This window comes from Uranotaenia lowii, chromosome 2 (assembly GCF_029784155.1).
Source record: "Uranotaenia lowii strain MFRU-FL chromosome 2, ASM2978415v1, whole genome shotgun sequence".
NCBI classification, from domain to species: Eukaryota; Metazoa; Arthropoda; class Insecta; order Diptera; family Culicidae; genus Uranotaenia; species Uranotaenia lowii.
Genome location: NC_073692.1, coordinates 361,769,170 through 362,057,527, shown reverse-complemented (window position 1 = coordinate 362,057,527; position 288,358 = coordinate 361,769,170). Strand labels below are relative to the sequence as shown.

The 288,358-nt window shown below is 35.4% G+C and overlaps 7 protein-coding genes across 11 annotated transcripts; 3 read left to right on the top strand and 4 right to left on the bottom strand.

Annotated features, from left to right (window-relative positions):
* Positions 1 to 6,454: 6,454 nt before the first annotated feature.
* On the bottom strand, positions 6,455 to 8,501 carry LOC129743116 (fatty acyl-CoA reductase wat-like). The gene is made up of 4 exons (XM_055735077.1): positions 7,818 to 8,501; positions 7,243 to 7,747; positions 6,865 to 7,177; positions 6,455 to 6,809 (listed from the first exon to the last, which is right to left on the bottom strand). Exons 1-4 carry the CDS (start codon positions 8,016 to 8,018, stop codon positions 6,455 to 6,457), a joined length of 1,374 nt encoding a protein of 457 aa, XP_055591052.1. The 5' UTR covers positions 8,019 to 8,501.
* A 6,698-nt stretch (positions 8,502 to 15,199) lies between these two features.
* On the top strand, positions 15,200 to 26,848 carry LOC129743115 (fatty acyl-CoA reductase wat-like). The gene is made up of 3 exons (XM_055735076.1): positions 15,200 to 16,102; positions 25,998 to 26,307; positions 26,377 to 26,848. Exons 1-3 carry the CDS (start codon positions 15,397 to 15,399, stop codon positions 26,846 to 26,848), a joined length of 1,488 nt encoding a protein of 495 aa, XP_055591051.1. The 5' UTR covers positions 15,200 to 15,396.
* A 9,652-nt stretch (positions 26,849 to 36,500) lies between these two features.
* On the top strand, positions 36,501 to 50,406 carry LOC129743113 (putative fatty acyl-CoA reductase CG5065). Its single transcript, XM_055735075.1, has 3 exons — positions 36,501 to 37,567; positions 49,981 to 50,097; positions 50,162 to 50,406. Exons 1-3 carry the CDS (start codon positions 36,501 to 36,503, stop codon positions 50,394 to 50,396), a joined length of 1,419 nt encoding a protein of 472 aa, XP_055591050.1. The 3' UTR covers positions 50,397 to 50,406.
* A 28-nt stretch (positions 50,407 to 50,434) lies between these two features.
* On the bottom strand, positions 50,435 to 59,616 carry LOC129749565 (protein O-mannosyltransferase 1). Of its 2 annotated transcripts, none has more exons than XM_055744584.1 (5): positions 59,564 to 59,616; positions 58,966 to 59,492; positions 58,741 to 58,906; positions 52,371 to 52,506; positions 50,435 to 52,313 (listed from the first exon to the last, which is right to left on the bottom strand). In XM_055744584.1, the coding sequence occupies exons 2-5, from the start codon at positions 59,286 to 59,288 to the stop codon at positions 50,572 to 50,574; spliced, it is 2,367 nt and encodes a 788-aa protein (XP_055600559.1). In that variant the 5' UTR covers positions 59,289 to 59,492; positions 59,564 to 59,616; the 3' UTR covers positions 50,435 to 50,571. The 2 variants fall into 2 exon arrangements, with proteins under 2 accessions (XP_055600559.1, XP_055600560.1); XM_055744585.1 differs by having other exon boundaries at positions 58,966 to 59,482; positions 59,564 to 59,582.
* Positions 59,617 to 74,475: 14,859 nt separating this feature from the next.
* LOC129743112 (uncharacterized) lies at positions 74,476 to 75,994 on the bottom strand. The gene is made up of 2 exons (XM_055735073.1): positions 74,783 to 75,994; positions 74,476 to 74,717 (listed from the first exon to the last, which is right to left on the bottom strand). Exons 1-2 carry the CDS (start codon positions 75,960 to 75,962, stop codon positions 74,476 to 74,478), a joined length of 1,422 nt encoding a protein of 473 aa, XP_055591048.1. The 5' UTR covers positions 75,963 to 75,994.
* Positions 75,995 to 77,923: 1,929 nt separating this feature from the next.
* LOC129749564 (ral guanine nucleotide dissociation stimulator-like 1) lies at positions 77,924 to 277,025 on the top strand. 4 transcript variants are annotated; one of them, XM_055744582.1, is made up of 8 exons: positions 77,924 to 78,414; positions 99,146 to 100,301; positions 226,220 to 226,321; positions 245,016 to 245,292; positions 245,360 to 245,486; positions 253,841 to 254,204; positions 254,292 to 254,995; positions 275,835 to 277,025. In XM_055744582.1, the coding sequence occupies exons 2-8, from the start codon at positions 100,239 to 100,241 to the stop codon at positions 276,406 to 276,408; spliced, it is 2,211 nt and encodes a 736-aa protein (XP_055600557.1). In that variant the 5' UTR covers positions 77,924 to 78,414; positions 99,146 to 100,238; the 3' UTR covers positions 276,409 to 277,025. The 4 variants fall into 4 exon arrangements, with proteins under 4 accessions (XP_055600557.1, XP_055600556.1, XP_055600555.1 ...); XM_055744581.1 differs by having other exon boundaries at positions 77,924 to 79,556; XM_055744580.1 differs by lacking the exons at positions 77,924 to 78,414; positions 99,146 to 100,301 and adding exons at positions 148,569 to 149,076; positions 206,946 to 207,553.
* A 4,621-nt stretch (positions 277,026 to 281,646) lies between these two features.
* LOC129746432 (uncharacterized) lies at positions 281,647 to 287,899 on the bottom strand. Its single transcript, XM_055740083.1, has 6 exons — positions 287,684 to 287,899; positions 283,345 to 283,698; positions 283,053 to 283,283; positions 282,412 to 282,906; positions 282,071 to 282,343; positions 281,647 to 281,989 (listed from the first exon to the last, which is right to left on the bottom strand). The coding sequence occupies exons 1-6, from the start codon at positions 287,754 to 287,756 to the stop codon at positions 281,793 to 281,795; spliced, it is 1,623 nt and encodes a 540-aa protein (XP_055596058.1). The 5' UTR covers positions 287,757 to 287,899; the 3' UTR covers positions 281,647 to 281,792.
* Between the last annotated feature and the right edge of the window lie 459 nt (positions 287,900 to 288,358).

The following is a 288,358-nucleotide window of genomic DNA, read 5'->3' as shown; positions in this document are numbered from 1 at the left end:
CTCATTTGCATTTTGTTGCATTTTACCCCAAACTGGTAACTAAATTATAAGAATATTTATCAAAAAAAATTGAGTGATTGTTCGAAAAATATTTTCACATCAACAGTGTTGGTATAGGTAACGAGCCTATAGTAAACAAAGAGACGAAATGTCACGATTGGAACTTTCGATTTTCTATCAGTGTCATTCCAATCGAGCAAAATCAAGCAGTCTTAAAGGCAGCCCTACAGCAGGGTTGCAAGCTCATTATTTCAAAAGGGATCAGATTACGCTTCTTTGTTTACTATAGTTTCTTTAGGTATAGGATGAGGAAACCAGTATAAAGTTTATAGGTGATGTTGTCAATGCAGTTGAAATCCGAAGTTTTCGCGCTGGTGATTGGCAACCTTGCCAACCAGCGACGATGCACAATTCTTCAAACACCTCGGCGATTGGCAAACCGTTCTTTTGTTTGGCTCCGACACTCGGAAGATGTTTGACAGATGTCTGGTCAGCAGTTGATGAAAACTCCGGTTTGGGGATTCAGCGACAATATTATTAAGCCAATCCGTCATACTGGGTAAAGTTTTTTACGGCATCGAAAAATGTTAAAAATTGTACATTTATTGTTCGATTTTTCAAATTTTGTGTGAAAATCAAAAACTTAAAAAACTATCTTAGGATGCAAGAAATTATGTCATCATCATTTTGTAATCATTAAAAGATAACTTTATCACCTTACATTAAATTAAAAATTGAATCAGTGTTGTGTTATCCCGCATAGATCAGTATCATAAAATGACCGTTACTGTAATCTTTCTCCTGAGACACCCAAAAGATTACCCTAATGGTTATCAGATTATTCAAGTATGATTATATGAATCGTTTTGGGTATCGTTTGGACACACTTTACGATACAGTGAACGGGTTGTTAAGTAGAGTTACGATTTAACAACGATTCAAATGCAACGAACCGGTTGGATCATATATGTTATCTTTTGTTAATGATCTACCCATAAAACGAGGATTATACGATGTATCTTCAATTATTAATAATAAGATCAATAAAAATAAATAAAAGTTCGTGTTATTAGGGTTTGTTTATTCAACATTTAATCACAACATATTTTAAAAATCACACTACACCAAAAACGTACACTTAATAAGCGGTTCCACTGAGGCAGTTTGTTCCCGAGATGCTGAGATGGTGCCGAGGATGTAGACAAAAAGGGTTGGTGTTACCTATAGTGGCCAAAGTGTTGCTACCGTTTCCATCATTATTTTTCTGCGCTCCCGTCGGATTCGTTTATCGCAGTTCCAGTTGCGATTTTGCGCCCTCGTCTGAAGCTGCCAAAAATTGCTTTACAGCTCCTGGAAGAAAACATATTTTCAATATGCATCCCTTTTTTGGTTACTATTACTTTAAGTATAAGTTACTCACCATTACCATCAGAGCAGGTGCCATCTCCGGACGTTCCGATTTCTTGAAAATAGTCCCGATGAGTCCCGGGAGATTTTTTCACAACCCGGGCCAACTCAGCCACGTGTTTTGACATGACAGCAGAAAAATTGATGGCGTGTTGCAAAAAAACTCAATTTGTTTTCAGGACCATTGATTGAATCTTTCAAAAATAATTCGTTATCGTTTTATCGCGTTGCAAAAATTATCTTTTTGGGTTTTAGAATATCAACCGTATCTTTCGGAAATAATATTTTTCTGTTCTAGCAAAGACACATTGAGCCAAGATGCTATTTGACACGTTACTATTAATGTAATCAGAATGGAATAATACGGACGTTTAGATGTATCATACTTTACTATGCGGGTAAGCATTTAAAGTGATAAAAATTGATCTTCAAATTCCAATTAGTTAAGTTTTTCAAACAAAGTTCAAGAACTCAAAAAAATATTTTTTAAAAATTTGTTACGATTACAGCATTGTTGTTTTGTTCTATGTAGCACATTTTTCTAGAACATTTGATATTTCTAAGACACTCCGGTTTCGAGATACATATATCGCTATAGCGAAGGAATCAAGTATCTCCAGGGATCAAGTATTCTCACGATCCCCTATCCATACAAAGGCCCTTATTCTGCGCTGCCCGTAAATCGAAGATAGTCACGCGAGTCACTCGATCCCAGGAGTCACTTTAAGTAAGGAACCTCACTTCGGATGATCTTTGATATTGAACCTCTGTCACTTCACTTACACCGACTACCGGAATAAGGTGACTAGAGTCTCTTGACTCGACTATCGTCACCTTACGCGCGGCGCAGAATAAGTAGGTACCTACACCGAAAAAATTCTTCACATGAACGCTACGTGAAAATGTACATGGATTTTTGCCACCATGAAAATCACGTGAAACCTACGTGAATTTCAGGTAGCAAACAGAGCTAGCGCAGCGAGCAGAAGTCACGTAATTTTCATATGAGTTGTATGTGGAAATAACGTAGGTCGAATGTGAAAAGGGATGCGTTCTGCTACATGCGATTCACGTAGATTTAATTGAAATAGACGGGTTGGGTTTTTTGGATCTTATAAATAAGAAATGTGTTGATTTTGCAGGACATTTGATTTTTTCTTAGACACGATGTACTTTGCACTATCAATGGAAACATTGTACATTTCACTTCACATACCTGATACATACCTAATACCGCATCGAAGATGGCATTTGGGTTTTCTCCATAGTGATTGACTGGTCGTCGTAGGTGCCCCAATTCCGAATTCTGTTAAAATAACATAAAATTTAAATAACGAATACACAACAAAATTTCAACTACTCACGAATAATCAGCTTCATCACCTAGAATTTTCTCTTTTTGATAGCACCTACTCTTGGATCCGCGCCATATTGAGTAATGTATTCCGTCACATAGATTTTACGTGAATAAGTTATTCAGAGCTACGTGAACGTCAAATAGAATGCACCGAAATCCTTTGTACTTTGTGGATCATTGGATTTTCACGTAAATCGAATGTGTCTTCGTTTTGACAGCAAGCAGCCATGTGAATTTCACGTACGGATCAAGTGAATTTCTATTAGCTTCTAAGTGATTTACGTAAGTGGAGCAAAAATTCACGTAATGAGCGCCTACGTGAAAATCCAGGTGAATTTAACGTTTTTATTTCGGCTGAGTGTACCAAAAAATAAGTTAATGTTAATCTTTCACATGAATAATACAACCCGTTCAATTCTGAATGCTTTCATTTTAGTAGGAGAGGTAAAAATTTATTGTTTTTCGACAGTAAAAATTTTTCGAGGATCAAGAAAATAGTCTGTTTTTGTAGACCAATAATATTTGAGTAGTAAAATAAAGGGTGATACGGTCAAAATTTGGTCAATATCAACTTGACGTATGGGTCGATTCACGATGACGTACACTCAGCCGAAAAAAGAACGTTAAATTTACCTGGATTTTCACGTAGCCACACGTTACGTGAATTTTTGCTTGGTTTACGTGAAGCACTCAGCATTTAATAAAAAATCACATCATCCTTACGTGAAATTCACATAGTTGACTGCTGTCAAAACAAAGACACATTCGATTTACGTGAAAATCCAGTGATCCGCCAAGTACAGGGGGCTTTGGTGCATTCTATGTGATGTTCACGTAAACCTTAATGGCTCATTCACGTATAATCTGTGTGAAAGAATACCAGTTTCAATATGGCGCAGATCCGACAGTTGGTGCATAAAGACAACAAAAAACAGAGTGATGGAGAAGCTGATATTTATTTCGTAAGTAATGAAATTTTGTAGTGTGGTTGATATTTACATCTTTGTTTTTTCAACAGGATTTGAAATTGAGGCAGCTTAGACGGCCAAGCAACCGCTAAAGGTACAAAACAGCCATTTTTTGACGAAATTGTGTTTAATTATTTAAGTGAAGTGAATTCAAAAAAATGTCAGTTTCAAAGTGGAAAGTGCATATGCGTTATGTAGTTTTGACGAATAATAAAATTTACTTTAAAAATCAAAACATTTTATGTTTGAATATTCGGAAAAACCTCCCTACGTTAATATTACAATTTAATCTACGTGAACTGCATGTAGCAGAACGCATCCATATCGACATTGAATCTACGTTGATTTCACATACAACTCACATGAAAATTACGTGAATTGTGCTTGCTGCGCTAGCTCTGTTAGCTACCTGAAATTCACGTAGGTTCCACGTGATTTTCATGGTGGCAAAAATCCATGTACATTTTCACGTAGCGTTCATGTGAAGAGTTTTTTCGGTGTATGTTCCCTTTTGTGGTGACAGCTCGCGCGTCCTGTTTACAAAATTTTACGAACGAGTCAAGAAATTGAACTCAAAACTCAGTTGAGAGATAGCAAAAAACCAAGTTCCATTTTGTGAATTAAATTTAGCGCATCCCATCGAATGTCCAAATGTAGAAACTTCTAAGGTATTCCAATGTGCCGAATCGATTGTCCGGAAGCCTCATGTTTTATTTTTACCGGAAGCTGTAAACAAATGCACATACTTGTACCACCTTGTACGACAACGAAATACGTTGACAGAAGAATCCAATATAGGAAAATTCTCCGGTTAACATTCCGAAAGTAAAGTCTGCACTATTATAATTTTTTACGACATGATATTTTCTCGGAATAAAAATAACGTCAGACAGTTCGACAACTAATCACACTGACATGAGACTTAGAACAAAATTCCTCTCAGTTTTTGGCTAGAAGCCTCCTGTCGTCGACATTGTGCGGCAGCAATTCGAGCATGAAAATTTTACTGGTATCGACATTCTCGTTAATTTTCGAGCAGCGCCAGTAAGTATGTCAGTGGTTTAACTTTTAAGTTTATGTCCATTTATTCCAGCTGGATTTCAGCTGGATTAACAAACAAAATGATTGATTTTTCATTATTTGATACTTGAAACATCTAATTTTCTTTTTATTTTTTTTTATCCCAAAATTGAGCTGAGAACTTTTGCTGAAAACGTGTGAATGAGAATTAAATGAGAACCCAAATGTTTGCTTTGCTTCATCAGCGTGTAGAATTGGAAAATAAGGAATCAAAACAGGAATCGCGAAATGTCAAAAACAGTGTGGCCAGGCTCTGCGTGAATCGACCTATTTCTTTCAATTTTGCATTTAAAAAACCTGAACACCCCTCATTTTGAAGGTGTGTGTGTGTTGAATGTTGCTACTATTTTGATTTTGGAATTCATTCTTCAGTTGTCAAAATGCCGTCCAAGAAAGAAGAGCAGCGTATCAAAATTTTGCACGCGCATCGCGAAAATCCGAGCTACTCGCACGCAAAGCTGGCAAAATCGCTAAAAGTTGCCAAATCAACCGTTACAAATGTAATTAAAGTGTTTGGGGAACGTTTGTCGATAGCCAGGAAGTCTGGATCGGGGGGAAATCAAAAACCGGAAGCCGCTGAGACGACAAAGAGAGTTGCCGGTAGTTTCAAGCGAAACCCTAACCTCTCTCTCCGAGATGCCGCAAACCAGCTGGGTGTATCGTTTACAACCGTGCATCGAGCCAAAAAACGAGCCGGACTATCGACTTAAAAGGTAGTGACTCCAAATCGCGATGATAAAAAAAATACGACGGCCAAAGCGCGATCCCGGAGGCTGTACACGACGATGCTGACGAAGTTTGACTGCGTGGTAATGGACGACGAAACCTACGTCAAAGCCGACTACAAGCAGCTTCCAGGACAGGAGTTTTATACGGCAAAAGGAAGGGGAGAGGTAGCAGATATTTTCAAGCACATGAAACTGTCAAAGTTCGCGAAGAAATATCTGGTTTGGTAAGACATCAGTACCTGTGGCTTGAAAAGCAGCATTTTCATAGCTTCCGGAACTGTCAACCAAGAAATTTAAGTGAAAGAGTGTTTGAATAAACGTCTACTGCCTTTCCTTAAGAAACACGGTTGTTCCGTACTGTTTTGGCCGGATTTGGCATCTTGCCATTACAGTTAAAAGGCCATGGAGTGGTACGCCGCCAACAACCTACAGGTGGTTCCCAAGGGCAAGAATCCTCCCAACACGCCAGAGCTCCGTCAAATTGAGAAATACTGGGATATTGTCAAGCGGAACCTAAAGGAGACCAAAAAAACTGCTAAGGACGAGCAGCAGTTCAAGGCAAACTGGCCCTCTGCGGCAAAGAAGGTGGACAAGGTGGCTGTACAAAATCTGATAGCCGAGGTTAAGCGTAAGGCCCGGCAATTCGGATTTGGAAAAGCGGAAGCCTAACTGAATATTTTTCCTGAATTTTATACAAATTAAACTTGAAAAAGATACTTAATTTGATTTATTAAATAAACGATTTCAACGATTTACACGCGTTTTTCCTTGACCAAATTTTGACCGTATCACCCTTTACTAATGAATGAATTTATTAACACGTTTTTCTAAGAAACAAGTAAAAGCTGTCGAAATTTAGATAATTTATCCTTACAATTACAGTTATTGCCTTTTCCATATTCCGATGATAGATACTAGATTCCATCAATCTTCTCTTGCAGAGCATATTTTTTAAAGCTCGAAAGAAATTTCCGTTGATACGTTTCCCAATCAATGCTGCTCAAATCACAGTAAAACATATCGATTTCCTCTTCACTCAAACCTTGCTGCAGCCAGCGCACATTACCATTCTCAATCGGCCAATCTCGCATTGGAATGTAACTGGATTTTTCAACCGCTAGATATACGTTATCGACCAACCTTCGAAGCACCGGCTTGCAGCCGCGCATCAAACGCAACCGATCCAGGGCAGAGGCGTGCCAACGCATCACCTCAACTCCAACCTTATAGTGACGAGGGTTGGTAGTGCGGAAACTCATCAGGTGCTGGCTAAGAAGAGACTTGATTAGCAAATTCTGATGCTTAATATGCATTCGATACTTACTAGAGAAACTTTTTGAAAGGTCCCATCCCTTCCAAATAGTTGTCCAGCATTTGTCCATAAGTGGGAGCATTTTCAAGCGTTGCATAATTGTAGACAGGTATAGTTTTCTTATTTGAGAAGAAATTTTGGTGTATATCTCTGGCACTGAGGAGTAGTGCATTGGCACAGTAATCTACAGGCGCCAACATCGGTTTCTTGCTAGTGTTGTAATACCAAGGTGAGAAGATTCCTAAGGCAGCCATAGCCATCGGTCCTGCGGTTGCGTACAGATTGTTTATCCAACCCGGAAGAGGCTCTCTTAATACGCTGCTGACTGGGAAAAAAAAAAGTTTGGTGGAATTCATACTGAACTAGATTGTTTAAGCGCTTTGAACTTACTAAATGGTGGTCGAAAAATGCCAATCGGTTTATGGGAAAATTGCCGTTGCAATTCCACTTCAGTAATTTTTTTCGCTAATCCGTACGTAGTTATGTGATCCTTAATAATGAAAGGAGTTATCGCTTTCTGTTCTGCATCACTTAAGTTGCTCATCAAAAGTTTAAGTCTATCGTATCCTCCAAAGGGCACATCATCAATGATTCGTTCCTCCATCAAATCGTAACGACAATCGACGTACATCGTAGAAGTATGCACGGCGGATTTCAAGTTCTTCATGTTATCCACTAAATTAAACAAATTCAGATTATTCTCAACGTTATGCTGCAAAGAATCCTTTAACAGCAGGTTAGAATTAACTGCTGCTGCCATATTGAACACGACATTAACGTCTTCCATCAGCTTCTGTCGGACGCCCAACTCCAATCCCAAATCTTTACGTGTCATGTCAGCTTGAAGCGGTTGAATTGTTTTAACGACAGGCAGGTTCCGACTTTTTTCGAAAATCTTCTCCAGGAAAACATAAAAATATTAATTCTTAAAAACTTTCAACTAATCTCAACGTTAAGAATCTTACCACCCCATTCATCATTTTCTCCAACCGTTGCTCGGCCGATTGGTTCTTCTTTCCCCGAATCAGCAGATACACCTTGCGAGGTTCTAAGGATCGAATCGTTTTCTCCAGCAGAGTTTGACCCAAGAATCCCGTTACTCCGGCCATCAGTATAACAGAATCTTTGTAAAACTGCCTAACGCCCTGCTGGAAGATGGTGGCCATTCTTGCTAAATTTTTGGAAAACGATTGGAACGAACGATCGACTAAAGAGCACTAATCAAATTAGCCATTGCTGGCTTGCTATAGGTATATCTATAGAAGTATCGATTAATTTATTCAATTATGGATCATGATTATATAGCGGCTGTCTATTGCTGTTTTTTATTTATAAGAACTTACCATATCTAGTATCGTCTTGATTTATTTATTCGGTTACGTTCTAAACAGTATTCCCGCAAGAAAAAAAAATCTTGGTTTAAGCAAAAACTTTTGGTACCGTACAAAACAATTCACGACCAACTTGTTTAAGGTTTAAAAAAAACTGATATTAATAAATTTTTTGTCTTTCAAATTTTGTTTTTAAAAACATGTAACTTTATTTTGTGGTTTTGATTGATCGTTTTTTTAAGGGGGAGTGTCAGTAACAGTGCTTCACGAATCTACTAGTTCCTACTAGTTGCAGAGGCTTTTGTACAGCATTTAAAAACTTTTTTCTCACCGAAATTGGCAAGTTCATATTTTAAGACATTATCTTGGAACAACCTAACATTTCAAGATTAAAATTAGCATTCTGATATTCGATATTGTAAAAGAATAAATAACTCACTAGAACTATTCATTTTATCATTAATTTGTATGTTTTTGTGTGTAGTTTCTGACATAACTAAATAACTTTAAGCATTGTTGAACTTCTTCTTTTATTTAGAGTCTTTGCTGATAAACTGATTTATATTCTGGTATGGTTGCAATCCTAAAATTATCCTTTACGTTACTCATGTTCAACTTTAAGTACTTCAGAAAAATATTTGAAATTATTCTTAAATCAAGTTATGACCTTTATGATGTTTCTTGGCAACTTTATAAACACAAAAGCTTCCTGTTGATGGGGCATCAGAAAAACGCCTAAATGTATACAGTACTAACTCTGTTGAAACGATAAATAAACTTGTGCAAAATATTACATGAAAGAATAAGAAATGCTGAATTGAAGCATGGACTAACCAAATCTTGTTGCAAGCGTTGTATGAAATATTTAAAATAAAACAAAATGTATACTTAGCTTCGAATAGTCGTTGTGGTCTTCATGTTTGGCATCTGCTCCGAGAATATATGAAACTGTCATCAGATTGATCATTGTTCTAGAGGCATTTTATTTTTTTTTTTCACTATGACGTATCACTCTCAGCACAGACACATCTGTTACACACGTTACATTAAAACGACCGGACGTTACATGCCGGTCTATAAGCTTATAATGATGGAAGCTTTTGATGTGAAAGCTTCTTGGTTGTAACACCTTCTCTAGTGAAGCTAGTACGTGCTAGTACTTCAAATTTTCATGCACAGGACATATCAAAATTGAATATTTAAACGATGATTATCGCGTAAACAGAGGTAATTGTAAAGAAACTTCACTAAACCCGTTTGAAAAAGCACTCAGCGCGTTCGTTCCACTAAAAGCATCGAACAAATAATCTATATTTCACTCTTAATTAAGAATTTTCTATCACCGATAGCAGGAAAACAAACCGTACTTGGCAATGTTGCCAATAATGTTCTGATTTACACACCGATTTATTAGTTAACAAAAACTCATTTTATTATGGGCTAGCAACTAAACTATATTGAGAATTATTCTCTAAAATTTACAACTAATTATTAAGCAAAGTTTGCCATCGATCTGTTTGCGTTCGAGCACAGCAGAATTCTGATCTTGCTCAAGCCTAGCCAAATTTTGTTCTTCTAATAATGCCTTCTTTGGCGCATTTTTCAAAATCATTTAGAATGACAAAAAAGTAATAATAAAAAGTAACTAGCTTAATCTATTATTATTTTCTGGTTGTTGAACTCTCTTCTGGTTGGGTGGATTCTGGGCTATCACCCCACCTCCCCCTCATGTGTTGATCGTTTCTCGCCTCCCCCTCGGATGATGATCATTCTCGGTCGCACTCTGTTGGGAGCGATTGGGATGATAATGATGATGTTGTGTTACTCTCGTAGAGTAGAAAAATAGGGATGCTGTAGCCACTCTCAAGGGATCTTTCGGTTCTCTCTCTTGGTTTGACTCAGTTGTGGATCGCAGTTTGGTAATTTGGTGACGTCATAAACCAGTGGCTCGCAACCACCGATTGCGTTCCGCAACAATCAAAGTGTATTGATTTTATCGAATTCAATTATAAATAAAATAGATTCAACTACATACTGCTATTTGATCTTATGTAATCAACTATAAATATTATAGATTGAACTATAATGATATGATGGATTTAACTATAAATATGATCGATTCAACTACAATTGTATAATTGAATTCAGGCATTCAACTATAAATATGGTGGATTCAATTACAAACTGTTGATTGACCTTCTTCAATCAATCATAAATACAATAGATTTAACTATTATGGTATACTTGATTCAACTACAAACTGCTGATAAACCTCCTGCAATCAACTTTAAATAAAATACATTCAACTATAAAAGTATAATTGATTTAACTGTAAATATGATGGTTAAATTTCAACTATATGAATGATTCTACGCATTCAACTATAAATCTATTATAGATTCAACCAGTGGTAGATGTTTTCATTAAGAAACTATAGTAAACAATGAGGCGCAATCTGATCCCTTTCGAAATAATGTGCTTGCAACCCTGCTGTAGGCCTGCCTTTAAGGCTGCTTGGTTTTGCTCGATTGGAATGACACTGACAGAAAATAAAAAATTCCAATCGTGACATTTCGTCTCTTTGTTTACTATAGGCTCGTTAGTTTTCATCTTTATGAATCTTTCTGCAGGAAAATATCTCATCTTTCCTTCGACCCTTTAGGTCAATCCCCGCCGGGAGCAATAGTATTTGGTTGTTTAATCCTGCTGCTAAGATCTGTGCAGCTACCGGCACGGAAGCAGCAGAACGGAAAAAAAATTGTTGAGCAAGGCCAGCAACAGCAGATAATTAATAAGGTAAGCCAAAGCTTGGATACCACCGGGGTGATTATGAATTGTGATTTCCGAATTTCAGAATCATAGCGGTGACAAAAAATCACTCTGACTGAACCGAAACGATGGTTACTTCATCTTCAATCTGCTGACATGATCATCAACAATCTATTCGTATTGCTATCAAAACAACTTAAAAATGTGAGAAAGTAGAAATGTGAATTAATAAGATTATAAATCTTATATATAAAAATGGAGGCGTTTTCTTTGTAACAACATCACGTATGAATGGTCGGTCGGAATGAAGTGAAATTTGGTATCCGAGGGTTTTTTGGGTCAGAGATGGTTTGTATAATAGTTTCAAGGATCTCACTTTTTATGGAAGGTGGTCCCAATACAAATTCAACTTTATTTGTTACGATTTCCATAAGAATCTATTCGCGAGCACGGTGCAGTTTAGGACGTGTAGATGAAATTAAACATTTATTACGATTTATACTTTAGAAGGTAAAACGAAGTTTACCGGGTCAGCTAGTTGTGTGCTAAAATAAAATTCTTATTCTGAGAAAAAATGCAGTAGCGTTAAATGTACAAGGCGAATCTGCAACATATATAGTTGTCCTCACGAAATCAATCATAAAAATATAATTAAATCTATCATATCTATAGTAAAATCAACTATACTCATATAATTGAATCTACAATATCTATAGTTGGCCTCCTGACATCAATCACAAAAAAATAATTGAATCGATCAAATCTATAGTTAAATCAACTATATACACCCTTTTAGTTGAATGTGCTTATTGTTGTATGCAGAAGATCAACCATACGATTTTAGTTCAATCTATTAGATTTATTGTTGAAGGCATAAAATCAATGATACACATATAGTTGAATGTATTATGGAACGCACAAAAACCAACAGATAATCAATTATATATAATTGAAAGCTAAATATTTAAAGTTGGTCGAGAATCAATCAAAAATATGATTGAACATCAATGGATTATTGTTGGAAATACTCCATTTTTCTTCCCGTGAGACGAAAACTAAATTCTGCTATCTTCAAACAAACTTAAAAGTTAAAATTTACTTTCGTAAACGTTTCATTTGAATTTTGAAAAAAAAAATGGAGGGATTTTTATTCAACACGAAACTTTCTAGATCTCAGGGCTTGAAAAATTCTAAATAGACCCTAGAGTTGCGCGAAAAACCACTTCTCATTGAAACATGTTGAAAAAAAAACATCGACCGGCCACAGTGCAAGCGATTTTTCGCGCGACGAATCGGCTCGATCGCGCGAGTCTATCCAGAGTTTATCCGGACATACATCGCCGTTCCTCTGATGATTATGAAAAATACGCGGTTTTTCGCAAATATTGCGGTATCAGTGTTTTTCAATGAAAACAAATTGGAATTGGCAAAAAACGATCGGTGGCATAAAACAACCACAATACGTGTGTAGGGTGAAAGGGCTAAACGGATAGTAGTTGAATTTCGCTGTCTGACGCTATCTTGAAATCCAATATGGCGGCTTTCACTTGACTTCAAAATGTTGTAAACAACTGAAAATCGTATATACCCCCATAAATTGATTGAAAGGATTCAAAAAGCAGATGATAAACTGACTGTCTGACAAAAATCTTATGAAAAAAAAGTAAAAAAAAAATGAAAAACACGTGGCAAAAAGTGGCAGAAAATACGTCCAAAAATATTCAAATTGAGGAGCTAATTATATGATGAAACTTCAAGTAACAAAGCAGGGAATTCACTTTTGAATTTTGAGAATTATCTTAGATTTTTTAGGAAGCCTTCAATTTCTAAAAAATCTTAATATATGCTCGAATCAAATAAGTTGAATCTTCCAAATTCTTATAATCAAGTTTTCAAAACTAAAAATAAAAGTTTAAAAAAAATTTTCTGTTCATATCTGATTCATGCAAACTTCATTCAACGTTATGATTTTTGTTTGAAATTCATATCTATAGTATTTTTTTTCATTCAAAATCAATTCCGTAATAAAAATTGTACAAACTTCAATATTTGAAATTTTTATCATAGAATTAGCAAGCAAATTTATATGTTTGTGATCGCTTGAATTCCTCAATAAAATAGTAAGTTTGATATTTTTATTCTGATCGTAAAACTCTTTCGTGAGCTAAATTAAATATTGAATCTTCATTCTGAATCTGAATTCTGAACCTGAGTTCAGAATTTGAATTTTCAATCTGTTTCTGAATTTCAATACGGTTTTTGTTAATTAGTTTATCGGTCTTATCGGTAAAAGGACATTAATTTTCCCCAATAAGGCTCGATAAACTGATAAACATAAATTTCTCACAAAAGAACGATTTCTGGAAGGTACAAACAATAAAAACATCGAATCTCAATACGAAACGAAAACGTTCTTTTTTTTCATGTTCTGAAAATTATTATCAAAATATTCAAAATGCATATGATTTTCGAAAAGCATGATTTCAATTTTCAAAAACCAAATTGAACCAGGATTTCAAAGAACCTTTTAATTTCTAATTTCTTATGATTATTCGAAGAATCTTAAACGGAATACGGAATCCGAAATAAGAAAATAGAATTATTATTATACAGGTTTAATTATTATTAGGTATACAGGTTTATTAATTTCATCATTTTTAACAAACTTCTATTAATTTGTTTTAATCAATCCAGCATCCTTGTTACCCTTTTGGCTACAAATTTATAATTTTTTTTTTTTCAGAATGAACAACTACATATATGAAACTATTTTCTGAGTCTTCCAAAATGATGAGTTTTCGTACAATGGCAATTGTTTTGATTTTATTGGTTTTTAAGCTTCTCCCAGCCAAAGCGCATGTCAAAAAGCTGTCATCATTGCGAAATCTTAGAACAACATCTTTTGAATTATTTAGTGACAAAAATTGTAAAAATTCTATCCGATGCGATGTCATGATAATTTTAGTACATATATCCCGCCTAGAGGCGGGATTGGGAACTAAGGAGTTGTCATAAATTCCTTTAAACAAGTGAGAAAACTTTGAAAAATTCTGAAATTTTGAATCTGGGATGGATTTTTGAGGTTTTGACATTTATTTTGAGTCTAGATTGATACTTTTGAAAAACCATAATCCATTACCAAATTTTATTACGAACTTAAAATTTTGAGTATCGAGTAGAATACCTCGCTTGCTTTTAAACCCTCATGACAATCGAAAGGGAACAAATCACAGAACTTTGAATAAAATACGACAATTGTCGTAAAAAAGTTAAGCCAAAAATTCGACAAAAGTTTCATAATGACATTATGACAAAAATATGAAAAAAAAAATTATTATATTAGGACAAATGTGATGAAAATATGACAAAATGCCATATGCCATATGCCATATTTTTATCATCATTTTGTTATATTTAATCCAATCAATTTTTTATCATGGAAGGCCTTCGAAGACGTATTTTTCAGTTATTCTGTCCCCTGTAGTAATTTGCACAATGGTGGACTTAATAATAATTGGAAAGTAAAAAAAGAAATAACATTAAATTAAATGACATTAATAAACCAAGCCAAGCATGACCTTGACCTGCTGTTTGAACAGCTTAAAAAAATTTACTGTTATATAATTCGCCAAAGTGAGAAAAAGTGTTTTACTTAAATAAAAACAATATAAGAAACGTGAAGATGATGATGATGAAGTTTGCACAACTGATACAGATTAAACGATCTACAAATTTTTTCATCAAAACAATAATCCAAAATATTGTTGCAGAAAATAAATTTTTTTAATGATAGTTGCGTGATGCTTTCTATTTCGATCGTTTTGTTTTTACAGTCATGGCATGCCATGTAATGTCATTTGTAAATTTCGCGTATGATAAGATATTTTCTTTCGATCATCGGATGGGTGGTGGAAAATTTAATTAAGGACGGCTGAGTCCGGAACTAATGTTTTAATTTATGAGTCATTTTGGAAGTTTCGATGCGAGATCAGAGAGCAATCCGCTTGTACGTCATTCTGAGAAACTTGTCTGAAGAATGCCAAATCAATCTTCACGGAACGCAGATCATTTGATCAATCGATACAAATTGACACAATTTGTCTTCTTTGCTCCTCAGGAACTGGGATAAGTGACGTAGAAAAATCAAATAAAAAAACCAATTACGTCAGAAGTATCAAAATGCTTTTGAAAATCAAACCGGTTAGGGTAGAAAATTTTTCGATTTGTTGTTACTTAATTTATACCTTTTGTTGAGAAGGATGAGTCTTCGCTATTTACTCAATCGAATCGAAACAAATATTGTCAGCGTTTTGTTTGCCGGGAAAGTTTGGTTTGCTTTTCAGGTACTGAGTATTGAGTATTAATTTGCGAACCATTCGTTGTATCAATTTCAGTAGAGAAATATCAGTAGAAAGATCAGCATCTGCTTTGGAAGATTTGCAAGATGGGAGATTGTGGAATTCTGAATGTTCGGGAATTCTATCAGGATTCAGTTATCCTGATTAGTGGAGCTTCTGGGTTCGTTGGACAAGTACTGCTGGAGAAAATTTTAAGGAGCCTCAACCCTCGGAAAGTATACGTCATGATAAGGTCAAAAAAGGACTCTAGTGCTGATGAAAGACTTATCAAAATGTTCGAAGATCCTCTATTCAATGCAGTGAAAACTCCTAAACTGATGGATAAAATCATACCGGTGGAAGTGAATTTTGATCAAACCGAAAACGTTATTCCCGAAATTATGATGAACGAATTATGTGACGAAGTGACTGTGGTATTCAATCTTCTAGCATCAATAAACTTTAATGAACCCTTGGACTGTGCTTTAAAAGTTAACGTAGATTACACAGATCGAATCTTGGAACTTGCGAATCAAATGAAACGGATCAAATCTGTGGTGCACATCTCAACGTTCTATTCAAATTGTGATAAAAATGTAATCGAAGAGCGAATTTACGAAGATATCGGATTTGGTGGCTGCGACAATATCAGAAACATTCTTTCCAAGTTGGGTGATTACGAAAAGGAAGTAATGACGAAACAATTTATTGGAGGTCTCCCAAACACCTACACATTCAGCAAAAAGTGCGCAGAAGTTTTGATAAAGGAGAAATTTACCTCACTTCCCATTGGAATATTTCGACCACCTATAGGTAAGTGCTGTTTGTTTCTGAACAAGTTCATATTGATAGTTAAACTCATTGTTGGTTTGAATCTGAAGTAACAATTATTTATGAGCTTGTTTTAGTCATTTGGCGAAGCTGAATCTCATTTTCTTTCATCTTTCGGTATAAATTAAATAAGGAGGTAAATTTTTGCCTCCAATCTCTATCTGGAGTAAGTGGGGACGGCTTAATACAGACTTGATATTTACACATTTTTCTCAATTTTCTTACCGTCATCTAAAGGGTGATACGGTCAAAATTTGGTCAATATCAACTTGACGTATTCCTTTCAATTTGCATTTAAAAAACCTGAACACCCCTTATTTTCAAGGTGTGTGTATGTAGAATGTTGCTCCTATTTTGATTTTGGAATTCACTCTTCAGTTGTCAAAATGCCGTCCAAGGAAGAAGAGCAGCGTATCAAAATTTTGCTCGGGCATCGCGAAAATCCGAGCTACTTTCACGCAAAGCTGGCAAAATCTCTAAAAGTTGCCAAATCAACCGTTACAAATGTAATTAAAGTGTTTGGGGAACGTTTGTCGACAGCCAGGGAGTCTGGATCGGGGGGAAATCGAAAACCGGGAGCCGCTGAGACGACAAAGAGAGTTGCCGGTAGTTTCAAGCGAAATCCTAACCTTTCTCTCCGAGATGCTGCAAACAAGCTGGGCGTATCGTCTACAACCGTGCATCGAGCCAAAAAACGAGCCGGACTATCGACTTACAAGAAGGTAGTGACTCCAAATCGCGATGATAAACAAAATACGACGGCCAAAGCGCGATCCCGGAGGCTGTACACGACGATGCTGACGAAATTTGACTGCGTGGTAATGGACGACGAAACCTACGTCAAAGCCGACTACAAGCCGCTTCCGGGACAGGAGTTTCATACGGCAAAAGGAACGGGAAAGGTAGCAGATATTTTCAAGCACATGAAACTGTCAAAGTTCGAGAAAAAATATCTGGTTTGGCAAGCTTTCTGTACCTGTGGCTTGAAAAGCAGCATTTTCATTGCTTCCGGGACTGTCAACCAAGAAATTTACGTGAAAGAGTGTTTGAATAAACGTCTGCTGCGTTTCCTGAAGAAACACGGTTGTTCCGTACTGTTTTGGCCGGATTTGGCATCTTGCCATTACGGTAAAAAGGCCATGGAGTGGTACGCCGCCAATAACGTGCAGGTGGTTCCCAAGGACAAGAACCCTCCCAACACGCCAGAGCTCCGTCCAATTGAGAAATACTGGGCTATTGTCAAGCGGAACCTAAAGAAGACCAAAAAAACTGCTAAGGACGAGCAGCAATTAAAGGCAAACTGGCTTTCTTTGGCGAAGAAGGTGGACAAGGTGGCTGTACAAAATCTGATGGCAGGGGTTAAGCGTAAGGCCCGTCATTCGGATTTGGAAAAGCGGAAGCTTAACTGAATGTTTTTCCTGAATTTTATACTAATTCAACTTGAAAAAGAAATTTAATTTGATTTTTTAAATAAACGGTTTCACCGATTTACACGCGTTTTCCCTTGACCAATTTTGACCGTATCACCCTTTAAGACACATCCCTGTCTCACTCCAGCAGTTACCGGGATTGGATCGAACAAGACACCGTCGTATAAGACCTTGCACGAAAACGCCTTGTATTGTGCTTCGATAAGATGAACTAGCTTCTCTGGGACTCCTCGTCGCCTTAGAGCCACCCAGATATTTTCATGGTTCAGTCGGTCGAATGCTTTTTCGAAATCAACGAACATCAGCTGCAGAAGAGAGCTCTGGAATTCATTGATTTGTTCCAGTATGATTTGTAGCGCCACGCCAGTTACCGCACTCTGTCAGGTATCCTTTCCTCGGGACCTCTTCGAGGATACCCTGCATCCAGTCTGCCGGGAATGTTGCAGTATCCTAGATGTCAGCGAAAAGACGGTGCAACATTTGTACTGACAAAACATGGTCGGCTTTGAACATTTCAGCAGGGATGCAATCGATCCCAGGCGCTTTGTTGGAGTTTGTGTCTTTGACTACTTCTATTTCAGCCTGCCAGGACGCTTCTGAGTTGACGCCATTAATGTGACTTACTGTCGCTTCGAGCTGCGGGTTCTGTTAGCCACCGCTATTCGTGACTCGGAAGAGTTGTTCGAAGTTTACAGTCCATCGTTTGAGCTGATCTGTTCGATCGGTCGCTCGGTCTTTTAACGGCATTCTAGCACAAGTTTTTGCACCGATAAGGTGGCGAGAAATGTCATATATTAATCGGATATCTCCATTGACCCAGGGCTTTTCTTCCATTCCGTCTAAGGAGTTTGTCCAGGCTCTACTGTCTCGTCTACAAGCTTGTTTTACTGCCTTCTCGAGCTTCGCATATCGTAAGCGGTGGCTGCTTTGGCTAACCCGATACATGCCTGCTCAATTCCGACTTTCGCCTTTCTCCGATCATTGACCATCCTCCAAGTTTCATCCGACATCCATGCACTCCTTCTTCCAGAAACTTTACCGAGAGTACCATGGCTCGTCGTGATAAAGGCATTCTTGATTCCACACCACTATTCTTCGACTGTTCCGTCTGTCGGCAATTCCTAGGCTCGGGATTCTAGCTGTTCAACGTATGCCCTTTTCACCTCTGGATTTCCCAACCGGCAGTCGTCGTATCGACACCCGACCTTCTCCTCGCGCCGTTGGACACGCGCAACTCTCAGTCGTTTCTCGCCAAGGACGAGGTGATGGTCAGATGCAATGTCTGCGCTTCGCTTGTTGCGGACATCAAGAAGGCTCCTTCTCCATTTTCGGCTGATGTAGATGTGGTCAATTTGATTTTCTGTTCGGCCATCTCGGGATACCCAAGTGACCTTATGTGCTGGTCGATGGGGGAAGAGCGATCCACCGATCACCATGTTGTTGTTGCCACAAAATTCTACAAACAGCTCTCCGTTTTCGCTCATCTGTCCTAGGCCATGGCGCCCCATGATGCGCTCAAGGTCCTGATTGTCGGAGCCAATCTTTGCGTTGAAGTCGCCCAAATGGATTTGAATGTCACCCTTCGGAATTCTCTCAACCACGCTGTTCAGTTGACTGTAAAACTGCTCTTTCTCCTGCAAGTCGGCAACGTCAGTTGGCGCATAACACTGGACCATTGTAAGGTTTCTAACCCGTGTTCTAAATCTGGCTACGATTATTCTTTCGTTTATCGGTTCCCATCTAATGAGGGCCGCGTAGGCCTGCGGGCTTAACAGGAAACCAACTCCTCGTTCCCGAGTAGCATGTTCTCCTCGTATCAGAATGGGGGTAGGCTTAATAGCGGCACGTTATCCCCGCTCAGTCCCAGAATTTCAAGCTTGAGGCGGCTAGCCTCTCTAGCAAGTTGTTCCAGTTTGCCTTGTTGGGCAAGGGTTAAAACATTCCAAGTTCCAATTCGTGTCCGTGTTTTCATGCTAAAAGTCGTCGCCAAAGTTCCAGGTCGGTCATTTCTTTCGGATTCCGTAACAATTTCAAATCGGGAGCAGTAGGTTGTTAGCCTAAAGTCCCTATCCCGCGATGGGGCTGCCATCTTGGACTTAGCTGGCGGGAGCCGCATTTCATAAATTCAGCCGCTTGCTGCAAGACAGACGCTGCTTGAGCCGCCCCTGACCTGGAGAACAGACGCTCGGTTGTTGTTGCACGCCGCCCCTGACCTGGGGAACAGACGCGTGCGGCCACCTTCTCAGTCTGCATGCGACCAAAGCATCCACCGGGGTTGGGTACCCGATCTCCGCTTAGGTTACTCGCACCCCAGCCGGCACCGCGGGGAGGTAGAGATAGGAGTTGTGAATAAGAGGTGATATGACCACTATGGGGTCTCGTGTTGCACATTATCCACCGTTTATTCATTCTATAATATCGTCACGAATATTTCACGCAGTGAAAGTCAAATTCAACTAGACATCAATACCAAAATTTTACAAAAATTAGGAAATTGTTTTGTTAAACCTTTTTTTACTCATGACCATCACACAACCTCAACAAACCAATATTGATACCTACACAATCAGCGTCTCCAATTTTCCCACTCAGAACACGAAAATCTGTCAAATGAAAGGCAAAAGCTTACTACTGTAGGTTCGTTTGGGATTCTTTCAGTTGAAATTTGACGGTGTTTCAAATGATGATGACGTTAATGATTTGCAAAGTACACCTGATGATTTTCAAATGAAAATCGAAATCTTCAATTTCAAACGAAAATGAAAATTGTTGTTTTTATGGGATTTTTTTCTTGTTTTTTTTTGTGATTATAAACTTTTTTAAAAGGGAATTAAGTAAACAAACTTGAAACTCATTTTATTTATATTAGAGGGTGATACGGTCAAAATTTGGTCAAGGAAAAAGGCGTGTAAATCGGTGAAATCATTTATTTAAAAAATCAAATTAAATTTCTTACTCAAGTTTAATTAGTATAAAATTCAGGAAAAATATTCAGTTAGGCTTCCGCTTTTCCAATCCGAGTTGCCGGGCCTTACGCTTAACCCCCGCCATCAGATTTTGTACAGCCACCTTGTCCACCTTCTTCGCTGCAGAAAGCCAGTTTGCCTTGAACTGCTGCTCGTCCTTAGCAGTTTTTTTGGTCTTCTTTAGGTTCCGCTTGACAATAGCCCAGTATTTCTCAATTGGGCGGAGCTCTGGCGTGTTGGGAGGGTTCTTGTCCTTGGGAACCACTTGCACGTTGTTGGCGGCGTACCACTCCATGGCTTTTTTACCGTAATGGCAAGATGCAAATCCGGCCTAAACAGTACGGAACAACCGTGTTTCTTCAGGAAAGGCAGCAGACATTTATTCAAACACTCTTCCACGTAAATTTCTTGGTTGACAGTCCCGGAAGCTATGAAAATGCTGTTTTTCAAGCCACAGGTACAGATGGCTTGCCAAACCAGATATTTCTTCGCGAACTCTGACAGTTTCATGTGCTTGAAAATATCAGCTACCTTTCCCCTTCCTTTTGCCGTATAAAACTCCTGTCCCGGAAGCTGCTTGTAGTCGGCTTTGACGTAGGTTTCGTCGTCCATTACCACGCAGTCAAACTTCGTCAGCATCATCGTGTACAGCCTTCGGGATCGCGCTGTAGCCGTCGTATTTTGTTTATCATCGCGACACCTTCTTGTAAGTCGATAGTCCGGCTCGTTTTTTGGCTCGATGCGCGGTTGTAGACGATACACCCAGCTTATTTGCGGCATCTCGGAGAGAGAGGTTAGGGTTTCGCTTGAAACTACCGGCAACTCTCTTTGTCGTCTCAGCGGCTTCCAGTTTTCGATTTCCCCCCGATCCAGACTTCCTGGCTGTCGACAAACGTTCCCCAAACACTTTAATTACATTTGTAACGGTTGATTTGGCAACTTTTAGCGATTTTGCCAGCTTTGCGTGCGAGTAGCTCGGATTTTCGCGATGCGCGAGCAAAATTTTGATACGCTGCTCTTCTTTCTTGGGCGGCATTTTGACAACTGAAGAGTGAATTCCAAAATCAAAATAAGAGCAACATTCTACACACACACACCTTCAAAATGAGGGGTGTTCAGGTTTTTTAAATGCAAAATTGAAAGAAATACGTCAAGTTGATATTGACCAAATTTTGACCGTATCACCCTTTAATTTTTGATTTAAGTAAGATTCATCTATTTTACAACCAACAAAATATTCTAGAATTAGATTTTTTTTTCATTTTGACAGCTTAATTCTTTAAAAAATGTTCTAATAATTTTTATTTTCAGAACAATAATCTACTTATTAAACGATTTTCAACAAGGCATGAAAATGAAAGCAATCATTTTCAATCGAAATTTTTTCTTTCATTTGACTGTAGTGTGGACCGGTCTGTATGTTTTGTTTACTGATTTTCATAGCAACCAGAAACTTATAAGTTTTCTTTTGGAAGCAAAAAAAAGTTATTCGATTGTGTACTTCCAAAGTAGTCCAGTTTCACATGACAGAATTAAAATTGGAGAATCCGAAACACCAAAAAGTAATGTGAATTCAATGTTTTGAATAAACAAAAATTTGAAGCTTCAGAGATAAGAATCATTGCACAGAAACAGAATACATAAAAAAAACACCAGACTTAAAGAGAAATTAGATCCGAATTCATGAATAATTTTCAGATCATTTCATAAATCAATTATTATTAATTTATTATGATTTAATTAGGCCGGAAAAAATATCAAAATCTTCTTTTGTCACCCCCCCCCCCCCCCCTCCGAGATTTCCGAAAAAAAATGGGGGAATAAATAAAGTTTGGAGTATTTTAAGAAAACTTCGAAAAAGTTATCTAATATCTGAAGGAAAACAGGAGCAACTTCGAACTAGTTTTCAAACTTTTCATAAACTAATAAAAAAATTATGAGCGAATAAAAATGATGATTTAAAATAATAAAATAAGTGAAACGTTAATAAACTGTCAAGCACATGTTTTGTAGTTTAAAATTTCAAGTTATTGCCGTCAATTTATATATTGGATTCTGGAGAAGACAAAAGGTAGAAACTTTGTTTGTTTATTAAAAATTTAGATTAATAGGCTTCCAAGAAGATAATGTTCTTAACAAAGACTATCTTATTCAAAATATAATAAGAAATTCTTCAACTGTAAACTTCAATTTATAAAAAAAAACTATAAAATTTGATAAAATTATTCGAAAATTCGAACATTATATGAAAATGGTGAATAAAAGTGTTTTTAAACTTTAGAAGGAAATTTTTTCAATAAAAAATTCATACCATTTTAAAACCTTTTAAAAGAATTTTTATTGATGTAGAAAATTTCGGCATCTTGAACTCGAATCTTTTGTCAGATTTTGTCTATCACCTCGTTTTTGGTGATATGGAGTTAATTTTTTTAAGGAATCAATTTAAGTGAATAAATCATTGATAACAGATAAACTAACAAATCTACATGAACAAAAAAATCTGATTCTGAAGAAAAGTAAACAAATGAAATACTTGCATAGCTTTTTTAAGCAGCAGTCGAAATCACTTACGGTCTTAGTGAAAGTTGATAATTGATTTTGAACCTTTGTTTTAAGTTTTTTTTGTAATATTTTAAAGTTTTGTCAAAAAGCGCAGAAACTTTGAAATTTAGAAGAACAAGAATCACTAAATTATCTATATTGAGGCTGAAATTGGGTTTTTGAATGAATAATTCAAATCAGCATGAAATTTGTTATGACGCGACGTAAACGATTTAATTATAGACATTTTTTAGATTCCGAGATTTCCAGAATTTTAACATTTTGGTATCGAATTTTGAATACGGCTATTGCACCAACATTACTGTTTTGAGAAAAATGCGTTCCAAGTATGACAGCTCCCAAAAATATTATGTGGTTTTCTATATTTCTTGAAAACCACATATCCTTCAGATACCTTTTTAAAGTCAAAATGAAGGTCTTAGAACGTAATTTTTCACCCTGCTGATAAGGCCAGAACAAATTTCGAATCCTTCTTTTGTCACTCGGAGCTGGAACATCACGAGAGTGGTAAAAAAAATATTTTCAAAAACAAAAAATGGTGAAAATTGCACGAAAGCTTGTATGCAGCAAAAAAGCATACTATATCATTCCACAACACCTATAAATCAAGTTTTTTTTTATCGGAAAATTCAATAAAACCAAAAATATCAAAGGTGAGAAAACTCTCATGTTCCACCATTTTTTTTTGCTCTTGTAATCTTTCGGATATTTGATAAATTTCTCGAAATTTCCAGAAAATACTTCAAACTTTAATTATTCTCCCCTCGGGTTGTTTGAAAATTTCGGGTGACAAAAGAAGAAATTGATATTTGTTCCGGCCTAACAAAGTTTGTTTACATTTGGCGCATTCGCCCTTTTCAAAATTCACTACCGATTTATTTCAGACAATTCCATACTTTTGACTTAATGCATGAATTGTTCTACAAAATAATGGAAATTCAGAATTTGCATGGAAAAATGGCCGGAAATGAGCAGAATCCGTAATTGAAAAGTGTTTGAAAGATATTTGTTAAAAGAAATCTTCAAACACGTAGGTATGTGAAACTGCCCCTTCCAGCAAGGCATTGATAGTGTTATTATATGGCGATGATCAGTTTGCCATTAATCGTCAATACTTCGATCTAATGACCAAAAAAAAGGTTACCACCTTCAAAACTCTCTATCCAGATTTTTTCAGACATTTTTTCAAAACCTTCCGGACGTTTTTTGAAAAACAGATGGCACCTCGGTCAGGGCATTAATAATAATAGTTCACGAAATATGTAGGTAGGGGAGATGAGGGCATAATGAGCACCCGAGGCATAATGAGAACCCCTCTTTTCTCAGAAAATACGCATTTTGTAAAATGAAATTTAGTATGATATAGTTCTGTTTTCAACAAGGAATTAATTTCTCAAAGAAAAAGTAATCTCTTTTTCAAATACACAAAGTTATGTTTTAAAAAGTAACTTTATTGTCAGGTGACGGAAATATTATAATTTTAGAGCACCAGAAATTAAGCTTTTATGATCGATTAAACATCTCAACCGATAATATGTTTACGATATATGTTGTCTCACATTTTGCAATCGTTAAAGTTTTAATTTTACACTTAAATTGTCTTAAAAATATTTTTTTACTTCAATTTGTTGACTAGAGGCGAACAGAGCACTTCTCGTGAAGGCATATTGGGCGCACTGTCTAACACAATATCATCTCGTCGACGTCAACAGTTTGTTTGACGGGACCGGGAGGCAGAGCTGGTCAAAAGAGACCTTGGAAGCGGCTCTTACCACAATAAGGCGAGACGGAACATCCATCTAACAAGCCGCCAAGAGCCATGGCATTCCGTGGCAGATATGTCGGTATGTAACAAAATATGAAGCGGAAAAGACGAAGCCGGATGTGAATAAAATTAATTCATTTAAAACCGTGTTCACTCCCCGTGAAAGAAAAGAGTTGATGGACCATATTTTGGCGTTTGAAGTTCGCTGTTACGGTATGACTTGCCTCGATTAATGGTGCTCATACTGCCTCAGGGGGGGTTCTCATTATGCCTCTATAGGGACCGATTTTGAGCTTTCGATAAAATTTTTTAAAATGCATTTTTAAACGTTTTTATCTACTTTTTTAAGTTTCAGCCAGTCATCAAATAGACTCCTTCAGTGACTGAACACGAAACAGTGATGAAACTCACATAATGTAGTTCTTTTCTATGGTTAAATAAGCGTTCTCCTTAAGGTGGCCATTATGCCCTCATCTCCCCTATGCTTACTTTATAGTATAATGAGAATGGATTTAAAAAAAAACTAAAAATAACGAAACGGAAAACAAAGATGTTTATTTACAAAGGGGGAATCTCAAAGTAGGAATCTTTCAAACTCAAAATTTGAAATTGAAATTTAAAATCCTTCTTTTCGATTACTTTTTCTATCTTTAAATATTTTAATGTTCGCTGATGTGCTCAGAAGTTCAACAGAATGCTGAAATTCATAAACTGAGTTTATTTCGATACTGGGAAAAACTACCAAAAAAATCATTTAAACGGATTTTATCCGATAAAAAATACAGAAGGTAGATTACAAAAGAAACCGACACTTTCTAATATCTGAAAAAGATCAAAGTTCAAAATAGTTGAAAATTTTGTATACATGGAACAAAAATCGTTTTTGCGTATGATACCCAGGAAAATTGTAAAATCCAATCGTTTTCCATAGATCAAAACTGTGTATAGGAAGAAAAAATGTATAAATTTTGAAAACAGTTAGCCGAGTGGCATTTTTTGAAAACTTCTCAGTAACAAAACTCAAAATTCAATGTAAAATTGTATTTTTTTTTAGATTTTGAAATACAGATCACAACATTTGCATACAAAAGGAATCTCTGTTTTTTTAAATCACAACGGACTTTTTATGGTTTTTTTCAACGTTTTTTTTGCAGTCAGTTCCGCATATCGAGAACCACTTCCGGGCTGGATAGACAACTTCAATGGACCCTCCGGAATGGTGGCTCCTCTATCCGAAGGACTCTACAGTGCCGTTCGACTTGATCCTGCCAAGAAACCGTTCATCGTTCCTGTTGATTACTGCGTCAATGCTATGCTTGTCTGCGCCGTAGACATCACCTCGAAGCAATCCAGCCGAAGTGTGGTTCCTGTCTACAACTATACCGAATCGGAAGGAGTTCGAAGTTGGGATCAAATTGTTAAAAATATGGTTCAAGGATTACCTCTAATGAAACGTATTCTAGCGTAAGTGACCCTTTTTTTGAAGTTTTCTGTTCTAAAAGATAATAAGAAAAACTTTTGTTTATGTTTCAGATCCTTTCTAACGGTAACCGTTACCAAAAACCGACTTCGCTACGCCTGGGCCAAAGCGATTATGATGCTTCAGGGCCACCTTTTGGACGTTATCCTACAATTAAGAGGTCGCAAACCCATGATGGCGGCTATCTTCGGGAAAATGATTTCCCTAAGTAGAGTTTTGGAATTTTTCTGTCTCAACGAGTGGACCATGCATAACGAAAACACTCATCGATTACTCCGGTCTATGAGCGAAGAAGAATTGAAAATATTTCCTTTCGACTTGACATCAGTCGATTGGGAAGCATACTATAGGAATTTTGTTTCCGGTGTTGTACAGTATGCCATCGAGCCTAGGAAGAAAAAGTTTGCGATGAGTGAAAATAATGCAGTTGTCTATCGGAGTATTTGGCATATTCTAGAGCTGAATAGATGGCTAAAAACGATTGCAAATTTCCTGAAGAGTATAATTTTAAGACATAGTAAATAAAGAGTCGGTTTTATTTAAAACTTTTCAACAATTATTTTAAAAGCGATTAGTAGTGATTATAATATCCGAAATTTTTGCGTATATTTAACTAATATGGATGTAGGAATTATGCCATAACGGACTTAAAAGAAACAGCTTAGTATCATAATCTATTAATCAATTTTATGTAGAAGAACACAGGAGAGAGAAGATTTCTTGGAGAATTATGAGAAACTGGACGTTTTGCAAGAGTATTTCATGAGATCGAATCCCGGTCATGGCATATATAGGTAGTAGGAACGCTTTATTTGGTTTGGTGGTTTTAGTATTTGTAAGATGCTAGCCATCATAACTTTGAAAGATGTACGCTTAGAGTTAAGGAAAGAAGATCTACTCAAAGAAACATGAAGTTCCATTAACTAAGATCCTATGTGTTTGAGCCCGTTTACTAAAAAAAAGTACAGAAGCGCTCGTTTTTTTTTATATTTGCTTTAGCTGAAACGGGAAACGGCTCATACCAAGGCACGGCGAGCTATCGCGTCCCCCCCGTTTGCTACTCTGGGTTCATGGGTGCAATTGGACGACTCATGATACAATGCTAAGTAACATTGTACCCCCTACGCCATAAGACCACCTGGGGCCACTTGCTCTTTGTTCCCAATTCGAACTGTTTAACACAATTTATCTTTAGCGGTGGAAGGTCGTTACTCGTTTCCAAAACCACTGTCAACAATGACCTCATGCCAACACGACTCGATGCACAACCTCTCCTCTGACAAGTTAAGATCCGACATCTTTGGTCGCACACGCGAGTCAGGAGGCAAGGCCCCCTGAACTACGTGTAAAACTCAGAGTCCTCCGAACCCTCTAGTGTTGACTTAAGCCACCACTAAGAGCAACTACCCAGTTTGCAAGTCGGGGGCGTCATTCTCCGAAACCCAAATCGAGCTGTAGACCGCCCTCATCACCTACCCTGACCTTTTCGACACAATACTGTGCCTCCTCGTCTGACACCTCTTTTGCGCATCCACTCATTTTGCGAGTCGGGTCTTAGCCCTCCGAAACGCAAAATAAGTTGGCGATCGCACTCCCCCCGGTGACATTCACAGTGACATGACCCCCCGGACGCGTGTTGGACCCTCACCCTCACACCCGAGTACTAGTACCTAAATACCCGGGTACACCACTTCTTCCGAGCGGATTTGGCAAATCCGTCAACGGCCTCTAGTGGGATTTGTGATAGTTCTCTTAGCCGTACATCTGCAATCGCTGAATTTGCAGATACGTTTCCGCACTTGACCATGAGGAGGAGGAACTACCAGCCCAGAGCAGGCTGGTTGACCAGGTTGACAATCTGTCTAAAGTATCTTGTAAAGGTCTGTGCAGATGAGACCCTTGACGTGAAGAACGCCTTTAACATCGTCAGTTGGGCAGCAATTGCGTCGTCGCTCATTCATATGAGGATTCCGGCATATATCTGTAGAATGGTGGAGTGTTACTTCCGTAAACGCCAACTACAGTATATGACGAGCGAGGGATTGGAAACAGTGAGTGTCTCGGAAGGGGTTCCACAAGAATCGAACTTGGCCCGGTATTGGGGAACATTGTCTACGACGAACTGCCGAGAATGCGTCTCCCCACGGGAGTGAGAATTGTAGGATTCGCCGACGACATGGTTCTCCTGGCATCGGGCCCATTAACCGGAGAGGTCCAGCTACTTGCCACAGTAGCTTTTGAGAAGGTGGAAAGTTGGATGCGCTCCAAGAGCTCCTTATTTCCAACCTTATTTCAGCACAATCAGGGACGATTGCAGCTGGACCGTGCGCAATCGAATCCATGCGTGCGATCAAGTACCTGGGGGTGATGATCGACGACCGGCTGAGCTTTCCGGCCCACGTCGACTACGCCTGTAAAAGAGCGGCCATGTCGACAGCAGCCCTCTCACGGGCCATATCGAATAACTTGGCGATCCGCTGCAGCAGAAGGAGGGTCCTGGCGAGCTTGACCTCGTCCATTTTGCGGTACGGAGCGGCAGCCTGGTAGGCAGCCTTTAGCAGGTAGTGTAACCTGCAACAGCTTTACAGTGTGCAGCGGCTGATGAACCTGCGAGTAATCAGCGCATATTGAACGGTGTCCTCGATAGCTGCTGATGTTGTGGCGGGGGTCATGCCCATCTCGGTCTTGCTAGAGTAAGATATCTTCTGCTACGAGCACAGGCACATGCCCAATGTGCGGAAACATGCCAGGGAGGCCTCGATGTCCAACTGGTAGCACCAGTGGGACAACTTGGAACGTGGCCAGTGGCCCATCGCTTGATCCCTAACGTCGGATCCTGGATGGACCGGAGACATAAAGAGGTGAGTTTCTGCATGAAACAGTTCTTGACTGGTCACGGATGCTTCATGGAGTACCACCATCGAGATTGGTACTGCAAATGGAGTGCTCTTCGAGGCCCGTTTTGATGAGGGATACCTCGAGGTTTCCCCGCAGGATTTTGCAATATGACTCAGCTGTCATGATTCCGTCAATTTTTACCAAACTGCCCATCCCACCCCAAGAAAAGCACCCCCACACCATCACGTTACCTCCTCCGTGCTTGACTGTTCCTTGGATATGGCGGTCTTGGAGCTCCTCACCAGACTTGCGCCAAACACGATGCCGCTTCTTCCGGTTCGTCGGTCCACAACACTGTTTTCCAGTATTCGAGCGGTTTATCGGCGTGTTCCTTGACGAACTTGAGCCGCTTAGCCTTGTTCCCCTGGCTGAATAAAAGGCCTTCTCACTTCGATCTTGCTATGGTACTGCATCGCATTGATGCGGCGACGGACAGTACGACGCGATTATGAAAGTTGGATCTCTTCCTGTATCTGCCGGGCGTAATTTTTGGGTTTTTCTTTACCTCAAGAATGATTTTCTTGTCCGTTCTGGTATCTGCCTTGGGCTTCCGTCCTCTTCCCGAGCGATCCACCACCGATCCAAATGTTTTCATCTTCTTCATGATTTTTGATACCGCTGTCTTGCTGATTTCGTAGTGCTTGGCCACTTTCTGGTGCTTTTGACCGTTATTGACATAGACGTTGGTCTTTAAAATGTCCTGATTTGTCCTGATTTTCAAAAAAAAATCTAATTTAAAACTAATTCTATTGTTAAATGATGAGAACATTAACCAAATCTTTAATAAAATAGTATAACCAGTTTAACCAATGATAATATTCGGTTCAAATGATATTTAAATGGTGTTTTTCGATATTAACTGCAGGCCAGCCAAGGTTTTTCCTCGCTTCAGTTGGATAACTCGAGCCGTCTTCAGCCACTATATTTCGCCTCTAGGTATGAAATTTAAGCAGAACAGCATGTTATTTTTACCAATTTAGTGATGTCCTGAAAAATCCTGATTTTTTTCTTCGCGGTGTCCTGATTTTTGACAAAACGACCTGGCACCTCTGCTCGCGATGGAAACTTATCGAAATTATATTGATTTTTGAAATGGACACTTTATTTAGCCTTTTTTTTGTAATATTAATCTTTTTTTTTCTATCAGGAAAAATCCAGTTTCAAAATTTTTTTTTCAGATAACACCAGATCTTGATGCATTTCTATGTTATTTGGAATCTAAATTAAAATTTCGATTTTCCTTCGGTTCCCCCTTTGGTGGTTTTTGAGGATAAAAAAAACCGAAATTTTGAGCGCTTTGAGATACCCTTGAAAAGTCCGATTGAGTTGAAATTTTGCACAGGTCAGTTTTTTGGGCTGAACTACCATATGTATATGGACGGTTTCCAAAATCCGACATGACGCAACTTCATCTATATATATAAAAAGCAATTTCTGTGGATTTGTTTGTTTGTTTGTTTGTCCTCTATAGACTCAGCCGTCTTAAGAGCTAGAGGTCTGAAATTTGGCATGGATACTCATTAGGACCAGGAAGGACGAAAATTGTTTTTAGATTTTCGGATGACCCCTTCTGAAGGGGGTCGTCCATAGAAGACAAATATTGTTTTCGCGATATTGACGTTACTTTTTGTCGGATCGTGTTGAAAATTTGCACATGAGTGTTTTGAAAGTCGAGAAATCGATTTCAGGTGTTAAATTTTGTGTAAGGGGTCAGCCAAAGGGGTCGTCCATATTAACTGTTCGCTGTTTTTGCGATATTGACGTTATTATACATCGTATTCATATGAAAATTGGTACATGATAGTTTTGAGTGACGTGCATTCGATTTGAGGTATCAAATGTTGTGTAAGAGGCCGGCAAAAGGGGTCGTTTATATTAAATTTTCAGTATTTTAGTGATATTGACGTTTTTATACATCAGATTGGGATGAAAATTTGCACATAAGAGTTATTGGGGACAAACAACTGATTTCACTTATCCAAACTAAAATCAGGGGTCGGCCAAAGGAGTCGTCCAAATTTACTATTCACTGTTGATGCGATATTGTCGTTATTATACATCGGATTCAGACGAAAATTAGTACACAAGAGTTTTGAGAGATGAGCAATGGATTTCAGGTATTAAATTCAGTGTAAGGGGCTGGCAAAAGGGGTCGTCCATATAAACCTTTCAAAATTTTTGCATTATCGTCGTTATTCTACATCGGATTAAGATGAAAATTTGCACACGGTAGTTTTCAGGGACGGGCAATCGATTGCAGATGGCAAATGTTTGGCCAGGTTTCGACGAAAGAGGTCGTCCATATAAATTAATTTTTCACTGTTTTTAGCAATATTGACGTTATTTTGCAATGGATTGCTTTGAAAATTTGCACACGGGAGTTTTGAGGGAAGGGCAATCGATTTCAGATATCTAAGATTATATAAGAGCCCCCGAAAGGGGTTTGGCTTTTTGTAAATAATTAAGGTGTTATGCAATGATTCAGTCGAAATTTATACACGTGGTTTTTTTGGTACGGTCAATTGATTACTGATTTCAAATTTAGTAGCAGACGAAAGAGAAAGTGGTTTTCCAATATTTTTGCAATTATTACTTAACAATGAATTCAGAAGTGCATCTGGAAAAAGCTTGGCAATTGACTTTCATACAAACTGTTCATGACATATTCCAAGTTGAAAGCGAAACAGCTAGTTGTTAATAAAAACTGACATTTAGTGTCCACTGAAGAGGAAAAAATGCTATAGTTATAGCTTCAAACGTATGGACAACCGGTAAAAAAAGTTTCAATCTTTCCTCATTTCGCCGATAATTCGGTTAATTCATTTGAAATCTATCACGGCGATAATCTAAAAACCCCGAATTTAAGAGAAGTTAATAATAAAGAATTCTCGTAAGATGCATGTAAGAGAAGAGAAGCCATTTACTGGATGATCAAGAAAATTATAAAGTGATCTTCGCCCTCTTCAAAGAGGCCCACCGAGAGGCTGACTCGGCTTACATTGCGAGAGTCGAACGGGAAATTAAGTCCAACCCAAAACAATTTTCGAAATTTGTCAACTCGAAAAAGAAGAGTAAAAGAAAATTTACGAACGTGAAGTATCAAAACAATATGTCGACGGACTCACAAAGTACAGCGCAGCTTTTTGCTGAGTTTTTCAAAACGAACTATCAAACAACGGAAGCTTCCGGTCGAATAATGATGCCCATCGATCCTGTCATACACGATATTTGTTTGACCTTAGAGGAAATAGAGGCAGGTTTGAAAAGGCTAGATGCAGGTAAATCATCTGGTCCTGACGGAATACCAAACAGATTTTTAAAGGCTTTCTGCAATGAGTTGGCACGTCCTTTGGCTCTTCTGTTCAATTCATCGTTACACTCGGGATTATTCCCGTTTGTTTGGAAATTGTCGCGAGTTACTCCCATCCACAAAAAGGGATCCAGAAATAAAAACTACAGGGGCAGGGCCGTAGGAAGAACTGCCTCATAGGGGGGGTTTTGGTGACAAAATTATTCCTAGAACATTTTTGCTTGAAAAATGCATACATAAAAAATATTTCAAAAAAAGTGATACTAAGAGTATCTCATTATTCGGGTTTAAGTTCTTTTATATTAAAAGTTATTCATTTCAAATTATTACTTTCGAAAATAAGTCCCAAAAGTGTTAGGTTTTTTGAAGCCTTAAGAAATGAATGAGAGATCACGAAGGCTTAATTTGAATAAAAAAATTTGTTCGGAGTTCAAGTCAGATTTATATTTAATTCTTTAAATCTCGATACATTCAGATTTGAGTTTTATTTTTTAAGGTGCTACAATACAAATAATGTTAATCAACAATCCAATAAAATATGTTTCCTGAACCCGAAGATGAATTACAAGTTAACTTATCAACAATGAATTATCATTAATAATTTATTTCATGATTGAAATGCTGTGAAAAATTGATACTAAGATTTTTAAGATACGCAATTTCGAAAATGAGTAAAGTTTTATTTTATAACAGTGGTTTTTATCTGTTTTGTGTTTTGTTCTGAGCAACTTCGAATTTTTATTCTGAATCTGAATTGTGCATTTTAAACCTTAATACAATTTTCGAATTCCTATCCTATAAAATAGATTTCTGAATATAAAGTTCTTCGAAAAATTCCCAATAAATATGAATAGAACAGACGGAATTCCTATCCAGAAATCTCTTTTTCGAATTTTGATTCTTTGATTTTCTATATGAATTTTTACTTCAATTATTTATTCGTAATTCAATATTGAATCGGACTAAAAATTCGGAATGATGAAACTCTGATATTTTTCTACTGGATCACCATTTTGGAACTTAAGAATTAAGAGTAAAAATTTCAAATCCGAATTCTAAAAATGGTTTGGTATTTAAAATATTTTTTTAATATTCCAGAATGATGAGTTTCGAACATGTAAAATGAATCTAATTTTAGTTTTAAAAGCAAAACCAAGATTATTGTCCCAATGATGAACCAAACTGAAAATCTAGAATTATTAACTGGGTACAAATTCTTCAATTCGGTCACAGGCAACAAATTTAGAGAAAAAAAAAAACCAAAAAATCGGAAATTATACAAACCTAAGCTCACCAGATATTTTTCAGCACCTATCCGGCCAGGGAAAATCTAGACTTTCTTTTATCTAAAAACCTTGCAAGATCCGGGCATTCGATTTCAAAGTTTCATACCAAAAATCTGGGCAATATCCTGGCAAATTTTGGAATTCTCCAATTAAAATCAAAGAGAAAAACTCGAAAAGTAGTTTGTTTTCATCGAAACCAGTTTATTTAGATAAACTTTGTTACAAAAAAAATGGTTTTGAACGCAAAATACAAAATTATGATCACGCAATTTAAATTTTGCTTTGATTTTGCAAATAAGTAAAAACATTCGGGCGAAATCCGGGCAATCAGGCAACCTTAGTGAGTCTTATTGAAAATTCGATATTGGAGACTAAGGACTGTACCCAAAATTCGTGTACCAGTGTTTTTTGTGAATAATTTTTGATAGCGTTTTTCTAGTACAGTCTTTAAGTTTCTTACAACAAGTGAGAATTTTTTTTAAAATCTATAATATAATTTTGAATCTGAGGTAAGATTTCGAGATTTTGGTCTCAGTTCTGAGATTGCTACTCTTGCTTAACTTTAGTCGTTCATCAAAATTTTATTATTAATTTAAAATTTTGAGTTTAGAGAAGAACATTTTGCTTGACATTTTTTGGACCTTCATGGGGGGGTTTAACCCCCCAAACACCCCCCGTTCCTACGGCCATGTACAGGGGTGTAGCAATATTATCTACTTTGCCAAAATTTTTTGAGAAGTTGGTTTATCATCGGCTATATCCAGCGGTAGAGAATAGAATTTCGCCCCATCAGCACGGATTCTTCAAAAAAGATCGGAGATCACAAATCTTTGCGAGTTCACCACTCGCGTATTAGATTGGATGGTCAAGGGATTCCAAGTGGACTGCATCTACACCGACATGTCGAAGGCCTTTGATGTAGCAGGAATCAACGAAATTTTGGATGCATCAGCGCGATTGGTATTGGAGGTAACATCCTACCTTGGAACGAGTCTTATTTGATGAATAGACAACAGTACGTGTCTGTAAATTCTGTGTGTTCGGCACCCTTTGAAACGTCTTCCGGAGTGCCTCAAGGCAGTCACTTGGGACCTTTGCTTTTCATTCTTCTAATGAATAATTTGCAGGACCCCCTTTCGGATGCTTTCGTATTGATTTAAGGCAGATGATGTGAATCTATTTTTGCCATTAAAAAGGATAGAAGATTGTAGAAAACTTCAGAATGATTTGAATTCTCTGTTTTATAATCTGAGTTTATAATCAGAACCAAGCTGAAAGTAAACAATTCAAAATGCGCAGCAATATCTTTTACACGAAGCAGTACACCGATCCAGTTTACGTATTACCTACATAAGTGGCGAAAGTATTGCAAGAGTTACCTGTATTAAGGATTTAGGCATCAAATTGGATTCTGGATTGAGTTTCAGGGATCACATCAGCAGTGTAGTAGCAGACGGGCTTGCTTTGTTCGGAGTCGTGAGACGTTTCGCTGGAGAATTGAAGGACCCATACACCATCAAAAGCTTATACGTTAGCTTAGTGCGATCGAGGTTCGATTTCGCAAGTACTGTTTGGAGGTCCATGTACCAAACACACATAAACCGAATGGAAGCTGTTCAGAAGCGTTTCGTCAAATTTGCAGTGAGGAATCTTGCCTGTGGAGAGAGTTTACCGGAATATGAACATTTATGTTACCTGCTAGATTTGGACCTGTTAGAATGTCGGCACCGCATAAATGATTTAACCTTTTTTCTTATGGTAGATAGAGGCATGGTGGACTCAACGTTTTTATATTCCCGCTTGACAGCGAACACAAGCACTTTGACATTAAGGCGACGCAGGCGTTATGTGCTTGACCATCGCAGGACGAAATACAGCCGCAACGAACCAGCTTTCCGTTTTATGAGGGAGGTGAATAATATAAACAGTGAAATAGATCTCAATTTAAGCATCCCGACAATCAAGAAGCTCTATGTGTTATATTTAAAAAATCAACTCTATGTAAGATAATTTTAAGTAGTTCGGATGACGGGCTCAGCCCATATATCCTTAACAAATAAATGTAAATTCAAAAAAATTATTGAGGGTAATTTTTTAATTAGTTTAAAAAAAGACACGTAGAATTGAGTAAAAATTCTTAGGTTATACTCCGATAGAAAAACGGGACATTTCAAGTAAACGATAATGAGGGAAATGTGGGAAAATACTAGCGAGACGATTGACAATTCAACATTTTTTGCTTTTCCATAGTTGATCAGCGAAGAAAAAATGGGAAATGGACGACAAGTCCAAAATGGTAAGACAAAGTTTACCGGATCTGCTAGTTTACCTAATAAGGAAATGTTCAAACAGAATGAGATGATTTTAACTATACGCATGAAAATTTGTCGCTCCCGCACGTGAATGGTCTTCACATTAACCGTCACACTAGTGGTAGACCTTTTTTATTACTGAACCGTGACGAGAGGGCAATTGAGAGAAGGATTTTTTGCCACCATCGAAGAACCACTATCAATTTTTCGGGTATTACCTACTTGCATATCGATAGATCAGATTTGGTAGGAAGTAATTTCGAGCTTCGCCGTCAGAACGGACGTGATCGCGGCCCCGAACGGTCGAACCATGATCGGAGCTAACGAGAATTGTTGATCAAATTCTGGAGGAAAGAAGTAGTTTAATCAAAATGGGTGACTTCAGGACATTACCGATAAATTCCCTAGAAGGGCGCTCGGACGTTTCTGATTTTTATCGAAATTCAGTGGTCCTGATTACCGGTGGAAGTGGGTTTATCGGAAAAGTGTTGATCGAAAAATTACTGAGATGTTTTGAGGTGAGAAAGATTTACCTTCTGATGCGGAAGAAAGGGAACGACAGCGTGGAAGACCGGATGCGAAAAATTTTCCAGGAACCAATATTTAACAGTGTTAAACAAAATCATCGCAATATTTGTGCTTTGTTTTCAAAAGTGATTCCAATCGACACAGATTTCGATCAGGATCAACCTGTTAGTGAAAAGGATCAACAGTTGTTGCTTCCGGAAGTTAATATTGTGTTTAATGTGTTGGCTTCGGTGAAGTTTAACGAACAAATTGAGTCCGCCCTGTTCACAAACGTGATCTGTTCTCGAACGTTGTTCGAGCTGGCATCGCAAATGCCTAACCTCAAATCGATAGTTCACGTTTCAACGTTCTACTCAAATTGTGATCGACCCTGTATTGAGGAAGTGATACATCAGGATATTCCATTTGGTGGATATGAAAATATTCTGAATATCTTTGAACAACTCAACGACAGTGAAAAAGATCAACTGACTCCGATGATCCTCCGGAAGATGCCCAACAGTTACACATTCAGTAAAAAGTGTGCCGAAATTATGATACAGAAAAAGTACAACGAGCTTCCGGTGGCCATATTTCGGCCACCAGTGGTTCTTTCCGCATATCGAGAACCGATTCCGGGATGGATTGATAACTTCAATGGAGTGGCAGGGATGTGTATTCCCATCTTGCGCAAAAAGTTCTACTGTGCTCGAAGCTTGCCTGGCAATCCAAGCCACTCGGTTCCGGTGGATTTTTGTGTGGCGGCCATGATAGCGGTGGGAGCTGAAATTCGAAAGGAAACTGAATTGCCGGGACAAAGTCGGAGTGTTCCGGTTTACAATTATGCTACGGATAGGAACAACGTGCTGTGGGAAGAATACAGCAAATTGGCTGCCTCGGGTTTGGACACCCGAGTTGGAAGATTTTTGGGGTAGGTCTCTGAGTATTCTGTATATTAGTTGAATTGATGTACGTATCGAAAAAAAGAAGTTCCAATTAAAGGCTTATTTACACTTCACGCGAAAACGAATGAGAAAAATATTATTTCGCCAATAATTAAACAACGCAACGAAACATAGGTTTTGTAGCATAGTGGAATCGATGGGGAATGTTTAAAAGATGAAATCATTACCCGATCAGGAGGGGAAAACAAAATTATATCAAGATGAGATATTTTGATACATATTTTTTCCTATCTAAATGAGTTATTTTTCAGTACTCGTAGGATGTTAAAATATCTCAAATTATATCAAAAAATCTATGCGGTCATAGCTAAATTATATCAATTTTAGATATGCTCCTTTCAAGATTATATCTCGTTCAGATAGCATAGTTTGATATTGGGTAGAACAAAACCTATCAAAATTATAACTTATCAAGATATGAGTGCTACGAGAAAATTTTCTAGTGGGATGTCAATAAACCACATTAATTGCTAAAACCATGCCCCATTTTCCGGATTCCATAAAATTGGATTCAATTTTATGGATCTGTTGAGCAAAACTCATTAATGTACGGTTTGGGCCGTTGACTTCGATGTCCGTGTTTCAGAAAAAGTTGTACGTATATCAAAATAAGATATAATCATTTTATTTTAGGACAATCCGAAAAAAAATCTTCATAATTGAAAATGAGCTCAACCCCATTCAAGTCTGTCAATCAGAATAAGATATAATTCGGATTGGAGAAACTTCAAATCGAAAATATGGAGCACTTAATTATAACTGAATCAGATGTGAATATCTTGGTGAGATATGTTTGAGTTATTATTCTGATATGCTCTCCTGATCGGGTATTCTTTGAATGCGGAAGGGGAGATGAGGGCATAACGAGCACCCGAGGCATAATGAGAACTACGCTTTTCTACGAAAGTGCGTATTTTCTTAAATAAATTTTCATGAGGATTTGTTTCGTACTTCTATAGTATTAATTTTTCACAAAAAAAGGAATCTCCTTATCATCTTTACAGAGATATTTAAAAAAAACTAGCTTGGTTCTCAAGTTACGAAAATATTATAATTTTTGAGCACCACGAAATAAGCTCTTATGATCTTAAAATAACCTTGATCTATAATGTACGCACTGCAACATGATGTACACATTGTTTCTCAATTTTTACCATCATAAAATTTTTGATTTTTCACTTTTATTAATTTTAAAACACGTTTTTACTTAAATTTGTTGACTAGGGGCATATAGAGCACCATATTGTCGAGGCATAATGAGCATTTTCTGCCGTAGAATCTAGCAGCGAATTAAAATTGATTTATAGCGCCACACCTTGACTAGTTTTCATCCGACAATTTAGCCTATTGGTAAGGTGTCGGAGAGGTAATCAAAAGACTAGAGTTAGATTTCTGTTCGAGGTTAATTTTTTCAATTCACAATTCATGATCGATTTTTTTATTGTTACATTATACGGCTAGTAGCATCATCCTCCGAACAAAGCACTTAAAATGTATGAGCGTGCGTGAATTGTTTGTATTCTACAAACAGACCTAGATTATTTTGTTATTGCTTTGTTTGATGAATCTACGACTCACCTGACTTCATCGAATTGAATTCGCTGCTAGATTCCCCGGCAAAAATGCACATCTTGCTCTGATTAATGGTGCTCATACTGCCTCAGGGGGGGTTCTCATTATGCCTCCACAGTGGCTGGTTTTCAGCTTTTGGCAAAATTTTTTAAAATGCATTTTTTAACGTTTTCATCTAGTTTTTCACGTTTCAGGCCGTGAGGGAATAGGCTTTTCAAGTGTCTGAACACGAAACAATAATGTAACCTCCATATTATAGCTATTTTCTATGGTTAAATAACCGTTTTCCTTAAGGTGGCCATTATGCCCCCATCTCCCCTACTATATCGTATAAATATTGCTGGCAGTAATTTGGGCGGCTGTGACCATGGTTACCCCGACATCCAGCATTAGACTGCGTCGATTTAGGGTTATTTTCGAAATTTTCAAACCCTGGGGTCTAAAAAGCTTCGCTTTGGTTCAAAACTCATCCATGATTTTATGCAGAATTGTTAAGTAACGTTTGCATGAGTAAATTTGAACTTTTGTGCTTGTATGGGAAAATTGAAAATTTTGTACTAAAAAATCTACATCTAGGGGAAAGTCGGGTAAAACGGACACAGCGGGTAAAACGGACACTTTCAATATTTCGAAAATTACAATGTTTCGCACAAATCTAATGATGAGAATATGTTCGTCTTAGTGTATCAACACTTTCGAGACCCTTTGTTTATTTATAGCAAGCAAGGTCCCACAATAGTAAACAAAACAAACAAAAACTTTGAGGATCCATTATCTGATGTAATTTTCTCTCCTCATAAAATAGTTCATAACTCGCAAAATTTTCGAAAATTTCAACCGTTTTCAAAGGTAGAGTGATTATTAGGCTTCTTTTTAACCATTCGGAGGAAAATCTGCGAATTTCAGTCCAAGGGCTTAAACAACAAACGTTTTGAAAAAAAAGTAGTAAAGGCGGGTAAGACGGACACCTCAAAGTCGGGTAAAACGGACACATAAATTTCTCCAGGTAATTTAATTTTTTCATCGGTTTGTTCCTCCATATGCCTTCAGAAGACCTTGGCTCGGTCAAAAAGCACTCACCATCTCAAACAGGCCATAAAAAATGTAAAAACATGATCTCCGGTGAAGAAAGCGCCTATAAAATATGAAATTCCGAAACCACACTGTTTCGCTTCTGGACTCGGACCTGTTGGTTCCATTTTGGTTGAAAAACGTTTTCAAATGCTTAACTCACATAAATATCTAATTTTTCAGCAATTTTTGCGGCAAGATGTACCTTTTCTTTGCAGTGTTCGTTTTACCCGACCATTTTTGCAAAGTGTAATTTGCAAGCATGTTTTGAATAGCTATAAAAACAGTTTTGATGAAGGAAATTTACTAATTTCAACGGTTAATGCGTTAGCAAACAACCTAAACAGCCCATCTGCACGAAAGCTGCGATGAAAAGAGCAATATCTGATTTTCTAGTGCGATTCTACCTTAGGGTGTCCGTTTTACCCGACTTTCCCCTACATCTTTGTATCTTCTGTGGAACCGAGCCTGCTTATAGTTTTCGAGCCATTTTATAAGTTTTTAAAGAGAAATTTTCCGCAGAACATCTTTATCAAAGACTGTAACTTCGTATCTTTTTACACAAAAAAGTTGTTACATGTTTTATGGGGGCATGTCTTTTAGAAATGACAAACAATAAATTCAATTGACATCACTGCTGGAGGCCTTGCAAGATATTACACGACTACTTTTCATGCCATGCTTAGTGTGAGGCACCAGCAGTGATGTCAATTGAATTTATTGTTTGTCATTGCCATGTTGATGTTGACTTACTTAAAAATTCTACAAAAAATCATGGATGACTTTGAACCAAAACGAAGCTTTTAGACCCCACGGTTTAAGAAATTCTAAAAAGGCCCCAAATCGACTCAGTCTAATCCAGCATATCGTTTGGTCATACGAGGTCAACCTGGCCGCTAGATCGTATTTAGAGATATACTAGCTGCGATAGACGTTGATTACATGTTCGAAATATACCTTTTCCTTAAAGGTATTGATCTTCGTCTATAATTCTTTTCATTTTCATATTTCCCTATCTATTTCGTGTTCTTAAAAAAAAAGTGACCTAAGCTAAGAATTGTAAACATACAAAACGAGTTTGGCTCCTTAAAGCTTAAGCTATTAGCCGTTTCAAATAAAGAAATTACAAAAAAGCTTATTTTGGATATTTTAATGATTAATTCAATTTAATTAAATTTACTTAGCTTTGTGGAGTTTGGAACTAGATTCTATTTTTCCCAAAGAACTTCGTAGTTTATTATCCATGATTCAAATAATAATTAATAAAAAGGCAGTGCTAATTATCTAGAACGAGTTGAAAAACTGCGTAAGCGGTCAAAATGTGTTTCCCTTTAACAGAGTGGCTAAACACCATTTTCACGATTTTTTTCTAGAGTTATCGTTCAAACAAATGTATTCAAATTTTTTGCACTAACAACATTCTTGAAATGTTTTACAATAAGAAAATAAAAAAATTAAAAAATCGATTTTTTGAAAGTGTTAGACCCCCCCCCCTCCCCTTAAGAACGTGACGGAAAACACCTTAGCATTCAAATAATTTTTCAATCTGATGAGAATCTAAGTCTTGACTTAAAATTGTAATCCACATTTCATTTTTAAAGTTTCAACACGTTACTTGAAAACAATTTTTTTGTGTTTTAAAATTGACATTTTTATATGAAATATTATTTTGTAATTTCTGCTTTTTTCTGATTGAAATTTGATTCTCAATTTTTTGTTTCAATGTCATTTGTAATTTGTTTCTCAAATCTTGATTTGAAGTTTTAATTTCAATTTGAGACAATGAATTTTGGTTTTGAATAAAATCCGGTTTAATCTTTTTAATATTAATCTTTTAAATTTAAATCTCCATAGAATTTAAATTCCATTTGTTTTTAAATTTTGAATACTTAATCGGAAATTTTAATGTTATTTTCTTATTGTCATGAGGGAAACATTAAGCACATACCAAGCGATAAATTATTAAATGAAAACTATTTTATTACCTAATTTTTATCATGCATTTGACATCTCTTATCATAGTTTTCATTTTCGATATGTTGATGAAGAGTTTGCACGTCATGTATTAACAATTATTGTTTGAAGATAACAGGCATAATGGTTATTTGAAGGCAAATGAGCCTGAATTATATGAACAAAAATCATAAGGCGCTTCGCGGAAAATTGCCCTGTCCCCCCTCCCTTGATCCCTTTAATGGCTACATCCGGCCCTGAATATTAAAGATCTTTCTTGAATTCTAAAGAAAATCTCTTTCATATTAAAACTCGGACTAAAAAAACATTTGTGGCCTTTCAAAATTCAGCATTGATTTGATAGTCATGGGATATTTTCGTTTAAACCTCAGAAAAGGGAATCTTTAATCTCATATTCACAATTCTAATGGTTATTGTTATTTCAATCATAAAAGGTTAGTCAATAATTCATACAATGTATAGAAACAAGTTTGAATAATTACCTACCCCGTCTTTTGAAAACTATGAAGTAATTACCAACAAACATCTGTGAATCTGTGCGATCAATTTTTCAGAAAAAAATTTGCACTCAACGATGCATCTATTTATTACTGAATAGGTTGATTGAGGTTTATTTTATAACATCCTTCAAAAATATATTTTAAATGAATTATAGTTTCATTCGCTCCAACTTTGTTATACACATAACGATTTTGTAAGGAATGTTTTTTTTTAGAAACCCATAATATAATATCGAGATAGCCTTAATGTTTGATGAATCAATGATAAAGGTTGTAAATTTTGCTAAATTTCGATGATTCGGAGTTAGGAATGCCTTGAATTTATGACCGGGAAAACTGATAAGATAATATTATAAAATTACCTTAAACTTATCTTTAAATTTAAATTTTAATTTCCATTTCCGCCGAAGGTTTTGGTTGAAAAACTGGTAAACATCATGCTTTGTCTCTGGTCAACCCCCTCACATCTCAGCTGGTTTGCCATGATAGAGTTAATGAAGATGTTGAAAAATTAGCTTCGATTATTTAAAAAAAATATAAAAAAGCAATAACTTTAAACCAAGCAGAAACGGAATAGAACATCAAATATTTGGGCAAACTTTGCGCTTTACAAAGCTGAGGAAATTTTCTTTCGATCAGTTTGTAAAATTACTAGGAAACCTCGTTCTAAATTGTAGTTTCATCAATAGAATCAAAACTATCTTGAATGTAAATTTCAGCAATTCTTTTTTTAAGTAGTATTTAAATGGTATGAAATCAGTTAAAATTATAAATTATAAACATATGACATCATCTTTATTAGTAGTTTATTTGTGGGCTACAGCTTTATTCTTAAAGTTATATGATAGGTATGTTGTATATTTACTGCATACCACTTACAGCGTTAAGCAAAACTTACTTCCCACTTCTGTTTCAAGAACACTTAGTGACGAACGGTTGAGTAGTCTTAAGGAGCTGTCGCCGAATATATATATGAGCAACATCAACATTGGCCACTTCGATATGTGTTTTCCGTTTTACAAGAGGATTTTGGGTACTCGACTTCACCAGACTTTGTGAACTGGACAGGTTGTACAATTTACATTTGTACAATCATTCTTTGTTCGATGAACTTTTGGCAAACGAAGACGAATGAACTCGAACTCAAACTGTAGAATCCTGTTGATTTTTAGGGTCCCTTAGCTGCCGTTCTAAGCAAGAATGTCCCATGTGATTTTTGGGTCATTTTCACTTTTTTGCTGGAAACGGTCTCTTTTAGTGTTAACTTTCGAATAAAAACACAAACAAGTATACTTTGTTCTGAACTTATACGAAATTTTCATCAAGGTGGTTGTCTCTATGTTGATAGTTCTACGCAAGAATGTCACACTAGAGAAAATTCCATAAAAAATGCAAATTTTATCAAAAATTGTCTTGAGATGAGTTCAAACTGTTGAATTTAATGTTATTCACTGAAAAGAACACTAAAATAGAGGGCAGAGGAGGAGCGAGAAGACTTGAGTGTTTTATTCAGAGAAATTTGCACTAAACACTTTTCGGTAGGCACTACTTACAAGATCCATACTCAACTATACATTTCAATTAACAAAGAGGAATGTATTTCTCAAATAACGGTTTGGCATGAGTTTTTGGGAAAAAATAAACTACGCAAGCTTTTAAAATGATAGAAAAATTGTAGCCGTGTGACAGTTTTTCGTAGAACCAGCATCGGAATGCGTTCTGATTCTACGCAAAAGTGTCACACGGAGCATTTTTGGCTATAATTTGCTGTTTTTTTTGTAGGAAATGTAATTTTTTTTGGCAGAAAACATTGTAAAATGATTAACTTGAACTGTTCACTACGAAAAAACTGTCGTTGATTTTTTATTTTGAGAGAAAAATTGGAAATATAGCTGATATTTCAATCGCGTTTATCTCGTTTGCACGTTTTTCCACATGGGACAATTTAGCTTAGAACGGCAGTTAGGTACTCGAAAAAAATTATTTTGGGATTGAGTAATATGAAGTTAGAAATGCTATGTTGCACATATGATTTTTTTTCTTCCACTTCTTGAGATCATGACCACAAGAATTAAAAAAAAAGTGATGTTAAAATGCTGGGTTTTGTTGTTTACAGATGAACTTACAACTCTGTGTATCGTGAGCACTTGTTTTCATAATTTTCGTGAAAATGGGAAGCATTTCCCCGAAAAAGCGTGAAAATGACGTGTAGTACACAAATGGTGTACTCTCCCCAACATTTCGCTGAGTCAGTTGGTGAAAATGGTCTAAAATTCTATTGGGAAGTTTGGAGAGAAAAGCCGCTCCGTGGACAAAAAAAATCTGAGCGGAAACCAGATTCAGTGGACAAAACTTTGGACCGGAAAAAACGCCACAAAAAAACTGCCTCAGTTCAGGATGTGACCAAAACGTGTATCCTTTCTCTGCACTGTCCATCGTATCAAAGTAAGTTTGGGTTTAAAGACATATAAGAAGCAGAAGAAGTCGACGGCGAGTCAAAAACAAGCTGCTTCCGTCAAACCAAGATCTCGTTAATGATATGATCAACTGCTGTGTGGAAATTCGCTGTGCGTTATCATCGATGACGAAACCTATTGCAAGTTCGATTACAAAACGCTTCCGAGTGACCAGTACTACACTGTTCGGGATGGCCAAAGCGTTGACGAGGCAGAGACATGAATTTTTACCTAAAATTCAGTAAAAAGGCAATGGTTTGGCAAGCCATATGTGAGTGTGGCATGCTTTCCGTGCCGTTCGTGACCAACCTGTATACACATCTCAGGTGGCGATGGAAATCCCGTGCTATGTGTAAAAGTTTTTTTTGTAAACATTGTAACCATGACTATTCGTGACGTCAGTTGCATTTTCAAACAAACAACCAACAGCGAAAACTATAGAGAAAAAATCATTGCCAACTACTGTTTACGATTCTCGTCTAGGATACATAAACATCCTGGCAAATGACGTAGGCTTTGTTTACCTTTTTTCTTTTTGAATAACGAGTTCTGTAATAGTGTGCGTGTTTGTTCATCACCTTCTATTGTACCACATTGGTTCGTGACTACTTACTGACACAATGAATACAGCTTTTGACGTCCAAGAGTGCATGAACCGTTGCCTGCTCAGATCCGCCAAATTATCCTCTGGCGAGACCGATTGGAATTTTTTGGGGCCTTACCAAATCGTCTTTGAAAAAACATGTGATGCCAGCAGATTCTTTCGAAAACTACGCAAAAGACTGGAAAAAATGCCCGAAACCATCGCAAATCAGTCTGTGCTGAAGCTAATGAGCAGTCTTCGATAGAAAATTGATCACTGGCCAACGATTGTCTAGAATCTTGTTTTTTTTTTATCGATTCACTGTAAAAAAAGACTCTATAGAACAGAGGTGAGCAACCTTTGGAACAACGAGCCAATTTTAATTACAATTTTTTTTTTCGGCAAGCCGCACATAAAATTATACTCTTTAACAATTTTCTGATTTTGAGAACATAAGAGAGTAAAGTTTTTATAACTAATTTTTTTTAGAAAAAAAATTAAAAAAAGAAAACATAAAAAACCTTCAGCATCGTTTATTCAGTTATGTTCATCACTAAATGAAAGTAAGTTTTTGTGGTCTGTCTTTTTAACGTTGTAAGTTAATGATAATTTCTGTTTTTGTTTGCTCATTTTTAAGAAATTTTTCCACAGTTAATGTTTGCCCTCGAAGTCCTGATTTTTCCTTACGAATGGCGATAAAGACATTCCTCATAAGATGTTGAGCAAAGTTACCAAAATTCGAAAAACAAATATTTTTACAGATTTATAATCAAATTTTATCAAAGAATCTTGGTTAGAGTTAATATTCATGATTGTTAATTTTTCAAACAGATTAAGAAAGATTTTCTTCATTGAATTTTTATAGCCTTGGGAAAGGCTTATGTGATATTGTGTATCAGCAGGATATGGAATCATTGAAACTCGCATTTGTATTCTTAAAAAAATGTCACTTGCAATTCTGAATATCCGGACAAGATACACCTGAGGATCAACTGAAATCCATTGGAAATTGGACTAAAAAATACAAAATCCAAGACTGATAACCTGTAGAATTCAAAAACTGATATACGAAATTCAGAAATTGTAAAACCGATTGAAAACTAAAGTAGAAGAAAATAATTTTATTTTTATTTCATGTTTTAATAGTTTTTATTATGTTTTAAAGAAAAAATAAAATACTTGGATAGGATTTCTTACGCTAATTTTTAAAAATCTTATGTAGTTTTAAATCAGGATTGCTGTTTTTCTAAGTATTAATACTTTTTGAGTATTTTATCCTAAACTTTCATGTTTGCCAGGTAAGAAAAAATAATAAACATCATGTGGTCGTCAGTAGTTCTCCTTTTTCAGCTTTTGCTGACTTGCTATTAGTGATTGATTTCGTAGTTGGAAGCCCTTAAGAAAAATCGAAACAAAAGGAATGAAAAAAAATTATCTCCAATACAATATTCTCGACAATAGCATTGCACTTTGCCTTCAAAATAACATAATGAATGTTAAATTTCTATAAAAATGTCATCAATCTTAATGATTGTGGGATAAATGCAAATCATCGACATATTCATCATTTCCATTTTAGTATTGACAAGTATTTAAATGTAACTAACAATTTATCAAAGGAAAAATTCGAAAAACAAATTCAATTTGAAAAAAGCTTCGCAGGTCACACAAACAGGTCCGTTGTTGCTCATCTAGAACATAAAAGTGAAATGTATTTGCTCCTGAATTGTGTTTATACTGTTTATTTTAAATCGTGTTTAGACTTAATGGAACGCCCTTTATGAGAGATCCCTAAACAAGCAAGCAGACAAAAATATTTTCAATTTTTTTAAAAGAATTTGATGCTTATTTTTGCTTGTTTTCATCGAAACTATTTGTTTTAGATCATTGTTGACATTTTATGTTTTTTATAGTGGTATCACAGGTGTGTTTCGCTTGCAAAAAAATCTCCGATAGCAAATCTCCTCACTCCTGATGGCCGCAGCTTAACTCTTCAAAACTTGTTAGCACATACCTAAACTTAGATAAAATGAAGATTTCAGCCGGGACATATGGACATAAAAATGTATCGCGTTCAAAAACTTTGAAATTTTGTTATCACTTACTATTTACTATTAGTAAATAAATAAAATTATTAATATTATTTCTTCAAAAATACCACGATTTTCTCATGGTTTTAAAAAATATAATATTATCAAATCAATGCATTACGAATTTCTGAGCGCTGGCGTGGCTAAGTAGAACGAGTTCCACATCGCCAATGGTTGCTACTCCGTGATTGATCGAGGCCATCAATTTTGTACATGGGCCAAAAGAATGCGGCTTGGAATTAGCAACTCATCCTCAATGTATAAAACTCATGCTCTCCCTTTAAAAAATGATCGATAACGGCGCCGGCCACGTCCTAGTAGTCAAAGTGGAGTGAAGGAAGGATTGTTAGTAAAATACTTTTTAGGGTCAACCATAAATCTGTTATTCTTGTTTTCTTCAAAAGCTTGTTCTGATAAACTCTGAAACAATGATAAGTCAGTATCACCAGCTATAGAAACCGTCTATACGTCTGCGAATCTATATTAAAGTATCTCAGGATGGGTTGTTTTAGGAAGGGAGAGGTTTAGATCAGGAGCCAATTTTGGAAAATGGTGCGATCTTTGGTTGACCTACACCTCCTATGCTCCTAGACATTTCCTAAGGAAACTAATAATATGTACTAGGTATTTTTAATTTGAAAATTTAAACAGAATTATGAATTCTCAAATTACTACAAACAATGCTGGGGCAACGAATCACACAAGTAGTTTAAAGCAGTCGATAAATCAATGCCTTAGCTCACATTTTCACCATCTATTCGTTTCTTCTACCCAAAGCGCTCTAGCTTTGACCTTTCCACCTATCAATATTCATTTCTGTCTTAATTGCTCTCTAACTAGAATTTCAATTTGCCGATAAGCCATAAACTAAGATAAGAAAATAATTAGAATAGCAACCATTCAAATTTCCTAGAAGCTAGCTATTTCCCTCACTATAATCTCTAACATATCACTGATGCTCGAAACGGCTCTTGAAAAGAAATAATAAATAAACACTTAAAAAAAACATGTTTAAAGATTCAAAAAGTTAAAAATGATTCAATTTTAAAACATGTTTAAAGGAGCAAGAGAAAAGTTAAATAGAAATGTGTTTTTTGAAAGAAAAATTGATATTTGATCAGAATTTTATTTTGATAAACATTATAAAAACTGCTACAGAAAAAAATACTATGAAAATGATTTAATTATATTACAAGTAAACCTGAGAAAATTTTCACTTGATCATTAAAAGTGTATAAGGTTTAATACAAAATTTAATATTTAAACAAGCGAAATATAACCACTTAGGGTAAAACTTCTATACAAATAGTTAACACTTTATTTAGAATGTATGATTGTTTGGAAGATAAAAAATAATACCAAGAAAGTTATGATTATATTCAGTTAAACTTCAAAAATTTTATTCAGCTATTAAAAACCTTTTGGACAAGCATAAATTGCCAAAAGGTATGCAACTACAAAACCATGTTAAGCTGGAAAAATAGATTTTCGCACCAAAACATGCATTCGAGATTGAAATAAATACGATCATGCTGTATGATAACCTAACTTGTAGGTAGCAGAGCTAAAATTTTGTTTAAATCAAATAAATACTATTCAAATCTGCTAGTTTGTCAAAGAAAACAGAATCGGTCTACTTATCTGAGTACCAGCTTTACTTCTTGGTTGAATTTCATGCCGTTCTTTCCTGAATAAATATTCTGGACCTGGTTTAGTCCGGATAGGTGTTACGCCCCGTTGATTCAACCATTTACAACTTTTTTCAAAAAAGCTTAATTTTCGCGTATTCCCGCGAATTCTTCCACATTTAAAAAGTTAAAAAAAAATCCGCGAACGCAGTCTTTATAATACATAAAAAATTTAATTCGCGAAAAATAAACAAACGCTAAAAACGCGACAATATAATTTTTCCGGAAAATAATCATTTTTCTGCCACTTTTCATCTTTATTTATCAATATCTCAATCGTAGTGCCACCTTCAGCTCCAAAATTTTGTACTTTTCATATTAAAAGTGTCTACTTTCAATAAAAAAAGACATAGAAATAAATATTGGTGACAATCACTTTTCCATTTTTGACCGCTTGATATCCCATATTGTGGTGCAAATATTAATATTTTATTTTTTCTTCCAGCCAATACACCATTATCAACACAAACTCGAGCATCTTTCGTCAAATTTTTGTCTGGCTGTTTCTGCTTCAAGCTCTGGTAGCCGATTTGATAAGTGGATTCACCGGCAAAAAGCAAAGGTATATGAAAAAAACTTTTAAATGACACATGACAAAAGATTTTATAATTCTCATTTTATTTTAGAAACTTGTCCCTAGCCAAGCGGGTGCTGGCCCTAGAAGAGGCGGCCTGTTACTTCGGCCTTAATCGATGGACCGTTCGTAATGATAACATGCGCCGCGTATGGGAACAGATGAGTGACCGGGATCGGAAAGCTTTGGATTTCAACATCGATCGCCTAGATTGGCGGGACTACTTCAAAACCTACATCGGTGGGGTGCGAGATGCGCTGACAAGAAGGAAACTTCGGAAGGATTAGTGGTTTAAAGGGTTTGGGATATTAAAAACACAGTTTTTTAAAGGTTATTTTCAAATTTCTTATTCGTAACGGCAGTTTTAATCGAAACGTAACATTCAAAATATTATTTCACTGTAAATATATGAGGCTGAGTATTGCTTAGTTTTCAAAAAACATTCGAACAATCCCGAATGGGTTACGGTTTGTGGACGATCAAGTCCCAAGTGTCTTTAAGACGCAACTTCAAAACATCGTCGGAGTTAAGTTCGGTTGTACCGTAAGTCAATACGCTATATTTGCTGCAGAAGTAAACTACTCCGGAAATCCACGCAGCCAGCATGGCGTTAAAAATCACCAAGACTAATTTAGAGCGATTTGTTTTGCTGATGACCAGTTGAATGTGTTCGAGTACAAAGCAGAGTAGTAGGATTTTGTAGAGTAAGGCAGGAAGATAATGGTAAAGGAACAGTGTTCGTTCAACAAAAAGGTATGGTAGGAAATGGATGAAATATCCGGCGAGGAAGACTTCACCTCCAAAACGGAACTTCTGCCACTCAGATTCTTCAATGTCGTAGAATTTGCGACGTCGTCGAATTAAGTAGAACACCAGGAAAGCTACGTAGATAACAATGGCAAAGGTGGCTGAATACCAGATGACTAAGTTACCTAGCAGATGAATTTGAGCATTGGATGCGCTATCAACCCAGTAAGCGATTCCCTTGTCCATCAGCGGCCACTCAAAGGGTTCGGATGAGTACATATGACCTTCCATCTTTTCAGAGTTGAGTAACATTTTTAGCTGGAGCTCAGAGAATTTGTCCCAGAAAGAAAGTTGAGTCGGTTCCAGTGGAATCATTTCGGTCTTCAACAACTTCTCCAAGACGTCCTTCTTATCCTTGTCCTGGGTATAGCGATGTTCTTCAACATTCCAAACGGTGTCCAGCGTGAACTGTCTCCGATCAGCGGCAACTTCAAACTGATTGAAGCCCCAATCTGGAAGCTGTTCACCAGTAAATTTGAGAGCCGCATTCGTTTCAACGTGAATCAACCTAACTTGGGAAGTGATTGCATTCCATTTGTTCTTTGAATCTTTTGCGTTGATGATCTCAACTTTCCACAACAGATTCGCAGGCATCGAAATATTGTAATCGATGTAGCAGGACACTTCCTGAGCAAGTGGAGTCATTGCAGAGGCAACATCGTGAGAGTTCAGCGCCCTGCTCGAAACACCATGGACTAATTGAATAATATCTCCATTTTCAATGTAATCTGGCTCTTCGTCAACCACGATATTCTCCTTAGTTGGTCGTTTCACGATCCACCAGTTGTTCACGTCCTTGAATCCGTAACAGGTAACCTGTTGTTGATGACTTGAACCTCTACCGTCTTTGTACTTGATCGGATAAACGTGGGCATGAGAGTGCAACCAGCAAACCCTTCCATGGGTATGCTTCAACGTAATCTGCGATCCATGTTGAATTCTCAGCGGTTGTCCCTTGGTAATCGACGCCAATCCTCCTTCCAACGAAGCCTGGAAAGCACTGGTCATAACACTGTCATGCGGTCCAGCTTTATGCAAAATCCCCAAGTGCACGTAGAAACACCCTACGTAAACCCCAACCGATACAGCTACAAACAGTACAGCCTTCGATACGCTCTTAGCCAATAAGTAGGCATTCGACTGAGAACGATCCGGAAGCTGCATCCATACATGACGTCCGATAATGTAACAAGCAAGCAGATAGCTATAGAAGCCGATGTATTTCACGCAAACGGCTGCGGTCAAGAAAGCAGCAGCTGTTGCACCCGAAAGCCACCACCGGAGCGAGAATGGGACGCTATTCAAGTGCTTGAACACGAACAGAATTCCAACGCTGGAGAATAGCAACAGCATCGGTTCCATCAGGATGAACCGGGAATGCGTGAGGAGGGCGTTGTCTAGAAGGTAAAATGCTCATTAGATGTGTTGGAAACAAGACAAAACTTCAAACATACCGAATACGACCAGCAGACCACCGATGATGCAAATTTTCTGACTCAATTTAATCTGGCGTAAAATGCTGTAGATCACTGGAGCAAGGAGACTTCCACACAGGGCCGGGATGAAACGGAAAGCGAATACTGGAACACTCTGAAATAAAAACGAGAAATTGTTAATTTGCATCAATGTAAAAAAACGTCAAAATTATACATCGACGAAAGGTTTTACGGTTTATTTGTTCATTCAAGCAACAGACCAAGTATAGGTTCAAATGATGACTTTAAACTAAAATTAAAATTACTTAAAATGTACATCTTACTAACGATTTCCCAATATACTTATGTATGATTTTTCTTCGGAAAAGATGCCTCAAAACGTTAAAGTCGAAGAGCTCAGAAAAAGCGGTTGAACGTTTTCATAACACCGATGAAAGCACTATAGGCTTCGTAGTTGTTCAATCGCTTCCAGTACTGTAGGACAGTCGATTTGCAGTGTCAGTAAATCGGCGACGAAAGAGGCCGTGTCTAAGGGCATAACGCAAAAATCGCCGCTGGATATTTAGCCTTGAGTCGCTCGATACCGTTGTGGTAGTAGGGATACCAAACAGCTGATGCGTATTCAAGGATGGATCGAACTATAGGCTCTTCAGGCAGTACACGTCCTTGAAGTCCTTGGCCACTCGAAATAAAAATCTGAGGCTTCTAGAAGCGTAAACTCCAACTTACGGTCGAGTATTACGCCCAGATCATTGTTGTGGACTCCGCGCAAAAAAACCTGCCCTCTTTGTGAGAAACTTGACCGTTTATGGTGTAAAACAGTTTAAGATCATCAAACATAACAAAGTTTCGGACCGTCGAAGAGGGAGAGCACATCGTTATAACAGATTAAGAAGATAATCGGTGCTAGGTGACTACCTTTGGGCACACCGGGGGAGGCAGAGAACTGGCTGGAAAGAGAGAGTCTCCTGTGCGAACTGTCAATTAACGTCCCAGTTAAGTAACTGCGAAACCTGGCTGGTCCACAGAATCCTAAACGTCCAGCTTACCAATGGCAATATCGTGGTTCTCTTTATCAAATGGTGTTGACAAATCGGTATAAATGGCGTCGGTTTGAGACTTTGCAGTAAAACTTTCGTGCACAAAGGAGGTGAAGGTTTCGAGGAATCGTAGAAATAGCTATTTACTTATTTCGAATCAAATGAAATAAAAAGAATGCATTCCAATATAATTTCTTCTCATTTACACGTTTTAAACGTATTAATTGCTTCCGGACCAGCAGGCTAACTCATTTTAACTCAAATTTGATTACTAACCTGATTCCGATGTTTCCGGAGAATTAAATACATAGACTGTACTGCAAACTTGATCCGGACCTACTTTTCCGAAAGAACCGACGTATATCCGGAAGCATCTAAAGCCGACATCGAATCCAGGGCTGCTGATTCTGCGTTTTGAAAGGTAATGCCCTCACTTCCATAGAAAGATTCCTTCGAAACGCGTTTCCGGGGGAACTCAATGCGAAAACTAATCAAATCGCGACAAAAACTAAAAAAGGCGAATTGAAAAGTACGTTTAATGGGAAAAACTTTTGGTGTGCATTCAAATAAGAAACGAAAAGAATGCAAGAGAAAGTAAACATAAAGAAAACTCTCGCTTGCGTAGAATTAATTGACTAGGTAAGTTTTTCCTTAAGTTTCAATCATGGATCAACGTTTGAAACGTTGGATTTATAAACACAAAAATCGTTTTTGCTTTAAAAAAGACTGCAAGTCGTTCCCATAGGAAAAAGATATACATTATAGAAATTATGAAGTAGAAAAAACAGCATTTGCCTACCAAAGTGGAGGCAATATACACACACAAATTGAATTTCTTAACGCGTTCGTCGCCACGCTGATTTTGGGAGTTTTACTCAAGGGATTGCAGTGGAGAGAGAATTCTTTGCATTTGGAATGGTAATGATCCAAATTCCACAAGTGCTTAACAAATCGTAACAATTTGCAACAATTAGCAAATTTTCACTCTCTCTGAGCACCGGTTTCTCTCATTTTAACCGAAACCTTTTAATTTTCTCTAACAAATTGCAACAAATTGAAACAAATTCAATCATTGGCTGCAAAATTTGTTTGATCATTGACGATGATTCTCCGTTTATTTCAGTGACCTGGTTTTACTAGCCGGGCCCAAAGAAAATCTCGTATTTCCTGGGAGGCCCCGTCACATCAAAAACGAGTGATGCTCTCTTTTTCATGGCAGCCGCTCAGTTTTGCCACACTTTTCAAATAATGGAGTTCTCCCTGTTTTCTTTCTCGCACCGAGAATTTCCTTGGGCCCGGCTAGTAAAACTTCCAAAATGAGCGTGGCGACGAACGTGTTAAGCGACGAAAACTACACCAATTGCGCGTTATCCGATACATTATTCGTACCAATCGGAGGAATGCAAGAGAAAGATTTTGCTCTCATAGCCTTCAAATCGTTGCCAGCGAAAATATTTTCCAGTTCTCATTGGTCAATATTGCTCAAATCCCATCTGATTTTCAGCCATTTGATTGCACTACTAGTTGAAGAGAGAACATGACAGTGATTTTCTCACTTGAAGCCCGCGCGGGAGCAAAATCGTTTCAAAACTTACAAACATGGCGGACTTTCTATCATATCCGATTTAAACTGATTCCAGATGACATTTTGTACTGACAATAGGGCAAACAAAGCTGTGTAATAATCTCCCACTGACTGTGGAAAACCCGTCAGCAGAAGAAAAAAGAAGAAGACATTTTGTACGATCTTTTTACCATGCAGTTGGAATTGAGATTCGCAACCCCATAGTAAGCGACTTAAGTTATTATTTCTGATACGATTTCATGTTTGATGGGTATCTTTACTAACCATTGGAAAAACAGGGGTTTCAGCTGTTGTAGACGTCAAATGCAGGACTGTAGGAAAATCCGACTCAAGAGAGGAAGGGAGGGGAGGCTGGGTTGGGTGGTGGTTTTTTCTGATTTTTAATATGTTTTTTCCCCCAAAAAGGCATAAATAAAAAATTATTGGTTATTTTAAATCATAACTCTAGAAAATTAGATCATTAAACCTGAAAAAAATGAGCTGAATAATGAAACCTTAAGTAACAAAATATGGAATGCACATAATTGAATTTGTTCAAGAGTTTGATAGATCGAGCTTATTTGATTTGAGCATAAATTTCCTAATAAAAACACATTTTTTAAGCATTCCAGATTGCACGTTATTACCTGGGCCCTGCCCTGATACTCAGTGAAAATTTCGAGAGAAGTCTGGCGGCCCGGTCTAGTTGTCCGGTTTTTGTGGAAAACTACACGGATGTTGCCCGGGTTATGGTGAGTTTAGATTTTTGGATCCAAAAACGATTTTTCAAAATTATTTATACCGAAATTCCCGCTGCTGATGTTCTTCGATGAAAAAAATTAAATTTGAAGTGATTCATTTTTTATGTTTCCCTTGTCATTTTTTCTAATAATGCTTAGATTCTGCTCAAAATTTCTCGGATGTTTCCTGGTTAATGAATTGAAAAATTTGAGATTCAATGCCCAATTTTTGTTTTAAGTTTTTTGGAATTTTCCGGTTTAAATTCTCGCCAAAAATCTTCTGGAATGCTCAACTTATTCTATGCTCGAATCAAATAAGCTTAATCTTAAAAACTCTTGATCAGCTTGAAAAACTTAAACAATTTTTTGAGTTTTTTTAATTTGGCTTTTGAATACACTGCAATATTAATAATGTTAAACAATACACCGAGAGAATATAAAATTTTGTGCAGATTTTTTAATGAATATCAGGACCTACGTACTTCTTTATTAGCAAATATTTTTCATTAAGAAAAAAATCCCTAATGAAAAATATGTGATTTTTTTTTAAATAAAAAAATATGGTTAACACAATAACACAAAACTTAATGATTTTCAGTTAAATTGTGTGTACAAATTAACAAATCAACATTTTTAAACTGAATAAACAAGCAAATTTATAAGTTTACGATCTCTTGAATTCCTCAACGAAAAAGTCTATTCGATATTTTATCATGGTTGTTAAACTCGTTTATCAGTTAAATTTTATTCTGAATTATGAATCTGTACTCTGCATCTGAATTTTCAACCTGAATACGAAAATTGAATTTTGAATCTGTTTCCAAACTGTAATTCGAATTCTGCAATGTTAGAAAAGAATGCCAATTCCGAATTTTAATTCCAGCTCAGAATTTCATGAGCCTAGTTTAAGATCCCTTATTCATGAATCCATAATTTGTAGTTTTGGGTTTCAATCTGAATTAATTTTTTTTTTAATTTTTTTTAGTTTTAATCTACATAGTGAACTTGAATTAAATTTTGAATTTCGAATGTTGAATCTGATTCTAAGTTTTCTATTTTGAATCGCCATTTTGAAGCTTTGTCATAGGGTTAAGAACTGTTAATCTGAATATGAAATATTTTTTTTCTTTCATATTCCGAAAATTATCCTCAAAATATTGAAAATGCATAAATTGGGTAAAATCCTCTAAAGATAAAAAAAATGAAAAAAGTAGGATCAAATTTGATATGAAATGCAAAACCAAATTCGAGCCCGGATTGTAAAACAGCTTTTCATTTATAATTTCTTCTTATTCTGACTGATCATCAAGGATCCTAAACTGGATACAGATTCCGAAATACGAAAATAAAAATACAATATATGTTATAGAAATATGGAACCAGAACCTCCAAAATGAGTTGATTTAATTTAAGATTTAATATGCAGAACTCAATTTATATGAGCAAGTGAGAAAATTATGAAAAACTTTAGCAAAATTTTGAACTTGAAATGGGGTTTCGAGGTTTTAGCATCATCAAAATTTGATTACGAATTTAAAATTTTGAGTGTAGAGTAGAATACCTCGCTTGCTTTTCTTGGACCCTCATGATGGGGGGAGGGGGGTTCTGAAAGATCGATTTGTTTCATTATTAACAAGGTAGCACCTTTTATTAACGTTTCAATTTAGGTACTCACGATATATCGAAATCTGCAAAATACTCCACAAAAGCCAATCAAACTCTATATATCATATTGATTAAGGTTGCCAGAATTTTCCCCGCGCGCATCCAGGCTGGGCTATTTTTTTTTTCTAAAAACCGCGCATGTAAATTCAAAATTGCCAACCCAACATTCGGGGAAATTGGTGTAAATCACAGATATAATTCAATAAAAAATTTAAAAAAAATAGTTCGAAAAATTTGTTCTATCGAAACCCATCAGCAGATTTTGAATCGTAGTTTAGGCATAGAGTTTCGTTTTTTGTGCGCAAAAATGAAACGTTAGAAAAGTTCAATTTGAGTTTCTTGTTTGCAAATAAGGTGGACAAATCCGGACAAAACCGGGCTTTTTTCAATGAAATCCGCGCAACTGGACCTGACTGGACCATTTCCAAATATAGTGGTTTTAAATATCCGGGAAGTTCTGGCAAGCTCAGTCTTGAAACTAAACAGATTGGACATTAAAGCAGAAATTTAAATTGGATCGAAACATCTTTGCTCACTGATAAAATAAATCCAAAAGATAGAAAGATCGAATCGAAAACTAACCCATATTATCAATTTTTTCCATGCTTAAAAAATCGACTCGAAAAATCGTAAATCTGAGATGAAAAGATCGATCCAAGATCGACCAATCCTAGCACGAACGCCTTGGAAATTTTAAGATCACTAAGTCAAATAATTAGAATTGCATCAAGGGCACTAAACAGTGTATTTCTAGGACCTTTAATCAGAATAACGTTGTTTTTTCGGATAAACTTGACTGAAGCAGTGGTGAATTCTTAAGCTGGTGACTTTTTGCAAATCCAGAAAATCTTTTGTCAGCGTGAACTACAAAAAAACTTAGCTGGAAAACTACTTTTACATGAAAAAGTTGACAAAAGTCACTTCTTTCAATGTAAAAAAAAAAACGTTAAGCCTAATCATCTTCACTTCACTATAGGCAAAGCACCGCTTCACTAATTCGTCCCCCAAACAAATGCCGAGGCAAACCACTTTTGCTTTCATCTACTAGCCTTCTCTTGATTCACGAGATCTAATCAAACACCAAGATGCTACCGCCATTAGATGTATGCACGTAAGTTTGAATCATCTCTTGTGGCTTAAGTCAGTGTCAACCACAGCATGATGTCTCCGATTTTCGTTAAAACCCAGGCGAACCAACAATTGATAAAGTGGTTCAATTGCCAAGATCGAGAATCGGTACCGGTTTTGGAGCTCCAAACGAGCGATTTGATAATGAACCCTTTTGCCCCAAAACCTGTTTTGCATGTTTCATTATCATCTTCAAACAGGATTTCCACCGAGGGCTTGGGGATGTTGCATAAAGAAATGCTCGAACTTACCGCATCGTATTCACTGCCAATTTTCGGGAATTCGAACTTCCCGCTGTATCCAACTGCACTGGCCGCCCCCGCAATGAGCATCTTGCCCAGTGGTGGATGTTGATCGAAAAAGAATGTATTCCGCAGATAAAGCGATGCAAATCGGCCATAGTGAATTTCATCGAAACTGAAAACGAGTAACTTATTTCCACTAAGCTTGATTAGTAATCTCAGGGTAACACTTACACAACTCCATTAGGGTAGGTTAATCTGTAAAATCTCGTTAGAAACGAGGCCAAGAACAAGAACACGGAAGCTCCGTCCAGTTGAATGCTTATGGTGAAAGGTGATTGATCCGAATCCCCGTCCAATTTGACCCCTTCACTCCATTTGCGAACGAGTTTCAATTTTTCGGGTTCGCCGCTGTCACTCGGTTGAAGTCTCTCGTCCACTTTCCCAGCGAGATCAGGTTTGGTTTCTTCCGCAATTTTCGCTCCGTCCTGGGACGATTTGCCTTTCTTGCGGTTGCGCAATTGAGTTTCCTCCGATTCAGCAGCTATGGTTTCCATGGTGACCCCTTAGCTAGGCCTAGATCTGGCAGATTTTATTTGCACAATTGATCAACATCGGGGGAAGATTGCCAAAGATGAGCACTGTTTTTTTGTTTGCCGTGGGAAAGGTATGTGTACCTTACTGGTTGAGTAACACTACGTGGACCGAAGAATGGCTGGTGCAAAGATGCACTTCACCCTCGAATGACGAACTGAAAGAGACTGGGTTCAGTAGTCAAAAGTGTGTGGTTGTGGTCGAGAGCGATCGCATGTTTTGTTCAAGTTTTTCTTACCTGTCATTTGGGAGTGTTTGTGAATGGAGTGGTAACAGATTCCCGATGAGTGCGTTCAATGATGAGTTTTGACTGTGGGCTGGAAAATAAATCATGAATATTTTTGTATCCAACTGAGCCAAAATATAATTTCATTACTTAGAGCATGAATTCAAATGAATTATTTAGAAAAGGCTTGCAACAATTGATACAAATCATTTTTTTAGAAACAAAATAAAAAAGAGATGTACCTCGCTTGCATACGAATCGATTGAAACGGTAATTTCCTTCATCTTGTAGACGAAATCCTGACAATTAATTTCCATATGGTGCGAGTGAAGGATGTTCGTAAAATTGAGGCACTATTTTTTATGTAGGGGAAAACTGTAGACCTACAGAACGCACCAGTTAAGCATAAACTCTTTTTACAGCGCTACTAATCATTTAAGAACCAAAATTTACGACGGTGCAGGGATCTGATTTATGTCTTTTTTAAAGTAAAAAATAACACAAATATTGATTTTAATGATATTTTTGTAAAAAACTTAAACTGCTTGAAAACACATCGTGGGGTAGAACGCCAAAACTAGTGGGCAGAACGCATCATACCGAAAGGGCAGTCTAAAATGTCACAATGATTCTGTGGAATACAATAATTAAAGCATTAATGTTTAGTAACATTTTCATTGTATTTTTGTAAACTAACCATACATTGGCAAAAACTTATTTGAGATTGCAAAACTTAACGAAAGTTTCGCATTTTAAAATTCACTTTTTGATATCCATATACTTAAAACGCCATCAAGTATGCAACGAATTTCAATTTCTAGGTATCTAGATATCGCGGCAAATATGGCGGCAGATGATTTTTTCGATGCATTCATATCGTAATTTGGGAATCAGCAAATGAAAAGAATTACATTTCATTTTGATATTGTTTTTTTTTTTTCAAAAGTTATATGCATTCAGAATTTGACCGTAAAGCACGAGGTCTGGCGCGCATTCTGCCTCATTTTTGATATGATTGTTTTAAGTTAAAATTTGTGGAAAGTTTGTGAAATATAACAAAATATTTATAGTCATCCGAGAGTGCAAAATAAAAATGAAGAAAAACAACCGAAGCCAAATTATGACATGGGCCATTTTACCCCGCTGGTGCGTCTTGTATAGTTTTACCCTACTTAATTTTGATGATATTTTTGTTAAAAACTCAACCAGCTATAGAACACACCTTGGAGTAGAACGCCGAAACTTGGGTGGTGGAAAGGGTGGTTAGAAATAGAATTATGATTATATGGAATATAATAATTGTTACATTAATTGTTTAGTAACATGTTTATCGCATTTTTGTACACTAAGCATACTTTGGGAAAACTCATTTGCTATTGCTAAATGTATCGAAAATTACGCTTTTTGGGAATACACTTTTTGATATCCTTATAAGTAAAGCGCCTTCAAGTAGGCAAAGAATTTCATTTTTTTAACTAATATCCCGGCAAATATGGCGGCTGATGATTTTTTCGAATCAAATATTGGTGCACCTTTTAAACTTGAAAAAGGACGAAATTTGATATAACTATGCATTCTTCTCGTTATTTGGAAGTCAGAAAATAATAAGAATTACATTTCGCTTTGATATTCGTTTTTTTCTCACGCATTCTGCCCCAAAGTTATTTTTGGCATATCGATGAAAAATTATATTTTAAGAGAAAGAATATCAGAATCGAAAGTTGATAAAGATGGATAGAACAGTGAGGAGAAAATTTTACAGATGTTGAAAAGAGCGGAAGAGCATTTTTGCGAGGAAAACTTATTAACGTACACCATGCTTTACCCTGCAACATTTGATTATTTAGGAGAAGTAGGACCGGGATAGAGGTGGCACTATATGCCAATATATGCCTATATGCCAAAAATAAATTATATATATATGCCTTTATGCCAAAAATAAATTTACAAAAATCAATTAACGGTGGTTAATTTATCTTAAAAATATAAAAAAAATATAGTCATCCGAAGCGACATACGATTGTAGAAAAGAAAAGCTAAAATTTTATCAGTCTGCGCAGTCTGGTTTGCCATAAAACCTTAAATGAAAAATTACAAGTTTCACGCAGATTCGAATTATCCCTCTGTTTCTATGAATTTAAGTCGTTTCAATGAAATTTTCACTTAAGAAATGATAGAGAAGCCTGTTTGCCGCAACAAAAATGAAGAAAAATCTTAATCGTAGCCATATGTTGGCGTAATATTGAAAAATAATGGGCCATCTTACCCTGCTGGTGCATCTTGTACAGTTTTCCCCTATTTCAACAATATTACTCGAAAAGCTTACATGTAATGTTCAAGATAAATACGTGTTCTGTACATTTAAACATGTTTATTAATCCTTTTGTATATTTTAAAAGTTTTCAGAATAAAGTTATGAATTAAAAAAAGATTTTTGAATGTTATTTTCATCTTTTACGCTGTAGCTAGGAAGATAAACTTTTGAGAATTTTGCATTTAAGATAAAGACATATCAAATTGCATTTCAAACAAGTTTCTCGAAGACAGCAGAGAGATTTCTTTATCTCAGTAATCATAGGGTTTAACAGCAAACATCAATTTGATAAGATTCAATCTAAGAGACTATCAATTTTTTTCAATTATCGACCACTGTGCATGATGTCAGACTATGACTTCTAGTTTGGATGATTTGACGTTTAAAGAATTGTGAATCCAGCAGTATTAATGAAAATTAGTCTGTGATTAACTAGTGAAACAGAAAGAATACTTGAAGGTCAAAAACGGATTTTGAATATTTTTTTTTGCAAATCCGAACTTAAATTTTTGTTTTTCGTTACCAAGTTTGGTTTTGGAAAGGCCTGCTTTTCCTACCGATAAAACAATGCTTATTAGCAGTATTTTTCGATACAGTTTTCAAAACAGTGTCTAAAGGTGCTACTATTCTTATTTGTAAGGAAAAAGCTATAATATGTTTCTTCAGGTTGAAAAACTTGATTCTGGAGGGTATTTTGCGTGATTGCAATAAATTGTGTATTCATCTCACTACCAAACTAGATTTTTTCAGCATTAGTTTTTCAGAACCGAAGGTATATTTTAAAACATTGGAACATCTAATCAAAAAATTTGCAATCTTCCACGATGTGAATAGTTCGATGAATTATAAACTTTTAGAACAAGAGCTCTGAAATGTCTTGTAGTGATGCCAGAAATTGTATTGAATTTTTATTTTCAAGCTTCGGAAAATTGAAGACTTTAACTTTATTAAAGTGTCATATTTTCTCCGATACAGTACTAACCAGGAAAAAAATTTCAGTTTGTCTTTAAATAGGAAATAATATGTGGATCTACAATCAGTTTTTTATGATATGGATTTATTTGTTTAGCAGCTTTTTTGATTGATTTATCTCATTATTTTTATGAGGATTAGCTATAAGCTACTATTAGGGATCCAAAAGATTGTAATGGCACAACCCTTCAACGCAATCGAAAAGATCGTTGGGTGACATTTTTTAGCAGACTGAACATTTTGCTATTGAAACATGTTAAGATCATACAATATTCAGCATCAATAAGTTCACAAAAGTTGTTTATGAATAATTTGAAGAAAAAAAAGCGGAAAAAGACGACTTCTTTTGCGAATTAAAAAAAGCAGCAAAGTTTCAGATTTTTTTGTGACCCTAAATTATAGATAGTTCTGCCAATAGAAAGGTATAATGATTTAATTAATCTTTCGTTTCGTTTCTATTTTGACTATGTACTATGTTCTTTTACGATTCGATTTACTGTTATTTTTACATTATCTTCAGATCTACAATAAAATATTTAAAAATTAATTAAACTACTTATAAAATGAATTACAATACTGCTCGAACACTAGAGGAATTAAATCTATTCAATGTATTATATTCTTTTATTTATTTATATATCTTTTAGTTTTGTACGCAATCCTACTTATCTCGTATGCACCATTTACTAAAAAAGTGCTCTGAAATTTTCGTCACGTCACCGGGACAAATATAATAGTTGGGAGTTCATCTTCTTTGTCACCTACTCGAATTGGAGAGCTGAAACAGCCATATTTTCAAAGATTTACGTGATATTTACAAAATTGATAGGTGATGTGTTTCAACAGAATGACAAATTTAACAACGTTTAATTTAGTTTTTATTTTCTTAAACAGTACACTCATGAGAAGAGCAAAATGACGCATAAAATTTGTAGCAACGGTAGATCGTCTATTCTTGCGAGCGACAGACGTGTTCAAGTGAATCTCTGAATTGAGATTCGTAAAATCACGACACGTCGTTCGGTATTGAAAGAGTCCACTAAAAACCATTGTACAATTCGACACCAAAATCCCAAAAAATGGAAACCGCCGGTTTAAGGACCTGAATTGAACCTGATAATTTATCTCATAAATTCAAATCTGACATAGGATTTGGCTGGAGGGATCTCAGTAAAGTGTTATTTCACCTTAAATACCCAGAAATAAGCTATTGCCTCAACATGCATTAACAACAAAAGATTTTGGATCATTTGACCCCTTTTACCCATCTGAAGATTATGTAGTAAAATAAAATGATTTATACTCCAGTTGAATGTTGATTGATTTTGACCGAATAGACATCAAATTAAAGTTTTAGGATGCATTCAACAGCGCTTAAAATCTTTGATTAATCGACTAATGTATGCAAAAACTATTTACTTTTGTATAAGAAGTTAGCTTTTCAAACAGTAATCGATAAATAGCAGTTTTTATGAAACAGTACCCCTTTAAAACTTCTTAAAAACTTTCACATGTTTCTCAAAAACCATTTTGCTGAAAAAATTGTTTGCTCAAATTATTTTTCACGAAGCAATGATTGTTTTTATTTGGGCAATAAAGGGCAAATAATACACCACTGAGATGTCGCCGGTCAAATCTTACGGAAAATTTTAGCTCCTAAGAAAATTTCCCTTATGATAAGGATGATTTGAAGCATGAATGGCCAAGATTTTCACTGAAATGGCTTTATTTTGAAGCTAGCGGACAGCCGAAACTGGATTTTTTAATGAAAATTTCACACCATGGATCCACCTGTGGGCTTTTTTGTGCATGGGATAGTGGGCCACTTTTTTTCTTTGCTCCATAACTTTTTTTTTTTTTATTATAAAAAATAAAAGGAAAAATATAAATGGTTTGGTTTTCTACATTTCTAACGTATCATTAGGCAATTTTTTTTAAAACTTAATATAAGTTATTTTCCCAAGTTCTGACTGATTAAAAAAAGCAATATTTTTTGGATTTTTAAAAATGGTGGGGAATCGTGCGCCACCAAATCCAAATAGACCAAATAACATGCACAGCTTATGGGTTGACACAAAAATGTGATTTTATTATTTTTGTTATGAACTTTAGGTTCCCCATCGATGTAATTATCGGGTGCTTGTTTAAATTTGTAAGTAATTTTTTATTATTTTTTAATCTTGATAAATAAAAGAAGCATATGATGCGTATTTAAGTCAACAACATATAGACAAATATGCTTACTCAAAGCGACTGCCATGACAGTTGGATTGATAGTTTTATCTCAACACACATCTGAGATAATCAGAGTGGACCACTTTACACCACTCTCTCCTACATTGAAAATTTTTTTTCAAAAGATTATTTTTGAGTACAAAAAAAAATCCAAATTTATGCAAACGTTTTTCTTTTTTTCGATGTACACTGCCTGCCAAAAGTTTGGGATCACCTCCTCAAAAACATCGGCCATATCTCAACCATCATCTTTTGAACTCTTTTCATCTCATTCAAGAGACCGTGAGCACAACCTTCTTTGTATGTTTTTGACAAAATGTTAATATCAAGTTTATATGACTTAAATTTAACTTTAAGTTGGAAACCAAGCTTAAAATTCAATTCTGACCTTCTTAGAGTGGTGTGGATCAAATTTCAAAATTCGAATTGCATTCGAATCCATCTTTCATATTTATTAAAATACATTCGTTTAATTTTGTGCGAAAAATGTGAAATGCAGTTAAAACAAATTAAATAGCAAATTAAGTCATCGTTCAAAAGTTTGAGATCACCGCGCAGTATGGTGTAACGGCCAAAAGTTTGGGATCAGTCTTCTTAAAACATGCACTTTTATTTCACGCGTATCACTGTGACCAAACAAGGTATTGTTTATCTGATAAGCTGGTTTGGAACTTGCTTTATGAATATTCAGTTGAAATGTTTTTGATAACGAGATCATAAGAATACGATATGTAAAAAGATGGCTTTCATTATTAAGTCCATAAATGTCAAACCGCCGCCCACTTCCAAAGTTTTTAAATTTACCGGTCTCCCTGGAAAAAATTGTAGAAGTTTTGAATTATAAGCTTTAGGCATTTAAAAGATTATTTACAAAAAGTACTTATAAGCACGGACCTTCTGAACTCTTTCAAGTAAGAACTCAAAATTTTCCCTTTTTTGCACATAGAAAAAAAAATTAAATTTCAGTGGAATTTTTCATAATATCAAATTTTGATTTGATATGTGTATCTGGAGAGTCATTCATAAACATTAAAAAAAATCTTTTAAATTTTGAGGAACACGTTATTAAATTTGGCTTAATTTTCATAATTATTGGAGTTAAGCATAAAAAAATAATAAATTTAAATATTTTAGTACCAGCGTTATAAATTTACAAATAATTAGCAAATGTTTTAAGGCTTTGATGAATACTCGATGATTTAAACAAAATCTTTAAATTTAATTTTGATTATGTTTTGAATGTGGTTCGGAGAATTTTTCAAGTTTGATATGATCGGTTTTCGTGAGGCCCTAAAAAGTTACCAAAATTAAAAGTAGAGTCCGTTCAACTGCTCACAGCGCTAAAACAACTGTGTAGACCGCTTAATATTAACCGAATAAGAATCAAAAACAATCGGAAAAATGGCCGACAAAATGTACATTTTTCCGAGGTGCAAGACTTTAGGAGCTTATTTTCACTAATACGATTCCAATGCAATTAGTTTTTTTTCTATCAGCTCTTGTTTTCGAGATAACTCTTGAAAATAGGTAAAATTTCATTAAATAAATATGTACACTTTTTTGTCAAGTGTAGAACATTTCAAAGATTTTGGAGACAAATTTTTAATTCAACGAACAAATTTTGTAAAGACCGCGTGTAATTTTGTCATCTGAGAAAAAAGTTACAGTTGTTTTCTTTTTGTCAATTTTTCTCAAACCTGCAAAAATACGGTAAATTTAAAAAACATTTAAAATGATTTTTACCAATTTTAATCTTTTATATTTTTTAAGCATAAATCGAATCGTGTCACAGTCTGCAACAAAGTTGTTAAATAAGTTAAAATATTCTTAAAATACTTTCTTGAATAATGTTTGAAATAGTTGTAATTTTATCTATTTTAGGATTTTAAAAGTTATGGCCCATAAAGATGATTTTTTTTAATTCTTAGTGTATTTCAACACGGTTTTGCTAATTTCTTCAAATTCTTGTTAATTGGGTGGAAGAAGGTGTTTGTGATTAATTGAGATAGTGATAGATAAAATCTGACAAATGATTTATATTCAAGACGCCACCATCTTCTTAAATCAAATTTTAAAACATAAGAAGCAAAAATGCATTTCCCCTGTGAATGTGCCAACTATTGTACAATTTTGAAAATTTAAATTAGTCCTTTATTCAAAAGCGGATTTTTTTTTGTAAAATTACATCATATCGAATCAAGGAGATTAATTCGACTTTCATTGTGAATGAAGCTTATGAAGATTTATGTAGTTTTTTTTCTTCTTCAAATGATGTAAACCAAGAAAAACATTCAATTTTGAGAACATGGTAGTTTCAAAAAGAGCTTCCCGGGCCACGAAAAGGCAGCCACGGACCAAATGTGGCCGGCAAGCCATGGTTTGGTCACCCATGCTCTAAACTTAGGTTGCCAGCACGTATCCGGGCCGAACAAATCCGGGCAATATTATATAAAAACCTGGCAAAATACGGGCATTCAAATTCAAATCTGACTACCAAAAATCTGGGCAATATCAGGGAAAATTTTGTTAAATCACAGAAATCACTCAGCCATAATAAAAAAATTGAACTTTTTCAGCGAAACTCATCGACAGATTTTTAATCGTATTTAAGGCTTTCAAAAACCCTCTCATGATTATTAAAAAAAATTATAACTCAATTGGTTTTTTTTGTTTGATTTGTCAAATTAAGTGAATAAATCCGTTATTTTAAATTAAATTAAGTGAATAATACAAATTTAATATGCAACAATTTTGGGGAGATCAAACTTAGCCACCTACTGGGGTCGAGATGGACTTAAGTCCTTTAGATGTCAGATTTCTCCAGCACCGACCGCCACTCAAAATCACCTGATGGCAGACATCGACTTATTAGAGAGCTTCCGGAATGCAAAGTTCAAGCTTAAGTTCAGGATCAGATCAGAATCAGGATCGGAATCAAGATCAGGAGTAAGAGCGGAAGAGCCAGAATCAGAATCTTGATCTGGATCATGATGAGACTAGACGAATATAATGACCAGGATGAGGATCAATTTGAAGATCAGGATCACTATTTAAAGCAGGTATATGATTTTTTCAAAGAAATGGACTGGATAAGGATCAAGATGAGGATCAGGATGAGGATAAAGACGAGGATCTGAAACTGCAAAAGATCCTGGGTTTGAATAATTATCTCGAATAGAATCATTACTTAGGTCAGCATCTGTAGAGCTGGTGTTCCTCAGGGTAGTATACTTGGGCCAATTTTATACAATATTTTTACTTCTGATCTTCCTGATGTACCAGAAGGAAAAGGTAGAAGATTATTTGCTGAAGATCCTTTGCTTTCAGCCAAAGGTCGGAATTTACGGGTGGTACGCAGTAGATTGCAACAAAATTTGAATTCCTTTCTGAATTAATTGAAAATGTGGAAAATTTCTCTTAACGCTTCCAAAACTCAACTTATTTTATTTCCCTATACGCCAAGAGCTCAATTTTTAAAACCTATTCCATAACTTTTAATGAGGGTTCATTAGAATGGTCTGATCACGTGAAGTACTTGGGACTCACACTTAATCGGGATATTACTTTTAAAAATCACATTGAAGATATTCAATCTAAATGTAATAAATTTTCTTAATCTCTTTATTCTCTCATCAACAGGAAATCGAGACTTTGCCTAATGAATAAGTTGCTCATCTACAAACAGGTGTTCCGACCAGCGATAATGTATGCAGATCCTATTTGGTCTAGCTGCTGGGCGACGAGGAAAAAAGCCATCCAGAAGATTCAGAACAAGGTGCTGAAAATGATTTTGCGGTCCACCTTGGCATAGAACCGAAGATCTTCATCGGATTGCGGGCATTGATCGAAGAGATTTGTAATCTCCAACTTCAGAGGTAAATCGATGCAGTGTTTGATCGCAGAGATTAGCTCTCTCTAAAATTAGTTTAATGTTAGGATAGTTTTAGTTTTTAGTTGTAAGTTTAAAATATTTTTGACATTACAGGATGTTCTCCTACAGTAAATTCTTGAATGCGCTCAGCAAATTTAAGTCTTATAAATAAATTTGTTCAGGGGAAAAACGATCACCCAATCACTCGACCGGTTCGGACACTTTGCGGGAATTCGCGGATTGCAAATAAAACACTTTGCAACTTCGGTTTCGATTAGATTCGCGGCGGTTTATTGTGGGGCGATTTGTTGTCGACGGTGGTTTATGCTAAACTGTGCTGCTGCTGCTGTTTCAATCAGCTGTTTCGGCAGTCACGCACTAACACACTCGCAACGGCAGAACTGTCAAAGCCGTGCGATGTTTTTAATTGCTGGGGGTGTTCAAGCATTTCAAATGTCGATATGTTTTCCTTCTTTTTCTAACATATGCCGCCCGCCTTGAAATATCATTTCAATCTATCTTACTTACTCTAACGGTATATAAACATAATTCATGTTTGTTTTGATTTCATCATAGTGCGATTCTGTTACGGTGGATCTGATTTTATACAAATAAATGCAAATTCTGCTTATAATATTGTGAAAACTAATCTAGGGTGTGAAAAAGTTCTGAAGTGTATTAGTTTATGTGTGTTCAAATGCTGCATCATATCCTTTATGTTCCGTTAGCTGCTGCATATTTGAGATCAGCTGATGAGTATGATGTGAACTGCGATGACTGCGACCTTGCAGTAGGGATACGGTTACCAGTGAGAAGAATTTGAACAAATTCTTTAAATGATGAAACTAATTTCTGCTTGTTTCACTGTTTTAGGCTGCGCTGATGTTTACTGCCGTTGTTTTGTTGCTGCTGGATCGTCGGTTTCTCAAAAACCTTGTAGTGCTGAGTGATCTACTGCGGTGGAGTTCTGCGATGCAACCGACGTGTGATGTTACTCGATGACGTGCGGGAAGAATACCAGAGTGACCTGTTAGGATGAAGAGCGCTTTTTAAACCGTCGAAGCGCAAACATGAAAGGAACTTGCCTGGCGCGGAGGCCACTAGGCCTCCGCTGACTCCTCCGTTGCCTCGAGTCCTTTCTCGCTGGTGATTTTGACGGCTCCCAATCTGGTCCAGTGTGCTTGGTCTTAAGCTGCGATCGACAATGCTGGCCAAGCCTGCCGATTACTGCTATGCCTGGACGAGAGGGTTGACGGTACCTATCAACCCTGCTAGGTGATATGTGCTCTGCATCTTAGGGGGAATCATTCTGCCATTCTGGAAAACGTGCACTAAATTGTGCTGGCGCTTAACGCCGCTGTTAGTCCCATTTGGACACAATTTCAATTTGAACGTGCACAATGCTGTGCTGGCACTTAACGCCTCTGTTAGTGAAACCTTATGTTTCATTCTGACGCAGTTCATTCTGACATAGTTACTGACTGACATATATCTGACACAATCGCATGCTTCATGCTTTTAAATCGGGCATAATTATTGTACTTAATCAAGTCTTAATTGAATTTTGATTGGTAAACTGTATAGGTACTTTGAAGACTTCAAAATACAAACTCAAAAACTGACAAAATCTAACTCTGTTGTTCTTTCTCCGATGTGACATTATTGTCACGAATTGGTAAGATGCATATCTTCGAAATGCCTCTTTGATAACTTCCAGATTGCGTTCGAACAGTTACAACTCTGACATTACCATCTGACCCAGGGTGAATTTCTGAAACTCTTCCGATTGCCCATTGTAATGGCGGTAAATTGTCCTCTTTAAGAACTACCATCGTTCCGACCTTGATGTTATCTCGCTGTTTCGACCATTTCGTTCTATTATGCAGATCAGACAAATATTGAATTGACCATCTTTTCCAAATTTTTTGAGCAGTTTTTTCCATTCTGTGAAATACGTTTAAACGATTTTCTGGTATATCTTCCCAGTTCTGTTCTGGGGGTGCAGTGAGCGATTTTTGAACCAAGAAATGACCAGGAGTAAGCACTTCAAAATCGTTTGGATCGTTACTACACGGAGTGAGCGGACGTGAATTTAGAATTGCCTCAATTTGTACAACGACAGTCTGCAGTTCTTCTAGACCCAACGTGCGTGTACCAATAGTGCGCTTCAAGAGTGATTTGAACGACTTCACTGCTGACTCCCAAAGTTCACCAAAATTGGGTGATCGAGCTGGGATAAACTTAAATTCTATCCCCTGGTTTGCTGAATGCTTTACAACCGATTCTTGGAAACTATTCTCGCTGAATAACTTGGAAAGTTCGTCGAGTTTCCGTTTGGCTCCAACAAAATTTCTGCCGTTATCACACATAATCAAACTTGGCGTGCTTCTTCGGCCACAAAACCGTTTGAAAGTGGCAAGAAACCCATCTGTTGACAAGTCTGACGCAACTTCAAGATGCACAGCTTTCGTAACCAGACACACATAAATGGCTACAAATACCTTCACCGGGCGACATCGACGTTGGGGGTAAGTGACAAGGAATGGGCCGCAGTAATCTACTCCCACACGTTGAAATACTGGGTTTTGTGTCACTCTTTCCGGGGGTAAATCAGCCATAAGCTGTTCTTGAATTTTGGGTCTAGCACGAAAACAACGTACGCAATTATGGATTACTGACCGAGCCAAACTGCCTGCATGAATTGGCCAAAACTTTTGACGAACTGTTGCGATCAACAGCTGCTGTCCAGTGTGAAACAACTTCTGATGGTAATACGACATGACTGATCTGGTAAGCGGATGTTTATAGTCCAATATAAACGGATGTTTTCTCGTTTCAGAAATTGCTGCATTTTCTAATCGACCACCGACACAAATTATTCCATTCATCATGCGTGGATTGAGAGACAGCAACTTTGAACTGACTGAAATCTGACGGTTATTCGACAAATCTGCATATTCTTTCGGAAAACTTTCTTTTTGGGACAATCTGACTAAGCACTGAAGGGCTTCTTCTAACTCTGAAGCTGACAAATATCCGACTTTTCTGTTACTGTTGTTACACTTTTGCGCATTGAAACGAAATCGCAAAAAGTACGCGGTCAACCGAATTGAATCTACAAGTGAGGCTCTCAATTCGAATATCTCATTGGTTGTCAAAGAATCAGCGACGGCAGTGACAGCTCCTCTCTCTTCGAGCATGGAAATGGGAATTTCTGGGCAAACTTGTTGAGGTTGAGGCCAATGCGATTCCTCCAATCGTAACCAACTGGGACCATGAAACCAAAGAGACTGATACTGTAACTGAGCGGGGGTCACGCCACGACACACGCTCCACACGCCCGACCGTGTAATGTGCTGGATTTCAGATACACGATTTGCCACAAAATTAGTCCATCTTGACGGTGAAGATGCAAGCCAACATTTGACTATCATCGAATCTGTCCAGAAAAACGATTTGAATGAAGATAGCTCCGTACCTTTCACGAGCTTCTCGAACAGGTGAGCAAGCAGTAATGCAGACGACAACTCTAACCTTGGAATCGACTGACGTTTCTTCTTTTTCTGGAGATTTTCTAAAGGGGCAACCCGTGATTTTGAGGTCATCAATTGAACAACAGTTTCTCCCGATTCTGACACAGTTCTGATATAAATACAGGCCCCATAGGCCTTCTCTGACGCATCACAAAATCCATGGATTTGTAATGAACTGACTGTTTTACTGACACCCACCCATCGTGGTACTGACACATTATCTAACCCAATCAAATTTCTTCTGTATTCATCCCAAGCGCTCTTTAAATCTTCGGTAAGCTCATCATCCCATCCGCATTGTAGTTTCCAAAGTTCTTGAACGAAAATTTTTGCCTGAATAATCACAGGACCGACTAATCCCAATGGATCAAATAACTTGGAAACATCTGACAAAATTGACCTTTTCGTAATGGGTGCTGAACTCTTCCAACTTGGAGTACTAAACCGAAAAACATCTGACTCAGGTTCCCATAATAATCCCAAAGTTTTCACCATCGAGCTTGATGAATCAAGCTCCAAAACCGAACGTTCATCTCGAAGATTTTCAGGGATTTCTAAGAGTATTTCTGAGCTGTTCGAAACGTATTTTCGCAAAGACATACCTGCTGAGTCCATTAATTCTGACATTTCTTTGACTAACTGTACACCTTCTTCGATACTGTCAACTCCAGCAAGCATATCATCGACGTAGAAACAACGATCCAAAATCTTCGACGCTAAGGGATGAGTTTTAGAACCCTGATCAGCTAGGACTTGCAAACACTTTGTTGCCAAGTAAGGCGCACACGCTGTTCCGTAAGTTACTGTTAACAACTCGTAAGTGCGAAGGGGTTGATCGGTGGAGTCTCGCCAAAGAATTCTCTGCAATTTTTGGTCTGATTTCTGAACTTGGATCATACGGTACATTTTGGCAATATCTGCCACAATCGCAAACTGACACAATCTGAATCGCAATACAATATCGATCAGCTCATCTTGTACAACCGGGCCAACCATAAGCGCATCATTTAAAGAAACTCCTGTCGACGACTTACAGGAAGCGTCGAAAACCACCCGTAACTTTGTCGTGGTGCTTTCGGGCTTAAGAACAGCGTGATGCGGCAAATAGTAGCAAACTTCATTTAACTGACATGAGCTGACGATAACTTCTGACATATGACCAAGACTCTGATATTCATGAATAAATTCAGAATACAACCTTTTCAGCTCAGAATCCATTGACAATCGTTTCTCCAAACTCAAAAACCGTTTCGTGGCGATAACTTTAGAATCTCCAATCCGATTCAAAAAACCTTCTTTTTTAGGCAAAGTTACAACAAACCTTCCTGACTCATCTCTGACAGTAGTATTCTTAAAAATCTCTTCACAAGCTGACTCTTCAATCGACTGAACGCTGCGAACATGACATGTTTCGAGCTCCCAAAAACGTGTAAGCTGATCTTGAATATCACCGACTGAACAAACATAAACTTCTGACTGAGAATCTGAATTTTGATTATTGGGCAATCTACCAGACACAATCCATCCAAAAACTGTATTCTGTAATGTGGGTCCGTTCTCTAACGGCTTCATTCTTCCATCTGACAATAAATCCATATAAAATTCGGCTCCAATAATAACATCAATTGGACCAGACTCATAAAACCCAGGATCTGCTAAACAGGCCGAACTCGGCAGCGTAAGGATCGAAGGATCAAAAGCAGCAGTAGGCAGATCAACTGTTAACCTTGGCAGTACAAAAAATTGCATCCATTCTTTAAACTGAGAAATTCTGGGGGATCTGGAACCAACTTCTGCGGAAACTAACTTCGTTGAAACCATTTGAGACGAGCCGATGCCTTGCACCGACAAAAACGTTGGGGTTTCATGGAACTTAAGTCGTCGAGAGAATTCACGTGTCATTAAACAATGCTGAGAACACGAATCTAGCAGCGCACGTGCCAGAAGTGTATTTCCAAAACGATCCTTGACTCGTATCATCGCCGTGGACAGTAAAATATTACGAGACGGTGTAAACGGAAGTGCTACGTAATTCTGACTTGTGGTGGCTTGTGCGTTGTCTGGATTTGTGTTTGTGTTGTGTGAGTGGGTTTGTGCATGCTGTGTAGTGGTGTGCGCATGCTGTACTGGTCTTGAGTTGTGTTGTTGCTGTTGATTCATTGGCTGCGGTTGCGGTTGAAACGGTATTTGTTGCGCCGAACGCGTTTGACTCTGCTGTCGGTATTGTGCCGAAAACTGCGGCTGTGGAACGGAGGATCTAGAATGTAACATACTGTGGTGCTTCTGCTGACAATGATGGCAAGAACCTCGTTCACAATTTCGGTAGAAGTGGCCTGGCATCAAACAATTCCGACACAACTTGTTTCGAATGGCAGCATCCATTCGCTCGGGAACCTTCATCCGTTGAAATTTGCCACACTGGAACGGTGAGTGCCATGGATCTGCACAGAACGGACAACGTGAAACTGATCTGATGGTTGTATTACAAACTGTTGATCTCGTCTGACGGGCTTCGGATGGTGGATTTCTTGCAGAGGTGATTGATTGGAGAACAGAGCAGTGACCTTGCAAGAACAGAAGCAGCTCATCGTACGTTGGGACCTCCTTAGACCCGTAATGCGTCTCCCATTGGCGCAATGTTGCAGAATCTAGTCTAGAACACAACATGTAGACTAATATTGTGCTCCAAGACTCCGTTGGCTCTCCGATTTTCTGTAACATCATCAAGTTTTTCTCAAACTCGCTGATGAGGAAGTTCAGACCGTCATAATTCTCCTTTTTAAGCGGTTCGAGGGCGAAAAGAGCGTCGAGATGAGCCTTCACAATCAGCTTCTTATTTTCATAGCGAACTTGTAAAGTTTTCCAGGCGACGTCATAGTTTGCCTCTGAAAGCTCGATGTTGTTGATTTCCTTCAGTGCATCACCCTGTAGAGAGGAACGAAGGTACGTAAACTTATCCATAGACGTCAGATGCTCGTTGTCATGGATAAGGCTTCGGAAGGAATCCCGGAATGTAATCCACTCTCTTATTTTTCCACTGAAGGACGGCAAACGTATCTCTGGCAGCTTTACTCTTGAAGTATTCCCTGACGCAGACTGACTCTGACTGTTGCTGGTTGTGTTCACACCTAAGGCATCCTTATCACCTTGGAGTCTAAGGAGGTCACCTCGGATGGCGAAGTATCGGTCATCGAATTGCTGTAGAACCTTGTCGTTTTCCTCTTCACGTTGCTTGGCAATCTCTCCTTTGACTTCGCTGTCAGCATCTTTCTGTTCTTTCTCATCCGCTTCATCCAGCAAAAGTTCAATTTTGCTCCGTATTTCAAAAAACTCACTGTACACAGTATCAATCACATGCAATCTCGAACTTAATTGACACCGATCACTATCAATCTGATAGGTTTGGATGAATCTATCCGTACCATCAAAAATGACATATAACTGCCGTTCACGTTTTAGCAAAGCCTTCAGCGTACTTTTAGACATTGCTACACTTTTAAATATCTGACACTGCACCAAATATGTTACACTGTACTAATTTTTCACTGACCGAATTATCAACTCGACGTTCCACAGTACCGCGACGAAAAAACTGACAACTGGCAACCCTATTGACAGCAGCGAGGGGGAGGCAACCGATAGAGAACAGCAAAGTGAAATTATGCGGCGAAATCCTAGACCAATTACAGCGTACAAGGCTCACACCAAATGCAACAAACCAAGACTTACTCACATGCAAAATTTTTATTTATTTTCACTCAGCTAGGCCACATGCATCAAGCCACCAATCGTATACACTTTACCGTTCTCGTAAAAAACCAAAAAAAAGGCTTTCAGTTCCTCCTGGATCTGCTTCCAAAAACTGCAGTATCTCCCAGCTGATAGATTGCAATTTTCAATTGCACCCGAATCTGCGATGGCGTCGCGGCGTCGTCTCTCAGCTGCTGTAGCGATGGCGAATTTGGCGTCCAAAATGGTGCAGCTATCAGGCAGGAACAATAGCTCGAACAGCTTCACTATTCCGCGGTTCACGGGGCTTCCACAAATGTCCTGAATCTGGCTTCGAAGGACCAAAATGTTCAGGGGAAAAACGATCACCCAATCACTCGACCGGTTCGGACACTTTGCGGGAATTCGCGGATTGCAAATAAAACACTTTGCAACTTCGGTTTCGATTAGATTCGCGGCGGTTTATTGTGGGGCGATTTGTTGTCGACGGTGGTTTATGCTAAACTGTGCTGCTGCTGCTGTTTCAATCAGCTGTTTCGGCAGTCACGCACTAACACACTCGCAACGGCAGAACTGTCAAAGCCGTGCGATGTTTTTAATTGCTGGGGGTGTTCAAGCATTTCAAATGTCGATATGTTTTCCTTCTTTTTCTAACAAAATTTTTATTATCTAGTTAACTATAGGGCTCTGAACAGTTCATTATTGAGCTGAACACCTAGTTTAATGTAATAATGCAATATAAATGTAATGATGAATTGATACAAATAAAGACATATTTAAAAAAAACTTATAAGGGTAATGATTTAGATCAAGATTAAAATCTGGATTATTCTATGCCTATAGATATTTATCAGGATCCAGATCAGAATCAGGATCGAAATTAAGATCAGGAGTAAGAACAGAAAAGTAAGAATCAAGATCTTGATCTGGACCACGATGTTGATTTGGATGAAGATCAGGATAAGCATCAAATTTGAGAATCCCTATCACTATTTGGAGCAGGTGTATGATTTTATCGAAGAAATGGACAGGATAAGGATCAGGATCAGGATGAGGATAGGGAATAGTCTCAGAATCAGAATAAAGACGAAGATCTGAATCTGGAACAAGTTATAGATTTGAATAAGGATCTCGATCAGGATCGCGACGGAGGTCAGAATTACTGTCAGAGTCAGGATCACTATTTGGATCAGTGCTAAGATCAGGATCAGTTTCACGATAACGATCAATTTGACGATCAGGATATGGAAGTGGTCCCGGATTAAGATCAGGCTCAGAACTAGGATTAAGATCAGAGGATCTATGCCGAAAGTCAAATGGTTGCAGGCAGATCAACTTTCACAAACTGAAGATTGAACAAAAAATAAATAAAAATAACACTTCATTCTCTAACGAAATATCCATAACTAGTCCAAATCTCTTTGGCAATCTTTTTTATCGTTCCCCATTTTTACGAAACACACTGTTTGGTTTGATTTTCCGATTCGAAAGCATACTTTTAGGCGCACCATTGCTCTCTCACCTGTACCGTTGTGGTTGGTGGTGATCATTAGTTCTCTCCCCTCAACCACGATCTACCTGTTCGCTTGGGTTTTGCAGCAGAGATCTTATTGGGTTTGTTTTTTTTTTCCTACGGTGCGATGCGAGACGCAAGATGCCTACAACGAGAAAAACAAAACATTCGCTCCAGCGCAGGCAGTCTAGTTCGTGTTGCGCTCCCGGTCGGTCGGTCGGTTAGTCGCTCAGTCTCGGAGACTTGTTTGACTCGTCGTTTCGCGTCAACGTTTGGAAGTTTTTTTTATACTTTGGTGCTGTGTTTTGATGGATGTTTTGGAAGGTGAAAAAGATCATAAACCATCCAAATGTCATCATCCCCCTTGGTACGTGTAGAAAACTAGTGAAGGGTTAGTGCAGTTTGAGCTTAAAGTGTCTGGTTTTTGGGGTGATAACGAGATAGAAAATTGCAATCGGAAGCAGTGAAGAGCCTGCGGGGAAACGTCGAAAGTATTGCGTTGAAGTTGCTACGAGAAGAAGACTGCGGAAACGTCAAACGGGTTGCAATCGATGTAACTCGACAGTGACAATCACTATTGATTGGATTGGATGGTTTGCGTTCGGGGGAAAAATGTGAAATCATGTGCCTGCTGTGATCGTTTTCGGGCTGCATCATCCCTTGGCTAGGCAACGGATGTGTTCACAGGCTGTGATGGTAAATTAGTATTTTTACTTGTTTTTTTTCCCTCTGCCTTTCGGTGGCTTCCATTGTCTTATTGGATTTCTTCAGTGTGAAGATCGTCTGCTTGAATTAGAATGGCCTAGCTGGGCTCCCCCCTAGGTTCTGTGTGCGGTGTGATTGAACGCGTGAGACGATCGTGACGCGTATCGGTGTTGGTGCGCACGAAAGATTCGAGAAGCTGATTCGCGTTTGGAAACGCTGCAGAAGACTTTGCAACCCTGCCAGTTAGTGTTGTCGGGTGGCAGCAATGTGGATGTGAGCGTTTATTATTTTCAATATTATTTTGGGTTAGCGTCGGGGCGTGTGTCGATTGGAACAAATAGCTTTGCGGAGTGCACTTTGTGCAGCACTTACGATATCTGTGGCTCTTTTTCTTTTACAAGCATTCTTGTGGCTTGTGTACTTTTAGTAGAGCAGCGCCAACTACGATCGATTAAATTCCGAGTGCCTTCGGCGCAACCAATCGTGGCGAACCTTGGAAACTTATTTCCCTTTCACGCATGAAAAGCTAGCAGTGCGCTGGCCGCCGAAGTTGATCGTTTGCTGGAAAAGACAGAACGGCATGCCAAAGAAGAAACCTAAGTCATATTTTCAGATAACTTTGTAGTTAGTCTCTAAGCCTTAAACAAATCCTAACGTACGGCCCAAGAACCCGAAGACGTGGGAGTATTGTTGCTTTTCTACTTAGCTCTTAGTAGTTTTGGTGTGACATTCCACAGGTTTTCGCAATTGATCCCAGCAACCACGAACCAGGAGGTGTGAGGAAATGTCAAAATGAAAGTTGCTGCCACTGCAAGCCGCGCTAAGACACCACAAAGTTCCCTCAGTTGTATTGGTGCTCTGTGAGACCCCCCGACATCGTCGTTCGGGTAAAACCAAATCTGGACAAAAGATTTCGACGATTGGAATGCGAGAAACTTTTTGGCAAATCAACCCCTCCCCGCACGGAGTGTTTGTGGAGCGTTTTACTAGTCGACCCGGGAAATGCCGCGGCTCCGACTGTTGGCGTAATCGGAGGTAATCATTTGCTATGCGTTGTGCATAATTAGCTGCGCGATCACGGATACGCGATTCGCTTTGGATTCCAGTTGGAATGCATCCTTCTGAATGCGTGGGTGAGTGTGACAAATTGATAATCCGGTTATATAAACCAGGAAGTGAGGATTGTTTGTATCTTCCCTACAAGAAAATATCAAAAAGATATTTATTGTTTTAAAACCTGTTCCCTCGAAACACTTTTTATTGAAACGGTTTCAACTTCTTTTAATTCTCACGGTCAACATTCTTCTCCCGTGAACTCTTGTTGCATAACAATCGATTGAATTGCAATCATAAAGTCATCTTCACATTAACCTTTCCAAGAACTGTCGATATTAAATCCCAAAAATCCATGTCAAGACCCCTTCATTTGGCCTTGTGAAGTAATCGTGCACCCATACCCCTGGCAGGGTGCTTTAAATCTGAAGAATTCGCGCTAGATCAACGCTTTTGGCCCTTCACTCGAGAAAAGCAGTTTGGAAGATCACGTCTTCTACTCAGTGGGGTTGCGCTGCATCTTCAGCTATTTGTCGTGATTGGATTCGTAGAGTTGCATTGAAAAAAATTGTCTAATCCACCGAGGCATCTTGCAATAGGGTAGACTGAACAAATCTCATATCTTAGAATCTTGACTTTAGTTCTGAATTTTATCGGTTTTTAATATCCACAGAAAACAAGGTATGTTTTTAAAATCCAAAGACTGATAAAGTGAAACTTTGATTTAAAACCTGATGAATTGATGAATAAAGAATATAAATTGAACGGTTTCATTATATGTTATTAATGATAGTTACTATCTATAAATTAGTTCATTAAAAAATAATATCAAACTATTTTGCTAGTAATTGAACATCTTCTGACACATTTCACGCGCTTGTACCACTCACATGTGATTTTCATCGATTCTCGAATCGAAAAATCTCTAAATTTTCAATATTTTAGATAATCCAAATCACAAAAAAATGTTTCATACCGTTTTGAATATCAAATTTTTTATGGATAAAGTGTTAATTTTGACAACTTTTACAAAATAATCAATTACAAATACATGTATAAATTTTTTTTTTTCGAAATTTAAATAAAATGTTTTGAAGCTAACGAATACGGCTTTATTGTGTAGAAATAGCGAATTTGTTTATATTCAATGGAGTTGATTTTAAAAGCGACTAAAACAGTCGCAAATAAGTAAATTCACGTCTAAAAAATATTAACTTTTGAATTTCACGAAGAAACTTTTACATTTTCCAATAAAAAGAATAAAGATCTTCTTTGAAAATGACGACAGGATTCTGATACTATAGAAATTTGTTGAAATCGAGATGAGTTACAACAGCGTGAATGAGTTAATTCACGTCACAAAGTTTGATTTTTTGTGAAAATATCTGAGTGAAAGCTTACTTGAATCTCCAGATGGTCAGATTGTTACAAATCGAACATAATTTAGTACATTTTTGAACAATTCATAAAAGTCAAAAGTATCGGAATATATTTAAAAAAATTGTGAATGTTTAAATATTTTATATGTTTTATATTGTGACAAACAGTTGTAATTTTAACGCACGATTCTTCAAAATGTTGTCATGTTAGTACGAGTCAGAAAAAGAAAAAAATAGAGATAAAAATACTGAAAATTTAAGATTTAACAAGTCGGAATAACCTAGAATCACTTTCAAAAGTGTACACAAAAATTGAAGCTTGTAAACAATACAGAACAACTTAAAATGTATGACGTGAATTCAGTTCATAACCCTGTTGTGTTCACGTCATAACTTTGTTTGTTGTTGTTCAATTAAAAGCTACTTGGAGTGAGTGACGCAACTTTGGACCTGAGCCTACTTTGGTCCTCAAACGCCAAAAATTGTAAATAATTTGTTTCACTGGCACAGATTTAAGATACTTTTATGTAAACAAGGAAAATTCAATGTTCCTACATTAAGGTTGCCAGAATTTTTTCAGCACGTATTCGGGCTGGAAAATCCGGGCAATTTTATATAAAAACCAAAATCCGGGCATCTGATTTCAAAATTGACGAAAAAAAAATCCGGGCAAATTTTGTTACAACCCAGAAATTACTCAACAAAAACACAGATAAAAATTGCATAAAAAAAATTGTTCATTTAAACTTATCGAAAGATTTAAGATTGTATTTAAGGCTTTCAATAAACGTTCCATGATCATTTTTATAAAACTAGTTTAAAAAATTTCGTTTTGGAGGCATAAATATAGAAAAAGTACATTAAATTTGTTTTTTAAAGTTTCATTTGCCAAAAAAAGTGAAAAAATCCGGGCAAAATTTGGGCATTTGTCAATGGAATCCGGGCAACCAGGTGGGGGCGGACTGTTCATAAGTTTTGTATTCAATATTCGGGCAAACCCGGATAAAACCGGGCAATCTGGCAACCTTATCCTGCATGCTATCATATTCATCATACGCTATTTGGCATAAAAAGTAACTCTTTTCAAATCTTCGACGTTTTTTTTAACAATGTACTGTCTGTTCAGTGGTAAAACAGACAGCTTAATTGGGGCCGTTGAGATACCACGTGGACAGAAAAAGGAGATTTTTTGACACCCCCCTCCCCCTCCGTGGACAAGCGTGGACATTTGGCAAACCCCTACCCCCCTCCCCGGATGTCCACGTGGACAGTTTTGAAATTGTTTTTTTTTTCAAAACTCATTTGACAGTAAGAAAACACTACTTTTTGCCTATTTGTTATTGGAATGGCTGATTAAAAAAAAGAAATAGCATTACCTGATATAAAATAATTTTAAATTTTTTAAATTTCTTGATTATCATATTTATTACTTGCTTTGAAGTGGTTTTTAATTGTTTAAACTTAAACTGGAAAGCTTTATAATTTTAAGATTCAAACAGTAAGTATGTCCACGTGGACATGACGCAAACCCCTACCCCCCTCTCCGTGGACAAGCGTGGACAATTTCATGCATCCCCCTCCCCCTAAGTTGTCCACGTGGTATGTGAACGGCCCTTGAGTAAAAGGCATTTTTAGAAATAAGAGTGAATAGGGCATTAGTAAATTTCCCTCAGCAAGAATATTTTCATAATCATCTAAAACATCTTTGCAAATTACCCAATTACTTTGCAGATATTACCCAAAAAAATGTTGTAAAAGTACATATTTTTGTTAAATTAAGCATTTGTGAATTTTTTTTAACCAAATTGCAGCCAACTGATCCAAATCCGTAGTAGTAATCCAACAACGTGGTTTTCGGAATTCCGTATTTTACAGGCGCTTTTTTCACCGGGAATCAACTTTCCACAGTTTTTATGCCATGTTTGAGATTCTGGATGCTTTTCTACCGACATTTGGGCTTGCCAAGGTCTTTTGAAGGCACATGGAGGATCAAACCGATGGAAATTTTAAATACCTGAAGAAACTAATGTGTCCGTTTTATCCGATCTTGAAAACCCCGTTTTTCGAAATTCAAATTTAGCTAGAAATAATAACTATACCAAAAATACAAAAAAAAATTGATTTCAATAAGCACTTTCTTGCTAATGACAATCACACAAACTCAACAAAAAAAAAATGGATTCAAAGTTCAAATAAATGCAATTTCCAGCAAGTAATTGATAAATTATTCAAAATTATGTTCCTTATCATGTGCTAGATATTAGTTTTAATATAAATTTCAAGCAGTCTAACTTACAAATTTATATATTCAAATCTCATAGTTGATGATTGAATTTGAATTTATAAGAAGAATTTGAATTTGTTAATATCAAGTGTGATCAAAGTGATCAAAGTCAGAAATAAAATCTTTTTTTTTATTTTCAAAATCAACCAGTTATCAAAATCAAAGGTCAAACCAGTTCAATTTTGAAGTTTCAACACAAACTTTATATATTTATAATACATCATGTTTAAATTATCATTGAAAAGTTTTAATGACGAAGTGCAGGTTGGAAAATGGATTTTTTTAATGTTCATAAAGAAATTAAAAAAAAACAAATATTCCAAGTTTCGTTATATATTTTGTACACCAAGGCAAGTAGGGTAACTAGGTACAAAAAGGCGCAGAGCGGGCAAGATCAAACATTTTTCAGCATTTCTGAAACTTCCAGTTTGTCATAAACATTTGTGGACATTCTAAGTGTTTTATTTCACGTAAATTTGACGAAAAACGAAAACAAAGTTTTTCTGGAGTTTTCTTTTGCAACTTTTCAACTTTTCTCGTAAGGTATTACGGCATCTCAAAGCAAAAAAAAAACACCTGTTCTAATTATGATCATAATCATTCTCTAAAAGACAAAAAATACCCTAATTCAATAATTATTTTTATTATTTGAGCGATTTTACATAAAAAAGTCGAGGCGGGGAAAAGCGCACTATGTCCGCTTATCTTTAGCAGGTTTCATATTTGCTTTAAATTTATGTTGGTACAATTTTCATCACAATACTTTAAAAGAAATTTCAATGTTAAATTGGAAAACATAACTTCAATATAAACGGAAATATTTGATATTCTTGAATTCCATAAAGATTTAGTAAACTTTTCATAGGAATGTCAGTATATCTGGCAACACTGTGAAGTAAAATACAAGATTTGGAGAGCACTTCAATCAATATACACGTAATTAAAGTTTAATGGAGCGTTTGAGTACACACGTATTCGCACTTTTCCCCTAACGAAATGGAAATCATACTATATAAAGCCTTTCAAAATTTAACTTTTAAGATTTATATTATTAGTTTAAGTGTTCCAGTTTATATATTTATGGTGAAGAACAGTCCCCTTTTCAAAGCTTTGTCGAATTCTTCTTAAAGTGGACGTTCTACCATCAGTTCCCTAATTTAGTTTAAATTGCGTATTAAAATTTGGTTTTAAAGATCATTTTTCGTTCTTTCATTAATTTATTTAAAATCCATAAGCGATTCAAAAAAGATGATAAAAAGTAATAAACAAAAGTGAAACACTTATAAATTGTCAAGCACATGTTATATCAACTTCAAGTTCTGAATGTTTTGTTACCGTCAATTGATGTATTGGGTTCTGGAGAGGACAAAAAGTAGAAACTTTGTTTTTCTCTGAAAAAATATAAATTATAGTCTTCCAAATAGACTACTTTTTCAGAACATTAAAATTAAGAACTTCAAAACAAGGACCAACTTCTTAATAATATTTCAAAAAATTTAAATTTTAACTGCAAACGGCAAATGTAAAATTCAAACATTATGTGAAATGGTTTTGGCGCCCTGAACTGGAAACCATTATAAGATTTTGTCTATCACCTCTTGTTTTTGGTGATATGGAGTTAATTTTACAGTTTGTGAACATTTGGAAAGATATCATTTCAAGTTTTTTTTTGCATCAACGAAGGAAGTCGAGAAAAAAGATTTATATTACTTAACAAATTTTTAGATGTCAGCAAGACGATTCGATTTTTGCTTTAAAAAATTAAAAAAAAAGTTTAGCTTGGTTTAAAACTTCTCTAATAATTCGTGAAAATTCCCATATTTTACTGAATGGGGAAACGTAAACAAATAGGAAACTTTTATAACTTTTTTTCGTAGAAGTCAAAATTAGTTGCCTTCTATGTGAAAGTTGATATTTTAAGTAAAACCTTCGCTTTAAACTTTTTATATTTTTTTGTGTAGGTGTTGTCCAAAATTGCAGAACTTCTCAAAATATTTTTACCAATTTCCAAAAGTTGTTTTGAAAACAAAAACTAATTGAAAATTCGAATTCAAGGCACCTTATTGAATAAAAATTAACTATTAAATTCTTTTCACTTCAGAAAAATGTAAATTTTATGACCATGTGAAATTTATCAAAGCGCTTTTGAAAGTTGAGTTGAGCTATAAAAAACATGAAACACAAATAAAATTGAGGCTGAAATTGGCTTCTTGAAGAAACGAAGAATTATTTCAAATCAGATACAAAATTTGTAATGAAAAAAAAAATCGATTATAATCAAAATGATAAGTAAAAAAAGTGCGGATACTAGGTTTTTGTATTTTTATGGTCATTCTGTTGACTAACGTGAGTAGTAAACTTCTTTCATGTGGTTACCAACTTAATTAAAACTCATACTAAACACAAGGTAGGGTTTTTGTGTGTCAATATTTGAGTTTCAATCAAAAAAAAGTTTATTGAATTTCAAATCAAATATTGCAATCAAAACATAATTTCAATTCATGAACGACATATATTGTCACAAAATGAAAAGTCTGTGGTCTAGTCTAGAGTGATTTATGACTAAATTCCGCCAGAGCATAGTAGTTCAAATCCCCTAAATGCTGGAAAAAAGTCAAATATTTAAGTCAGCGACAACATTTTTTTGTATTCAGGATTCGAATCTTCAGTTTTCGAGGAACGTTTAGATGTAATTAGATATATTCTAGGACTTTTTATACACCTTCCATGGAACAAACTTGTTGACAACTCAAACACAAAAATAAAAAAATGGGATTTTTTATTCTTACTCCAAGCCATTAAAAAAGGCATCTAATTCCTTAAAAATTTATTAATGTCCATACCGAAGGGATATATTATATTCTTTTTTACAGTTTTGAGATGAAAAACATCCTCATTATCATGAACTAATAACATTTCACTTAGTTGAAAACTCATAATTTGATCATGAATATATTTCGATTTACTCTGTTTAATTTTCGGAAGCAAAAATATACCGATCACCAAGGTAAATTATATACAAAAACAGCCAAAAACATATCTTGAAATAAGCTGTTATTTTTTGCTATGATTTGATTACGATAGCTTTGAGTGAAACGCTGTTTGGTATAAACATACATATTTATACAAGTAAATCAAGCATTGTTTGGTTCATAGGTATTGGGAAACTCACCATAAAACATCAGTTTTATTTAATACTAGCTGACCTGGTTTGCTTTGCTACAACTTTAAAAATTAAATAGAATTTTCTAAAAAAAAATTCAAATTTTAATTGTTTTATGAGCATGATTTCAAATCAAATAACAGATGCACCTGAAGTTTCGAATTGCACTACAAAGATGACAAGAATTCATTTTCAGAAACTATCTTAATTTGTTTTTAAGCTTTGAAATTTTAATTTTTTTAATAAGCTTCATAAGTTGTTTACTTATTTAATTGTTATAAATTACCCCTCTCTTTCCCTTACAATGCTGGAAGGGCTCTAGGACTATATTCTTGAAATATATTGAATATCTGAAAAATGTTACATGCCACATTTGGCTCAATTTGTTTGATAAGATTTTTTTGAGTTATGTCAAATACCATATGAATAAAACGTACCTCTTTCTACTCGACTCCGCCTGGAAAAGGGAGGGTCTCAAATTATTCATACGCAAACAACCTGTCTTATGAAATATGGTCCCGTTGCATGAAATATTCCCGATTTACGCAAAATGAAAAAAAAAAAAAAACTGGTAGGAAGCTCTCCTGTCATTCTAATACCCCACTGCTGCAATGAAGTCGAGGTCTCTAATAATCATACCCATCTTTTTAGTACCCAGAAACCCTCTCATATCAAATTAAATCCCATTGGTTAATGAGTTTTAAGCTTTACAAAAAAATTATATGGAACCTCTTCCTTCCTAAATCTCACCACACTGTAAGGCGTAAGGATCTATAACAATCGTTGAAAATGGTTTCATCAACGTAAATTTAGAACCTTTGTTAAAAATTATATTGGGCCATCCTCCCCTCTTCCTATGTTCCTACTCTCTGGAACATATCAAATTAACTTTGCATGTCAAATTTCGTCCATTTGTTTGATAAATTCTCGGGATATGCAGAAAAATTGTATGGAAGCCCTTCTCTTCCCTTCCTATATCCTCAATCCTGCAAGAAAGGAATGGTTTCAAATAATCATAGAAATATTTCCATACCATGCCAAATTTGGTTCCATTTGCTTGGTTGATTGACTAGTCGAGTTCAGCAAAATCAAGTAAGAGAGTCCCATTTCCCCTTTCTATTTCTCCAATGGATGGTGAGGCGAGTATTTAATATTGATTGAAATGTTTCTGGTACTTAATTACCTTTTGATGCCAAATTTGGTTTCATTTCCTCAATAAATTCTCAAGTTATACAAATAATTTGTATGGAAGCCTTCTTTCCTCATTTAAATCTCCCCGCTGAAAGAATGGAGGGAGCTCAATTCATCATACATAATTTTTCGTATTCAAATACCCTTTCAACCAGCAAATGCAATCAAGTGTGGTATGGAAAGGTAATTGAGTTCGAGATATTTTCAACGATTGTTATAGATCCTTTCGTTTTCAAATACCCTTTCATGCCAAATTTGGTTCCATTCGTTCGGAAAGTTCTCGAGATATGTATAAAAAAAATGTATGGAAGCTTTCCCTCCCCCTTCCATCCTCCCCGCTGGAGAAGGGAGGTGTCTCAAAGAACCTTAGAAACATAACTTGTATTAATAAACCCTTACATGCCAAATTTGGTTCCATTTGCTTGATTAGTTTTCGAGTTATGTAAAGAATTGCCATGCCAAATTTGGTTCCATTTGCATGATCAGTTCTCGAGTTATGGAGACTTGTTACTTTTATTTAAGATACCCCTTCCCTCCTCCCAGTGAGAGGGAGGGGTCAAAACCAATAATAGAAATATTCCGCTGCCTCAGAAGCTTCAATCTGCCAAGTTTCCCTTAAATTGGTTCAGTAGTTTGCGAGTCTATAGGTTACAGACAGACAGACAGAAAGACACTGAAAATTTGGCATGGAAAAAACCTCCCACGACCTTCCTCCCTACATTCATCGAGGAAAACCATAACATTTGAGATGATAGAAATAACACTAAACTGAACAGGTAATTGAATAGAACTTATGGAAAATTTGTAGTTTGAATAAAAATATACTGTAATATTTTTTTTATTTTCATTACTGTTATTGGAATACATTTATTGAATGGACGATAGCAGATACCTACATTTTGCGATGTAAATGGATTACTTTGCTAGTAAAGGAATAGTCATCAGTTCGGCTTCAAAGGCTTGCAAAAATTCCGCTTAGGTCAAAGGCCTTGGCCACTTCCCAGAAAGTCATTTGCGCTTGAACTGCTTGTTCAGAAATTACCAATGCAAATAAGACCAGCAATTCATCGTGTCAGTAACAGAACAAACAGATAGAAGGAAGGGTTCATCTAGTCGGTCGGCCGGGAAAGATCAGCAGGAAAGCAAAAAAAAAAAAACGACATGAGCGGGAGGTTTCATTCTGTTTTTTTTTTCTCTGAAGCCGTCAATCTTACGGAGTAGAAGAGGTCAAGCCACGAAATTGCTACCCCTCGGCTTTCGGACCTCAAAAGTCTCAAAGAAACAGTATCCCCTCATTTGCGGTCGATTATTGGCGGAGAGCGGCTTTTTACCGTTCCCAGCAGCAAAAGCCAAAAGATAGTAATTTTATCCAGCTCAAGGGGTTTCCATTTCACGATGGTCTCATTTTTTGCTGCTCCTAAGCTGCCAAGTATTTGAACCTCCATGTTTCATTCATAAAACTGACTGATAGGTTCTTCGCTTTTTCCCCTGTTGTTCAATGTCTTACTTTCAACTGAAATTGTTTATATACAATTTCCTAGAGTTCGTTGGACGACACACATTGAAGATCGAGTCGGCTGATTGAAATGATTACCGTCACAATTGCTTGGCTGAAAAAAGGTGAGGTGTTCCTAAAGGCCGACTAATTAGTGTACAACTAAGGGGTTAATTGTTTATTTATTTCTATCAATCAATCTCTTCGTTGTAAAGTATAATTCCTTCTTGTTTCGCCAAAGATAGATTCGGAGGAACAAAATTTGCGCTGATTTAATATTGATGATGTAATAGTACAGCGTTTTGTGTGCTTCGTCAGATCTTCCACTTAAAGCCTCAAAGAGAACTCACGATTGAAGAAGATCTGCAGAAATGTAACCGCCTAAAGTACATTTCAATACTTTGAACGATCTTTGCAAATGTTTCCTCTCTCAACATATGTATGCCTGTTCCTCAAAGACCCGAGCTTTGTACATTAGCAAACATACCCATATTTAAACTTGCGTCAAAGCATGTTGCTTTTGGCGTGACAAATGACGGAGTGAAAGTGTACCAAGAGAAGTACATACCTACATACATTGTACGAATTTCCTATGTTTATCTTTTGTATCCATGGTCGAATAAGTTGTCATATTTTGCCATGAACGTTCGTAAACATTCGTCTATGAGACTTAGAGTTTTGTAACCCGACCAATGGAAAGCGTTCAAAGGAAGAGTTGAGCTTAGTTTGCCGTTCACAAAGTTTTTAAATGTATTTTGTTTGTTTGAAACGTTTGAAGTTAAAGTTTTAAAATTTTTTTTCGCGAAAATTTACTCGCAAGGTGAACAGTACAAGAAGTGTAAACACATATGAAGACTTTATTGCTCTAAAAGAGTTATGTCATTAGAAACATGCAAAGCATATTTATTCTTTCATACTTCTACTGAAAGATAAGATAATTTATCATTTGTTTGATAGTCTTGTTTCTACCGTAGTGATAGATTTTTTTTTTCATTAAAAAAAAACCTTCGAAATTTGTAAAAACTTTCCAAACTTCTAAACTTTCAAACACTAAAACATATTTTTCAAATGATATGGTAAATGATTGAATCCCTTCCAATTAGTGACTATAACTACTTTCGACACCTAAAAAAACCTTCTACAAGCTTTCCAAAATTCAAATTCGATGAAAAGGCTTCACTAATTACACGATACCTACGAAAACAACTCATTTTCGATCAATGAAATTGACGGAAAGTACAAAACAATATGGCGTGATGGCGATGATGATGATGGCGTTACAATCGAGACGTCACGCCCGGGTGACGATTCGATAATCGCACCAATCTCTTCGCGCAAATCGTTCGTAAACAAAAATTAACTCTGGCCATCCAACAGGTTGGTTCCTTGCTTAGCAGTTCATTATTGATGGGTGCTGCCGAGACTGAGAGTTAACCAACATGTGGAAATGATGGGCCTCAAAACAAAAACTCCATCGACCACACAACTTTTGCTCGAAAAAAGAAATTGGATTTCAGTGGTTGTTGATTAATTTTCACCTGTCTGTTCGTCGTATGTAAGAAATAAGTCTGGGAAGTTTGGTTTGGACGCTGTTGAAGATCGAAACATGTATCTGAACTCGAATGCAATTGGAGAAACGTGCGACTTGTGTTTGTGGTGGCCATTTTTCGTGCGTTCATATACATTTTAAAAGGTGTGGCTGTACAATTTGTGGTAGCCGGATTTGAAACTCATTGTGAGAAGGTAAACTCAACGCACGGTTGCGTGTTTCAATTGCGCTCATTGCACGCAGATGATAATAATAGCTGAAGGGAATAAATGTGCTTTCAGTGGGAAAGGTAACAGTTATTCAATGGACCTTAGATCCTGATTCAGAATTAGTTTCATGATAGATGGAATGATCGTGATTAAAGACTGATTGTGCTCTCACCAAATCTCACTTTTTTCCTGTTGGGTAAAAATCCACTGCGACCATTAAGTTTATCTAAAGTATGACACATAAAAAATGCGAAAATCTGTCATCAATATTCAGAAATGCTTTTCTTGATGTTAACATGATTTTAAAAACTTTTTTTTTTCATTCAGTCGGGTATAACCTTATTAAGAAACAATACCTTGATGTGTCCAATTTCAACGTCAACGCTTCTCTTCAGGTGAAACCTGAATCGGGAGCATATCTTCGCAATATAAACCTCTGACATTGAAGCCCATGCCTCAGAACTGGAAGTCTTCAGAGAATCGACCCCGGCTTCCGCGAACGTGGCCCAGCAAGGGGAACGTTTCACGCGGAAAACAGACGCTAGATGGCGCGAAGAAAACTGGTCCCTATCGTCACTATCGTATGTTGTACAACTGCATTATTTACGTCAATTGACAGATAAAAGTTAGAGCTAGTAAAGCATGGATCACTACAAATCTAGACGCACTGTTTATTATACCATAGCGCTCCTAGTTGTCGGATCTAGAATTTTTTGACAGTACTTTGTTCGGAAATGTTTCCTCTATCAGTGCTGAAAATTTCATTACGATTCGTTTTGTTCCAAAAAAGTTACATGTGATGGAAGCCGCGAGACGAAAATTAATTTTGGACACTCAAGTCAAAAACCCGACGTGGTCGGGTTAAAAAATCGCGAAATTGTTAAAAATGGTCAAATCAACCGTGTGCAGCGTTCTCAAACGTTTCCGTGAGATGCATACTATCGATCGGCAGGTTCATACCAAGCGTCATAGTGGAGTTAAGGTTCGGAAACTGCATTTGAAGATGTTGAGAACGATCAAGGCAAACACAGGATAGTCGGACTACGACATCGCCAAGAAATTCAATGCCGACCGGTGCACCGTCAGAAGGATTCGTCTACGCGAAGGAAAACGATCCTATCAGGCCAATAAGCAACCAAACCGGACATTGAAGCAGAATTTAGTAGCCAAAGGACGTGCTCGCAAGTTATACAAGAAGATTCCAACGAAGTTCGACGGATGCATCCTCATGGATGACGAAACGTACGTGAAGATGGATTTTGGGCAGCTTTCTTGCCAAAAATTTTATAAAGCCACTGCAGTGGTGCACTGCACTGGTCATGGTGATGTCCCCGGCAAGATCGAATTCGTTTTTGCTGATAAGTTTGCAAGAAAGTATTTGATCTGGCAAGGTATTTACAGCTGCGGACGAAAAACTCTGGTTTTTGTGAAAAACAATGGACTTCGAAATTTACAAGAAGGAATGCATAAAAAATTTTGTTTTTCGTACATAAGATCTAACAAAGGACCAGTTAAGTTTTCGCCAGATTTGGCAAGCTGCCACTACAGCAACGAGGTACTACAGTGGTATTGGGCCAACGGGTGGATTTTGTCGAAAAGAACATCAACCCACTCAACTGCTCTCAATTCCGCCCTATCGACAAATTTTGGGCAATTGTCAAGCAGAAGATGAAGAAAAATGGTAGAACGACTCTGGATGGAACAGAGATGAAGAGATTGTGGAACAGAATGGCCGCTGAGGTCAGCGAATAGGGTGTCCAAACTGTGATAAGTGGTACTCGACGAAAAGTTCAAAAATTCATCAAAACAACATCGGAATAATTTTTTTATTATTTTTTTCTTTAAAGTGCAATAAAAACCCTACATCTTGATTACAAAAAATTTTTATTTCGTTTAAATAACTCCGAGATAGACCCGTTTCAATACGTCCAGATCTGTAGTGGTCCATGCTTTAAGCACACACAAAAAGAAATTCCCAAAAACCGTCAAAAACAACTCAAAAAAGACTGCTAGTAATTTTCATATTTTCTGATTCTCGGGTTAGGCAAACCGTTCCACTAGTGTCAACAAAGACTAAACGGATTCGGAGAACTTATTCCTCATGACCGCTATCGGTATCGATTTGGTTCTCATGGCACAAAGTAAAACGGCTGCCAGTGTCGTTTTCTTCCTTGGCAGCTCCCATGATTTCCATCAACGCCAGGAAATACTCGGTGCTTCTTTGGCACCTCCCATTTTCCTTCAGGACTTCCTTTAAGGTAGATAAAAAATCAACATATCTTGCAGCTGATAATCAACCCGAAAATTGTCAGACAATTCTTGAAAGTCTCCAGTTGAGACTCGGTCATTCCATCGGCTCCCCCACGACCTCGTTCATAATGAACTATCGCATATTTTCCGCAATATTGTTAACCGTTGAGCCACCTTTGGTATTGTTATTGTTATCCGCTTTGAGAAGGAAATCCTGCAGCAGCCACATCCGATAGCAGTAATATTTGTAAAGTTTCCCCACGGCTAACAAAAATTTAACTGCGCCGGAAGTGCTGTTGTTGCATTGAATATTTCTAGTGCCATTCAAGCGACGTATCCAACATCAGAAGTAGGATTACGTGTTTGTTAGTTTTGCCGGATCCTGAAAAAAATTTTGTCCCTATATCGTAGTAACTTAATTATTATAAATACTACAAACAATTGCCGTATGCGTTTTTGGTTTCTCGAATCTAATTTCCTTCACGATTACGAATTCCCCTAATTGTTTGTTGAAGAAATTCAATGCAGAAGAACAAAGTGTGTGGCTACAAGAGTTATCAAATGGCGAAGATGCTTTAAAAGACAAATTTTCACTTTGAGGTTGAATATTCAACTTTTTCCGATTAGTATTGGAGAACTAAACAAATGGTTGAAATTTTTCTAGGAAAAATTGTTAAAAAATAATTACATCGGCAGTGTTGAAGGAAAAAACATAAAATGTGGTTCGCCGCATTGAATCGCATTCGTCGATTCACATCGCATCGCACTCACTATGTCATCGGCCTTAGGTTGCCAGAACTTTTTCAGCTTGTATCCGGGCTATTTTATCTAAAAACCTGGCAAAAGTCGGACATTTGATCTTAAAATTTCAGCCATAATCTAGAAAAAATTGGTCAAAATCTAGGAATCACTCATCAGAAATCATTAAAAAAAACTTTATCGGGCAAAATCCGGGCTTTTCCAATAAAATCCATGCAACCGGGCTGAATCGGAATTTCCCAAATTTTATAATAAATATCAGGGAAACCCAGGATAGTTCGTGTAACTTTCACTTAGATTATGCTGGAGAATGCTGACAAGTATCGCCTTGATTATTGTTTGTTTCAGATAACTCCATTCATTGAATTTATTTTTGGTTTTATCACCGCGATTGTTTGTGCTTCAAAGTTATCGAAGTTACACGTGCTTTTTTTACAGTCTAACTCAGACACGAGTGCTATTCGTTGCTATGACATCGAGAAGGGAGATATGCCAATCGTTGCTAAGCAGCTAAGCACATGATTTTCGTTTTTATGCTGAATTTTAGTCATTTTAACCGAATTTACACGATTTTGTCGATTGCACTTATAGAGGTCAACACGATTCAAAAGTTCGAAAAAAGTGACATAAAAATTTGAAAAATATTTAAAACAGCTTTTCTGTGCCAAATAGTTGCACGGGTAAATTTCATGTCGTGCCTAATGTTGTCCGTTTTTTCCAATGGTTGCACATTAGAGTGCCTCAAATTTGTATATTTGTATGGGAAATTCAAAACCTGTGAAATGTTAAGCGCTGCAGGCTAAAATTGATCCTAGTACTAGTACAAGATCTCAAGCCAAAATTGGGCCAGATCGGATAACGGGAAGGGGTCGCTCAACGAGCCTGAAGTTTGTATGAGATTTTGAGACATTTTGTTCGAGAGGAACATGAAAAAGGATGGTATTCATCACTGTTAATGAGTCGGGGCGGTCGAACATATTGACCCCTCATTAACAGTGATGAATACCACCGTGAAAAAAGTAAGCCCATTTTTGAAACCTAATAACTTTTTTTATCTTAGGTACCTCTTATTGAAATGCAGTCTTCGGATGAAATATTTTTCATAATTTAGGCTTTAAGAAAAATTGTTTTTGAAAGAAATCGGCCAACGGGAACCAATGTTATTGATGAAAAACTGGTTTTTCATGTTTCTCCCGAACAAAATGTCTCAAAATCCCATACAAACATCAGGCTCGTTGAGCGACCCCTTCCCGTGATCCAACCTGGCCCAAATTTGACATGAGATCTTGCTCTAGGCCTAGGACCAATTTTAGCCTGCAGCGCATAACTTTTTCAAAAGTTTGGTCATTTAGAGCACTCTATTGCACATTTTAAAATCCTTCTCAGCCACCATGTGGTCAAGGGAGCTGATATTTGGCACGGAAGCTTATTATGAGTACTTCTAGTTCAAATGCAGTCCAATTTGAAGAGGGCCCTTTTGAGGGAGTCTTCCATATAAACCGTCCAATGCACAATAGGAAAATTCGGCTCCAAAATCTCGAAAAAAAATCACAAGAAGCCGCCGGTGTGAGGGCTTTAAGTAGCACTTATCTTATGTGAAATTTTCTCAAAAACTTAAATCTGCCACTTAAATCAACCGGATAAACTGAGTGGAGTGTTTTTGACCTGATTTACCAAATATTGAGCTTTTTCGCCGCATAACCTATCAACATAAATTTTTATGTCATTAAAATTCTATAGAACAAATTAAAAGGTTCTTTAACACTTAAATTGTTTTGAAGTGCCTATTTACAGAATAAAGGATAAAAAACGTTGTTGTAAAATATTGAGAGAATGGTCGGAATAAAGAATTTCAAAATAAATCTAATAAAAAAGTAGTTCCTCAAAGCCGAAGCAGATTACCTGACTTTGACACTTTCCAGGATTTGCGAGTTGCCCGACTTTTTAATACATACATAGATATGTTTTTCAACGAGTTTAATAATCTCAAAATTTAAATTTTAATATTTGAAGAATTTTTATTTTCATCCTACGGTTAAGCAGCTCAAAAACACTAAAATTTAATTTTTTATTGATTTTTTTATGACATCGTATGTTATTTCTGGGGTACAAGTTAGGATTGGTTTTTGTTCATATGAAATATATTGCAAGAACCAAAAAATAGTTCAAAAATTAAAAAAAATGGATTTTTTTAAATTTTAAGTACATCTATGATGATTTTTGAAGGAAAATGTTGCGCTAATTCAGGACCCACTTAATTGCTTCCAAAAATTGTTTTGCTATTTTTGGCAGTACAAACAACCAAACAAAGTTTTTAAAGGTATACTAATTAATAAATTTGAAATTTCCATATAAATCTTGCAGCGGACATACGTACAGCAATGGGGCAGGAGGAGATTGCACGGACCAGTAGTTGTACAATCCGATATATGGATCTCAATTTTTTTTGCCAAAATCGTGGTGTTAAAATTGTCCAACAAACGTTGCGTAAAGAAAAACGATACGAAAAATAATTTGTTCTGATGTGAAACCTTATTTGCCGTAGAAGGAATCTTAAGATTTTGTTCAACAATCAGCACAAAAATCTCGCGAAAAAAACAAGAAAAATTAAAACTGTCGTTAAATGCATATTTTCCAGCAGAAAATATCGCAAAAAGCCTCATTTCATCAGTAAACATTCCAATTAACATGATTTAGTATTATTTTTGGGAAAAAGTTCGTTCATTCCGTGCAACAATGGATAAGGGGACAACGATTGGCAAATCACCCTAGTTATTTATGCAACAAGTGGATTTTCTCAGCACGAGTCGTAAATTTTCTGAAACGAGTCGCATTCTCAATTGTTGTCAATATTGTAAAATACCTTTCAGAATCAAGTTTTTCAACATTAAGAAACAGATTGTACATAGCAAAAAAAAAGTATGGCGACTTTACATCAAATACCTGCACATAACGTGAGTCGCAAATGTTACTTAATATTACATAGTCTTGATGTATTCGGCTGTTTGAAATCATTTAGATAATATTTTTTAGTTCCACTGATGCAAATGGGCCAAATTTTCCAAAAAATGATAAATAATGAAATTATATTCGGAACTATAGGTTTGCTTACATTTTTTTTCAATTTTGGTAGTACTTACAAGCCAATTCTTGAAATGAATAAGATTCGAACGTCAATTGAGGAAAACATTGACTACTTGATGCAATATCAGACCCGAATGACCTCTCAAGGTGAAAAGGTCTCTAAAAATATTATTATTATTATTATTGATGCAATATCAGATTGAAAGTTGTGATGTTACACCACACCGCGTATTCGCATTGTGTACATCGTTTAGGTGTATTATAGCAATAGAAATAGAAGTAGTAAATATTACTACATCATCTCTAGAAATTACATCGCCCATCGTTACATTTTTTTTGCTGTGTACTTCTTTTCGACATTGTTTTTGTTTATAGGAAAAGTAGGACTTTTCAAAATCTAACGTCTTAACAAAAACAAAACATTTCAGTGCGGAGCTGCAAAATAGTTATTTCTACAATAAGTGGCAAAAGGTAAATTACCACGAGTGATAGAAAAATAGTGTTTTGTAGCGATTTGCATTTACAATTATTTAATACAATACCCTTCAGAATCGAGATTTTAAACCTGAAAAAACAGATTTTAGTTTTTTTAGAATCAATACAGTGTCGAAAAGAAACACTTTCTGGTACCGTTTTGAAATCAGTATCAAAAAGTATAACTTTTAATATCTCTTTTTCGGAAGGAAAAGCAGGCCTTCAAGCAACCAAAGATAGTTTTGAAAAACATATATTTTAGTGCCGAGTTGCAAAAAAAAATTATTTTATGCTATTCAGCGTTGTATAGTGAACATTTCGACTCTGAAAATAGTATCGAAAAGTGATACTTTTTAGAACTGCGTTCATTGTCGAATAGTACATTCCAAGACCTACTTGATCATATTTTTTAAGTCGTTGGCATGATAGCTCTCATGTTGTTATATGTTGAGATGCACTGCGTGTTGGGTAATTAATGAATTTTCATGGATTTTTTTCGAATTTGCAACTTGTGCTGAAAAAAAAACACTTTTTGCTAAAATAACTATTTTGCAACTTTGCACTAAAATGTTTTTCGTTACGAAGTTTGGATTTGAAAAGGCCTACTTTTCCTACAAAAAAAAAAACAATGTCGAAAAGCAGTACTTTTCTATACAGCTTTTAAAACAGTGCCAAAAAGTGTTTCTTTTTGAAACTGTTTTGATTTGGAAGGAAAATACTGTTTCTTGAGGTTGAAAAACTTGACATGCCAATCGTATCCATTCAGTATAAAAGTTACAAATTGGGTCTCAAATAGCCTTCTATGGACTTGAAGTTCTAAAATGTTCCTCAAATAGCTTAATTTGAGACATGTCAGCCATTTCATGACTATGAAATGTGAACGAACATCACAAAAGGGCATAATATGCCATAATACCTGCAAGGGCAGCCAGCGGCTAGTAAGCTTTAAGTTGTTCTTATTAAAAATTCTAATTTAACTATACATTTCAACTACTTCCAAGCTACAAAAATTATTTATTGATTATATTATAATCAATAAATAATTTTTGTAGCTTGGAAGTAGTTGAAATGTATAGTTAAATTAGAATTTTTAATAAGAACAACTTAAAGCTTACTAGCCGCTGGCTGCCCTTGCAGGTATTCTAGGAAAGCTTATTATCACTACAAATTTAAGCTGCTGGTAAGGCAACATATAAGCATGGCCTCGTGGCAGCGTGTTTGGCTATCTTCTCGAAGGGTCGTGGTTCAAATCTGGTATCAGGGCTAATTTTTTTTCATCAGGTCGTTTGATTGCTTGAGTAAGCAAATAAAACAAATGAATAGCAGAACTGGCGTGCGTGCTGGCATGTATCAAACAAAGTCAAAAACAAAGCAATTAAGTCAGATGAATTGGGTGATGGGAGGAATAAAGATGGATGCTGAGAAAGCACCACATACATGGGCTGGTGGTGACCGAAGAGGGGAGGAGACTTTTTTATGTTTTTGCTAATAACATGTGAGCTGAACAGAAGGCCGTTCAAATCTGTAATGGAACTTCAATGTTTCGATAAAAACTCTAATTTTGGGCTGAATAAATCGAATTTTAGTATATTGATTATGCTGATTAAGCTGTGTTTGACCTTTTTAACGAGACTTTTGGTTGCTTGCGTATCAAGCTCGGCAAACCTCGTTGAATAAATTTAAAACTCGTGCTAATCCACTTTTTGCATGAATAACTTTAATTAAGATTCTGAAGATTCTATATTTTTCAATATCAAATTTAAAATGTAAGTGTGTTAATGTAAAATACTTGTGTTCTAATTTTCCCTTTCCTGCTTTTTTTTTCTTTGCAGCACTCATCAAACAAGTGGAAATGCTATGTAAACATATATAATTGAAGGTGCTCAAAATACCAACTCCGTGACGTTCCATATCGCTGACTGAAAACGTGTTCACATCATCGAAATCCGAGTACTAATTTCACACGAAAAGTGCTCAAGCTTATCTTGTTGGATAGGGGGTTTTCTTTTTCGGGGCCTACGGTTTTTAGTAGTTCCAGCGTGTTGTTTCCATCATCCTCATCGCCATTCATGCTCAATGCACCTTATGAGGTCTTATGAGGTTTCGTTAGTTGCTGCCGAATGTTTTGTAGTGAGAAAGTCCTATCTGCAAGTGCCAAAGTGAAACGGCTCGGGAGGGATCAATTTTGCCTAAACTTGACGAACGATCCCTCCTTTTTGGTGTTGTTGTTTCGGTGAAAAGGGAGTTGGTGCTGTGTTTTTTCTTATTTCTACATATTCATGTTGTTGCTGTTTTGGAGAAAACCATGAAACAAGTGTTCGCGCGACGGGAGTTTGTCTAATTATGTTGCTTTTGTTGCTGATCGAGCAAACCGACTGAGTGCGGAAATTGCCAGAAACGGAATGAAGAGAAAATTTAAGCAATGCAACCAACAATGCATGATTAATCGCTTGATTCAGGAAAGTAACTTGTGCATTCGACTAAGGTGTGGATAGAGAGCTGCCAAAAACGGTAGCGGTTGGGGGTTTGTTGCAGATTTTTCAAATTTGCAGTCGAAAGTGAAAAGTGTTTGAGGCATTTGTGGAAGTGTGGTGCGATTTTTTTGCAACGCACCATTTTATATGTATCTATAGAGGGTTATTTCCGAGTAAGAGGAAGTTGTGTATGAAAGTGAAATTGCGTTGTCTGTTTTCGCGGTTGGCCGACCGCGGCCATTTGTCGATCGGGTCAGTCGAAAATGCAATGTCAGTGGTGGATTTAACAATTTTGACACCGAAAATTTGCGCGGCCGATTGCGCGGCATGGCGGAATCCGGCTACTCGTCGTTTGTACTACTACTAGAGAGAGCAATACGCCTGACGCCTGACGACGACGACGACGCCAGCAGAAAAAGTAGTAGCGGCTCAGTGGAAAAAGTGGAAAACAATGAGTAACGGAACGGCCTCCAATGGAACCTCGTCTGGTGGGGCATCCGATGCAGAAGGTTTGGTATGTCAAAAATCGTGAGATCCGTCTGAGCTGGATCATTTTTTTTCTCGTCTTAACCTTTCAATTTTGGATTGTGTTGTTTCTATTTTCTGGTGGTTATTTTTCTTCACAGTTCAACTTTTTCAGCCTTAGATTATGGCGGGTGCCAGACTTTTGCTCGCTGAAGTCGGTTTGTGGGAATGGTTTCTGAAAATTGACTTTTTGTCGATTGGAGGAAGTACTCGGTAAGAAAAATCACATCAAGCCTAGTGTGATTTACGAGCTAACATACAATCAGGCGTCCGTCGTCGCCCCCTCTTTCTGACAAAGAAACATGTCATAATCGTTTTGTGTTAAATGCCTTTGTTGGCTGTTTGTGTTACGTCGATCGCGTTTTCGGTTGAATTGTAGTTATTTTGAGTTTTTGTTAGTGTTTTTAATTAGTTGAGATTACTCTTGCGTTTAGATGAAATTAAAAGAATTTAATATAACTGTACCTTGCCATTAAAATTCACAATGGATTTTGCACTAGATGTTGTTTAAAGTTAGTAAGACATTTTCTATGAATCTTCAAAAACTTAATCTTAGATCACATGTTTGTAGTTTTGAATCAAAAACACTATCATCTATGACGAACATGCTTCAGATTTCGCTTGAGGAGAAAATCTAGACAATTGAATGATTTATAAAGTATTTTTGGTCCGAATTTGACTTTTAGAATTGTAAAGAATACAACTGTCAACCAATGTTTACATTGGACCGCCGCGAAAATTGAATTTTTGGGTCACCAAGCAGTGTAAAATATGAGATGATTTTCTTTATCTATTGCTAAATAAACATTTATAGGGAAGAGGAAATTTTAACATAATAAATCAACTAGGAAATTCAAATAAGCTTGAAATGATGTTTGTCTTTAATTATTGGTTTTGCTTATGCATTTTTTGCTACCCGGCTAACATAAAATCGTAATAGAAATGATAATCCAAATCGACTATTAAGACATTAAAAATCACCATCGAAAAAACATTGCACAGTGGTCCAGGACGGACTCTGGCAATAACAAACGGATGATAATTTAACTTTTGCACTAGGGACGGGGATTTTCTCTTTCAAAGAGTCTATAAATGTGTGAATTTGCATTGAAAGTTAGCAATCTTTGGATTTTTTTTCATCATTATTTAGTTGCTGAAGAAGTTTGAAAAATTATATGATGTGAAATTTACAAGAAAAAGAAGATTTTTTTTTTATCGTACTAAGTTAACAATGTTCACAAAATCTAGAAACATTATATTGTTGATCACTTCGGGTTTCAAAATGCCATCCGCTTTCATAGCACGATGTCCATCGTAAATTCAGCTAAATATCTACAACTTGGTGAGTTCGTTCCATTATTTTTTTCTTTATTTGTACATATTATTGATCTTTTTCATTGATAACAAATTCAAAATAGCCTAATTCTATTATCGGAGATTAGTGTGGGGATAGGACAGGGCATCAAATAATCGGAAAACTGATATACAATGGTGACTCAGATGGTGCACTGTGTAAGATATCAGCCTGGCAAGCCGAGATGAGATGTTGCAGTGAGTTCGATTCTCAAAATATTTTTTTTTTTGATAATTTATCCAATAGGATGAAAGTCCCATAAAATGATGTGGTCATGCATCATTTTGCTTGCGAGCTCGAGTCTTTATGACAGTAGTGCTTTTCTAATCATATCATATTTGGTACGGTACACTTCACAGTGCATTTTCGGCACAGAGATGTGCTAAATAGGCATTGGATTTTTGCAACCTATTCTATGAGTGTTCATTGCAGTGCCTCAAATAACCCGACTTTTGACAAGGTTGTGTGCTGCAGGCTTAAATTGATGCTAGGCCTAGTACAAGATGTCATGCCAAATTTAGGACATATCGAATCACGGAAAGAGGTCGCTCAACGAGCTATGATATGTAGGGTTTTTGAGACATTTTGTTCGAGAGAAACATAAAAAAAAATGTATTTCAATTATAACGTTGGTTCCCTACGGCCTATTTCTTTTGGATACGTTTTTCGTTCAATAAAAGTTGTTTAAAATCATAAAACTTGGCTTCGGTGGATTTTTCAAACATAAATTTGGCAAAAATTGAAGATCTAAATCTCATTATTAAGAAACCAATAAAGAAACTTATCTAATACTTGCTGACCCGGTGTGCTTTTCTCCACCTTCCAAAATTTAATTAAATTTGATAAAATAATTGAAATTCAGTTTTATTGCCTAGACAGCGTTTCCAACCAAATTTCATCATAATTTAGAAGCGAATGCTTTAAAAAAAAGCAGCACCTGAAGTTCCTAACTATAGTTCAAAGATGATTTAATAATATTTTCTTAAAATTGATCTCTAGATTTGTTTTTCAAGATCTGAAAATTTTACTCTGTTTCTATAAGCTTCAAAGAGATCATAATGATTATAAAATGTAGGTATGTTTTAATGATATGGATTTCCAGTCCTTTCCCTCTTGCAATGCAAGAAGTGCTTACGAACTGAACTACTGTTAAATCATTTTTTGTATCTAAACGATGCAACAATTAGCTTTATTGTCTAATAAGTTTTCAAATTATGCCAAACATGAGATGAATAAAGATCTTCTTTCCAACTCTACCCAGAAATAAGGAAAAGTCTCAAAGTTTTCGCATGCAAACAATCTCTCTTCCTTCTGCTCGATAAATTCTCGATTCATGCCAACAAACTTGTATGGAAGCCTCGATTAGTTTGATAAGTTTTCAAGCTATTCAACGCAATTCGTATGGAACTCCCTTTGTTTGTAGCACTCATAGAAACATATCTCGTACTTAGTCTTAGAGTCTAGAGACTTGATTGTCGGGATGCTTAAATTGAGATCTATCACACTGTTAATACTATTCATCTCCTTCATAAAACGGAAAGCTAGGCTTCATATCGCTACCACGGCATTGAAAGTATGCTTGGCTGAGAAATAGGCCCCCAAATATTTCCACTAATCAGTATGCTGTGTCATGTTTTCTATCCTCTCGCGACGTTTGCTCGAGACGCCTCGACCTTGGAGACGAAAAACAAACTGCCCAAAAAAAAAAGAAGAAAATCTCAAAAAAGGGATGCCATTACTTTAATTTGTTTCAAATAACTACACATTTAATTATTACGGACAATTGATGCGACTTTTTATTTTTATTCGATTCGCATGCCCACAAAATATTCTAAAAATAATTTTACTTGAATCGTTTGGGTCATTTCGGAGGAGTAGTACTACAAAAACCAATACAAGAGAATTTTATATAATTGATATTGTGAATAAAGCATAAATTTATTGAAATTTGTAGTTTTTTATATTTATTTTTTTTCATTACTTTTACTACCTATACCTACTTAAAGTAATGTGAGGCCCATGGAGCCAAAAGAGTACAAGTGTATAAAAGATAATTTTGAGAAAACACTCTTTTCAGTTGATGCGTTTTACTGTCTTCCATTTATTTCTTATATTTGAATTTTTCTTTCGAACGTTGAAATATGTAAAACAAATAAAGTATCTGGAAAAATACCAAAATTGAAGTATGAAGAATCGTTTGGCATTATAACCCGAAATCGATCATTTTTGTACTTGGACCCCTTCGGCTCTGAGGCCCTCATGAAGGCTTGAAGAATTCAAACATTTAGATATTTCTCAGAAATATTGATTTTTTGGACGCAATATGTAACAGACTTAACAAATCAGACAAACTTAACCTTGAGGGTTTGGTGGCTTTAGAAAAAGGAATTCTGTACCAACACGTGAAAAGGATCTATCTTCAAAAGTAAACAAAAACCATTTTCAGTACCTCATGATAGGCCAACAGTTGCCCTACTTAACGGTAAAGCCCTTTTGAGAAAATAATATTCCGTTACATTGAAAAATCAATTTGAGTAAAGGATCTATAAACATTCTAAAACCAGAACTGCCATCACATGGATATACACCCTTTACTCTGGAACAATTTTTCGCTATTACTCCGCAAACAAACTCAAAATAATCAATTCGACTCTTTATTCAACATAAAAACAAAGTTGCAAATGAATGCGAGCTTATTACTAAAGCTAAAAATAAGAAAATATCAAAGGGTGTATAAACAGGTTAGACAAAATATTACGTGAGCTAGGTTCTATCTACGATAGCGCGATGTTTTTTCATGAAAACTGATATTCCTCTATTTTAACATATAGGGGATGCTTCTAAACATCGTTTGTCTTTCATGAAATATGAACATTTCAATTGATTTTTAATTAGCGATTTAAAATAGGTTGTATTTTCTTCAAACGCGTTATTCTCGATTCGCCATTTATGGAGATACATCCTTTTCACGTGTTGGTACAGAATTGATCTATATTTTTTATAGTGTTTTATAGTTCGATCATTAAACTTTGATGAAGTTATCATGGAATATCAATCGAAAAAATTTTCGTGGAGAATTTTCCCAAGAGGGGTTACCACAAATCACTAATCAATACTCGTACTTACATAGTCAGAACTTATATCTGAGTCCCAAAGAATAATAAAAGTACTCCTTAATGAAAAACCATTCGTCCAACCAACTTCACCATTCACGAGGACCTTTCTTCAGTGGCTGGAATTGATTTCTTTTGTACACAGAATTCTCAAAACCCAAAAAAAAGCATTAGGTGTTGAAAATGAAGACCAAAAGCTCTTCCTTCACTTCTCCCGAAAAACTTACAAGCGTGTCAACAGTTTTGCGAAGCTGCATCTGCATCTAACTCTAGCACAAATCCACATCTTTTTTATTTGGAACTTTTTCTATTCTTCACTTTATTTGAACATGATTCTGCGAGAACACATCTCTTGGCTTCAAATTTCAGATTATCAGGTATTTTTCAAAAGAAGAAATTTTCCAAAACCGAGGACGACACCTAAACCACGCAGAGAATTTGAAATAAACATTTCCTGCTAATAGTTTTGTGACTAGACGAAATTTTTTAATTTTATCGGTAACTTTTATGCAAAAAATTTGTACCAGCGATGAAAAAACACACCTGCACTCGGCCAAGGCCTGCTCCGAAGGATTTTGCCAAAGGTAGTTACTAAAGATAAATATTTCCTTTATGTTCAAAAAATGAGAAGATGTAGTCGTGTCTCGGTAGGCTGTGACCGTCGATGACGAAAGTGCGAAAAGTTTTCAAGATATTTCAAACCCTTATTTCAAAAGTTTATTTGTTCAAATTAGTTATAAAATCAAATAACAGTCAAAAAGGTCAACTATCAAGAAATTTTAGGACGTTCTTGACGTGTTCCAAGATGGTTTCTGAATCGGTATCAAACCTTCTAACCTGATTCATTTCCTGTATTCCTGGAATGCTGTCGACCATACATACTAAGCGAGGATGAAACCTTCCGCGTTTTTTATACTAGCTAGGTATGTTCTTTTTCTTATCAGAAGACACTTTTTTATTTATATGTTTTGCCACTGCGTTTTCTTCCTGGTCAAGATTTTGGTAAGTCAATTTATCTGAAAATGAGAGGGTAAAACAGAAAACCTTTAAGTAGACAAGGCACAACTGAATAACGTAAATATTAGAACAATACTCACTTGTAACATGCTAATGTTGATCTCCAGACGATTTTCTGGCCAAGCAGCGGATCAAACACCAAAATATTTAAACCGTGAAGTCATTGAACCTGCCGGTTGGGTGTTTGTCGCCGTATCGGATCTTCTTTTAACCCCGCCGCTTTAAATTTGATACCTTCCTTGATTCGTCGTCGACTGAATAGTTGACCTGAAACCAATTTAAATTTTTAATAGTTCAGACAAATTTAAAAAAAAAAAACTTACCGAAAATCAGCCATTATCCATCTTTAAAGGTTTCAAAGAAAATTTAACCAAAATCAATCTTTCGTTGCGATAGGAATACTTTTTGAATCAAAGAAATTAGATTTAGATTTAAAGAAAGCTAGAACCTTGATTCAAAAATGTATATCTTTTGATTCAATACACTAGTTTTCTCAGCGTGTAGAAAATTGATAAGGGCGACATTTTAAATAAATTTAAAAGAATCGTTCACTTACTCGAGTTTATGCTTGAGCTTGTTTATTGCATAGGTTATTATGATTTTTTTAATGTCTGTCCTCCATTAATGGGAGTGAAATTAGACAATCTATGAACATTCACTGTTAACTTCAATAGAAATGGTTGCTTGAAAAAAAAATTGAACGATTTTTTTGCCGCGGAAAAATCTAAGCCCAAAAACTCCAAAACTTAACATTCTCTATCTCAGAACGGGCTGGACTAAATTTTGCAAATTACCGTAAACTGGGGGAACTTTGATCACTTTTTACATTCATTTTTGAATATTTTGGAATGGGTTGCTTTTTTGTAAAAATTAAAAGCTTTAAAACCAATACTGAGGTGAGGAGTATTAAACATGATCATTGATTGCAGTAAATTCAAACGACATTGGTGGTTATAATTAAATGATTGTTACAAAACCAGAGTTTCAGGGTAACTTTGATCACTATAGTTTTTACGTATCTCAACATCTTCAAATTTATTGTTTTGATGCCATTAAGCACAGAAGGCTCAAAACATCGATAACAGTATTTTTTTGTTTCGACTCAATTGATTTTTTCAACGTTTTCTTTCAAAAACAAATATACTCGAAAGATGGACAATGTTGCTGCATACATTTAGGGGCGAAAATTATAAACATTTCTCAATATTTTTTGGCCACAAAAACAAATAAAATTTTACCTTCATGCAATTCCCTTAGTCCTCATACTGTTCCCAGGTTTATTTTTTCTTCAAACTTAACCATGTGATAGGGTTTTCAGCTATTTTTTCTATACGGGCTTTTTCATAGAAAATGACTGTTTTTTTTTTCAATATCCATAAATTATCATCAAATGACTATAAAAATATCACTTAAGGGGGGGGGGGGGGGGGGGTAGGGTCTAACGGGTATAAAAAAACACCATTTTCACGATTTTTTTCTAGAGCTATCGTTCAAACAAATGTATTCAAATTTTTTGCATTATACAAAACATTGTTAAAAGAACATTTAGTAATTTTTTCGTAGAAAAATATTGAAAAATCAGCCGGTGACGGAGCATTTTCGAGGATGCCTTTTAGAAAACAGGATTTGCGGTGGACACTGTATCTCAGCACAGAATCATCTGAATTCAAAAAATCAGAGCAAAATATTTTTAATAGATGTTTTTCTGGACCCCAACGTTTTTATTTAACTTAAAAATATTTTTATGAAATTTTTGTGGCCGTTTGAAGTGAAACTACGATTTTTCACTTAAAAATCCGCCATTTTCACCTGTAAAATCTCCCCAAAGTAAAAAAATCAAAAAAGAAAAACGTTGGGGTCTGGTATTTCATATGTAGAAAATATGTTCCAAATTTGAAAAGAATCGGATAAGTAGTTTTCAAATGACGATGTCCACGGACTTTAAAAATGTGCTTTCGAGAAAACCGCGTTTGAAGTTTTTGAAGTTTCTGCTCTTGCTTTCTTGCAGTATTAGATAGGAGGAGATAAAGGCCTATAACTTCTTCAGTTAATGTTTTACAATAAGAAAATAAAAAAATAAAAAAATCGATTTTTTGAAAGTGTTAGACCCTACCCCCCCCCCCCCCCCCTTAAACATAAACTAAACCAAGAAAAAAGTTGAACTTTCACATTGAACAACCCATTTGCTCCTAAATGCTTAAATTTGATCAGGACAGATGTTTGTTTGTGAGCCTTCAAAAAACCAGATATTTTAAGATTTTAAAATGATTTTTTAAGAAATATCAAAAATTTCCTAATAAAAACCAAATTAAGCTTATTTGTATCTCTATTCATAAGCTTTCAAACGTAGTAAATAGTTTTCAGATATTTTAACTTTACACTTTGTTAATGATGATTATCTGCAAAAATTTCATGTTGATCAAAGTTACCCCGTTGATCAAAGTTCCCCCAGTTTACGGTATGTTTCTTTGAGTAATCGAAAGTGATGTACACAGTTATGTAGAATATAGTTTCTTGATCAAATATATCACTTTTAAGTTATGGTGCTCAGTAAAGTGCACTCGTCATGTGAGTAAACGAGATTTGGTCGTATTTGGTGCACAATGTGTTATTATATGTATGTTGTGTTTTTTTTTAGAGACGGCCAATTTTAGGAACACTGAAAGGGCCACAATTTGGAGCGCGGGCCAGAATAGGGGGCATTTAAAACAAAAGTTTGAAACAATTTATCTCAAATAATCCACAGTTATCAATCAAGCCAAATTTTTACTACATTCCAGGCAAGTAAGCAACCATATTTGTCGAAGGGCATTCAAAGGTGCACAATTAAGGAAGACTACAATCCTGGGAAAACTAGTCAACTATGCCTTAGGGGCCAATATCGGATTTATTAACCCTATACATAATTTTGTGTGAATTTGTTCGAGAGGGATTAGCCACGTCTTCAAAGAAAAAAAAACGGACTGAAACTGTTCAAAAACACGAATAATAAGCAGAAAAAACGGTTTTTTAAAACCCCTTTAACTTCAAAACCGGGAAATCATTGGATAATTTAGATGATGATTAACATTTTTATATAGTTCGCGACTTATATCCACGATGCAGTTGGCGGGCAGTCAATGAAAAACTTATCCGGTACAACTGTGATCGATGTTTACTCTTGGGCTCGAACTCACAGACATCGGCTCAGGACGCAACTGACTTGCCAACTGAGCTTACATGATTATGATTTTGCCTTTTCTATGAGAATTTCAAAACTATCAAACACCTCCATATAAAAAAATCGCTTGAAAAAAAAATTATATTTTCACTAATTACTACCTGTTACACAATGTTTTTCATTGGATCAGCCGAAATAGAATGTTCGTCTTCTGCTTGAGCAAAATTATTTTTTACATATCACTATTCCCTTAATGTTGCATAAGGAATAAGCCAAGCCCATGTTCATGATCAGGCTTAGTATTCTGCGGAGGACAATCCAAGAAGGTGTGTCGGGTACTTCGCTTCGCTCCTCCCTTCCTTCGATTAAATAATGTGAAGGAATGTTCAGCACAACCCATTCCAGACACGGAATTGTCCAAGCAGCTCTCCACGGATGGTGGTGATGATGAATAAAAGGGGGGATTGGGAAGTTAATTCATGATTATTTTTTGTTGCCTCAATCTCCGCAAAAAGCCATTGCATAGATGCTGAAGGTGCAAACAAAAACTTACATTTCCCACCGATACGCTTGATGGCACCAAGAAAATGTTGATTGACCATCATGGTGTGGGCCAGAGTTATTCTTTTTGAATTGCATCTTGTAGCTTGTTTATATTTACATAATTTAAATTTTATTGTGTCTTGGGAACATCAATTTAAATAAACTACTGAATAATATTAGGAATGAAATCGTATCTTCGTCACTTTGTCTTTAGAAAAATTAAATTCCTGACATTTTTGGTTAACAATTTTTGGAAGCTTAACTTAAACTTATTGAAAATTCATTTTAAATCATACACAGGAGCAAAAAATACAAAATTTCGACAACAGTTTTTTCCCAAAGTGGGAAAGTTCAGAAGAAAGAAAGGCTCTAATCAAACATCGTATTTGCGCGCAAATTAGGCCCCGATGAGCTTGCATTTTACACACACGTCTGGTAAAATTTGAAGCTCAAGGGTGCATCTGATGATCATTATAATTTAACAGCGGGTTGTTTTTTTTGCTGAGCTGCTCAGCTAATGAATCAAGTCACGAATTGTGGTATCGAAGCTGGGAGCACATAAAAAATAGCACACGTGTTGCTGGGAATTGATTTATCAAGATCGTCTGAGGCTGCGGAACGGAGTTTTGAAACTACATTCAAAATAATAATTTTCAAGGCAAATCTAAAGAACAGCACTCAGAATTTCAAATCTTTTTTTTTCTTTTATTTCAGAGTCTGATACCTATATAATAGGAAGATCTGAATCTAAAATCTGATGTATAAATTCAGATTGTAATCTTTGGATAACGAAACATACTAAGGGATGTTTTTAATTTGAAAAAATTGTTTGTCATTGTTTTGACACCTTTTTCAAAACAACACCAGCTAAAAATTCGTTCCCTCACCGACAGATTATCCACCGATAGTTATTACTTCAGCGACATCTAAATTTACAATCTCACAGACTGGACCAGACATAATTAAAACAGCATCCCAATCATTATGATAAAATCTGCGTGAAAATGGTCTTCCCTTGGCTACCGGACAAACCTACCACAAAACAACCTTCTTAGGGGTCTTAGATCTTAGAGATGCTTAAAATTTCAACCCCCATTGAGGTAAATAACATAAATCATTCAACTTTACCAGCTAGTTTAGGTTAGGTTAGATGCTGGTCGCAAATCAAAACCCACCATTGCATTGTTAAGGCGAGGAAAGATGAGGCTCAGGTTTTCTCACCATCACACAACTTTGCATCGACCCCGTTCGTTGAATGCAGCTGAGAAAAAGCTAGGGGTTTCTCGGATGAGTCATCATCCACCGAGCAAAGCAGAAGGAAAATCACTTTTCATCTTACGGCTTCTGGCAGGTTGCAGTTTTGGCTCTTTTCGCGGTTTACGAAAAAAAAGTGCAAATTAGATTTTATTTTGGTTTTCGTAACAAACGAACTGTGTCAAGCCGGTTTATTTCCTCTCAAAAGAAGTTTAAATTAACTGCGTTTTTACAATCTTTTCATTAGTAATTATGTATGTTTGTTTGTTGTTTAATTATAGAGGCTTCAAACTAGTATTTATGTATTAGTGTTGGGAACAATTTTTATTACCAGAAGCTTTATCTTGACTGCAAATTGCAAAATGTATTTTACATTTTTTCGAACTTCAAGATTCTAAAATTTGATGATTTTTTAGGGAACGTTTGAATTTTTCCATTCAATTTGTTCATGGTAAAGCTTCAAATTGTAATTATAGGTAAAAAAAATGACCTGATAAACTTCGTTGTACCTCAATTTCAAGTAATAGTTATAAATGTTGAACTTTATTGACACGTCTTTAATTTTTTTGCAAAGCAAATTAGAAGTAGAGTTCCTCCGGAAAATCAATCAGTTTCTCTGAGCCGTGCTTTACTACATTCAGAGCCAAAATCTCGAAGCATTCAATTTGTCCTTCTCCAGCCAAATTATATGAATAATCATACATGGCAACGAAGCATCTGTATTTGATTTTTTTTTTCAAAACATGATGTGGTAAAGAAGAACGCAGACTATCAGCTATCGAATATCTTAACGGTTTGATTAGCTTCCTTGAGGATTCAACCTTTATGAATGACAACTGAAATGTATCAGTTTTAAGCGATCTGTGGAGGTTATCAGATGATGTTTTATTTTTCCTTTGCGAAGAAGGACAAAATTTTTACATGATAACCGCAATGAACTGTTCAGCATGTGCTACGGCTTTTTTAAACATGTGGTCTTAGTATTTCTTCAGATTTTCCATTTGAGACATTCATGATTGTCTATCAATGGAGAACATTATAAACAATGATGCGAGGATATGAATGAATAAGAGAGTGACGCGAAGTTCCAAATGTATCATCAAGTATGTCGATAACCTTTGGTTAGCCACGTGATGAATGGCAATGGTAGCCCTCGATGGGGCATGGTATGTATCGTTAGGCCGAATGTATGACCGAATGGTCGCAAAGCCGAATGGTCGAAACCGGCCTTGTATCCATCCGGCCTGATGACCATTCGGCCTGATGACTATTCGGCCTAACGACCATTCGGTCTTACTACCGATCGGCTTAACATGCAAAATAGCGGTAATATGTCTTATATGCCTAGCATAAATTCGGCCCAACGACCATTCAACCTAACAACCAATCGGCCTTACGACCATTCGACCTAAAGACCCTTTTGCCTAGCATCCATGCAGCCATCCATTCGGCCTAATGACCATTCACCCTTTCAACCATTTGGCCCGACGACCATTCAACCTGATGACCATACGTACTAAAAACCTTTCGGCCTAGCATCCACTCGGCCTTACGACCATTCGGCCTAATGACCATCAGGCCCAACATCCATTCGGCTAAATAATATTCGGCCAAACAACCTTCGGCCTAATGTCCCATTCGGCCTGTTCTTCTATTCGGACGAACATCTGTCGGCCTTTTAAACCATTCGGCATAGCAATCTTTGGCCAAACATTTTTCGACCGAATGTCCGGGTCCCGAATGAAAATGGTGTTCCTTATTCTGAGTAAGAAATTTACTAGGAAAAAATATAGGCAGTTTAGCTTACAAATTTGAAATTTAATTTTTGAAACAACAAAAAACGAATAAAAGAATTGAAATTTGAAAAAAAAAATTATATAAAATGCATGAAAAATAAAACTAGTTTTATATAGAAATAAAATTCGAATTCATAAATAACTTTCAGGTCCGAACGGAAGTTCATAACCCACCAGTGTTAAGGTGAGGAAAGATGAGGCCATAATGCTCAACTGCTTGAGCAAAATGATATCAATTGTTAATTTATAATCATCTTAATTTTCATTACTTTTTTTTTATTTTCAATTTATTTTATAAGAAAAATTCAGCGGTGTTATCTTGAATATGAAAATAAAAATGTTTTATCACGATCTGAAATGTAAATTCTCAACTAGAAAAAAAAATCCATTTTGAACTCAAGAGTATTTGTTTCAAACACGTTGTTAACGACGGCATTTAAATTGATAAAATGGAGAAAATATTCAATTTTGTTTCAAAAGTGCCAGTGGTCAAATAAAGTCATGAAATACTATCCAGATTCTTCCAGTTGTAAAAATAAACGCATAAAAAAGTTTATTTTTGGTGTTCACAATATCATAACATAACATATTTAATAAATATTTAATTCATCACTGAAAAAATTGTATGTTGATAATTTTGATTTATTTTTGATAATCAATAAGATATGGATGAAAAATAAAATAAGTTATTATGTGTATAGCACCAAACCGAATAGCGACAGTTTTACTAGCGACACTTTTTACTAGCGAGATTCCTGTCATTCGCTGGTTTGTTATTCAATTTTCAGTCCAGTAGGCGATTTCCATGTAGTGTACAAACATTGTTTTTTTTTATTTACTGTTGATTTTCCTTAGGCCATCAATTACATACTGCAAGTCTCCTAGGAAACTCACGATACGTCGTTATGATTTTCAACGTCGCGACGTATGCGTCGTGTCGCTAGTAGGCAAAGCTGCTATGATTATTAGCGCTCATATTTTGGTTTATATCTGCATGTTTAATATTTCAAGACTTGTGGAAAGTATTGAAAGTGCGAAGCAAATACAAATTTAGTAAACATTAGGGGAGAGTGGGGTATCGTGGGCCATGGGGAAACGTGGGCCACTTTTAATATCTCAGATGTGTGTTGAGATAAAAATCTCAAACCAACTGTCATCGTCGTCGCTTTGCGTGAGTATATATTCCTATATGTTGTTGACTAAAATACGCATCATATGCTTCTTCTATTTATCAAGCTAAAAAAAGTTAGAAAAATTTACTTACATAATTAAAAAAACACTCGCTAATTTCATCGATGGGGAACCTAAAGTGCATAACAAAAATATGCTCATACGCTTATGATCTTAGTTTTGTCATGATCTTTCACGTGGAAAAGGAATTTTTGATGAAACATCAATAAGTCACACAAACGCAACCAATTTGCAAATCATAGCTTGTGGGGAATCGTGGGCCACACATCTTGAATCACCTATATTTTTATGTTTTTATACATATTCAGATCTTAAAATACGTTTTACATAACTGCAAAGTTTTCTTATGCCAAATGAAGAGTTATGAAAAATATTTTGTCCATCCTACATAAGAAATTTTGCCAAAACGATCGCGAGCCAGGTTTTGGAATGTATGCGATCATACACAGCTCTCTCTTTTATTTCATCATCTGAAATTGCTTTTAAATAACGAAATGAATTAGGAAATCACAGTTTTGGGTCAACTCATAAACTTTGCATGTTATTTGGTCAATTTGGATTTGGTGGCCCACGATTCCCCACCATTTTTCAAAATCAAAAAAATATTGCTTTTTTTTAAACAGTCAGAATTTGGGGAAAATAATTTGTTAAAAATTTGAAAAAAATACCTTATGATACCTTGAAAATGTAGAAAACTATACCATTTTTTATTTTCATTTTATCTTTTATAATAAAGAAGTTATGGAACAACGAAAAAAAGTGGCCCATGATTCCCCACTCTCCCATACATATTAAAATTTAGCTCAGAAGTTACTACTTTGCATCTTTTTCTTAGATAAATTGAAAAATCATGACAGAGTCCCAGAAAGTCGATTTCCTGAAGATTTGCTGAAGTTTCATTCAAATTTTCAAATTTTTTTTTGATTATTTAGCTTTAACAGAACATTATTTCCATTGGGCATATATAATGCCCATTTATAAGGTACCATTCTTTTCTACACTCGGTAATTCACTTTACGATCACTCCATGCTTTTGCCCGTTCGGGATGCCAGATGAATCTTTGAAATTTTGTAATTAGGAAAAAAATGTAAACAAAAAGGTAAAATTTTTTAATGAATTTAAAACTCATTTTACTATGGCTCTTTCCTTCAGAGATCTCAGAGTTAGTAAAATCATTTTTTAGGTCTTCTTCTAGTATTTCAAAAATAATTTGAAAAAATATTGATAACTACAAAGCAGTAAATTAAGTTTAAAAAACTGGTATTTTCTTGCCATTGAAATACGCCTAAGTATTTTAGTTATGGAATGGAAATGTGATATTTTTACAAAAACTTACATTTAAAATAAATATTGAAGATATTTGATAATCCATTTATCATAAGGTAGCCAATTTCTTTTCCGGACTTATCCGGACCGAAAAAAATCCGGGAAATTTTATTTATAAACCTGGCAAAATCCAGGGATTTCATTTCAAAATGCTTAACTCAAAATACGAGCAATATCCGGGCAGTTTGGTCAAAACCATGGAATTATTCAGTTCAAATCGAGAAGAAATCACTAGAAATATTTTTTTTTGCATCCAACCACATCAGCAGATTTTCAATCGTATTTCAGGCTTCTAAAGCATAAGTCATGTTTATTTGGATTAAATTTGCCATAAAAAAATCCGTTTTGGACCTTAAAATGAAAAATTGTAATAAATAAATTTGAGTTTTTTTTGTTAGATTTTACAAACAAAGTGAATAAATTCGGGCAAAATCTAGGATTTTTACGAGGAAATCCGGCCGTACCGGACTTTCCTCAAATTTTGTGTCAAATATCCGGTCAAGTCCGGATAAAGTCGGGCAATCTGGCATCCTTAATTTAACACATACATATTTGGCAGAAGATTTTTTGCTATGAATATTCTTCACTCATTGTACACAAAACCTATGAATGAAACCATACTACCATTTTTTACTCCCAAGTTTTCAATTTCAACTTTAATATAAAAGTCAGTAAATAAAAACATTCAGACCGGTCCGCATTACAATCAAATGAAAGAAAGTTTTTTCGAATGAAAATGATTGTTTTCATTTTCATGCCTTGTCAAAAATCATTAAGTAGATTATTGATCTAAAAATTTCAATTATTAGAACGGTTTTTTTTTTAACAGAATCAAGGTATCGAAATGTTTTTTTTTAATTAAGATTTTTTGTTACTTGGTACTTACTAAAATTAAAAAATAATATAAATAATTCAACTTTGTTGGATTAATTCCTTTTTGAAATATTTTATAATCACAATAAAACTAGATTGGAAAAAATCACATGGAAATTGAAGATCTTGATTTTCATTTGAAAATCATTAGGTGCCTTTTGAATATCATTAACGTCATCATCATTTGCAACACCGTCGAATTGCAACTGAAAGTATCGCAAACAAATTACAGTAGTAAGCTTTTGCCTTCCATTTGACAAATTTTTGTGTTGTGTGTGAATGGGAAAATTGGAGACGCGACTAGAAGTTTTGCTATTGATTTTAGTAAAAAATTGTCATCAAACGCAGTAGCTCAAAAATTTCAGCACGTCGTCATAGTAACGAATCATTAAACATTTTTATTTTCTTCTTTGACCCAAAACCCTTCAAATGATATATTTCCTCATGAGAAAAATAAAATTTTTTCTTAAGCACGCCGAAAAGCTAGTTCGCCAATTGAGCTAAACGTTCAATGATTTCCAGAAGAATTGCTGAAGTTTCATTCATATTTTAAACAAATTTTTTGATTAATTAGCTTACACAGAACATTATTTCCATTGGGCATATATATTTAATGCCCATTTATAAGATACCATTCTCTCCTACACTCGGTAATTTGATGAAATGATGCTACTGTGCACCCCTTGTCACTACATCAAGTTAAGCGTGTTCATCGTTTTTGGCTGCACTGCCGCGAGCTGACTCGATGAGCGTATATGTGTTAGTTGTAAGTTTGCCGTTCTCCCGAATATACGTTTTTTATACTTTGCGCCGTGCGTTTTATTTCCCCGGATAAAACAGTTTTCCGATAGTGTCACTTTCCGTTCGCCCAACGTCGATTCCACTACGTACCTGTCCGCCTTGTGTCTAACAGGTTATGGGCCCAGTGGAGGTTTTCCGGAAGTGACTTTTTTGTGTTCGGAATTGTCGCGCAAGTGTTTTTTCGTTCGGACGCTGGCCGCCATTTTGTGAAATTCAAATTGTGGTGCGGGAGAAATTTTGCTTCGTGGTTTTTTTGTTTGCCGGTATGCGGTTACGTGTATCCCGTGGCAACAATGGAAGCAATCAGCAAATTTGAAAAGCTGAACAACCAGAACTGGTCGTCCTGGAAGTTCAGGATGGAAATTATGCTCTTGACAAGGGAGGGACTTTTCCATGTGGTAGAAGAGCCGAAGCCGGAGCCAGTATCGGCAAAGTGGTCACAGGATGACAAGAGGGCTCGAGCGACAATGGGGCTCTGCATTGAGGAAAACCAGTATAGCTTGGTTAAGGCAGCCCCGTCGGCAAGTGATTTCTGGGAGTGTTTGCGGAGGTATCACGAGAAGTGCTCCGTGACCTCCAGAGTGTCGTTACTGAAGAAACTGTTCAATCTGAATCTGAGGGAAGGTGGCGATTTAGAATCGCACCTGTTCGAAGTGGAAGAGCTTTTTGATAAATTGCAAAGTGCTGGGCAGGATCTGGAAGACTCGCTCAAAATTGCAATGATTTTGCGGAGCTTGCCAGATTCATACAGTGGGCTGGTGACAGCGCTGGAGGGTCGACCGGACGGGGATTTAACAGTGCAATTAGTGAAATCCAAACTGTTGGATGAATATGAGCGCAGGAAAGAACGCTCAGGTGGTTTTTCTGGAGAAGCGAAAGCGCTGAAGAGCGGTGCAAATCCGCGAAGAGCCGGTGGGAGCAAACCGGAAGTGGAATGTTTTCAGTGCCGGAAAAAGGGTCATTTCAAACGAAATTGCCCAGATTTGAGGAAGAAAATAAACAAAAGTGAGCCTTCGAAGGCTAAGGTAGCTGTGGAGCGGAATGCTAGTGCAGTGTTGTTTATGGCCGGAAGAAAAATCCCAAATTGTTGTGTGATTGATAGTGGCGCCAGCAGCCATATGTGGAATGTGAGAGAAGTGTTTACGTCGCTCAACGAAGAGAGTGCCCAGGAAATTATTCTAGCGGATGGTTCGGTGGTAAAGTCAGCCGGATGTGGTACAGTGGAGGTGACTGGTGTTGACGGCTGCGGTGGGACAGTTAAGATTACTCTCGAAGATGTCCTGTATGTTCCTTCATTAACCACTAGTTTGCTGTCAGTGTCAAAACTGGCATCAAAGAACTTTGAAGTGTTTTTTAATCGAAATGATTGTGACATTTGTGACCAATCAGGCAAAGTAGTTGTGAAGGGAATAAGGTCAGGCAGTTTGTATCACCTGAAGTTGATTGAGACTGTACAAAAGTGTGAAAGTAAGCAGCACAATAAACTTTGTCAACACCAGTGGCACCGAAGATTTGGACACCGAGATCCGACATCCGTTGATAGAATCGCAAAAGAAAAAATGGCTGCTGGCATGAAAGTGAAAGATTGCGGAATAAGAATGGTTTGCGAAACCTGCGTCGAGGGAAAGTTGTCGAGGACGCCGATTCCAAAATCGGCAGAACGGAAGTCAACGAAGGTGCTGGATTTGGTGCACACCGATTTGTGCGGGCCGATGCAGACATCGACACCCAGCGGCAACCGCCTTGTGTCTAACATAATTCACTTTACGATCACTGCATGCTTGTGCCCGTTCGGGATGCCAGATGAATCTTTGAAATTTTGTAATTAGGAAAAAATGTAAACAAAAAGGTGAAAATTTTCAATAAGTTTAAAACTAATTTTACTATGGCTTTTTCCTTCAGAGATCTCTAAAAAGTTAGTAAAATCATTTTTTAGGTCTTCTTCTAGTATTTCAAAAATAATTTGAAAAAATATTGATAACTACAAAGCAGTAAATTAAGTTTAAAAAACTTGATGTTTTCTTGCCATTGAAATACGCCTAAGTATTTTAGTTATGGAATGGAAATGTGATATTTACGCAAAATAAATATTGAAGATATTTGATAATCCATTAATCATAAGGTAGCCAATTTTTTTTCCGGACTTATCCGGACCGAAAAAAATCCGGGAAATTTTATTTATAAACCTGGCAAAATCCAGGGATTTCATTTCAAAATGCTTAACTCAAAATACGAGCAATATCCGGGCAGTTTGGTCAAAACCATGGAATTATTCAGTTCAAATCGAGAAGAAATCACTTGAAATATTTTTTTTTGCATCCAACCACATCAGCAGATTTTCAATCGTATTTCAGGCTTCTAAAACATAAGTCATGGTTATTTGGATTAAATTTGCCATAAAAAAATCCGTTTTGGACCTTAAAATGAAAAATTGTTATAAATAAATTTGAGTTTTTTTTTGTTAGATTTTACAAATAGAGTGAATAAATTCGGGCAAAATCCAGGCTTTTTACGAGGAAATCCGGCCGTACCGGACTTTCCTCAAATTTTGTGTCAAATATCCGGTCAAGTCCGGATAAAGTCGGGCAATCTGGCAACCTTAATTTAACACATACATATTTGGCAGAAAATTTGTTGCTATGAATATTCTTCACTCATTGTACACAAAACCTATGAATAAAACCATATTACCATTTTTTACTCCCAAGTTTTCAATTTCAACTTTAACCATATTGTTGTATGACACTTTAACCATATTGTTGTATAACAAAAAAAGCGAGAAAAATTGTGGCGACTGATAAAAAGATTTCCTGAATATATTTCAGACAGATACCAAACGTGAAATAGATCTGCTTTAAAATCAGAAATCAGATTCCAGTTCGAGCTTTCATTTATAACCTAAATCGAAAAAAAAAATAATTTGGGCTTGATTGAAGAGAATTTTGTGTTTGTATACCTTTTTGAAAAGCAAACGATCGGTATGCACAAAAAGAGTTGCTTCTGTATTATGCTTTTTTTCCTTCAAAATTTCAAACTTCTTGTTTTGATCTCTCAATAGGCCACTCATAGAGACGAGGTCTATCCCCATAAAATTAACTAATGACTCACCCATTTCACAGCTCGCACATTTTTTTTACTCTCCAGCAGCCATTGCATTGTTTTATATTTTGATACATTACCAGATCTGGAACAGCAACTGTTTCAACACAACTGTCGAGATGAGAAAAAGGCAGCCTCTGAAAAATAATAATAATAAAAAAAAAATAAAACAAACTCCCGCCGAAAAAAAAAATACGCGAACGAGTAGAAAACGTTTTCTTTATTTTTGCTAATGCAAACACTTATCTGCGTTAATTTGGGGTCCAGCTGATGATGCCGGCCGGGGTCTCTGGGGTACTGAGCTGTGAGATTGGTCCGTTCATTGCGGATCATTTGCAACCGTAATGGAGGTGTGGATTGGTTTTCTCACAGTTATTGAGAAAATGATATTTAAAAGAATGAAGTGAAATGCTTTTGACAAATATAAAAAGGTGTCACTACTCTGGAATCTGGATAGTTTTCTCTTAATAAACCACAATGATAAGAATAAGGGGAACATCGAGCTTTCGATTCGCCAATTTTTAATTGTAAATCAAAACAAATAACAGTTTCCGTTCCACAAATCTGCTGGGAAACAAGTTTCGATAGACAGTCGATAACCTTTTAACACCTCGCTCATAGCCTTGGGTATGTTAGTTTGAGCAAGCAACAAGTAACTTAGTACGAGACAAGCTTACAAAAGTCGTTCCGCTTAAAAAGTAAATCGACTTTATGGGTGGTTCCGATCATGACATTATTGCAGCAGCAATAACGATGACGATGCAATCAATCTTAGCTGCGAGCACTTTTGCGAGCCGGAAAAAGCTAATTGATAACTAGACGGGATGATGAAATATTATTATTATTATAAAGGTTTAAGGTTTTGAATCGTTATTGGCGAATTGGGTACTTTTAATTTCAATACCATTCACATTCACAGAGTTATTCACATTATATCACTAAATTTCAAAAATGTGTTAGAATTTCGAAGACTCTAACACATAGGAATCCAGAAAATGATTTTTTTTTAAATCTATATAAATTTTCATGTTTTAGGAACAAATGCAAAATTCTTTAAGACAATTGAAAAATATATCTGAATTCAAAAGCAACATTTTTTCGTGAAATATAAATTCAAATCTAAATTATTCTCCAATGTACACTTAAATTTTCATTGTTAATTTTCAAATTTTTATACTACATCTTCAAGCTCAATTGAGGAAGCTTTGAACTTTCTAAATCTCGAAAAACTAATGATTTGTTGACAAATGCAAAATTTTCGGGTTTCAGCCATTTTTTTTTTGTTCGGTGTTTTTTGCAGTAAAGAATAGAGTCCAAGCACACTAATTAAATTCAGTTTTAAGTTTAAGATGAAAAAATGTGGTTTGTTTTTGTTTGAGAGCATTGTATTTTCTATTGACATTTTTATTGCTAGCTGGTTGACCCGGTTGTGGTAGAAACAAGAAAGTTTGTTAAAGTTATTTTGATTGCAAGAAGTTATGTTATAGATAAGTTTTATTAAATTTTTTTACTTGGTTTTCCGCCTTTTAAATAACCCTTGAGCTTTCATTTCGTCGTATGAAACATCTTAAGAATTCATTGAAAACTGCTGTAAAAGTTATTAAAAGATCTTTAAAATTTGTATTTCACAAAAAGAATATGTTGTCTTGGAAAGACGTTGCGACTAGTTTATGTCAGTTTTTGTATTTTTTTCGTAATGAAACTGTTTGTTTACATTTTGTTTCATACGCCAGAATTGAATTTTCTCGCGAAATTTAAACATTATTCGAACTCCCGCTCCCCCGATATTCAAATGGGAGGGTCCATTATATGTAGGTATAGTCAATAATCGATTATAATTTTAATGGCATATGCGGCGGAATGAAAACTTGAGAGAGAATTTATTTTATAGAATTTGAAAGAAAGGTGGATAGACAGGCATTAGTGCGCCACTAGGAGAAAGCTTGATAGGTGTTGAAATTTTAGGCTAGAGGGCATGTTGATGAAAAGCTCCCATGAATTGCTCCCGCCTTTGCTCGCATTAGCTAACTATACATGAGAAACCCAGAAAGAGAATTCCCATGTATAGCGAGCCCAATGGTTTGAGAGCGTGTTTTTACGCACACTTCAAACGAGCAAAATGTATAGTTAGCTAATGCAGAGCAAAGGCGGGAGCAATTCATGGGAGCTTTTCATCAACATGCCCTCTAGCCTAAAATTTCAACACCTATCAAGCTTTCTCTTAGTGGCGCGCTAATGCCTGTCTATCCACCTTTCTTTCAAATTCTATAAAATAAATTCTCTCTCTAGTTTTCATTCCGCCGCACATGCCATTAAAATTATAATCATACAATTACGGCAATTAAAATCATATATCAAATAGTCAATAATCACATATTCTTGATTTATTACTCGATGAAAACTACCCTGAAGGATTTCTGACAAATTTTGTTTCATGATTTCTTATATTGTATGGGGATTCTCCTTCTTTGGTGGGAGCATCTTTTCTGTACTATAGATTATCCTTATATGCAAATATTTACATTTTAATAAGACTTTATGAGAACCACTTGTCAATTAATTGAATTAAAATTAATTTTATTGTATTTCCGATTATTTTGTATGGGAACCCTCCCTCCCCTAGATGTGAGGGACTGAAAACTCGAATTGTTTACTCGAAAAACCACTTCATGCTAAATTTAACATCAATCGATCTTATAGTTTCTGAGTTCTTGAAGAACACAGGTACAAATTCTATCTATTTTTCTAGAGATACAAGCGATTTTTACTTAACTTAAACAACGATTAAACGCTTTAAACAAAAATTAAACCTCCCGTTTTTGATATTGTAAGGAATATAATATGAACTGTTGAATGCAATCAATGTTAAAATTTTCGACTTGCTCCATTTTTAGTTATCGTAGCTCAAAAAGAGATATTTTTCAACACAAATCACCTGATAACTTCAAAACAGAAACAAATGTTGATAATCTGTTTTCCAAAAAAGATGCGCATAATGATAATCTAAAATCTTGCCCACAATAATTTTTGATAAACTATCACCCTGAAAAGATATAACGATAAAACTGTTTTTTATAGGACCACCCTAAGCTTCTAAAAAAATGCCATGCAATGCAGGCTTCTTTCTAATCACAGTTAGAAAATAATTTTCTTATCTCAGGAACTCTATGATCCACCCTGAGATTATTTCATTTAAAAGGCAACCTTGAGTTGTTGTAAAAATTTGTCTAAGACATTAAATTCATCAAACTTAAGGGAAAGACACAAATTATTGTTCCCCACAAAAATTTAATTTCTGGACCACTGAGCAATGTGCACAGCTGATGCAAACCATTCCCAATCGTTCGTAGTCTTCGCATATACCACTAATATTTTTACATTAAAACTGAACATTTTCCAGAAAAAATGACGATCACAAAAAAACACATTTCCGACCGACACAAAAAAAACCTTTTCCCACCCATTTAGCAACTATGTTCATGAAATTCAATGTATTTCACCTGAATTTCACCGGTGGAAACTTTTGCACCTTATCCCAGCTTTCACTTTGATACACTTTTAGTTAATTTTATGCCCATTTTCCGACGTTCAATTTAGGATTTTATAAAATTTTCGCGGAAGAAGAGAAAATCACGTGCGGTCTGCAAAAGTCATCGCCTACTACCTTTTTGAATCAGCAGAGCGCATTTTTACTTTGTACGGAAATTTGTACATACTGAAGAAGAAATTGAATTAAGCATGAAATTTAATTTATCTTTAATTGTTGGCAATAAAAGTCTGAATCTATTGTAAAGTTTAAAAAATGGCAGGCTTTGCTTGTAAGAGATTTCAATAATTTCATGTTATGTTTTTGCCTATGTTATTTATATCAAATTTAAAATCCATCTTTTGTCACTCGGAGTTGGAACATCACGAGGGGGTGGGGGATTATAAAAATAATGGGAAAAACAAATAAATTCGAATAAATCGCACGAAAGCTTGTATGCAACAAAATTTCATACTATATCAATGGACAAAACCTATAAATAATGTAATTTTTCATCGAAAAATTCAATGAAATCAAGGGAAAAAAATTTCATCGAAAAATTCAATAAAAAAGAAAATACAAAAGTGAGATAACTCCTACACACATTCTTCCACAATTTGTTTTTTGGGGACTTGTAATATTTCGTATATTTGATTTTTTTTTCGAAATTTACATAAAATACTTCAAACTTTATTTACTTCCCTGTTCGTTATTTTTGGAACTTTCGAAGGGGAGAGGGGGAGGGGGGGGGGGGGAGAAAACGAAGAAACTAAGAAATCGACATTTGTTACAGCCTAAATTCATTGGCTACACAAAGCATATTTTTGCGATTTTTAATTTACATCCTACGGTTGAAAATCGCAGTCAAAAAAGGATATTCAAAAAATATATTTTGATTTTTTTTTCTTGTAATAATTTCTTGTAACAAATTCTAACTAAAGAGCACTACACAAAAATGTCAGAGGAACTTAAAAATTTATTTAAAAAGCCAATACGATTGCCGGAACACAAAAGTTTCATTCGCTTATACCTATGAATAAGCTTCAAATTGCTGCTGAAAGGTATTCTTATTTTGAAGATGACCGTAAAATTTATAATTTATTTGAGAAGGCAACAAAATAGAGAAAATACATTCAGAGACTTTTAATATTATTTTTACTGTTATAAATAAACAAAAAATTTTAAAAATAAATTGTTAAACAAACTTTTTCCTCTTAAGAGTGTTCACTTTGCGATGTACAGAAGAGCTGTAGACCACATTATTCTCCACCACAAAAAAAAATCAATCAATCGATCAATTATTACAATCGAAGCTCTTATTTATTCGAAATCAGTACAATCAGTGCATCGAAACCGTTTTTGAATTAAAGGTTGGAAATCTTTACTGAAAAAATAAATCACATAATTTTCAAAAAAAAAACATGAAAAAGTTTTAAATATGCACAAGTTGCAATGTATGGACGACTTGTAGGCCTTCTTATAAACCGGCTTAGAAAAAAAAATCATCAAATTGTGAGGTGGCAGTTTTTGGGAAATTGAGTTTTAGTTTTTAAAATGCATTTTTCTCAGTGAAGGATTCCTAAAAAAAATCAATATTTTTTTTCCAAAAATTCAATCATTTCTTCAAAACTCTCTCATGAACCACATTTGTGCAGGAACTGTTGTTTATTGTTTATTGTTGTTTATTAGAATTAACTGTTATTTCTGAGCTAAAAATGTTTATATAGATTTTTCCTGAAAAGTTTGGCTCTTTTCAAATGTTTGTCTAGATATTTTTTGGGGAAAACTATGCAGGCCAATGCCAAGTTGCTTTACTAGGTAAGATTAGTGAACCCACATGTAAGAGAAGCGACGTCTGAAACACAAAATACCAATCGATGCAAATGAACTGTCAAAATCGATTCCAATCGATCCGAGCTTTTGTTGTGGAGCTTTAAGATTTCTAATTGAAAACTTAACCAAGGAGAGTATTGTGCATGCTGCTGAAGTTCAAGAAAATAATTTTAAAGCTTGTCATATGAGTTTATGATAAGGAGCATTGTTTTTCACTGCTCTGGTGGTTCGTGATTGTAGTTAGAAAACTGTGTGATTGTTAACTGAGTTCAAGTCATTCATACCGTTTATCGCGATCCACCGGGCATCAAATTTAATATTGTTTTGTTGGATTTACTGAGCGTTCACTTTAGAGCTTGAACATTGAGTCACAAACAGTGCTGAAGATTTTTTGGTCCAAGCTTTCGGCGATGTGGCGAGCGATCAGATGTCGCTTCTCTGATATGCAGGTTCACTAGGTAAGATTTTTATGCCCTCAAAGTTTCATTAAATTTTAAGAGGGTTATGCCAACTTCGTGTCGATTTGGCGTAAAATCCGTTTTTACAAACACTGTTGGTGTAAAAATATTTTTTGTACAATCACCAGAGTTTTTTAAATAAATATATTTATAATTCAGTTACCAGACTGAGCTAAAATGCTGAAAATGCATCAAAATAAAACATTTGTATTTCAATATTTCATCAATTCAAACATCATTTTTTATGATTTCAGCTAGTAGTAATTTTTGGTATAATTATCTGTGGACATCGAGTTTTTAGAAGCAGTTGAAGTTGAAAAGTGTTGCATGATACTCCAGATGATGAGGGCATAACGAGCACCCAGGGCATAATGAGCACTCCTTTTTCTACATAAGTACGTATTTTCTTAAACAAGATTTCATAAGGACTTGTTTCGTACTACCCATAGCATAATTTTTCACCAAAAAAGAAATATCCTTTTCATCTTTACAGAAATATTAAATAATAACCAGCTAGGTTCTCAAGTGACGAAAATATTATAATTTTTGAGCACCACCAAATAAGCTTTTATGACCTTTAAATCATCTTGATCTGAAATGTACGCACTGCAACATGATCTACACATTGATTCTCAATTTTCAACATCATAACATTTTTGATTTTTCACTTTAATCAATTTAAAAACGCTTTTTTACTTTCATTTGTTCACTAGAGGCGAACAGAGCACTTTCAATGAAGGCATAATGAGCATTTTCTGCCGGGGAATCTAGCAGCGAATTCAACTCGATGAAGTCAACTGAATAACAGAGCTACAGCTTGGCTTGTTTCCTCTGTCGATTTGGCTTATTGGTAAGGTGTCGGAGAGATAATCAAAAGGCTCGAGTTCGATTCCTGTTCGAGGGGATTTTTTTTTGCACATACCATTCATGATTTATATTTTGTATTGTTACATTATACTGCTAATAGCATCAAAGCATCATCCGTCAAACAAAACACCAGAAACATAATGTATGAACATGTGTTAATTCTTTGAATTCTACAAACAGACCTAGATTATTTTGTTATTGCTTTGTTTGATGAATCTACGCCTCACCGTTCAGTGCAATCATGATCATGAATGATAAATGAAAAAAAATCACCTCGACCAGGAATCGAACTCGAGCCTACTGATTACCTCTCCGACATCTTACCAATAGGCCAAATCGTCAGACGATACAAGTCAAGCTGTAGCTCTATTACTCAGTTGACTTCATCGAGTCGAATTTGCTGCTAGAATCCCCGGCAGAAAACGCTCATTATGCCTTCATTAATGGTGCTCATACTGCCTCGGGGGGTTTCTCATTATGCCTCTACAGTGACTGGTTTTCGGCAAAATTTTTTAAAATGCATTTTTAAACGTTTTTATCTACTTTTTCAAGTTTCATCCAATTAGGCAATAGACTATTTGAGTGTCTGAACACGAAACAATGATGTAATTCACATATTACAGCTGTTCTCTATGGTTAAATAAGCATTTTCCTTAAGATGGCCATTATGCCCTCATCTCCCCTATATGATGTTTAAAAACGGGGAACTGAAATGATTTAGGTAGTGAAACCTCATGCATACAAATGAAACTATATGTCCATGAAAGTTGAAAGATTGCACTTTCTAATATATATATTTTTATTTTGGTATGTTTGCAACTTTCAGAGATATTGAACAATAAAAACATGCAATTTTTTTAAGAAATCACCCAAAAAGTACCATTAAACTTCAAAATAATGACTTGACATCTTCAACGAAGTTGTGTAGTTTTTCAATTTTCACAACTCTCCCATACAAAGGTAGTCTCAAAACTCGCTTCGAAAAAAGTTAAACGAATTTTTCGTTTTTTGAGGTTAGTTTTTGGAAAAATGTCTTTAAAACATGTTGTTTCAAAAGATAGAGCTTTTACGTTTTGTACAAAGTTTCATAAAATTAGATGACCTACAACTTTCTTGAAGACATCATAGTGATAAAATGATTAAAACAAAAAATAGAAAAATTATTTCACTTATAGGTGAATTGATCAGGAAAAAAATACAGCAAAATATGGGCATATCAAAATGATGAAACATTGTAGAACATACCATAAAGCTATTTTAACATTTAAGCCTTCAAAAAGCCCATGATCACGTTTTTCGAGTTTCAAACCACACTGCAGTGCTCAGAGAGAGTGAAAATGTGCTAATTGTTGCAAATTGTTGCAATTTGTGAAGCATTTGTGGAATTTTGATCATTACCACTCCAGATGCAAAGAATTCTCTCTTGATGTCAATCCCTTGTTGAAAAACAGTTACAAAAATGTTCCTGTAATATTTCGAGTGTCTTAATGTAATGAGGGGTACCAAATTTTAGGTTATGAACCGTCCTAGAGCAGAGAAAAAACTCATCAACAAATTATGTTCTCGAAGGTCTAACATTCCGGAAAAGTAAACTTGTTCTCGTTTTCCAAGTCCTTGTAAATCAACTGAACTGAAGAAGCGATAGGTAATCAAGTTCATCAAATTGAAACCATATTCACTGAAAGACAGACAGACAACTACTTGAAACGAATTGGCTGCCGCATACCACTTCTACTTGTTTGGGGTAATGGGGTGCATATGTTCCGTATACAAAATTTACGAGGTTTCTGAATCCAAACTAATGTCTCGTAGATTGTTTCCTGAAAATCATTTTGCATTGTGCATTGAGGTCACCCCAGCTTATCCTAAGCGCGTTGATTTTGCAAAAGCAAGAGCCCATTTTGAGTCAAACTTGATTACCGCATTCGGTTAAACTAAGTATTGACTAGCTTGTGTGAGTCTATAAATTGGCATCGGTACCTAATGGCAAACTTTGGTTCAGTTAAGCTCTTCAACTTCTCGGAAGTCCAACCAAGACTTGTATGAAGCGAGAGTTTATTGACAGGTGCTACAAATCTTTGCATGATGCGGATACAACCAGCTGCACTTGTTTCATAAATATAGTCATTGACATTCCCCCCATTCAGTTGGGTGCCCAAAATATTTGCAACGGCACCAGGAATTTGAGTAAGGCCCTTTGAACAAAACTATGGGTGAGTACGTCTGTTTTGAGCTGTGAAGTTTTAGCCATGGCGCATTAGGAAGCTTTCATAGCAGTTGAGCCATTAATTGCAGAAACACAAGCGCTACACTTTCGATTGGTAGACCCGAAGCTTGTGCCCTGCAATCAAAACAAACTTGTCTAATTAGATTATCTGCACATAAAACGAGGGTGTTTTCGAGCGTTCGAGATTCGGAGAATGTTGTTGTTGTTTGGTTCGAAAAATGTTCATAGATTAATCTTCGAATCACCACAGGTGCTCAGGTTTTCGTTTGTTCATTACGTGTTTGGAATTCGTGCCCGGCCCGGTATTCAGATTGGGTTGTTGTTTTGCATGCTTCAAACCACACACCGAACGCCCACAAGCGCGTTTTTAGTTACTTACCTACCTCTAAAAATCGCTCGAACGCCCAAAACTAAACGAATACGCCAGCAAGCCAGCTAGCGGGCAAATCCAAACGAAAGTGAACGTGATTGAGAAGGTTTGACGTTTTTCAATGAAAATGACATGATTACCATTTAGCCAAGCTGCTAGCTGGCTGCTGCTCATTGAGAAGTGTGTGCTTATTTGTTGCACGCTCTCAGTTTAAAACACAATTAAATGCTAATCGGCATGCGGGGGATGATGGTTCCATATCTATTGAGGCGGATGTGCTGTGCTGCAACGAAAACTGAAGTCGACCCACAGCCATCAAACCCCTAACTTGTTAGCATTGGTAACAGTACGTGCAATTTGCAAAAAAAATCTATTGAAATCGGTGTATGTCAGACGGAGGAAATGCATCATAAATCAAAACTAACAACCAATCATTTAACTAGACTTCGGTGTTTCCATAAACAATTTCTTCGATGATGTGGTTTTACCCTTGTTAGTTGATTTTAAATAAGCTGCAGTTGAAATTCAGTAGCAAAACGCATTTGAGCTCGACGTAATAAAATTTGGGAGTATTCTTGAACTACCTAAAGAATCTGAAAAACTCTCAAAAACTTCTCAGGGATGAAGCAAAATTCTTTGAATCTTGGCGGCCTTTCAAGAACTTTCAAAAGGTGGTCAAAAACCAAATAAAGAAGCCCGAAGAACTCAAAAACGCTTGAAGAACTTAAGTAAACTTTCACAAGAGTATCCCCAGAAACAAAAATGTTGCCTCGCGAACTCGAAAGCTATTCCAGGATCTCAAATGCTCCCCAAGAATTCAAGGTTCTCTCGGGAAATAAAAAGCATGACACTTAGGATTTTTATAAGAAGCTAAAACACTCCACAGGAACTCATGAATTTGTTAGGAAAAAATTTCGATCAGGAAATTGAGAAATCTCTCAGGGCCTCCTGATTACCCTAAAAGTCCCTCGAGAGTCCCCTCAGGAACTCAAGGGTTCCTACAAGATTTCAACAGTGCCCTCAGTAACTCAAAAGTGCCTTCAGGAAATCAAGAGTTCCCACAGGAACTCAAGAGTACCTTCAGGAACTCAAGAGTCTCCTCGGGAACACAGGAGTCTTCTCAGAAACACAAAAACCCCCTCACCAACTCTGAAGTCCACTCAAGATCTCAAGAGTCTCCTGAGGAACTCATAAAGAGTCCCTTTAGGAACACAGGAGTCCTCTCACAAACTCAATAGTCCTTTCAGGAACTCAAGAGACTCTTAAAGAGCTCAAGAGTACCCTCAGGAACTCTGGAGTCCTCTCAGAAATTCATGAATCTCCTCAGGAACTCAGGAGTTCTCTAGCAACGCAAGAGTCCTCTCAGACACCCAAAAGTCTCATAAGGAACTCAAGAATCTCTTCACGAACTGCAGGGACAAGTTAAGTCAAGTTTCCCTTCAAGAACTTAAGACTGCCTTCAGGAGCTCTAGAGTCCCCTCAGGAGCTCAAGAGTCGCCCCAGGAACTCAAAAGTCCCCTTAGGAACTCATGAGTCCTCTAAGGAACTCAAATCTTCCGACTCAAGAACTCCCGTAAAAGAACTCAAGTTCTCTTTCGGATCTCAAGAGTCCCCTCAGAAACTCAAAAGTCCTCTTAGAAACGCAGGAGTCTCTTAACAGAACTCAAGAGTCTCCATAGGAGCTCAAGAGGCTCCTCAGGAACTCAACAGTCCCCTCAGGAACTTAAGAGTCCCTTTAGTAACTATGAAATTTCTTAAGTAACTTAAAAGTTAATCAAAAAATCAAGATACCCTTCAGGAAATCTAGAGTTCCGTTAGGAATTCAAAAGCCCTCTAGGAACTCAAGAGTCCCCTAGGAGCTCAAGATTCTCCTTTAGAGCTCAATGGTCACTCGGGAAAAGTCCTCACAGGAATACATGAGTTCCCTAACCGGCCCCTTAGAGTCCCCTCAGGAACTCAAGAGTCCCCTCAGGAACTCAAGAGTCCCCTCAGGAACTCAAGAGTCCCCTCAGGAACTCAAGAGTCCCCTCAGGAACTCAAGAGTCCCCTCAGGAACTCAAGAGTCCCCTCAGGAACTCAAGAGTCCCTCAGGAACTCAAGAGTTCCCTCAGGAACTCAAGAGTACCCTCAGGAACTTAAGAGTCCTCTCAGGAACTTAAGAGTCCCCTCAGGAACTCAAGAGTCCCCTCAGGAACTCAAGAATCCCCTCAGGAACTCAAGAGTCCCCTCAGGAACTCAAGAGTCCCCTCAGGAACTCAAGGGTCCCACAGGAACTCAAGAGTCCCCTCAGGAACTCAAGAGTCCCCTCAGGAACTCAAGAGTCCCCTCAGGAACTCAAGAGTCCCCTCAGGAACTCAAGAGTCCCCTCAGGAACTCAAGAGTCCCCTCAGGAACTCAAGAGTCCCCTCAGGAACTCAAGAGTCCCCTCAGGAACTCAAGAGTCCCCTCAGGAACTCAAGAGTCCCCTCAGGAACTCAAGAGTCCCCTCAGGAACTCAAGAGTCCCCTCAGGAACTCAAGAGTCCCCTCAGGAACTCAAGAGTCCCCTCAGGAACTCAAGAGTCCCCTCGGGAACTCAAGAGTCCCCTCAGGAACTCAAGAGTCCCCTCAGGAACTCAAGAGTCCCCTCAGGAACTCAAGAGTCCCCTCAGGAACTCAAGAGTCCCCTCAGGAACTCAAGAGTCCCCTCAGGAACTCAAGAGTCCCCTCAGGAACTCAAGAGTCCCCTCAGGAACTCAAGAGTCCCCTCAGAAACTCAAGAGTCCCCTCAGGAACTCAAGAGTCCCCTCAGGAACTCAAGAGTCCCCTCAGGAACTCAAGAGTCCCCTCGGGAACTCAAGAGTCCCCTCAGGAACTCAAGAGTCCCCTCAGGAACTCAAGAGTCCCCTCAGAAACTCAAGAGTCCCCTCAGGAACTCAAGAGTCCCCTCGGGAACTCAAGAGTCCCCTCGGGAACTCAAGAGTCCCCTCAGGAACTCAAGAGTCCCCTCAGGAACTCAAGAGTCCCCTCAGGAACTCAAGAGTCCCCTCGGGAACTCAAGAGTCCCCTCAGGAACTCAAGAGTCCCCTCAGGAACTCAAGAGTCCTCTCAGAAACTCAAGAGTCCCCTCAGGAACTCAAGAGTCCCCTCGGGAACTCAAGAGTCCCCTCGGGAACTCAAGAGTCCCCTCGGGAACTCAAGAGTCCCCTCAGGAACTCAAGAGTCCCCTCAGGAACTCAAGAGTCCCCTCAGGAACTCAAGAGTCCCCTCAGGAACTCAAGAGTCCCCTCAGGAACTCAAGAGTCCCCTCAGGAACTCAAGAGTCCCCTCAGGAACTCAAGAGTCCCCTCAGGAACTCAAGAGTCCCCTCAGGAACTCAAGAGTCCCCTCAGGAACTCAAGAGTCCCCTCAGGAACTCAAGAGTCCCCTCAGGAACTCAAGAGTCCCCTCAGGAACTCAAGAGTCCCCTCAGGAACTCAAGAGTCCCCTCAGGAACTCGAGAGTCCCCTCAGGAACTCAAGAGTCCCCTCAGGAACTCAAGAGTCCCCTCAGGAACTCAAGAGTCCCCTCAGGAACTCAAGAGTCCCCTCAGGAACTCAAGAGTCCCCTCAGGAACTCAAGAGTCCCCTCAGGAACTCAAGAGTCCCCTCAGGAACTCAAGAGTCCCCTCAGGAACTCAAGAGTCCCCTCAGAAACTCAAGAGTCCCCTCAGGAACTCAAGAGTCCCCTCGGAAACTCAAGAGTCCCCTCAGGAACTCAAGAGTCCCCTCAGGAACTCAAGAGTCCCCTCAGGAACTCAAGAGTCCCCTCAGGAACTCAAGAGTCCCCTCAGGAACTCAAGAGTCCCCTCAGGAACTCAAGAGTCCCCTCAGGAACTCAAGAGTCCCCTCAGGAACTCAAGAGTCCCCTCAGGAACTCAAGAGTCCCCTCAGGAACTCAAGAGTCCCCTCAGGAACTCAAGAGTCCCCTCAGGAACTCAAGAGTCCCCTCAGGAACTCAAGAGTCCCCTCAGGAACTCAAGAGTCCCCTCAGGAACTCAAGAATCCCCTCAAGAACTCAAGAGTCCCCTCAGGAACTCAAGAGTCCCCTCAGGAACTCAAGAGTCCCCTCAGGAACTCAAGAGTCCCCTCAGGAACTCAAGAGTCCCCTCAGGAACTCAAGAGTCCCCTCAGGAACTCAAGAGTCCCCTCAGGAACTCAAGAGTCCCCTCAGGAACTCAAGAGTCCCCTCAGGAACTCAAGAGTCCCCTCAGGAACTCAAGAGTCCCCTCAGGAACTCAAGAGTCCCCTCAGGAACTCAAGAGTCCCCTCAGGAACTCAAGAGTCCCCTCAGGAACTCAAGAGTCCCCTCAGGAACTCAAGAGTCCCCTCAGGAACTCAAGAGTCCCCTCAGGAACTCAAGAGTCCCCTCAGGAACTCAAGAGTCCCCTCAGGAACTCAAGAGTCCCCTCGGGAACTCAAGAGTCCCCTCAGGAACTCAAGAGTCCCCTCAGGAACTCAAGAGTCCCCTCAGGAACTCAAGAGTCCCCTCAGGAACTCAAGAGTCCCCTCAGGAACTCAAGAGTCCCCTCAGGAACTCAAGAGTCCCCTCAGGAACTCAAGAATCCCCTCAGGAACTCAAGAGTCCCCTCAGGAACTCAAGAGTCCCCTCAGGAACTCAAGAGTCCCCTCAGGAACTCAAGAGTCTCCTCTGGAACTCAAGAGTCTCCTCAGGAAATCACGTGCTCTCTTAGGAACTCAAGAGTCCCCTTAGGAACTCAAGAGTCCTCTCAGGAACTCAAGAGTCACCACGGAAACTCAAGAGTCGCCTTAGGAACTCAAGAGTCCTCCCAGGAACTCAAGAGTCCTCCCAGGAACTCAAGAGTCCCCTCAGGAACTCAAGAGTCCCTCAGGAACTCAAGAGTCCCTCGGGAACTCAAGAGTTCCTTCAAGAACTCAAGATCCCTCAGGAACTCAAGAGTTCCTTCAGGAACTCAAGAGTCCCCTCAGGAACTCAAAAGTCCCCTTAGGAACTCAACAGTCCCAACAAGAACTCAAGAGTCCCAACAAGAACCCAAGAGTCTCTTCAGGAAGTCAAGAGTCTCTTCAGGAAGTCAAGAGTTTCTTCAAGAACCTTAAAAACCCCTTCAGTTACTCAAGAGTCCCTTCAGATACTCTGGAGTCCTTTCGGAAACTCGAGATTCTCTTCAGAATCTCAAGAGTCCCCTCAGGAACTTTAGAGATCTCTCAGGAACTTAAGAGTCCACTCAGGAAATCAAGCGTCCCTTCAGGAACTCAAGACTCCCCACAGGAGTTCAAAAGTTCACTCAGGAACTCAAGAGTCTCCTGAAAAACTCAAGAATTCCCTCAGGAACTCAAGAATCCCCTCAGGAACCTAAGAGTCCCTCAGGAACTCAAGAGTCTCCTCAGGAATAGCACTCCAAAAAATTGGAAAACTCTCTCTTTTTTTGGAACTTATTGAGTTTCACAAATCTTCAATCGGCAGAATAAGAAAGAGCTATTATGAATTAAATTATTGAATAAAATTTGTATTTTTTTCTTTAAATTTCTCAATATTGCAAAAAATATTTCTTTACTTAAAAACTTTGATTTTTATTTTGAATGCTTATCTTTATAAAACATATGAACGTCAATTTGTAAGATCCAAATAATCTTTTTGAACTTATTCAAAAATTAGGTTTCACAAAACAACTTCCTCAATTTTCTGGTAAATTTTCATTTCATGTACTACAAAAACAAATTTCATTCCAAACCACTTGAAGGCACCCACATTCCTTGGCGCTGCTGATCCGTTCGCCAAATAGAAAACCGCAATTATGTCCGGTCCGGTCCGGCCGGTTCAAGTTGCCATGACTTGACTCGGCTGCCTTATGAGAGGTTCATCACAATATGGAACAACGCATAGTTCCACCCACCTTCTGGTACCCCTACCCAGGTTGCTCCACGGCTGCGCAAATGTGCACTTAAGTTCCACCTTGACTTTCTTGGGTTTATGTAGCGCATTACGCTGTTGCTGCTTCGACTCTGCTTCTCAGTATTCACCTGGCGGTAGCGCATTTGCCGGGCTAATATTACTTACAAAAAAGTTTAATACACTGCACCACCACCTCATCAAGGCTCTAATGTGGGTCACGACGAAGCGGTTTTACTCTTGAAATGTAGCAATACCCACCCACACCAGATGCTTGGAGTGTCTTAATCAATTTGGTGCGAAAATTTGTCACCTCCTCCTCGTGGACCATGTCTGCTCAATTGTCGGCGATTCCGATGGGAGGGGCTTGATCGATTCGACACGATCGAAAATGACAAAATAAGTTGCGTTTTCAATGTCATATTTTGGGTGGGTACAATGGTATTGGCAGGAAACGTGTTCATTGCAACCAATTGCATCATTCGCTATATTCGTTCTATCAACTAAAATTCTGAATTTTTCCTACAAAAAACCAACTTCAATATTATAAAATTTATTTTTCTAGACTTTTTCAGTCCAATAGGTTGATTGATAGTTTTAAAAGAATTAAACTTATTTTTTTCTCTGTAATGAAATCAAAACGATCCTCTTCTGATATATTTTCAAGTTTTTTTTTAAATGAATCTGTATCTTAAAGTGATTTATTGAATGCAAAACATCTCAGTAGTGTTGTAAACAATTCTATTTTATAGCTTTTCGCCACATGTTCTGCACACTTTTGCGCGGAAGTTTTCTAGCAAGATGTTTAACCCAAGTCGTTAAATTTCGTTCAACAGAACTGATTACAATCATCATAAAACGGTCTCAGATCCTAACAAAACTAAAGCCCAAAATAGCTTGCTAAAGCAAGCTTTTATATTCCTAGCTACAAATGTAATAGTGCAACCTGACTTAATTTTCAATCTGTTTCCCTCTGAATCATAAGCAGGCATAGTTAATGCTTATTTATGCTCTCGTGTTCGCTGGCTAGGAAAATTTATGCGCGGCTTTGTAAAGCCAAGCGACTCTCTTCAGTGTTGGTCGATGCTTACATACGGCTTGGAAAATGTTGCACCGGAGTCAACCCTGGATGGGTTCATTTTGTGTGAAGGAGAGGCAAATATATTTGTTTGTTGCATCGAAAGAAGTTTTGTCTCAAAATGGAATGTTGTAGTCTTTTTCCATCTAAGTTTAGCTACGGTAACACTACTCCGAATTGAAACTAGGGGTGTCTAATAAAAAGAAAAAGGTATAGGCATTCTTTTAGTACTAAGAAAGAAGATAAGAACAAGAATACTCTTTTTGGTACTTTTAAAGCCTCTTTCTTATGTGGACAGTATTCCACTTTATTTGAATTTGTTTATAGATAACCTATTTAATGGAAATATTAAACTACAAATATAGATATTTAACAATATCATCAAATTAACAAAAAAAAAACAAGAAAAGCTACTTAAAATATATATTTATGGCAAGCAACAAATAACAGTGGATGGTTTTCAGAGAGCGTTCGAAACTTCAATCCAATTCAGCAACTTTCAGTAACTTGGACTTATAATTGATTAATTTTGGAAAATCTTCATATGTCCCAAGTAACATAATGACTTAAGGTTTTTTTTTTACTTATATTTTTCTTTTGTGATACGAACGAAAATTTAAAATTTTAAGATTCTTGTTAAACAATCAATCGCAGTTCCTCAAAATGATTCTAGATACATTCGGAAAGCTGCATTTTTTTGGATTTTCGCACATCAAAATTGAATCAACAAATTTTGAGCCCAGCTTATATTGAAGAATAAATTGCTGCTTGTTGACTCCGTAATGAAGAAAATGAAGGCAAATCCTATTGTCAAAGAGGACATGTAAATCGATTTGTTAGATGTTAATAATGTTAAATTTGATAAACAAGGTGAATAATTTATAATGCTATAGTTTTACATCATCTTTTCATTTTGATTAAAACAATAGGTTTATTTGTGGTTTTAATTTGTTGTTCGTATATTCGTAGCTCTGACTTTCCGTTATTCATTTTTGTGCAAAATCGTTATGCTAAACAAGGGATCTGATAACTTTTCAATATAACACTTTACTGCATTTTTTAAACAACTCAATTTGCTTCGAAGTTCTATAGAAGTTCCGCATGGAACCAAAAAGTTCGTAAAAGTTTTGCATGGAACCTAAAAATTCGTGAACATTTTTGCAGGGAACTAAAAAGTTCGTAGAATTTCGTAACAAAGCTCGGTAGGACAAATTGATGAACGAATTTACAAGGTACTTGAAACGCATAAAATATTTCCATGCTACTTTAGAGACTTTTTAAGTTAGTTCAGAAATCCAAATCAAATGTTTATGGAAAAAGGGGTTTCATTTTTCTCTAGTACCTGCCTTTTAAAACCCTAATTTGAACTTTTAATGACAGCATTAGGTTAAAATGTGACTTTTTGTTACTTGGGAATAGTCTGCAGCAAATGAACCAATATGTTGGGAACAAAATATCTGTCAAGTATCCAAAGACACATTGGTGAACTTATAAAGACTTTAATATTTAATACGATTTGTCAAGGAGCAGTTGCTGTCTACTAGACTACCTACACACCAAAAATTTTATAATTTTAAACATGCCAGAAACAGGCTTGTAAGTGGTCACCATTGTTTGATTTTTTTCGGAGACATTCACAACACATCGTTCGTGACAATCATGGAGAGCGCAATCGTTTGATCGGAGAGCAAAAAAATGTCAAATGAAATTTTGATCTTTGTTGTGGTTAGTCGTTTGACTTTCATCCCTCTTGCGTAAATAATCATTCCACATTGTTTGACCAACACATCCAAATATCACCCGGCGCTGCAGAGTGGCGAATTTTTTTTCAACAGGAGGGAGTGAATAGAAAAGATTGCATTTGCTTATTGAGTCTGTAAGTTCTGCTGCGTGAAAGAGATATGCGATGTCGTAAACTGTCGGGAATTATGGTCGTTATTATCGCTCTCGTGTACCAAGACACGAAATTTCGCTCGACAAATCACACAAAGAAGAATGAATGTCGTTTCGTTTGATGGTAGTCGACTGTTCGGCAAGTGTTTGGTCGCATTCGTTTGATGGCACAAACAATGAAACTGATAAAAGCAGGCTGTGCGACTGTCAGAGAAAATGTCGATGGTTTACAAGTCTGGCCAGAAACGTTTAAACACCTAATGGAATTTCGATCTAATCAAGAAAAGATCTAATTTTACATCAATTCGAACACAAACATCACGCACACTAGTAGAACCCCAAGAACCTATCCAGAATAGTCTAATTTTACATCACACTCAATCTAAAATTAAATCAGCGTGAGAAAACGCAGTCAAAAACTCATCGATTTTGCTGTCGATGTTTTTTCTGTCCTGAAAGTTTGTTTACAATCGCACAATGTTCGGAAAATCGCTCAAGAAAAGCAATCAGGATTCGTTTCAAGCTAGAATACTTACACCTCCGAGTGCTGTGATACGCACGTGGTGAACGTATCCATTGAATATTTGTCGAACATCAACACTAACTAGATACATGAAAATATACCATGCCCCATTGGGGGCTACCGTCGCTATTCGTCACGTGGCTTTTCAAAGGTGATCGGCATACTTGATGATAAATTTTGAACGTCGTTCCCACAATCATTCACTAACGCCTATCCTCGCATCATAGTTGATAATGTTCGTTATTGATAGACGATCATGAATGTCTCAGAAGGAAAATCTGGGGAAATACCAAAACCAAATGTTGAAAAAAGCCGTAGAACATGCGTGACAGTTCATTGCGGTCACTAAGTAATGATTTTGTTCTTCTACGCAAAGCGAAAAATTAAAAATCATATTGCAACCTTTACGCATCGCTCAGAACTGAGACATATCAGTTGTGATACTAGAAGGTTGAAAACCGTCAAGGAAGGCAATCGCCATCGAGACGTTCATCGCTGATAGTCTGCGTCCTTCTTTACCACATCATGTTTTGCGGGAATGTTTTAAATACAAAAGCGTCGTTGTCATGCATGATTGTTTATATGATTTGGTTGAAGAAGGAAAAATTGACTGCTTAGATTTTTTGGATCTGAATGCAGTAAAGCATGGCTATTCGAAAATGATTGATTTTCGGAATATTGCAATCGCATAGTTAAAGAGCCGATAAAGAAAATACATTTTTATAGAAGGGTGTGGTTAGCGGTCGGTGAAATCTATTGAAATCCGGGAAATACCGTATCTCCGTCAGTTGGAAATTTCATTTTCATAAAAAAAACTCAATATATTTCATGCCCCATGCGAAGTTTTAATTTTGTGCATCTAATGTAACTTTAATACTTCATACATTAGGCTTCCGGTAGCACAACTTTTTAGAGAAATAAATTTTCATAGTCATAAATTTTTAGTAAGAATTTTGTAAAAATACTTTTTACTAAATATTAGTTTCACGTTATTGAAATCGCATTAAAGCTTATGTCATTTCAATAATTTGAAACATAAAAAACGTTTTAAAAAAAACAGCTAGACATAATTTTCGCGTTTGTTTGGATAACGTGTCGTTTTTGAGCCCACCCCTTCTGATTTCCTTCTAAGGGGCTATTCAAATTGTCAATGTCCGGCTGATGAATTTGGTTTTACTTTTCAATTTAAGTGTAAAAGTCTGTCCGAAGGTTTCTGCGGGTGGTTTCGTTTATTCCAACTAACTACGACTGATTTCAGGTGCTTAAGGTTAAATACTAAGCTTTGGTTAATGTTTCTTGCCTAAATTGGCTTCGTCTGTTCCATTAACATTATTTCCACACGTCCAGTAGTCCGATTGCTGGGTGCTTTTTGCGCCAGGCAGAGCTTTAACTGATGATGGTTAACAACTAGCATAAACGGAAAATGCCAGCTGTATCGAAATCTCCATCACTTCTAGAATCAAAAGCATGCCATTATAACATGCGGTCTGCAGTTTAATAGAGCGTTTTCGTTCATATCTTTGACGCATTCCCCATCACTTTCTTAACTTTAGTGAAGGAGGCAGTTGCTGGGATTTAGCGACTATAAAAATATCAACCGGGTACCGTGGGTACCGTGATATTTAGCTAAAATCGTGTGCGTTAAATTGAATAGAAAATAAAAAAAGCCGGCAAAATCCTTGTTCTTTGGAGTAGGTTGCAGTCAAGGTGTGTATATATAGGAGTTGTAACGATATGAGAAACTCCCGATTCAGCCATTTTGATTTGGCTACTATGGAGTTCGTGGAGTTTGTTTATCAACAAAGCCCTCAGCTCGAACAAACTTTTCGATGTTTACAAACAAACTCACTGAACCTCACCGCGCTCTATAGGGCTTGTGATATAGCTCAGTTGGCAAGTCAGTTGCTTTCTGAGCCGATGTCCGCGAGTTCGAGCCCAAGAGTAAACATCGAACACAGTTGTTCCGGATAAGTTTTTCAATAACTGTCCGCCAACTGCAACGTTGATATAAAGTCGCGAATGCCATAAAGATGGTAAAACGACTATAATCGAAACAAAAAAAAAAAAATCACCGTGCTCTCTTAACCCACTTTCTGCCAAAGTCAGAGAACCTTGTGATTTAATAACCTTGATTGCAGTTTGATTTATGGGCTATCTAGTTAGCATAAGGTTGCCATAATTTTTACAGCACGTATCCGGGCCGGATAAATCCTGGCACTAACTATTTTATCTAAAAGTCTAGCAAAACCAGGGAAAATGATTGCAAAATTTTCGAACAAAAATCCGGGCAAATTTGGTCAAAACTCAGGAATTACTCAACAAAAATCTTGGAAAAATTGAGAACAAATTTTTTTTTCATCAAAACTCATCAGTTAATTTTTAATCGTATTAAGACTTCCAAAAAACCTTTCATGATTATTTTGATAAAACTTGCTCAAAATATTTCGTTTTGGACGCATAAGTCAAAAAAAACTTTTAACAAAATATCTTTCTTTAGTTTGTTTTGGCAAATAAAGTGAATAAACCCGGGCAAATCCGCCCTCCTATCGGAAATTTCCAAAGTATTTGTTCTTGACCATCACATAACCATTGAAAGGATGAATTTCTACCTACATTATCGAGACAAAATCGGCGGAGTTGATTTCGTCCACTATAGGGGGTTTTAGAAGCCCACAATTTATTCGGCGCCGTGAAAATGCTTCGCGGGTTAGTTTTCTCCGGTTGTGTACGGTTTCCGCAAAGAAAAATCAATTTTTAATTTCAAATGAGGCCGGAACAAATATCAAACTCTCCTTTTGTTGACCTCCCCCGCACCCAAATTTCCAGAAAACGTGAAAGGGAAAATAAAAAAAAGTATTAGGTATTTTATTGAAATGATAGATAATTTTCTCTTGATTTTTCAAATTAATCAATCTAAAATAATTCGATTTTTTTTCAATACATGCAAGTTTTCCAACAATTTATTGAAAACCGATATTAAAAATCGATACTTTGACAAAACGTCCTTCACGATACCTGTCGAATATAATTCTTTGAATTTTTGTTTTTTTTTTCGCTTAATAGTGCCGACATAATTGTTTCATGCTATGAACAACTGTAGAGATTCGTTTATAGTATTTGCGTATAATCTAATATATAAAGATGAGTTGGACTACATATGTTTGTATGCACCTTATACAAATTTACACCGCTTAACCGATCAGCCTGAAATTTGGTACAGTTATGTGTTTGGACCATGGGAAGGTTTTAGTAATAGTTTCGAGCCCCTCCCACCTGAGAAAAGGGACCCTCCCATAGAACTTTCGTTTTTTTTCCCACAAACCAAAAGTCATGGCACCCATTTTTCAGAACCAATTTTTTCCCTTTGGCTGGGTTGTTTTCACCATCTCCATGGGCCGGGCATTGGAAACGACCATCAAGAGTTCACGTGGACTGGAAAGCAAATCAAAGCTTGCTCAGCATCAAAGATTTGAAAGGTAAAATTTTGGCGGGTGTTTTTGTCCTTCTACTGTTCAAAACACGTGGAACCGGTACGAGATATTTGGATGCAATAATGAGCCTACATTTTGTATAGAAAAATACAACTATCCTGTAAAGAATATATTGACTAAAATTGTAGTGATTTTCAATGTGCTGCCTACCGCCTCGCTGGGGGGCTTTGATAGTTTACAAGGATATACAGTGAACTGAACAGTCAACAGTGAATTGGCTTCTTCATCTGAATAACTATTTGGACTGAATGCTGAAAAATTAATGAACCGATTTTCATAAACTCCAGCTTTTAACCAACCATTTTCAAATTTTAAGGATTCCTCTATAGAAAAAATCATTAAATTCAGAGTTATATGTTGAAGGCTGCAATTTCAACGCTTTGATAGCCGCCGGGGAATCTAAATGCGGGATTAGAAAATCGATTAGATAATACAATCTGAGCTTTTTAGTTATATACAATTCTATTTCATTGGCCAATTTACTTATACTTTTTGATTTATTTTTGGTCATCAATGTGTTCAATTCTACCATCCAATTTTGAAAAAAAAAAACCGTTTGGTACTGCGAGTTCAAACAAATGAATTCAAAGAATTTTAACATTGATCACTCTTCAAAATAATTAAAGGAACTCCAATAAGACCATTTCCATAAAATTTAAATGGTTATTTCGGTTCAGAGATGATTTCTTTTCGATAACTCCAAGAAACTTTTCGTGCAACTTTCAACATTTAAGAAAAACAGTGTTAAATTAAAAAAAGCAAAAAAAGCAAACATACAATTGAAAACATGCCAAATGAGTCTTAAACATGGTTCAACAAGGTTCGGAAGTGTTTTTAGAAATTTTTAATTAAATAAAACTTAAATACACCATTGTACAGGGAGATCATCCATCTTGAAAAGTGGGATAGTCTCCAAAAGAGATTGAAGTTTTTTGTGATAGAGAAGAAGGACATTATTTTGAAGTTCAATTCATAATCCTTAAAACTATAAGCTTCTTCTAAAAAAATGAAATCGATAAACACAGTGAATAATCTCAATAAAAACTTTTAAAAGACTTACAAAACAAACATGGGCCCAATTTCTTAAAATGATGAATATAAAGCTTCCAACATTTCGAAAAATCAAACGACTTATTTTGATTAATATCTTTTGTGAACCCGAGCAAGGCCGGGTAAAATCAGCTAGTTTCAAATAAACCAAATAAATAATACGAAATCTAGGTGAGGATTAAGAACCAAGCGAGCTCTATCTTACTCTTCTTATGTAATATATTTTATTGAGGCTAAATTTGGACAGGGAAACATAAAAAATAACATCATTACTACAAATTCTATAATAACGATACTTGAATTTACTACAGAAAATTAAATAAAATGTTATTCTACATAGATGATCGCACTAGTAAAACTAGTATCTCACTAGTGTCTCCTGATCATATCCTTTCTCCCATACTTCCAAAAACAATTTTTATGTTAGGATGCAAAGGTGAACTCGGCCCTGAAGCACATTATTAATCTTTCATCCCTTTCTCTCTTTTCCAAACTATCTTCTGAATACTAGGGTAACGGACTTATTCTGGACCGGATACATATTTTGGACCACCTTGTAGCTTTTGCCAATATTTCTCTCATAAATAATGTTAATCATGAAAATTTTGAACAAATATAGTTGGAGCTACTTCTTATGATTCTAATCGTATCTAACATTTCATTAAAGTAAGCTGATAACGGAGAGAAAATTGAAAATAAAGTTTTGATTTTTCACAGTTCAACTGAATCAAAGCCATTTCAGGAGGACGTGCCATAATTGGAGTCAATTTTCAAGAAGTTTGCTGCATAGCTGTGATTAATTTAACAAATACAAACACGTTCACTAGACCGCTGCAAAAAATGACTTTTTGCTCCCATATGTTTTTTCGATGCCTTTTGGATCACCAAGCATCAGTGTAAAATTTGAGAAGATTTGGTTGATTCCTGAGTAAGCGCAACGCGTTTCAATTTCGTTTGGAAATTTGTATGGAAGAAGAAATTTTTGCACATTAAATCATCTAGAAAACTCGAATAAACTTGAAATGAAATCGGTCTTTGATTTTTGGGTTTTGACTATTCTTAAGCTTCATTTTTTGCTAACATGACAAGCAGCTAAGAACTTTATAAAAGAAGTTATTACCGTTTCAAATAAAAAAATCTGAATCCATTGAAAAGTAGAGATGTACCGAATATTCGGCGCCGAATACCGCCGAAAAACCGTTAAGCCGAATATTCGGCTAACCGAATAGTTGAGCTAAGTATTCGGCCGAATAGGCCGAATAGGCCGAATATCTACTACAGACTTGTAAAATTTTTCAAATGACTTTGGAAAATTTATAAAATATTCAAAAGTAATGTTGTAAAAGCTACACAATCATTAACAACTTATGGTTTCAGCAAAACATTTAAGGTGTATCCGCGTATCTTTCACTATAGATCGTACAGGAGAATGCTGACAAGTATCGCTTTATACTTTGATTATAGTTTATTCCAGATATTCTGGATATATTCAGGCTTGCCCATAAATCCAGTCAAGATTCCAGATAAGTCAAATCTGGCCGGGATGTCCAGATGTTGTTTAAGACTTCCCAAATTATGTCAGATTATTTGCTCAATCAAATAAAAAACTCAAATTTTTCTTTAAAAACTTCAAAATTTTGTGCTCAATAACGATTTTCTAAAAATTCAAAATAAACATAAGTTTTGCCCTTTTTTTAATATTTTATTTTTTCAAAAATCGTCTTGAATGCCTGACCGTGTGGATACGTGTGATTGAAAGTATGGTATGCTTAAGGTTAAAAATCATCTTTTCTTTCAACAACTATATTGAAGATATCTTGCTTAAATTCGACTTTCATCTAATTCAATATCAAAGAAACAATATCAAATAGTTTGGCACCTATTTCGACATGTTTTGCCGCAGATTTCACAGGAACGCAATCTCTTTGGGAATCAACACCCTTGAAGCGACTAGTCATCTGATGTCTTTTAAGTTATTGGTGACATTTGAAAAATCAGAAAGACCCCTTTTAAAAAAAATATCTTGAAATACATATTCTGATAATATCATCTGGTTGAAAATAATCGACTAAAACACATTAGGGTCATTAATATGAAGAAATAGAAAGCATTGAAATAATCGCTAGAGTATGTTTTCATTAAAAACTCCATAGAATATTCGACCGAATATCCGGCCGAATATTCGTTTGGCCGTTTGGCCGAATAGTTGAAAAGGTCAATATTCGGTATTCGGCCGTTCGCCGAATACCACTATTCGGTACATCTCTATTGAAAAGTATTCAAAAATATCAGACTTTGCTTGCTAGAGCTTTTAATAATTTCATGAAATGTTTTTGAAAATGTAATTCAAATCAATAAACTTCCTGGCTATGCAAAGCAGTTTTTTGAGATTTTTATACCCACCCTACGGTTTCACAGCTTTCAAACAAGCAGTCAAAAAGCTAAAATTAAAAATAATAATTTTGAAAACAAAAATTTTGTATAACATCGAATATCTTTCCTGGGGTTAAAGTTAGGTTTGTGCTTTGTTCACATGATTTGTACTGCAAGAATCAAGAAACATTTTTCATTCAAAGTTATATTTTTTGGAACTTTCAGTACAGCTCTGGCGATTTTTGAATGAAAAGTTTTGATTTCCCTTACAATTTTCCATATAAAATTAAAACTCGTTGCGCTAATTCAGGACTGGAAGGAAGGCTTCCAAAATTTTTATTGCTATTTCTGGCAGCAAAAACAACCAAAAAAGTTATGGGAGGTGTAAAAAGTTAAGAATTTGAAACTTTCATACAAAGCTTGCAGCGGTCTAATGTTCACAGCTATGATAAAACACATGAAAACTATTTTGCAAGCTCGAAAAAGCAAAAAAACTGGTTTTAATAGCAATTTGACCCATGTCGAAAATAGGTCCTACTTTATTCCTTAGGGACTCATTTTGGACCACTCAACATAACCTCGGTATTAAACTTGTTGTGAAATGTTCATGAACGTAATAATACGTTGTGCGACAATATGAAAGAATTATGCTCACTATTTCAATAATTTATCATCACTATAAATAAAATTTGGAATTTAAGCATGATTTTATTTAACCAACTCGCCAAAGCCCAAACTCGCCATTAGACGAGGTTCACTTCAATCGGCGTAAAACCAAGCCAATCAAAAATTTAACTTACTTTTTGTGCACTATGCTTTAAACCACGTTAATCTAACAATCTAAATTTATGGCAATTGTTTGATAAACAGTTGTTAAAAGCTACAGCTGAAAGAAGCTTAAAAACATGAAAAAACTGGACTTGCACCAATTTTTTATTAAGTCATATTTTTGCTTCATGAAAAATTATTGAAAGTTCGGTCTTAAAGTTTCAACCATTTAGGATTGATTTTCGAGAAAAAAAAACTTGGATGGGTAGAAAAGACGAAATATAAAACCCGTCTAAAGGAGGGGTTCGAAAAAAACGGCAACAAATCGGTAAATATGCAACGAGTTTAATTTATGTAACAGTTGAAATATCTCAGTTAATATTAGAACAATTTTCACAAAAAATATATTCAATATGTTCAATATGTTCCATATGTTTCAAAACTTGGGAAAAAAATGTTGAAATGTGTAAAGTTAACAAGCGATAAAGTATTAAAAATTTTGTTTTTCAGCCCCTGTGGTTATGCAATTTAAAAAAAAAACTGTTGAGAAATTACTCCAACGATAAATTTTCTCCTAGAACAATGGTAGTATCAAACTTAAAACTGAATTTTTGTGTATTTTTCAGCGAAAAAATCTGGCGATTAGATGGTTAAACAGATAGCATAAATCTCGCACATTTTTATCTTTTTAAATCAAACTACAGAACTGAAGCCAAACCAAATCCACTAAGGTTTTTTAAGTCAAAGTGCTTCAATTGATTTCGCGGAGTTCATGATGTCAGACTTTCTTGGGTCGCCTGAAGCAAATTTGCGTTCTGCAAATTGAGCCTCAAGTAAGTCAACTGGCCAGTATTGAACACTGCAGAACAAATTTCGCATCAATCGCTGTCGACATACAGTAAAATTTAGAAAAAAAACTTATTCAGTTTAAGGGTGGTGAATAATAGGTCCAAAGAGTGGTTTTTAGGCTTAATTCTTGTTACACTGCTACAAACGACGATATGTTTCGATAGAAAAAGCCTTGATCTTCGTAAAGAACGGATAAAGCAGTTAAAAATTGTAACATGTGCTTTATTATTCCAGAAAATAGCATAGCCACTTCCTAAAGCGGTCCAAAATAGGTCCGTTACCCTAGGACGTGGCCGGCTCCGATATTGATGTTCAAAGTGAGAGCACCAGATTTGTGCAAAGAGAATGAGCTCTTGGGAGCCCTCTCGAGAGATGTAGAGAAGTCGACTTGTCTCTTTGGTAGTTTGTTTATTACCAGCTACTATGTACAATGGGAAGCCAGATTGGCGGTCAAGAACAAAGCGTGTTCTGTACGATCAAAAGAACGATCGAGTGTCGTGTGTAAGTAATGTGTGTGTGTGTTATTGATCGTTCTATCGTGTGATGTGTCGGATGATGATTAGTCGGATAAATTATAGGGTAATTCGACAGTTGTTGCCACTAGCTGTTAAATTGTATGTGAAACATTTCGGATTCAATGATTTAAGGTGGATGTGAGAAGTCAAACAAGTTAAGCTAGGCTAAGATAATTAATTCCAATGTAGTAAAAATTTAGATTATTGTAAATGATTCCTTGTAAACCAATCGGTCCGAATGACAAAAAACGCTCCGGACAGGGTAATTGTGGTAGAAAACTTGAACAACCCTATCCGAGCAGCGCAACCCGGGCTGAATGTTTTCCACTCCTCGCGTGGATCGTGGGGTACAGAAAAAGAAAATGTTTCACCCCTCCTCGTTCATCAATTAATGGCTGCAACATAGCCACGCAACATCATTCATGAACGACAAAAACTCGAAGCGACATCGCGGGTAATCAGAACGTAACGTAACGACCTGCTCGCAGCTCACCCGCATCAGAAAAGGGGAAGTCACGTCGTTCAAGCATCAAGTTATTCACCGTCCCCGTCCGCCATGGTGTGTGACAAAACAAACAAGTTCATCGGACCGTATCGTGGTCTTCCTCGTTGGATATCGCTCTGGTGGGTGTGATGGCAGATTGTTGTTTGGGGGTATTAAAGTAATCGAGGGTCGCCTAGAAATGACGTAATTGTTCCTTAACTGGGTGTCTACGGTTTTGGGGAGTTGGAGTTTCCTTCACAACAAATGATAGACTAACTCCTACAAGGAAAGATTACGTTATCATTGGATGTGTCCTGAGTTGGGTTGAGGTGGTTGTAAGTTGTGAACAGTTCACGACACAATTTTTCCTCAGATTTCGTCCCCCTACCCATACAACTTTCAACTCGTATCGGTAGTTGTTCCAAACGTTTGTGTGATCAGGAGCACCAACAACTTTTCCTCTGCTATTAGGGGGGGACACGATAAACTCGAGCGTGTTTTGCCTCGGCTGACACATCTCCGTTGGCGTCGGGACGTTTAGTTCAACGCCGGGTTTCGTTCTAATCGGATTGGATTGACTCAAGCTGTGAAAGTTTAGCTGCGACGTCTAGCAGCCAAAAGTGTCGTGTGGAGAGTGTTCCCCCAAATAGCAAATCTAACACTGCCTAGTGCCTAGATTGTTTTGAAGTGCGGGTTTTTTTTTCTTCTGTTAAGAGCTCTCTGGAAGGGATTCCATCGTTTAGCAGGGATTCCAGTTCCAGGTTATGCTAGAAACAGCGCACTCGGGAATAGCTCCCCCTCATCATCATTTTCTGCCTTGATTTTGGGAGACGGTCAAGCTGCAACGACGTTGTCGCGTCAAGGTTGATTGATTTGGCGGAATTGGGTTCAGTTCAGTAGTTCACGGTGTCGAATCCAATTTTGGAGACCAGAATTATTCGTTCGGTTGGGTGATTTATGGGATTATCAATCAAGAGTAGTGAGGGAGTGTTGTAAGTTAGTTGCTGAAGCAGCAGTGATTGTGTGATTCCGGAAAAATTAAGGTAAAAATCGATCCCTCTTCGATTAAATGGGCTTCGAAGGGCTGACAACAGAACGTTTAAGATAACAGAAAAGGACGAAACGTGGGAAATCTTTTTCCCATCAATTTTTCCGGAGAACGCTAGGAAGGAGAATTGGAGAGAACGTCGAGAGTCGAGCACATGTGTGTATTCGGAACCTTTAGGTTGAATGGCAGATAATGATAAGAAACGCTCTACTATGTTCGTTTTTTTATACGAATGTAGGCGCATGTGTTTGGCTATGGAGGAGGTAACAGTTGTGTTGTTGTTTTTTTTGGGAAGGAGAATTGTTTTTATGGGTTTTCAAGCGAGGTATTTTCCCGCGATGATTCACTCTCGCTTGTTTGGTCCCACGTTGGGTGCTGGGCTGGTTCAGAATTCCGAATTCTTTTTTTTTTGAAGATTTCAAAAATATTTTAACAGAAAATTCTTTTCTTTGATTTTTTTTTCAAATTATTCGGTGTTCCCTAGGGAAGTATCCTTGGAACGACTTTGTTCATGATGTTTATCTTTGACCGGTCATATTTAGTTTAGGCTGTCAGTTAGTTTCTCAATTGCTAGAATTGTACCACTCTAGGTGTTTGCACCAATGTATACAAACAACGCCATCAACAAACTATTCAAAACCGTACAGGTAATAGCAGAGCCAAGGGAAATGAAGCAGTTATCTAGTAGGAAGAAAAAAAAAACCAAACAAACGAGTAAGCATCAAGTGTCGGGGAAGAGTGTAGCAAAACAAAACGCGAAACACATCACCCGGAGTGAGATATGAAAAGAAAAAAACAGATAGGTGCTCCAATTAGTGGATGTTTTTTTTTTTGTTGCTTTCATTCCCTACTCCTCCATTCGCTTACATCTGTTTGGAGCTCGTTAATGTTTGCTTGGACTCTTTTTTTTTTCAATTTAGTTGTAAACGACTTTTGTCAACTATTAGTTGATGAAATAAAAGTATATGAAATCAGTTCATAGCAAGGCTGTTATATTGAGGATTGGATCTTCTGAGTTGGAACAGTTAAAACACTTTGGTTATTACCCAAAATTTGATTTTTATTCAAAATAGCTCTGCTCAAATCTTCGATACAAATAGAAAATTAATCAGAACTTAGAAGGTATTTTTTCTTAAATGACAAATCTCAGGACATCACTTCTAAAAGTGTGGTTTAATGGTTGAAAACTTGGAAATTTTTAGTATATTATTTAAATAAAAAAAAAACTTGAAAAGTTGTAAAAAAAAAATTTTATTTACGAAAGGTGAAGTTTTTCTTACCTGGCTTTGCTTATATTAATAATTGTACATAAGAGATGAATGAACTTTTAGTTTAAAGTCTCTATAATTCAAGAACAAACCAACTATACAAATATTTTTGAAGGATTTCCATTACACATGAGTAAGTTTTTTTTAACAATGTAATGTTGAACTTAGTAAACTGAGAATCACTTTCAATGTGAAATTGGGCGCTGAAACCGAAAATAATACTCAAAAAAATCTCAGAGGAAGTTTTTAAATTATGCTTCAAAATGATTTTTTTGAAAAATTAATAAGTTTTTGTACTTGGATTCAACCAATAAATCACAAGTTTGTTGAAAATTTCCTGAGAAATCAAAGGGAAAATAAACCCTCCCCACTTACAACATAAAGTGAAGATATCAGCAGTAACAAAATTCAAAATTCAGAATCATAATTTAAACTTCCAAGTCAGAATTCAACAGTCAAAAATGTGTAAGAAGGATATCATAAGTTCTCTCATCAATTACTTCTAAACTGAAATAAAGCTCACTAATTTTACCGGAACTTAAATGGAGTTCAAAACTGCCTTGAAAAATGAGATGAAAAATTTTGAAAGTTTCTTAAAATGTGTTCTAGTACCGCACATCATAACAATCATTAAAAAAATCTATCAAATATATAAATACGAGCAAATTAAAGATCAATTTTGAATCCAGAACTCTTTGCTGCAAATTTTGAAATGTTAAAAGATGCTAATAGGTATAATAATTTGTGTTTTTTTGTAGCTCAATAATAATAAAAAATTTGACATCGCTGAAAAGTTGCTAAGTTAAAAAGGAAACCATCTCATATCAAACGCACTGTTTGGAAAAAAAAACCATCACGGGGTTCAGATCTATTTTTTTTTTCAAGTTTTGCTTTTAAAATTAACTTTCTTCGATCATTGATCATTATTTATCCAGAAAATTTCAAGTTACACTTTTTAACATTTTAATATGATAAGATTCCTGTGACAATTTGCGAAAATTTCAAATGAACTGATTTCTAACCTGATCCGTGACAAAAATTAAAATCAAATTTAGAAAATACCAGCATTTTTTTTTCTTTTTTCATGAGGGTGTGTTTATGTCGGTAGAAGACACTACGTAAATTTAAAAAAAAATGTTGAAATGGCTCTATATCAACATTGCGTGGTACTTCCCCTAAAATATATATATAAATTTTTATTTTTAGTGAAGCTTTTTAAAACTTCCTGAATGTTAAAAAAGACCCATGGTTACAAACAAAATACCAAAACTATTGCAATTAATTTGATTATTCTTACTTATTTCTTTTCGATGGCACAAGGCACAAATTAACGTTTTTCCGTTTGCCGGTGGGATTAGAACTGTTTTTGAGAATTTTAAGATTCAGGGGTTAACTTTGAAATTTGTTTGGCAAAATTTTAAAACATTTCTAACATACTTTGATAGAAAAATTCGAATCAATGATCAACTTTTTCGAAGAAGGCGAATATTTGAAACTTCTCAGAAAACTGAGGCGACCTTTAAGTTTGCTTATCACAGTCTGGAAAAATATGTAACAAATATATACGATTTTTCGATTTTTTTTTTCAAGCATTGCGTAATGGGGAAAAATATGTAAACCGCGAAAAAAATCCATTCTTCTTATTACCCAAAATTTGATTTTTATTCAAAATAGCTCTGCTCAAATCTTCGATACAAATAGAAAATTAATCAGAACTTAGAAGGTATTTTTTCTTAAATGACAAATCTCAGGACATCACTTCTAAAAGTGTGGTTTAATGGTTGAAAACTTGGAAATTTTTAGTATATTATTTAAATAAAAAAAAAACTTGAAAAGTTGTAAAAAAAAAATTTTATTTACGAAAGGTGAAGTTTTTCTTACCTGGCTTTGCTTATATTAATAATTGTACATAAGAGATGAATGAACTTTTAGTTTAAAGTCTCTATAATTCAAGAACAAACCAACTATACAAATATTTTTGAAGGATTTCCATTACACATGAGTAAGTTTTTTTAACAATGTAATGTTGAACTTAGTAAACTGAGAATCACTTTCAATGTGAAATTGGGCGCTGAAACCGAAAATAATGCTCAAAAAAATCTCAGAGGAAGTTTTTAAATTATGCTTCAAAATGATTTTTTTGAAAAATTAATAAGTTTTTGTACTTGGATTCAACCAATAAATCACAAGTTTGTTGAAAATTTCCTGAGAAATCAAAGGGAAAATAAACCCTCCCCACTTACAACATAAAGTGAAGATGTCAGCAGTAACAAAATTCAAAATTCAGAATCATAATTTAAACTTCCAATTCAGAATTCAACAGTTCAAAATGTGTAAGAAGGATATCATAAGTTCTCTCGTCAATTACTTCTAAACTGAAATAAAGCTCACTAATTTTACCGGAACTTAAATGGAGTTCAAAACTGCCTTGAAAAATGAGATGAAAAATTTTGAAAGTTTCTTGAAATGTGTTCTAGTACCGCACATCATAACAATCATTAAAAAAATCTATCAAATATATAAATACGAGCAAATTAAAGATCAATTTTGAATCCAGAACTCTTTGCTGCAAATTTTGTTTGTGTTTTTTTGTAGCTTTTTTGTGTTTTTTTTGTAGCTTAATAATAATAAAAAATTTGACATCGCTGAAAAGTTGCTAAGTTATAAAGGAAACGCACTGTTTGGAAAAAAAACCATCACGGGGTTCAGATCTATTTTTTTTTCAAGTTTTTCTTTTAAAATTAACTTTCTTTGATCATTGATCATTATTTATCCAGAAAATTTCAAGTTACACTTTTTAACATTTTAATATGATAAGATTCCTGTGACAATTTGCGAAAATTTCAAATGAACTGATTTCTAACCTGATCCGTGACAAAAATTAAAATCAAATTTAGAAAATACCAGCATTTTTTTCTTTTTTCATGAGGGTTTGTTTATGTCGGTAGAAGACACTACGTAAATTTAAAAAAAAAATGTTAAAATGGCTGTATATCAACATTACGTGGTACTTCCCTTAAAATATATATAAATTTTTATTTTTAGTGAAGCTTTTTAAAACTTCCTGAATGTTAAAAAAGACCCATGGTTTCAAACAAAATACCAAAACTATTGCAATTAATTTGATTATTCTTACTTATTTCTTTTCGATGGCACAAGGCACAAATTAACGTTTTTCCGGTGGGATGAGAACTGTTTTTGAGAAATTTAAGATTCAGGGGTTAACTTTGAAATTTGTTTAGCAAAATTTTAAAACATTTCTAACATACTTTGATAGAAAAATTCGAATCAATGATCAACTTTTTCGAAGAAGGCGAATATTTGAAACTTCTCAGAAAACTGAGGCGACCTTTAAGTTTGCTTATCACAGTCTGGAGAAATATGTAACAAATATATATATTTTTCGATTTTTTTTTTCAAGCATTGCGTAATGGGGAAAAATATGTAAACCGCGATAAAATTCCATATCTTCCCTCTTACATGAACCAAATCTATAAATATACACTTTCTTTTAGTGAAAATTTCCGAAAAATCGATTAGACATAGTTTTAGAAGCCGCACGAGCTTACAAATGGAGATATAAATCCTTTTTACCTTGTGTGATTTTTTTCGAGGAATAAAATGAAGGCTGTTTAAGCCACCGCATGTATCGGTAAATGGAGTTATGACCGTTTTACCCTCAATTCTCCAACAATTTTTCAATTTATCGAGAAAAGGGCATGTTCGGACTTGAAAATTTTAAATCAAACGAAACCTATCTTGTGTGACTTTTTTTGAGGAGTCAAATGAGAGCTGTTTGAGCTACCGCACGCATTGTAAAATGGAGTTATGACCGTGTTGCCCTCAATTTCGCTACATTTTTAATATAGTTCAGGAAATGCATGTTCGGACTTGAAAATTTTGAACGAAACGGGACTTATGTTATGTGTTTTTTCGAAGGAATTGGATAAAGGCTGTTTAAAAAAACAAAAAATTACATAAGATAGGCTTCATTGGATTCAAAATTTTCAAGTCCGAATATGCTTTTTTCTCGATAAATTGAAAAATTGTAGGTGAATTGAGGGTAAAACGGTCATAACTCCATGTCATAACTGATGCGTGCGGTGGCTTAAACAGCCTTCATTCGATTCCTTGTAAAAATTCATACAAGATAGAACTACTTTTGTTCAAAAATTTCGAGTCCAAATCAGTGTTATTCTGGACTGTTTTCAAAATATTGGGGAATGAGGGGTCAAAAAGTCCCTATATCTCCGTTCGTAAGCTCGTCCGGCGTCTGAAACTATGTCTTATCAATTTTTCGGGAATTTTCACTGAAGGAAACTATATATTCATAGATTTGGTTCATATAAGAGGGAAGAAATTGAATGTCTTCGCGGTTTATACACTATTTTCCCCATTGGGTATTGGTTCTTTTAAACTAACTAGAATAGAACTTTAGAACAGACTAGTTAACTAGGTAGACAGAATCTTAATCCTTTATTAAATGGAGAATAATGAATAGATTCGAAATCAGTTTTTGGTTCTATAGAGAAATTGTCGGATTATAAGTTATCAGCGATTGATTTTACTTAAACTTAGTAATTTTTAAATTTTATAACCCAATATCAACAGTATGATTCGAGTTCAGGAAGGCAAAATCAATTTTTGAAACAAAGGCTTTACGGATTTAAAAGCATATACAGTACAGATCATATTTTTATTATAATCTGCATTTTATAACTTAGCTTATAATTTCTGAAATTTTATGCACACTCTTGAGTCACTGTTTTTAAACATTATTTGTCCACTTTTCAATTTGTTTTTGTTGGTGACAAAATTTTAGCGTAGATGACGCCAAAGCCGCGAATTTAGAAAGAAATTATTGAGGTGGCGAATTTGGTGACGATTGAAGGACTATGATCATGACAATATAATCTCGTTTCATTTATTAATCTTAAGTATGTTGCACAAAAATGTAGACAAGAATTGGCAAGCTGGATAAATATTAAGGTGGCCCACGATCTCCCACTCTTTCCTACTAAGTACACTACGACCGAAATTCGTTTGGCACAAAGTTCATAAGCTTGCCAATTTAATTGATACAAAAGTTTGAAACAGCACCGCCAGGTGTTTTTCTTCTTTATTTTTGTTGCATAATTCATTGGTTTTGACCAAGTTTTCCCATATATTGCTCGGGTTGTGGGGTTAAAAATTTTGAAATCAAATGCACGAATTTTGTCAGATTTTTAGATAAAATAGCGCGGAGTTCTCCGGCTCGGATATGTACGGGAAATATTCTGGCAACCATATTTTGTTACGGCTTTAGGTTTTATTACTTAAATGATGTTGACAGACATTCCCCCTTATTCTGCGCCGCGTGTGAGGTGATGATAGTCGAATCACCCTAGTCACCCGATTCCAGTAGTCGCTTTAGGTGAGAAACGTCTTTTAGAATGAACTTTTTGAGTTCTTATCCTAATCTAGTAGTCAACTGGGCATGAACCTCTGTCACATCGGCTTCGGGAATAAGGTGACAAGACTCACGTGACTCCGACTCGACTCGACTATCGTCACCTCACGCGTGGCGCAGAATAAGGGGGATTGTATTCTGCTTAAAAATGTTGGATAACGAGTTTTCAAAAATATGGTATTCAAGGGAAGAAAAACCAATATTGGTAGTTAAATCGATAACAATATCCGGTTCGGTTCAAGCGCTTTCCAAGCATTCAAGTAGTAGTGCGTCGAACTACAAATCAATAATTTTATGAAAACATTATGAAAAAATGCTTCCTCATTACTAATTATTAGAACCATTTTTTTTTTTATTAGAACCATTTAGATAATCGTAACTGATTCGGATAATTATGTAAGTTCGCGTACCGGAAGTCATTAAATCTGAAAAATGCCATCTCTTTCCTGACTGCCAGCAGCAACGCGATGACTGCAATGGCACTTGACATGCAGCGCGAAAACCACAACAACAACGCATCAAACCGATAATGTCATTGGACGGTGATTGTCAACCACAGATTGCCATTCACTGACCGGACAGCAGAACCACAAAAATGCAATCTGTGGGCTGTGAACCCCTCATATTTTCATTAAACACGTTGTCCCCTCTGACTTCAGATATAAGCTTATGGGATATGCTTGGCTAACACTATCAAGTCCAGATTTTGGAAGGTTTCATTTATCTGAATATTTGAAGATGAAACAATAATAAGTGCTCTTCATACTAGAGAAATTCTGACTCGGAGTTAGCAATAAGGAGTATATTCGAAAATAAAAATGCAACACATTGTTATGTGTATAAGTTTGGAATGCAATGATGGAAATTCATAAAACTTTAACCGAAGCTGCCTAGTTATGTAATGTTGATATGAGCAGATTTTAGAGATGCCGGCCAATGAAGAAGTTATAAGACTTTTATTATTGAGCACCACGTGCGCCATCACCCAGCAAACATTCTTGAAGCTATATTCTTATACTGTTTTGATTTACGTTCCGTATACATTGAAGAATGATCGTATGAAAGTTGAAAAGACAGCTTTTACCTACTAAAGTGGAAGCAATATTCATACAAAAATTTTATTAATTTATTAAGTGACGAAAACTACACCAATTGGGTGCCACCCGACACTTTATTCTTACCTATCGGAAGGAAGCAAGAGAGCGAAAGATTTTGCTCTCAGTGCCTTCAAATCGTTGCCATCGACAAACGAATACGAAAAAGCTCTTCAGCTCTCTTATTGGTCAATGTTACACAATTCCCATCTGCTTTTTGCTTCATATCTCTCGATTTTCAGCCACCAGGATGCACTGCTGGTTGTAGAGAATATGACGATGATTTTCTCACTTGAAGCCCACCCGGGAGCAAAATCATTTAAAAAAAATGGCGGACTTTCTATCATATCCGATTTAAACTGACTTCAGACCACATTTTATACGATACTATGCAATTGGAATTGCGATTCGCAACACCATTGTACATAGTAAACGAGCTATTTGCAGAAGAAAGTGCCCCATTACTAAAAGAACTAAGCTTTGGGCCTCCCTAAGAGATCATTTCCCGGTATCCCTGTGAGGACATTTTCTCCGAATAAGATCCCCAGGAGGACATTTTTTATGAGAGTCCCTGTGAAGATATTTTTTATTAGGACATTTTCTCCAAATAGGATTTCTCCAGTGGATTTGAAGTTCCCTGGGAGGACAGTCTGTAAAAAAAAGAATAAAAATATACAGTGTATGCATTTTATGAGAGGACATGTTCCTAGAACACATTCTCTATGAGGACATATGTATGTATGGCATGGCCGTAGGAAGGAGGGGGGGGGGGTGGTTTCGAGGGTTAAACCCCCCCCCCACTCCCCCTCATAAGGACCCAAAAAAGGAAACGAGGTATACTAGTCTACTATCAAAATTTTAAATTAAGAACCTTATAATGACAATAGAGTAACGATAATCAAAAGTAACAATCCAGACTAAAAACTCTTATGCTAAATGGTCAAAAATCTATACCAAGTAGAAAATTCTGCTACACTTTTTAAAAATTTTCCCACTTATTCATCGAAATGCAAGTATGAATATTAAGTTTTGAATTAAATTAAACCCATTTCGAAGGTTCTGAATTCTGTTTCCATAATTTCCACAATCAAAATTTTAATTCCTATTTTCGTATTTCGGATTCTGTATACAGTTCAGAATTCTTGATTTTCAGTTCAAATAATCATATGAAATTAGAAATGAAAAGCTGCTTTGTAATCCTGGTTCAAATTTGGTTTTACATTTCATATCAAATTTAAATCATGTTTTTCAAGATCATATACATTTTCAATATTTTGATAATAGTTTACCGAAAATGAAATAAAGAAATTTAGTTGTATATTCAAATTTTAAGTTTTTAAGCTTAATTCATACACAAAATTCAAAAATTTAAAGCTTTGAAAATATGGCAATCCTAATTTGAAAAGTCAGATTCAGATCTTTGTAAATTCATATTTGAATTCTGATTCTCAATTTAGATTAAAAATTAATAATTGAAATAGTGAATTAGGATTAAATCTAAACACAGAACTCAAATAATAGATTTACGAATGAGAGCTCAAAAACTTTGCTCATAAAATTCTGATCTGGAATATGATTCGAAAATCGTATATATTGTGCATTTCAGAAATCGTATGGAAATTCGGATACAGATTCAAAGCGCAATTTTTGAATTTAAGTTCAGAATTCAGATTTATAATTAGAGTGTTGAACTTTATTCGACAAAATTGAACACAACATTTACCGTAACTTAAAATGCTAAGATTTGTAAAATTTAGTCCAGGAGTTTCTGAAATATAGAATGCCGAATTTCGGTGTTCCAGGCCATAGATTTATTGTCAATTCAAATTTCAGATTTAAATTCTTTAAACAAAATTAGTTCGTTAACACAAATAAATTGCAAATCACAAAAAAAGTAGAATTTGAGATCTTTGTTTTATAAAAAAAACCCAAATTTTATTTTAAAAAATTCATCCACAGTATTTTCATTATGAAATTGAATCTTTTTGAAAAATATTTGCTGTTTAAGAAACATCTTCACCTTAAAAATCCACACAAAATTCTATCACTTCCCATTGTATTGTTCAACATTATTAATACATTAAGGATTTTATGTTTCATTCGGAACACATTCGGCATTTTATGTTTCAGAGTTCAGTAAACAAAATTCTGCTGATTTAAAAAAAGATATTTGGGTAACGGGGAGTGTTGTGTTAAATTTTGTAGAATGAGGTTTCATTATTAGATTCATAACGTTTGAATTATGCTTTTTAATGGAGCATACCAGCGGCGAGCTAAAAAAACGAAAAATTCGTATTTGATCCGCAATGTGTTGATATTGCAGTTTATAAAAGCCAAATTTCATATTAAAATCATTAACTTTGTTGAAGTTTTTATCAAAAATAATTGATCTGAAGATTTTTATCTCTTAATTTTTGTTTCTGAAAATTTGATTTATTTTCATCAATGTTTATTTTCATCAAAGGTTAATATCTTGGGATTTGAAAAATAGTTTGGAAGATTGTTTTTGTTTGATTTGAGTATGGAATAAGTTTTTTTTTTAAAGAAAAGGAAACTCCCTAAAAAAGCTTATCATATGCAAAATCAACTAAGTTTGATCTACCAGGCTCTTAATCAAATTCAAAGATTTTAACCATCGATGAATGCAAATTTGGCTCACCTTTTAGGTTATGGACCAATTTTCTAAAGAACTAAAAAATGAATAATCATATAGTTGCAAACATAATTTGTTTCATATTTTTGGGTATTCGTATATTGTTGGGCAAAAAAACATAGGTAAAAATCAGTCACCCAAACCCCCCCCCCCCGGTTCTTCCTACGGCCCTGATGTATGGTTAAAAACTCTTCAGGAAGACATTTAAAAAAAAAGTTTCCTGAGTGAGCATTCCCTTAGAAGTAGTTCCTAGAGAGCTTATTTAAAAAAAAACGGTGAGGACCTTGACCATCTTTATCAGAGGGAATGAAAAAGAATTCTTCGAACAAAATGCTAGTGAGAAAATTTTAAGAAAAACTGCTTATCATGATCTGGGAGATCAGGAACCCAAAAACACCCTTCTGAGAACATATTTTAAATTTCCCGTGAAGTTTATTTGAAGTTCCTTGAGAGGACAATTTGTAATCTTTCACAATTTTAAAGTCCTCGAGAGGACAGTTATCAAAAATAAGACCCCTGAGAGGATATTTTTATAGGGCTCCCTGTAAGGTCATTTTCCGATATCCCTGTGAGGACATTTTCTCCGAATAGGACCCCCGGAAGGACAACTTCATAAAAATTCCTTGTGAAAACCATACTCGACAATCCATTTCTTTCCTGGAAAAACACATTCCAAATGATACCTGTGGCCTGTGAGGACAGTGGATTTAAAGTTCCCTAGAAGGACAGTCTGTAAAAAAAATGAAAAAGTATACAGTGTATGCAGACTTCTTTAACAATATATTACATGAACTTTGATCGAATAGTTGATTTCCTGCTGTTTTTGGGTCTCTCACTGGGATCCTAGATTTGTTTTTATCCTGCCTAAAAATTATGCCAATGAGCTTCTGCATTGGACGCTATCTCAAAAATCACTTGACAGATTGGTATCTTCACTGAAAATTCTATCAATCTCGTTTCAAACATTTAAAAGTTATTCACAAATCATTGTTTTGCATTTTTTTTTTCAAATGCACTCCTTAAGTAACAGCACCGAAAATGTACTTATCAAAAATCACAGGAAAAATCATTTAAAATTGCATTTTAAATGTGAATATTTTTTGTTTTTATTTTATGTTTTTGAAATAAATATCAAAAATAATTAGGATCATCGAATATCTGATACAAGATGTTGAGAACTTAAATTGCAGTTATTAATATCAATTTCAATTATGGATGTGGATTTGAACTAAAGTTCTCAATCAAGATGAAATTGAACCACATCATCCACCAAACTGGACCACTACTCGCCAACATTCGCCAGACGGTGGCAGCAAACATTTTAGTGGGGTGGCTTCTTTCAGTCGCCTGTGTACGTGACACTGGTCTCATTCACGTGCTGCTAGACTAAATCCCTTCATCAAAACCGGTATGTGGGGCCTGCCTGACTCTGCTCGAGTGAATGTACTTCCTGTTTGTTGTTGTTACGCTGCCAAGCGCCTAGCGCCTAGCGCTAACGTATATGTAGTATTGCTAAATTGTAAGTTTTGTGCCAATCATGATGCGCGATGTCGTCGTCGTCGTTGGAGACGACGTCGAGACGGAGAAAATTGCCTCAGCTTAACGGATACGTGACTAGCCGAGGAAGATTTGTGACGTAATTGGATTTTGTTTTTTTTTTTTTTTTGGGATGAGAAATATGCCAATCATTTGTCAAACCTTAGATAGGAATTTCCAAGAATTCTTTAAAGTTAAAAATTTAAAAATTTAAACTCAAATTTTCTTATTAAAATTCTCAATCCTTAGTTTGGTTCCAGAATCCTTAGTTTGGTTTTTAAATTGTTATTTTAGAATAAAGGGTTTATAAAAAAGTTATGACTTCATTTCCAAGGGATATGGTAAAAAAGTCAGCACCATTTAGAAAATATTTTTGCCTAATTGCATGTTTCTGTCAGTTGCTCACATAAGGGAAAAAATAGTTAGACCTGCACCACCTCGCAGATGCCATCAATTTGCGCTCGCTGAACAGGAAATTGCCCACCAGGGCACACGGTTATAATTTAGTTTATCAATATCCGCATTTCGTCACCTTCATCTAATGGACTGAGACGCTCTCCATCGACTAGACTCGACTCGACGTTGAGAGATTCTTCTGGCCTAATAGGTGAGCTTGGTAGAAAAAGTAGGAAGCTAGTCAATCGGCAACCATACAAATTAGAGTGCCCTCCCCAAGTTTGCTCGTCCGTTCGTCCGTGCCATGTCACTCAACAACGACAGGGATGTGCGTTTTTATTTGCTCTAATTTTTCTCGCGCACGTCGTGCATATTTTATTTCGGGGAGGCCTTTCAATTCGGGACAAACTTTTCCGAAGGGCGTGTGATTAATAAATCCAGATAGTTGATTCAACTTGAAATATGGTTATTTCAATAATCATTTCCACAACTACATTGTTCAGGAAAAACCTTTTCACATTTCACATTTTATGAGAACGTAGCTGTCGTGATTTTACGATACTTATGAATCTCAATTCAGGGATTCACTCAGATACGTCTGTAACTCACAATAATAGATTAAATGTGGCCAAAATAACAAACGATGCCATAGATACTTATTTTATTTTATTTATCTGCAGTGTTGCCGAACACAACTATTATTATATTTAATTTTTTTTTATAAAATTTTATTTATTATCTGCATATCTTTCATCTCATCTCTACATTCCTTTTCACCTCTATTCCTCATCAAAACTTTTTTAACATCGAACTTTTTTTTTCTCTATAACAAGTTTTTATTTTCCAAATATCCTTAATTTTTATTCCATATTCCACATCTTTATTCTCCTTCCTACAAATTTTATTTAATTTCTACATACTCTCATCTCATCTCTACATTATTTCTCAACTCTATTCTTAATAGAATCATTCATTTACTGACTTTTGTTTTTTTTTTTTTTTTCAAAAACAACCTATTATTTTTAAAATATCCCTCATCTTAATTCTACATGCCATTCTCAGTAAAAGCTTTTCAAATCTAAATTTTTGATCTGTACTTTCTTCATCCACTCCGAAAATATTTTTAACAAAAGCCTTCCCAGTCTATGATTTTCCTGTCGCTCTGTTTCTGTTTAACAGAGCCGGAACGATCCGAAAACATTCTTAGCAAAAGCTTTCCCAAACTGTGCTTTTCTTGTCACTCTGTCTCTGTTTACGAGAGCCGGAAACAGCTTTCCCAACCAGAAGGCCAAATCAAAAATTAACAATCAGCAGCAGTAGTCTCAAAAATCCGCGTTTCCTAAGCCAATTCCGTCTTTTTCCACCGAAAGGCCAAATAAAAAACAGCAGCAGCAGTTTTAAAAATCTGCGCTTCCCAAGCCAATTTCGTCTTTTTCACCGGAAGGTCAAATCAAAGCAAACAATCAGCAGAAGCCGCCTCAAAAATCTTCTAAGTCAATTCCGTCTTTTTCCATCGGAGAGACAAATGAAAGAAAACAATCAGCAGAAGCTGCCTGAAAATCTGCGGTTTCAAAGTCATTCCGTGCTCCAAATATTTTTTTTCTATTGGAAAGCCAAACCGAAGCAAACAACTGTCTTTGAAATCTGCGCTTTCGAAGCTAATCCGTCTTTTTTCATCGAATAGCAAAACTATAACAAACAATCAGCAGCCTTCGAAATCTGCACTTCCTAAGCCAATTCCGTCTGTTTCCACCGGATGGCTAAATCAAAGCAAACGATCAGCCGTAACAGTCTTAAAAATCTACGCTTCTAAAGCCATTCCGACTTTACCCACCGGAATGTCAAATCATAACAAACAATACGCAGCGGCAGCCATAATCTGCGCTTTCTTAGCCATTTTCGTTTTTTCCCACTGGAAAGCCAAACCAAAACAAACTATCAGCAGCAGCAGTAGCCTTAAAAACCTACGCTTATTAATCCATAACGTCTTTTTTCATCGGAAAGCCAAACCAGTCCTGAGTCAGTTCCGACTTTTTCTACCAGGAGGTCAAATCAACACAAACAATCAGCAGAAGCAGCCTTTAAAATCTGCACCACCCAAACCAATTCCGTTTTTACGCCGGAAGGCCATATCATACCAAACAATCAGCAGCAACAACCTCAAAAATCTGCGCTTCTCAAGTCAATTTCGTCTTTATTCACCGGTTGACCAAATCAAAGCCTATTCGTATTTTTCCAGGGGCCGAAAAGGAAAAACTATTTTGTTCGTAGCAGCAGCCTTAAAAATCCGTGCGCCCTATGCCAATCCATCTTTTTCCAGGGGCCAAATTAGGAACAATTTTTTTCGTAGCACCAGCCTCAAAAAACTGTTCTCCCTGTGACAATCCGTCTTTCTACCGGAAGCCGAATCAGAAACAAATTTTTCGTAGTAGCAGCCTTAAAAATCTGCGCTTCCTGTGTCAATCCGTCTTTCTACCGGAGACCAAATAAGAAACAAATTTTTCGTAGCAACAGCCTTGTAAATTTGCGCTCTCTGCACTTATTCTACCAACCACGCCATTGTCGTGATTTTACGATTCTTATGAATCTCAATTCAGAGATTCACTCAGACAATTTTTTACTTTGAGTAGGAGAGATTTTTCGGCATTTTTTGAATGTCAAAAGTTGCATATCCTCCCCCTTTTACGAACATTTGATAGGCAATTTTTTTTTTTTTTTTTTTTTAAATATGTCTTTATTTGTATCAAATCATGATTACACTTATATTACATTATTGCATTAAACTAGGTGTTCAGCTCAATAATGAACTGTTCATAGCCCTATAAGTAACTAGATTATAAAAATTTATTTATAAGATTTAAATTTGCTGAGCGCAATCAAGTTTTTAATGTAGGAGAACATCCTGTAATAGCAAAAATATTTTATACTTAAAACTAAACACTATCTTAAAATTAAACTAAACATAAAGAGAACGAATCTCTGCGATGGAAGACTGCATCGATTTGCCTCTGAAGTTGGAGATGATTATGTTGGCCATCTCTTCGATCGATTCAATGCCTGCAATCCGATGAAGATCTTCGGTGCTGTGCCAAGGTGGAAGCCGCAAAATCATTTTCAGAACCTTGTTCTGAATCCTCTGGATGGCTTTCTTCCTCGTCTCGCAGCAGCTAGACCAAATCGGAACTGCATACATGATCGCTGGTCGGAAAACTTGTTTGTAGATGAGCATCTTATTTCGCAGACACAACCGGGATTTCCTGTTGATGAGAGAATAAAGAGATTTAGTGTATTTATTACATTTAGATTGAATATCTTCAATGTGATTTTTAAAAGTAAGATTCCGATCAAGTGTGAGTCCCAAGTACTTCACGTGATCAGACCATTCTAATGAAACCCCATTAAAAGTTATGGAATGATTTTCATTAGGTTTTAAAAAATTTGCTCTTGGCTTATGGGGAAATAAAATAAGTTGAGTTTTGGAAGCGTTAGGATAAATTTTCCACATTTTCAAGTAATTCAAAAAGGAATTTAAATTTTGTTGCAATCTACTGCGTACCACCCGTAAATTTCGACCTTTTGCTGAAAGCAAAGTATCATCAGCAAATAATCTTCTACCTTTTCCTTCTGGTACATCAGGAAGATCAGAAGTAAAAATATTGTATAAAATTGGCCCAAGTATACTGCCCTGAGGGACACCAGCTCTAATGGGTGTCCTTTCAGAGCATGAATTTTGATAGCTTACTTGTAAGGTTCGGCTAGTCAAATAATTTTGAATAATTTTGATGAGATATACAGGAAAATCAAATCGAGCTAATTTAGCTACTAAACCTTTGTGCCAAACACTGTCAAAAGCTTTTTCAATATCAAGAAGAGCAACACCAGTTGAATAACCCTCAGATTTGCTAGCGTTAATCATATTAGTTACACTCAAAAGTTGATGTGTAGTAGAATGTCCATGACGAAAACCAAATTGTTCATCAGGGAAAATAGAATTCTGATTAATGTGAATCATCATTCTATTCAAAATAACTCTCTCAAATAGTTTACTTAAAGAAGGAAGCAAACTAATTGGTCGATAACTTGAAGGCTCTGAAGCACTTTTTCCAGGTTTCAAAATTGGAGTTACTTTGGCATTTTTCCATTTATTGGGAAAATAGGCCAAGTGAAAACATTTGTTGAAAATTTTAACTAAAAAATTTAAAGTGCTTTCAGGCAACTTTTTAAGAAGAATATAGAAAATCCCATCTTCCCCTGGAGCTTTCATATTTTTAAATTTTTTGAAAATAAATTTAAGTTCATCAATATTTGTCTCACAAGAACTTTCAAACACATTTTGCTTAGAAAGAATATCATCAAATTCTAGGGAAATTTGAGCATCAATTGGACTTACAACGTTTAAATTAAAATCATGAGCAGACTCAAATTGTTGGGCTAATTTTTGAGCCTTTTCTGAATTAGTTAAAAGAAGTTTATCCCCATCTTTCAAAGTAGGAATTGGCTTCTGGGGCTTTTTCAAAATTTTAGTTAATTTCCAAAATGGCTTTGAGTAGGGTTTTATATCCTCTACTGCTTTAGCAAAATTTTCATTACGAATGAAATTTAAACGACGTTTGATCTCTTTTTGAAGGTCGCAATAAATTAATTTCAAATAAGGATCTCTAGTACGTTGATATTGGCGTCGACGAATGTTTTTCAGTCGTATCAAAAACTGAAGATCATCATCGATCAAAGGTTGATTGAATTTATGTTTAACTTTAGGTATTGAAGCGGCTTTAGCATTGACTATTGCAGTTGTCAAATTTTCTACAGCCAAATCAATATCTTCTATTGAATTCAGTGGAACGTTTACATCTAAATTACGTTCAATAAAATTCATATATCGCTCCCAGTTAGCCTTTTGAAAGTTAAAAGTTGATTTTAAAGGGTTTTCAATGGGACTTTGGGATAAAGAAAATGTTACTGGAAGGTGGTCTGAATCGAGGTCCGCATGAGTAACTAATTGACTACAATGCTCGCCTAAATCCGTTAGAACCAAATCAATTGTGGAGGGATTTCTAATTGAAGAAAAACAAGTATGCCCATTAGGATATTCAACAGTATAATAACCTGCAGAGCAGTCATTAAACAAAATATTCCCATTTGAATTTGATGAAATATTATTCCAAGATCGGTGTTTTGCATTAAAGTCACCAATAATAAAAAATTTAGATTTATTTCTGGTGAGTTTTTGCAAATCTCCCTTCAAAAAATTTTTCTGTTCGCCGCTGCATTGAAAAGGCAAATATGCGGCAACAATTATAATTTTCCCCATAGAAGTTTCTAATTCAATTCCAATTGTTTCTAAGACTTTTGTATTGAAAGAAGGAAGAAGTCTAAATTTGAGACGACTATTGATGACAATAGCTACACCCCCACCTTGTCGATCAAGTCGATCATTTCGTAAAATTTTAAAGAAAGCATTGCTTTTCAAGTTATTGTCTGGCTTTAAAAAAGTTTCAGTGATGGCAGCAATATGTATGTTTTGAGTTTTCAAAAATAAAAAGAACTCGTCTTGGTTAGCCAGCAAAGATCTAGCGTTCCAATTCATAATATTTAAACATCTATTTGGATCCATGAGGGAATCGTAAAGTCATAATAATTTTGTTAGCATAATTAAAAGAAGTTTGGAAAGCTTCAAACATTGAATTTGCTTTCAACATAAGTTGCATCATTTCCATTAAATTTTGATGCAAAAATTTTAATTTTTCCTCAGTAATCTCACCCAAATCAACAAAATTGTTAGGATCAGAAAATGAAGGAGAAGAAAAAGTATTTGAATTTCGGGGATTTTCCCAAGCCTTCGCGTGAACGTTGAGACTTGGTTTTTTCCCATTTTTATTAGTTAAACCTGAAGAGGGCAACCCATTTTCAACCACCTCTGAGAACGATAAACAACGAGTCTGTGGCGCAGAATCAGCCCAGGTAACATTAAAATCACTTCGGGTATTACCCAGCCGTGATTCCAATGTAGGCCGAGGCTGACTGCGAACAGGCAGGTTGTTTGCCGGTCTGACGTGTGAAGACGAAAAAGAGGAAGGAGGAGAAGAAACTTTTCTGGAAACTTTGGGATTTTTCCTAGAAGCAACAATTTTTGCCCTAACGGGACATTCTAGAGAATTCGAGGAATGATTACCTGCGCAATTCGCACACTTAAAAAATTCTGTTTTTGGCTTATCACCACCAAAAAGGCATTTAGATTTTTCATGATCGAATGAGCCGCAAAACATGCATCTGGCATTCATTCTACAATTTTTAGTGCCATGACAAAAAGCTTGACAACGACGACATTGCGTAATATTTTGTAAAAAATTGGTATGGGATTTACGAAAAGGTTCAAATTTTACTCGACAATGAAACATAAGACGAGCCTTTTCCAAAATTTGCAAATTATTGACCTGATCCTTTTTAAAATGGATCAAATAAAGTTCAGGAGCAAAACCAACACTACTGGTATTATTCGTGTTGGTTCTTTTCCTCATTTGAATTACTTGAATTGGAGAAAAACCTAACAAAGAATTTAATTCAGCTGTGATCTCATCCGGTGTCTGATCGCCGGTGAGACCACGAAGAACAACTTTAAATGGACGATCACTTCTAGTGTCGTACGTAAAAAATTGGTGTTTTTTATTATTCAAATAATTTAAAATTTTTTGAAAATCATTAAAAGATTCCGCCAATATACGAGCAGTTCCCCTTCGACCGATCTGAAAAGAAATCTTCACATCCTTGACGGAAGTGACGATTTCTTTTCGAAAGGCATTGAAGTCAGGAATCGTGACCGTTATTGGTGGAATCTTTTCGTTTTTAAGAGTATAAGAAGAAGAAGGTTTCTTAGTACTCTTATCAGAATTAAATATGAATATTTCCTCATCACCGATGTTATGAAGGACATCGAATGAGTTGGAAATTTCAACTTTTTTGGGCGATGGACCTGAATTAGTTTCGGCAATACGCTTTCTACCAGCCCTTGAGCCAGCCGATGACTTCCCCATGCTGGAAAGAAAAGAGAAAATATGAATAAAAGAAAATGAAAATAATTTTAGCACTGAAAAGTGCTGATTGAAAAACAGGTAAGGAAAAAAAAATAAATAATGTAAAATGTTCCTGCAGGTACACAGCAACGATACGATGCTCCGGCGTACGTGTTGACGGCTCAACGGTACAGATGGAAGTGATAGGCAACTTGATTTTTTAATAAATTAACTTTCTAAATATTCCACTTGAAATCTTTAAAAGTATTATATATGTACGTCAGTCTTTCGAATTTCGAATCAAATGTTTGTGATTGATCCCTTTACTGAGTATAGACATTCAGAGGTTCAACAAGCTTTTCGGCATATTTCATTTCACGAACCCGACTCAATTGAAAGTGTTCAGAAGTGAAAGTCAAATGTAATAAAATTTGCTCCGAAAAATCTTTAATTCATTCAAAAATTCTCTTCGTCAAATTACGCTCAATGTTTGGCGCTTTTTTGTGAATAAACATTTCACCAAGAGGACACTAATTGGATGATTCTCGTACCTCCATTCACGAAGGGTGCTCCGTACCATTAGTCATTGGAGTATAAGCAACACATTTACTCGACGGACGGCCATCCGATCTGCAAATGTCAAAAGAGATCCAATTAAATTAATTTTTAATTGATTTCTCCTACTGGTCACGAGCCCCAAATGTGTTGGCCAAATGTTGTGCGGGATGCCGCCATCTATCGGTTTCAATTGGACTAATGAGCGATCATCTCCCTAGGGATGCTCGAAATCTGATTGAGCTCTAGCCAACAGATTCCAACCAATCTGAATTAATAAAGAGATCAAACCCGTTCAAATTAAATTGCTTGGACTTTAATCCGAAAACAAATAATTTTTGGTCTAAGATTCACAGAGTATTTCAATGGAATCGCAGCCGTGTTGCTTTTGCAATTGCAAGCAAATATTTTGAGCGTCTAGTCTCCAATTGCCTACTCCAATACAATTTGATTGGTCAGCAATCTAGAGGATAGTGCACAAAATTGATTCGTAAAACAGCAACAACATCCGAGTTTTGCGTGCCGGAATTTTAGCCGTCTCGATTTTTGGTTCGCTTATTCAGCTTTTAAGTCTATATAGTTAGCAGTATATCATCGCCCGCGCTCGCTCTCTATCCTATGCTATCTACAAATCTGCATACTATATACAAAATCGCGAAACGCGAGAAACACACAAACAACAAGCGAAATCGCTTTTCCATCCAAACAGTGTTCGTTTCGAGAAATTGATTCATCCTGTTGCGTTTTGGATGCCGTGATGTTCAGTTTTTTTTCCTGTTTTGGGTTTTGGCAACAGGCGGCACCGGCCGCGGAATTTCTCACCAAAGAGAGATGTACCGAAGTGTAAGCTGTTTTCTAACCGAAAACGAGCGATTGGATTTTCACCTGATTGATAGGAAATTGAGTCGATTACCTTTGTGTATTAAGCTACGGAACGTTTACTTACATATCAGTTATTCATACATTTCTCATTATCTGTTCTACCAAGACATAGCAACAAGTATCTAATCGTGCCAACTTTGTTGTTGGTAAGCTGATCTACATGCATTACAATTCATTCAATTCAATTCATTCAAGCAAAGTGCTGATTCAAATCATCAGCAGGACATATGCCGACCGTGAGATTTTTTTTGCAGAAAACATTAATTTATCTCCAAGAAAGTTGATTTAATATGTTCATTCAACGTGAAACGTTCTATATTTGTATTTTGAAAACCTGATAACATTAAACCCATAAATCTGACCACTCCAATAATGAGCTTTCTTGGAGGTGGAACTGTTGGTTAAAAGATTCTACGCTACGCTGGCATTAACAAGCTTTCTAATAACTGCCAGCGTCCTTCCAGCGCAATCGCTTTGAATATACACGAATAACACACGACGTATTACAGGACACGACACTTATCGTTCTTACTAACGGAAAAAAGGAACTACAATTACCTTTTTGTCGACCGGTTTCGGGCTCGATGTTGCCCATCTACAGGACGATGTCCGACTGATTACGTAGCAGAAAAACACTAACACAGCATCATACTGTCACGCAGTATTTGTCGAAGAGGGGTTGGTTTTTATACATTTTTGTTTGCCAAGTTGAAAAGCGGTGAAATGACAGGCGCGTCATCCTCGTTCATTAAAGGCTTCTCTGAAGTCGTGATGTACATCGATTTCCAGGCATTTAAATGCGACGCTTTTCGAACATATTTTTTGAATTTTACCTTTTCCCAATCTATGGAATGGTTGAGTTCTTATGCATGGGTGGCTACACTGGATTCGTTGGATCTGTTGTTGTCTACGGAGTTTTTATGCTCCTTTATCCGTGTTTTAAATTTGCGCCTTATTTGACCAATATAGACCGCAGGGCAGGTCTCGCAAGGTATCTCGTAGATACCAGGTCTTTCCTCCGGGGGCACCTTATCTTTCAGTAAAACCAAACAATCTTTTAAGGTGTTGGAACTTTTGTATACCCCTTTCAAACCATGGTTGGAAAGGATCTTCCGGATACCATTGGTCAGTGGTGGGTGGAACGGCAGACTGACCCTTTGGGATTCTTCCTTTTCTGGTTTGAAAGTGGTGGCATTACCACAGAGAACAGACGTACAAGCTCGAACAAAAAATCGTCAAAAAAGTGTGTAAAATTTCAAATGCTATCACCCAAAAATACGCTAGATATTGACTACAAACAAAAGTCACAAATCAACTTTAAACTGCCCAGTTTTCAAAATGGACGGCTTTAATGTATTGCTAAATAAATGAAATCAGAGTTACTTTTAACTTGGCGAAATTTTACTTTCTTTATTTTTGCACTTCTATGACAGTTACGATAACTAACAGCTTCGGTTTAAGTTTTCGCACTTCTTGAACAGTAATTCATGTAAGAAAATGCATCACCTATGTTCAGTCAAATACAAGAACATTCTTGACGATCAGTCTTACCCAGCAGTATTGATTCTAGGCATTTCAAAGCGGATTACTTTCACAAACTATGTATTTCTAACAAATTTGAAGGAAAAAGATAATATCTAACTTTTATGATTTTTTTTTTCATGCAACATGGTGAACGTTCGTTCATCGAGTTTCGAACGAAACTTCAACAGCGATTTTCTTGAAGCATGCTGAGCAGCGCATAAGTACGACCTATAGAAAACTGACTGAAACTTAGTCAGATTTGTTGTGACAGTTCTCTTTGGTGTGTTTGGAGACATCTGGTGGCCCAGCCAAAAGACAAAAATTGGTTCAAAAAGGGCGTTGGGATTTTTACACAACTTTCGTGGGCTAGCTTGTATGTCTGCTCTCTGTGGCATTACTTCGGAACCTTTTTCTTTCGTGTTTGCGAAGTATTTTATACACGAATTCTTCATCATAACCGTTCAGATTGGTCGCCAATAAAATCCTTTCTTTTTCGCTTTCAAACTCGCTGTTTTCCATCGGTATGTTGAACAAACGGTGTGCCATTGAGAGAAACGCAGCTTGTTTTTGTGCATCATAATGATTTGAATCTACCGTTATGTAGCGATCGGTTGATGTTGGTTTTCGGTAGATTCCAAATTTCACCGTGCTATCGTCTTTTCTGGAGATAAGCAGGTCGAGGAAAGGGAGTTTTCCATCTACTTATTTTTCGACGGTGAATTTGATCGAGCTGTGTTGGCTATTTAAGAGCTCAAGAGTTTGTGGGAGATATCGTTCTTTAACTGTGGCGAAGATATCGTGACGTAGCGTCACCAAACTCGGGGGAAAAGTTTTTCCCTTTTTTCGAGATCGCCTTCAAAATCGCTCATGAACAGCTCAGCGAGCAAAGGGGATAATTTGCTTCCTATACTTAAGCCAAAGGTTTGTTTGAAGAATCTCCCCCGAAATATGAAATAAATCTGGTTCATACATACCTTCCGTGTTTGATCGGGTATTTTCTCATTTCCTCGACCATGCTGCCATTTTTTCAGTTGGAGTGCAAATATTCGAAGAAATAGGCCTCATCGCAATCGGGTTTTTGTGTATTTTTGGCAGGCAACACAGGGAGGCTACTTTTGGGGTTCGGGACTTGAAATTTTCTTTCCAATTTTTGTTCACCCATCCTTCCAAAGCTGCCCTGATGGTGCACTGGGTATGATATCGCACTGGAAAGCCGTGATTAGAATGTTATAGTGAGTTCGATTCTCATTATATTTTTTTGAAACGAATTATCCATTAGATTGGAAATTCCATAAAATGTTTTTTCTTGATGCGCTTGAATGTAGTGGTCATGCATCTTTTTGCTTGGAAGCTCGAGTCTGCTTATACAATCATATCATTTTTGGCACAGTACACTATTCAGCGCATTTTTGGCACAGAGATTTGCTAAATCAGCTTTGCTGGCTGATTGTTTCCGTCCTGCTTTGTCTTGTGATAGGATATGGGATATGTTTTATTTGGATTCTTTCAGACATATGCCATGCGTTTACGCTGGGAGGAAAATGCCAGTTATGAGAAAGCTTGTTGATGCCGGTTCAGCATAGCATCTTATACCAATATCTCCACCTCTAAAGAAGTTCATTATTGGAGTACAGTCTGATTTTTGGGTGTAATTAAGCTGAATGGTTTTGCTCTGTTGTGTTTTATTTTTTTTATTAATTTTATCAATTTTTCCTGAAATAATTGGAAACCTGTTTCGGTTGTTTTGTTTAACAATTATCTTACACAATTATTTTACTGATTAGTATCTGTTGTCGTTTTTTCCAAATTGAAGGGGTTTTTTTTTGAGAAATCAAATCTGAAAAAATATATTAAAAGAAATGATTTAACGTTACAATTGATGTCAAATCGAAGCTCGTTAAAAAGAAAATCTATCATTGCTGATCAGCCAAAAGGTTCTTCAAACCATCATTTTGAAAATTATAGATAATCCTGATGATATTCGAAGCACGTCGAAAGATTATACTTAAAGTGATTTTTTTCATCATCACAAATTTGTAGCATTTTAATCAAAGTTTGGCTTTTTATTCGAATTGTATTTGTGGATGGAACTTAACGTAGTCATCCAATAAAAGCTTCAGGAGAGTGAAAAGCCAGATGCCTCGTAAACCTAGTATGAAAATGCTGCAAGAGCAGTTTTTTTTGGGTATACCCTGATGAGCTTCTGTTTTCGAGAGCCAAGGGCCTAACAACTCCGGGCATTTGATTTCAAAATTTTCAACCGAAAATGCTAAGAAATTTAGTCAAAACCCAGAAATCAATCAACAAAAATTAAAAAAAAAAATGAAAAAAAAATGTTTTTTTTGTCAAAACTCATCGTCAGATTTAAAAACGTATTTAAGACTTCCGAAAAACCTTTCATGATTATTTTTATAAAACTTTCGTTTTGGAGGCATGAATAAATTTTACAACACAGTAAAACCTTGATGCAGAAAAGTTTCTGTTGTTTTTTCCCCCTAGAAAGTTCCATACAATTTTTAAGGTCTTTAAGCGAAGCCACGGAGTTTTCAAAATGAGCTAAAACTATCGAAGGATTCTTTTATTTTGAAAGGACCAAGGTTGAGTGTGGGAGCTAGGTTTCAAGAAAGTTGGGAAATTCGGGCCACACTTATCCACGTTTTCAACTAGGTTTGTTCTCAATTTGCCCTTCACAATTAAATCTTGCAATTTTTCAAAGGGCTTCGTGTCTGACTGATCATATAAGAAATACGTTTGGAATTTCACAACAAAAACTTGACATTCTCTACAAATTTTGAGGACTTAATCAAGAATCAGCTGGAACAAGGAAATTCAATAAAAAGTTACTTTGTTAGTTCCTTTATTGTTGTGGTACTCGTGGAAGACCCTTGAAGTGAGTCTTTGATTTCAAAAATTCTTTTGTTGCTCAATTTTATTCAAAAATTGAAAATTGCCTTAGTTATGTCGTTTTTCAAGTTGATTTTATAAGGAAGCCCACGCAACCCTCTTTTAAAAGTGGTTGGAGTCTATTTATATGAAAGCATCTCCTGTTCAGAACTAACCTGTGTAGTAAAATTCGTTCAAAAAACTGATAATTCTTCAATTTTACTAACCTCTGACAATTTTTTGCTAATATTTGAAAACTATGTGTGTGTCAATAGACTGAGTCAATTTGAGTCATTTTTGAATTTCTCAACCCCTGGGGTCTAGAAAGCTTCGTTTTGGTTTGAAACTCATCCATTATTTTTTTGCAGAATTTTTAAGTAACGTTTGCATGAGTAAATTTGAAATTTTAGATTTGTATGCAGACACTGAATATTTTGTACTAGAAAATCAACATCATTTTTGTTCGTCTGTGGAACCTAGACTGCTCATGGTTTTTGTGCCAATTTATAAATTTTTTAAAGGAAATTTTCCGCTGAAAATCTTTGTCGAAGATCTTCATTCGTAAATACAAAAATGATGTTGATTGTTCAGTACCAAATATTCCATTTCCTTATTCAAAACCTAAAAGTTCAAATTTACTCATGTAAACGTTACTTAAAAATTTTGCAAAAAATCATGGATGAGTTTTGAGCCAAGGCAAAGCTTTTAAGACCCCAAAGTTTGAGAATTTTTTATAATAATTAATAATAAAATTTTAGAATCAATAACTTTTTCGCTAGTACAATATTTCTGAACATTAGACGATTTGCTTGTGGAAATCGGACAGGGTTGCTATATTTTTTTATATGGAAACTAGCTGATCCGGTACGAACTTCGTTTCGCTGACAACAGTAAACATGTGATCAGATTAGACGTTAATGTTTTTATTCCTTATACTGAAGAAAAAAACCTTTGCTTTGAGAGTTTCCTTATTGATAAGTTAAGAACCCTACTTCATAAACCACATAACAGTTTTTTTTTTTGAATCTCGTTATTCAATAAGCACGTTGAGCCGTTTAACATTCACGACAATTTCACAAAAACGGCGGATGATTCAAAAGAATTATCCCTTTTCGTTGTACAATAATCCAAAATTCAACACATAAAATCATATTTATTTTATCACCACATCCCTGTGCATAAATTTTCATATCTATTCTATGCCGACTCTTTACACAGAACTCGATACTTAAAAACGATTGTTCATTTCTCTAAATCCCTGTGGGTAAATTTCCATACCATTAGAATACATTACAACGTAAATATCTATATATATATATATATATATATATATATATATATATATATATATATATATATATATATATATATATATATATATATATATATATATATATATATATATATATATATATATATATATATATATATATATATATATATATATCTATATATATATATATATATATATATCTATATATATATATATATATATATATATATATATATATATATATATATATATATATATATATATATATATATATATATATATATATATATATATATATATATATATATATATATATATATAAAAGTTTATATGTACGACTCCTTTTGCCGACCAGTGATTCTAAATTTCATACCCGAAATAAATTGCTCGTCTCTCAAAACTTTCATGTGCATACTTTCATCTCAATCCGATGCATAATCAAGACAATTTCGCGTAAACAATGAACAATCAATATGGAGGATCCTTTTCCAATTCGAAATCAATTGCTCGCCCATTGAAAGGCAGCCATCACACTACGTCTCTTGATTGGGAATGTAATTTCCTCTTGATGGCACGCGAAAGGAATTCCATTCTGCTGGCTAACTATAGGAATAAGCTTCAAACTGAAAAACCAGGAAATGTTACCATCAGCCAGCACCCTTCAGTTGAAGGAAAACAGTGGAAAATACCATGCCACTCTTACGGGACGCTTCAGAATGAAATAGGTATGTAGTTCCACTTTTAGTGGTGGATCGTTAAGCAGTTTTATGATTAGCTTTAATGACGGACATTAAAAGATAGCTTCGGAGTTTGTAGAAAAGGATTGAAACTTTTCTGTTTTCATACCTATTTCTAGCACCATAATTTTTGTTTGCGAATAAACATTCTTTTGATGTTTGATGAATGTTAATGTAATGAACCTTTTCTATGTATTCCAGAAACTCAGACAACTCAAAATCAGTGATCTGAAACAAGCTTTAAAAAATAAATAGTGCACCCACAAATCAGACTTCACTCCAATAATGAACTTTCCTAGAGGTGGAATTATCGGTATTAGATTCTATGCCAAACCGGCATTAACAAACTTTCCAATACCTGGCATTGTTCTCTCAGCGCAACTGCATCAGGTATATCCTGAGAAGGACGCTGGTCCGCTTTGTTATTGTTTTTTGTTTTGAGAAAATATAACATCGATTTTATTCATAGGTCACAAGAATGGTGTCTGGGATTGACAGCACATTCACAATGTTCAAAACTGATGCTCTCTCTTTCGAACACCAATAACGGCGCCGGCCACGTCCTAATAGTCAAATGATAGATTTGAAAAGAGAGAAGGGGGTGAAAGAATAATTTTGTGCTTTAGGACCGAGGTTACCTCTGCATCCTAGCAAATAAATTGGCTGGAGGAATGGGGGGAAAGTATTCGATAAGAATACACTTTTAACGAGTGTAAGGATGTTGAAATGAAAGCCAAATGTTTTTATCACTCTCCTGTTTTTTCTTTATCTAAAAGCCAGTAATAGCTAATAGTCTAATCTAAATATAAAAAAAGCAATTTCTGTGGGTTTGTTTGTTTGTTTGTTTGTTTGTCCTCTATAGCCTCAGCCGCCTTAAAAGCTAGAGAGCTGAAATTTTGTATGGATGCTCATTAGGACCAGGAATGATGAAAAATGTTTTCAGATTTTCGAGTGACCCCTTCTGAAGGGGGTCGTCCATACAAGACAAACATTGTTTTCGCAATAAAGACGTTATTTTTCGTCGGATTGTGATGAAAATTAGCACATGCGCCTTTGGAGAAAAAAGAGAAATCGATTCCAGGTATCAAATTTAGGGTCAGAGGTCGGCCAAAGGGGTCGTCCATACAACACAAATACTGTTTATGCCACATTAACGTCATTATGCATAGGAATGAGTTGAAAATTGGTACACGGGCATTTCGAAAGACGGGCATCCTATTTCAGGTATCATATTTTGTGTAAGGGGCCGGCAAAAGGGGTCGTCCTTACTAAACAAATACTTTTTTAGTTATATTGACATAATTATACATCGGAATGAGATGGAAATTGGCACATGAATGTTTTCAGGAATGAACAATAGATTTCAAGTGTTAAATTTTGTATAAGGGGTCAGCAAAAGGGGGCGTCCGTATTAACAGTTCAGTATTTTTGCGATCTTGATATTATTAAACATGGGATTGAGATGAAAATTTGAACATTGCGTTTTTAGGCGATGGAAAGCTGATGACAGGTTTCAAATTTTTGATAAGGGGTCGTCCATAAAAACTTTTCAAATTTCAGGAGTTTCAATGGGCGAGCAATTGATTTCGAATTGGAAAAGGATCCTCCATATTGATTGTTCATTGTTCACGCGAAATTGTCTTGATTATGCATCGGATTGAGATGAAACTATGCACATGAAAGTTTTGAGAGACGAGCAATTTATTTCGGGTATGAAATTTAGAATCACTGGTCGGCAAAAGGAGTCGTACATATAAACTTATATATATATATATATATATATATATATATATATATATATATATATATATATATATATATATATATATATATATATATATATATATATATATATATATATATATATATATATATATATATATATATATATATATATATATATATATATATATATATATATATATATATATATATATATATATATATATATATATATATATATATATATATATATATATATATATATATATATATATATATATATATATATATATATATATATATATATATATATATATATATATTGTATGGACGACCCCCTTCAGAAGGGGTCACTCGAAAATCTGAAAACATTTTTCATCATTCCTGGTCCTAATGAGCATCCATACAAAATTTCAGCTCTCTAGCTTTTAAGGCGGCTGAGGCTATAGAGGACAAACAAACAAACAAACAAACAAACCCACAGAAATTGCTTTTTTATATTTAGATTAGACTATTAGCTATTACTGGCTTTTAGATAAAGAAAAAACAGGAGAGTGATAAAAACATTTGGCTTTCATTTCAACATCCTTACACTCGTTAAAAGTGTATTCTTGTCGAATACTTTCCCCCCATTCCTCCAGCCAATTTATTTGCTAGGATGCAGAGGTAACCTCGGTCCTAAAGCACAAAATTATTCTTTCACCCCCTTCTCTCTTTTCAAATCTATCATTTGACTATTAGGACGTGGCCGGCGCCGTTATTGGTGTTCGAAAGAGAGAGCATCAGTTTTGAACATTGTGAATGTGCTGTCAATCCCAGACACCATTCTTGTGACCTATGAATAAAATCGATGTTATATTTTCCCAAAACAAAAAACAATAACAAAGCGGACCAGCGTCCTTCTCAGGATATACCTGATGCAGTTGCGCTGAGAGAACAATGCCAGGTATTGGAAAGTTTGTTAATGCCGGTTTGGCATAGAATCTAATACCGATAATTCCACCTCTAGGAAAGTTCATTATTGGAGTGAAGTCTGATTTGTGGGTGCACTATTTATTTTTTAAAGCTTGTTTCAGATCACTGATTTTGAGTTGTCTGAGTTTCTGGAATACATAGAAAAGGTTCATTACATTAACATTCATCAAACATCAAAAGAATGTTTATTCGCAAACAAAAATTATGGTGCTAGAAATAGGTATGAAAACAGAAAAGTTTCAATCCTTTTCTAGAAACTCCGAAGCTATCTTTTAATGTCCGTCATTAAAGCTAATCATAAAACTGCTTAACGATCCACCGCTAAAAGTGGAACTACATACCTATTTCATTCTGAAGCGTCCCGTAAGAGTGGCATGGTATTTTCCACTGTTTTCCTTCAACTGAAGGGTGCTGGCTGGCTGATGGTAACATTTCCTGGTTTTTCAGTTTGAAGCTTATTCCTATAGTTAGCCAGCAGAATGGAATTCCTTTCGCGTGCCATCAAGAGGAAATTACATTCCCAATCAAGAGACGTAGTGTGATGGCTGCCTAGCTAGTCTAGAAGTGGCCCACATCTGCCAGGAAAACCGGATTTATTCGCACCCCAAGAAGATGAGCAACTACAATTCAAAACTCTGCAGTTGTGTCTTGGGCTTGATGGATGTGGGTTATGAATACCTGTCGTCCGACCATTTCTGGTTCGTGATTTGATGATGGAGTCTATGCGGAAATTGATATAATTATGGAGAACATTTCATGATGGAAACATAGGTTTTTTTCCTATTTGTTTCCCAACATGGCCATGCATTGTCACAAAGCATTCGAACAACCGCTGTTGACAATGAGCTGGGCTCTGTAATGTCACACACCGGGCAGCCTCAGTTTTCAATAAACCGAAGTGACAGGTCCATGAATGGTGTTGGATGAAGCAAAGGGGATCCATGAATGGGTGTTTGTTGTGGGGTGATGCCACTGCAATCGGTTCAGTTTAGATAGCTGTCTGTTGGCCTCTTGCTTGGTTGCATCATGAGGAGGCAGGAAGCTGCGAGATATTCGCCATATGTTAGGAAGGTGTATTTATAGAACAACATAGCACACCGGTCCTCTCGAGTGCATCTTTGGTCGAGGGTGTCTATCTACTTCTAGCATCATCGGTCGTAGCTTTGTAATTAGTAACGATGCAGTACGTAGCTTGATGACCGGTACAGCCGGGTGCATCCTATAGCTGAATGCCCTGAGAATTTAATTCAGCGCGGTGCAACTTCTGGTTCAGAACAGTTGTTGCAAAATTTAAAGTCTATTATTTTCCCTTCAGATTTAAAGTTTAAATTTGAAAAAAATAAAAAGGTTCGTAAAAAATATAAAAGTGCCTATTTTAACATATCTTGAGTCCAACCATCCCAGTTTGACATTTAAAATGGTTTCGATTATCAAACCAACATTCGACCAGGAACTCCGGCAAGCATCCGTCCGGTTCGAGGAACAAGTTTGACTTCGCACAAAACAGGTTTAAATATGCAAAGAGGCTGAAGTGTGCGACCAAAATAAATATGGATACGCCTCGAAACTTCATCAGATTTAAATTTAAATATAGGATATAGGTATCTGACTAGTGAAAAAAAAAACAATCCCAAAAAACGCCATCTCAAATCTTCAGTCCTCCTCCCCCAACTGGAAAATCCAGTTTGGCCGGAGGAGATGAATTTCCAGCATCAACCTCTGCTTTTGTTGTTGGCTTTCGTTTGCTGGCTAAAGTTGCTGGTGGAGATTCCATACCGATGAAGATCATCGCTAAATTTGGTGCCGCCACCACACTTTAGATGGCTTGAGGCCGGTGAAGATGGCATTTCATTCATGTAACCGACCAGTCTAGTGGGATGAGAAAGTTTTGACTAGCTAGAACAGCAGCGATGGTGTTGAAACCTTAGCACTGATTATGCCAATCAGAGAGAAAATCTTTGGGTGTAGGAGGAACATAAAATTTTAGCCAGCGAGAAAGTCAATAGAATTCGGATTTATGCCTCAGGCGAACTAGTTTCAATAGAGCAGCCTACGAGTCTATGTTTGGAATTCGAGGTAAAAATGGTTCAAGTTGTCAAAATTGTCAAAATTTTCAAAATTGTCAAAATTTTCAAAATCTTTAAAAAGATCAAAATTGACAAAATTGTCCAAATTATCCAAATTGTCAAAATTGTCAAAATTGTCAAAATTGTCAAAATTGTCAAAATTGTCAAAATTGTCAAAATTGTCAAAACTATTGTCAAAATTGTCAAAATTGTCAAAATTGTCAAAATTGTCAAAATTGTCAAAATTGTCGAAATTGTCAAAATTGTCAAAATTGTCAAAATTGTCAAAATTGTCAAGATTGTCAAGATTGTCAAAATTGTCAAAATTGTCAAAATTGTCAAAACTGTCAAAATTTTCAAAATTGTCAAAATTGTCAAAATTATCAGAATTGTCAAAATTGTCAAAATTGTCAAAATTGTCATGATTGTCAAAATTGTCAAAATTGTCAAAATTGTCAAAATTGTCAAAATTGTCAAAATTGTCAAAATTGTCAAAATTGTCAAAATTGTCAAAATTGTCAAAATTGTCATAATTGTCAAAATTGTCAAAATTGTCAAAATTGTCAAAATTGTCAAAATTGTCAAAATTGTCAAAATTGTCAAAATTGTCAAAATTGTCAAAATTGTCAAAATTGTCAAAATTGTCAAAATTGTCAAAATTGTCAAAATTGTCAAAATTGTCAAAATTGTCAAAATTGTCAAAATTGTCAAAATTGTCAAAATTGTCAAAATTGTCAAAATTGTCAAAATTGTCCAAATTGTCAAAATTGTCAAAATTGTCAAAATTGTCAAAATTGTCAAAATTGTCAAAATTGTCAAAATTGTCTAAATTGTCAAAATTGTCAAAATTGTCAAAATTGTCAAAATTATCAAAATTGTCAAAATTGTCAAAACTGTCAAAATTGTCAAAATTGTCAAAATTGTCAAAATTGTCAAAATTGTCAAAATTGTCAAAAATGTCAAAATTGTCAGAATGGTCAAAGTTGTCAAAATTGTCAAAGTTGTCAAAGTTGTCAAAAATGTCAAAATTGTCAAAATTGTCAAAATTGTCAAAATTGTCAAAATTGTCAAAATTGTCAAAATTGTCAAAATTGTCAAAATTGTCAGAATTGTCAAAATTGTCAAAGTTGTCACAGTTGTCAAAAATGTCAAAAATGTCAAAAATGTCAAAAATGTCTGAATTGTCCGAAAATGGAAAAGTCGACAAAATTGACAAAAATGACAAAAATTGACAAAAACGACAAAAATCTCAAAAATGACAAAAATGACAAAAATAAAAAAAAATGACAAAAATGACAAAAATGACCAAAATGACAAAAATGACAAAAATGACAAAAATAACAAAAATGACAAAAATGACAAAAATGACAAAAATGACAAAAATGACAAAAATGACAAAAATGACTAAAATGACAAAAATGACAAAAATGACAAAAATGACAAAAATGACAAAAATGACAAAAATGACAAAAATGACAAAAATGACAAAAATGACAAAAATGTCAAAAATGTCAAAAATGTCAAAAATGACAAAAATGAAAAAAAATGAAAAAAATTAAAAAAATGACAAAAATGACAAAAATGACAAAAATGACAGTTGTCACAGTTGTCAAAAATGTCAAAAATGTCAAAAATGTCAAAAATGTCAAAAATGTCTGAATTGTCCGAAAATGGAAAAGTCGACAAAATTGACAAAAATGACAAAAATTGACAAAAACGACAAAAATCTCAAAAATGACAAAAATGACAAAAATAAAAAAAATGACAAAAATGACAAAAATGACAAAAATGACAAAAATGACAAAAATGACAAAAATGACAAAAATGACAAAAATGACAAAAATGACAAAAATGACAAAAATGACAAAAATGACAAAAATTACAAAAATGACAAAAATGACAAAAATGACAAAAATGACAAAAATGACAAAAATGACAAAAATGACAAAAATGACAAAAATGACAAAAATGACAAAAATGACAAAAATTACAAAAATGACAAAAATGACAAAAATGACAAAAATGACAAAAATGACAAAAATGACAAAAACGACAAAAATGACAAAAATGACAAAAATGACAAAAATGACAAAAATGACAAAAATGACAAAAATGACAAAAATGACAAAAATGACAAAAATGACAAAAATGACAAAAATGACAAAAATGACAAAAATGACAAAAATGACAAAAATGACAAAAATGACAAAAATGACAAAAATGACAAAAATGACAAAAATGACAAAAATGACAAAAATGACAAAAATGACAAAAATGACAAAAATGACAAAAATGACAAAAATGACAAAAATGACAAGAATGACAAGAATGACAAGAATGACAAAAATGACATAAAAGTGACTCAAAAATGACACAAAATTTTCTTTAAATAACACAAAAGCGACACAAAAATGACACAAAAGCGACAAACACATGAAACAAAAATAACACAAAAATGACTCAAAAATGACACAAAATTGACACAAAAATGACACAAAATTGTTACAAAATGACACAAAAATTCAACATAATTTACACAAATTTACACAAAAATGACAAAAAATGACACAAAAATGACGCAAAAATGATATAAAAATTACATCAAAATTACATTAAAATAACACAAAAATAACATCAAAATGACAAAAAAAAATTAAATTAAATGACACAAAAATGACATAAAAGTGACACAAAAATTACTTAAAAGTGACAAAAAAGTGATTTAACAATGACACAAAAAAAAAAAAAACAAAAATGACATGAAATTGACACAAAAATGACACAAAAATGACATAAAAGTGATAAAAAAATAACATAAAAGTGACAACAAAGTGATTTAACATTGACACAAAAAGACACAAAAATGAAATGAAATTTTCGAAAAAATTACACGAAAAAATTACGACGAAAAAACTATATAAAAATTACATCAAAATTACATTAAAATGACACAAAAATATAATTAAATGACACAAAAATGACACAAAGGGACACAAAAATTACATAAAACTGATTTAACAATAACACAAAAAGACACAAAAATGACACAAAAATGACATGAAATTGACACAAAAATGACACAAAAATGCCCCAAAATAACGCAAAAATGACTTAAAAATGACACAAAAATGACACAAAAGTGACACAAAAATTACACAAAAGTGACAAAAACATGAAACAAAAATGATACAAAAATGACTCAAAAATGACACAAAATTGACACAAAAATGACACAAAATTGTCATAAAATGACACAAAAATTCAACATAATTGACACAAATTTACACAAAAATGCTAACGGAATTTTATTATCATCTTCACACGAATTCGAGACATTTGCACTTGGATTGGACTGGAGAAAATGCTACAATAATGAACATTACCTTGGCCTGCATACATAGACAGAAAAATAGGCTTCCATTGCAGTTTCTTTCTATCACTTCATTCTCTATACACCTTTCAAGTTCGCCTAGTCTACATTTCCAAAAAAAATCGTTCAAACGAAAAGAATTAAACTGACCAATATTACGTGCTCGTAAAAAATAACAGATATAAATACTTGTTGGGGGTGCAGCTATAAAGTATTTCCTGATTGGATGGTACAAAGTCTAAACGGCAGGAAAAGAGATTGTTTCCGGCGTAGTTAAAATATTCAAAAAAAAGCAAATCAAAAGTACTTTAAAGATTTTGAAGCATTCCTCAAGGTTCAAAAGAAATTAAGTTCTAGCAATGGAGCTGTAAAGGCACATAATGTTTGACAATGATAAAAATATTAAATAATCGATTTCATAACAACGTTATCTTTGTTCTTACTTATCATTCAGCAAATGTTCAAAGTACTCAGGAAAGTGAACGTCGATTGACAAAGACGCAAGGCAGCATGTAATAACGATGAGTCGTCGTGCGGTGCTGCGATAAGCAATCAATTTTCGCACGTTCGCCGATATCTAGAAGGAAGACACCTCACCAATCAATTTCAACCGTATTGCAATTTTCCCAGCACCCCGGTATTATTTATAGGATAGGTTCCGTTGAATACAACATTTGTGGAGCCAAGTCGTGCATAAATAATGCGTTAATATTTGTTTTCCACCCTCTGAACCCTCTACCCTTCCAAAGAAAAGTGAAACACCTTTAAAATTCATACATTCCCGGCACATATCCGAACATTTTAATGTAAGTATTCCGGCTCAGTTTGATTGCAGGTGTTCCGATGTTTGAAGATTTCAACCGGAAAAAGGCGAACGTTTGGCGGCGATTGATCGTCGTAGGTGATAAATTTGATACATTTAGGTGTGAGAAACAGATCTTAGAAGGATGATGTAAGCTGGGTGGTGTGGAATATCATTCTATTGATGTGTGTACAAAAAGGCGGGATAATTTCAACCGATTGATGTTCCAATCCGATCTTCGAGAGCGTCTAGCACTCTATCAGAATCGATTGGATATGGTCCTTGAAAAATGGGGTCAATGATGCTTGCAGGTTGCTTGACTTCTGAAGGTTCTGAAGGTCTGAAGATTTAAAATTCATGGCATAAAATGATACAGAAATGACAAAAAAGACACACAAATGACGTAAAAATGACAAAAAAATAACACAAAAATGACACAAATAATAACAAAAAATTTACATGAAAATGACACTAAAATTACACAAAAAGATACAAAATGACAAAAATTGCAAAATTACAAAAAAATACAAGAAGACCCAAAAATGAATAAAAATGAATAAATAACACATAAATGACACAAAAATGAAACACAAATGACACAAAACTGATACAAAGGTGACAAAAAATGACGCGAAAATGGCACGAAAAGAAAGAAACTGACAAAAAAAGGACAATAAAAAGACACAAAATAAAACAAAATTAACACCAAAATAGCACCAAAATTACACCAAATTGACAAAAAAAATGAAAATAAAGTGACAAAAAATGTCCAAAAATGGCACGAAAAAAAAACGCACAAAAATGGGACACAAAAAAACTCAAAATTATGCAAAAATGACAAAAAATGACCGAAAATAACAAAAAAATGACACAAAATTGGCACAAGAATGACACAAAAATGACACAAAAATGGCACAAAAATGACACAATAATGACAAATGTGACATAAAAATGACAAAAATGACAAAAATGACAAAAATGACAAAAATGACAAAAATGACAAAAATGGCACAAAAATGACACAATAATGACAAATGTGACATAAAAATGACAAAAATGACAAAAATGACAAAAATGACAAAAATGACAAAAATGACAAAAATGACAAAAATGACAAAAATGACAAAAATGACAAAAATGACAAAAATGACAAAAATGACAAAAATGACAAAAATGACAAAAATGACAAAAATGACAAAAATGACAAAAATGACAAAAATGACAAAAATGACAAAAATGACAAAAATGACAAAAATGACAAAAATGACAAAAATGACAAAAATGACAAAAATGACAAAAATGACAAAAATGACAAAAATGACAAAAATGACAAAAATGACAAAAATGACAAAAATGACAAAAATGACAAAAATGACAAAAATGACAAAAATGACAAAATTGACAAAAATGACAAAAATGACAAAAATGACAAAAATGACAAAAATGACAAAAATGACAAAAATGACAAAAATGACAAAAATGACAAAAATGACAAAAATGACAAAAATGACAAAAATGACAAAAATGACAAAAATGACAAAAATGACAAAAATGACAAAAATGACAAAAATGACAAAAATGACAAAAATGACAAAAATGACAAAAATGACAAAAATGACAAAAATGACAAAAATGACAAAAATGACAAAAATGACAAAAATGACAAAAATGACAAAAATGACAAAAATGACAAAAATGACAAAAAATGACAAAAATGACAAAAATGACAAAAATGACAAAAATGACAAAAATGACAAAAATGACAAAAATGACAAAAATGACAAAAATGACAAAAATGACAAAAATGACAAAAATGACAAAAATGACAAAAATGACAAAAATGACAAAAATGACAAAAATGACAAAAATGACAAAAATGACAAAAATGACAAAAATGACAAAAATGACAAAAATGACAAAAATGACAAAAATGACAAAAATGACAAAAATGACAAAAATGACAAAAATGACAAAAATGACAAAAATGACAAAAATGACAAAAATGACAAAAATGACAAAAATGACAAAAATGACAAAAATGACAAAAATGACAAAAATGACAAAAATGACAAAAATGACAAAAATGACAAAAATGACAAAAATCACAAAAATGACAAAAATGACAAAAATGACAAAAATGACAAAAATGACAAAAATGACAAAAATGACAAAAATGACAAAAATGACAAAAATGACAAAAATGACAAAAATGACAAAAATGACAAAAATGACAAAAATGACAAAAATGACAAAAATGACAAAAATGACAAAAATGACAAAAATGACAAAAATGACAAAAATGACAAAAATGACAAAAATGACAAAAATGACAAAAATGACAAAAATGACAAAAATGACAAAAATGACAAAAATGACAAAAATGACAAAAATGACAAAAAATGACAAAAATGACAAAAATGACAAAAATGACAAAAATGACAAAAATGACAAAAATGACAAAAATGACAAAAATGACAAAAATGACAAAAATGACAAAAATGACAAAAATGACAAAAATGACAAAAATGACAAAAATGACAAAAATGAAAAAAATGACAAAAATGACAAAAATGACAAAAATGACAAAAATGACAAAAATGACAAAAATGACAAAAATGACAAAAATGACAAAAATGACAAAAATGACAAAAATGACAAAAATGACAAAAATGACAAAAATGACAAAAATGACAAAAATGACAAAAATGACAAAAATGACAAAAATGACAAAAATGACAAAAATGACAAAAATGACAAAAATGACAAAAATGACAAAAATGACAAAAATGACAAAAATGACAAAAATGACAAAAATGACAAAAATGACAAAAATGACAAAAATGACAAAAATGACAAAAATGACAAAAATGACAAAAATGACAAAAATGACAAAAATGACAAAAATGACAAAAATGACAAAAATGACAAAAATGACAAAAATGACAAAAATGACAAAAATGACAAAAATGACAAAAATGACAAAAATGACAAAAATGACAAAAATGACAAAAATGACAAAAATGACAAAAATGACAAAAATGACAAAAATGACAAAAATGACAAAAATGACAAAAATGACACAGAAATGACACAGAAATGACACAAAAATGACTTAAAAATGACTTAAAAATGACACAAAAATGACACAAAATTGACACGAAAATTATATAAAAATGACAAAATATTGAAACAAAAATCACAAAAAAAGAAACAAAACTTACACAAAAATAACAAAATTACAAAAAATACAAAAACACCCATAAAAGAAACAAAAATTACCGAAAATGACACAAAAATGAAACAATAATGCCACAAAAATAATGATAAAAGACACAAAAATGACGCAAAAATGACACTTAAAGAAACAAACCCAACATAAAAATGAAACAACTACAAAAAATACTAATTTTACACAAATATGACAAAAAGAAGCCCAAAAATACACAAATTGGCTCAAAAACGGCACAAAAAAGCACAGAAATGACACAAAACTGACGCAAAAATGACACAAAAATAACACAAAAATAACACAAAAATGACAAAAATGACAAAAATGACAAAAATGCCAAAAATGCCAAAAATGACAATAATGACACAGAAATGGCACAAAAATGACACAAAAATGACACAATAATGACTCAATAATGGTACATATATTCAAAACAAAAATGACACGAAGATGAGAAAAAATGACAAAAAAATTACACATATCACAAAATGAAACGAAAATGAAACAAAAATGACAAATAAAATTGCTTATATGACAAAGACCCCAAAAATGACAAAAAGAAAATAACAAAACACACAAATGACACTAATTAGGCACAAATATGTCTCAAAAATGACACGGAAATGAACCAAAAATGACAGAAAATGTCAAAAAGGACAAAAATGACACAAAATAACACAAAAATTACACAAAATAGCACAATAATGACCAAGAAATAACAACGAATTGATACAGAATAGCACAAAAAAGACACTTAAATAATTTATTAATGATTCAAAAATGACAAAAAATTACATAAAATAGATACAAAAATAACACAAAAATAAAACAAAAATGACAAAAAAATGTCACAAAAATTTCTCAAAAGTATTATAAAAATGTCACAAATATTACACAAAAGTGACAAAAAACGGTACAAAACACATAAAAAAAAATTATACAAAAATGACACAAAAATGACACAAAAATGACACCAAAATGACACCAAAATGACACCAAAATGATACAAAAATGACACTTAAAATTATACAAAAATGACTCAAAAATAACTTATAAATGGCACAAAAATAGCACAAAAATGGCACAAAAAATGACACAAAAAATGGTACAAAAATTCCACAAAAATGGCAAAATATTGACATGAAAATGACAAAAAAGAGATAACAAAAAATACGAATGTAATCATGCTGCTTTAATTTCTAGAAATCTTTGAAAGGAAAGCACATTTAATCTTATTTTAATTTAATCTTATTTTACGAACAGCAATGGATTCCCCGTGAAATAATGTTTTGAATATTTAGTTGTGGAGGCCCCCCATTGCAGAATTTTTCTGCATTCATAAGGGTAAATTTCATACAAAACTTGGCAAAATCTGGTCATTTGATTTGGAATTTTTAAACACTTTATCTGGACAAATCTAAGGAGAATCCAGTGAGAAGAGAATTCAGAAAGAGTGAGGAAAACACCTTACATTAATTTTTTTTCCAACAGCTGCGTTTTATTCAAGCTAAAAAAACATTTTAGAAAACGAGCCCGACTTGAGTTCATCTGAATTTTTTTTAAACAAGACTGGAACAAATATCAAATTCTCCTTTAGTTACCCTCCCTCTTTCGCTTTTTTTTACCAAAAAACCTGATGGAAGGAATTAATAAATTTTGAAGTTTTTTTTTCTTCAAGTTCGTTGAATTGATCGAAAATAGCACCAATTACATGAACGAAATTCAAACTTCGAAAGATGGGAATTTTATCACCCTTTTAATATTCCACAGTTTTGGAAATTTTCGTTCTTGAATAGCTCAATTTTTCGAACTTTTATATGGATTTAATGACTGCTTAAATAGTTTTTTCTTAACGTTGTTAAAATTGAAAAAAAATATACATCAACAAGTTAAAATGCGGAATTATTCTAACTCCTAAGCTTTCTAGATTTTTTTCGCAATCCTTTGGGCCATGCAAATCCGAAACATTTTCCCCAATATCGGCCAAAAACAAAATTATTTAAATTTAATGATATTGGTATATTGATGATTTCGATGATTAATAAAAATGAATAATTTTGGTATTGGCAGTTATTTTTTTTTAAAAATCAGGAAGAAAAACTCTTGATTTTTATATATCGAAACAAACAATATTTAAGGCTTTAAAAAAAAATTGAAAAAATTTAAATCAATTTGAATTTTTGTTTGATTTTAAAAACAAAGTGCACAATCTCGGGCAAAATCTTGGCGTTTTTTCAAGCTTTGTGTCCAATTTTTATTAAAATTGGATACTCGGGACTTAATTTCTATCAACAAGTTAGAAATTTATTGAAACACTGTAGTAGAATTTTGGAACTTGCCTAAAATTTATAGGTTTTGGCTTTAGTTCTGAGTCGAGATTGTGTAATTTTTGGAATTAGTAATTTTCTCGATTATAAAACTTGAGTTCGAGCTTAACCTGAATGCGAATTTTAAATTGAAATTTCGAGTCTGAATTCTGCATTTTGAGCTTAAATTCAAAATGTGAATCATTATTCCAGATAAGAATTCCTATGAATTTAAAACCGAAAAGCGAATTTTGATCGGAACCTTGAATCAGAAATCTCTAGCTTGATTCTGAATTAATGGGTTTCAATATGATTTTTTTTTCAATTATTTAGTCGTAATTGCACTTGTAAATTTGAACGAAAATTTCGAATGAAGGAATTATTTCAGATTTTTCAATTTTCAACTCATAAAACTTTCTTATGTTTCAATTCTGCATATGAATTGAGGATAAATATTTCAAGTACGAATCTTAAAAATGGTTTGAATTTTTAATATTTACTTTTCGCATTTTGGAATATGAAAAATTTATCTTTAGTGTGGAATGCAAAACCAAGATTCGAATCAGGATTCTATCCCAATGATGATCCAAACTGAAAATCAAGAACAATAAACAGGGTACTTACTTGAAATTTTTCCTCAAGTATCCGGGAGGGGCATATCTTGGCTATTTTTGTTTGAACCTTGTTCAAAATATTTTCCATAATTTTCACCAGAATCCGGTCAATATCCAGGCAAATTTTGGAATTATTTCATTTAAATCAAGCAGAAATACCCTTGAAAAAATGATTTTTTATCGAATCAAATAAGCCAAATCAGAATCGTATGTTAGGCTTCTAAAAATTTGATCTTGTTTATTTTGACAGAATTTGCTTAGACAATTTTTTTGGACGCTAGTTATATAATTCTAAGGACTTAATTTACTTTTTTGTTTATCTTTTCAAGTAAAGTCAATAAATCTGTGCTATCGAGATTGTTACTCTTGACTAATTTAAGTTGTTCATCAAAATTTGATTAACATTTTAAGCTCTTAATCAAATTTTGATGAACAATAAAAATTAGTCAAGAGTAACAATCTCGATTCAAAACTTAGTCCAAAACCTCGAAATCTCATCCCAGGTCCCAAATTTTACAACAGTTTACCAAAAAATTCTCTCCTGTTAAAAGTAGATTAATCCCAAGCATTTCCAAAAGTTAAACTTCAAAAAGTCCAACAGACTCCAAAAAAGTTAGACTAAGTTTGCCAGATTGCCTAGATTTTGCGCAGATTTTTTCACTTGACTTGCGAATTTGCGTCCAAAAAAATTGTTTATGCTAATTCTGTCAAAATAAACAAGAACGAATTTATGAAAGCCTAAGATATGATTCTGAACCGGCTTATTTGATTCGATAAAAAATGAATATCTCAAGTGTATCCCTCTTGATTTTGATGTAATAGTTTCGAAATTTGCCTGGAAATTGGCCGGATTCTGGAGAAAATTTTGAAAAATATGCCCGGATGAAATAAGGTTTAAACATAAAATAGCCAAGATATGCCCGGCCGAGATACTTGTGGGAAAATTTCTTATAAGTACCGTAAACCGGGATAACTTCTTAAATTTTGTCTCTACTTTTGAAAACTTATAAGTTGAGTTTCAAATTGGGCGAAACTTGGTTAGTTTTTGAAAATGTAAAAGTAAAAATGTAATTTCAAAATCTTGAAATATTTATTATTTCGAAGACTCGCAAACAGGTTGATTTATGTGAGTGTTTCTATGGCCATGTTCAGACCTTTTTAAGAAAAAAACGATAATAAATGTTTAAGGTCAATTCTTGAATTCACACAAAAAAATAATTCATTTCAAAGTTATTATAATTATAGGCTAATGACTTTTTTCAAAAATTAATCTGCGAATTCTTGAAAAAAGGTCGCTTTTATGTGAAAATTCAAGAAATGTGGTATTTAAGATTGAAATATATTCTTCTATAAAACAAAATTGAGGAAACTGAGCCAGATATTCAAATGTGGAATATGACGCTAAAAATAAATTCAAAATTATATTTCCTTTCAAAAAACAAACAAAATTTGGATGGTATTGCAGAGCTAATCGAGTAAGCTAGTACAAAATAAAGTTGAACTTTTTTTTCTTCTAAGATGTTTTCGGTGTTCGCTAGGAAAACTTTCCTCAACGACTCAAAATTGGCAAAAGATGTCGAACGTCTGCTGTTGCTCATGGTTGGAAACTTTTCCCGGTTCCGGGACGTGCATGAAAAATTGTCCCAGTTTTTTCTCGTTTTGTTTTTTTAGTGGTATGAAGATGCCAATAAAAAGCAACATTTGCAAGACGTTAGTACAGGGAATGGGTGTCGTTACGTACGAAAGGTCCTAAATATATGTATAAGTATTCTAAGTTTCGTGTCCTAGACGTCATTCCCTGGATAATGTCTTTTGGAAGGATAAAGAAACGACTGATTTACGACGGAAATGCGCGCCAGCTGACAGCAAACCCCGTTCGTTTTCCGGGAAATCTTCGCTAAAAGCTATTGGACAATGGCGTCTGGCTTCAACCACTGTTAGCAATGTTAAAAAAAACCTAACTAAGAAAACGATGGGGCCTGTGGCATGAAATGTTAAAGGCCTTTGTGGGCAACTTTCCAGAACCAAACACACCAGAAGAACAGCCAAGTTCCACAGCAACAACTCCCAGAGAGCAAACACCATTTCGTTTTCGCGTGGAAGCAGATAGAAAATTCACTTCCACTTACAATTCATGAAGTGTCTTTGTTTAGGTTGTTCCTCGGGTGTAGTTTTAGTTTCCAACCCAGCTAGGGAGCGACTTGAATAAACATAATAATACCCGCAACTCCCCGACCAGCTCAATCGACATCTGAAGCGCATTTGAGCAACACAAACAACGACAAGGACCGCCCCCTCGCATCGGTGCTCGTCGCCCGCCCCCGCCTACACGATCCTTTTGTACATCCTTTTTGTACAAATTTGGAGTACATTGCTAGCTGTTGAGGAAATACTTGGTTTGATTTTTTAATCATTTCAAAGTTGTATTATTTCGGTCTTAATTTGCAGTTTTTCATAACATTCTGTTCTTGATGTTATTTAATTGTCATATTTTTTCAACGCAAAATCATCTTAAGTCTCAAGTTGGTTAATAACGTAAAGTGCTAAAAAAAATCGAGTTTTTCATCGAGTTGCATTCACAATTTGATACTGTTTTAAAAAAGAACTTACCAATGCCATAAGAATACTTATGAAGGTCAAATCTAAATACTTGATTCAGTTGAGGGTAATGAGTAGATTCAATACAAGCTTTTCTGCATTTTTTCTTAAAATGTTCTTTTAATTATCGATTCCGCCATTTTTTTCAAAACTACGTTTGCAATTCCTTTCGTACGAAAAACAACGCGATCCATCCCTCATAAAATAAGTCTGTTAACTGATTTGACTCTTCCCTTCAGCACGGAGAAAAAAGAGCACAGTTGTTCTAATTATTTCAGCTGATTGTACCAATCATGAAAGCGTAGTTGATTTTTTCGCATCCAACTATAAATATAATAGACTTAACTAAAAACTGATGATTGACTCGACGCAATCAACTATGAACTATGGATTCCACTGTAATGGTATAATTAATGTATGAATGATTTTAAGCATTCAACTATACATATATTTGATTCAACTTCAAACTGCTGATTGACCTTGCACAATCAACTATATGAATATAATAGAATCAACTTTAATGGTAGAATTGATTCAATTGTTAATATGTTTGAAAGTTCCAACTACATTTGTATAATATATACATCCCTGGTTGACCTCTCACATTTAACTATAAATATGATAGATTCAATTGTGATGGTTTAATTGATTCAACTGTAAATATGATAAATTCAACTACAATTGTATGATTGATTTTAGGTATTGCACTATAAATTTAGTAGTTTCAGCTATAATTTTATGATTAATTGTTTGATACTTGAATACTATAGTGTTTATTTGTGTTTATCAGCAAAAATTAAAAAAAAACGAAAATGTGAGACCACTTCGTGTTTCCTGCAGTAATCTTGGAGCTATGTTTAGGGCTCAGGCTGATATCGGTGGCACACCGCAAGCGCTCTACGGCGATGGGGAAACATTTCCCTCCACCAGTTCCTGGCAGCGGTCGTGTACAAGAAGGCCGAAAGTTCCTGGAATTGGGAAAATTACGTCTAATCTGGCTGCTTGAAAAATCGACGTGGACCTCGATGCTCCTTTTCGTGATCATGACAGGATCCGACAGGAAAGTAGTATTTTTTAAGTCGGAACAGTGAATGATAGATTGATGTCATGATATTGAGTGAATTTTTCTCCCACAAGATCAATCTTCACCGCGTTCAGAAGTACCGACTTTCAAGGACGTCTTCCGGGAACGATTAGTCAAGACGCACAATTTGCTGGGCAACAGCGGAGGAACCAGGACGTGGATATCAGGATTTCCGGTCAGCTTTTCTAGCATCGTGGCGGCTTCAACGAATTAGATGCAAAATGCAGAAATATTTTATGAAAAGATAATAAATCGTAGCCATAAAGTTATTCTGAAGAAAAACATCATAAGATATAATAACTTCCAATATAAACATAATTGAAATTTTCAATATTTATAGTTGACCTCATTGAATCAATCAAAGAAATAAAATTGAATCCATCATATCTACAATTAAATCTATCCTATTATCATAGTTGAATCTACTATATTTACAATTAAATCAGTAATATTGTTTTAATTGAATCTATCATATTTACTATCAAATAAATCATTTGATGATGAATTCACTATAATTATTGTTGGATGTTTGACATAAAATGTATAGTTGACTTAATTTTTGTTGAACTTTCTCAAGGGTATCGTCTAACGATTATTTTTGTGAGATTTCGTTTTTTTTCATCGTTTAGTTGTCTTCGCAGCTCTTTTTTCATCGAGAAAAAATAGCCAAAAACAGAGTATCGATTCAAATGGTTTTTCATTCTGTCTTTTCTAAATGAAATCGTGAACTGACGAAGATGAGTTGGACAGAAACATTACAAAGCTAATCCGAAAACTACCCCTCTTCGTTCCATTTTGTAGTACCACCTTTCTTATCAACGGAAGGTCAAAAATTAATTTAAAATTTGTGATTTGTATTTATTTTTTATTTTAGGTAAGCGATTGACGATTAGCGCTTTTTAAGAGACACTCCTGACTTAAACCAATATATTTCTTTTGCTTCCCAACCAATTTTTTACAAAATTTTAAGTTTTGTAAACCTTGAATTGTATTATTCAAAGTCTAAAATAAATAAAAAAAAACATGCTTCGGGAAAAACACTGTACATCAACTACGGAATACTAAAAAAATCACTTAGTTTCCAAAAAAACTGAAGTTGTGTTGCAGTGCTAATGTAATTATACCACTAGAATCGGTACGAAATTTCCTTTTGAATGAATATAAATTTTTTTAAACAATCTTGCGAAAATATACTCAAAATCCGGTGCAAAGTTGAAATAAAGTGCCAGATAATTTGAGAAATTGCAAATTGACAAAAATTTAAAAAACATCTACATTCCTTTGAAATTCGTAAAAAATTCTGTGTTTCGTATATTGACAATCTAAATATGTAAATTACATAAACTTTTCAATCCTCTTCTCCGATTTTTGTGGTCATGATCTTAAAAAATTTCAAACAAATATACCTTTATGTGCAACGTATAGTTTTCTACTTCAGCTTTCTTGAATTCTAAGTGAAGTTTCTTTCTGAGCATTCCGTAGCTGCCCAGCAAACATTATATCGTATTACAAATGCTACTTCGAGTCATAAAATTAGTTGTTTGAAATCGGAAGCTCCTCATTCAATATTAAAGTTGTATGTGTATCGTAAAAGTATCGCTAAATGAAATGTTTTGTATTTGTATTACGATTTCCTTGGTACATTCGTAAAAGAGTTCGGATAGTGGAAATTAGAATCGCAAATAGTTAAATTATGATTTCATCGTGTATATCGGTTCGTAATTGCCTGTCATAAATCGTAATCAATTGAAAACATAGCACTCTTTTCTCGAGATAGGCGCCCATCAACCGTTTAAATAGGTAAATTTATCAAAATTCTTCGAAAAAAAAGTTCCTGAAAAATATTACTGGTTATGTTTTTACTGTTATAAATATTGTGGATATTCAAAATGCTCTCGAACGCTGATTTATTTAAAAGAAGTGCCATAATTATATATTTACATCAATATATACATGACATAATGAAAATTGTTATCGAACAGCAAAAATTTTTGTTCTTGAATGTAAACTCCCATTAACATTTGGAGTTAAAAAACATGTTCGAATTGTTTGGATTTCACTTAATAAAGAATGAAATCATTGTCGGTACATCGTTACGATGTAAAATTTAGCAACCAATTCAAGAAGTTGCCAGGTGCGTGATGATGTACGATCGGGTTCCAAAATATAGGATATTAGAAAGGCATTCTAGAATCATAATGAAGAAATTTTATTAGGTATAATATATGTATATGGTTCTATCGTATACGTATCGATGTTATGTTCGATACTATTCGGGGAATAAAACTATCCGAGGAATAGATCGGTAACTATACCGTATATTACGCTATACATCGGAGTAAAAACTTTGTGAAATGAAAGCCGAGCTCCACTTTAGATGCTTTAGTTTCCATGTCGAATAACCTTTGTTTTTTAAAACCTGATTAATAATTTTCTTCAATCGAAAATTTGCCCCTAATCCTATCTTCTTTCAAACGAATTTGTGAGTTTTGATTAATTTTTGTGAAATTTCAGAATTTTTGAATGAATATTAATTTTTATAATACAGAAATGAATGGAATTTGGTTGTGTGAAATCAATTTCGGCCTGTTATTCTTCAATTTATAGAATTATTTTCCGTTGGTTTCTTGGAATTGCCTTGTAAACATTTTTCAGAACATTAAAGATATAAAGATGCTTCAAAATAATTTCTAAGTAGTCCAGTTAAAAAATTTGAATATATTTATTCACAAAACACACATCAAGAAAACAAAATTCTAAAATAAATGTCGGATCAGGTTAAAAATAAACCACGATTAATTGTTAGGAAAATAATATTTTGATGATGATGATGATAATGCTTGATCTAAATAAGCGAAATTCAACAGCTTTTAAAAATTTTGAAAAATACGAGATGGCATGCACAAGTATTTTCGACATTACTGCAGAAAGTTAAAAAAACTTGAAATCATTTAACAAATTTGTTAAAACCTGCCAACAGATTAGATTTATGCCTTAAAAATATCAAAAATTCAATTTTATTTTAAACTTCTTTAAAAAATGTTTGAATGAGGAAAAGTAAACAAATAAAAAACGTCTATAACTTTTTTTTGCAGAACGCAAAATAACTTGAAGTCTTCAGGAAAGTTGATAATCCAATTTTGAAATGTTATGTTTTTCTTTTAAAGTGCAGAACTTTATAAAATAATTTTATCTTCTTTTCAAAAGTTGTTTCAATAAAAAAAAGCTGATAGAAAATTTGCACATTTAGATTAAGGGCACCAGAAATTAGGCGAAATTACGTTTCAAATTCATTGCACCTCGTAAAAATGTGAAATTTGTGGCCTTGGGTAATTTTTCAAAACCTTTTTAAAAGTGATGTTGAGAATACCTTAAAGAAGATGCTTATTCTTATTTGGCTGTTACATGGTGTCCAACATGGATGTTTAAAATTAGTATTCGGTAATTAATTTTGAAGTTAAAATGGTTCGTTCCAAACTCTGTTCTTGTTTGGTTGCACTTTTTTTTTTTTTATAAAAACCCGTTCTTAAGCCAAAGAAGGGTTTTTGTATGTCAAGCTTAGAGTTTTAATACATAAGGTTGACTTAAAAATTAGTTCTAACTCGTGAACGTCATAAAGTGTCGTAAAATGAAATGTCTCAAGTCTAGGGTGATGTAAGAAGTAACTTTCGCCGGAGGCGAGCCAAATTTCTGGCGTGTCAACACTTATGTTAAAACATCTTTTATAATCAAGTGATTTCCGGATACTACGGTGAAATTTACTCGGATAAAATCTCCATGGAGGGGGTTAAACCCCTAACACCCCCCCCCCTGTTCGCACGGCCTTGCTTGGAAGTTATTCTATTGGTTCAATTCTTCGTGAGAGATTCATGTGAACGGTTTCCTTTTCAAAAAAATATAAAACGGAAGGGTAATGTTTTTTATCAAAATTCATACAACCATCTCATCATGCCCAAACTGTTATGTGTATTGATTTTTTATGAAAATCTCTCGAAAAATATTCGACTTTATTCAATTGGGAGGAACGGAACGGAAAACTTAATATTTAAGAATTCTTAATCCTTTAAAACTGAAATGTGTGCTGAGTTTTATCAAAAAAGTTTTAAAACTGTTCGAGTTCTATCACATATTATTTAGATTTTACAGGGGATCCCCCCTTCAAAATTTGAAAAAAGGTTGCAGGGGTCCAATACAATAAATTATCTGAATATGTCAAGATTGGTCCAACAGTACATTAAATCATCTCAGCATGTAGAAATTTTTATTTGTTGAGGATTGTCGAGGGTTGTCAAAATTTTGTCCAATGTTTTTCAATTTAGTATAGGAGCCCTCCCTCCCTCAATTTTCTGAAGTCGGAAGGATGTGAAAGTATAACAGGAACCCGGTTTTGAAAACGACTTAATCTCAAATTCCACGTTGATTGGTTCAGTAGTTTCGGAAAATTGTACGAATTGAGCCATAATTTTATTAATTTTGAATCGGAGCACCCTATCCTTAAAGTCGAAACGGTTTGAAAGTATTTCAGAAACCATCTCCAACCCTTAAAATTCATACATACTAAATTTCACATTGATCAGTTCAGTAGTTTTGAAGGGAACAGACAGACAGACAGAAAAACATTCATTTTTATACACAGAGATATTTCATATCAGCATGAAAATTGTTATGACGAACGAGATTTTTCATAATCAAAGTGTTTAGTAATAAAGCAATGGAAAATGGAAATGGAAATGTTATTCGAAATTTACAATAAAAAAGTTTCAGTTTATACTGTTGTTAAATGAAATGTTATAGGCCTAGAGTGCGGTAAGACTGAATTCCGTCGAAGGCGAGCTAATTTTCTGATACTTATTTTAAAATACTTACAAACTTACAAAAATTTATTTTATTGTTGTGAGGGTTATTTTATTTTTTTTTAACTTAAAGGTTTATTTTGAAAATTTCCATAGGGTTGGGGATTTAACCCCTAAAATTTACAACACAATTAGTTTTTTTTTGTTTGATTTGCCAAATAAAGTGAATAAACCCTGTCAAAATTCCGGAAGAAATCATTTTCGTTGACCGCAGTAGGGCATGAATGAGAGAAAATAAATTTCATCCTCACGTGTTCCAAAAGACGATGAAATATTATGTGTATAGCACCAAACCGAATAGCGACAGTAGGACTAGCGACGCTTTTTTACTAGCGAGATTTCTGTCATTCGCAGGTTTGTTTTTCTTTTTTCAGTCCAGTAGGCGATTTCGATGAAGTACTCGAACAATGTTTATGTTATTTATTGTATATTTTCCTTAGGGCATCAATCGCATTAAGGGTGCTTAATCGGTATAGCGCACGGCACCCTTCCAAATAAATGAAATTCAAATCAAATCAAATCAATCGCATGCTCCAGGTCTCCTAGGAAACTTGCAGTGCGTCGTTATTATTTTCAACGTCGCGACGTATGCGACGTGTCGCTAGTAGGCAAAGCTGCTATTATTATTAGCGCTCATATTTTGGATTTTTTCTGTATGCATAATACAATCATATTGGCATAGACGAACTTCATAATGACAGTGAATACATTTTTCTTCTTTCGTCATTCACTCCACAGTCATTCAATCCACAAATTCGTGACAGTAAACAAACATTTAATCAGGTCAATTGGATTTTTTATGATTGAATGTACTTTCTATACTACCAGACAACTAAAAAAAATTCTTTCGAACTAAAAGTTTGGCTAAAAGCGATGCCGGCTGGACGTCTGCGGAATCAACTTAACGTGACTACCCTTCCCCTGCACGGTTAGGCGTGTCCGAATGATAAAATGCCTCTTTAAACGATGATTTTTATTGGACGGCTTAAAACTTTCTTAATAAAATATGACCTGGAAGAAAAATAATGGAGATCCCCATCATGCAATGTCTGTAGGAGTTTAAAAACGCCTAGGCGTTAAAATCCCAATAAAATCATGCGTTGTTTGTAATTTCAACTCTGTCATGATCTCCTAATTTCGATGACTGAGTTTTTCAAAATTTCACATTCACGAGAAAGAAATTGGAGTGACTTTTTTTCGACAGTCAAACACAGATTACCTACTATTTTGACTGATTGGGCGCAATGATAGAAACGTGAAACGTAGACATTGAAAGGAAAATTATTTCACTTTCTTCCAGGCATGTCAACAGTTTTGAGCACTGATCCGAGCATTTATCAATGAAATCTCTTATACCGTGGTTGAATTAAAGGAAATATTTCGATTGCTTTGATTCAGTAAGTAGGATAGGAATATTATTATATTATTTGATTTTAATTTAAATTTTTCTTACCTCATGAATTTGGAAGAACATAATGTTACCCTCCATTCAATGAATTTTAAAATTTTAAAGATGAATTTTCCGAACACTTACTTTTCTCAACCCTTTGCCAACAGTTTAGTCAGCTTAAAAGCAAACACCATTCTGTCCCCACATCATTCATTAGGGAAATTAGAGCAAAAACATCAAACACGTTCTACCATCGTCTGTCGTTCCTCAAATTCAGGCGGGAAGGCGGGCAGAGAAAAAAAAAACAAAATGGAAATGAAAAACCGTCCCAGAATTGGCACAAGAACAACACACGTCGGGAAAACTTGAATGATTCATCACCATTCGTTTACCGGTGTGAGACCCGATGCCAGTGTGCATGCAGTGACATGAGCTGAGACGTCCCACGTGAGATTGGCATTAGGTGGACCCTTCAGGAAAACACACCGAACGTCCTCAACTTTACCAATCACTTAACTTAGACCGTAATTTTTTTTTTGGTTTTCCTTCTTCGTTTTTTCGTGAACTGATTCAAATTAAACCAAACGATAGGGGTTGTTTTCCACCCGCCATCAATGACATCGTCATGTTTTCCGAATGAGTTTCTCGTGGTCGGTTACAAATCCGAAAGGAAAAGCGCATAGAGGAAAATGAAGAAAAGTGGTTTTTCCTTGGCTGCTTCCAAGTACACCAGGTGGGAGTGAAAATGTGGAAAAGAAGGATGGAAAATACCGTGACTAAGGATTTGCCTCCAGGAATTGTAACTCTGGGGGTGAATCACCGATCGAGTTCTTTGAAGTGCTGTTATTATTGTCGAGGCGCACAAGCAATGTTCAGCACGTGACCTTTGACAATGGATTTTCCGTTCGGTCTGCTCCCGATTTTGGTTTCGTTGATGGTGGAAAGTGGTGGGTGGTATGTTGCATGGAAATTGATTTTCCTCGAACGCTTTGTTGTTTGCGTTATTGAATCAACCCACATGAGTTATGATCCGGTTTTTTTTTTGCTGCTCTAGGGTATAAAAAACTTAGATGATGTATCGATATTCTTTTGAAGTTGTTTTCTTTTTGTAAAAAAATATTTAAAAATCCAAACAACACAACAATGAATTAATCCTTCCGATTTCATTCAATTCAATAAAGGTGTTTGGTGAGGGATACCTCCAATGAAATAAATTGATGACAGTCGCAGCTTTGTTGTTGCGATTATATAAATGATATTCAGCTCGCTTCCCACATGCAAACGGCTAATGGATTCAATTGATGGATGTTTTCGGTTGCACTTTATTGATCGATCACAACTGACGTGTGTTTTCCACGTCATTCATCATATGCTGATCGAAGATGAGCGACGTAACGTAGGGCTTTTTTTTATTGTTATAAAACAGGGACTTTTGCCTCAGCTTAAAGCTAAAAACACTGACATCTAATCTAAATTTTAAAAACTTTAACTGTCAAAATTGTCAAAATTGTCGAAATTGTCAAAATTGTCAAAATTGTCAAAATTGTCAAAATTGTCAAAATTGTCAAAATTGTCAAAATTGTCAAAATTGTCAAAATTGTCAAAATTGTCAAAATTGTCAAAATTGTCAAAATTGTCAAAATTGTCAAAATTGTCAAAATTGTCAAAATTGTCAAAATTGTCAAAATTGTCAAAATTGTCAAAATTGTCAAAATTGTCAAAATTGTCAAAATTGTCAAAATTGTCAAAATTGTCAAAATTGTCAAAATTGTCAAAATTGTCAAAATTGTCAAAATTGTCAAAATTGTCAAAATTGTCAAAATTGTCAAAATTGTCAAAATTGTCAAAATTGTCAAAATTGTCAAAATTGTCAAAATTGCCAAAATTGTCAAAATTGAAAAAATTGTCAAAATTGTCAAAACTGTCTAAACTGTCAAAATTGTCAAAATTGTCAAAATTGTCATAATTGTCAAAATTGTCAAAATTGTCAAAATTGTCAAAATTGTTAAAATTGTCAAAATTGTCAAAATTGTCAAAATTGTCAAAATTGTCAAAATTGTCAAAATTGTCAAAATTGTCAAAATTGTCAAAATTGTCAAAATTGTCAAAATTGTCAAAATTTTCAAAATTGTCAAAATTGTCAAAATGGTCAAAGTTGTCAAAATTGTCTAAATTGTCAAAATTGTCAAAATTGTCAAAAGTTTCGAAATTGTCGAAATTGCAATAATAGTCATAATTGTCAAAATTGTCAAAATTGTCAAAATTGACAAAATTGACAAAATTGACAAAATTGACAAAATTGTCAAAAGTGTCAAAATTGTCAAAATTGTCAAAATTGTCAAAGTTGTCAAAATTGTCATAATTGTCAAAATTGTCAAATTTGTCAAAATTGTCAAAATTGTCAAAATTGTCAAAATTGTCAAAATTGTCAAAATTGTCAAAATTGTCAAAATTGTCAAAGTTGTCAAAATTGTCATAATTGTCAAAATTGTCAAATTTGTCAAAATTGTCAAAATTGTCAAAATTGTCAAAGTTGTCAAAATTGTCATAATTGTCAAAATTGTCAAATTTGTCAAAATTGTCAAAATTGACAAAATTGACAAAATTGACAAAATTGACAAAATTGACAAAATTGACAAAATTGACAAAATTGACAAAATTGACAAAATTGACAAAATTGACAAAATTGACAAAATTGACAAAATTGACAAAATTTACAAAATTGACAAAATTGACAAAATTGACAAAATTGACAAAATTTACAATATTGACGAAAATGACAAAATTGTTATTATTGACAAAATTGCCAAAATTGACAAAATTGACAAAATTGACAAAATTGACAAAATTGACAAAATTGACAAAATTGACAAAATTGACAAAATTGACAAAATTGACAAAATTGACAAAATTGACAAAATTGACAAAATTGACAAAATTGACAAAATTGACAAAATTGACAAAATTGACAAAATTGACAAAATTGACAAAATTGACAAAATTGACAAAATTGACAAAATTGACAAAATTGACAAAATTGACAAAATTGACAAAATTGACAAAATTGACAAAATTGACAAAATTGACAAAATTGACAAAATTGACAAAATTGACAAAATTGACAAAATTGACAAAATTGACAAAATTGACAAAATTGACAAAATTGACAAAATTGACAAAATTGACAAAATTGACAAAATTGACAAAATTGACAAAATTGACAAAATTGACAAAATTGACAAAATTGACAAAATTGACAAAATTGACAAAATTGACAAAATTGACAAAATTGACAAAATTGACAAAATTGACAAAATTGACAAAATTGACAAAATTGACAAAATTGACAAAATTGACAAAATTGACAAAATTGACAAAATTGACAAAATTGACAAAATTGACAAAATTGACAAAATTGACAAAATTGACAAAATTGACAAAATTGACAAAATTGACAAAATTGACAAAATTGACAAAATTGACAAAATTGACAAAATTGACAAAATTGACAAAATTGACAAAATTGACAAAATTGACAAAATTGACAAAATTGACAAAATTAACAAAATTGACAAAATTGACAAAATTGACAAAATTTTCATAATATCTTGGATGTCACAATATTTTTTCAAAAATCATTTAAATTGACACATATTTATTGAATTTTGACTCAAAACTGACAAAATGTTCATTTCAAATGGACATAAATACATCTTAAAACAATTTTCTAAAAACTCGTTTGATATTGACTTATGATTAGAGCAAAATTTGCTTAAAATTGATTAAATCCCAATTCAATTTGATATTCACTCGACATTTTCTCAAAATAACTTAAACTGTTGATTTTAAATGTTTTTATAATTCACTCAAGTTGATACAAAATTTCTATAAATTTACGCAAGATTCAGTCCAAATTGACTCAAAATTTGCTAAAATATGACTCAAAATGGACTTCCAGTTAGTTTTAAATAAATTTGATTTAGATTTTCAATCCGTTTTGAGTTGAAATTGAAGCAAATTTGACTTCAAATTGAATATAAATTTAATTAGAATCGACTTTTATTTAATCAAACTTCACATCAAATTGACTTGAGATTGATTCAAAATGCTCTTTGCATCCACTTTAAATGTACTCGAAATTGAGTGAAAATTTATTAAAATTCAATTTTAATCAGCATTTTGTAGACTCGATATTTACTCATAACTCATTCAAAATTGATTTCAAATTGACTTAAAATTAACTCATCATTCACTCAAAATTGAATTAAACTTGACTTTGAATCGACTTTAATGGCTCTTGAATATTCTCAAAATTGGATTAAAGTTCCCGAAGTTGTGAATTAAACTGGACAAAACATTGAGTTCAAAGGTTTCAAATGTTCATTTTAAGCCAATTTTGAGTCATTTAGAATTTTTTCAATAACTTTTGTGTAAATTGTGACTATGTTTTTTTTTGCGATTTCGATAATTTGAGACAATTTTGAGTAAATTTAAAATGAATGTTTGTCTACATTGAGTTGGGTTGAGTCGACTATAAAGACAATAATCAGGTTATTTTTAGTATATTTCTGGATAGTTTTTATACTAAAAAATAATTTAAATTTGAAGTAGTTTTTATATCAATTTGAGTCTATTGTTGGTCTGTTGACTCAAATTATTTAAAAAAGAACCTCAAAATTTACTCAAAGTTGACTCCAAATTGTTGCAAAATTAATTCAAAATTGACTGTTAAAGGATTCAAAGTTAACTCAATTTTAATTCTAAATTGCTTAAAATTTTACTATGACTTTACCTTGAAGTGGTCTCTCATTGACATCAAGTTGAGACCATATTTACATCAAAAATAATATTGACACAAAACGGACACAAATTTCACAAAAGAATATTCCTGGCATTGGTATAAAATTTACCCAAAATTAACATAAATTTGTACAGACCAAAACGTAAAGAAAATTAACACAAATTATAAATTTCAATTTTTCATTCAGAATTTTTCATTTTTCATTAGAATGTACCCTAACACCACAATTTTAACAAATTTCACACAAATCTATGCAAAACTCAAGGAAATAGATCAGAATTCACTCCAAGCTGACATCTATTACGACTCTTTCTAATTTCAGCAATAGTTTTTTTTTCGTATTGTTTTAATTTTTTTGACTTCCTTGTTTTGATAACTCTATCCTGTCAAAACCAAAAGCGTGCCAAAATTTCGCGATCAGCCTCGATGATGGTTATTTTTATATTTTCCTGTAGCATAATTAACGATCAATAAAGCCCCCATCTGGGCGCCATCAAAATTTAAGTGATGCGTTCAATAAAAAAAAGCTTTATGTTATCAAACGACCCCTTCTAAGCTGTCTATCAAAAAACGCCTCCATATGCCAGACCAAAAAACAAACAACATAAATAAACTCGTTCTCTCCGTCCCCGCCGTTCCTCCTCCATTTGAATCCCCTCGAAAGCGTACAAAATATGGGTGTCTAAAATGGAAATTGATTGAGCGTTCTGTTGTCGTGCCCAGAAATAGAACCCAGCCCCCTTTCATCAATTAAGCTCGTGCCAATTTCAGCATCGGTTCTTTTCCATTTTCAGCAAATTGGGATCTACTGTCTTCAACTGCTATCTAATAACTACGCATCCCATCCACATTTGGAGCAAGTTGGTTAGGAAAAAAAACGACAATAGAAAGAAAAATGTGCCCCAGTTAAGTGGTTGTTTGGGACCTTTTCAATTCGGCAGAAAAAATTTGCAGCAATCATTTGACCTCAACCTAAATGTTCTGTCCTAGCAACGAAACATTGCAAAATCTGACGGAAAAAACGAAACTTTTGGCCCAGAAATGTTCCCAAAAGATCCAGGTGACCGGAACAGATCCGGTGAATTCCACCGGATCAGGTTTAGTGGAACAGCATCAGTATTATCAACAGCAGCAACAGCATCAACAGCAAAGGGAGCATCTGATTTCAAACCGAAATGGTGGAGTTGATGTGGTGGATCTGGGTAAAAGTTCGTCGAAGGAATCAACCGGAAAGGATGGAGCTTCCTGGACTGCGGCCGGAAAGGGTTCGCTCAGGTGCTTCTGTCCATGTAAGGGCACCCTCAGTAAGATGCTGGCCAAGAAGGTCGGCGTAGTGACTGGGAGGGATCATTCTCAACAACAGCAGCAGCAGTCCCGAAGTACCACCCGGTGGTATGTCAAGGTAATACAGATGGCAAACTGGAACGCGATGCTGACCAGTAAAAACAGAAACGGCAAGCATTTGTTCAATTTTATCTGATTTTGAAACTGAAGATTGAAATTTGAGATGATTTTCAATTCTAATTCACAACAGGTCAGGTGTATAATGTAGAGGTCCGAAAATAGGGCTCTGTTCGGAATTAAAAATATTGGAGGCTGAAATCGTTCCTTATCCTGTCAGAAGGCCTCGCATGCTAAATTTCAGCTCGTTTGGTTATCTTTAAAATGTCGCCCAATTTCGTTCAAGTAGGCCTACATATAAAAATTACCATCGAAATTACAAAATCAATTTTTTTTTTTTGCATCGATTGTCCCTAAGAATAGTGTTTTCTGTATTCTGAACTAGTTTCAGTTATTTCCTTTCAAGACTGTAAGCAGAAATAACGCCGGCCACGTCCTAGCAGTCAATAGATAGGGGAAAAGTTCATATAACGCCCCATGTGGCTAATACGCACCACCCTTGTTTTGAAGAATCTGAAGCATTTTAAGCCTGCAAAATATTACCAATTCGTTCTAAATGCTGTGATTGGTCATGGCAAGTATGAATTTTTCCTTAAAATGCTCCTGTGTCGTGATAATTTCACAATTTAGGTTTTTCTTCATTTCGATCTAAATTTTGAAACACTTTCAATAAGGTGTCACCAAGCAGAAAAAAACGAATAAGACAATATTTTTGACACATCGATAGAGGGGAATCTAAACTACGATTTAATGCTAAAAAATTATACCGAACTCGCTATGGTATGCTTTTTATGGGTATGTTTTATCACGGCCCATGCGCTCGTTATACCGCGCCAATCGTAGTAGGCTGAAAATAGCATTAATTTTTCAAAAAGGCCAATTTTCATTGAAAATTAACAAAAAGTCTAAAACCTTATTTTGAGCGTTAATTCAGCCCAAAAAATCTACTTTTATTATTTTTTTAAATTTTGATTAGTCCATTTTGATTTTATTTTCATTCAAAGTGCCTGTAAGTATTGGTGTGTTTTCGGTCTTCGGCTGCTTTCGGGTGTGTTCGGCTGCTAGACGCGTATTGAATACACGGCGGCGCGTATTTGCAACACAATTTTGTTCTGTGGCTTTGAATAAGGTTTTAAAAAATCAAGTTTTTGAAGCAACTATAGCAATTTGACTAATAAAAAATCATAAGCATTTGTAGAAAACAATTTTCTCCAACGATTGCACCCATTTTTAACACAATTTGTACGTGGAATACATAGAAAATCAGCGATTCGCTTAGGTGGCGCATAATAGGGCATGTTCCCCTATAAGAAAAAAGAGAAAAGGGAGTCAATGATTAAAAAATTACGCTTTAGGACCGAGGTCTCCTCTGCATCCTAGCAAAACAATTTTTGATGGATATGTGGGCTAAGGGATTTGATCAGGAAACACTTTTGACTGTGTTATGATCTTAAAATTAGCATTATCGCCTACTTTTTGTTTTAAAGATCAGTTCAAAAGAATTCAAAATGTTTGCACATATTATCATCCTTTTTGTTATTATTTTTCCTTTTTTCCATTCCTTAACTATTTAGACTGCCTCAGTTCCAGAAGTTCTTGAATATTATATTTCCGTATTCCGAAATTTCAAACTTGAATATTTAATTTTTCATATCGTAATATCCGCTTGCTTTTAGAGTTTTATTTCATAAAATCTACAAACCGTTATAACAACAATTATAAAAATTGTTAACAAAACTAACATGCTTTCAAATATTTAATATCACCGAAAGTTGTTGAATACAGGCTTAGATGAAAATTAAATTTTCTGGTTTTTTATAGCAATCCGAACAAAAATTTAAATAAAAACTGTAATGCATTTAAAACAGGAAAAGATGATAAAGTAAATAATCATAAACTCACAGAGCAAACCTAGGTTTGCAATTTTATGATGTGATAGTCTTCTTTATTTCATTGGTTTAAACCTTTGGATGGAACTTTCTATGGAAAGAGCGAAATCTTTTTCGAATTAGCATAGCTAAGCATTGCTTGATTGACTAGTCATATCCACTTTAAACCATTGAACTTGAAATGCAATATAAAAACTGGTTCAAATAGATGATTTTATTATTAGTTTTGTAATTTTTTGATGTAATTTTTTAAGAGAGGAATTGTTATTCAAACAAATGCTTTTAAAATTCCATGATCGAAAGGCGATTCTCAGTAGAACGAACTTCATATTTCCAATTGTTGCTAAGTTGCTACTCCGTGATTGATCGAGACAATCAATTTTGTCCAGAGATCAAATGAAGGGTGTCTGGGATTGACAAGCACATTCACAATGCTCAAAACCGATGCTCTCTATTTGAACATCAATAACGGCGCCGACCACGTCCTAGCAGTCAACATATAGAGAGGAAAATAAGAGAAAGGGGTGGATGATGGAATAGGATATGATAATAGGGGACACTTTTGACAAGTGTTATACGACCTGGGTTATAAATCCTATTTCCTATGCTCCTGTCCTGCTTCCTTACAATTTACAGATGATATAAATAATTCGTTTGACTTTATTACAAAAAAATATAACATTTGTGCATTGCGTTTATAATTTGGCTTTATCTTATTTCCGTTCCAAAAAAATAACCTTTTTAATGAATTCAAGTTTTGAAAAGATATTTTGTTCCTTCTATCAAAAATATTTGTTGTGAAAATAAATTTTTGAATGTTAGACAAATCAAATGTTTTTGAAAGCCTTGGTTATAAACAAAAAAAAATGCAATTAGTTCTGAGGTGAAGTTTTTTTTTTAAATATTTTTTTTTTAAACTTATTAGAAATCATAAAAGTTAACGTTGCAAATCGTCACAACTTAAAATTTAATTTAGTATTAGAGTGCTGAATAGGTGAATATTATTATATTAATTATTGATTAACTTTCATTTAGTTTGATACGCACAATGATTATATAAACATGATACTTTTTTTGAATAGCAATTTTTGATATGTGAATCGCAGTATAATTATCAATATTAGAAAACCATTCCTTTTATTCAACGGGAATGTCCAACACAAAACCATTGTAAAATACGGAAAAATCCGTACTCGTTTTAAAAAAAAATCATCGGATTTAAAATACAAATATTTTCTGTCAAGCATGTGACACGAAAAAGTAAAAGATTTAATGTATTGTTAATGTGAATTTCACTTAAAAAAGATATTCGACTAAGGTATGCACATATTCAATTTATTTTACATTTGAATTCCAACCATAAAAGTTCTAGCGAACTAGCGATATTTTAGTAAATTGATATCTGTTATCTAAATGACAGAATTTTTTAGGAAAGCTTAACTTGTTACATCTAAAACATGAATACTTAGCTTTTATGCTTCTCCCGGCAATGCTTAACTTCGGTTTATCCGGTGGTCTTTGCCTAATGGAACAGCCGACAGAATCCGGTAATAATAAAAATTGGCATAGTTGAAGCAACTGATGGAACGATGCTATCTTCCAACTTTTTTCTGTTTAGTATTTAATCCTCTTATTTAATTTTTGGCATTTCGGCGAGTTGTGAAAATTCAAGGTAGAATATTTAGAAAGAACATGAAAGTATTATAGGTGGAAAGATCAAAGCTAGAGCTTTAGTATTTAACGAATTTTCCACTTTTTTTGCTATTAAATTTGGCAGGAGCAGAATCTTTCCTTTTTCTATTCAGGCAACGCCTACCAACAATTTCCAAAAAAGTGATCTTTTTTCGAATTTTTCAAGAAATTTATGAGAATTCTTATTAACCTACTTACTTTTTTCGCTATGTCCAAAACGTAAGACTCTTTAAGCCTCTTAGAGCAAGTTCACTGGTGTTTCGAAAAAGTGGTAGAAAATTTGACACTTTTAACACATTTTGAAAACTTGCAACCATTCAAAAACATTTTGAAGAACAGTGGCCTTCAAGTTTTTTTCTAAACGTGTTGTTTTTTTGCATGCTGTGTTGCAAAAATAGCAATATTTCTATCACATACAGCTGAAATGGAAACAGCGCTGTAGAAAAATACATCACCCAATGATCTGGAAATCATTTTTGCATGGTAAAATTTTCAATATGTGCTACAAGTGTCAAAATTTCTACCACTTTCTCCCAACACGAGTGAACTTGCTCTTATTAAACCTAAACTTGGTCTAGAAGCCTGCTGTAAAACTGTAAATGTTACTTGGGGAGAAGAACTTTGGACAAGTCAGAGAATTCAATGCGGTATCGAATTTTTACAACGGCGAATGCGCCAACATTGCTGTTTCGAGAAAAACGCGTTCAAAGTTTGACAGCTCCATAAGCTCCGAGCAAAAATATTATTTTTTTATCCATGAAATAACTTTGTACGGTAAAAATGTAGGTCTTCGAATGTACTTTTTTACCCAGCTGATAACTCAGTTTGGTTACATTTGGCGCATTCACCCTATTCAAAATTATCTAACGAATTATTAGGCGTCTCTTTGCGGGTATTTTCACATATCATTGTTGGTTCTATAGTAAAAAATTTAGTACTCCATGCTAGTTTGAAGCAATCAGAAAAACAGCTTTGAGCTGGAAAAATTAATAGAATATTCATTAAGTAAAAATAAATTTAGTAATACACATGTTACTAAAATTCAACATTAATTTGCTTGAAACTCCTCAACATCAATACGAACCATTCAAAACTGACTAGATTTTTGTTATTTTGTTTTGTTTACATTTTGACAGCTCTAGCGTCCATGAAGACATCTCGTGGCTCAAATAAAAAACACAGAATAGATTCAAGATTCAGTCGTTGGGACTTCACCCAAGTTTTAAGGCTTAGCTTGTACATCTGTTCGTCTGTGATACAACTAAGGGCCACCCTAGTGGGCATACTCCTGTTCTAGTCGAGATTTTTTATTGTCGTGATTGGTATCATCCTAAGGAGATTTTATTTACATCAGAACAGAGTTTCAATTTTCTGATAATCATTTGAAATTGATACTCGCCGCAATGAGTTTTTTTGTCTCCAATCGAAATGTGTGATGCAACTTACATCAAAATTAAGAAACCTAAATGTTTGGGACAATCGATCCAAAAAAAGTTAATTTTGTTGTTTTACTAGAGCAGATGATGGCAAATTTCCTTAAAAGCTTGACCGTCGTTGAAAGACCCCTCTCATGGGGCCTTCTGGCAGGTCAAGAATAGATTTGAGTTAGTGCTTCTTTGTGTTCAAATTCCTATAAAAAAGTGGTTGCCAAAGTTCTTTAAATAAACAAACGCGTGGGATAGGCAAATAAGGTTTTTGTGAATTTTTCATACCCTACGGTTTAATCAATTTTTGAACAATTTTTTTTAACTATTGAGTATCATTTTTAGGTTGTCAGATTTCCAAACCCACAAATTCGGGCACTTTTATCTGAAAACCTGACAAAATCCGCACATTTGATTTCAAAATGATCAACCCAAAATCCGGGCAGTATCTATAAAAAATGGTACAATACCCAGGAATTTTGCACCAAAAATCAAGAAAAAAAAAACGCTTGAAACATAGTTTTTTTCATCGAAACACATCAGCAGATTTCAATAGTATTTGAAACTTAAAAAAAAATAAAACGTTCATGATTTTTTTTATAGAACTTAAAAAAAAACCTATTTGGAAGCAAATATAAAAAATTATTACGACTTAATTTGAATGTTTCGATTGATTTTACAAAAAAAGTGAATGAAGCCTGACAAAATTCAGACTATTTTCAATGAAATCCGGGCATCCAGGCGTTCGGGCTGGACCTTTCAGAACTGATAAAATCAATATTAAAATAAGACTCAAATTTACAACTCAAAATTTGCTTTGAATTCATTCCAAATTAACTTGAAATTAACTAAAAATCAACCTTTAATTGACACAAAATTAAGAAAAACAATAATCAAAATTGTCTAATTTTTTTTCTAAATGGCATTAACTATCTGAAAAAAGAATTGACTTCGTAAATTGTCTTTAAATGACTGAGAATTTGGTTAAAATTGACGAAAACGAGCCCAAATTTGGCAAAAATAATCATCCAACGCTGAATCGAAATGAACTTAAAAATGACTTTAAATTTAAACTTAGACGACTAAATATAAAGACAAATTGCCCATTGTTTTCCTCAATTTGACACTGTAAATTTGAATGTAAATAGATAGACTACTATTTTGTATTGGGATTTTATTTAATTTTTATGTAAACAAAAACTGATAGCATGATAAGATATTAGAACCGTTTCACCGTTTTAAACATGGCTCAAGACTTTGATTCATTGAGCTCCAATGGCTGTTTTAAGGTTATGATTTGAACTCTTTTATATTTTATGTGGAAAATTTATTGGGAACTTAAAAAAATCGGGGGTGCATTTCTTTTTTTAATTCAACTGACCATAATTTAAGTTCAAATTTCTAAGAATCTTATGCAGTAGGGTGTGTCGTTTTGCAACATTTTTTAGAATTTCAAAAATACTGTACTGTGAATAGTTTGTTCTTTGGACAAAACGAACGAGAAAATTTTCGGAGATTTCTGAAATCAGATTAAGGCATTCGGGTTTTGATTTTTATTTTTTTATGGAACATTTATTTGGAGAAGGTAACTAATTCGGTTTTTTTTTTAAATATTCTGTTCTCACGCGATGCTCATGAAATTCAAGAAGCTTACTGGAAAATTCTCTGTCTACAACTTTACCCAAGACAGCAAAGCGGTAGTGGTAGCGAGAAAATAGTTATAGCGCCACGAACGGAGCATTTTTTTTCTTTAAAAGAAACCAGCAACACTGACAGATTTTCAGTCAAATTTTCAAAAATATTTTTTTCACAGGGATGGGATGAATAAACCCAAGAGGCTTAAATTCCCTAATAAAACAGCAAAAACATTATTTTCACAGGAAACTTATTTATTTAAGAGCATTGAAATGTTCTGATGAAATGATCTTCATTAGAATCTCTACCAATTGCAAAAATCTAAGAGTTACCTGAAATTTAGAGTCGCCAGATTTAGATTTATTTGCATACATTAAACTTAAATCAGGTAGAACTGTCTTTTTTCACATTTTAGTGAAAAAAAGTGGAAAAAACAATTATTTGTACAAATCACATTTTGAATCAAACAAATTCATTTAAAATTGTGCAGTTTGTTGCGATTTTCAAAAGAGTATGACATGGCCAGTTTGGTACTTCCATGCATATAGCAGGTTTTGAATTGCTCGGTTTCATCAAATGTTAATGAACAGGTAAATGATGGCACATATACCAATTGAGAATATTTTTCAAAGTGTTGGCCACCTCATTGATGATCGAAGTTTTCCTTAGAATGACAGAAATCGCCTTGGAACATTTTATTTACTTCTCTCACAGGTATCGGTTTGTTGGCTAAGATAGTTTCAGTGGCCTTATACAAGGTTTATTCGTTTGAAAAAAGTCATGAATCTGTTCGATCCCAAAAAGCTGCACGTTTGGAAATACCCAAATTTGATTCAAAATGTGATTTGAACAACTCCACCCAATTTTAGTTTAACTTTTGTAAAACCATTGCAATTGGTGACTCTTGATTTCTGGTTACCCTAACTTTTTTTTTGCAAATGTTTAAGATGCTAATGAAAATCATTTCATCAGATCATTTCAATGGTCTGAAATCGGTCACTTTCTTGTTAAAATATTTCTGAAAATTGGACGGAAAATCTGTCAATGTTGGTAGTTTTACATTAAATAAGCTCCATATTGGAGTTTAATTTGCATTGCGTGAGAACAAATTATTCAAGAAAATTCAGACCAGTGATTTTCTCTGAACAAATTTTAGCTTTTTTCCAAACAATATTTTAAATTAAAGCCCAGCAAATCGGCGAAAATTCTGACTTTCGTTTTGACCGAAAAGGAAACGAGCTCAACTTCACGGTTTCTGAAATTTGAAAAAAGTAGCAATATGACACACCCTACTTAGCACTGAATTTTAACATTATATCCAGAAATTGAGAATGTTAATATCAATTTGATGTATTTCTCGAATTTTATCAGAAAACCAAAAGCTTCCTGAAAATGCGAGCAAAGAAAAAAATACTTCAGAATGAATGTTTACTTCAATACTTGATCTTACAAAATGAGTTTTGCAAATGCTTAAAATGTAATATTTTCGATATCTAAAGAATAATTTAAATTGCTCATGCCAAAAACTGCAATCGTACTGTTCAATCGAAGCAAATCAACTAAGATTGAATGATTTAAAAACTGATTCACAGGCTCCATTTTCATGATTTCAAAATAAATGAAAACAATCCTTCCATCTATTGATTTGATGAAATCTTTTTTGCGAGCACCTGTGGCGAACTGGGCACCCCTACCCTCTTATCTAAGAAAATACGTATTTCCTAAAATAAATTTTCACGAGGAATAGTTTTGGAGTTCCTATAGTATTCATTTTTCAGCAAAAAATATCTTCTTATCAGCTTAATAGAAATATGTAAATAACGAACTAGGTTCTCATGTGACGAAAATATTATAAACTTTGAGCACCGGAGAATAAGCTCTTAGGATTGTTAAATCATCTTGATCTATAATGTACGCACTGCTGCATGTTGGACACATTGTTCCTCAATTTTCACTATCATTAAATTTTTGATTTTACACTTTAACCAATTTCAAAACGCGTTTTACTTTAACTTGTTGACTCGGGGCGGACAGAGCACCATAGATCGGGGTACGATGAGAGTTTTTTGCCGTAAAATCTAGCAGCAAATTCAACTCGATAAAGTAAACTGAATTATACATAGAGCTACAGCTAGAGATTTTCTGAAGACTCGAGTTCGATTCCTGGTCGAGACGATTTTTTTACCTTTACTATTCATGATCGATTCTTTAGATTGTTGCATTATACGACTAGGAGCATAATCCGCCAAACAAAGCACCAGAAACATAATGTATGAGTGTGTGTGAATTGTTTGTATTCTACACACAGACATACATTATTTTGATTTCGCTTTGTTTGATGAATCTACGACTCACTGATTAGTGCAAAATGCATCGATCATGAATGATAGATGAAAAAAAATCGCCTCGACCAGGAATCGAACTCAAGTCTTCTGATTATCTCTCTGACACCTTACCAATTGGCCAAGTCCTCAGATGAAACAAGTCAAGCTATAGCTCTATAATTCAGTTGACCTCATCGAGTTGAATTCGTTGCTAGATTCTACGGCAGAAACCGCTTATCGTGCCCCGATTGATGGTGCTTATACTGCCCCAGGGGGAAGTTCTCGTCATGCCCCGACAGTGACTGATTTTCAGCTTTCGCCATTTTTTTTAAAATGCATTTTTAAACGTTTTTATCTACTTCTTCAAGTTTAAGCCAGTTAGAATATAGACTTTGTTGGTTTTTGAAAACAAAAAAAAAAATATGTAACTCATATATTATAGCTGTTTTCTATGGTAAAATCAGCGTCCTTCGTAAGGTGACCATTATGCCCTTATCTCCCCTATTCTATGTTTTGAGATTTTTATCGCCTTTACCTTGCATTCTCAGCATATCTTATTTTATATTCATTCACGTTTAGAACCCTACATTGAAATTTTGATACGGTTTAAAAATGCATATATTTATTGTACCTAGAATTTACGCATCACGAGTTTCATTAAAATTCAGATCGTGCCGATGAATCACCAAAATCCGAACAAGTTGCTGATCACACACAAAGGATTGTGTGAGGGCAGCAGCACGTTTCATTCTTGGTACCTTTTCGGATTTGATTGACATCGTCGTACCTTTGAGAAACCATGCTTCCTGCTTAACTTTTCTCAGCTAAGTCAGCGAAATTTGTCACATGAAAGAGCACAATTGGTACCATTGTTGAATATCGTAACGAAAAAAGAAACACTGTTAGGATTTTTTTCTTTACTAGTCAAGCTTTCGAAAAGGTTTAACTGAGGGTCATCAGAATGAGCGCGAGCTCATGATGGTGGTGACAAAAATCACTCACCCGTGATAGAAAATCCTACCGGAACGTATTCAAAACAATGCCCCAAGAGCGACCCGCTTTTCAAAAATAACCAATCGAAAATTGGACAACAGTTGAATTCTATCTGAATGGAGATTTTCAAAAAATGTTTTGAATGTGACACACATTTGTAAAATATATATTTAAATTCTCGATTTTAACTTAATTCGTATTTTCGTATTAAAATATGTAGAAACGTCAGTCTCATGTAAACGAAGCTGAAAACTGCCGTCCCATCAATAATTCTACAACGGTGAGGAACTTTTGTTTGGTGAATGAATAGGTCCACATGTCGGTGAATGAATGAAAGGTCGAGGAATTCCGTTCAAGAGGGTTGGTGGGGGTGTGTGTGCCTGTTAAGTTTGCTCGTTTGCTTTTGAGCGGCAAAACTATGCCGTAGTAGGTAAAACAAAAGATGAACAACAATAACAGAAACACGAAACTTGCTCAACGAAAACGACGCCGACGAATACGAGAACTTGTAAGATGGGGGAGGATCAACTTTGCATATAGCTACTAACTATTTGATAGTTAGCTGTGACTCATTCATTCTAAGCATCGGTGTAGTTTGGTTCAGAATTGAAGGCTTTAAGAGGGTGCAATCCTAGTCAAAATTATAGCCCATTATTGGGTGGATGTGGCATGACGATTCAGAAATAGATTTGATTGTTTCGCTTGAAGGTCAGTGACACTTTGTGGATTTTTTTTTATAGACGGTTGAAAGGAAAATATGTGACACAATTGAGGAATGAATTTCTTCAACTTGAGCCTTAAATGTTTTTTTAATCGATTGTTGGAAAATCATAACGTCAGACAGTCAGACTGTCAAAAAGTCAAAAAGTCAAAAAAATTTGAAGTCAGAAAGTCAGAAAGTCAGAAAGTCAGAAAGCCGAAATTGTCAAAATTATCAAAATTGTCAAAATTGTCAAAATTGTCAAAATTGTCAAAATTGTCAAAATTGTCAAAATTGTCAAAATTGTCAAAATTGTCAAAATTGTCAAAATTGTCAAAATTGTCAAAATTGTCAAAATTGTCGAAATTGTCAAAAAGTTACAAAAATTACAGAAAAATTTCACAAAAATTGTACAAAAATTACACAAAAATTTTCCAAAAATTTCACATAAAATACACAAAAATTACACAAAAATTATATAAAAATTACACAAAAAATACACAAAAATTGCACACAAATATACACAAAATGTATTCAAAAATCACTCAACAATAACAAAAAAATAACACAAACATGAAATAACACAAAAATTGTACAAAAACTCAGCTTTTTTAATGATGTTGTTAAAAAAAATCAAAAGTATTCAGCTTCATTTAAAGCGTTTCCCATTTCGTGCTATAATACTGACTAGAATTCATCCTTATCAGGAAGCATCTTTTTGGCTCAAGTGTGATTATGTAAAATTATTCCCCTAATAGGAAGTTTTTATCTATTCATTGCCTGTGGTTAGGTTAAAAGTTGCTTTCCCGGAACCTCGAGCTGTGGATGTAGTTTTCCGCACTATAATTGAGTTTGGGTAAGTCTTCTCCCCTCTTCTAGATAATCACTTTTGATTCGCGTGCTCGCGTAGCCAGAAGACTCCCGGTTTTCGCGGGAAGACGATGGTCGGTCGAGTGGGTGATTCTTTTTTTGGCTTTCTTACAGAAAGGCATAGGGAACGGTCAGTTGGGGATATCATTAATTAAGGGTCCAAGACCCCACTTTATAGGTACCAATCGCCTTAGCTCGACGAGTTACGATGATGTCCGGGAATTTGTATGTTCCATAAAAACGTTCTTAACACATTAACTCCTATTCTAGGTTTCACGATTTTGATGAATTTAGTATCAAAAAATTGCATTTTTTTTCCTGTAGGTCGTATCTCGAAACCAAAAAAAAACAAAATTGTTTATTCCATAGAACATATCTTGCTTACGTTGGCTCCAAAAAAGGTAGCCATTTGCTCAGCAGCAGTAACCACAGCAATCGCTAAATTAATTACAGAGGCGATCGAAAATTTGTCAAAAAGTTCATCAATCAGCCGAGAATCGACCCCATGACATCCATCATGAGAGTTCAGAGAGCTTACCCTTTGACCACTAGTGAGCGTCGAGAATTGTGTCTCTCAAACTTGACCACTTTGAAATATGTTGATGGTAAAACTCAGTGGCACCTTTCTGATGCCTTGGCCGGTTTGCGGTTTGTCGGTCCCTCCGATATTCTCTGGCTCTTTTTTGATTTCTCCTTTTTCATTGCTTTTCGATACAGCAAATGGCGACTTTGGGCATAGCAACAACAACCGCAGCTTTACCTTCAGAGAGCCGGGCGTAGACAAAACAGCGCAGCCGCACAGAAAAAAAGAACCAACATACCAAGACAGAATTATGCTTGAGAAGAAGTTCTACAATACAAATCAAATTCATGTAAAATAAGAAATATAAAATTAAAATTTTCAAACATTTGTCAGCAATCATAACTTGAATTTGAACTTGAGTTTACAAATGGAACGGGAAAGTAAATCTCCATGCTAAAAACTTACTCAAAGCAATTCATGTGCGTCGAAAACCGACATAAACAAACTTTTTCAACACATCTATTTCGCTTTAGTTTAGCTTAGTTCGATCTATAAAGCTAAGGATACTTAGCTTCGGCTCCCTTTATTTTTTCGATTTTGCCAGAGGCCTGCGCAGACTCGTCCGCAGTAGGGAACCGGCATCTGTGGGCCGCTAGGAAACTATAAAATCAGGGATCATCAGGGATAAGGTTCTGAATCCAGATTCATAAATCAGTTTCAGAAATCAGATTTGATATAATTTTTATCACTAAAATTTGAAATTTTAAGTGTTTTTTCTTAATGTAATGATTTAGAGAGTCCCAGCCGAGCGTCGACAGAACAGCGCGCTTAGACAGAATTAAGATTAACACAATGTTTCAAATCAGAATTCAGATTCAGAATCATACTTCAGTTTCAGAATTCAGATCTGACATATTTTTTTCCACCCAACTTTGCCGAGGTTATTTTCATAACCATATGGGCAGGGGTTGTTTCTAATATCCATCCAAGGTTTATGTGTACTGGACAAAGCTTGCTGATGGTAGAAAATTTGAAATTTTCGCCGTTTCGAATAAGTTTCTTTTTCTGTTCGAAGAACGCGGCACGATGATCTTCGATGTAATAATGAGCCTACCTTCAGGAGTTAAAAATGAGTCACGAATGTATTATCAATAATACGCTGTGTGTGAATTATGGAATTCATCATTGAACTTTTATTTATGAAATCAAGTCTACCGCTGTGCATATTACTGTTTGGACTAAGGATTCGAAACTTATGGATCGCGATACATTATCGATATCGATATCGATTTTGAAAAAAAAATACATATTTAGGAATCTTGTAAAGTCAGAGTTCTGTTCAGACTTGACATTTTGAGTTAACATTAAAATTCAAAGAAAAGATTCCGTTTCAGATGAATGAAGGTAAATTGTAAATATGAATTCTGAATATTATTTTTTAATTAAAAAAATATAATTCTTAATTCACATTCTGGATTCACATTCTGAATTCAAATCGAAGTCCATATGAAAGTAAAAATTCAGATTAGATAGGACAGATTTGATTCGGTTTGGCTAGACTTAGTTTAGGTTTTTTATTTCTGTTTGGTATTTAAATTAGAATTTAAAAATAAGATTAAGAATTCAGATTCAGATTGGGAAGTTATATTAAGCCTCTAAAACTCAACCCCACCTGTAGATGCTTCTGAAAAATTTGCATAAAAAATTGGGCCGAAAAAAAACAACACCAGATTGACATATGTCTAAAAAGTTTTCTTTTACAAAAATTTTTATATCCAGTTATTTACATAACAATTACAACAAAAATATTATAAAAAATTTAGCTATGAAGCAAAAATATGTTTTAAAAATTAAGGAAAAAATGGTTTGATTATGTAAATACTACAACTGGAAAAACTGAAAATTATGTTCTTCAGGCCCCATGGTTCAGCAAGTTTTGATAAAAATTGTTCAAAATTTGTCCTTACTGATACAATTTTTCGATGACAACAGTTGTTGTTATTCATGAAAAAAAAATTTTAAATGGAATTCCGATTCAGGACTTTTAATGAACTTATAACTGCATGATTTTATTCCAATCTAAATACTTGAGTAAAATTTATAATCAGATTTATAATCTAAATCTTTGAATCTGAAGTTCTCAATTCACATTTATAAAATTCCAATTTCACAATCAAGCTATTAAGATTCAGAATTTGATTCCATAATCAGAATTTCAGATTTTTTCATGAATTTAACAGCAAGCTGTCACTTATTCCTAAAAGGATTTTATATCACGGGGTCAAAATTTAGTATCAGAAATCAATCATTGTTAGATTCGGAATCCTGATTAAAATCAAACATAATAACGTACTGTCAATGGGAATTCTTCTGAAATTCAAATGCAGCAAGCATTTTCATGTGATTTAAATTTCTTTAAAAAACATCTTTTTTCAGTAAAATAAAACTTCATATGAAAATTTTTGACTAAATAAACTTTACAAAACATCGATCGGTTTGTCGCACTGAGACGTGCTGAAACTACACCACATCCTTATGTTCGAAAAACGTATCATGTGGACAAAAAACATGACAGTAACATTTTCGACGCAATGAAGCTCAACTTGTCCTGATTGACTAGAAAACGCTTCATGTAAACAACGTACGTGAAAACCAATTTTTCTGCATTTGCTTTCTTACGAAAGAAATTAAGAATAAACCTATCTTACAAATAACACTGAACACACCTATCAACAGGGAACTCATCCTCCACCCACTTCTGTGAACGTACCCCTCACGAAAACTTATCAAAACAACTCGCTAACTTTCAGCTACTCAGTTCAGAGTGACGGCTACTCAGTTGTCGCCAAAACCGCACCTACTCAGTTCTGACTAAACGGCTTTTACTCAGAACTGACTAACAGCCCTTTTCGCGACAACTGAGCCATGGTTACTCAGAATGCGCGAATAATTCTGAAGCGGATTTTGGCCGCTTTTTTCATTCTAGAATAGTTAAACTTATATTATTTTCCAGACAAATGATGGATTTGTTGATTTGATGAATAACAAAAGTTCAAATGTTGTGCATACACATTTATTTTAAAAAAAATTAAATTTTTTTTCGCCCGTCGAGTTTTGTCTCCCGGGCCGGGACCCATTATACCGTAATAGATTTAGTTATGGCAATTGTATTTGGACCACTTCACAGAACCCTGTAATAAAAATAATATCGGATAATAGCTTAAAATTACCTTTGAAATGAATACTTACCATGTAAATTTTCAAATTTTTGCTGCACAAAAACAACCAAGTCCGACCGCCTCGCACAAACTGATCATCATTTACTCAGTTGTCGCCTTCAAGCACTCGAGTTCTCTGAGTGCCGGATTTTCTGACGTCTGAGTAATTTTTCCGCTGATTTCTGAGTTCATTAAGATCAGCCGACGGCTGCCTCATACATGTGGCGACGTCTGAGTAAAAGGTAGCCGGGCTCTGAGTATTTCAAATTTAGCGAGAAAACCGAGAGACGTCAAAGTGAACAAAAATTCAAGTGCGATCTGATGGTTGTTTGCTGCGACGGAGTTTCCTGCGACGGAGTTTCCTTGCGACGGACACCCCCGGATCTGGCCGTTTAATCACCGGAACGATGGACCAGGCTGATGTGGCGGTTTTTTTCCCAGGAAAGTAGAAAGTATGTATTAGTAATAATGTTTTTTATTGATGGAACTTTCCGGGGGGGTTTCGGGGTGGTTTTCTTCTCGTTTTAGTTTCATCGATGGATAACCATACTCAATCGGAGCAATAATAAAAACAAAGAGGATCGGAAATATGTATTTTGGTAGACGACCTATTTTGAAGATTTTTCATGCTCGTACCCCTACGGTCCATGGTTGTGAGGTCCAATAAATCCAGAAAAGAAATTTTGTTTAACTGGATAGGAACAATAATGATTTCCAATCTGAGAACCGTGAGTATTATGAACTTACTGTATATGCAGTAGGTAATTACATTATTTACAGTGGGTGGTTATTCTCACCCGTTTTCAAATCCCCTTTTCGTTGTTTGAATTTGAACATTTTTGTTGCCTCTACAATTCGACTTATCTGTTGAAGGAGCATTGATGAAAATGATTCCCAATTTATAAATTTCTATTAGCTTCAATTCGGTTAATTTTCATTTTCATATTATTTCCGTCCCTCGACGGAGATGACATAACTATAATTACCAAGAGTTGCCCTTTAATTTTATGAAAATTTATTTTTTCTTTTTGGAATCTATTAAAAGATATTTTGGATCACAAAATTCGAATTCGAATATAATGTTCACCATTTACCATTCATTCAGTTTTCTTAGTTCTTAACCAATTGCTTAAGCCATGATCGAATTCAAAATAAACTGACTTATTTAGTTCAATATTTTTTAGCTTAGTTTAGTTTAATATTAAAGCTTAAATTTTCAGATGATAAGGATCGAGCACTGCATTTAAACATTAACTTATGACAGACTCAGAATCAAGATTCGATATTCCGAATCAGATTAAAATACAAAATTTAGAATCAAATATAAGATTGAAATTCTTAATTCACATTAAAGGAATTCAGAATTCATAATCATTGAACTCAGATTCATAATTCAAATTCAGGACTAGAATTTAAATTCGAATTCATATTCAGAATTTCTGATTTTTTTTATTCAACGGCATGCCATCATTGATTTCTAATAGTATTAAGAATTCAAAGTCACAATCCAGTATCAGAATTCAAATATTGAATTCAAAGAACGTCAATACAAATTCAGATTCTGAATAACCTTTTTATTTGCGAAATTCTGGTTCAAATTCAGACTTAAGATATTACATCCAAATCCACCTTAGTTAATTCATTCATTCAGAATTTGATTTTTTTTTGTCAATACATAATGGCAATACAATTTAGGTTGTAAATTTTTCTTCAAACATTAGATTTAGATTCCGATTTAGAAGTCATATTTAAAACTCTGATTCCATTTTATAAATCTTATTTAGAATAGTGATCAGGTTCAGAGTTCAAATTCAGATCCAGAATAATTATTGTAAATTTTAACTCAGAATTCGAATTCTAAATTTAAATTCGAATTAAAATCTCAGATTCAGATTAAAAAATCGGAATAAAATGTTTAAAAAAAAGTTCAGGCTCAGAGTGCTGTATATTTGTACTCTGAACTCATAAGAAAAATTTCGATGAAAAAGTTTCATTCTTATTTCAGATTTCAAATTCAAATGCTTATGGAAATTAAAATCAGTTTAGAAGTCAGGTTCATAATTCTTATTAAGAACTATAAATTGAACTCAGAATAGATATCAGGTTCAATGTTTTGAACTCAGAATTCAGATTCAAATTGCAATCTCAGATTCAGATCCATCAATCGGATTGAGAACAGAATCAGAAAGTGTAAATTCAGACTCAGAACTCAGATCGATTTAAAAGTTTTGTTCATAATTTTGTTTCAAAATTCAAATGCAGAATGCAGATTTAGTACTGAAATTCTCATTTAGAAATTGAGTTTACAATTGACATCAGTTTAAGATTCGGATTCTGAACTAATATTGAAAAATTAAATTCAAAATTTTCACTCAAGACTTGAATTCTAAATGCAGATTCTGATTCAGAACTCAGATTACGAATTCAGGTTTATATTTCAGATTTAGATTCAGTCGTCGATAAAAAGGGGTTGCACAGGAAACTGCTTCGACTTTGGAGTTGTTTTTTTAATCCGTATTTTTTTTCCTTTTCTGTTAGTTGAGCATAATTCATGATAGAGCTTCAACCATAATCATGTTAACACAAGTTTGCATAAAATATCCAAAAAAGGTAGTCATTTGCTCAGCAGCAGTAGCCAGCAATCGCTAAATTTATTACGGAGGCGATCGAAAATTTGACAAAAAGTTCAACAAACAGCAGAGAATTGATCCCACGTCAACTAGCATGAGAATCTAGGAGGCTAACCCCTAGACTACTAGTGTGCGTCGATAAATGTGGCTCTCAAACTTGAACAGTTTGAAATATTTTGATAGTAGATGAACTCCTTGAATATCAGTTCGCTTATCCTCCAAAAAACGTTCTGGCCATCTTTTTTTTTATATTGAGTTTAGTAATTTTTGTTTTTTCGATTTACTTTAATCATAATCTTTTTTTATAGAATAATCATATATTATTCAGAAATAAGGTATCCATCATTGTGTAGTATGTTTCCTTACATAATTTACACTCTGTAAGAAAGCCTCCAATCCACTGTTAAGTGTATTAAATCGGGTTTTTTCTTATGTCGTAGATTCGAGATCTTGAACTTGAAACTCGGTCTCAGGTCTTCCGCAGTTGGTCGTAGTTTCGTCCCGGTTCCGAGTAAATTTGATTTGAATTAATTAATCGAGCTGGTGCTAGTTTAACTACAGAAATGGTATCTTGGAGTTTTTAATTGAATTAAGGATAGTTTTACAATTTTTCTTCTCTAAAATAACGTTTTCCCAAAAAATACTCATCTGATTTTTTTTCAAATCTAAAAACCACCAGATAACACAATCCAATATACATTATTAAGTAAGAAAAATCTAAATTCAAGTCTCTAGATTTAATGAAGGACATCTCGTTTCTTCCCAGCAGCCCACCTGGCGATTGTGGGGCGAGGAGCGCGAACAGGACGCCATCTATACCGTGTACCTGAAGAAGGTGCGCTACCATCGGCCGACGCCAAGTGCAAGCAGTGTAAGTATACTTTGTTTTTTTGTATATTCCATTTAGTTTCTTTACCTAATTGGTAGTTTTTTTCCTGATTACATGGGCGTAATTTTTCCCATCTAACAAATCTAGAAAATCTAAAATGAGGAGGAAATCTTAAGAAATGAGTACATTTAATTTATACCCCTAGTTGAAAACGATTTGATGCTTTTAAAAATGGGAATTGGTCATTTTTCAATTTTTTTAAAAGAAATATAAAATTGCATGTTTTTAATTGGTTGATTGTATCACATTTTTATCAACATTTATTTAATTATAACCAACATATGAAGAATTAGATCACACCTGATTGGCATTGGTTCAAGTGCTTCCGAAAGGTTCACTAGTTTTAGTTGCCATCGTTAATGATTTTGCACATAAATTTAAAAATCTTCTTAGCTTAATTACATGATTTTGCATAAATATTGATATCTTCTGGCCCAGAAGTTCTGGGCATACATTCGTCAAGAAAACGTGTTATGGAATAACTTTAAGACTTAAAACAGATAGCTTAAATGTCATAAAAGATGTTTTGTGTATTGAAACGGAATAAATTATATCTAGAAAAGATCGCTGAGTACGCTGAAATACGACAATTTTCTATGTTAATATTTCTGAAACTGTAGAAGTTACAGATGAGGTAAGACCCTTGTTTTGAAGATTTAGTTATTGTCAACTACACAGAAAAAAATCTGAATCCTTAACAACACTGAAATTGAAAACCTGTATCATTACATGACGTGGAACTCGATTTATTGATGTAAATTTACAAATTAAAAAAAGTTGAATCCTTAACAGCACTGAATTCATATGACACAAATATTACTTGACACGGAACGCGATTATTTGATGTAAATTTACATCACATATGATGTAAATAAAAAGAAGCATCACATACGACGGAATTTTCAGTGCGAATTAAATATTACACGTCTTTAATATTTTACATGTCTTTAAATTTTACACGTCTTTTGAAGTTTACAGACGTGGAATATTCAACTCGCACTGAAAATCCCATCATATGTTATGCTTCGTTTTCGTTACATCATATGTGATGTAATGGAAATAGAAATTTCTTAAAATTACACGGAATGTGATGAGGACATTGAATTTTAATTTAATAGAATCAGACAAATTTAAACAAAGTGTCAAGTCAAAGTCGTGCACCAAAAAGTATTTTTTAAGTAGTTTTCCCGCGATTAAAGTTCCCAGAGATCTTCGTGAAGCAGGAAGCGGTGTTGGAAGCAGCTCCAAGTTATTCAACTTTGGATCCGATCTTCGAGAAAAAATGAAAGTGTGAATGTGACTCCTAATATAAAAAATTGTGAGATTAAAAAAATCATTGTCACCAAATGAAATAAACTAAATTAATTACAAAAAGGTTTTATTTTTATTATGACATGAGATAATTCCATTATTGAATCATAAATACCAATAAATAAAACAAAACAGATTCCAATTGGAAAGTTTTTCTTCCAATATTCAGTGGTTTTATAATTTACATCATTTTTATTTTACATGTTGCAACATTTCACTGGCGTGTAATTTCCAACAAGCACTGAAAACTCCGGCATATATGATGCTTCTTTTTATTTACATCACATGTGATGTGATTTTACAGATTTTTTTCATTGTGTGTAGGAATGCGATGGTATTTTGATACATGAAACTTTTTTTGATGACCTGACCTCCTCTATTTTCCAGTACTGTGAGGATAAAGTTAGGAATATTGGGAGAAAAGAGGAGGACTTCCAAACGTTTGTTTTTTTGCATAGTCCGAGAATTTATCCAACAAATGGACCAAATTTTACAGCCCAAGAAATTGTTCCATTATAATTTGAGACACGAGGGTACGAGATAGGTTTCTAAAATTGTTTTAGACCCTCCCAAGTAACAAATATTATGCCAACGAGCCTAAGAAAGTTTTATTGTGGTTTTATTATGGCATTTTGTATGTATAGCTGTTTTATTATGGTCATAAGAAATGCTTAGATTCTTGATTCAACCGTTTGTTTTCAGGTAGTTCTGAAAACGTTATTAAACATTTTTCTAAATATTCTGTTAAAGTTGCTTAAAAGAGTTCTGAATGATATATTCAAACTCCAATAAAACAATAATAACTTTGATCCAAGGTTTTTGCATGTTTTATAAAGGCACATAGTGCTTAATTTTAAAGCCGTAATAAAATTAGGTGACAGTTCCCGATCAAGATGTCAAAACAGAACACGCTCAAGCTGGAGTGCACATACATGTATTTGAATTGGAATTCCTATTTTGAGACATTTTTTATCAATCATGTGTGTTGTTTTTGAGTTGAATGAAAAAAATCATTAAAATCTTTGAAATACTTCAAATTATTACGGTAGTGAAAAACTTGTTGCTTGACGTCATAATTAATCCAAGATGGCGGCTTCTGCCTTTCTTTTCAAATGACTGAAAATCTCATGAAACATCCACAATATGGGTACCGTAGTCCGGGGTAAGATGGATCACTTTTTGAATATTTTTCGATTATTTTTTCTGTTAAGGGGCATGTTTCATTTTTTTAAAATCATTACTGGACTCCTATGAACGTATAACATGATTGCAGAACTTCATAAGACTATATTAAATTTGATTTAAAAAACGATTTCGTCTTTGTTCAGAATTTGATGCTTTGGGGTAACATTGATCAGTCTCTATTTTGACGGTTTTAACGATTTTTCTTGATCCTTAAGGATACAATAAACCTTCATAATTTTACAAATGCCAGCTTATCAATTCTACCTTGCTTTTGAATGTTTTCTTTAAAAAAAATTTATACTCGAAAAGAGAACAATGATGCTGCATACATTTAGGGGCAAAAATAATAAGAATTACTAAATAGTTTAAGCTTCAAAATACAAATGAAATTTTACCTTCTTATATATCCCCAGACCCCTCTATTATATCTATTTCCATTTTTTCTTCAAAGTTAACCATTTGATAAGGTTCTTACCCATTAGTCCAATACGGACTTACTATTAGAAAATGTCCTCTTTTTTTTAAATATCAAAAATATATCATTATATGACTATAAAAAAACCACTCTACTGTTCATATACAAAGAAAAAAAAGTTGTTCTTTCACATTCCACAACCGCCACTATATGGGTATTGGGTGAAAAGGATGAACTAGAAGAATTCGAATTTAAATGTTTGATGTCATCACTCAATCCAATATCGTAGCTTCCACTAAACTTCCAAATTCTGTAAGTAATCCCGAGCAGACTTTTATGGCAAAATTATAGCAAATTTAGCTATCATGCCCTGAGACTCAAACGTGCTCTCATTTTGCTTGACATAAGGTGGTACACAGCAAAAATGAGAGCACAAATTTTCATACTTGGTTAGCAAAGTGATGCCTAATTTTGCTAAAACTGAGACCCTAATTACACCTCATTTTCCGAGAGCTTGGAGGGCAAAATAATGCCAATATAAGGCATCAAAGAATTTTATTTAATAGCAAAATTTGACATCGACATGCTTTCAAAATTACGGTAAAACAAGGTTTCGTTTGGGACTCAAAATAAGCAAAACTTAGCATCATTTTGCTAACAAAATATGAAAATTTGTGCTCTCATTTTTGCTGTGTATCGCCTGATGTCAAGCAAATTGAATGCAAATTTGGCAATCAAGGCGTGATAGTTCTTCTTAATATAAAAGTCTGCTTGTTTGGATGTACACAGTATAAGATATTTTTGTTTGAATTTATAATTCAAAACTATTTGTCAATGAAATTGACCTACTTTCAGTCTACCGTTGTAAAAACGCCTAAATGTCAGCAATTAAATTGTTGGTTCAAAGAACTTGATTTCAATATGGAAATTGTAAAACATCAACACGCTACTGTCGTTTTCGATTTTTTGTATAGCGCGCAATGGAACTGCTTACTTGAAGGTGCTTTTCATTGATCGAACCTTGCAATGCTACTCATCGAATTAATTTAAATTACTTTGGAGATTATCAGTCATCGCCGTGTAGTCTCGATAAAATAGATTTTTTTTCTTTCGTAATTATTGTGAAAACCGCCTAAATTTCAGCCATTCAATTGCTCCTGAAATAATGAAATTTACATCCAAGATGACTTTTACATAATTTTATTTTATGCTGCAAGGCTTAATTAAATTGTCTACATTTGGGCGCTTTTTGTATATATTTTGATGGTCAATTGTCGACTTTGTGATTTCTCAGAAATTCTTTGATACAAATGTGAAACTTTTTCTTTGAGTTAAAAATCTGCACATATGATTGAAATTTGCCTTAATTGTCCTCCATCTGTCATTTTTTTTTTCAAGGGAGTGATTATGAAAAAACTTAAAACAATGTAAAAAATTTTCAAGTAAAATTTCTTATTGATACTGCTCCAACCGTAAAATGTAAACCAAAACAACACTTTCCAATTGAAAGTGAAATAAAGAGTATTTTCATTTTTTTTTTAAACAAGCGACAAAAAGAAATAGTAAAGTAGGTGCCAAATTTACAATAGTTTTCTTTTGTGGTTTCGTAACTTGGTTGATTTAAATTTCTCTTAAAAGCAAATTTAAAAGTAAACATCAGATTAAAAAACATTGGAAATTCAATTATTCTCGCGTTCGATCTCAAATAAAGATAAAATCAGAGTGTACAAATTTAGCGAAAATTTATCACAAATTGGATACCTACTAAGAAGTTTCGCTCATTTGTAGCTCGAATCGACTGGTAGGTAACAATTGCATAAATTAAGGCGATTTTTATACGTTGATCACTGCCACGAATGAGAAAAAAATGATAGATGTGATAACAACAAATCAAGTGCCGTTGTCTACCAATTGAAATGTCCATTCGATCAATTCAAACCAAACTAGAAATCCTACAATTTAGTTTTTACGCGGATTGATATTGCTCAGTTTTTCTAACACGGCTTCTTTTTACACGTTTTTTTTTTTGCCATGGAAACGATTCTTCTACACGGCCCTCGCGAATCAACACGTTTTTAGAGCGAAAAAATTTCCAAGTCTTATACGTTAACGACGGAATTCATACCGCGTTAAAAAACCTTAGTGTACTAAATTCACCAGAAAAAAAAACTTAATTGAAAAAATACAGTTCTTACCTTCTTTGCAGAAAAAAAGCAACCAACAAACTTCGCCTTCTTTCGGGATTGTCATTAATCATTTAGGGTTCCTCCACAAGTCATAAGTCATCATTGGACCACTATTGAGTCGATGATTGGGATGCAGACGCTAAAAAAGAATCGATAAGATTAAAAATGAGTTCCAACTGACTTTAATTTGATAATAAGAGATTTAATTAAATAACATCTCTTAATTGAAGGCAGTTATCAGTATTTGTTTTCTTCGCAAAAAACTTACTGCAACAGATTCCATCATTTTATAATATTTATACCTGCTTTTCACACTTGCACTTATGCTCCTGTTCCTGGGGAGCGGAGTCTCCTTCGTGCTGCCAGAACAGGATTCGATCCTTTCCTCTTCCCCTGAGCGGACAGTTTGGAGCAGCAGCACAGGAATCTCCACCGTAATCTCTTGGGCATCTTGAAAATAGCCAACAATAATGGTTCGCTCCACCGGCTCCGAACGTAGGTGGCGGCCGCTGGGTGATGATATCTCGCTAGGTCTGACCAGATTCAAACAGCTCAACAGCTCGACTATTCTAGCCGCTCGATATTCTGCTTCACAGACAAAAAATCGGTACTCCGGTACCGGGTTTTTAGGCAGCAGCGGCTGCATAATTTTCACAATGCCCTCATGTCATAATATGAGGATGACGATCACTGAAAAAGATACACAAAGATACATTCGCTGGCCATGGAGCACTTCCGTTACATCTATACGCTGTTCTTTTATGGTAAAGACTTACAAATGTTTAGATTGCTTCCTTAGAATTTAGTATTTGATCCTGTTTGACTTACCCTACTGCATGCAGTTGTTTGCTGGTAACGGAAAAGAGCATCCGGTGGTAAAGAAACCATTAAATCCGAAAAAAGAAACATTATCGCGCAGCCAATTCAAAACAATAACAGTGACATAATACACGGTGAAAAAAATTTAACTCAACGTTAGGTTAAGAGGACGAACAAAATGAAGTTGTTTATAAAATTAAATATTTACTCAATATGAAATGAGTATACATATACTCATAATACTGTTTCGTAATTGGTATAACCACAAAATATTTAACATAGTATATTCAAATGTAATAGAAAATAAATTTTTTGTATGAGTTTGTTAGTAGAGCTAACAACACTAAAGCTTGTTAGTGCCTTTGTTAGTGTCTCACATGAAATATGTGAAACGAATCAAAAGAATATAATGATCATTTGAAAAATTTCATTTAATTGTATTAGAATAAAAAAAATATTTTGAATGTTTTTGTTGATTATGCCAACTTTCGCTTAAATGAAATGCCTTTCTGGAATTGTGAATCGCTTTTATTTTCCTGAACGATTAAAATTCGCCTGCAAGTATGATTATGAGTTAGAGATTTTAAAAGAAATAATTGGTTGAGCAACTTACATTTAGTGCACATCTCATAACTTCTATCCTGTTTTATCGGTTACAAAGACGGTTAGCTTGCAGGTTCCTGAATTAATATTTACTGTGAGAATAATACAATATATACTTTTAGGCATGATTGCTCACCGTTCTAGAGGTGCAGTTGGAAATTCACTCCTAACCTACAATCGAATCAAAGGCAGACTTCTCGAAGCTGCGCACTAATAATAGAAATATTTTTTAATGATTTTCAAACTACGTTTTAACTATGTACGAACCTGGTGACTATCTAATATAACTGTATATAATAAACTTTTGGGAAATATAATAGAATTTTGCCGTTTTTCTTCGGCTCTCAAAACCACGTTTGAAGCTCTCGATATCACTTTCCGCAATTACTTTTTCCTCGTGTTATACCTTCGGGCCGAACGTTTGACACTTCCAACATCTCGATGTTTTTGTGGTGACGGACGGACGTTACTGATCGAGGGGTCCGACAAAGCGCTCGTGACAGTTTTTTCTTTGATAGAATCATCAAGCAATGAAAAAGTGGAGAATATTTACTGGACACACGATTGCCTGCCCCTTGCATACCAATTTTTTTTTTCAAACAACACCAACCGCTGAATTTCATTAAAAAAAAACAAACAAAAAATGATTACCGCTATTTTGGAATTTAATCAATTGACAATTTAAAAAATATATATGAGAACCAAACTTTTTGTATTATATGCGAATTAAGCGCCTCTACATAAATACATTTAAACTATGTTGTATTTAATTGACCCTCAATCATCACAACTACAAGTTATAGAAAATTTTATTTCAAATTTGGCCTGATCTATAAGTGACATTTGGTTTTAAGTTATTTTTAAAGGGCATTTAGTAACAGGTTGTTATCGAATAAATCTGTTTTGAAAATGTTAATCAAGCTTTGACCCTTCATTTAATGATTTTTTAAAATAATTTTTAACAGTTGGAAATGATACATACGTTAATATTGAAAAAAAAAAACGATTTTTACTTTCGTGTGACTGATTTATGTTCTAACAGGATGGATCGGTATAGCAGTCCTTATCATCTTGTATATCCTTGTACCTTATCATTTTTGTTTACCCCTTGTGATGCTTTTCAAATAAACAAATTATGTTACAGTTTTGTTTTCAAAATTAGTTTATTTTTCAAATTTAAGGATGCCCTAATGATGCCTTATTTTGCTATTGGTTTAATTCAACAGCAAATTATGCTGTTAATTTGGTCTCAGGTTTGTATTTCATCATTCTACACCAAATTTTGCTGCGATTTTGCTGTTGATGTCTGAATTTAATCTCAGTTTGCTATAGAAAAAAACATTTTTGAAACCTTAGTTATGCCTTATTTTGCTATCATGAAATAATCAACACCAAAAGATGCTTTCATTTTGCTGTTGACACCTCATTTTGGTTTCGATTTGCTATCGATTTGGGCATCAAAGTCTACTCGGGATTGAAAGTGGCATTAGATTTTTATGAGATTATCGACCTTTGGGTGGTCAACATTTTCAGTCAGCGAGTCAAATGTTAGAAAGGAGTTTTGTTTACGGGCCAGAAAATGTTTTGTAAATACATTTTAATTCTATTGATTTATCATAAATATTATTATGCATATTTATTCAGTCAAAATATTATAAACCACATTTAAAAATTGTGAAGAAAATGAGGTTTTTCAAGGGGTTGACTCATGGTACTTAAATTACTTTTTTTTTGTCATTCTTGGAGTGTGATATCTGATATCAGATAAAATATGTTTAAAAAGACGAAAAAAAATTTAGTTCATTTATTTATTTTTTAACTCATTTTTCGCGAAATTTGGGAAATTATGATCTGGAAATCTTTGATTTTTTTTATCTTAATCGAACACAAACATCTTTCAGCAATCAATGAACAAAGTTTGGAAGAAATTGGCTAAATCGTGTTGAAATATATCTACAATTATAATATTATTTTTTCAACTTTGATGACTCAAAATTTTCATTAAATTCAAAATAACGGCTTCAAACTTCTTCAATTGTATTATTTAAATTGAAATGATGTTACTTAGTTGAATCAGTTTATTGCTTTACTACCGCTCCAAGCAAGATTGTCCCTTGTGAAAAACGCGATTTTATTTAAAACAATAATTTCAATTTTTCGCTTAAGATCAGACTCCACCGACACAGTTTAATAGTTGTAAATATTTTGAGTTCATAAATTTACAATATAATCTGCCAAAAAAGTTCCTTCATTTCCTACAATAACCCTGAAGTTATACGGGTTTCTTATTTCATGTCTTTTTTGCAGAGCCTCACAATTACTTCTGAAGTATATTTTATTTATTATAAGCACACAAAGTTCAATTAAAAACCATTAAAGGCTTCTCCCGTGCCTCCCCCACCTAACTCAACTGTTAAAATCAAAATTTTAATCATTCGATTAGAAGCTCTTCAAATCTGCAGGTGTTTTCATATATCGAAATCACTAACAAACCATGTTTAAAAATTGCAGGATACTTTGTTCACAAATGTTATATAAATATTTCTTATGTCATTTTCTTTTAACTGCGTATAGTAGCACATTTTTCAGTGTTCCATTTTTAAAAAAGTGTCCTTGGCGAAAAACTTACATTAACCCTCATCCGTCCCAAAAATTTATACCCGTTACAGTCCCTGGAGTGTAAATTTGACACTCCCGACTAAAACCAATATATCCCTCTTGTTTCTCAACCGATTTTTATGAAAATACTTGTTTTGAAAACCTCGTAACGTAACTCAAAAATGTTTATCAGACATTATCCACATACAACATTTAAGTTTTTCGTCACTCGAAGTCTAAGAAAAAAATAAGAAAAAACATGCTTTGGAAAAAAAGTTGAGTACGTTGCCTTCACTCCTTTCTATCTGCGCCAAAAACGCTGAACATGATCTTTGAAAATTTCAAAAAATCTATCCTTAACATATGGCTTCTAACTTCAGCTTGCCAGCAATCATTTTTGTAGGTATATTTCTCAACTAACTTCGTTATACGTTTCATATACATTATAGAACCATCGCATGAAACTCGAAAATAAAACAGCATTCACCAACCCAAGTGGAGACAATATACATATTTATATGAATATTTTCACCTTCTGGATTAAACGATAAGAATTATAAAAATTGGACGATAAACAAAACCTTATTCGTACATCCTGAAAGTATGCAAAAGAGCACAAGTTTTGCTCTCAATGAATGCAATTGGTTGCCAGCGACAATATTTGCTGCATCTCTCATTGGACAATTTTTCCAGATGAACCATCTGATTTTTAGCAAACTGGTTGCACTGCTTATCGTAGAGATACCAACAAACTTGTTTTTTTTTCACCTGAATTCCGTGTGAGACAACAAGTTTGCAAACATGGCAGACTTTTTATCATATCATATCTATACCGACTTTCAATAACCATATTTACGATCGTTTACTTATTTGGTTGGAATTCCGATTTTTTTAGCATTCCGTAGCTGATCTACAGCCTTTTTGAAGCATGTTTTTCAGGTTTCTTTGACTTTTAATAACGGAAAACAGAAGTGTTGTTGGTAAATATTATCTGATAAATATATTTGAGTTACGAGGTTTCGAAAACTATTATTTTTGTAAAAATCGGATGAGAAACAAGAGAGATATTGCGGTTTTAAGCAGTGTCAAATTGACACTCAAGAACTGTTTAATATTTTTTCCTGGGGCTTTCAAGGTGCGTCCATAAAAAAATAATGAGTCAAAATTAAAGATTCGAAGAATTCATTGAGGGTCCTCGAAAAACCTGTTATATTTGAATGCACCCGAATACAAGTTACAAGCAAGGTTGCCGGAATCACAGACAAATCTATACTGTCACAGAATTTTGAGCAAATTTTCATCACAGAATCTGTGTCGCAGAACACAGAATTTTGGAAATATTCGCAGATTTCACAGAATTCTGAGATTTTCGGAATTTTTATCGAAGTTAAATTTTTTTTGTCAATATAAATATTGGATATTTATCTTTGAATTGGAAAAATATTATAAAATTGGTAATGTAAACTGATTTTTCTTAAGTAAAATGTAAAATAGACGCAATTTGACATGGCTTTTGAACGAAATTAATGGAAAAAGCATCACAGAAAACCGTCACAGAATTGTTGGGTAAAATCGCAGGAAGGCCGAATTTTTTTTCGTCAAATCACTGATTTTTTTTTCGGCAACCTTGGTTACAAGCCACCAAACTTCCAATAGTGTCATATTGACACTCAGGAGTGGATTAGGGTTGAATCATTTTTTTTTCAAATTAATGACGTTTGTCTTTAAGACCATTTCTCGATAAGAATCATAGATACCACAACGTAATTTCAACGAAAATCGAACTCGTGCATTCTGGCAATAACATGCCAAGATTTAAAAGTAGATTTTAATTTTATGAAGGATTAATCACCGTAATTTATATTTGTAGATTTAATTGATCTGCCTAGCGGTGAAAAGTGATGTCCTTTTTAGCAGGGAATCTAAAGGTTATGATTTTTTTTTTATATATATATAGGTGGATAGAAGGTTAGATGAAATGAATCTTTTTGTTCGTCCGCACTGCAAGTTTTCCCTTGTGGGGCAGACCACGCTTGGCATACTAATGTTTGGTGGTAGATTCAACTCCATCTGTATCTACCGCTTCATAGTAGTAGGGCCGTGAGGAACAAAAATTGGATATGTGATTATATGCTTCTAAATAAATTCTACCCGCTCATTTTCAACCTCTTTCATTTCATCTAACCTTCTATCCACCTATATAAAAAAAAATCGTAATCTTTAGATGACCCTACTAAAAAAGACATCACTTTTCACCACTAGGCCGATCAATTAAATCTACAAGTAGATTTTAATTTTTTTACTAAAATTAAGCGTACACAGGAGCCAACCATAAAAAATGCGATCAACACTATTTTCTGCCGAAACTATTTAAGACCTATTGTGTCTTCTAGACAAATGACCAACATAACAAGGCCCGCTAAATGACTTAGAATGATTTGAACTCTGGGGCCAAATATAGCCACCAGTTAGAGTTTTCCCTTTCAGAACTTCGGGTGATTCTCCAGGAACAACGAAACTTTTTCCAACCTTTATACAAAGGTTTCAAACTATATTAAACTTCAGTTAGGAGTTGTCCCTTTAAGAATTTCGGATGATTCATCAGGAACAACAAAACTATTTTTATAACCTTTATCTATAGGATTTAAACTATATTGAACTTCAGTTACAGCTTTCACAAATGTCTAGAATTAGTATTACAAAAGGATTATATTTTCCTTTTTCTACGCTCAGCACTGCGCATCATTCTCATTTGGATTTGGACTATGATCCCAACGCGTTACATTTTTATTAACGTTTCATAACTAGCTATACACAACATATAATTTTTATACTTAAAGCTTTTTAGAACTTAATGCTTTTGCCATCGGAATCGAATTCTTGAATGAATGATGACGACCAACGGATCAGCGAACGAACTTAATTATCGATTCGCGGGCCGGCAATAAACGGACTAAACGGCGTCTTTTCTCCTGGCTGCCCTTTTATCACTCTGAATAAGAATGTGAAGCGATTGATTCTAGCATAATGCATTATGATTTTGTCTTTGCGCTTTATGCTGTAGCATGGAAAATACTAACTAATTAATGTTTTAAAAAATTGATGAAACTACCTAGCAGTTAGATAAAAAAAATATCTTTTTTAATATTCATTTTAGAGCTATAATGTTCAAGAAAAGTTTTAAGCTTGAACCAACCCTAGAAACTTTGTCCAATAAGTCATAATTGTCATTTGAAAAAAATATCTTCAATTTTTTAGTTTTAAGACCATAACTTTTTTCAAGTGGCATTTGATATAAAATATGTTCTAGATAGTTTTCATTACTGAAAAGTAGCACACTTTTGCTGAACACACAATGTTAAGAAATTTTGAAGTTCAAAATCTTGAAAATACCCTCACAACACACTTGAAATAGTCATTTTGAACTGGTTATATCTACCGAGTTCTGACGAGTTCAGTTACATATTTTACAGTTTTGCAATCAGAAAAAAATCACCTTTAAAACAATAATTAAAAGTGGCCAATTGTGCCTTCAGGGTGTAAATGTCAATTAAAAGTTAGCAAAAAAATGGAGTATAAGTATACAAATTTGAGCGTTACAATCACCATCAGGCTGCATCGTGTAAGATTTTCGACAGTCGGCTAATTCAATGGTTTTCAAAGTAGTCCCTAGCACCCCCTTGGGGGCGTTTTGACCTTCGTGGGGGGCGATGGGCTCTATTTTAGAATTTGGGGGCGTTGGAAGGGCTCAGGGGGACGATGAGGTCGTTCTTCACATATTCACAAATCTTGAAACAACGTTGATTTGAAATAAAAACGAGTAAATTTGATACAAAACAATGCAATTACCTTACAGAACTTAACATCAGATTCAAGAGTAAAATATCTTTTATTTTAGAGAGCTGCAAGCAAATTTTTGTTCCAGTATCTCAAAATTTTTTTTCTAAAAATGTATCTTAAAGATTTTATCTAAACTGTCACAGATTTTGTTAACGCTCTACATGTTGATCTTGTTTTGAAAGATTATTTTGCGTTATACTGAAAAGATTAATTTTTGATGGCAATGCTTAATCATTTTAAAAATGTATTGTCTCAAAAAATTTGCTTAATAAAAAAGCACCTTTAGCTTTTTTCTGGGATTTTAACACTCTCGTGTTATTCATCCTCTAAACACCTTTAGCGGTACATTTGTTTGAAAGAAAATATTAAAAAAAATTATGGTAAGAGTATTTTTACTTTAAGTTCTTATTTGTTCATCTTTATTTCAATCGATTCATGAAATCAATTGTGCCGTTTCACTGCCATAAACTTTTGATCTAATGGGATATATATCTAACATTGCCGGAATTCAGTTATTAGAAATTAGAATGCTGCATAACTTTGAACAGGACTGTAATCCAGATATTATTTCATCGGCTGAACAGTAATCAGTTTGTATTCAAAAATGCAAATTAATGGTCAATATAGAATTTTGTTTATCAAAATTAAAGATAAAGATATGATTTCATACCAAAACAAAATAATAAATCAGTTGAGGTAATTGTCCATGAAACCAGAATCATAGAGTTTACTGGAAGTTTGAAGCAAAATGAGGCTTTGAAGCCAAAAAGATATAAGTGAAAAAAAGCTTATTTCGAAAAAAAAACCCTTTCAAGTTTTATGTTTGATCATTTTTCATATATTCTTCGAAAATTTGCATTTTTCTTTAAGACAAAAAGGAAGTTAATAAAATTCTAAAAATCTGAAAATCGCAGAATACAGCGTGAAATATGAAGAATCGTTTGACATTAGTAAATCAAAACCAACTATTCTACCCCCTACTCATTTGGCTCCTAGGGCTTCATATAAATTTGAATGAATTTTGAGTTAAGTTTTCAAACAACATAAAGCCAAAAGCTAATGGTTTTTCAACGATCCAGATATTCATTTTATTACAATTAGATCTTCTAAAAATTTGCCCAGGGGGTCGTTCAACTCGAAAATTTTGCAAAACGGGGCGGTGAGTGAAAAAAGTTTGAAAACCACTGGTCTAATTGAACTTTTTGATCATAGATAGGCACAAATTAGTATAAAAACTTCTTTTTTTGCTATTTTTCGAAACTTTTTTTTGATACGAATGGAAAAAATGCAATCTGTTTCTTCACGTAGAAAAACTTGATTCTCATGGATATTTCGTGGTATTGCAAAAAATTGTATATGCAACTCGTTGCAAAAGTCGATTTTGTATAAATATATTTTCTGCAACTTGCTCCACAAATAACTATTTTGTCGTAAGTCGAATAATGTTACGGTCTTCAACGGAACACGGAAATTACGACTAGTTTAAGAAAAAAAAAAATTATAAATCAGTAGGTGCACTGCACGTGCATAAAAGAAAAAAAAAATTTTTAGCAGTTTTGCTAGAACAAACGATAATAAAACTTTCAAATTAACTTGAGCGTCGTTGACCTCTTAGAGTCCTAGACAACCAGAAGTCGTATTTTATTTTACAGATAATATCGTATAGAATGTTATTTAATCTCATTTTCGTATATCTGCACCTACAATGTGCGGCCCATGCATATTCTTTATCGTATTTGAATACATTGCATGATTTTATTACGACAATACAATCCAAATCAAGAAATTGTGTGGTAATGTACCTATATGAACTCCAAAATAATACGTATATACTTTTTTTTTAGGTTTTATTTTTGACACTTTACCAGCATTAAATACGTATATACTGATTTTGATGCATTATATACGATATGTTTACACGTAGGGGAGAATGAGGATACTTGATCCCTGGGGATACTTGATTCCTTAGCTATATCTCGAAACTGGAATATCTTACAAAGATCAAATGTTCTAGAAAAATGTGCCAAAATGAGCAAAATAACAATGCTTGTAGTTTAAATTTTTTTAACAAAATAATTGTGTGAGTAATTGAACTTTGTTTGAAAAATTTCACAAAATGTAACTTGAAGATCTTTTTTCATCACTTTAAAATGTCCCTTACATGGGAAAATTATGAAAAAAATATTTGTTCCAATGTATCAATCGTTCGAGCGTAAAATGAACTTCATAATGCCATATTTTCAAAGTAATGGAAAACTCTCAACTTTTTTCAGGAAAATTTTCTAAAATATTGATTATGGGTACAATTGATCCCCTAGAGTTGGGTACAATTGATCCCCCTTCCAAACGGCATATTCTTCTTCTGAATTGAGCGTTATGATTGCTGATTACGAAATTACTTATTTTTATCCAAAAACTAATATTTATCAAACAATTTTCTGAAGAATAGAACAAAAATAATTAATTTTCTCTTAATTATAAAAAAACAGCGCCTTTAAGTATGCAATGGATTAGCGTTGAGACAAAGTTATAGAATTTTCTTCTTATGTCTGCTATAAATTGTGAAATGAGAACAAACATGACCAAAATAGTCAATTAACATTCTATCTTGGGGTTTTGTTTGATTTTTATACAAGGATTAGGGCTTCCTGAATAAAAGATCAAGTCTCCTTCAATAGGGGATCAAGTCTCCCCTAACTCCAGAAAAATCGCAATTTTTTTACTCCCACGAAAATGCTTCTAGTTCATCAACGGGTTCAGGTATCGTTCTAATTTTTGGAGCATAGAAACTTGAAGTTACAAGCTGTCAGGAAATGTCAAAGGCGGCGAGTTGCTAAATTTTAACAAAAAGATATGGTGAAAATAAGAAAAGGGGATCAAGTATCCCCACTCTCCCCTATATTTACACGTATATTTGTGTTGCAAATTCGAAATACCCACCAAATGGTTGTCTGGGACGATGCACTATGGGGTTTGAGGCGGCAAAAAGTTAAAAACTTAACTTTATCGGACCGTTTTTTTTTATTTTTATTAGTTAATAACCTAATATTTGACTAAGATATTCCCAGTTTTTCAACTCATTATCTTTGATACTGAACGCACCACAGACATCAGACTTTGAAAAATTGAAAAATTTATATGATGAAGAAAAAAAATTAAATCACATATATTTCTATGGAGGACATTTTTTCTTAAATTTAAAGTACACCATATGAAAGCTCATATTAAAACCTATCATTTGAACTATTCAAAATTTTTACACACTAAATTGATCTATGATAATAATGAGTAAATATTTATTTTTTTTTTTTAAATCAAAAACTTTAAAGCCTTGCCAAAAAAAATCCCCGCATTCCCTCATACTCTTTTTACAATCAACATCTAGGTTAAGGTCCTAAAAATACAATGAAAGAGATTCCAGGCACCTTAAAGCATCGTTTTTTGAGTTATAATCAAATAAAGCTAAAAATATCATGCAAATGGGTAATTTTTACTCATTAATGAGTATAAATTCAACAAAGTTGATGTTGGTTTGTCGAAAAAAATGTTTCTCATGATTGATCAACCATTTCACACATTTTTTTTGAGTTTTATGAAATGTCTTGATAAAATTTAAAAAATAACACCAAGCATCCTACTTTAGAAGTAGTTTATAAAACATTTTTTGGATGAATTTATTTTAAGTTAGTTAAAACAATAATTTTCAAACAAAATTTTCAAAAAATACGAAATAGTCCAAAACACCTAATCATACTTTTTGCCGCCTCATTGTATGGAACTGTCCCATAGTGCGATGGTCAGCCATGATTGACAGATTTTTTCGTGCTATGCATAAAATTATTCGAAATTAAGTTTTTTTTAAACATGAAATACGATTTACGATAAACTCGCAACTTTGCTTGCCACTTGGAGATATATGCTATAAAATCGTATATATATTGCAATCGTATATCTATGCAAATCAATTCGCATGTCTGATTTTCGTAAAACGTATTTGCTGGCAATCATAAAAGAATACAAATAAGTTCAATAAAATCGTTTATGATAATACGACATCGATGATTAGACTCGTATTTAAGGAGGCTTAAATGCTTATCTATTTTTAGATCATCGATGACGTGTTCTACGATTTAAAAGATTTTAGTTATAGAAATATACGATTTGCTTTCGGTTTAATGCCTTTGAAGAAAATCGCCTTGAATTTATATGTTCCAGATAGCGTCGAGGAACCATCATGAGCTGCAGATCGTATCGTCATGGGATCAAGTCCAGATACTAACAACAACTTCATGAACGTTGAAAAAATTCAGCAATCAAGCAAATAATAAATTGTACGACATAAACTTGAATTTGACAGCAAAAACACATTTCTTTTAAATAATCTTATTTTTATTATTTTTGGGCATGAATAAACCAATTGGTTTAAAGTACAAAAAAAAAATAATAATCTTATTTTTATTCAACTGACGGAAAATGAGAGCCCTGCACTCAAGTCGCAAAAGACGACCAAATAAGTCGTCAAACTTTCCATATTGTTACGAAAAATGTCGTATATTACAACTTCAATCATCTATATGATGATGTAAATTGGCATAGTATATTCCAAAAAGAATCAGGGTAGCCGTAAATGATGCGCATGACAAGTCGTGCAAATCGTAATTTAATACAATCCAAATCAAGAATATGTTTGCTAATGTACCTATATGGCCTCCAAAATGATTCGTATATACTGGTTTTGCTACATTATATACGATATATTTACACGTATATTTGCACGTATATTTGCGTTGCAAATTCTAAATACCCACCAAATGGTTGTCTGGGGTTAATCAAATGAACTGAAATTTGGCATGGGGCCTTCGGCAGGTCAAGAAACAATTTCATACTTCAATGTTTTGAATCCTGAGTCCTCTCTGTGGACCACGTTAAAATTCCCAAAAATGTTCGTGTAATGCTTGAAAATTAACAATAGGTTTTATTCGTGCTGGAAATTAAAATCTACTTGTCGTTTTGGCTCTAATACTTTTCAAAATGCGAAATGATATTAGATTCCGTCAATCAAATTGTCTCTTTTCTTAAAAAAAAAGACATGACAAATTGCCGCAATCAACCTTGACACGAGTCTTGTCACAATCACCTTCTATATGCTTACATATTTTGCATAAAGTGAACAGATACCCTTACGATACGAAGAGACACGGGCAACAGTTGTTAAGTTCTTTTTCCCCTGAGAATGTGACCCATTGTTTGGAGGAGGAGGGTTTCATTTTTCAATGAAATGTAAGTACTGGCGACAGATATTGCTAAGATAAACAGAGATGACGAATCGCCCACCAGGTGTTTAGCATACGATCCCTTCGGGAGATATAGTTGACCTGAACGGAGTTTCTTTTTAAAGGCGGAACTCAAAATATTTCAATGTTGCCTTTCACAGTTGTTTCTGTTCAAAACCTTTTAAGTACCCAAATCAACTCGAAAATGTTGTTGAAAATTCCTTTTGCCACTCACTCAATTTATAAATTACTTAATCGTTCTTTTTCAACAGCAGCGAGAGTAGATCGATTCCGAATGAAACAAGTGGCCGCCACTTGACTTGATCCCACAAACCTATCACATTGCTGCCAATGCTCCACTTAAGAACTTTATGTAACTGTCACTCCATAAACAGCCACTTATGTTCTAATGCTATTTTCTATTTCTCTTTCCCTCTCAACAACAGCAAGACTCGGACGATGAGATATCGCACTTGGAGTGGGAAACGGTTCGAGTGCGATTTGTGAAGGCGGCCACTTTGTCCCGGCTGGTGGATGCTCTGACGACGGACGATGGGGAACTGGAGAGTACCTTCGTCAATGTTTTCCTCAACACTTATCGGACCTTTTCGAAGCCAGAGAAGGTGCTGGAGCTGCTGCTGAATCGGTACGAAAAGTTGCTGGCGGAACCGGCTCCAGTGCTTCCGGCCGAGTCCCTCACTGATCAGCGCAAGAAAACTCTAGGTGGGTCAATTTAAAACTGTCAGAAAATATGGGTCAAACTGTATTTAATTGTTAAATTTTGTTTTAGTCTCGGTATTGCACGTCTGGCTGGATGGATTCCCGGAGGATTGGGACACTGATAACCTGCAACGGCTACTTGCGTTCACCTCCAAGCGGCTGCCAAACTCGGAACTTCACGTCAAAGCTTTACATAGGTAAGCACATGAAAAACTTGATGATAGATAATTTTTTTTTTTGTATCTCTTTTTTTGCGTTTTGTTGAATTCTTACGATTCAAGTCAGATAAGATAGACAGAGTCATATCTAAATACAGTTTCATGTTATCCTAGTTTGTATATATAATTTTCCAGTAGCCACGCATTTGTTTTAAATCTCTTCATTTTGACATATTTTGGAGCGCTGATTCCAAGATTGAAATCAGTTTTTGCCTTTCTTACAGAAAGGTTTGGTTATTGGTCGATTGGGTGAGATCATTAATTACGGGTCTTAGACATATTGTTGTAAATTGGTACCTATAGAATCAGCTCGACGAGTTCTGTCGATGTCAGTGTATTTGTGTAAATATTTAAAGGATTCTAAACCTTTCAGTAAAGTTTTATCGAAACTTGGCATAACAATACAAAAGATTTTAGTCCGGAAGAATGGATTTTTTTCTATACAACCTATTACAAACGACAAAAATAATAGTTGAAACAATTTTTTATACCAAATACATATCATGTGTCATGATGGCCCTAAAAAAAGTAGCCAGTGTCGCCTCCACGCAGCAGCACCAGCAATGATTGAATTATGATTGGTGGTAATTGGAGTAAATTTGATAGAAAATGTTTGGTTTTACTAGGTTATCGAACCAAAAACCTTCTTCTTGTTCATCACAAGCGCTAACCAATAGACTGTTGAGGTTCTTGGAAATGATTAGCTCAAACTTTTTTATTTATTCATTTATTTATCAGATTCTAGGCTTTAGCCTTTGATCCTAACTAGTTACAACACATTTATGATAAAAACATCTTAAGATTATTTTTGGCGTTGTAAAGCGCCATCATACTATAGATTGGTTCATTACGAGCGTAATTCTGTATTCGATTTGGAAGCTGAAACGGTCTCACGTTGCGCAAACTGCCACATCCTTCATTTGGGGAAATTTGTGATACTAAATATGGCGAAAAGTACTTTCCGCTGATCAAGTCCTTTAAAAACAGCGCATCTGTTGATTTCCTTCGAGTTTCGAGTGATTCCAGTCCAACTAACATACACAAGGATCTGTATTCCGGCATTTCTTCTTGCCATCCAAGATTCCTTAAGGCGTATTTCAGAAATCTTTTTTGAACCCTTTTAATTCTGTTTTTATGAACGTTATAATACGGCTGCCACACTATACTGGCGTATTCAATAGTGGTTCGGATAAGCCCAACATAAATAGAGACAATAGTGTAAGGATTGTCTAGATCGTTACAAATTCTGCTTACCATTCCGTACATAGAGTTTGCTCTGGCTACGACTTGATCGACGTGTTTTGAGAAACTGAGTTCTTCATCCAACTCGACTCCCAGATCTTTCACAGAGGATTTTCTAGCTATGGCACAGCTGTTCTCGAAACAATATTCGTGCGCAATATTACTCAATTTCCGGGAAAAGGTTATCACATTACACTTTGAGGCATTGATTTTCAATCCGAAACTGCTGCAACACTCTGAAAATCTATGGAGCGCATTTTTTAGGGTTAAACAATCATTTGAGTGTCGCACAGGGAGGAACAGTTTAAGATCATCTGCATATATCAACACAAACACTTCATGCAGCACTCCGGGAAATTCGTTCATAACAGTGACGAAAAGAAAGGGTCCCAAGTGACTCTCTTGTGGTACGCCGCTTGTGACCGAGAATACCCTGGATCTCGCATTCCCTATCTTCATAAACTGGACTCTTTCTTTCAGGTACGAACGAATCCACTGAAGACAATTAATAGCTTATTTATACTTAATAGTTTTTTTATACTTAGGTATTACTAAGACGTAGTTTGCTGGTGCAAAAACGGCAACAGTGTAGTTGCGTATTTGTTTTTACCCTGGTGGCCCACCAGTTTTGCACTCAGTGCCACCAGACGAAATCAAATACTTTTTTTTTCGGGGATTTTCATCCGGTTGGATGATTCATCCCGGGAAATCAAATACGCTATAAGATATAACTTACAAGTCCAGCTTTTCGATGCAGCAAATGGCAGATGAACCTTCCCTTCAGAGACCGCCATTCCGGTCGGCCTTAAAATTTATTTTGTGTTACTTATACTTATACTTATTAATTTCACATGAAAAAGGGTTTTGATAAATTACACAAGGCCGCAAATTCACATTTTTCCGAAGTGCAAAGAACTTTATAGCTAATTTGCATTAAATTGAGTACTCTCAATTAGAACATTCTTTTTTTCTATCAGTTTTTGTTTTTTTTAATTAACTTTCATAAATAGATACAAATCATTTAAGAAAACTTGGAACGTTTTGGACAAAACGTTAAAACATTTTTAAATGAAGGTATTTATTTCATAATTTTTATCCTTAAACCGCAAGCTATTTTGACTTCTTCTAAAAAGTTGGAGAAGTTTTCGATTTGTTAACTTTTTCTCATTCCGATAAATTGGAGAGTTTCAATGAAATTTGAAAGAAGTTTCAACCAAAATTTAATTTTCGAAAGTTTTAAAATAAAAAAAAAATCCTTTTGCAGGTTTCAACACATAGGTTCAATTGAATATTTTTTTAAAACTTTATTCAGAAATGTCAGCAATACGTTCGTTATGATATCTTTCCTTCTTCGTAGCAATCGTTATGATATCTTTCCAATAAAAAAAAATCTGTAGAATCTAACTTTTTTTAGATCATTTATCATCTTCATGGTCTAAATATTTTTCTTTAATTTTATGATGTATAATAAACAATTTGAGGCCCTTGGAGCCAAAGGGTTATAAGTGACAAATTTGAAAAAATCCAGGTTACCATCTAGAACGAATCTTTGATTGCAAAACATCATATGCTATTTTAATCATATTTTTATCCCACTATTCTCCTATGTTTTGATCTCGTTGAAAAACACCTGCTAACTGATAATTACATTTTGATTGGAGCCACAGGGGTATAAGTGCAGCACTTTTACCCCTTTGCCACCAAGTGATATACTTATATAAACCCCTTTGCCCTCAACCCAAATGTCATTTATAGAAAGGAGTGTTTTTTCATCGGGACCAAAAATTAAAAAAAGTGGAATTTAATTTGCATTTGAAAAGTATATCATGTTTAAAAATTCACCATCAACAGTAAATCATTTCATTTCCTTTAGTGATAACTCTAGTGGACAAAATTTTATCAAATTTTATTGTTTTTCTCTAGTCTAACAGAAACTCATGATTTTTGTTCATAATTATATGGAACATGCCACAAGTTTGGGACTAGGCTCAAAATGTATTTAAATGAGATTAGTGGGTTAACGTTGAAGCGCTAGTCGTAAATTTTCTCTCAAACACCAACTCAAAATGAGCGGGAGTCCATTTACTATGTCCAATTAATCAGGCAGAAGCACAGGAAACAGGCAATGATTACATATTAATAGACTAATACCGTCCACAAATTATGTTAATAATTATCCTGATAAAAAATTGTTGTTTCAAGAGATTTACTTCAACCTGACAAGACCAGGTCGATCTTTAGACATGAAATATCTTGATCAACTGTACCAGAGTACATTTCCCATCAAAACGGCAAAAAATAATACTGTAATATGTAAATTTTCATTAAATCTTTCTGTTTCCTTAACCATATCAAAAAGACCGAATCACCTGAGAATGAAAATTTTTTAGTGGCAAAGGGGTATAAGTGAATTTATTTAGAGGCAAAGGGGTATAAGTGCAAAAATAAAAAAAAAAAAAATGTGCCAATCCAATAATCGTAAAATAAACGTTGTTTTTTGGGAACATGTTGTAAAATGCTTGGTTTTCATTTAGGTAAGAAGATCATTCTCATGAAAAAGTTCATAAAAAGTATACATGGAATTTACTGGAAGACAATTTCAAATGCTTTTTTCTCGTAACCAGCTATTATGCACTTATACTAAGCTTAGCAGATACTTTAAGAAAAAGAGAGGGTCATTTTGATAACTCTTAAAAACCTAATTTTTATGAACATTCTCATACATATGTATATGTATCTTCAGCTATAATAGTTTATAGAAAATAATGAAACTTGCTCAAAAATTTAATTCTCAAAAAAACTTTCATCTTTGTAAACTGCAAACTCTTCAGACGAAAATGTTGTTTGTAGTTCAAAATAATTTAAAATCTGCAATTTGAATCCGTCATTTTTCATATTTTTAAACTAAACAGCCGTTTTTGATCACCATTCAAGTTTATTCAATTCTAGTCGATTAATTCATTGTTTGATTGAAAATAGGTTTTTTTTCGCTCTTTAATCCTGTTTTTTTTATCCGGAATATGACTTTCTCCTCAAGCTTCACATTGAAGGGATTCTGAAAGGATCCCGGTGGAAAATTTTGAGCTATCATCATTTGGAAGCAACTTGAAGGATATTTTATTCAATGGAAAAATATTTACATCGCAAGAAAGTGCTCAAAGAAAGCTTAACTGAACCCAGTTGATATGGTGATGCTAAGATAAGCTTGCCAGATTGTCCGGATATTTGACACAAGATTTAGAAAAAGGCCCGTTGCCTGATTTTTTTAGAAAAAAGCCAGATTTATTCACTTTATTTCCAAAATTTAACAAAAAAACTTAAATTGAATTATTATAATTTTTACTTATGCGTCCAAAAACGTGCAAGTTTAATCTAAATATTTTGGATAGTTTTTTGAAAGCCAAAAATACGATTTAAAGTCTGCTGATGTGGTTTGGTCTAAAGATATATTTTCGAATGTATCCTTTTTGATTATGATTGAATAATTCTGTGGTTTTGAACGAATTGGCCCGGATGTTTCCCGGATTTTGGGTTGAAATATTGATCAGGTGCCCGGATTTAGCCTAGTTTGAAGATAAAATTGCCCGGATATGTCTGGAAAATATTCTGACAATCCTAAATGCTTGGAACTAAACGAGTTTTTTAATCTTGCCTTATATAAACATTGAAGAAATGCTGCTTATTTTGCAAAAAAAAACACAAAAATCATTATATTTCAATGATTTTCTGTGATGAAACAAACAAATTTAAATTGAGGATAAATTTATGTTTCTCCAGTCTAACTTCATAGAACTGCTATTTATTTAATTTATACAGTTTTATCGGTGAATCTCATGTTCTTTAAGTAAGAACATTCCTAGTTTTGAAAATCATAAATGGATAAAAGAAGATTAGAAAATAGATAAAAGTTGAAAATGATCAAAAACAGATTTAATAAGAAACGTTTTCATCAAGCACGATCCAACTATTTTGAAGTGGTAGAATCGGAAAAGGTTTAGTCTACCACAAAAGTTTTCTCAGGGAAAAGCGGGACATTTTGAGAAAAAAGCGGGACGGCGGGACATTTTCTAAAAATGTGAGTCATGTCCCGCTTTTGTGGGACGGATGGCAACCCTAACTTACACCCCTTTGGCTCCAAGGACTGAGCCAGTTTATTTTTTTCATAAAGATTTTTCTCAACCTTATCGTATTGATTTTCATATTTTGTTTGTTTTTTCAAACAAATTCAAAGAACTGTATAGTATTTTTTTTTGTAATTTTCAAATAAATAGACTGCATATCACAGCCAAATTATTTGAATTTTTCGATATATTTTATAATAAATTTGTCTTTGTTTTTAAATTCTGAATTTTTTGTTATCTGAAAACATAATCTTCTTTAAATTTTAATGAGAAAAACACAGTTTCTACCTAGCTCTAAATTTTAAACTATACGAGCTTCATTTGAAAGTTTATTAACGTTTTCCTTATTTTTATTATTATGAATTATCGTTTTTTTGGATTGATCATGATTTTTTGAAAGGTTTTTTTCTTTCAATATTGGACTTATTTCAATCACCCGCCCCTCAACTGAAGGACCTATTTTTATTTATCACTAGCTGATCCCATACGAACTCCGTTTCGCTTTCAACTTGGAATATGTCATGAACAGTTTGTATGAAAGTCAATTGCCAAGTCAATTGCGGGGGCTCTTATTTAAACTTTGATATCTGAAATCGATTGCCCTTCCCTCAAAACTCCCGTGTGCAAATTTTCAAAGTAATCCATTGTATAATACCGTCAATATTGCTAAAAATAGTGAAACATTAATTTATATGGACGACCATTTTCGTCGACCCCTGGCAAAACATTTGACATCTGAGATCGATTGTCCGTCCCTGAAAACCACCGTGTGGGAATTTTCATCCTAATCCGATGTATAATAACGTCGATATTGCAAAAATATTGAAAGGTTTATATGGACGACCCCCTTTGCCGGCCCCTTAATCTGAATTGAATACCTGAAATCCATTACTCATCTCTCAAAACCCTCGTGTACCAATTTTCGTCTGAATCCGATGTATAATAACGACAATATTGCATCAACAGTGAAAAGATAATATGGACGACCCCTTTGGCCGACCCCTGATTTTAGTTTGGATAAGTGAAATCAATTGTTTGTCCCTAATAACTCCTATGTGCAAATTTTCATCCCAATCCGATGTATAAAAACGACAATATCACTAAGATACTGAAAATTTAATATGGACGACCCCTTTTGCCGGCATCTTACACTGAATTTGATACCTCAAATCGATTGCACGTCACTCAAAACGATCGTGTACCAATTTTCATCTGAATACGATGTATAATAACGTCAATATCGCAAAAAACAGAGAACAGTTAATATTGACGACCCCTTTGGCTGTCCCTTAACACAAAATTTGACACCTGAAATCGATTGCTCGTCTTTCAACACACTCATGTGCAAATTTTCAACACAATCCGACGAAAAATAACGTCAATATCGTGAAAACAATATTTATCTTGTATGGACGACCCCTTTCAGAAGGGGTCATCCAAAAATCTGAAAACATTTTTCATCCTTCCTGGTCCTAATAAGCATCCATGCCAAATTTCAGACCACTAGCTCTTAAGATGGCTGAGTCTATAGAGGACAAACAAACAAACAAACAAACAAACATACAGAAATTGCTTTTTATATATATAGATAATTCAAAAATAAATTGCACACCTCAAGAAAAGTTATTTCCTGAACTTCATTTTCCATCAAAAGATTTTCAGTCACTTTTTTAGAATTGAGTATGTTATCATAGAGGTGTCTATTTTCAGGCGATGTGACGTCACGAAAATTATACTGTTTTTCAATTAATGATTTCTTTAAACGGCACATATTGTCTAAAATTGGTTATCTTTTCAAACTTTTTGAGAGGAATTCTAAGTAATTTTCAAAATGAAAATCGGTTCAGAAGGTTGTGAGTTGCAAACGGGTAAAAACGCTTTTTTTTTAAACGTCTCTAATAAAAACATAAAAAATTGCGCTTGTTGAACACTTGATTTGAAAATTAACAAACTATCATAGAAATGATATCCTCATCGATTTTTTAAAAACTAATCTTTGTGAATCATAAAACAGGTAGTTATTTGCGATTTGAAATAAAATTTCGCTTCTAAAATCGAGCAAAAGATGTACAAATTTTAACATTCTCCTATGCTGTAAAAAACTTTACCTGGTCGGCTTAATGATATAACCTACAAACTTTATATTGCTTATTCTATACCAACAATGTTGGTGTAAAAATATTTTTCGGACAATCACCAAATTCAGGAAAAAGAAATTTTGTCATTCACATACCAGTCTGGGCTAAAAAGCATCAAATTGCAAATCAAAGATTCACCTTCCGAATCTCGTTTCCATATGCTGGAATATGATTGTTTTGCATCCCACGTTGGTTAAGTTCGAAATTTAATCCATCCAAACATTAATTTTTATGATTTCAGCAAGTCGATTTTATTGTAGTATTTTTTATCCCTAAATGCATGCAGCACCCTTATGCATTTTCTTCAATAACATTGTTGACAGGAAAAATGTAAAATTTATTAAGAAACAAACCAAATGAACCTGCATTTTCTGTTTTATGCGTTATGACATCACTAATACATAAAAAAACTTTAAATTTTCAAACGTTTCATTTGACTTTCCATTCAAAACAAAGTGTGTTGAAACTTACCTTTTTTTCGTAGAAGGGTGAAAATCGCATGTTTTTGTAATTTTAAAATTAGCTGGTGAAACCAATAATTTTTCTGACTTCGTCAATTTGATGTCCCATCGACCATTAAGCTTTTGATGTACAAGTGGTATGCTGGACATCTGTATACATTAAGTTGCCATTGAAGTTGAAAAGTGTTGCATGATACCCCAGTTGACGTCAACAGTGTTTTGCATTTGCTAGGGAAATTGTAAAAATCTGAGAGAAAAATTATTATGAAATTATTTTCCTTAGAATGATGAATCAAAATTGATTTTTTTGAAATTTCTTCGTTTTTTTATTCATTTATCATAAAATCTACCTTTATTAAATTCTTTTTCAGGTATACGAATAGGTTAGATAAGTACAGTAGAATCCCACCGCCGCTGCCATGGTCCAACGACTATCACGACCTGTCGGACCAATTTGGGGGCCTGTGTTTGACTCCGGCCTTCCGGGGACCTCCATCGCATCTGCTGAACTCGTATCGGTTTCCGAACATTCCGGTGAAGCACTTTGCCGAGCAGCTTACCCGAATGGACATGGAACTGTTCAAGCGGCTGATTCCGCACCAGTGCCTCGGAGCCTGTTGGTCCGCTCGGGATAAACACGAATGCGGTTCCGTTGTGGCCACCGTGACCCAGTTCAATGCCGTCTCGTTTCGGGTCATCTCCAGTGTGCTCATCGAACCCCGCCTCAAACCACAGGTGGGTTGTTTATAGGCTTTTTAGTGACCTCTAAATTAGAAGGATTATTTGAAAATCTAAATAAAATCTTGTTATATTAATTTTTAGGAACGAGCCCTTCTCATATCAACTTGGATCGATATAGCGCAAGAGTTGCGGTTGCTGAAGAACTTTTCCTCGCTGAAGGCGATCATTTCCGGCTTGCAATCGAATGCCGTTTATAGACTGTCGAAAACGTGGGCGGCCCTGTGCCGCGAGAAGTTGGAGCTTTACACCGAACTGGCTAGGATATTCTCCGAAGACAACAACGCCTGGGCCCAGCGAGAAGTGCTGATGCGGGAAGGCACTGCCAAGTTTGCCGATACGGCCGGCGAAAACGATCGGCATCTGCAGAAAGTTTTTCAGAAGCAAAACACCTTAATTAGTCACGGGACGATTCCATACCTCGGAACGTTCCTAACAGACCTAACCATGATCCATGCTGCCATCCCGGACACATTGCTGGAAGGGTTGATCAATTTCGACAAGAAGCGGAAAGAATTTGAAGTGCTAGCGCAGATCAAACTACTGCAAGGGGCGGCCAATTCGTACCATCTACCTGAGGATCCGCTGTTCGATCGATGGTTCGCCTCGTTGCTGGTGCTAGACGAGAGAGAAGCACATACTCTGAGCTGTCAGCTGGAACCGCCACCGGAGACGGCCAAAAGGCCAGTTCACCAGGGACACAAGAAAAGTGATTCGATCGCCTCGAACAGTAGCAGTGGAGCTGGATCGCAGTTCTACTGTGACATAAATAGTGCTTCTAATCAGAGGTAAGTTTTTATACTATTTTATCCACAAAATAGGAACTAACGTTAGCACCCAACAAACATTTTTGTTGGCATATTTCTGAAATACTTTTATACACGTTTTAAATTATTGTATACCGATTGGCCGAAAGTCGTTTGGCATAATGGTGATTTCATTGGAATAACGAACGTTTGGCATGAAATAAATGGGAATGCATTTACTTTTGCTACCTAAATTTGCAGCAATGGCAGCAAGGAAATCGCTCTCCGACATTTTGTCTAATTTGGAGACAATTTTGGAAATGGCGTTCTGGGCTGCAGCACTCCGACGATTTGTTGGGATGAATTGGTGGTCGGAAAACTGAGCCCACCACCTGCTGTGCCAACCCTCTATTTGATTCGTTGTACGATACGAGGAATGTATCGTTCAACCTGCAGATACGCTCTTTTGGAGGCTTTCGTGATTTTTTGCGCAGGCAAAAAAGCCAAAGTGTGGATCTTTTGAAAAGAGTCATAGATCCTGCGGTCTGCCATGTAAGCCGTAGCTATACCCTCCGCCTGCAAAATATTCCACCAGTTTTGGGATAGGTGAAAATAACAGCCCTTGTGCACCGCCTGAGGAAACTCGGATTTGCGGGCGTTGATCAGGGCTTTCTCAAAATCCGTCAAAATCAAGGAAGGATTTAAATCCAGCTCCAAGTCCTCCGCGGCATCCACTATTGTGGACAAGTTCTTCCGGTACAGGTTTTCGCACTTAGAACTCATAAGCACAAAAATCTGCGGGAAGATTTTGTCGTGCTCTAGCGCACAGCTCCCATGAATCGTAAAAAGCTGGCGGAAAATTCCCGAAACACAGTCAAATGTCCCATCCATAGGCTTTCATTTGTGCCAAAAATGGAGGCCCTTTGCTCCTCGAACTGCAGATCTTTAATCATGAACCTGTCGCCATCATCCGAAAATTTTACTAGCACCGGAACAACAAACTCATCCAGGCTGTCAGGTTCACGGATCTGAATATGCTGAATAATTTTCCGTTGTGCATTCAACGACATCCGTTGATGCACTTCGATCGGCGTTGTGGTGGATACTGTCCGCAGAACCTTGACCGGAATGAACGATTCTTGGGTCGCCCGCCGTTTTATGGCCGATCGATTGCGCATTTCCAGTATATGTATTGGATCACTTTCGTGACTATGGGCACCAATCGAAACCAGCTTGTGGTTGACACCTTCCCGCTGCGTAACCGCCCGCGCACTACAAAGCTTTCCAGCACTACCGTGGCTTCTTCCTCGACATTCCCAGTAGTAAATGGAATCAACCTATGAAAACACAGAATAATTTCAATTTTATTACGAAATATTTGTCTTGATTATTGGGACTAGCGCTTACAAAGAATAACAATGCACAAACCCCCACATGCAGAAAGATCTACACCCAATATTTTCGGAGTTAATCCATCTGCTCACCACGCTACATGTTCGTCCGGGGCTGTCCTAAATCATGGATCAAAACTACGAGAAAGCCTCTTCTAGCTTCGCGTTTAAACTGAAATGATGTATGGTCCTTACGCTGTGCGTGGCGGACCAGGCTAGGGGATTGTCCCTAGCTTTGGGTAAACCTAGAAACACGGGGCTTTGCATAAACTTTGGAAGATGGGCGGGGGGGTGGGAAGAAGGTCTTTAGTTGACTGAGCCTGTTAAAGAAAATAAAAAAAAAAAACTTTTTGATTTGGAACAAGAAAATGGAAAATTTGAAAAAGTCATAACACTTTCCCCAAGACATCCGTAATTAATCCGCCGACTCAAGAAAAACTGTGTGTCAGACCAACACATATTTCTTTTTTTCGCATGCAAGGTAGTTAAATTTTTGTTTACTTACGGGTTTGCGGTTTGGTAAAATAGATAGCCTCGAAATACCAGCATGTCGTTCCCCTTACTGCTGCTAATAGTTTCACAGGAAATTACGTTCCGGATGCATTAAAACCTTGATTCGGGTTCTTCTTCCAATGATGCAAATTGATGATTCGAATTTTCCATTTTCTTTCTTGTTCCGACTCAAAAAGTTAGACGAATGATGAAAAAATAATTGCACGTGGTTTAAATATTAAGTCTGTTCAATGAAGTTAAGTTGAAATAGATCGAATCATGTTGAAGTGGATTGACAGTTGATCATCCGTCTTTTTCCAATTGACTTCGACCAATTCCTACCAGGTCGAAACAAATCCTCCTGCCAAACTGGATCGGCTTTGACTAGTTTCGATCTGCTTCATTGCCTAGTTTCGACAACTACCACTTGACAGGAACCAGTATTACGAAGGCTTACTTTGGTCGATGCCACAAATGGAAAATAAAGATAGCAAACATATTTGGAGCAACTTTTGGTATTGATACAAATTGGTTTAAACCCATTTTATTGTTGTTTTTTAATTGTATAATCTAGTCACTTACGTGTGTTTATTCTGCACTACCTTTAGCGTCGTCACGGAGTTTTTTGGGGCTACTTCAGGCTCGACGAAGTGCGGATCATGCACTGTCCTTGTTCCATTGGCTCCGGAACGCTTCGACACGCTTTGGTTGACCTCACCCGTGCCGTACACCGCGCTCGGTGTGTTTGCTGATCTAATTCACCATCTTGTTACTCCTTGCGCAAACCGATTTCGTCGACTTTCGCTGCTTGTGCGACACGCTTCGGTTGACCTCATCCGTGCCGCACTGTTTAATCTCTGGCTCTTCGCCAGGAAGTTACTTGCAGAAGAACTGCACCGCACCGTAAGCTCACCCAACTTCCTTTTCCCGCTCCTGGCTTGAAAGCGTCGCACGGTTTGTTGCGCTTTACGCGAACCTCCTCCGCGTCACTCCGGGATCCGGTGCCCGAAAATGGCAAACGTTCCTGGCAAAAACTCCTTCGCCCTCGACTGTGTTCGAAGGCACAGATCAGCTCGTTCGCATTCACAGCAGTTCCGTCGACCCAGTGTTTTCTCGATGAAGGGTCGGACCGCTTTGTCATCAGCTGTCCCAAGATCGGTAAATGTTATGCCTCAGATCCTCGAAAGGAAAGGCCACGAGGTGCTCCTCCTTACAGCTGCTAGCTGGCAGTTCGGCTTCTAAAAGAGGAAAATTTGGTGGTATTTCCGACCTTGATGCTGTGCCAAGTAGGCTGTTCTGCACCGCCGCAAGTGGTTCCCGGATTCACCACACTCTGCTTTGATCCACTGTTCCCGAAAGGGAAAGCGAAATGTACGACAAAGGTGTCGATACACGAGCCAGTCGTTTGATCAATCGCTTCGCAACGTGGTTTGCGAAAAGCCGTATAATATAAAAAAGGGCCCTGTCGGATGAAAAGTTCGGATCAGCAACGGGAAAAGAGAAAAAATGATGGTCTACTCACTCTTGAGACCCTTTTGCTGGTAGAAATCCTCCCCAGCGATCACCTCGTGTTCGCTTTGGGTGGTGGCGGATTTTTCCTTTTGGCTTTGCCGCCGAGTGAAATCTGCGGAATGGGTGCTTCGATAAGCGCGTTGCTTTAGCAGGGATTTCATTTCTGCTTATCTGTGGTTCCGAGGGTGAAATCGCCGGAAGAAATACACGCTTCGCGTGCTGGCGACACAGCTACTGGCTCTTGTTGGCGGAACAGAATCTTTTTCGGGCTTTGTGGTGAAGAAAAACTGTACGAGGGAGTTTACAATCGCGCTCTGGATGGCGATGATGATGAATCCGCTTACCTGCGGCAACGCGGCAATTGGCTGTCGTTTTCTCGGCGACTTCACCACCAGTGGCTGGTTCCACCTCCTTGCCTGATGTTTTTTTTTCCGGAACTGCGTTCTCTTTTAGCGCCACTGCTGCCAACTTTGCGGATGTTAATCACTTTTCGTGTAGGTATTTGTTTATTATTCGTTTTCATTTTATTTCTACAGGCTACTAGATAATTACGAGGGAATGGGTTAAATTTAAATGTTTGCAAATTCGCTCAAATATCGTATCCGAATAGTAATGAAAAATGTAACACCACTAGAAACTAATTTGTACCTACGATTGAACAAAGCCATTATCGCTGTGTCAAACTGTCAAGGTTATTGCAGTACTAGAACCAAAGTACACTGAAAACTAAATATGTCATTTGAAGTGTTTGAAGTTCATAGGGTTACCAATCTTCGAAAAAGTCAATTTATGTCAAATTTTTGGTGATATTAAATTGATTTGAAACATTAAATTGAATTTATGTATATATTGTTCTAAATTTCTGAAATACTTATTATATTAAAATTGAATCTCGTTAAATGAAGAAAAAACAAACCTATAATATATTTTTGTCTGCTACTTTTTTTTTTTATTTTATGAATTTTATGCCAAACGACCGTTATGCCAAATGACTATCGTGCCAAAGAGCTATTATGCCAAATGATTTTAAGGTTCTGGGTTTGGATAAGAACCAGTATCGGAGTCAGTATCAGGATTTGGATTAGATAGAATAAACAGTAAACCGGTATGGCCGATTTCGTTAATTAAGGGGGGGGGGGGGGGGGGGGTAGGGTCTAACACTTTCAAAAAATCGATTTTTTTATTTTTTTATTTTCTTATTGTAAAACATTTCAAGAATGTTGTGTCAAATTTTCAAGTCAATTGAAGCAAAACTGTAGAAGTTATAGGCCTTTATCTCCTCCTATCTAATACTGCAAGAAAGCAAGAGCAGAAACTTCAAACGCGTTTTTCTCGAAAGCACATTTTCAAAGTCCGTGGTCATCGTCATTTGAAAACTACTTATCCGATTCTTTTCAAATTTGGAACATATTTTCTACATATAAAATACCAGACCCCAACGTTTTTCTTTTTTGAATTTTTTTACTTTGGGGAGATTTTAGAGGTGAAAAATGGCGGATTTTTAAGATAAAAATCGTAGTTTTTACTTCGAACAGCCACAAAAATTTCATAAAAATATTTTTAAGTTAAATAAAAACGTTGGGGTCCAAAAAAACATCTATTAAAAATATTTTGCTCTGATTTTTTGACTTCGGATGATTCTGTGCTGAGATACAGTGTCCACCGCAAATCCTGTTTTCTAAAAGGCATCCTCGAAAATGCTCCGTCACCGGCTCATTTTTCAATATTTTTCTACGAAAAAATTACTAAATGTTCTTTTAACAATGCTTTGTATAATGCAAAAAATTTGAATACATTTGTTTGAACGATAGCTCTAAAAAAAATCGTGAAAATGGTGTTTTTTTTATACCCGTTAGACCCTACCCCCCCCCCCCCCCCCCCCCCCTTAATTGACTGAATTCCCAAAAGGTTGAGCTCCCTAATTCGTTTGGAATTGATTTTTTATTATATAAACTGACAGCTATCTTATGTGGCGGTGAATTACCTAACATTATTTATAGGAAGTTTTCAGTGTGACTGATAATTGTACTACCGAGCGTCTCGTTGTGTTTACTGAAAATCCTGAAATTATTACTGAATTACCGAAAAATCACTTTTAGTAGATCCTTTTGTTGCAGCCACACTTGCTTGTCGGAGCGGCTCTGATCCAACCGCACGAGTGACGGTTCGGTGTGGTGCTTGGTTTGCTGGCCCAGAAATGCCTGTTGTGATTATTCCAATTACGAGAAATATAAAACCGATTATCTTGCTTTGATATGAGGCTCTCACGAAGAAAAAATACGACAGTTGCTCCAATTATTTCGGTTTGTTATACCAATAATCGAAATGCAGTTGATTTTTTCACATTCAAATACTTATATAATAGATTCAACTACATAGAAGATTGTCCTTAGGCAATCAACTACCAATATAATGCATTCAACTGTATGATTTATTTTATGCATTCAACTATAAATACAATATTATCAACTACAAACTGCTGATTAACCTTATGCAATCAACTATGAATATAATGGATTCGATTGTAATGTTATAATTGATTCAATTGTAATGATATAGTTGATTCAACTGCAGATATGATAGATTCAACTGCAATTGTATGACTTATTTTGGGCATTCAAATATAAATATAATAGATTCAACTGTAGTGGTATAACTGATTCAACTGTAAATATGATAGATTCAACTGTAGTGGTATGATTGATTCAATTGTAAATTCAACTACAAATGTATGATTGATTCTAGGTATTGAACCATAAATATAGTAAATAAAACTATATTGTTATGATACATTGTGTGTTACTTGAATACTTTAGTGTTCATCAGCAAAAACAAAAAAAAAGTAAGTGTGGAACCCAATACGTGTTCCCTGTAGCGATCGTATCGGTGTTTTAGGGCTCAGCCGATGGCTTCTGATATCGGTGGCAAAAAGCAAGCGCTCTCCGGTGATGGGGAAACATTTTCCTCTACCAGTTCCTGGTAGCGATCGTGTAGAAGGCCGACAGTTTCTGGAATTGGGAAAAGTACACCAACTCTGGCTGCCAGGGAAATCGACGTTTATTTACACGATCCTGGCAGGATCCAACAGGAAACTAGCATTATGGTAAGTCAGCGTATGATATATTCATGTCATGCTATTCAGTAAATTCACGCACCACACCACCCCCCCCCCCCCCCCCCCCCACCCCCACACCCATAACGTCAATCTTAGCCGGGTGCAGAAGCACGGACGTCTTCCGGGACCGATTAGTTAAAACGCACAATTTCCTGTGCAACAATGCATCAAGACGCAAAAAGAACAACAGCGGAGGAACCAGGCCGTGGATATCGAGAATTCCGGTCAGGTTTTCTAGCATCATGGCAGCTAAAACGAACTAGATGGAAAATGCTGAAATAATAAATTAAAAGAAAATAAAACGTAGCCATAAAATTATTCCAAAAAAGTGCTTCAGATATGATAACTTCCAATATCAACAGAAATTAAATGTACAATATTTATAGTTGACCTCAGTGAACCAATCATAGAAAAAAATTGAATCTATCTTATTTATAATTAAATCAATCATATTATTATAATTGAATCTATTATATTTATAACTAAATCAATCATATAGTTATATGTTATATGTGTATATGAGACTAGTTCACTTTTCGGCTTTTTTCGCTGATCACAACGCCACTTACAGGGTTTGATCCTCATTCATTTTCAAGTACTCTGGCCAAATTTGAGCTCATTTGAGTAAGTTTCCGGCGTGCGCTAGGAGTTTTATTGAAAAAAGTCCATTTTTCTGGAAAATTTCCGTAGATGTGTTCTAGCAAGCTGTTGTTAATATAAACTGATAATTTTATAGTGCTCGGTGATTGGTATGACAAGCATTCGTATGGACCTGTTTTAGATAATTGACTAAATCAAACCGAAAATAATTAAAAATTCATAAACTACCAACTTTTACAGAAAATTTACTTACAAGTTGAGAGCTTAAAATCAGTGGTAAATAGAAAAAAAATATTTTCGAAATAAACTTTTCATAAAAAGATAGCCTTATTTATAACCTTTAATTTGATGTATAATACTTAATGATCCCAAGAGTGCTAGCAAAGTTATTCAAATATCTATGCAACAAATTTGATTTGATAAAATATTTTTCATTCAAGTTTGCTCCACACCAACTAGTGCACAAGAAAGGATATTTTATTCAATCAAGTACCCCATGACGGAGCCAGGAGTTAAAAAAAGCGCGCGCTTTGATCAAGTTGTAAGCAAGTCCTCTTGATGCCACGTTTTGCAGGTTGCATGATGCTAAAACTTGAATGGAGACTACATTATGATTCGAAGAATGTGATGTGAATGTTTGAATATCTTTGCTTGTACTGTTGTGATAATTAAGTGTTATACATCAAATTAAAGGTTATAAATAAGGCTATCTTTTTATGAAAAGTTTATATCGAAAATATTTTTTTTCTATTTACTACTGATTTTAAGCTCTTAACTTGTAAGTAAATTTTCTATAAAAGTTGGTAGTTTATGAATTTTTAAATTTTTTCGGTTTGATTTAGTCAATTATCTAAAACAGGTCCATACGAATGATTGTCATACCAATCACCGAGCACTATAAAATTATCAGTTTATATTAACAACAGCTTGCTAGAACACATCTACGAAAATTTTCCAGAAAAATGGACTTTTTTCAATAAAACTTCTAGCGCACGCTGGAAACTTACTCAAATGAGCTCAAATTCGGCCAGAGTTCTTGAAAATGAATGAGGATCAAACCCTGTAAGTGGCGTTGTGATCAGCGAAAAAAGCCGAAAAGTGAACTAGTCTAGACTGTATATGTGTAAATCGATGTTTTTTTTTCTGAAAATTTCTTCTAGCTCTAGAAAAAAGTTAAACGTGGCTGCATTGGCAAAAGTCAACGCATTTTTAAGATAGCATCGCATATGTGTATATTTTGCGTAATATTCAGAGACGGAATTCTCGTTGGCTTTACAGGAGTTCAAGCACTTTCCACATATTGCTGAATTTTTTTCAAGCTGATCTAATACAATTCCAGCTATGTAGTAAAGTGCATTGTGCCCTGAGTTATTTGTGCATAGTTGAGAATAATCGTCTATTATTTCATCTTCTTGAGTTTTCATCTTCTTGACTATTCAATATGTCTAATGGAATTCGTCGTTCGGTTTTTTTAAGCGGCTGTAATTTTTCACAAAAATCTGACAGCCAGTCACTCACAACATAGCTATACGAAGATGTTTCCACCATTTCTGCGGACTTCCCCATTTGCTATCATCTTGAGAGCATCTTTAAATCGTAGAGCTGTGGGTCTTTTAGATTTAATCCTAACTTGGGCAAAAACGTTTTCCAGACAGTCCTGAGTGTATCTACTCGTTAATAAAAAATCATAATTCAGCTTATTCAAAAATAGATCCTGCAATCGCAATATAGCATCGGTACATAAAATAAGCACAGCTTGCCATGGTTTTTACTATGCTTTCTCTCCTACTTTGAGCCTGTAAGCTAAATATCGGAATTGTTTAAAAAAAATCGATAACCGAGAGTACACCACAGAATTTCCTAGAAATACAAAAAATGATTAACAATAAAATTTTAATTTTCTGTGCACGGCATCCGGAACTATCTCCAACTTCCTGCTGGGATCGTATGGGTGAAGTAGGGCATCGTTTTAGCACATTTTTCTTCTTAAGAAGTAGTTGTAAGTCGTTACTTATTCCTTGTTTCCGCCGCTGCAATCTGTCATGATGGCATGAACTTTTAAACCCTACGGATTTCACTTTCTTTACTATATCCATCGTTACGGATTTTAGTATCCCTGGTTCTATGCTGTGATGAAGTAAGTATATTAAGCGATGAATTTCAAAATATTTGGACAACAATTGGACTCCAGACTCCAGAATTGTTCTACAACCCGTAAAGAAAAACGCTACAACTTGCTTCCACCGCTTTCTCACGCCCGAAATCATATATACCAAAGCATGCGTTGCCAACATGCCTGGAGACGGCGCAAGGGTTACGTCGCCATACATTTTCCGATTATTAGAGCAAAATAACCTGAACTTTTCTATCGACATTTCGTCTTGCATCAAGAAAGAGTCTTTTTCCTCATCTGGCATATTTACCTACCTACCTACCTAAGGGTCCAGCGCCGATTGACCGGCGCATAGGGCTGAGATAAAAGATCTCCACTGCTGGCGATCCGGAGCCAGCGTCTTCACTTGCTGCCAGCCAAGGTTCTCGTCAACTGTGCGGATTTCAGCGGCTAGACTTCGCCGCCACGAGCTTTTGGGCCTGCCTCTTCTTCGATGCCCATCTGGATTCCAGTCAAGCGCCTCTCTGCAAATCTCGTTTTCATCTCTTCGCAGCGTGTGCCCAATCCATCTCCACTTACGTTCCCGAATCTCGATTTCTAGCGCCTTTTGATGACACCGGCGATGAAGTTCAACGTTTGAGATCCAGTTGCCAGGCCACCAAGCGCGGATGATGTTCCGCAGGCACCGATTCACAAAAACTTGCAGTTTTCGCGTCGTCACCGCATATGTGCACCAAGTCTCACACCCGTACAGCAATACGGATTTGACGTTTGAGTTGAAGATTCGGATCTTAGTTCGTAGAGAGATCTGGCGTGACCGCCAGATGTTTCGGAGACTCGCAAACGCAAATCGGGCTTTTCTGATCCGGGTTTCGATGTCCTTCTTGGTACCACCATCAGGCGTAATCTGGCTACCAAGATACTGGAAGCACTCCACTGTCTCAACCTGTTGTCCAGCTACCACGAAATTGGAACGATTTTCTGTATTGATTTCCATCGACTTGGTCTTTCCGACATTGATTTTGAGACCTGCTGCCTTGGAGCTTTCGGTGAGGTCGTCGAGTTTGCTCTGCATGTCTTGTTGTGTTTGGGCGAGCAAAACAATATCGTCTGCCAGGTCAAGGTCGTTCAGTTGCTCCATGGTTGAAGGATTCCACGGCAATCCTCGGTTTGGTCTACAGTCAATCGATCCAGTCAAGATCTCATCCATTACGATGAGAAAAAGCAGCGGTGACAAAATACATCCTTGTCTCACTCCAGCAGTTACCGGGATTGGTTCGGACAAGACACCGTCGTGTAAGACCTTGCACGAAAATGCCTCGTACTGTGCTTCGATGAGATGGACTAGTTTCTCTGGGACCCCTCGTCGTCTAAGAGCAGCCCAGATGTTTTCGTGGTTCAGTCGGTCAAATGCTTTTTCGAAATCAACGAACACCAGCAGAAGAGAGTCCTGGAATTCGTTGATTTGTTCCAGTATTATTCGTAGCGTTGTGATGTGGTCCACACATGATCGTCCGGATCGGAATCCAGCTTGTTGCCGTCGGAGTGTAGCGTCGATTTTCTCCTGGATCCTGTTCAGGATCACTTTGCAGAGTACTTTAAGGGTTGTACAGATCAAAGTTATGCCACGCCAGTTACCGCACTCTGTTAGGTCTCCTTTCTTTGGGACCTTTACGAGGATACCCTGCATCCAGTCGGCCGGGAATGTTGCAGTATCCCAAATATCAGCGAAAAGACGGTGCAACATTTGTGCTGACAAGGCAGGGTCGGCTTTGAGCATTTCAGCAGGAATGCAATCGATTCCAGGCGCTTTGTTGGATTTCATGTCCTTGATTGCCGCTTCTATTTCAGCCAGCGTGGGCGCTTCCGAGTTGACGCCATTAATGCGACTTACTGTGGGCGCCTCGAGCTGCGGGTTCTGTTGGCCATTGCTATTTGTAACTCGGAAAAGTTGATCAAAATGCTCAGTCCAACGCTTGAGCTGATCTGTTCGATCTGTCAGCAGCTGACCTGCTCGGTTTTTCAGCGGCATTCTTGCATTAGTCCTTGCACCACTAAGGCGGCGAGAAATATCATATAATAATCGGATATCTCCAATGGCGGCGGCTCTTTCTCCCTCTTCGGCTAGGGAGTTTGTCCAGGCTCTCTTGTCTCGTCTACAAGCTCGTTTAACTGCCTTTTCCAGCTCCGCATATCGTAAGCGGGCGGCTGCTTTGGCTGACCCGGTACATGCCTGCTCAATTCCGACTTTCGCCTTTCTCCGATCATCGATCATCCTCCAGGTTTCATCCGACATCCATTCACTTCGTCTTCCACAAACTTTACCGAGAGTACCATGGCTCGTCGTGATAAAGGCATTCTTGATTCCACACCACTGTTCTTCGACTGTTCCGTCTGTCGGCAGTTCCGAGGCTCGGGATTCTAGCTGTTCAACGTATGCCCTTTTCACCTCTGGATTCTCCAACCGGCGGACGTCGTATCGACACCCGACTTTCTCCTCGCGCCGTTGGACACGCGCAACCCTTAGTCGTATCTCGCCAAGGACGAGGTGATGGTCGGATGCAATGTCTGCGCTTCGTTTGTTGCGGACATCAAGAAGGCTCCTTCTCCATTTTCGACTGATGCAGATGTGGTCAATTTGATTTTCTGTTCGGCCATCTCGGGATACCCAAGTGACCTTATGTGCTGGTCGATGGGGGAAGAGCGATCCACCGATCACCATGTTGTTGTTGCCACAAAATTCTACAAACAGCTCTCCGTTTTCGCTCATCTGTCCTAGACCATGGCGCCCCATGATGCGCTCAAAGTCCTGATTATCGGAGCCAATCTTTGCGTTGAAGTCGCCTAAGTGGATTTGAATGTCACCCTTCGGAATTCTCTCAACCACGCTGTTCAATTGACTGTAAAACTGCTCTTTCTCCTGCAAATCGGCAACGTCAGTTGGCGCATAACACTGGACCATTGTAAGGTTTCTAACCCGTGTTCTGAATCTGGCTACGATTATTCTTTCGTTTATCGGTTCCCATCTTATGAGGGCCGCATGGGCCTGCGGGCTTAACAGGAAACCAACTCCTCGTTCCCGAGTAGCATGTTCTCCTCGTATGCCAGAGTAAAGCAGTACTTGCCCGGACTGTGTCTTGTGTTCTCCAGTGTTAGGCCAACGGACTTCGCTCAGTCCCAATATCTCTAGCTTGAGGCGGCTAGCTTCTCTAGCAAGTTGAGCCAGCTTTCCTGGCTGGGCAAGGGTCAAAACATTCCAAGTTCCAATTCTAGTCCGTGTTTTCATGCTAAAAGTCGTTGCCAAAGTTCCAGTTCGGTTATTTCTTCTCTCAGTTTCTGTAACAATATAAGGTATCAGGAGCAGTAGGTTGTTAGCCTAAAGTCCCTATCCCGCGATGGGGCTGCCATCTTGGACTTAGCTGGCGGGAGCTGCATTTCATAAATTCAGCCGCTTGCTGCAAGACAGACGCTGTTTGAGCCGCCCCTGACCTGGAGAACAGACGCTCGGTTGTTGTTGCACGCCGCCCCTGACCTGGGGAACAGACGCGTGCGGCCACCTTCTCAGTCTGCATGCGACCAAAGCATCCACCGGGGTTGGGTACCCGATCTCCGCTTAGGTTACTCGCACCCCAGCCGGCACCGCGGGGAGGTAGAGATAGGAGTTGTGAATAAGAGGTGATATGACCACTATGGGGTCTCGTGTTGCACATTATCCACCGTTTACCAGCCCATATTTGCCACGATGATTCTAGAAGGTCAAACACTTCATCCAAAATGCCTGCATCGAAATGAACGCTTTTTAGGCGCGAACGAATCGTTCTTTGAGTGGTAGTGGAAATATTTTTCTTTGGTGCTCATAACCCCGTGAGCCGCAAGCAAATTTTGTTTTTATTGCATTTACGATAGTTTTCGTGGACCACTTTTCGGGTCTGGCAATCTCATCGGTACGGTGGCTACTTTTATTTGATCGTCGTTGAACATGCGCTGCAGTCCGGTTTTAACTTCTGGACGCTTATTCACGCGGTGAACCATTCGTTCGATTTGGGTTTCCAAAGCCTTATTCTCGTTTCACAACTTGTTGATTACGACAGATATGGATTGCAAAGCACTGTGAAAAAAGGGTGTAGACTACACGCATCCAATACATTCCGTCCGATATAATAAAGAATTCCCATATGCTCACTACCAGTTCGCTCTCAACTTTCAACGAGAACAGTTGTGTTTTCTGGGCTACCTTCGATTCGTACTCACGGGACATCGGGTTTTGTTAACAAATAGTCGAGCGAACGCGCTTATTGTTACGGCTGGGAAGTTGAAGATAGTTTTTTTTTTTACAATTGGTGTTTCACATGACCGGACAATTTAGTTAAAAACTGCCAAAGTGCAAATAAGACTTTTATTACCACGAGATTAATAAAACGTGGTTATACCCAATTTGAGTGACTAGTGACCTAGTGAGTGACTTATAAATCTTTTGTGAAATCATACTTAACAGTGGTACCTTAAGCCTTCGCTGTTAAGCTGTTAGAAAGGGAAAAGGCTAGTGATTGGCTTCGGCTGGTCACGACCGTGAGATGGCCGCTGGCCAATCTCACAGGGCAGGGGAAGGTTCTTCCACCTCTGAGCCCGAATCTAGTTTGAGACGATCTTGGAATAATTCTGCCAACGCCGTAAAAACCGTTGACAGTAGTTTTGCTGGTCGTAAATTACCAGCATGGATGGATCCGATCAATGGAGAACTGTCGGTACTAGTAATGAAAGCGTCTGGTGAGAGTTGTGTTCTACCTGATAATCCATTTATTATCAAAAAGTCGATCGAGCTAGCAGTTGGACAGATCGAAGATGCTCGTCCTGAAGCGAAAGGCACCCGGTATGTTTTAAAAGTGCGCCAAACTCGTCAAATCGAAAAACTGCTGGAACTTAAACAGTTCATAGATGGATCTGCTATTACGATATGTTATCACGATACGCTTAACATCCGTAAATGCATAATTAGTTGCCAGTATGGTCTCCAAATTAGTGACGAAGAGTTGTTGCAAGATTTAAAATCTCAACGAGTGATTGAAGTTAAACGTTTTCTTAAAAAGGATCCGAAAAATAAATCTAAGCTTCTCCCAACTTCCACGATGTTGCTCACCCTGCAGGGCACCACGGTTCCAGAAACTATCACCTTCGGTTTTTTGAGGATCAAAACCCGCCCCTATTACCCAAGTCCCTTCCAATGCGGTCAGTGTCATCAATTTGGTCATGGGAGAAAATTCTGCAAAAACTCTCCAATATGCCCGGAGTGCTCCAAGGAGCATGAAATCACAGATGTGCCGTGTCGAGCTGAGCCCCATTGTACGAATTGCAATGGCGCCCATAGCTCTAGGTCAAGACTATGCAACCGGAAATCAGAAGAGATGGCAATAGTCAAAATCAAAATTGATAATGACGTCTCGTACGAGGAAGCGAGAAAAAGATACCAACTCTCACGTAGCCAGGAAATGAGTTCTGTCCAGTCACGTTTGAATCTCCAGAGAACCCCAGCCGTTTTGGAACTCACCGAAAAGCTTGCGGAGAAAGAACAGGAAATCTTCAAGCTGAGAGCTCTGCTCGAAAAGCTGATCAACGAAGTCGCAACCTTGAAAAAAGATCGAGAGCCTTGTCAACTTGCTGCCACTCCAACCATCTTCCAAGATCCAGACACCGAGATCCAGGTATTGCCATCGAACGAACGTGCTATCAACATTGCTTACACCGAAGATAACAAAGGTAATAAACGCCAGAAAAGTCCTCTTCCCGAGCAGAACAATCGTAACGGCTGCAGTTCACCCCCCTTGAAGAAACAAGTGTACCAAAAAGAAGGAAAAAATTGTCTCAATCTCAACGATTCTCTAAATCAAATGATGGAGTAGCATGGTCTCTCGATATTTGTTCTGATTTTCTCTACTGAGGTTTAAGGTTCCCACATTTTTTTTTCTTCTCTTCTCTTCTTATGGCTATCAGTCATAATATCTCCTCTACATGTATAATTAACAATCATAACATATCTCATGAATCAACTAACGCAATAGCTCTACAGTGGAACCTTAGAGGTTATAGAGCTCGCCAATCAGAGCTTCAACTCCTAGTAAAACGATTTAACCCTAATGTAATCTGTCTTCAAGAAACATTGTGTCAACCGAATTGTCGTACTTTTGATCCCAATTATGATTTGTTTTGTAAACCTCCCACGCAATTAACAGGATGGGGTGGAGTAGCAATAGCTGCTAAACGAGATTTCCCCTATGTATAGGGGAAAAGTTCATATAACGCCCCATGTGGCTAATACGCGCCACTATTGTTTTGAAGAATCTGACACATTTTAAGCCTGCAAAATATTACCAATTTGTTTTAAATGCTGTGATTGGTCATGGCAAGTATAAATTTTCTCTTAAAATGCCACTGTGTCGTGATAATTTCACAATTTAGGTTTTTCTTCATTTCGATCTAAATTTTAAAACACTTTTAGTAAGGTGTCACCAAGCAGAGAAAAACGAGTAAGACAATATTTTCTGACACATCGATAGAGGAGAATCTAAATTATGATTTTATGCTAAAAAATCATACTGAACTCGCTAAGGTATGCTTTTCATGGGTATGCTCTATCACGGTCCATGCGCTCTTTATAACGCGCCAATCGTAGTAGGCTGAAAATAGCATTAATTTTTCAAAAAGGCCAATTTTAATTGAAAATGAACAAAAAGTCTAAAACCATATTTTGAGCGTTAATTCAGCCCAAAAAATCTATTTTTCATTTTTTGTTAAATTATTATTAGTCCATTTTGATTTTCTTTTCAGTCAAAGTGTCTGTAAGTATTGGTGTGTTTTCGGTCTTCGGCTGCTCTCGGGTATGTTCGGCTGCTAGGCGCGTATTGAATACACAGCGGCGCGTATTCGCAACACAGTTTTGTTCTGTGGCTTTGAATATGGTTTTTAAAAATCATGTTTTTGAAGAAACTATAGCAATTTGAGTAATGAAAAATCATAGGAATTTGTAGAAAACAGTTTTCTTCAACAATTACACCCATTTTTAACACAATTTGTACGTGGAATACATAGAAAACGAGCGATTCGCTTAGGTGGCGCATAATAGGGCATGTTCCCCTATGTTCCTCTTAACACGACCTTGCAAGCTATTGCTCTGACAATAAGTTTCCCCAGAAATCATACTTTTGTGTCAATTTACATTCCGCCATCTCGTGATAATGATTGTCTTAAAACTGACTTGCAAGTATTAATAAAGCAACTGCCGAAGCCATTTACTTTGATGGGTGACATGAATGCTCATTCTGAGCTTTGGGGCGGATTTTCCACCGATCCACGTGGGAAAATTATGATAAGTATTATTGATGAATTTAACCTGAATATCCTAAATGATGATTCCATGACTTTTTTTAGCCTAGCCAACGGTAGCGAATCAGCTGTTGATCTAACGTTGACATCCGCTACTCCAGGTAGTAGTAAATGGTGTGTAGAAAACGACTTGTGTGGTAGTGATCACTTTCCTTTACTATTGTTTCCTATTAATAACTGTCCCCCCCTATCAATGTTTACCTAAATGGTTATTTGATAAAGCTGACTGGGTTAAATATCAAGATTTTCTGAATACTTCTCTTAATGTAAACGAAATGTACTCTCCTGAAATGTTTTTGAATCTAATTCATGAGGCCGCTTTCTCTAGTATTCCTAAATCCAGTGGTCGATTAGGCAAAAAATATGTTCCGTGGTGGAATGCTGAAGTAGCTGCTGCTTTTAAATCTCGACGTAAAGCCCTCAGGTCACTGCGTCGGCTTAGCCCAAATAATCCTGATTTTCAAAAAGCCCTTACTGTATTTCGAGAAAATCGTAACAAAACAAGAAAAATAGTAAAAGAAGCTAAATATCGAAGCTGGACTAATTTTGTTGAGGAATTGAACCCTAGTACAGATCCTTCTACTATTTGGAATAGAATTGCTGCACTTCAAGGTCGATATAGAAAACCCCAACATTTCATAAAAATTGGAAACACTCTTACAACCGATCCTATTAAGGTAGCTGAAACTTTAGCAGATCATTTCGAAAAAATTAGTAGCTCCTCTGATATTCATCTTGTGATGCCTATCATGCCTCTTACCTCCAACACTGAGTTAGAATATAACCAGAACCTTACCCTTGATGAATTAGACTGGGCTCTTAATAAATGTTCTAGTAAAAGCACAGGGAGCGATGATATTGGTTATCCTCTTTTGAAAAACCTGCCTTTGTCTGGAAGACTATGCTTACTAAAAACTTACAACGCGGTATGGGAATGTGGCAAAATACCAAACAATTGGAAAGAATCTATTATTGTTCCAATTCACAAAAAAAATAAGAAAAGTGGAAGTCCAGATGATTATCGTCCAATTTCATTGATAAGTTGTTTAGGAAAAGTTTTAGAAAGAATTATTAACAGACGTTTGGTTAATGAATTGGAAGATAGAAAACTACTTGATCCTCGACAGTATGCATTTAGAGCAGGACTTGGTACTGATGTTTATTTCGCTGAATTTGAAGAATTTTTTGATAAGCCGATAAGAGAAAATCAACACCTCGAGATGCTATCTATGGATATATCCAAAGCATATGATACTCTGAATAGGGAAGCAGTTATCTCCACACTCATAAAAATGAATTTCTCAGGGAGAATATTAGTGTTCTTAGAGAACTTTTTAATTAACCGAACTTTTAAAGTACGTATCGGTTCTAATTACTCATCTTTGCGAACCGCAGCCCAAGGCATTCCTCAGGGATCAGTACTTTCGGTAACACTATTCCTTATTGCAATGAATCCTATTTTTGAAACTATCCCGACAAATGTCCAAATCATCACTTATGCTGATGATATTCTGCTGGTAGCGTATGGGAAACAGAGAAGACCGCTTAGAACCAAAATTCAGCATGCCGCCGAAAAGGCAATAAACTGGCTTACATCTGTCGGTTTTCGTGTTGCGATAGAAAAATGCCAACTGTTGCATATGTGTCACAATCGTCGTCATCGCGGACATGTTCCAGAGATTACTGTAGGTGATCTTACCATTCCAACAGTCAAAACACTCAAAATCCTGGGTGTGACTTTTGATAAAAAAATGAATTTTATGAAGCATGCCAAAGAAAGACGGGAGTCTGCTTCTAATATGATAAATGTTTTAAAAATGATTGGTTCTAAAGTAAGAGGCTCCAGAGAAACGCTAATAAAGATCGTTAAAAGTATTGTTGTTCCCCGATTATTGTATGGCATAGGTGTAGCTGGTAGGAAAAGAGAACATGTACTACCTATATTAGAACCAGTGTATAATAAAGCTATGCGATTAGCATCAGGAGCTTTTTGCACAAGTCCTACCAAATCTATGCTATGTGAAGCTGGTCAACTTCCTTTCGGTTATCTAGTAGTATTAACTGAAGCTAGAATTGCTATAAGAATGCTTGAAATGGGAAGAACATTAGAAGATCTTGTCCTTATTAAAAGAGTTACCACATCTTTTGAAGCAATAACGTCATGCAGTTTTCCTAAAATTTCACCTTTGATCAGATGGGGACCACATAGATGAGATTATAAAAAACCTTTAGTTGACTGGTCCATTGCCCGTCAAGTTCGTGCAGGAGATAATTCTAATAAAGTCCTATCAGTTTACAATGAATTAGTTAGAAATGTTTACCCAGACTGTGTGAAAATATTCACTGATGGTTCGAAAGCAAATGGTACAACAGGTTTTGGTATTTTCTCCGAAAAAATCACTAAAAGTGAAAGGTTACAGGATACTTGTTCTGTGTTTGCTGCTGAAACTATGGCAATTCTTATGGCCATCAAAAAATCGCCTAAAAACAAAAAGTGTGTCATTTTTTCTGATAGTGCAAGCTGCTTAAGAGCAATTGAGTCTGGAAAATCACGAAATTCATGGGTGCAATCCGTCGAGTTTAATCTAGAACAAAGAATGGTAAGCCTAGTGTGGATTCCAGGGCATACTGGTATCCTTGGAAACGAGAAAGCCGACTACCTTGCTAACGAGGGTAGATCGAAAAGAATCTTCAAAAAAGAAATTACTGGTTCGGATGGAAAGCTACTTATTAAAACGAAAATATGGCATGCTTGGCAAGAAGAATGGAGTTCTACTAATCCTGCACAAAAACTTCACAAAATTAAAAATAATGTTTGGAAATGGATTGACCGAAAAGATTATTATGAGCAAAAGGTTTTGTCAAGACTTAGAATCGGCCACTGTCGTCTAACTCATGAATATCTTCTAACTCCCTATTCTGTCCCTCCTATCTGTTCTTATTGTTTAACCCATCTTACTGTTAACCATATCCTCTTAGAGTGTACCATGCTATTTCAAAAGAGACAATTTTTCAAACTTGGTAATACTGTTGGCATCATCCTGAAGAACGAAAAACAACAAGAAGACAAATTAATCCAGTTCTTAAAAGACATCGATATGTTTAAATTTTTGTAAATATTTGTAGTAGGCTAAGATAGTTTAAAGCATTTGTATGTATTCCGTTTGTTTTGTTCGTTTTAAATAATAAAGTAAAGACGCGAAAGACCTACTTTGTTAGGTTAAATGCGTCTATAAATTTATAAAAAAAAAAAAAAATATGCTCACTACATACCTCAAGAGTTTCTTGACAGATTTTGCAGTTGGCTTGGATTCATTGACGTTGGCTCCAGCTCGTGCCTCTTCCGGATCGGCAGTAGGTTCTATGTCGCCCCAGGTAGAATCCGGTTAAGCAATGTCAGCGTCGAGCGACATAATCTCTTCCGGATTGGCAGTAAGTTCTATATCACCCTAGGTGGAATCCGGTTCAGCAATGTCGGCGTTGCGGTCATCCGTCTCAGCAGCGTTCCGGAAGCTGGCTTCTGTAGCGTCTGCTTCATCAAAATGACCACCATCCGGTTCCGTAGCACGTTGATTTTGAACGTACCCTGAATCATCCAGACTAGACAAATTAACCACTTCCAGTGAGTCACCAGTAGCAATCTCTTGATCGGCGGCCATATCCGCCACTTGCACCACAAATTTGTAAATGGAAACGGCACCGGTTGTTTTTAATACTTTTCCGTTAGCCGACGCAAAATAAAGGTCGTCATGGTGAAAATGAACTGCAAATGTTAAAATGGTTCATCTGTAGTTAATAAATTTTTATTGATATAAAACTTACGCTACACAGACGAGTTGTTTGGGTTACATCAAAATCCTTCGGAAGTCCGCAAAACTCAAGCCATGTTTGGCGAAGATTTCCATCGATGGGAAATCGGAAAAAAAACTAATGTTTTTGAAATGTCGCGTGGACCGATTCAAGCAAAACGGAAAGAAGCACTTCATTTTTATTTTAAAATATTCACAAACCGAAAATCAACTTCACAATCTGCGTCACAGCTGTAGGTACATCAACAAGAAGTCATGCGAATGTTTACGTTTTTGGCAGTGTTGCAAGAAAACTGAAGCCTTTTCAGTGCTGTCAAGCCGGTGGAAAATCAGTCTGCCGCACTTAACTTATTCTCCTTTGGCTCGAAGAGCCTCATATCATTTTGAAAGCTGAAGAGCAAATCTTCGATTTTATGTTTAGCGGATAGCAGTAATACTTCCAAACTAATGCGAGATTTTTTATTTTCCACAGTTATAGTTCCCGCAACAACTCCCTGGACCGGGACGTGACCCCACCGAATGCATCCATCCTGTCGGCCGCCAGCAGCGTTTCGTCTCTGTCGATGGAATCGACCACCTCGAGCAGTCAGAAGTCGAACCACTTGCAGAATGGGGGCCTCATTCGGACACCCCAATCCAATAGGGCCCACAACAACAGCGCCCCCAATTCGGCTAGCAAGTCTCAAAACGGCCAGGATACGCCGATCATCAATGGGCAGCTCAAGGACGATAGTCCCCTGAAGAAAAATTCACCGGACTTTTACATCATCAAGGTGACCTACGAAACGGAGCAGGTCGAGCTGGATGGAATTGTCCTTTACAAAAGTATTATGCTCGGAAACAACGAGCGAACTCCGCAGGTCATCCGGAACGCCATGCTCAAGCTGGGCCTGGAAGGAGATCCGGATCGGTACACCTTGTCCCAGGTTCTCCCGGATAAGGAACTGCTGCTGCCGAACAATGCCAATGTGTATTATGCCGTCAACACGGCTTACAATTTGAATTTCATTCTGAGACCCAAAAAAGACGGCGAAAATGGTCGATAGAGCTGTGGAAGAACAAACTTGGTTTGTTTTTAATCACAATTTTGTACACACTCCTATTTATTTGTTTAAATTTAACCGTGAAATCTCTGTAACATACACTCAAAAGTAATGATATTTAACTGAAAAGTATATCAACTAGCAATCGGACCCATTCGAGCAAGTAAGTCTAGAGACAAATAAGTAACCATTTTCCAATTATACACAGAAAAAGATTTTTTAACTTGTAGAAAATTTTAAGCAATGTGAAATAAAAGAGTCGATAAGTTTTAAACAACCGATTATGAGATACCCTTTTAAGGAACGATAATCGCTCTGTAAATGAATTATAACTGTACAGACTGTAGGTAGATTACAAATCTAAACAATAACGTAAAAAGGAAAAAATAAGGTTGCTACTTGATATTGGTGAACGCGATATAGAATATCAAAAATATTTAGAAAACAAATAAACCTTAACAAGAGCTTACACGAACCCTCACCACACACACTAATAAACATACACACATTCATCGTAGAGTGAACCAAACAACTACTTTTCAACTGCAAATGGTTTGGTGGAACAGATATAAATGAAACCGTATAGACTAAATCTATAGTATTGATCCTTTCAATAAAAAAAAAACGGAAATGTTTTTCCCTTTTGAATTTAACAATATAAACTGGGTGCCACTTTTCGATTATTCCATCCGAACATTCCATTTGAACCTGAAACTAATGGTTAGATGATCCGTTTTACGAGTATAGTACTATCTGGTGGAGGATGGTGCGAACGTTTGCTTATGGGGATATACCTACCGATCATACATAAACATTGTAGAACCGTCTCATCGTATTCTGATTGTAAAAATTTGATGACGCTTTTTGCAAAGTCTCGCTTGATCGTCATATCCAAGAAAGACTTCACCTCTAGTTGATCCTGGGTCACTCATTTTACCTATATGAAACTAACGCTGTTCTCTCGAAACGCTTCATGGATGGAACCAGCTTGATTTTAACTTCGAATATGCGTTTAGGCTATTCGTTCAACTCACCATTAAATTTCGAGTTTTCCTTTAACTCGCTCGGAATTCCTATCGGTACGCTGAAGCTGCCCTCCCAACTTGCCTTTCAATTCCAAGCTGTCCTCTCAAATAGCTTGAATTTTGATCGATATTTCGGGCTGTTCTCTCAACTCACCTTTGTATTACAAGCTGTCCTCTCAACTTGCTTGAATTTCGAGCGAAATTTCAGGCTATCCCCTCAACTCGCCTTTGTATTCCAAGCTGTCCACTCAACTCGCTTGAATTTTGATCAATATTTTAGGCTGTTCTCTCAACTCGCTTGAATTTTGATCGATATTTTAGGCTGTCCTCTCAACTCGCCTTTGAATTCCAAGCTGTCCTCTAAACTCGCTTGAATTCATTTCGGTACGTTCAGGCTGTCCTCTCAACTCGCCTATGTATTCCAAGCTGTCCTCTCAACTTGCTTGAATTTTGATCAATATTTCAGGCTGTCCTCTCAACTCGCCTTTATATTTCAAGCTGTCCTCTCAACTCGCTTGAATTTTGATCAATATTTCAGACTGTCCTCTCAACTTGCCTTTGTATTTCAAGCTGTCCTCTCAACTCGCTTGAATTATGATCGATATTTTCAGGCAGTCCTCTCAACTCGCCTTTGTATTCCAAGCTGTCCTCTCAACTCGCTTGAATTTCGATCGATATTTTCAGGCAGTCCTCTCAATTCGCCTTTGTATTCCAAGCTGTCCTCCCGACTTGCTTGAATTCCGATCGATATTTTCAGGCAGTTTTCTCAACTCGCCTTTGAATTCCAAGCTGTCCTCTCAACTCGCTTGAATTCATTTCGGTACGTTCAGGCTGTCCTCTCAACTCGCCTTTAAATTCCAAGCTGTCCTCTCAACTTGCTTGAATTTTGATCAATATTTCAGGCTGTCCTCTCAACTTGCCTTTATATTTCAAGCTGTCCTCTCAACTCGCTTGAATTTTGATCAATATTTCAGACTGTCCTCTCAACTTGCCTTTGTATTTCAAGCTGTCCTCTCAACTCGCTTGAATTTTGATCAATATTCCAGGCAGTCCTCTCAACTCGCCTTTGTATTACAAGCTCTCCTCTCAACTCGCTTGAATTTCGATCGATATTTTCAGGCAGTCCTCTCAATTCGCCTTTGTATTCCAAGCTGTCCTCCCGACTTGCTTGAATTCCGATCGATATTTTCAGGCAGTTTTCTCAACTCGCCTTTGTATTCCAAGCTGTCCTCTAAACTCGCTTGAATTCATTTCGGTACGTTCAGGCTGTCCTCTCAACTCACCTATGTATTCCAAGCTGTCCTCTCAACTTGCTTGAATTTTGATCAATATTTCAGGCTGTCCTCTCAACTCGCCTTTATATTTCAAGCTGTCCTCTCAACTCGCTTGAATTTTGATCAATATTTCAGACTGTCCTCTCAACTTGCCTTTATATTTCAAGCTGTCCTCTCAACTCGCTTGAACTATGATCGATATTTTCAGGCAGTCCTCTCAACTCGCCTTTGTATTCCAAGGTGTCCTCTCAACTCGCTTGAATTTTGATCGATTTTTCAGGCTGTCCTCTCAACTCGCCTTAGAAATCCAAGCTGTCCTCTCAACTCGCTTAAATTTTAATCGATTCTTTAGGCTGTCCTCTCAACTCACCTTTGTTTTTCAAGCTGTCTTCTCAACTAGCTTGAATTTTGATCGATATTTCAGGTTGTTGTCTCAACTCACCTTTGTATTCCAAGCTGTCCTCTCAACTCGCTTGAATTTTGATCGATATTTCAGACTGTCCTCTACACTCGCCTTTGTTTTCCAAGCTGGCCTCTCAACTCGCTTGAATTTTGATCGATTTTTCAGGCTTTCCGCTCAACTCGCCTTTGTATTCCAAGCTGTCCTCTCAATTCGCTTGAATTTTAATCGATATTTCAGGCTGTCCTCTCAACTCGCCTAAGAAATCCAAGCTGGCCTCCCAACTCGCTTGAATTTTAATCGATATTTCAGACTGTCCCCTAAACTCGCTTGAATTTTGATCGATATTTTCAGGCAGTCCTCTCAACTCGCCATTGAAATCCAAGCTGGCCTCTCAACTCGCTTGATTTTTAATCGATATTTCAGGCGGTCCTCTCAACTCGCCTTTGAATTTCAAGCTGTCCTCTCAACTATTTTGAATTTATATCGATTTTTCAGGCTGTCCTCTCAACTCGCCTTTGTATTTCAAGCTGTCTACTCAACTAGCTTGAATTTTGATCGATATTTCAGGCTGTCCGCTCTACTCGCCTTTAAATTCCAAGCTGTCCTCTCAACTCGCTTGAATTTTGGTCGATATTTCGGGCTGTCCTCTCAACTCGCCTTTGTATTCCAAGCCGTCCTCTCAACTCGCTTGAATTTTGATCGATTTTTCAAGCAGTTTTCTCAACTCGCCTTTGTATTCCAAGCTGTTCTCTAAACTCGCTTGAATTTTGATCGATATTTCAGGCTGTTCTCTCAACTCACCTTTGTATTCCAAGCTGTCCTCTCAACTCGCTTGAATTTTGATCGATATTTCAGGCTGTCCTCTCAACTCGCCATTGTATTCCAAACTGTCCTCCCAACTCGCTTGAATTTTGATCGATATTTTCAGGCAGTTTTCTCAACTCGCCATTGTATTCCAACTGTCCTCTCAACTCGCTTTAAATCTTATCGATATATTCAGACTGTCCTCTCAACTCGCCTTTCAATTTCAAGCTGTTCTATCAACAGATAAGAAATTTAGATTTCTTTCTTTAAGTTAGAAAAGTATGATAAGATTTTTAATGTAAACTGATTTTCCCGAACTAAAATATAAAATAGACCCAATTTATTATGACATTTTGAAGATATTAAAAGAAATAGCAACACAGCAGTCCATCACAGAAATTTTGGATAAAATCACAAAAAAATAAGATTTTTTACTCTCAAAAACACCTTGATTTAGAACAATGTACAGTTTTCTATTGCAAAATCAGTAATTTAAGGCATACATTTTTATTGTTGACTTTGTCGTTACCTTTAAAAGTTGTTCGGGCCAATATGACCCTAAACGCGCACATTCAGATAGCCATTCAAATTTACTAAAGAACTGAAGTTATTTAGAGTGATAAGTTCAAATTTGACGTGGTGCCTTCAAGTACTACATTGTGTTTCAAATGCAGTCAATGTTTCGACTGTAAGGATTAGTTTTCCAGTACACACTTCAGAAGCGTATGACTTCCACTGGCAATCTAACTTTCCTATCTTTCTTTTTAACATTGTAACCATTTTGTAATATTTATGAAATTTTACCTCTGATTTTGTTCCGTTAAGCAACAAATTCGCATGTTGCATCGAAGTTTTGGGGAATGAAAGGTTTCCTATAATGATTTTTGGTATATTTTAAAATATTTTCTAACTTGAATATAATTATTATAAAAACAAAACTTGAATTTCAGTTTAAAATGCTAATAAACATGTAAAATTGAAGTAAAAATAAGAAGTTCAAATACAGCATTCTGCTGTTATTTGTTCTTACTATCTAACTTAATAACAAAGTCATATAAGATGTATTAGCTGAGTTTATTTCACCCTCATTGTTATCATTCAAAAATGAGTTATGAAACCAAAAATGAATAACGTTATTAACCCTTATCAGTCCCTGAAATTATTATCCGTTACATTCCCTGGAGTGTAAATTTGACCTTCACGACTTAAACTAATACAGGTATCTAAGTAAGGCAAACAGAAATTCGCAGTCAAAGGCGCTATTTAAATACCGTACACTGGACACTTGAAAAAAGTCTGATGGAAGTTCAAAAAACTTTGGAAACTCAGACAAAATCTGGAGGGCTGAAATCACTACCTTGCAATTGCATACTTTGGGCAGAAGTTCTTAACATTTCCGTGGTGGATCTCTTAGGAAAAGGATTGTTGGGGAATACTGTCAGGGTTAGGAGTTAGGAGCGTTCTTCAAAGATTTCCGCAAACGAGCTTTTATCGTGTTGTGAGTACATGCAAAGCAACTGCCGATCCAACTACGACTCGATGGATGAAGCTGCTCTTGATACGTCTAGAATATAGGTCACCAAAGTACTGCCGCAATAATGACCTCCTACTCAACGTTTTGTTTTAGGGTAAGTAGCTACAGGATGGGATCAAAAGCTAAGGCATCTGAAGAAATTTTCGGTAATGCGGATAATATTCACCATGATATTAAAGTTTAAAAAAATCTGAACCCATCGACATTGTTTTATTTTTTTATTGACAAAGATAAATTTCCCTTATCTTTCGTGAGTTCCTCATTATATTAACAGCCAATTATTTGCTTTGTGAATTAAACTAATACCAGTCCCTATCCTCGTAGTGAAGCTTCAAGCAATCTCAAATTCAGACCTTCGTTACCAGTGTGACTAGGAAGGACACTGCCACCATGGCAACGGCACTCAGCGCTGCCAGCTGTCCGGCTCCATTGAGAACCTTTTTCGAAATACTGTTGCAGTTTTCCTTTTCACAGGTAGCGCATTGCTTTTCCGTTAGGCCCTTGCACGGTTCCTCGGTCAGATCTGACAGGCAGCCTCGTTCCACTGAAAGGATAAAATTTGAAAAACAATATGTCTCAGTTAAGGATTTGTTTTTGGAAAACTAAAACTGAAAGTATGCATTACAAAAGTCGCCGCTGTTTCGGGAGTAGCATCCGTCTGTTTCCTTGTACTTGGGGCAGACTTCAGAGAACGATTCCCCGGTGAGAGCTTCTTGGCATTTTCCGTCCGCTGCAGTCGATTTGCAACGGTAACACTTGAGTCGGCTTGCCGGAAACAGCCCAGTGTTACAGGTCGTTCCTACGGAGGGGGCTTTGCAAACATTGCACAGGGTTCCGGTACATTTGGTGACCTCGTCGGCCGTTAGCGCGCTTGTACAACCTCGATTGACCAGTCCATCTGGGGGTGAATGATGTAGAAGTGAGTTTGGGGCATCATTTTCGAGTCAAAGACGGCTCACGACTTACCTGTACCAATTCTACTGTAGCACTCGCCATCCGAGGCCTTAGCGCAGGGCTGGTTCGATTCGGTTCCCAGAAGACATTTGTCCGCAGCCGATCCGGCAAGCGAACTGCACTGCAGGCATCGATCGGTCGTCTTAAGGCTTTCGGCCGTTTCCTTGTTGCACGCATCAGTAGAGCAGGTCCGACATTCCTGGTTTCCACTGCACGCTTCTTCCGTTCCAGCCAGATCGGTTTGGCAGCCACGTTGGATTTTCGCATTGACTAGCCGCTCGTAGCACTTGTTGCCCACCTTGAATAGGCTGCAGAATCCAGCGGTGCTAGTTTGTTCTGCGGCGCAGTTGGCATCGGTATCGACGCACTTGAAGCACTTGAGCCACTTCTGGGTGTTGCAGTCGTCTCCGGAGCACTTGAGGCAGGTGGTTGCGACATCTCCGGTCACACACTTTTCGGCGTCCGCTGCAGCCAGTTTGGAAACACAGCCTCGTTCAACTTTGTCACCTATGATGAAACGGAAGGTAGAACAATCAAAGAACACGAAAATATAAACACGATATTCAGTTGTGAATTGCTCACTGAAAACAGTGGTTCCATAAATAAACCTTCTGATTCAATTTTAACACTTTCCGTTTCAAGTAGATACTCACCGTTCAATCGAACGTAGCAACTGTCAACATGGGTTCCACATTCGGTGGCCGCAATAGTTCCGTCCTCACAACCGGCAGTTGGCGCAATGCACTGTTTACATTTGGGAAACGATTCCAGGGTAGCCTTCGAGAGTTTATTGCACGAATCGTCCGAGCAAGTTTCACATAGTTTGTTAGCGGCACAAGCTGTTTGTTCGGCTTCGGTCAAATCCGAATGGCATCCTCGCTGAACTGTAACCAACAATAAGTATTTAGTAGTTTTCCAAAGTTATTTTTCCATGGGACAGCATACCAGAATCGGTGTCAACCTTCGAGAAACATTGATCTGTGGCAACATATTTTCCACACAACTTCAAACCGGTGTCTCCGGACTGTTCCTTGGTACAATCTTCGGCATTACCGGAACAAGAGTAACACTTTCGCCATTTCTGATTGTTGCAATTATCTCCATCGCAAGTGACACAGCTTAGGTCGGTTTCAGTCGAACATTTGGTCTTATCCCCTTCGACTGTAAGTGTCTTCAAGCATCCTCGCTCGATGAACGTGTCTCGATTGATGCTGAAGCACTTGTCTGCTTCTGTGGTAGGAGTGCAGTCCACTGATTTATTTTCTTCGCAGTCTAGAGCCTTACATTCGTAACATTTCGCTGGAAAATTAAAAAAAAAAGTTGCAAATTTTCAGCGAAGGTAATTCTGTGATTTACTCATAATAAAAAAATACTAAAAAAAACGGTAGCACTACATTTCTAATGTTACAACAAAGACCCTTTAAAATGTTGTTTTGAAGAAAAATGTCCAGAGATTTGAAATTCTTTTTAAAAAATTGAATACACATTACAATGAAGTTCTCAATACTGAAAATTTCCAATCAAGGACAGATCAGCTTCAACGAGTATGATAATACCATCAGAAGTATGATGAACGTAGAAAAATACGGCGATTTTTTCGGCTTTCAGTCAGTTCAAATAGCAAAAAAGAATATTTATTTAACGTTCCAACGTTTCAATCCATATAGGATCGTCATCAGGGACTGTAAAATTTATTGTGTGTAAACAAAATTTCAAAAAGTCTTCACAAAATTGACCGATTCTTACCTAAAATGTGTCGTATTTCTTGTCAGGTTTGATTCGGCTGATCGGGTAAAGCTGTCATTTGTGTCTGTTACAATATTTTGTGATTAATTTGTGAATCTAGTGTTTTTGAAGTGCTGTTCGACTTACTGTATAAAATCCGTACTTCCTCCTATTTTCTGGATTATCGTAAGAATCGGTTTATTTTGTGAAGACTTTTTGAAATTTTGTTTACACACAATAAATTTTACAGTCCCTGATGACGATCCTATATGGATTGAAACGTTGGAACGTTAAATAAATAGCCGTTTTTGCTATTTGAACTGACTGAAAGCCGAAAAAATCACCTTAGAATCTGAATTCTGAATCTGAATTCTGAATCTGAATTCTGAATCTGAATTCTGAATCTGAATTCTGAATCTGAATTCTGAATCTGAATTCTGAATCTGAATTCTGAATCTGAATTCTGAATCTGAATTCTGAATCTGAATTCTGAATCTGAATTCTGAATCTGAATTCTGAATCTGAATTCTGAATCTGAATTCTGAATCTGAATTCTGAATCTGAATTCTGAATCTGAATTCTGAATCTGAATTCTGAATCTGAATTCTGAATCTGAATTCTGAATCTGAATTCTGAATCTGAATTCTGAATCTGAATTCTGAATCTGAATTCTGAATCTGAATTCTGAATCTGAATTCTGAATCTGAATTCTGAATCTGAATTCTGAATCTGAATTCTGAATCTGAATTCTGAATCTGAATTCTGAATCTGAATTCTGAATCTGAATTCTGAATCTGAATTCTGAATCTGAATTCTGAATCTGAATTCTGAATCTGAATTCTGAATCTGAATTCTAAATCTGAATTCTGAATCTGAATTCTGAATCTGAATTCTGAATCTGAATTCTGAATCTCAATTCTGAATTTGAATTCTGAATCTGAATTCTGAATCTGAATTCTGAATCTGAATTCTGAATCTGAATTCTGAATCTGAATTCTGAATCTGAATTCTGAATCTGAATTCTGAATCTGAATTCTGAATCTGAATTCTGAATCTGAATTCTGAATCTGAATTCTGAATCTGAATTCTGAATCTGAATTCTGAATCTGAATTCTGAATCTGAATTCTGAATCTGAATTCTGAATCTGAATTCTGAATCTGAATTCTGAATCTGAATTCTGAATCTGAATTCTGAATCTGAATTCTGAATCTGAATTCTGAATCTGAATTCTGAATCTGAATTCTGAATCTGAATTCTGAATCTGAATTCTGAATCTGAATTCTGAATCTGAATTCTGAATCTGAATTCTGAATCTGAATTCTGAATCTGAATTCTGAATCTGAATTCTGAATCTGAATTCTGAATCTGAATTCTGAATCTGAATTCTGAATCTGAATTCTGAATCTGAATTCTGAATCTGAATTCTGAATCTGAATTCTGAATCTGAATTCTGAATCTGAATTCTGAATCTGAATTCTGAATCTGAATTCTGAATCTGAATTCTGAATCTGAATTCTGAATCTGAATTCTGAATCTGAATTCTGAATCTGAATTCTGAATCTGAATTCTGAATCTGAATTCTGAATCTGAATTCTGAATCTGAATTCTGAATCTGAATTCTGAATCTGAATTCTGAATCTGAATTCTGAATCTGAATTCTGAATCTGAATTCTGAATCTGAATTCTGAATCTGAATTCTGAATCTGAATTCTGAATCTGAATTCTGAATTCTGAATCTGAATTCTGAATCTGAATTCTGAATCTGAATTCTGAATCTGAATTCTGAATCTGAATTCTGAATCTGAATTCTGAATCTGAATTCTGAATCTGAATTCTGAATCTGAATTCTGAATCTGAATTCTGAATCTGAATTCTGAATCTGAATTCTGAATCTGAATTCTGAATCTGAATTCTGAATCTGAATTCTGAATCTGAATTCTGAATCTGAATTCTGAATCTGAATTCTGAATCTGAATTCTGAATCTGAATTCTGAATCTGAATTCTGAATCTGAATTCTGAATCTGAATTCTGAATCTGAATTCTGAATCTGAATTCTGAATCTGAATTCTGAATCTGAATTCTGAATCTGAATTCTGAATCTGAATTCTGAATCTGAATTCTGAATCTGAATTCTGAATCTGAATTCTGAATCTGAATTCTGAATCTGAACTCAGAATCTGAATTCTCAATCTGAATTCTGAATCTGAATTCTGAATCTGAATTCTGAATCTGAATTCTGAATCTGAATTCTGAATCTGAATTCTGAATCTGAATTCTGAATCTGAATTCTGAATCTGAATTCTGAATCTGAATTCTGAATCTGAATTCTGAATCTGAATTCTGAATCTGAATTCTGAATCTGAATTCTGAATCTGAATTCTGAATCTGAATTCTGAATCTGAATTCTGAATCTGAATTCTGAATCTGAATTCTGAATCTGAATTCTGAATCTGAATTCTGAATCTGAATTCTGAATCTGAATTCTGAATCTGAATTCTGAATCTGAATTCTGAATCTGAATTCTGAATCTGAATTCTGAATCTGAATTCTGAATCTGAATTCTGAATCTGAATTCTGAATCTGAATTCTGAATCTGAATTCTGAATCTGAATTCTGAATCTGAATTCTGAATCTGAATTCTGAATCTGAATTCTGAATCTGAATTCTGAATCTGAATTCTGAATCTGAATTCTGAATCTGAATTCTGAATCTGAATTCTGAATCTGAATTCTGAATCTGAATTCTGAATCTGAATTCTGAATCTGAATTCTGAATCTGAATTCTGAATCTGAATTCTGAATCTGAATTCTGAATCTGAATTCTGAATCTGAATTCTGAATCTGAATTCTGAATCTGAATTCTGAATCTGAATTCTGAATCTGAATTCTGAATCTGAATTCTGAATCTGAATTCTGAATCTGAATTCTGAATCTGAATTCTGAATCTGAATTCTGAATCTGAATTCTGAATCTGAATTCTGAATCTGAATTCTGAATCTGAATTCTGAATCTGAATTCTGAATCTGAATTCTGAATCTGAATTCTGAATCTGAATTCTGAATCTGAATTCTGAATCTGAATTCTGAATCTGAATTCTGAATCTGAATTCTGAATCTGAATTCTGAATCTGAATTCTGAATCTGAATTCTGAATCTGAATTCTGAATCTGAATTCTGAATCTGAATTCTGAATCTGAATTCTGAATCTGAATTCTGAATCTGAATTCTGAAACTGAATACTGAATCTAAATACTGAAAGTGAACCCGGATTTTGAAATATGATTGTGTATTTTATTTTTGAATAATGACATCGGATTTTGAAATTGTTTTTCAGTTTTGATAAGATTTGGTAAATTTTTCCACTTTTTTTTCTTTGAGTTTTTTTTGCACTTATTTCAGGATTTTCATTTCCAATGTTCACTTCCGTTCATTGGAATCAATTCTTCTATTTTAATATTTATCAAATAGTTTTTTTACTTCACAGTTTTCTTGTCACTTTTTTTTATAAAAAAATCTGTAGTATGATATTTAATTTATATTAAAAATAAATTCCACTAACAGGCTTCGGTGCCGGAAAAAGCGATAACTCCCACGATGGCTGCCAAAATCCAGTAGCAGCAGCTTTTGGCCATATTGTTGCGATTTTGGACGAACTTGGGCTTGGAGGAGATCTCTAAAGATAACTGGAACCTAACTAGAAAATTAATTGTCGCACTTTTCACTTTCCCGTCGACCGCCCGGATTCGATTAAATTCGCGATGTGAAGAGGCTTCAAGTCGCGGGAGTGCCTTTTATAGGATCTATATATGCTAAGTGTTGTGGGATGGATTGTCGATAGTAGAAAGTCTTTATGAACCGAAAGCCGTGGCCTGGTGTTATTCCGTTGATATGCGTTGTATGACAATGACAAGGGTGTCTCCCTAATTGTTGATAATTGTGAATAAACGGACAGTTTTCATCAGCTTTAAGACAGATTATGAGTCCATGTTGTGGATTTTTTTTCTTAAAATAATATTCTAATGATTGCACTTTTAAAAAGATTCATTTGTTATTGAATCTAACCAATGATTTTCGAAATTTTCCCTAGGAAAAAGTGTCACTACCTTACTTTGTCTTATCAAGAACATGTAGTCGAGCCCATGAATGACTCATTAACAGCAATGAAGTGAAATGGAATACAGCCCCACTTCACCAACGAAAATAAGCGAATCTTCGTATCGATAGATTCATATAG

What these genes read in the sequence shown, in the direction of transcription:
- LOC129749565 (XM_055744584.1), bottom strand. Translation starts at nt 59,288, where the DNA reads ATGGAAACCATAGCTGCTGAATCGGAGGAAACTCAATTGCGCAACCGC. An exon ending in ACCTACCCTAATGGAGTTGT is followed by an intron (nt 58,907 to 58,965) that starts GTAAGTGTTACC and finishes ACTCGTTTTCAG; the next exon opens with TTTCGATGAAATTCACTATG. An exon ending in TGGTCTGCTGGTCGTATTCG is followed by an intron (nt 52,314 to 52,370) that starts GTATGTTTGAAG and finishes TTTACCTTCTAG; the next exon opens with ACAACGCCCTCCTCACGCAT.
- LOC129743112 (XM_055735073.1), bottom strand. Translation starts at nt 75,962, where the DNA reads ATGTCTAAAAGTACGCTGAAGGCTTTGCTAAAACGTGAACGGCAGTTA. An exon ending in CTACCGAAATTGTGAACGAG is followed by an intron (nt 74,718 to 74,782) that starts GTTCTTGCCATC and finishes TCCGTTCCACAG; the next exon opens with CCGCAGTTTTCGGCACAATA.
- LOC129743115 (XM_055735076.1), top strand. Translation starts at nt 15,397, where the DNA reads ATGGGAGATTGTGGAATTCTGAATGTTCGGGAATTCTATCAGGATTCA. An exon ending in AATATTTCGACCACCTATAG is followed by an intron (nt 16,103 to 25,997) that starts GTAAGTGCTGTT and finishes TTTTTTTTGCAG; the next exon opens with TCAGTTCCGCATATCGAGAA. An exon ending in CTAATGAAACGTATTCTAGC is followed by an intron (nt 26,308 to 26,376) that starts GTAAGTGACCCT and finishes TTTATGTTTCAG; the next exon opens with ATCCTTTCTAACGGTAACCG.
- LOC129749564 (XM_055744579.1), top strand. Translation starts at nt 207,128, where the DNA reads ATGTTCTGTCCTAGCAACGAAACATTGCAAAATCTGACGGAAAAAACG. An exon ending in CGACGCCAAGTGCAAGCAGT is followed by an intron (nt 226,322 to 245,015) that starts GTAAGTATACTT and finishes TCTCAACAACAG; the next exon opens with CAAGACTCGGACGATGAGAT. An exon ending in AACCCCGCCTCAAACCACAG is followed by an intron (nt 254,205 to 254,291) that starts GTGGGTTGTTTA and finishes ATTAATTTTTAG; the next exon opens with GAACGAGCCCTTCTCATATC.
- LOC129743113 (XM_055735075.1), top strand. Translation starts at nt 36,501, where the DNA reads ATGGGTGACTTCAGGACATTACCGATAAATTCCCTAGAAGGGCGCTCG. An exon ending in CGAGTTGGAAGATTTTTGGG is followed by an intron (nt 37,568 to 49,980) that starts GTAGGTCTCTGA and finishes TTTTTCTTCCAG; the next exon opens with CCAATACACCATTATCAACA. An exon ending in TTCACCGGCAAAAAGCAAAG is followed by an intron (nt 50,098 to 50,161) that starts GTATATGAAAAA and finishes ATTTTATTTTAG; the next exon opens with AAACTTGTCCCTAGCCAAGC.
- LOC129746432 (XM_055740083.1), bottom strand. Translation starts at nt 287,756, where the DNA reads ATGGCCAAAAGCTGCTGCTACTGGATTTTGGCAGCCATCGTGGGAGTT. An exon ending in CTACAGTAGAATTGGTACAG is followed by an intron (nt 282,344 to 282,411) that starts GTAAGTCGTGAG and finishes ATTCACCCCCAG; the next exon opens with ATGGACTGGTCAATCGAGGT. An exon ending in CCGAAACAGCGGCGACTTTT is followed by an intron (nt 281,990 to 282,070) that starts GTAATGCATACT and finishes TTATCCTTTCAG; the next exon opens with TGGAACGAGGCTGCCTGTCA.
- LOC129743116 (XM_055735077.1), bottom strand. Translation starts at nt 8,018, where the DNA reads ATGGCCACCATCTTCCAGCAGGGCGTTAGGCAGTTTTACAAAGATTCT. An exon ending in CATTTTTCGACCACCATTTA is followed by an intron (nt 7,178 to 7,242) that starts GTAAGTTCAAAG and finishes TTTTTTTCCCAG; the next exon opens with TCAGCAGCGTATTAAGAGAG. An exon ending in CCTTTCAAAAAGTTTCTCTA is followed by an intron (nt 6,810 to 6,864) that starts GTAAGTATCGAA and finishes GTCTCTTCTTAG; the next exon opens with CCAGCACCTGATGAGTTTCC.